The following is a 243,793-nucleotide window of genomic DNA, read 5'->3' on the forward strand; positions in this document are numbered from 1 at the left end:
GTACAGTATTGGATAAATAAATTCTATTTTAGAATAATAATTTTTTTTTAGTACCTTTTGTATAAGGGTTAATTAATTTTTTTAATTTTTTTTTTTTTCCCGAATAGTGAAGATCTATCTTAATCTGTATTTTATTGTGGAATAATTATTTATAAGTTTGGGATTGTTTCGATATGAAATTCATTTCTTTTTATATCTGGTTATCTGGTAAATTGATTTAATCGAGAATTTCTTTTTGTTAATTTTATTTTTTTTTTCATTTTGAAATTTTATATTAAGGTGGATAAGCTCTTTTTTTATATAATTTTTTTTTTTTTCTTTTTCTGGTTGGATTAGAATCTTTCATCATTTAAAGTTCGTTGTAGATTAAATTAGGTTTTTTTTATATTTATTTTTTACTGGATTTTAATTAATTTTTTTATTTTTAATTATGATTAAATTAGTAGATTTAAAAATTTTATTTATGAATTAGGCAAAAAATAATTTCGCCTGTTTATCAAAAACATGTCCTTTTGTAATTTATTTAAGGTTTGGCCTGCTCAATGGTTTAAATAGCCGCAGTATTTTGACTGTGCTAAGGTAGCATAATAATTAGTCTTTTAATTGAGGTCTGGAATGAAGGGTTTGACGAAAATTATACTTTATTTTTAAAATTTAATTTGAATTTTATTTTTAAGTTAAAAAGCTTAAATTTAGGAGAGGGACGATAAGACCCTATAGATCTTTATTTTGTTTTAAAATTTTTTTTTTAGTTTATTTTTTAAATTTTTATTAATTAAATTTTGTTGGGGTGACAAATAAAATTTTAATCTTTATTTTTTTTTACATTTTTTTATGTATATTTGATCCTTTATTTTGATTAAAAGATTAAGATACCTTAGGGATAACAGCGTTATAAATCTGGAGAGTTCTTATTGATAATTTTTTTTGCGACCTCGATGTTGGATTAAAAGTTTCTGTGAGGTAGGTTTTAGTTTTAGGTCTGTTCGACCTTTAAAATTTTACATGATCTGAGTACAAGCCGGCGTGAGCCAGGTTGGTTTCTATCTTCTTTGAATTTATTCTAATTGGTACGAAAGGATTTTTGGTAATATAATTTAATATTTTTACAGTTAGTAAATGTTTATTCTTAGTTCTTTTTTTTATTTATTTTTATTCTTTTGGGTGTTGCTTTTTTTACTTTGTTTGAACGTAGGATTTTAGGTTACATTCAATTTCGTAAGGGTCCTAATAAGGTTGGTTTATTTGGTTTATTACAGCCTTTTAGAGATGCTTTAAAGTTATTTAGAAGGGAATTTTATTTTCTTGTTTTTGGAAATTATTTAATTTATTTTTTTGTACCTATTCTGGGTCTTTCTGTTTCTTTAATCTTTTGGTTAATATTTCCTTTTAGTTTTAATTTTGTTGGATTTTCTTATTGTCTTCTTTTTTTTTGTTGTTCTGGTTTGGGGGTTTATTTTATTATAATTGCTGGTTGGTCGTCTAATTCTGTTTATTCTTTATTGGGTTGTATACGTAGAATTTCTTATGAAGTTGTTTTTTTTTTTTAGTTATTTTTTGTTTTATTTTATATTGTGAGTCTTTTAATTTGAATTATTTTTGTTATTTTCAGTTGGATGATTGATTTTTTTTTCTTTTCCTTTATTTATAATTTTTCTTTCTTGTATTTTGGCTGAAACTAATCGTTCTCCATTTGATTTTTCTGAGGGTGAGTCGGAGTTGGTTTCTGGATTTAATGTTGAATATAGATCATTTAGATTCTCTTTATTTTTTTTATCTGAATATAGAAATATAATGTTTATGAGATTTTTTACTTGTTTAGTTTTTTTGGGGGGTGATTGTATAATTTTTTTTTTTATTAGGGTTATTTTCCTTATTTATTTTTTTGTATGGGTTCATGGTTCTTTTCCTCGTTATCGTTATGATAAATTAATATATATGTGTTGAAGGAGTTATTTACCTGTTACTTTAAATTATATTTTGGTTTTTATTTTTTTTAGGATTTTTTTGTTTTTCATTATTTTAAGGTGATAAAAAAGTTAATAGTATCTTATACTTTCCTATAATTTCAAGTTATATTGCTTTGAGCTTATTAACTTATAATTTATCTCATATCCTTGCAGACATGGGATAGGTAATAAAAAATGAAAAGTAAATTGTGGTTAGGATTTGTCCTGTGATAATATACGGTTCTTCCACTGGTCGTGCTCCGATTCATGTGAGTAAAATAAATGTATTTACTATAGTTCAGAATATTACTTTATTTATTGGGTAGAATGATCTTGTTTGAAATTTTATTTTTATTGAGAATGGTATTGATATAATAATTATAATTGATATTATTAGTGCTACTACTCCTCCTAGTTTTCTAGGGATAGATCGCAGAATTGCATATGCGAATAGAAAGTATCATTCGGGTTGAATGTGTGGAGGTGTTCTTAGTGGATTTGCTGGTGTAAAATTTTCTGGATCTATAGTGAGGAATGGATTTAAATTAATTATTATTGTAAAAATTATTGTTATTACTATTCCTAAAATATCCTTTGTTGTAAAGTAGGGGTGGAATGGAATTTTGTCAATATTGTTTTTTATACCTAGTGGGTTGGATGATCCGGATTCGTGTAGGAATATTAGGTGTAATATTACTATTGTTGATAAGATGAATGGTAAAATGAAGTGGAATGTGAAGAATCGATTTAGTGTAGGATTGTCTACAGCAAACCCCCCCTCATACTCATTGTACTACTATTTCTCCTATGTAAGGAATTGCTGAAATTAAGTTTGTAATTACTGTTGCTCCTCAGAAGGATATTTGACCTCATGGTAATACATATCCTATAAATGCAGTTGCCATTAATGTTAAAAGAATTAACGATCCTGATATTCATGTTTTCTTTAATTTAAATGATCCATAATATATTCCTCGTCCTGTGTGTATAAAAATTAAAATGAAGAATCATGATGCACCATTTGCGTGAATATTTCGAATTATTCATCCGTAATTTACCTCTCGAGTAATATGCACAATTCTTTTAAAAGCTTTATCAATTCTTGGTGAGTAATGTATTGCTAGAAATAATCCTGAAATAATTTGAATTATTAAGCATATTCCTAGAAGTGATCCAAAGTTTCATCATAATGAAATATTTGATGGTCTTGGTAAATCAATTAAGAAGGAATTAATTGGTCTTAATTTACGTATTGATTTAAACATAAGTTTTTTTAAGTGGTCCTTCAAATGTTCTTACAATGTTATTTACTGAGATCATTGTAATAATTAGGATTAATATTATTGTAAGTGTAATATTTATTTTATATATTCTAAAAAATTTTCTTGTTGATTTTTCTTCAGTTAATTCGGTTGTCATTTCTTTTATTTCATTAAATTTAGTAATTATTTCTGTTGTTGGATCTAAATTTCTTATTATAATAGAAATTAATGTAGCTAATATTCAGATTGAAAAAATTTTTGTTCTTGGTTTGAATTTTTCATTTGATGCAATTCTTGATATATATATGAATATAATTATCAGTCCTCCTACTGTTGTTAAGAATATGATGTAAAGATATCATGATGATTTAATTATTTCTGCACATTAGGGCTGTTTGAAAAATTAGTATTGATCCTAGTGATATAGGGTGTTTAAGTATTGGAGATATAATAATATTTGATAAAATTAAATATTTTGTGAAAATTCAGTAAGTATTTTAATATAAAATATTAGTTTTGGATACTAAAGATGATTTTTTCTTTACTGATTTTGTTTAGATAAATTTTTTTTAAATTATGATTTACAAGATCATTGTTTTTTTTTAAACTATCCTAAACTTTACTTATGATAATTATTTATTTTTTTTTGGTTATTTCTTTAGATTAATTATTTTTTTATTTGTTCGTAGGCATTTTCTTTTATGTCTTTTGGGACTTGAATATTTATTACTTTATTCTTTTTTTTTTATTTTTGGGTTTATAGGTTATTTTGATTTTGATTATTATTTTTAGTCATTTATTTGGTGTTTGGGGTTTGTGATGGTGTTTTAGGACTTTCTTTATTGTTTTTTTTAATTCGTAATTCTAGAAGAGATTATTTAGATAGATTGACCTTATGTTAAAATTTTTTTTTTTTGTTTTCTTTAATCCTTTTTTGGGTCTTAAATAATTGATTTGTGTATTTAGTGGGTTTTTTTTTTTTTTATTTATTTTTTTCTATTTCTTATTTTTTTTATAATTGATAGGGTTTCATATATTTTTTGTTGTTTAAGTGTTTGAATTTTTATTGTTGTTTTGCTATCTGTTTATTTACATTATTATTTTGATTTGTTGTCTAAGATTTACATTTTTTGTTTTCATTTTTTATTATTTTTTTAATTTTTGGATTTTATTGTTATTGATTTTTTTTTTTTTTTTTTTTTCTTTGAGTGTAGATCGATTCCTTTGTTTTTGTTGATTTTTGGATGAGGATATCAGCCTGAGCGCTTAAGTGCAGGATTTTTTAAAATTTTTTATACTCTTTTTGGTTCTTTCCCCTTTTTGTTTAGAATTTTTTATTTAAATAGTTTTTATGGTTATTTTAATTATTTATTTTTTGATTTTTTATTGAATAATTATTTGATGTTTATTATTTTATTTTATTTTTTGATTAAGTTTCCTTTATTTGGTTTTCATTTATGATTGCCTAGGGCTCATGTTGAGGCACCTACCTCAGGTTCTATAATTTTAGCTGGTGTAATATTAAAGTTGGGGGGCTATGGATTTATTCGTTGTTTAGGTTATATTTATTATTTTTTATTTAATTATGGTTATTTTTTTGTTAGTATTTGTTTATTTGGCTGTTTTTTTGTAAGAATATTTTGTATAATTCAAAGAGATTTAAAGGTGCTTGTTGCCTATTCTTCTGTTTGTCACATAAGTTTGGTTATTTGTGGATTATTTACTATATCTGGTCTTGGGTTTATTGGCTCATTATCTTTTATAGTTGCTCATGCCTTTGTTTCATCTGGTCTTTTTTTTTTAATTGGTATTATTTATGATCGGTTAGGAAGTCGAAGATTTTTTATTGTTAGGGGGTTACTTAACTATTTACCTTCACTTAGTTTCTTTTGATTTTTGTTTTGTGTTATAAATATATCTTGTCCTCCCAGATTAAATTTATTTTCTGAGATTTGTTTGATTATTTCTATTTTAAGATGAAGATTTTTTTCAGTTATTTTTTTGATGTTTATTTTATTTTTTTCTGCTTGTTATGGAGTGATAATTTTTTCTTTAACTCAGCATGGTTTATATTCTGGTGATTTAATTTTAATTAATTCTTGTTGTGTTCGTGAATTTTATATTCTTCTTCTCCTTCTTCTCCATTGTTTTCCTATTTTTTATATAATGTTTGACTTATTTTTTTTTTTATTTTGCTTATTTATTTTGATTTGTGATGTCAAAGATCTTTTTTAGGATAGGCTATGTTTTTCTGCTACAATCTTTTTTTTTTTTTTTTGGTATTTATTTGTTTGAGTATGATTTTTTTTTTTTGAGTGATTATTTTTTTTAATTCCTTTTCTATAAGTTTGATTTTTTTTTTTGATTGAATTTCTTGTTTTTTTATGTCTTTTGTATTTTTCATTAGAGGTTATGTTTTATTCTATAGTCTAGGTTATATAAGGGGTGATTTGAATTTAGTTTGTTTTTATTATTTGGTTTTTTTATTTATTTTAAGTATGGTTTTTTTATTTTAATACCTGATTTTATTTGTTTATTGTTGGGTTGAGATGGTTTAGGACTGGTGTCTTATTGTTTAGTTATTTATTATCAAAATAGAGTATCTTTGTATTCTGGTCTTATTACTTTATTAATGAATCGTATTGGAGATGTATTTTTAATTTTGTGTTTAGGTTTATTTAGTTTTGTTTGCTTCTTTAAAAGTGCTCAGTTTCCATTTTGTGTTTGGTTGCCTTCAGCTATAGCAGCTCCTACTCCTGTTTCTTCTTTAGTTCATTCTTCTACTTTAGTAACTTCTGGTGTTTATTTAATTATTCGGTTTAATTATTTTATTTTATTTTGTGATACTTATTTTTTAATAATTATTTCTTTGGTCACAATGGTTTTATCTGGGTTTGCTGCTTGCTTAGAAAATGATTTAAAAAAGATTATTGCCTTTTCTACTCTTAGACAATTAGGATTTATGTTTTTTACTCTTTCTTTAGGTTCTTTAACTCTTTGTTTTATTCATTTGTTGATTCATGCCTTATTTAAGTCATTACTTTTTTGTGTTCTGGAATTTTGATTCATTGTTTTTTAGGTAGTCAAGATATTCGATTTATAGGCGGGTTGGTAAAGCAATGTCCTTATGTGAGTTCAGTATTTTTTGTTTCTTTAATTTGTTTATGTGGATTTCCCTTTTTTTCTGGATTTTATTCTAAGGATTTTATTTTAGAGTTTTTTTTATTTGATTATAGATTTTTTTTTTTTTTTTTTTTTTTTTTGTTGGTGTTACTTTTATTTACAGTTTACGTTTAATTCAATATTTTTTTTCTTCCAATTCTTTTTTTTTCCTTATATTAATTTTTGTTACAGTTTTTTTATAAATATTTCTCTTCTTTTTTTATATTTTTCTTGTTTATTTGTTGGTTCTTTTATGTTTTGGTTATTTGAGGATTTTTTTTTATTTTGTCTTTTGATTTTAAGTTGATTCCTTTGTTTTTGTTTGTTTTTTTTGATGTTTTAAGTTTTTTATATTTTTATTTTGGTTTAATTTATTTTTATTTTTTCAGTTCTATGTGGTTTTTAAGATTTTATTCTTCAGGTTTTTTTTTAAACCGGTTTTTTAGTTTTTGTTATTTTAGTTATAGATTAGTTGATGTGGGTTGATTAGAATATTTTGTTTCGGGTGGTTTAGTTGGATTTTTGCAATGGTTAGGTTTTTTTTTTTGATAGGTTTGCTTTAAATATTCTTAAGTTTTATTTTTTTAATTTTTTTTTTTTTTGTTCGGATAGCTTAACTAAAAGCCTAATATTGAAATTGTTATTATGAATTTTTTCTCTGGACATTTATAAAATTTATTTATTTATACATTGAAAGTGTATTGTTTTTTTTAAACTATATAAATAAGAATAAAGTGATTTCACTTGAAAGGTAGTTAGCGGCTCCTTTACTTTTTATTCTTTTAACTGGATATAATCAATTTTTTCATTAACAGTGAATAGCTTCTATTTAGCTTCAGTTAAATTGAGTATGAGGATTATCCTTAAAATTAAGTCGAAATTAATTGTAATTTTACTTCTTTACTCTATTTAAGAGAAATTGATTATTCAATCATTTTTATTTGCAAAGTAAATGTTATATTTAACTATTCTCCTTAATTTCTTCATTCTAGTATTCCTATTTTTCATTCATGGATAAGTCCTATAATTAAGATTAAGATTGTAATTGTTGATGAAATCAGTCATTCTTCTATAATTATTATTTTTGTTGAGAATATTGGTATGATTATTGAGATTTCAATATCGAAGATTAAGAAGATTGTTGCAATTAAAAAGAAGTGAGTAGAAAATGATTTTCGTGTCGATATTTTTGAAAATCCACATTTGAATGGTGAATTTTTTTCTCGTCTTATTTTATTTTTTTTAGAGATTAATATTGTGAATATTATTATTATAATAATGATTGATCTTAGTTAAATTATTGTTATTGTAATTTTGATTATCTTTTTAATTTTTTTTAATCTATTAGTTGGAGGCTAATTATACTTTTTGTACTAAAAAGATTATTATTATTTTACTCATCAGTAAATTGAAAGATATAGGAATAATCAAATTATCAGTATCAGATTGCTGCTTCTAAACCTAGGTGATGTCTGGCTGAAAAATGTATCTTTATGCATCGTACCATTGAGATTATAATGAAGGTTGTTCCCACAATTACATGAATACTGTGAAATCCTGTAGTTAGAAAGAATGATGATCCATAAATTGAGTCTGCTATTGTGAAGGTTGATTGTTGATATTCTCATTTTTGTAGAAATGTAAAGTATAATCCTAGAAGGATGGTTAATATTAATGATTTATTTGATATTGATAGTTTATTTAATAAGATTCTGTGATGTGCTCATGTTACTGTAATTCCTGATGAGATTAAGATAATTGTGTTTAGTAGAGGAACTTCTAATGGATTAAATGGTTTAATGGATTTTGGTGGTCAGTTTATTCCAATTTCAATTGATGGTGCTAGTCTTGAGTGAAAGAATATTCAGAAAAATGATACAAAGAATATTATTTCTGAGATAATGAATATAATTATTCCTATTTTTATTAGTGATTTTACTTTATTTGTATGATTTCCTTGGAATGTTGCTTCTCGTGTGATGTCTCGTCATCATAATATTATTGACATTGTTGATAAGGTTAATCCTAATATTATTAGGTTATATTCTTTTGTTTGGGTTCATTTTACAGTTCCTGCCAATATTATTACATTTATTGATAGCATAATTGGTCACGGTCTTTTTGTTACTATGTGAAATGGATGATTTTTTTTCATAGGGTACTTCTCTAGAATAAAGAGTTACAAGTGTGGCAAATACGTATGCTTGAATTATTGAAATTGCTGTTTCAAATGCTGTTAAGGTTATTTGAATTGGTATAATGAATATTAAGATTTTAATAGATGATGTGTTCCCTAATAGGGTTATTAGTAGGTGACCTGCAATTATATTTGCTGTTAATCGAACTGCTAGTGAGATTGGTTGAATAAGATTTCCTGTGGTTTCGATTAGAATTATTATTGGTGAAATGGTGAGGGTGTTCCTTTTGGTAGCATGTGTTTGAATATTTCATTATTTGTGAAGTTTTTTCATCTGTATGTTGTAATTATGATTCAACTTGGTAATGCAATTGACATTGATACTACTAAATGACTTGTAGATGTGAATACATAAGGAATTAATCCTATTATATTTCTGATTATGATAAATGTAAAGATTGATATTACTATGATTAAAATTTCTTTTTGGCGAGTTATTAATTTAAATTCATTTATTAGTTTTTTTTCTATTATTTTTATTATTATATTTATTCGAGATTTTTTGGTTCAATATCATTTTGGTAAAATTATTGTTGTTATTATTATAATTATTCAGTTTCTTTGTAAAAGTTTAGTTGTTGGGTCAAATGTTGAGAATAGTCGTCTAGTTATCATTTTCAGTTAATATGTATTTTTATTTTTTATTTTTTTATTTGGGTTTAGATTAGTTATAAAGAATAATTTTGTTATGTTTATTATGATTGTGGCTGTTGTTATTATTAATATGATGTTTCATATAATAGGAGATATTTGTGGAATCAAGATGCACATTAAATGTATTTTTTATTTGACAGTTAAATGTTTTTTTTTAAACTAGCTTCTTTCATTAAGAGTATTCGATGTTTACTATATTTTGGTTTAAGAGACCATTACTTTCTTTCAGTCACTTAATATTTATTAGTTTTATGTTTTTATTCATTTAATGAATGATTTTATATTAATTCTTTCTATAGTGATTGGTATGAATCTGTGATTTATTCCACAAATTTCTGAACATTGTCCGAAAAATACTCCTGGTTTTTTAGTTATTAGGCTAATTTGATTAAGTCGCCCTGGGATTGCGTCTATTTTTACTCCTATTGATGGAATTGTTCAAGAGTGGATTACGTCAGATGATGATACGATTATTCGGATTTGTGTTGAGAATGGGATAATTATTCGGTTATCTACTTCAATTAGTTGAAATGATGATAAGTCATTCTGTGGTTTTATATATGACTCAAATTCTATTTTCTTGGAGTCTGAATATTCATAAGATCAGTATCATTGATGTCCAATTGTTTTAATAGTAATTGATGGTTTGATTACTTCTTCTATTAGGTATAAGGTTTTAATTGATGGGATAGCGATAAAAATTAAAATGATTGCTGGTATTGTAGTTCAGATTGTTTCTATTATTTGATTTCCTGTTAATATATTATTTGATAATTTATTTTTTGTTATTGTTGCTATTATAATTGTTACTGTTACTGTAATGGATAATAGAATTATTATAGTGTGATCATGGAAATTTAATAGTTGTTCTATGATTGGTCTGGCTCTATTTATTATGTTAAATTTTATTCATGATGATATTTCTAAGGAAATTACTTTTTAATTTATTAATGAATTTTAAGTTCATGGCAATTTTCTGCCACTCTTAGAATGGCTTAGATACTAGTGGTAATTCATTAAATGAGTGTTCAGGGGGTGGTGTAATTGAAAATCATTCAATTGAGGATGATTTATCGTTTTTAAAGATTGTAATTCGTTTAAATGCTATGGCTTCTCATATAATGAATGTGAATATTATAATTCTGATTATTGAAATTAATGATCCTATGGATGAAATTATGTTTCATGTCATGTAGTTATCTGGGTAATCTGAATATCGTCGTGGTATTCCCGCTAGACCTAAAAAGTGTTGTGGGAAGAATATTACGTTTACTCCTAAATATATGGTTGAAAATTGAATTTTTAATCATTTTTTATTTATTCTTATACCTGTTATTAGTGGGAATCAGTGAATGATTCTTGCTATAATGGCGATTACTGCTCCTATTGATAGTACATAATGAAAGTGGGCTACAACATAGTATGTATCGTGTAAAATTACGTCAATTGAAGAGATGGCTAGAATCACTCCTGTTAATCCTCCAATAGTGAATAGAAATACAAATCCTATAGATCAAATTATTTGGGGTGATTTTTTTTTTGTTATTCCTTGTATTGTGGCCATTCATCTGAAGATTTTAATTCCTGTTGGTACTGCAATAATTATAGTTGCAGAGGTGAAGTATGCTCGTGTGTCAATATCTATACCTACAGTAAATATGTGGTGTGCTCATACAATAAATCCTAAAATACCAATTGCTAGTATTGCATAAATTATTCCTAGATGACCGAATGTTATTATTTTTCCTATTTCGTTAGTAATAATGTGGGAGATTAATCCGAATCCTGGTAGGATTAAAATATATACTTCTGGATGTCCAAAGAATCAGAATAAGTGTTGATATAAGATTGGGTCTCCCCCTCCTGTGGGGTCGAAAAATGAGGTATTAAAGTTTCGGTCTGTTAATAGTATCGTGATTGCTCCAGCTAATACTGGTAATGATACTAGTAGTAGAACTGCTGTAATTAGGACTGATCAACAGAAAAGGGGTATTTTTTCTATAGTTATTCCTTTTGGTCGTATATTTATTGTTGTTGAAATAAAATTAATTGCTCCTATGATTGATCTTAGTCCTGCGATGTGAAGAGAAAAGATAGTTAAGTCTACTGAAGGTCCTGAATGTGCAATTTGGGCTGAGAGAGGAGGGTAAACAGTTCATCCTGTTCCTGATCCTGACCCTACAATTGATCTTGCAATTAAAAGTGTGATTGATGGTGGTAATAATCAAAATCTTATGTTATTTATTCGTGGGAATGCCATGTCTGGTGCACCAATTATTATAGGTACTAGTCAGTTTCCAAATCCTCCAATTATGATTGGTATTACCATAAAGAAAATTATAATGAATGCGTGTGATGTTACGATGGTGTTATAAATTTGGTCATTTTTAATTATTGATCCTGGTTGTATTAATTCTAATCGGATAATTATTCTTCTTATTGTTCCAAGTAATCTAGCTCAGAGCCCAAAAATAAAATAAAGAGTTCCGATATCTTTGTGATTTGTTGAAAATATTCATTTATTCATTGATTTAGGTGATGGATTGTAAATTTATTTAAGGTTTTAAACCTCTCATTATTTGTCTTGTATTCAATTATGATTCTATATTGCAAATATAGAGGTGCATTTACTTGCTAAGGCTTATTTATAATAATAATTTTAACTTTGAAGGTTAATAGTTTTTTTAACTTAAATCCTTCTTTTTAGTTTAATTTAAAAATTATTATTATTGGAATTCCTATTAAATTTAAGATAATTGGGATAATTGATTCTTTTTTTATTTTTGATTTATTTGATTTGGTTATTGTAGGGATTATTATGTTCAAGTATATGCATGTTGACGTAATTGATGAAATAGTATAATTAATGGAATTGTTGGTGCTATACAAATTGTTGATTTTATAATTATTCATTTTATTAAAAATCCTGTAGTTGGAGGTATTCCTCTTATTGATAATGATGAAATTATTAGAGATGTTTTTGTTAAATTTGTTTGAGTATTAATTTGGTTTAAAAAATTGATATTATTTTTTTTGAACGTGTTTATTATGGTTAAGTTGATTATGGTATATAAAATTAATAGAAGAGTAAATTGTTGTTTTGAAATTATTAATGAAAAGATTATTACTGGTGAATTTGAAATTGATGAGTATGCTATTAATTTTTTTAGTGATGTTTGTTTTATTCCTGAGATTGGTGCCATGATTATTGATATAATTATTGATGTTATTATTAGTTTAATTCTGGTTATTTGGGTTGCAATAATTGTAGGAATGATTTTTTGTATAGTTATCATTATTATGCATATCTCTCATCTTATTATTTGTATGATTCTTGGTACTCATAGGTGGAATGGGATTATACCTATTTTTATTAAAATTCTCATTATTATTAAAATTCTTTCATTAATGGGGCAGTTAATGATAGCGTTAATAATTATTGAGGTTATTATAATTGATGATGATATTCTTTGAATAATTAAATATTTTATAGATTGTTCATTTATTTTATTTATTTTTTTTAAAAGGGGTAGAAAAGAAATTAAATTAATTTCTATAGATATTCATGAGAATATTATTCTGTTGGAGGATATTGTTATAATAATTCTTACAGTTATTGTTGAGATAAATATTGTTTTTGATAAATTTATTTTAATTAAAAAGAGAATTTATTCATCGATGGGGTATGAACCCATAAGCTTAATTTAGCTTATCTTTTTGTAAAAGGATGTGTGATGCATTAAGAATTTTGATTTCTTTAGTTTCAGTTTAATTCTGGATTTTACAATTTAGCATGAGTGAAGTTTCACTTAATTTACTTCATCAAAGTAATCCTTTAATCAGGCATCTTGCTTGAGTATAAAACGGAGAACGAAGCTCATATGCCTCGGTCTACACGATCGGAACGCAAATAAAAATTCTGTCCATAAATAAAACAAATAATAACTGCCATTAAATAAACAATGACCCATTCGATAAATAAAAGACACATCAGCAAGGGACATTCGTTCAGCTTCTACGATTAGTAGGGAGATACACTCTCCCGATATCATTTCTAATGATTTTGGTAGTTTGTACTATACACCGAATCAATAGGACCATCGTCAATTCCTGTCTGAAACTTAAAATTCTGATCCAGAATTTTTTAAAAATCAGGATCATCTGAACATTTGGAAGGGTACTTGTTTGTCATCGCACCGCCTCTTTTTTATGCACTTTCTTCAGATTTCATGAAAAAATAAATAATAACGATTATTTGGTATAAAAAGTACATTTTTTTAAAATGAAAATTACAATTAGATTTTGTTGACTCCGTGTACTGACGATTCGTACGTATATCAACATAACCTTCGCTTGCTAACTTCCTCTAATTAGCGTTAATTAGACGAGCCTAGGTTATGATGACGTATGTACGATTCGTCAGTAAATGGAGTCAGCAAAACATAATCTAAACAAACAACCTACGCTCGCTAACAGACATATATTTTATTTAATTCATTGTAATAATACGTTGTTTATTGACAAAGAAATTGCATAAAAAAAAGTGGCAGTGTGATAACAAACAAATACCTTTGGAAGCTTCACATTCTTCTCAATCAGCAATTTCGGCAAGTCGTGATAACGTTAAGGATAAAAAGTGTTGATTGCATCTCTGAAAGTACTCTACTGCTTAAGAATAGTTGTAATTATGCATCACTATAAGTGTATGGATAGAAAGTAATATTTTTAGTATTATATCAAAGGTTTTATATAATATACCTGCTACCAGTATATAATCTATTATACGGACAGTATTTTAGTTTGTACTGAGATTTATGGTTAAAATTTGAAGTTAGTTATTGCATAATAACGTATATTTAAAATAAATGTTTTAATCTGCTCATGTGCGAGTATGTTTATGTATCGTTTACGTTGGTGCAGTGCAATGTTAAAAAATCCGTCAACAAATTTCGAATCACATTTTTCTTCTAAAGAGATCATCCTCAATTTCAAATCGATCATTAAGAGTAGTTATAGATCCTTCAGCATTTATAAATTCTTTAACATATAATTAATCGAATTCTATTTGTTCAGCTCACACCAGTTCTGTGTGATTGAGTTAAGTTTGAGGATGTCTCAAATCGGAATGACGATGTGAATTTAAAATTTCGTCAATTCACGGGTACGCATCCTCAGACATTTGTGTTTAACAATGAATTCTTCGAAAGCTGCAAGTGAAATATGGAAAACCCTAGTAATGGGAAGTAAAAGATTTGATAGAGTTTTAGGAAAGGTAAGAGAAAATCATGGTTCTTGTTCATATTCAAAATTAAGTACTGAAGGTTTATTTACAGGAAGTCTTTGTTTTATAAAAAATAATGTTGAAATGAAGCTGAAATAGTGTTCTATTAGATTAACCCACCGGGTTGGTCTACTGGTGAACGCGTCTTCCCAAATCCGCTGATTTGGAAGTCAAGAGTTCCAGCGTTCAAGTCCTAGTGAAGTCAGTTATTTTTGCACGGATTTGAATACTAGATCGTGGATACCAGTGTTCTTTGGTGGTTGGGTTTCAATTAATTACACATCTCAGGAATGGTCGAACTGATACTCATACTTATCATCCTCTGAAGTATTATCTGAATGGTAATTACCGGAGGCTAAACAGGAAAAAGAAATAAGTGTTCTATTAGATTAAAATTTATAATATAATTTTTAAGTGTGATTTTAGTTTTATAGCTGGGACTATGTAGATTAAGCATTTGTATGATTACTACCCATTTTAAAAATAAAAGGACTAGAAAGTATGTAACTTTTAATATTAGTTAATCATTATGTGCCTGTAATTTTCTTATAAAAAATAAAGTTAAATTAGCAAATATTAATATGAAAAATACAATGTGGTATTTTCAGTTATTCATTCATACAGTTTCACTAGAGAGCATACTCTTTTGAAAGTGGTGCAGTTTTAGAGTAAATTGTTAAGACATTTAGTCTATGTAAAGTTGTGGATTTTAATTTTGCATTGTTTAAACAATGATGTTTGAAACTCATACATGTAACAGATTAAAATGGAGAAAAGATGTTATTATTTTCAAATATTCATGGAGTCTGACAGAAATTGTTGCTGTATATTGTAAGCTATTTAAGAGGTACTTAGTTTTATACATTACTTAAACTTTGAAGTGTCAGTAATACAAGTATTTATTGGATTCCCAGGTTACTTTGATAAGTCTGTTAAGTGCATATTTTTATTACTCATTTGTAATTTTCATTTACAGGTAAAAATAATATCAGCTCGTGATGGAAAGTGCACTGCTGAGATGACAGTTGAAGAAGAGCATACAAATAGAAATGGAACATTGCATGGAGGTTACACAGCAATAATAGTTGACGTAATAACATCACTGGCACTTTATACTAGCAAACCAGTTGTAGGTGTATCAGTTAACATGCATATCTCGTAAGTCAGTTTTAGTAATAAATTGTATATGCATTATCTGTATTATTATCTTATGTTTTAAGTATATTATTTTATCCCTTTTTCTATTAAAAGGGTGCATTTTCATATGAACAGCTTTTGTTTGCCATTTTCTTTTTTTTGTATTAAATTTTGTCTCCTTTCCATGCTACAGGTGATTTCTCCACACTCAATCCCTATATAGTTTCACATGGTGTAATTTATAATTCAAAAATGTTGTAGATTTAAGTATCCTCATACGAGGTCCTGTTCCATATAAACAGTTTGTACCTTTTTTGATAAATGTCCTATGCTTTATCCGACAAATAAAGTTGAGAGCAGGTACTTCGTAAAATTCTTGTTTTTGTAATATACAGTAGATGCGTTTTTGCTGGTTTATCCTGGAGCCTTGCCTTTCTTCTACTGAAATCAGCAGGTTTTAGAAGTTCAGAAGATTTTTCAACTTACAAATTTGACTATAAAAAATTGTTTCCAGTCTTTTTTACCTAGTATCAGTCTGAAAAGAAATTGTTCACAAAACTAATAATTCTTTCATTGTTACTACTTGTGGTAGATTCATTTCAAATAGTTAAGTAAATTTATATGAAAATTGGAAATTTTTTCTAACTAATAATTTTTCAATAGCACAATCATTTCGATTATTTTAATCAGTTTTATCAAGAATAATTTTGACTGGTTTAAACAGTACTGTCTTTTCTATACTTTCTTTTTCCTGTTTAGCCTCTGGTAACTACCGTTCAGATAATACTTCAGAGGATATGTATGAGTGCAAATGAAGTGTAGTCTTGCACATTCTCAGTTCGACCATTCCTGAGATGTGTGGTTAATTGAAACCCAACCACTAAAGAACACCGGTATCCACAATCTAGTATTCAAATCAGTGTAAAAATAATTGGCTTTACTAGGACTTGAACGCTGGAACTCTTGACTTCCAAATCAGCTGATTTGGGAAGATGTATTCACCACTAGACCAAACCGGTGGATTTTTCAAATACTTATGCTAATGCATACTCACCTTGGATTATTTCATCTTTTTGCAGTAGAAATTTCATTGATGTTACTCTGTATATATGTACTCATGAAAGCATGTGTTCTCAAACCGTCCGAAAAATAATCACATCATAATTGAGATTTTTTCTCCTGCTTCTCATTGTAAATAAGAATTATTTGTAATATTTGTTGCAAAGATACCATCACTCTTTAGCTTTAAAGCAGTTCTTGATTATTGGGGCTAATTTACATGTTATGAAAACACTGTTGAAATTTATTTTTTTAAAAGCTTTTATTTATCTCGCTTTAGAAATAATCAAATCTTGCAACTGCTATATCTTTTGATCTTTCATACGAAAATGATTGAAATTTGGTACACGTATGTATGTAACTTCGATGTGTAAAAATATATATTTTTACTTTTTAAAAGCTTTTATATTTAGTCTTAAAAAAAATACAAAAAATATATTTGATTACATATAAAAAATTATTTTTTAAAAAGCTTTTATTTAATTATTACTAACATATAAAAAAAGGAAACAGATTAGAAAAACCCTCTAAAAAGTAAAAAATAAGAATTAAATCAAATTGAGAATTTTAAACAAAAAAATATAATATATTAACAAATATAAAAATGCACTGAAAAGTAAAAAATAAATTATATAAATATCTAATAGATAAATGTAATAATTTATTACATTCTAAAATTAAAAGTAATGAAAATATTTAGTTAAATAAAAGCATGGTGCAGTTTTTATAACAATCTTTTCGAATAAGTATTTATAGACATTTGCTGTATTTTAAAATATATTTTTTGTTTAGTATATATATATACTTTATTTATCTGTAATAAAACAACTCAAGTTTTTAATTCTTTGATAGTTCAAATTTGCACCGAGATGACCTTTAAGGGTTAATAAGATTAAAAATAAAAATTAAATTTAGAAATCTTGCACAAAGTTATTACATTTTGACGGTAATCTGAAAAATTATTAATTATTATCATTATTATAATTGTAATCGTAATTATGAATTCATTAAATAAAAATTCATAAGTAATTAAAATGAAACTTTTAGCGGAAAGAGTGTGTTCAATTTGGCTTAGATTACAACCAGAATTTGAAGATTAACTTCAACTATGTGAGAACACGTACAAAGAAAGCGAGTGGGTGCATTTTCCCTTACTTAACTATATATTTTCATTACTTTTAATTTTAAAATTTAATAATTATTATACATTTATTTATTGGTTATTTATTAGATATTTATATAATTTACTTTTTACTTTTCAGTGCATTTTTATATATATTATATTTTTTTGTTCAAAATTCTCAATTTTATTTAATTCTTATTTTTTACTTTTTATAGGGTTTTTCTAATTTGTTTCATTTTTTTATTAATGTTACTATTAATATTAGTTAAATAAAAGCTTTTTCAAAAAATAATTTTTTATATGTAATCAAATATATTTTTGTAATTTTTTTTGTATTTTTTTAATAGTATTTTCATGATGAAATTTTATGAATAATTCAGAGTTTCTATTATTATGAAGCATATTTGTCTGTCACTTACAGCTTTATAATTTATAGAAGAAAAATTGAGTGAATTTAGTTTGTAAATGAAGTTAACCTTATTTCAAAATTTTGAAATGATATTTGAACTTTTGTGGTCAATAAATATGGTGATAAATATTAAAAATCACACCGTATCATAAAACTTGTAGATTTAAATTAGCTATCTTTAATTTCTTTGTAAACAGTGAAATTGAAAATAATCAGTTAGATATAGATATTACACTGTTTGTTATTAGAGAAAAACTATTTTGATGGGTAATGTATTAAGACATAAAATTTTATAATAAAGAATTGTGTAAGGAGTGAGAACTAGAGGAAAACAAGGATTGTAATGTATTAGGTAGCTAGATTAAGCAAAAAATTTAGAAATATGATCACATTCAGTACAAATTAGAAAAAATTAAGTATAGCACCAAATCGGCCTAATAATGATCAGAAACGTTGTATAAAATTTGTTGCATTAAAGTTATTCTAATTAAAGTTTTTTTTTTTTTTCAGTTATTTGAAAGCAGCATCCCTAGGTGACCAAATTTTAATTGAAGCAAAAACTAATAAATTGGGAAGGACATTAGCTTTCTTAGATGTTGTAATAAAGAAAAAAGAAGGTGGAGATTTAATTGCAACTGGTTCACATACAACGTTTGTAAGGTGCTGAGTGTTTTAGGTCAAAGAATAAAATGCCTTTACTTCAGTTTATTAATTAGTTATATGTTAGAATGTATATTTCTATTTTTGGCAGTTTTAAAAGGATTGAGTTAAATACCTATACCTGTAGTTAAATTATAATTTACTTATTTTTTGTTATCAGTATTTTTTTGTTGTTTCATTAAATGTAAACAGTTCTATTTTTAAAAAAATTGTATTTCTAGAACCTTTTTTCAAAAAATTATTCTTTTAAATGAAGTTATTGTTTCTATAAAGTACTTATTTAATTTGAATGGATTTTGCAAATTCTTGATTTTTTATGAAATTTCAGAATGATCAAGAATGTTTTCCATTGTAGTTTGTCTACAGTCAGATAGATCTCTTCACAAAGTTAAGGACAAGTGTTCAGCAACAAAGTAGACTTCTAGTAACATATGAAATGTTGTCTAAAACTCCTAATCTTTCAGTACTTTGCTTTACTGAAGTGCAATAAATAGTATGAAAATAATAACTGTAATAAGCTATTGAAATCCACATAACATACTGAAATTTTGTTTATGAAATAATAATTGGGAGTATTGACTTTTTTCTTCGTTTTTAATATTGACTAAGAGTAATGATTTTATTTTTAGTATTAACGTTTCATTCATTACACTTTTATTTTTTTGTAAATACTTTATGCAGCCTACATCAATGCAGTTTAAAATTATTAATCACTGAAAGATTAACAAATTATTAAAAGTGATTATTATGCTGATTTTCTGATTCAAATTAGAGATTATATCAGTTAAAAATCATAGTCTTGGTATTTATTTAAATTTTGCAATTATTTATTAATTTAATCGGTAGACAATCTTACTGTAGCAATTTTTCCAATGTAATTTCTTTTATTAATTCAAATCTAGATAGGTGATTATTATTATCATCTTCTTATTCCTCCTCTTCATCACGTTTTTTTGTTACTTCTGCACAATTTATCAGACCCACTATCCACATATTACAAATGATAAAATTATGTTTTCTAATACTACCTGGAGGGTTAGATAATGTTCTTCAAGTCTTTTGTAGGTGAAAATAATTTTATAGCTAATCATCCACTACTTGTTTTACTTTCTGTAAGCTGTTTCACCTGGTCATCCAGTACAATTTTTACCAGCTTCCTTTACAATCTCAGCACCTTATTCATTTCCTGAAGCTTTCTCAGTTCTTTGTTGCCTTTCCACTTTCTACAGAAATATTTTTTTTCTGTATGTATTCAGCACATTTCTTTTCACATTTGCTTATATTTTTATGCCCCCATTCTGCATTTAAATTTCTGAAAATATTCTTCCTATTTTTGTTTTAGCTTCTTTTTGATCAGTAACAATTCTCTGTTATCCTTTACAACTGAACTGTTTACCATTTGGTTCTCTGTAATCTTACGACTACATATAAACTTTTTTTTTTTTACTTTTACCTAAATAATTATTAAGATCCATGGTGAATATTTTCAGCATTTCCTTTTACCTTCTCTAACCATTTTCTCATGCCACCTTGGTGATTCCTTACTTTTCACAAACGTTTACTGCTAAACATAACATTGATTTTTTAATCTCATTCTGCTCTCTCTGTACCTTCCTTGTTTCACTCTTTGGAATAAGGTTTTTGTTTTAGGAAACTTTGCTGAACACCCTACACCTAATGTATGATTTACTGCTCGGTGGTTACTTTTTGTACATTTGATTATAATGTAAATGGTTTTGCAGTAACCTTTCTTCATGTCTTTGTTTCTTTTAAATAGATGCTTCTAATGTTTAAATTGAACATATAAAATAGCTTCTTCAAAAGAAAAGGCAGCTGCCTAACCATGTATTTTTACATAATACCTATCACAATCACTATTTTACAAATGAGAAAAATAGGAATTATTTCATAAAATGGAATTGATGTACTTATTGGTAGTTATAGTGAAAACACTCCATCATTATCAACACAACATTTAGCATAAAAAATAACACATTTATACCAATAAATAAACAATTCTGAATCTCAGAATTAATTATTTTACTACGTTGTTTATCAAACTCCTGCTGTTGTGAAAGCTTTAGCTGAAAAAAAAATTATATAGCTCAAAATAATGAAATGCATTTCATTTTTTTTATATGTTAAAAAATTTTATTCGTAAGCCTTCTAAAAATAAATATAAAGACTAAAGATAATCTAAAAATGTCTAAACTTGATCACTTTTTAAATGTCTTGGCTGACACAAAATATTAAATTCCAATACCAGTGTTTGAATCTGTTTCTTGAATATAATTGGAACCAGTTTCAAACATATTTCAAACATATCTTTGAAAATACTACCATCTAAATCTATAATTCAAAAATATAATTTTATATTTAAACAAAAAATAAAATCAAAAGATGAACTCAATTAACCTTATTACTTTGTCTCATCTCAAAAGTCAATTCTTCTGTACTGAGCTGGCAACATACTGATATCCAATATCTTCAGCCTTTTTGTGATTGATAATTTTTAACTGCAATTAGAACTTGCAACTAGCACAAACAAATGATAAAAATTACAGTTAGAACTTTGTCTTGTATTAATTCTGTTATTTACACCAATAGGCATTCTAAATTAAGTAGAATGATAAATCACTGTTTTGCGACTCCAGAAAACGTATAATCTCATATTTATTGAGTTGTCCATTGGAACCTTGTCAAAGTAAGGCAGTGAACTGTAATCAAACAGAATTGGATAATGGAATATATCTTACATTATTAACACATATTTAATTTTAAATGAAATGTAAAATAGCAGATTCTTACCTAGCTTTATATCCTAGAATGTACTAAACTACTAAATAATATATTAATAAGCTTTTTTGTGAAGAGTTCAAAAATTTTTTCCATTGTGACTCACATGTTTGAAAGTAACCTGTAGCTTTTATTTGAAAAAAAAAAAAACATTATTTATAATTTTCTTAATTAGTTTATTCTCAAGTGTGTCAGCTTTGGTGGGTCACTATTCTCCTTGCTACGTTTCCTCAATAACTTTTGACAGAATCATGCTAAAATAAATGACAGATTCTGAAATAAAACTTAGATGTGTTGACAAATAACAAATGTATTTTGGGTGACATAAACTTGACATATTGAGAAATAATCAAAAGTTTGGTTACGATTGCACACAGTTTTTGGCAAAAATAGGCAACAATTCTCCCCAATTACGGTAAAAAAAGAGTTATGTTCTGGGGTGAATTCTAACAATCGGTGAAAAAAAATTATATACAATGGATTTTATTGATATAATAAAGTTGGATTAGTAAGTAAAGAATTCAATTTTGTCTTATCGAAAGAAATAATGACAACAGCTAGCAAAAAAAAATTACAAAATAAATTTAACATTGGAGAAACTGCATATTTTGTTTTAATGAAATAATGTAAGAATAAGCATCATATTAAACTTACACGTTTATACAGATATGGTAAGAAGAGTAATTTTTATCACACACTTACTGAGGAAGATAAATTCAACTGAACCAAGAATGAATTTGAATATGTGATTTTCACATACATTTGAATGTAACGTCAAATGCTTAGATAGGATTACATTTACAATCCTACTGATTAATCTGCAGAGCCACATAGAAGTGTCTGTAAAATTGTGACATGTGATGACCTGAATTTCTGAGCATTCCTGCACAAGGAAGATAAACTAATAAGTCCTTTTAATTTTTGTTTTCTGAAGCCTCTGTATGAGTGAGAATTTGTCAGTCAGCTGAATATCTATAAATTTTAAAAAGAAAGGATAAATCCAGAAAGGGTTTCATTTTTTGTCTAAAGAATAAATTACGTTTTATAAGAGACAGCAACAAGCAACAAGGTTCCCCTGAATGAAATATATTTCGAAAATATTGATAAATACAATTTATCAACAGAACAGACCAAGTTTAATCCATATAATGTTAAAGCTTCATGTTATAATGTTTTCAATTGTTTTTTGACCATCTTCAAGTCTTTCATCTCTTGTATTTCATTCTGGTGCCAACTGATTATATTACTGGCCATTTTCCTATTTTTAGAAAACAGAAACTTTATATGTGGTCACAAAGTATTTAAAACAGAAATGTTCAGTTTAGTCGGTATAAAACCTTTTAATGATTTAAATGCGAGATGAGGTGGCTGAAATTATAAGTAAAAAATGTCAAATCCTTGCCAAGGAGAACCCCAATAGAAGCTAATTTATAAAAGAACAATGCATGTGTGGAATACCAAGTTTGAAGTTATTTTGATCTATAAAGTGGTTAATAAAAGTTGACTATGTTGACATGAAGTGCTGTTATATATTCATTGCGTCTTTCTTTGAAACCGTGTCTAATTTAATAAATAACAGGTTATGACATTAGTTTTATTCCCTTTTTTAAGATTCTGGAAAATAATGTAATCTATAGAAGGTTGATGGGAATGAGATGTAGGAAAATGGATTGTTTTGGAAAATCTCAAAAACTACTTTAAAACACATAAGTTCTTAAAATTAAAAAAAGAAATTTAATTGGTTTTTGTTTTTCTCTGTTACAATGAAAAATAAAAAGAGGATTCTACTTTTTTTAATTTTTTACCCCCCCCCCCCCCCCCAATGAAGGTGTTTTCTTCTGATAGTTTTCATAATTAACATAATCAAGGACCAAGAAAATAAATACTTGAAAAAAGTTATAAAGAAATTATTCTTACAGTTTTTATTTTCTTTCTTTACTGAACCTTCAAGATTGACAAAATTATAAATTATGCAATATATAAATCACTTAAAAACATTTTTTTTGGTAATAAGACAGTTATTACAACTTTTTAAAAAAGAAATCTATAAATCTTTCTTGTTAGTTTTAAAGTAATGAATAAGTTAGTAAATTTTTAATTTTATATTTCATAGACGTAAAACAATAGAATGCTTATTATACAACAACAGAAATTAACAATTGGATAATTATGTTTATGGATAATTTATGAAACATTTCACTAGAAATAAAGATCCAAAGTAGTCTATTTATTATGACTATAATTTCTGTTAAGTTTTACAATAATTAAAAAAAAAATTATATGCATTTGTTAATTTAATTACTTTATAATTTTTTTTGCATCTGGTTCTGTCCTAAATTACTTTAGCTCAGTGCTGGGCATTTTTTATGGTATTATTTTGGTGAGCCATATAGCTTTTACTGCCAGCCATGCTTATTTCAACAGTAGTAGAAATTTGCTCACATCTGCCAGAGGCATACAGATAGAAAACAAAATTTTTCATAGCTTACCTTAAGAATTAAAATTATGTATAACTTGTACAACTACCTCTTGTTAGTTATATCTGTCAGTAAACTGCTACGATAAATTTAATTAAAAAATTTTTGTGTTTCAACAACCCATTATTTCAATTTATGCACATTCCCTTGATTCAACTTTTACTCTGATATAGAATTATATATGAATGTCATTAACTATTTTAATGTAAGTACACAGAATGAGTTTACCAATATGACATTATCGATTGATAACGTGAAACATTTGCCATTTTAACAATTAAAACATTTATTGGATGGAAATCTCTTTCAATGAAAATGCAGATTCTGAATGTTTACTATTTATAGATTCACTTCAAAAAAAAAAAATTACAATAGCTTATCAAAAGCTTATTTTTTTATTTACACAGGATGATGTTAAAGTATGGAAACATTTTCTCTTAAATTTGAGAGATATTAAGGAGGTAGAAACAAGTGAGTGTCATAGTTAAAAAAATTATTATTTTGTTGTTTGAAATTTTTGTCCAATCTTGAATCTGTCACATTAAATCAAACTTTTTTTTAAATAGAAAGGTGAACATGTGAGATAAAGTATTTTAATGTAAAATTTTATAAGAAAGATGATTGTGAAAACTGTTTCTTGATTAAATGACTTCATTTTCAAGTTATAAACAATCAAAATTGAAAAAACAAAATAATTGTGGTAGTCATAAAACAAGATGAAACTGCCTCATAGCAACTTTTTTATTTCATATTACCTTAAGAATTACATCCAATAACAAAGTTTAAACAGTTAATGTGTTGGGATTAATTGTCTAAACATAAATAATAACAGCTTCATATTAATAATAATGCACAATAACTAATAATTTGCAACATTACTACTACAAATTAAATGGCTAGGTCAATTGATATTATTTACCTTAATTATCAATATTTAATTAAAACATTCAATTGAATATTACTGATCGCAAATTACTTAATACAATAAATATTTTTAAAAAATTGAAATTTAAAAAATATATTAAACTTTATATAGTAAATCAGCTGTTACTTTAAATACAATTTGACTTCAAAGTCAAAATCATTGGACTGTAAAGAAGTCAATACAATTTGATTTCTTATGTCAACATGCAAGTTCAGAATTTGAATGTCTCTAAATGAATTATATATTGCATAAATTATATATTAGTGATTCAAATCTTTGTTAATTAGTGCAAATTTTATTAAAATTATCTTCGGTTGTTTATTTAGTTTTATCAAATAATAAGTTTCAAAACAGAGAACCAGTAAGATAATCAACTTTGACCAAGATAGTGCAACAACTTTGACAAACTAGTACTATAAGAAGTTGTTCTCTCACTGAGAGAACAAAAACTGCCGATAACGATGCAAAATCATTAGCTGTTTTGCAGACTGTTGAGTACTCTCATTCAATGATTCGGTTAACTGTTAACCAACACGACATTAGTTATTTTTCAGTGAACAAAATTCTTAAAAACCATAATTTTCTCCCTTATAAACTACACTTTATGCAGTAACTTTCAGAAGAAAATTTTGATAATTGTGTTGAGTTTTGTGATAATATAGTACAAAAATAGACTTAGATGCAAATTTTCTAATCAATAATATTTACAGATGAAGCTAAGTTCATGTTAAATGGCCATTGAATAGGCATAACTGTTGATATTGGAGCAATGATAATTGCATATGGATGTTAAGGTCATACACAGAACCCTAGAAAGTAAGCATTTGGATAGAAATCATTGGTAATCATAATGTATGGTCTTTTGTTTTAGATGAAAATCTTACAGTTGATCCTTATTGCAACTTGTTAACCAATAGGGTTTTACCAATATCCAGGAAAAATTTGGACAACAATTAGATAACTTATAGTCTCAGCAAGATGGAGTGCCACCTCACTATTATCTAAGGGCACTGCAAATTGAAAATGAAACATTTCCGGATCATTGAAAAAGAGGAGCCCTAGAATAGATTTAATTTTATTACTGTCACAATTTTTCTGTTTTTGCAACTATAACTGATTGTAACTCGAAAACAAAAGCATTTATCAAGAAACAGTTTTGCCATGTTTTTCTCATAAAATTTTACTTTAAAAATCATGTATCATATATCTACCTACTCCTACTATCATATCATATTCCTATTTAAAAAAAAAATTTAATTCAATATGGCGGATCCAAGTTTGTGGACAAAAATTTCAAACACACTATAAAGCAGTATTATATAGATCTGCACTTGTTTCTACCTCTAGTATCACTCAATTTTGAAATACGAAACCATTATCATACTTTAATATCACTAGGTATGCTCAGAATACATTTAAAAATCTTTTAGCTATCCCCAAAGGATTTTTTCCTCACTTACCCATGATGGGGAAAAAAGGTGCCACCAATTTTTAAGAAATATTGAGAAAAAAAATTAAAAATGCAAAATTCTATGAATAACAACTCAGCTTTTTTCTATACACAATTGTCATAGAACTAGAAGTCAGCTTAAAAATAACTTTTATAATGTGTGTTAAAGATGCTGTTTTACTTTTAACCATCTCTAAAAATATTGTTAATATTAGTCAAAGAAGAATACATTTTTACTATAATTTAAACATTTTGTTTTTGGAGAACTAATAAGAGATTGAGACCTTCTGAATAACAAAATATTATTGATGTACAGCTTATCAAATTTATAATTTTGCTAATTCACCTTAGTTTCATAAGTACTATTTCAATAAAGTTTGCTTAAGGTATTTCCCAAGAAGTTACTTTACAGAAGAGGATGTATTATGGGATCACATGTCAAGAAGCAAGGCAGATGTCTCATTAGAACCTAAGACTAAACAGAAGTCTCCAAAATAGCATCATCACTCCTATGTTTTGATCAAACCCAAGAAGTTTGAAGTATTTGAATTTCATGTTTTTCTGAAATTAAAGGAATTTTTTGAGTGGTATACATATACAGACTAAGGATGAAATGAACTTTACCAAACTGTCTACTTACAGCAAGATGTGACAATGTTCTTTATAACAAGGGGATCAAGCTCATCTCTAAATCTCAAGAATTATGTTGAAAAATAGGTTTACATGTTTTCATTGTAAAAAGGAAAATATCATGTTATAATAAATTTTGCATACTGTACATTTAATCATGCTTCTAAAAATTTCATTCAACTATTTAATCATTTGTCTAAAAATTTTGATTACTCTATGAGATATTTCTATAAAGGGTAAAAGTTCCAGACATTTGTTTAAAGGTTAAACATCAGGCACTGTAAATAAAATGTTACTAATTGTTTACAAATAACTTCACATGTTAATCATTATAACAATAATAATAGCTTCACCACAGTAAAAATTTGAATATACAATTCAAATTTTTTCTATTTCTGTCTCCTTGAGATAAAATTTGTGAGTCAAACTGTCTAAAACGCTATTTATTTTTATTTTTTCTATTTTATGACTACATAAAAATACCCTTTTTGTAGCATTTCAAAAATATTAGCAATTTTTTTAATAAATTATTATTTCTTTTAAGTTTTGCTTTTAATATTTATACGAGGTATCCCTGGATCTACTGATTATGCTCTTTAATTAGTGTAAGTTATGGGTTTTTTTTTGTCAAACTTTGAGTATTTTCTATTTAGGATTTTTTTTTTATAAATAGAATAAATTAAAATGAAGTTTTTAGTTTCATGTTTTTATTTTCTTAAAGAAATCCTTATAAGCGGTGGAAGCTAAAATCCAGCAGATGATCACCAAAATTATGAGTTGTTCCATACTGTAAACATTGGCCTGTATTTCTTCTAAGCAAAACAGTAAAACTTTCTAAAAATACTGCTTTTTTTTTAGAGTCCTACTCTTTAATAAATTTAATAACAATTCTTTTTTGTTTTCCTTTTAACATATCTATGCTAGAAATGGCATTAATATAAAATATGAAAATTAATAAAAATAATAATAAAAAATTGCAAATAATTAGCTTTATTTGCAAAGAAGAAAATAAAAGAATACATAGAAACAACTGGAAGGCTATTAATTTTTTTACAAGTAATACACCAAAATTTCAAGAAAGTTTCTGCATACTATATAAATAAGTTCATATTACAAAATTAAATTATTTTAGTATTATAAAATACAAAATGCATTTTAGTCTACAAAAGCATGCTAAAATATATTACATAAGCTTTTACAACATGCACACTGCAAAAAAAATAATAATTACTATACGTACACATTTTTCAGTTATCAAATTTTTTTGTAAATAATAGGAAGTATCACAAAAACTTGTAATTGTATTGTGCACAGTACAATTTAAGTTATTGAAATATATCTTTTACATTCCTTCTTTTTTTTTACATTTGAATCTATAATATATACAAAATTGTATAAATCTTTCTATAAATACGTCAATGTTCAGAAAACATACAGAGATAAAAAGAAATAAAGGAATGATAGACCTAGAATAATAATATACAACAATGAAGTGCAGCATAATTAAGAGGTAATTGAACATTTTGATTACTCTAATACACAGCATTTAAAAATTTCTTCTTATCACTCAAATTTTCTGTACAATATATAATAAATTAATTATAAATACGTCATTTCTGATTAAAACATTAATTACAATTGAGCAAAATCATAATATGGGAATAGTAATGATAATAATTATAAAGAATGTAATTACAATTCTCTCTTAATAATTATTATTTGATATTAAATGTATGCTTAAAAATAATTAAATTTGAGTATTTTCCATAATAAATGTTTTCACACTCAACATGACAGCTACATTCTCAGTTTAAAAAACCTATACCACCCCTCAAATCCAATAAAACAGAAAATAGAACTCCATCGTAACAAAGTACTCATTTTTGGTACACACTAATTGCCACAAGCTATTTAATAATCACATTTAATAGCTAATGTTCAGAACATCAGGCACTGTACGTAAAATGAATGATACAAATTATTTACAAATACTTCACAAGTTAATCTTAACAACAAAAATATTTTCATATAACTTATCATGAAAACTTAACTGTTGTATATAACTAACACAAAGGAATAAGGATCTAGAAAAAAAAAATTGAATATACTACTATAATTAGCTACTGACATTTTAAATCAGAAATACTATTTAAGAGACACTCATTCTGCTAGTGGTAGTTCTCAACAATTATAAAAGGATAGAGCACATATTCACACTTTAAAAAAAGTATAACTTTCCTATTATTCTTTAGAAAAATATTATATGTATTTATCAAAATATTAATTGTACATAAGCACTGAAACTACTATAAAGTACAAAAGTGGAATAAACAGCCTGTAGCTCACTTAAGCATCAGAAATATACATACACAGGTTACTAACATTCTACGAAGTAGTAACATACAAAACATCAAAATTATATAACTAGCTACAGCTAGGTGTGTGTTAGTTAATGTAACATTTTTATTTTATCACAGAATGGCTAGACAACATGTTTTATTGATGTGTCTATTTCTCTGTTTTATAAGGTACATTTATAATGCAATTTTACAGATTCACATTCAGGCGATCATAATTTCCTTTATTCAAACAGCGATAGTAGCTAATAGTATCTAAAGTGTTATTGATCAACATTGCCTGAAATGACAAAGAAACCAATTTTTTATAGTGATCAATGTCATAAAGGAAAGTTTAAAAAAATATATGGATGACTTCCAATAACATAGAAGCTATTATTTTTTTTTAATGTTACAGTACATTAATAAGCTCACAAGTATTTTCTTTTTATACAATCTAGGAAAATTAAACACAAACTAACTCATTTTTAGTATCATAAATTAAAAAAGGAATAGATGTCCCACAAAGATGGAATCAAGTTTAGTTCAAAATACAGTAAAGCTAGAGTATTTAAAACTAAAAAGCCTAAGCTTCATAAACTCTTCATTCTACTAGTAAGTTTGTGTCTGCTCACCAGTAATATATTATTCACCTGAATCTTAAATATGAACAGATGCTGTGGCAAATTTTCTGGAACCTTTGATGGAATGTTCAATTATCATATGATATCCAAATGCTCTCAAACATGCTTTGTCTTAACTTTTTTATACACACACTTTCCTCTTCTCTTGAACTCTTTAATATTCTTATTCTTTACACTTATAATTTACATTTGAGTCATAGAGTTTCAAAACTCACTATGACCATGTTTTGAAGAAAATTAGTTGACATCTATTTTGATAGTATTTTGTATGCTCAACACAACAGTGAAATTATTTTTTCATAAACCCTCTCTAAATGTTTTGCAATAACATTTAAAAATCACATTTGTTTCCAGAAACCACTATGTTCCACAAGGAGACTGTAGCATAATGCATTATGTTCAATTAATTTGTACTGCAATAAAATCCACTATGTCCAATATATATACTATTAAATATTTATTTATTTTACAAAAATAAAAAATTCTTATTTAAGATAATAAGCTATCCTATGACCTACAGAGCAAAAATAAATTTTTTTTTGCAGTTTGCTTTACTGTAAAAAGCCAATAGCATCAGCTGTTTCACAAATGCATGCACACACGCACACTTGTAATTGTACATAATCTCCTTAAACTGATGAATTTGATGGCAAAGTTAAGAATATTTTGTGCACATGTTTCTTATCATTAATACTGTTTTGTTACTGTATGATATGATTTACAAGAGATATTAAGTACACTGTAAACAGATTAAGAAAATACCCATCAGAAAAAGACGAAAGAAGCTTTCTTTGCCACAAAACTGGGTAAAAAATGTAGTGAAACATAGCAGGTATGAGCTTAAAATTTTCAGATTTGTCTTTTCCATTTACTTATTTCAGTGAATGTATTAAAGAAATTATGAAATAAGGAAACTATTCTCAACATCTATATTCTTACAAGTGCTCATGTTAATGATGATGAGGTAGAGTGTGTATACATAGAAATTGACGAAGCAATTGAACACATAAAAGGAGATGAAAATTTAATAACAGTTGGAGATTGGAATGCAAGCATCGGAATAGGCAAGGAAGGAAATATTGTGGGTGAACAGGGGCTGGGCAAAAGGAATGAAAGAGGGGACCGACTTATTGAGTTTTGCATAAAATATAATTTAGTAATTATCAACACCCAGTTTAAAAATCATAATAGAAGAATATACTCATGGAAAACACCAGGTGATACTGCAAGGTATCAGTTAGATTATATCATAGTTAAACAAAGATTTAGAAATCACTACTCGACTGCAAAGCCTATCCTGGATCAGACATTGATAGTGACCATAATTTAGTGATAATGAAATGTAGATTGGTGTTTAAAAACCTGAAGAAAAGGTGTAGAATGAATTGTGGAATTTAGAGAAGCTTAAGGAAGAGGAGGTGATAAAAAAGATTTTTCAGGAGGACATCGCAAGAGATGTGAGTAAAAAATAAGGTAGAAAATATAGAAGAAGAATAGGAGAATGACTTCCATCAGACTTCAAAAATAGTGTTAGTCATGATACCAAAGAAAGCAGGAACAGGTAAATGTGAAGAATATACAACAATTGGCTAAACTACTCGCATATCAAAAATTTTAACTAGAATTCTGTACAGAAGAATTGAGAGGAGATTGGAAGAAGAGTTAGAAGACCAATTTGTTTTCAGGAAAAGTATTGGGACAAGGGAAGAAATTTTAGCGCTCAGATTAATAGAAGAAGTAAGATTAAAGAAAAACAAACCAACATGCTCGGCATTTATAGATTTAGAAAAGGCATTTGATAATATAGACTGGAATAAAATGTTCAACATTTTAAGAAATCTAGGTTTCAAATATAGAAATAGAAGAACAATCACTAACATTTACAGGAACCAAACTGCAACAGTAATAATCGAAGAATATAAAAAGGAAGCCGTAATGAAAAAAGGGAGTCTAGCAAGGATGTTCCCTATCCCCATTACTTTTTAATCTTTACATAGAACTAGTAGTTAATGATGTTAAAGAACAATTTAGATCTGGAGTAAGTGTGCAAGGTGTAAATATGGTATATATAAGATGCTACGATTTGCTGATGATATAACAACTCTAGCTGAGAGTAAAAAGAATTTAGAGGAAACAATGATTAGCATGAACACAAGAACTACTGCAAGAAAATAAACAAGAACAAAATGAAAGAAATGAAATGTAGTAGAAATAACGTAGATGGACCACTGAATATAAAAATAGGAAGAGAAAAAATTATGGCGGTAGAATTTTGTTATTTGGGAATTACTGGAAAAGTAATTTATGTAATAAATTAATTTAAGTAATTTATGGATGAAGCAGGAGCGATATAAAATGCCGAATAGCACAGGCGAAACGATCCTTCAGTCAGAAATATAATTTGTTTACATCAAAAATCAATTTAAACATCAGGAAAACATTTTTGAAAGTATATGTTTGGAGCTTTATATGGAAGTGAAACTTCGATGATCGGAGTACCCGAGAAGAAAAAATTAGAAGTTTTTGAAATGTGCTGCTATAGAATGTTAAAAATCAGATAGGTGGATAAAATGACAAATGAAGTGTTGTGGCAAATTGATGAAGAAATAAGTATTTGGAAAAATATAGCTAAGAGACATGACTTATAGGCTACATATTAAAGGCATCTTGGAATAGTTGCTTTGATATTGAACGGCCAAGTAGAAGGGGAAAATTGTACAGGCAGGCAACGTTTGGAATATTTAAAACAAATTTAAAATTGTTAGGGATATAGGATGTCGGGGATATACCAAAATGAAATGACTGGCACTAGATAGGGAATGTTAGAGAACTGTATCAAACCATCAAATGATCAAGCCAAAAAAAAACATAAGGAAGCAAATTAAATTATCTACACTAATATAATAAAGAGGAAAGATTTGTTTGTATTGAATAGGGTCCGAAACTACTGGACCGATTAGAAAAATTCTTTTTCCATTAGAAGCCGACATTATCCCTGATGAACATAGGCTACTTTTTACCGCGTTATTTAAGCAACATATTTTAATTTTTCTATCTTTGTAATTCAGTAACTAGCAACTGTCCGTCGTCAATGTCGTGTCTCTTGACGCTCGCGTCCCCACCACCGCTCCCTCGCCATGCCCACACCCCGCTCGGCTAGCTAGGCAGCAGCATGTGACCTAAGCGTCACTGTGGTGCGGGAGGGGAGTCAATGTCACAAAATAAAGTGCCGCGCGGCTCATGCGCGCGGTCGGCTTCCTACGTAGCGGTTGTATGCGATATCGAATATTTTTCCTTGAAAATATTTTGAATTTTTTAATCACCGTTTCATATACAGGCTAATTCCTGTTCAACATGTAAGCAAATAATTTAGTATTAGTTGATGTATTATTTGTTTTTTTTATCATTTCAAAATGCCCAAAAGATTAAGATCTCAATTTTCTAGAAATAGTTTACAGGCTAGGGCAATAAAAATAATTTCAAGGGTATTTCATTTAAAGATGAAAAAATTCATAAAATTATTCACAAAAGATGAAATATTCGGCAAAGTGAAATGTTACATGGCAAGTGTGGAGTGGCAGAAGCGGGGTTTAACTCACTGTCATTTGCTGTTTTGACTAGAAAGAAAAATCCAGCCAAACGATATTGATAGTGTCATAGTTGCGGAACTGCCCAACCAACAAAACGACCCGATATTGTGACTAAAAATACGGTGCACGGTCCATGTGGAGAGCATATCTTAACAGCACCATGTATGAAAAACGGTATCTGCACAAAAAAGTACCCTCGACGTTTCGTCAACGATACCCAAACCGGAGAGGACGGATATCCAGTTTATCGTCGTCGTGACGCCGAAAATGGAGGCCAGAGCGCTACGCTAAATATCAGAGGAAGTACTATCTATATAGATAACAGGTGGATTGTCCCTTATTCTCCATTATTGTGTAGGATGTTTAACGCGCACATAAATATCGAGTACTGCCACTCAGTTCAAGCCATCAAATACATTTGTAATTATATCAATAAAGGATCTGACCATGCTACTTTTAGCGACAAAAACCCAAACGATGAAGTGGAAAACTATATATTAGGCCGGTACGCAAGTACATCCGAAGCTGTTTGGCGAATTTTAGAATTTCCCATTCACGAGCGACATCCTACAGTCTTGCAGTTAGCCGTCCACTTAGAAAACGGCCAAAGGGTGTATTTTACCGCAGAAACGGCTGAACAAGTGGCCCAAAACTCTGAACGACTGCAACAAATATCTTATTTTTTTAAATGGGTATACCAACCGTGCGAAGCGGGACCGGGCAGCTATATTCAATAAATTAAGTGATTCCGACGCGGACGAAGTCGCGGGTTTCAGCTATGTATCATATAGTCGTTAATTTTTCGAATCAATTTTACAATGAAGTACTATTTGTAACGAGTGAATAAATCCCACGCGGACGAAGTCGCGGGCCACGACTAGTTAAAAGATACAAGCAAATTAATAACAATTCCAATCAAATTAAGCAGTTTAACAATTTATTTTAAAGCATTTATTAGTGGCTAGGATATGCATAGCAAAATATTAATTAAATCATATTGTTTTCATATTTTGGTTGCATATTATTTGTGTCTTGACTGTTGCAAGTAATTATTTTTTTATATTAAATAAATATCTTTTTATTTAGTTATTTTAGGCCTAATTATAAATTATCATCGTAACAGTTATTAGTAATCTGTGTGTTTTTCTTCTGTTGCAGATATCTACCTTTATCTTTACAAACTAAATTAAATTGTCAACACAGCAGACCAGGTTTTGAGTGTAACAAAGTTTCAATGCAAGATGTCAAAAGGTAGCATGAATATTTGTAAAAGGTACAGATAGAAAAGGTCAAAATTAATTATTTAAAAATATGTGAGATGTGCGACTCCAAAGTCGCACATATATCACATAAAGGAATATTTAATGAAGAGGTGCCAAAATTTTATTATGTTTCTTGTAAAAAGCAAGATATTATTTCAATAAAAAGGTTTGCAGAGAATTTTTTATCAAAATTTTGGAATTAATAGGCTGCAGTTAATATGCAGGTAGTTTAAAAACAGTTGACAATGTTCCTGAGAAAAGAGGAGGGGATATTATAAGTTATACGTTTGCTTTCTCCAACCAGTTTTCCTGCTACTGCTGGGTCTGATTGTGAATATAGACAAATGCAGTTACCACTACCAGCTTGTAAGTCCTGACGTGGCTGCAGTATAAGTGTAAATGTACTGGTAAACATGTCTGGAATACTCAGGTCGACCACTCCTGAGACTCGTGGTTAATTAAAACCCCACCACCAAAGAATACTGGTATCCACAGTCTAGCATTCAGATCCATATAAAAGTAACTGCCTTTACAAGGACTCGAACTTAGAACTCTCAACTTTGAAAAACTAGAAGTGCTATGTATGAAGACAAAAAATAGCTGTAAAAGAATTCATTATATATCAATTCAGTTAACTAAAAGTCATTACAATTGCAACAAAAATGTTAGTAGACAATATTTAAGTAGTGATTTATTGAGTAAAAAAATATACACTATGTTTATGGTTTCATAAAGAATTTCCTCTGTAAATTAAAAAAAATCACATTTTACCAACGGTAGGACCATGCTTCGTATCAGAATTTTGTCCTGACTGAAAAGAAAGTTCAAAGAACAATTGTTACTTCAAAAAGTATATTAATATTATATTATTAAATACTTCACAGTAATTAGACTTGATGAAGATTGCCCTGTATATGACTTTAAAAAAGAGTGTCCCGACGTAATGAAAAGGCCAGTCTCATGGCATTTTAAATTCCATCCTTGCAAACATTTTGTTCTTACTAAAAAAAACATCTTCCTGGTGGTTCAATTCGTGTTTGAGGCAGCCTAATTTCATGTCAGATGTTAGGAAGGTAAGAAAATAAAAAAATATTGGTTTGATAAAACCTGAAATAATAGTGAAAGGAAAACTTCTGAAACCAGTGAAAATAAAAAATCTAATTTCCTTCTATAGCTGAATATTATGTTGAAGATTGGAAAGAACATGGCTAGTTGCTATTTCATAAAAAGTTAATAGATGTAAATGCCAATGATAATAGTAATAATTCTGTGGATAATAACAATGAAGAAGATGAATGCGATGAAATAAATGACAACAAAGATGTATGATGATTTAATACTATTTTAAAATTGCTTAATTTTTTATTGATAAATTTATTCTTAAATAATTTTGATTCTAATATTTTATTAAAAACTCTCTTTATTTTTATACAATAATTTTTCATTACTTGATTTTCATACCTTTCATTTTATTTTATTTTTATGTTAAATATATGAGTATTTTTATACACAAAATCTTTTTTTGTGGATTTAGATAATGCAATTTTTGTATACTCCTTATTAGACTCATAAATACGAATGTCATATAAAATAAAATGGAATTAAGAATGATAAAAATTAAGTTTACTAGTTTTTTCCAAGACCCCTAACATCCAAGTTGAGTTCTGTAATGCCCTTGTCCAATGGTAGTTTTTAGCATTTATTTTTTAAACAAGGCATAAATATTTTACAATAATATAGCTCTGTTTCACTGATATTTTCCTGAAAAATTAAAAAAAAAATTATGTATGTATTTTTCCTAGCAACTAAGGCACAGGTTTTTTGTGTTTTTCTCAACATTTTTAATGGATATAGTGAGTTCTCATTTTCTAATATATACAATACCATTTTCCTCTCATGATGTGTAAGTACATATGTGTGGACATCCTGTACTGTTTTGCAGGACTTTGTTCTCTATTAAATTTATCTCGTTATTACAGATTTAAGCCTTGACCATGCAATATTTTATAAACAATTTAAACAAGTGATTATTATTAACCATAATTTTGATAACTTCTGTATCAAAACAGAAGCTCATAATTTAATAATCTGCTCACTGTATATTTACTAAAGAATGGGCTTTATTTAACTTGTCTGGTAACACTAAAATGGTGTTCAGTCTTAATCTTACAAGTTACTTTTAATTGGCTATGTTTAGTTTCATTTTATTACTGAAAATTTTTTGAGTCTATTTTATTACACTTTTCTTCAAAAATTTCAAGAAAAAACTACAAAAAAGACTTTTCTGAATACATTTCAATCTAACACAACTTTCCACTCTTGTGAAACTCACCAAAAAATTGGCGAGTTTAATTATAAAATAATAATTAGTAATTATTAATATAAAATATTTTATTTTCCTAGTCAAATTTTAATGTTTTTGGACTACCAAATTTCAAGCAGTCAGCCATTAAAGAAATAGACATTTAAGTAAAGAAAATTTATTTGTAAAAATTAAACAACTGGAATGTCTTTTTGATCAACTGCGTAAGAAAATGAACAGTTTAATAAAAGGTGATACAATGGGGATGATGTAATTGTATAAATAACAATTCTTTTGAGGTTGTAGCTAAATTAAATAATTAGGGTGTGATAAAAAAATACACTAAATTTTTTATTTCCCAGGCTGTACAAGTCCAACTATTGTGTTGATACAGTTCTCCCTAACATATGTTTACATTGGTAGCCACAGTGGATGTTTAGTTTATTATTGGCTTTTGAAATGTTACACGTGTTTTGGTAGGGTTGGAGATTTTTAACTTATGGAAAAAATGGAACAAAGAATTTGTATTAAATTTTGCTTTAAGAATGAAAAAAAGTGAAGCACCACATTGGAAATGTTGAATGTTGCTTCTGGTGATTCTTCTATGAATAAAACAAGCATTTACAAGTGGTACAAATGTTTCCAAAAGGTTCAAGACATTTAAGATGTGTTGTGCCTGAATGTTCCAGCACAACTAATGACAATGTCGAAAAGGTGAAGAAAATGATTATGGACAATTGCCAAATCATTATCAAAGAGTCAGTAAAGATTACTATCAGGAAGTTCTTACTGTTTGCAAAGAAAATGCCTGGATCTGTGGAGAAACAATTCATGGCAATTGCACCATGAGATAATGTACCTGCTCACACTTCACTGGTTGTTCATGAACTTTTGGCCAAAAACACTGTTATGCTGCTGCAGCCTCCTTGACTTTTTGAAGTCAATTTTTGGGAAAAATAACTATTACTGTAAGAATGTAGAATGAATGAACTGAAGAATTATTATTGTATTCGATTAATTCTTTCTATCACAGTAAAAAAGAAAAAAATCAGTACAGGTAAGAAGGTAAGTTAATTTTTAAAATAGTGTATAATTTAAAATTAAAGTAATAAATTTTTTTTAATATCAAGTAGTTATACAACAAATCAGTACAAACAGAGTAGATTTTATAAGTTGTTTATTTCAATTTTTTTAAATTTTATTTTATAGAATCACTGCATCACTGAAAAATAAATTTCAGGATAGATAAAAATAATAAAATTTTTATCATGTAACAATTACTTTCACTTTTAAAAATTATTCTAAGTTAAAGTTTAGCAGTTTACATATATCACCCAAGCTTGTTAAACACTTTGAAAGTAGGTTAAGTACACTGAGGTTATGTCAAACATGAAATATTTCTTATAATACAAATATGTATAGTTTTGCTTTTAATTTTGTACAATACTTCAGAAATTAATAAATTGACTGAAACCTATAATCAGAAATCAAATTATTTAAATTAATTTCTCATCATCATAGGAAGGAATTCATTCTGAAATTTGCCTTGTTTTCTTATTCTTTATCAGTTTTTCAACAGTCAATAGTATAATTAATACAGACAATATTGTATCACATAAACAGAGTAATATTTGTAAGTTATTACAGTACCAATGAATTGTTCCAACAGATTGAGTGTTTGACAGGATAAGGGCAATTTTTAGAAAAAAAATTTCTTTTCTTAAGAGGGCAATTTTTAGAAAAAAATTTCCCTCTAAGAAAAAATAAACATATTGCTGAATGTGATGAACTAAAGTACTTTATTAAAAACGAGCTTTTGACTATTCTAATGAAACAGACAAGATGTTGTCTTTCACTATTCAGCTCCTGCAAGATTCCATAAGCACTGAATTAATTTTGGAATACAAAGGAGCAGCTATGTTTTTCTGTAGGATAAAAATATTACTTCATCATACTTTTTTGAGAGAAAGAATAAAAAACAAAAAAATAATGTTTAAATTAAGTTAAATGAAAATAGTGACTGCTTGAAAAATCGAAAAAATTCTCAATGATAGTCACAAAGTTACAAGATAAAACACTAATAACTAGATTGTTTGGGCAATCTACTGGAAGCACACCAATTAACTTTTGCATAACAAATTATCTTGGGAAGCTTTTACTTATGCACATGTAATGTACAAATGACTTATGCAGGTTTATGATTAGCTACTTTCAATTAAGCACACATTATGCATCAGTATTCAATAACAGAAAATAATTCACTAGAATGCATGTCGCCTAATGTTGACATCAGGTATTTCATTATAAACAAGTGAAAATGTGGCAATAATTCCTATCCTTGAGTGAAACATCTATTCTCTTCTTAATCTACCTATACCTGTAACCATATAATTCATCAAAAAATGAATGGGTCCTGATCCATTTCTCCATAGCAGCATGACCTTGAGGATAATCTTCTGTCCTGTTTAGTAATTTCAGTTGCTACTAGCCATTAGTTACTTACTATCTGACCTCAGTGAACTACTTTTCTACATTATGTAACACTGACAACTCACATTATGACACATTTGTCCAGCTGTAGCCTCACAATAAATCTTTCTTTAGTAAACACAAACAATAGAGTAGCTACAGCAAACTAAAAATAAAAATAAAATAAGCTCATATATACTAAATATTAAAAGATAATATAGATCCAAAGAGATATGGGTGTAGTGATCTTATTTAATCCCAAGAGTATATATTTCAATGATTGATCTCTACTGAAGCAGTCGGTTATATTTTTTTGGCAGTGACCTTTGCTACCTTAAAATTCAACTGTAGGTTGAAAAGAGTATATATACAATACATTCATCAATAATTAATTTACTTTTGAATATTTATATTTTTATCAGTTCTCAATCAATTACATTCACAATTAAAAGTCTATTAGCACATGTTTAATTTAAATTAGAGTTTAATTTCTGCTACTATGAGATTATTGTTTTTCTTTCCCCAATGTTCCTACAGTTTATTAGCATTTACAGTACTGATTTTTTTTTGAGTAATTTTACAACTATTACTAACACTAAAATATGTTTATCTAGCTCTTGCTTAAAGATAAATATATTTGTTAAGTAAACATTTATTGGCAAAAGATATCATTATGGCCATTCTTTGTTTTTGTTTATTAATATTTTATTTATAACAGATCTATATAGATTCAGGAGTAGATTACCAGATTCTGATTTTAAGGTTGATGAGTTACAAGGTTTGCTTATATTGAGTATTATATTATGCTGTGATTTTTTTTTTAACTTAATCAGGCATTATAAATGTAGTAAAATTATGATCTTATCCAATTAATAATAATATTAAAAATACTATCAAAATTCAAATTTTGTGATGCAATTATCAAAATTGAGAAGATCCTTATATTTTTTTACAACTTAGTCAGAATCAAGGAAAATAAGTGTGTTAAAGGAATTAGCAGGAAATATGTCAATAAAGTAGGTATATTTCTTCAGCAATGAGAAATTCTATTTCAACTATTATCAAAAACATGTTTTTTGTTCAGTTTTACTACTGTTAAAGACAAAGGATCAATTTAAATTAGTTGGGTTATACCATAATAAAGTTATTTTTAAAATATCAAAACTAAACAATATGATAAACTGGCGATATATACCAATATGATTTTTCAATAAAAATTTGGCTTTCAATGAATACCAAAAACTGGTTTCTAAACAACATAAAAATTGGTCGCCATCCTAGAAAATTTTACTGTTCTAGTCAATCAAAAGATACGTTGTTCAACCAATGAATTCAACAAACTTAATAAAAACTAAAAACTTTTAACTATATTTGCTGTTATAGTATGTCATTTCCAAAATTATAAAATATATATAATTTTTTTTTGGAGAATACACCTGTTTGTGAATATAAAGTAGGATCAATTCAACATTATTAATGTCACTTTTAAAACTATTATTTATGATTGTTTTACCAGCCAAGAAGAATTTAATAAAATTAAAATCAGCATATTGACCATAGCATTTATTTATGTCAACATAATGTAAAAAGTGATTTTATATATAACAGCAGGTTATATTTGTTGGTTATCTAGAAAGTTAATAGTGAATACTACTACACTGATGAAGAAATAATTTACTTATTAGGAAGAACAGTATAATTTGGAATTCAATATTAAAAATTATAGTACACATGGATATGTTACTGGTATCACTTACCTATATTTAGTACCAGAATATAGATATATTCAGGTGTTTCACTATAAAAATAATAAAATCATTTTGGTTCATAAGAATGAATTTAAAACACATTAAAGATTTCAAAATATAAAAAAATACTAATTTTTAAAATGTTAGCAAGAGAAAAAGGTTTAATATTTTAGCTGGATACTTGATAAATGTCATAAAATGATAACACAATCAATACTTTCTTAATAATATGATCTTGTTTGCAAATTCACTTAGAAATTTTATTATTTTAGTGTCTGAAAATGTAACAAAAATAAAAAAAGTGAAAAAAATGTAAATTTAACATAAATAAATTTCATTTTATGTATTTATTCATGTGAACTATAACCAACCAGCAACCTTATCTGATAAGGGTTATTAATGATCAGCCTTTAATGAGTAAACTGACCAAAAAGAACTTTACAATTTAGTTACATTTACCTCATAAATTACACATATATATTCGATTTCAAGTTACACACTGTTGTAAACCAGACTTTGAAAAATACAAAGTAAATTTCAGATAAGGATATTTATGCATTTTTTAATGGCTTAATGAAATTGTACTGAATTTCTTCTTTTATAATTCAAGAAATCACACTTTAAAAAAATAAAAAATACTGAAGCAATTAAAATATTTAAATTAATCATAGATTAAGAACTACAATCCTTTGCTTACTCTCAAATTCTGCTACTAAACGATCAGACAATTTTTTAAAATAATTTTATTGCACTTTAACCTAAGAACTATTGACAACATACATTGCTTTTTTTCACAATTAATTACTTGCTTTTAATATATCTGTAATTAACAATAATATAATAATAAATATAACAAAAGTATTAGAATGCAAATCAAATTAAAATCTGCTAAGAACATTAATATCAATATTGTTAACCATGTTCGCAATAGCAATTTAAATGAGTATGTTCCACAAAATATGACTAAATTAATCAAATCATTGCTGTATCTTTCATTCTTTCACAGAGTTCAATTCTGCAGAATTACACATTATAAAAAAGCCACTACAGGTTAAAGAAAAATTCTATTTTCCCTTTTCTTGTCCTTGACGTCTCTTCCTGTGATATTCTCTTCCCGATTTCCTGGCTCTATCTGTAACTCATTGTAGAACAACTCTGCCTATGGGCCTGTTCAAGTTGTAGAAAAAATCCAAGTACTGGCTGAGCTATCCACCAAGTAGTAAAGCCTACTATTCTTCTTAAAACCTAAATAAAATTCCTTCATCTGTCTGAGGAATACTATAATAAAATGAAAGCAAGGACGTAACATTACAACTTGTTATGAGCTGTAAAATTATAAGCATTTGAGGTAAAAACCATCTAATTTGCATTATCAATACAAATAAATGTTAATCAATGAAAATGTTACTAATGAAATTATGTTTTGGTATTTCTGCTAACTGAAAACCAATATTAGATTAAAGGATAGGATGCATTAAATATTATTAAAAAAAAATCACCTCTAAAAAATCTGTCAGATCAAGAAACTAAGCAATGAGTTGACTTCAAAAGATAAAAATAATGTCATTAGGCAATACATAAAAAAATTATTTAGAACGTAGAAATTACAGTATTGCAATCATGTGAAAAGAAGTTATACTTTTGGCAGAGTTTTACTTCCCAGCTGAGATGAATTTCCTTAAAAAAGTTAATCATACTTAGCCTTAGCAGATTATAATTGTTGATATAATTGTACACAACATAGTTTAAATGTAAACAAAATATTTCCAGTATCTAGATCGATACATTCTCTTGTTTTCTGAAAAAAAAAAAATGACTTAACTACTTTATAATAGTCGATTGTCTTAACATGTGTGAATACAAACAACTTCAACTTTTTTATGTTCAACGTTGTTTGTTTCATTCTCTTTTTTATTGTTATTAGTAGTGAACATATTTAAATAGCAATAAACAATATTACATTTTAGACATTGTGAACATTTGGTTTTTCTTTTTTATCTACCGGCTTAGTAATTCACAGAAACCAATATATAAGTAATAAGTAGTGAACATAGGATGTTGAAAGAAAAAATATTAAAACAGAAAATGCAATAACTAATTTTAACTGAATAATTAAGTAAAAGTTTAGAAAACAACCAACTCTCATTTTGAAATTAGCAGTATGATGTAAGTTTTAAAACTGAAAATAAAATATTTACAACTACAGTTTATTACTCAGAAGAAATTTAAATGATTAGCAGAGAGAACAATTAACTGCATAATTAAAACTTCAATCAATAATTTATATTAAATTGAAATAAATACAAATAAATATTTTAAAAATCATATACAATTTAATCAACCGCACATAGCTTACTAAATAATAAGTACTTTATATTATTCAATTAATTCTAAAAAAACTATACATTCAAAATACACACAATCCAAACTCCATTGAACAATGTATAATAGATTTGCTACTCTGAAGATACACAGATTACTTTCTTCAATAATAAATTACAATAACAAATCTAATTCCAAGTTATGTTTAAGTAGGAAATTGTGTGTATTGTTGGTCCGTCAATGGGGTTGTTTGTGCTCCCATAATCATAGCAGCACCAAATGGATGTATCAAACAATCAGCTGACCGAATACTCAGTACTAATGGATAATTAATTATTATTCTAAATTAAAATAACATATGATACAAAACATGATTTCCATGCTACCATATCAATATAATCACCATTTAAGTATCTGTTCTATACTAAGTCAAACAATACTTTATTACATACATAATATTTAATTATGAAATCTCTTATAATTAGTAAATAAATAACTAAATAATAAATATAATACATAAATAAATATCTCAAATCACTCAGTAACTTTTTTATAAACAATTTACATCACATAAACTCTATGATTGTAGTTACTTACAATGTAATTCATCACGTAATTAATTTTTGTGGCAGTTATCTGAAACAAAAAATGAAAAACTCTAGAAGAAACTAGCAAATAACTTTTACCTTATAATAATTACGCTACCCACAAATAACATGCATGGGAAAGGAAATTTTTTTCAGCATTTTTATTTATTTATTATTACTTTTTATTAAAATAATATACCTTCATTAAAAATATATCTATGTAAATAGTTAAAAACAATAACAGATCACAAAACTGAACACAGACAATGTTAATTCCATGAAAATTTTGTAAAAAAATAATAGATGATTAATGGCACAATTAACACATTTCCTATTATCATTTTAATGGAATCTAAATAAATATAAGTACATGTTTGAATATTTTATTTCAGTAAATTTAAAAGGGAAATAAAGTAGTTATTAAATAAACTGGCAGAAATTAGATAACAAGTAAAGAAAAATAAGTAAGGGTTTCCAATTTTTGATAATAAATAATATTAGAAAAGTTAAAATTCTTTTTTTTTTTTTTTATGGCCCGGAAGGACCAATTAGTCATTTATGTTTAGTCTTTCTTATCTTCCAATACTCTTTCATTTTCCTGGAAAAATCCCTTTTCCGTTCCTCTGTCCAAACCGTCCCCGTTTTCTTTTTAGGCTTTTCTGCAAATTTAACACCGGGCAAGTTGTTATAATTTCCAGATACTGTTCTGAGATCTTGCAGTGCAATGCCTGCTTCTTTGATGTCTTGAAGCACCTAGTGAGCCACACTGATTGTGTTTTTAGCTTTAGCAATCTTTCCAAGAGTTGTTTACTTTTCCTTGATTCCTCCAAACGCAAGAGGTGGCCAAAGAATTTTATTCTCTTCTTTCTTATTTCTTCTGTAATTGGTGTAACGACCTCTTTAATTATTTTATATATTTTTATATGTAATTTTTATATATATGCTGACAAGGTGTATTACAAAGTTCTGGGACTGTTATAACCTATTCTACTAATAAAAATAATGGAAGTATTTATATAAACATATCCTAAAATGCTTTATTTGCGAGTTACAGCTAAAAAAAGATTTTGCTTCGATTTCAGCTACCCTGGTGAAATGAGGTTGTACTGGAATTTTTAGGCAATAATTAAGGGGCAGAATAGGTGATTTCTTATGGTTTTTAACCTGAAAAGTTAAATAAAATACATCCCATAACTGTATTTGCAGTAGTTTTGGAAAAATCTGGGGAGAAAATCAATAAATTGGTGTAAAAAACCCTGTTTTTTATGTTTGATGTATAATAAGTTTGTTTAATAGGTAATAAAACACATAAAACTTTTAAACAAAACTTCTAGAGAATTTAATTCTGAACAGAATGTTGTAAGATAAGTTGACTAAAACATAGAAAGATAAGAAAATTCAATTTTATTTAAAAACAGTACGCTAGACAAGTACCACACATACCAGTTTATATAATACATACCAGTTTAAAATAAACATTCAAAAATGAGCTTGCCATTTTCAATAGATTTCCTGACATGCTTCTGTACTGCTTTTGTTGCTCTTTAGGTCTTCAGGGCTGTCCTTAAGTTTCTCAGCCGCATCCACACTATGGACAATTAATTTCTCACAAGAATATATTTTTGTTTTGTGTACAATATTTTTCATCCATCCCCACACGCAAAAATCTAAACGCTTTAAATCAGACAATCTTGGTGGCCAGGAATGTGGACCTCCATGACCAATCTGTTTCTCAGGGAAATAATGATTTAAACGAGTGGAAATGGCACAAAAGAATTGAAAAGGTGCACTACCATACTGGAAGTATACATAGCACCTCAGTGCTAGAGGAACATCTTTAAGCCACCAGGTAATACGACTGGTCCAAACAATAGATTGTGGAGAAGGCCGCACCATACATTAACACTAAATTGGTGTTGAAAATTGCATTCCACCATTTCATGAGGATTTACTTCTGCCAATGTATGCTCATTGCGCAAGTTGCTGACACCATCTGAAGCAATATTTACCTCATACTTGTAGACCAGTTGCAGAACTCCAAGTGAAGCAGGCTATCTCCTGGGTGCAGATATTGAACTGTCTGTTAATGATAAGGTTAAAAGTAGTTTTATTTGAGTGTCCTCCTAACAATTGAATGCAAAACTCCAATTCGCTTTGAAAGATGAAGTGTACCGACTCCTGGACTGCATCGATAATAATTTCATCAATAACACTATCACATTGGACATATCATTCATAGGTGAATGAACCTATACCTAGGTGATTCATAGGTGAGTGAACCTGTTTCCTGAAGACTGTGAAAAATCACGCTAATTGTTTTGTGATCTGGAATCCTGCGATTTGGAAAATGTATTCCATATTTCTACTGCAACAGCTGTATCAGCGTATCCTTTGTTGTAAATAAGTACAACATTACTTATCATTAGTACTTAACATTACTTAAATGGCAAACAATCATGTTCAAACTAAAATTCACAGAAAACTTTCGCCGACGACAGCACAGTTCACAGTACCCAATATATTTAATATAACTTGCAGAATGATTTAAACACTAATACAGTATTGCATACTGTTTATCAGCCATTATTTTTTTGCCAACTTTCAAATAATAATTTTTAAAATAATTTATTGTATTCTGTAATTAATAAAAAAATTATTAACTAAATCATTTTTATTTATTTATTTTTATTTAACAATTGTTGTGTGATTTCCAGTTCTCTTTCATTTTTAACAGTAAATTTTGTTTTTACAAATTTTTCACATTCCAAAAAAAGAATTTGGTTTTTTGATTACATTAAATAAAGTACTTTTCTGACATATATAGTAATGTACTGTTTCTAAATAAAATTTGAATTTTTCCAACCAACTTTTCTTTATTTTATTCAATTTATCTTGCACCATTTTGTTCAGAATTAAATTCTCTTCAAGTTTTATGTGTTTATTACCTATTTAACAAACTGTATGTATAAAAGAAAAAGAAAAAAAAAGTTTTTTTTATACAGATCTATTGGTCCAGATTTCTCAAAAACTACTGCAGATATGGTTATGGGACCAATTTTACTCAATTCTCCAGGTCAAGAAACTTAAGAAATCACTCATTCTGCCCCTTAATTAACGTCCTAAAAATTTCAGTATTAACTCATTTCTCCAGGGTAGCTGAAATCAGAGCAAAATCTTTCACTAGCTGTTACTCACAACAAAGTATTTTAGGACATATGTTTATATGAACTCTCTCCATTATTTTCATGAATAGAATAGGTTAAGAAAGTCCCAGGAGAACTTCATGGTATATTCTGTATATATGAATACATGTGTTTATAAAAATCATTTTAGGAATTCAGAGGATGATCCCCACATCAAAATAAAGAAAAAACTTTTACACCAACATATGTCTAAAAATGCTTAGTTTACCAGCTTGCCACCATTTTGTATTTAACATAAAACTCTATTTCTCAGATATTGCTAATTGTATCCAGCTGAAATTTTGTATACTGCTAGGGTACCTAGAGGTCTACTTGTATAAAAATAATAATAATTTAGATAATAATTTAATATAATTGAAAATATTACAATAAAATATAAGTTGCATTACACATTTTTCGTTTAATGAACGGACACTTGTTACATAAGCCTGCAAAAAACTTGGGTTGTGGAATGTTTTTTTACTTTTGATAATTGATTCCTATGTATTTTTTAGCGGTGAATTAAAAAAATAATCTTCATTTTTTCCATTACTTCAATGGGTTGAAGATGATAAGATGGTGAGAGAACTTGGCCGACAGGTTGTGACAAGACTTAACATGTTACAAGGTATAACATGTTTATTGGCAGCTATACATGTCATTCGTGCACCCTGCAACTACTATCAGTCCTGTTTCAGCCATCAGGGTGCATAAATTGATTTTTTTATGTTCTCTGTTATTAAACACGTTTTTGTCAGTGGAAAATATATTTTCAGGTCATAAAGCAAACTTTCCGTTTTTAAAATGGCTTAAAGAGGCTGCAAAAATTCTGCAGATTCTTTTTGTTACATTTGTGGTGAGTTAATGGTGGAAAGTCAAAAAAGAAATACAACAAATTTTGTTCAGCAAGTGTACCTAACATACTTCCGAGTGAAAATAGGAGATCTAGAAAAAACTTGGGCAACTTACTACATTTGCTACACATTTGTTGAAGGACTTAGATGGACAAAGAGTGAACAAGAAGCATTCAGATTTGGAGTTCCAATGGTGTGGCAAGAGCCACAAAATCACACCAATGATTGTTACTTTTGTTTGACTGGTGTTCACAGTTTCAATTTGAAGAATAAAGAAGAATCGTCTATCCAAATATGCCATCCACTTTACACCCAGTTCCTCAAGGTTCAGACATAACAGTGGCAATTACACCAGAAAAGTTACTTGAAATAGACAGTCCCACAAGTGATTTAAATGAAAATAACATCAAGGAGAACAAACCTGGAGATAGCTGTGCATCAGAGCTTTATTCACAGTCTGAACTAAACGATTTGGTTCAAGACTTACATCTGACCAAAGGAAATTCAGAACTGCTTGGGTCAAGGCTTAAAGACAAGAATCTCTGCTAGCAGCTGGCACCTCATTTTCCTGGTTCAGGTACAGAGAAAAGGATTTTCATCCATATTTTTCAGAAGACAGAGAATTAGTATTCTGTATTGATGTATATGGACTTTTGACTCGATTAACACTCCGTACTAAAGTACTAATTGCAGACTGTTCATAGATTTGTCCAAAAGAAGCCTCAAAGTTGTCCTTCTTCACAATGGGAATACGTATCCATTAATACCCGTTGGACATTCTGTCAATTTAAAAGAGGGTTACAATAATTTGGAATTGTCTATAAAATTAAATATGACAATCATAAGTGGATTATGTGCAGCGATCTCAAAATAATATGTATGCTCCTAGGACAGCAAGGAGGATACACAAAATTTCTTTGTTTTTTGTGTAAATGGAATAGCAGTCAGGAAAATAATTGGATAAAGAAAGACTGCCAAAAAAGAGCTCCATTGGAAAGTGGAACCAAAAATGTGCTCTGAAAAGCTGTAATAGATCCGATTAAAGTTCTCCTCCTTACACATCTGCATATCAAGTTAGGCTTGATGAAGCAATCTGTCTCAAAGCCTTACCAAAAGAAGGTAAATGTTTTAAATAAATCTGTGATAAATTTCCAGTCTTATCAACTGCCAAACTAAAAGAAGGGTCTTTATTGGTACTAACATTAGAAAACTTCTCAAAGTTAATAATTTTGAGAAACAAATGAAAAGACACCTAGGGAGCCTTTAAAAATATAGTATAACCAAGTTTCTGGGCAATTTAGGATGTTCCATGAGCTTGAAGGTTCACTTCCTAAATTCACATGTGGACTATTTTCCTGAAAATCTGGGAGCTGTTAGCGAAGAGATGGTTGAGAGATTTCATCACAACATGAAAGAAATGGAAAGGCGCTATCAAGGAAAATGGACTACTATGCTGATGGCAGACTATTGCTGCATTTTACACAGAGAACATAGAAGGAAAAGCACGAAGCAGAGCCATCCAAAGAAACTTCAACCCATGGAATAAAACTGTAAGTATTTTACATTAAATTAATTACATAAAATTAATTAAATATATAAAGTTAATTTAAAAATGCGCTATTATAAAAATTCGGCTTATTTTGTGACAATTAAGGGGTCAATGCCCCCTCCCTCCTCTTCAGACCACTCAACTGTTTAGCTATACGAATGCATAATATAAGACAAAAAAGTGAATGTATTATTAAAAAAAAGTTTTATATCTATTTTATTGTATCACATTTTCACAATTTCTAAACTTTTAATAAATTTTGCGATTTGTGAATAATCCTGACGTGATGGAAAAAATGAAGGTTATTTTCAAGAATTTGGCACTAAAAAATATATAAGAATCAATTATTAAAACTAAAAAATTATATCTATTATATCTAAATTATAACTAAAATCATATCCTGAAAATCAGATAATGAAATATTAATAAAATAAAATATTGTAGCTGTTCAAAAAGATACCCTCATTCAAAATAAACGCCAACCAGGCATTTTTTCATTGACTACCAGACTCTTTTAAAGATGCCAGGTGCCTGACAAATCTTCTCAATCCCATTTAAAATTCTTGTGCACAATTCTATGGTACCTACAGGGTGTCATACACAAAAGAATTTAAATGGCTCCTTAAGAAATAGTCAAGAGGATTGGGATTGAGGGACCTTGTAGGCCATGCCACTGGGCCTCCTTGACCAATTGATCTATTATGATATGCTTCATTTAGGTGATCTCAAACTTGAAATCTGTTATGAGCCAGAGCCCCATCCAGCATGAACCATACTTTTTTGCATTGTTTAGTGGGAAATCTTTGAGTAAAAGTGGAAGATCAATCATCAAGAAATTTAAATACCTTTCACCTTGAGTTTTTCAGGTAAAAACCAAGCAAATAAGTGGTCAACCAGAATACCAGCTCATATGTTTACAGAAAACTGATATTAGTGACTGTTTTCTGAAATGGTATGAGGGTTTTCAATTCACCACATGTGTGTGATAAGAGTGGTTGATCTTTTAAATTTGGCTTCATCGTAAAGAAAATATTAAAGAAATTTGAATTATTACATTTTCAAATAAGCCATTGGCATAGCTGAACATGGTGAATATAATCACGAGGTAAGTACTTACCAATAGTAATAGGCATGGAGTTGCTGCTCACACAAAACCTTCCACTGTTGCATTACTAACACTGAATTCCATGACTACAAAAAAGAGGTGGATGGGTGAAAAGATGATCTTTGAGAACTACAAAACAAAGGAAAGCTCATGGATCCCTCTATGCCACAGTTGTACATTATGCCATAATCCCTCAGGAATTTAGGGAATTTCTAACCCAATAGAAGCAGCACACTGGTAATGCATATTTTACAATGACTAGCTAAAACTTAGAGCACAACAAAAACTGCTTGCTTTCCTCCAATGCCCCCCTCCCCGCCAGAACAAGCAGAGGTACCCTATCTTTCAATTATGTGGTATGTGTAACTAACTATACAACTGAACTAAAATATTCTTCAGCCAGACTCACTTCACACGACTGCTGTATGACTGACTGATTATTTTTTGGTGAGATCTGATCAAATTATCTAGTGCCATGAATAAATACAAGCATTCAGTTCATTAATGTTAGTAATGTAGAATGAAAACACTTGAAGCTTTAAAAATCTTGTGCCAAGAGATCTAGTGATCTCTTTTGAAGTAAACCATATCCCATTCCAGGACATGATAGTGGTTTTCTAAAAAGAAACTTTTCTCTGGTTTCTTGTAAACCAGAAATTAATTTTACCATAAAATATAATAAGAGCTGAAGAATTGCCCAGCTAAAATTTAATACTGGCCATCTGATTATTCATCAGATAATAGATCCGTTTATCACTGACAAAAATCTGAATTCTGTTGCTATACATACCTTAGTCATTTAAAGATGCCTAAAATTTAAAAAAAGATATGGCTCTTATAATTCTTTTGATGACATTGCACACCATACGTCACTTTTTCATTAATTAATAGTTGCAGATGGAATAAGCAATAATTCTCTGTAACCAGCAGCACTTTGGCCTTTGATAAAGACAAAATTACGTTGCGTCTGAGTCTCACTTTCTATTGTGTTTTGAGCTGTTCGTCTTGTGTGTACCTTCGACAGTTCTCTGCGAATTCGATTTTGAGTGCTTTAGCAACGGTAGCATCATTTACTCTGAGACTCGTCAATCATTACTTGCCCACGCAGTGCAAGGAGAAAATTTGTTTGGGCATCCACCTCAACGTGGCAACGACTGCTGGTCATAAGTCCGCACAACAACTAAAGGGTAGCGCCCTTTAGTCCTACTCGTGTTCTTTTAAGAACGAGGGCAGTAATCCATGGTTTCTTGCCGTATGTATTGCACTTAATCGATCCAGTAGCGGCAAAGAGGTGCATTGTGTGACAGGAGAATATTTAAGGTCTCTGGCTGCAGGCAATTGTCACGTTCGTGGGCTTGCCCAACTTAGTGGATAGGAGGAAGGCAGCGAGAATCTCGTTAGGTCATGTTGCAGGTAGGATTAGGGAATTTTCAGCCATGGAAGGTTTCCAGGAGGTGAAGAAGTCTAGGCGGACTTGGCATGGAGCTCATGCCATCAACAAAGCTCTGCCGAGGACAAGGTGAGTGAGATGGATACGGGCTCACCCATCCAGGCTAACGCGACCCCGGCAGTCGAGGATTTTCTTAAAACGAAGGGCAGAACAGGTCCAGGAGGACCTGGAGTACTTGTTTTAGTTTCTAGCCCTCCCCAGCAGCATCAGTGTGGGAACGAGGAAGACGGTTCTTCCCCGCCTCATGAGGATAAAGGAGGTGTTTGCAGCAGTTGTAGATGGTTTTGAGGCTTTAAGTCCCAGTAGGGGAAAGTCCAGCCTAAGGTAGTTCAGGCCCCAGCGCAGCCCAGTCGCTATGCTAATGTGAACTAAGCGTGAAGCGAGCAAGGCAGCTAAGAAGCTGGAGGTCCTGTCTGGGAACAAGGTGGAGGGCTCGAAGGCCACGAGCCAAGAGCTTAAGAGAGATTCCTGGGCTGCTCTTCAGCTGAAGATTAGAGACATCAAGGAGACCAGCAAAGAGCTGGTAGTTGTTGCAGAAAATAAGGTGACAGTCCGTGTCATTAAGGAGTCTCCTGCAGTCAAAAAGCTTGAGGTGAAGGTAGACCCCCAAGCGTCTGGGAAGGCCCCATGTCATCGTATATGACATCGAACGGAGCCTCTCCGATGATGAGGTTCTGCCTCATCCACTGACTTGGATGAGGCACTCTCATCCGAGAGCAAAACACTGACTTGGATGAGGCTTCTTTTAAGGATCAGCGAGTGTTCTTTCAAGACTGGTAAGCATGATGCCGCATGGTATCATGTAGTGTTTAAATTAGGGGCTGGTCTCCATCTGAAGTTCGTGTTGGAGTGATGAATCATATATTTCGAGTCCTGTCGTGTCAAGAAGTACCTTGAGGTGCAGCAATGCTTCAAGTGTTGTAGGTTTGGCCATAGAGTCAAGCTCTGTAAGTATGAGTCGGTCTGTGTGCCCTTGTGGTGAGGAGAGCCATAATCATGACAACTGTCTACAAAAGAAAGAGGTTCCATCTTGTATTAACTGTAAAAGGTTGCACAAAAGTCATAGGCTCTCGGTTAATAGTAAGGGGTGTGGTTGTTACTTGAGAGCAGTTGAGATGTACTTTTAACTATCTTGATGGTTAGGTTCAGTCAACTTAATGCCCAGGGAGCCTATGCAGTCCAAGTAGAGTTAGGTGAGGTTGTAGAGAAATGGAGCCTCGATGTTCTTCTTCTGCAGCACCCATATGTGGTCAAGAATGATCTGCCAGGTTCTTCATGCTGGAGCAAGTTTTTCATTGGTGATAACAAATCCACCATACTGTGCAGGAAGTCCATAGGCATTATCTTCATACGATAGGCCTCTGACATGCATCAGATCGTTGTTAAGCTTGCCATGAATGGTTTGGACCTAGGCGTTGTTAGTTTGTACTTTCAGTACAGGGATCTCACTGAACAGCATTTGGAAAGATGGAATAGAATTGTTAGGTTGGTAGCAGGTCGTCCTATTCTTATAGGAGTTGATGTGAACGCCAAATCACTTCTTTGGCACAGTGGTATCACGGACAATGGCGGCGAATTAATTGAAGGTTTCATCGTGCAGCATCAGTTTGATGTTTTCAATGTAGCTGGCGAGTTGACTACCTTCGCTGGTGCAGTCGGTTTGCGGAGGGCCTTCCATGGTACCAATATCGATGTTACCATTGTTAAGGATATTCTCGGTACGATTCTGAATTGGTCGGTAGTCAATGATTGCAAAAACGATCACTGGCTAATAGTTTTTGATTGGGTAAGTGGGCTGCGCAATGTCTTTAGGGGTAACATTCCTGTTCAGCAGGGGTGCTTCCTGCACAGGCGGGCAGATTAAGGTATTAAGGTTGTGCAATCTTCAGCATAAGATGGTTTTCAGTGCGAAGAAAACCACTATGATGTTCTTGAAGGGTTGTCAAGCTGCTACCTCATCCACGGGTTGTGATGGACGGCCTTCCGATTAGGTATTTTACCGTTCAGAAGTATCTGGTTGTTACCCTTGATGAGAGGCTACTCTTCAAGAAGCACCTCCAGTTTGTAGTGAAGAAGGCCACTGATGCTTTCTTCGGTGTCCATAAAGTCATTTATCCCGATTGGGGGTTGAACTACCATACCATGCGTATTCTTTACAAAGGTGTCTGTGAGGCCATAATGTTGTATGCTGTGCCCGTCTGGGCTCATTGTTTACAATTCCAGTGTTATAGGGATATTCTTTTGCGAGCCCAGCGTCTTCTACTATTAGCTGTTGTCGATGGCTGCAGAACTGTCTCGCGAGAGGCAGTCACTGTGATTGCCAGCATAAAACCCCTTGATATTTAGGCTACGGAATGTAGCCAGCAGTATATTTCCGGGAAGGAAGACCTTCTAACATCAAGGTATATGCAGGAAAATGAAAACCAAGGTTTTGACTCTTGGCAAGCTAGGTGGAACAATTCTTCTACTGGTTGATACATGCATGATATTTTTCTAAATGTTAGGGAGTTGTGAGCAATTAGCTGGGTCCTTCCCATTCGGTATATTACCCAATTTCTTTCAGGACATGGTGCTTTTAGAGATAGTTTGGCTAGGTTTAGATTGGTTGACTCCGGGTTGTGTCCAGATTGTAGGGTCGATGACATGTTGGACATGTCCTGCATGTCTGTCCCTGATATGAAGCTGAGCGTTCCAGAGTTGTTAGGGAACTTGAGAGAGTAAACTTCTTCTTTGATCTGCAAATCAACTGGAGAACTCGTAAAAATTGGACAATTGTTGCTGGCTTCCTTCGCTTCCTCGCCCTGCGCAGGATGGCTGAAGGAATCTAGTAGAGTAGGAACCTGGGTGGCTAGGGTCTGCCTGGACAGTTTGATTGGCCAAAGGTAGGCGCTTTGGCAGTGAACCATGGTTAAGTTAGATAAAAGGTGACTATAATTGTAACAGCTGTTGGCGGAACGGCGACTGCACTGCCGATGGGCATGGAATGCCATGCAGCCATGAGGTGTAGCAGCGTTTTGACGAGGGCAGATTAGAATGAGCAGACAACACATTCTGACTGACAGTGCAGTCAGCAGGATGGTGACTGCACTGTCAATGGGCATGGGACACCATGCAGCTGTAGGGTGTAGTGGCATTTCAATGATGGTTTATGAGGTGAATGTCATGTGGGACTCTGCGATGGAGCTGAGTGGGAGTAGGAGGTCTGTCCGCCTCTCCATAGGTGGACCAGACTGGAGTCCATAATTTAACATAAGTCTGGGGTTTGAACTAAGTCAAGTTCACTAAGAAAACTAGGACTAAATTTTTGTTGTTGCGATCAATATGTTTGGTGGGATTTTGTGTTCTTTGGCCTCAATTTACAAGACATTCACGAAATTGGCTCAAGTAGAACTACGTGTGGGGTTCGCGCTTCCGCTAGCTCGGTTAGCTATTTCAGAGGGATACAATGTAGGACATTCAAGATGTCCGGACAAGGCCTACAGTGAAGGCAATAAGCTGAGGTATTAAATCACCGATGCAAATGTCCTATAATTATCATCTCTTAAACCTGGCCTCGTTGGCCAGGCTTATTACTATGAGATGTGAAAAGTCAGAGGGTGATAGACAGCTCCCGTTAAAGCCCGACAGGGTAAGGAACGGGGAGGGTGGTGTGGCAACCGGAATGTCACTAGACGGTTGTCTTCCCCTATGGGATTGGGATATAACCAGCAGCATTAAAATTTGTTCAGTAAAATTAATTCTTCCATTAAAATCATGCAATTTTGATTCTGGATTGTCTGAATCTTCACATCTGAAAATTAAAATTTAATTTAAAGTATAATGAGATAAGCCAGCCAGGCTCCACTATGCAGAACACTGAACTCAGCAGGAAAAAGGCTCTGACTCTTTATTGAGCTGGATGATTCTTAACATTACTCGTTCAAAAATGAACCAATAATGTAAAATTTTTAAACAAAGTCTTACAATATAAGCTGATGAACTGAATTGTGATCCAAGTAAAAATTGGCAATCTATAAAGTCAAAATGACTAATATGAAAAATTTAGGTTCTATTTTTACTATTAACATTTGTAAATTTTGATTGTTTTCATTACTGATATACATTTTACTTAAGAAACTAGCTTTAAAATAACCTAATTTTTGTGATTTCTTACTGAAGATATATGTAGCTTCAAAGAAGAGCTTCTCTTATTCTACGAACTATAACAATATTTTTCCTCTTTATATAAAAAAAAAATATAGTTACTGTTGCAATATATATATTTTTACAGTTTTTAAATCTTGATAGCATCTAGAACAATTAATAAATTCTTTTGTGAATTTGCTGCTCTCATCCCTTATAAATTTATTTTACAGCAGACTAAATGGAATGCAAAAATATGAATTTCATTTTCAGAAAACATTTATACTACACTGACCTCCTTCAGGTTGTTCTGCTATAAAGCCTCAAGGTCTAGACCCTCGAGCAGCTTCCTCTAAAGCACGAACTTTCAGTTCCCTTTCTCGCTGTTGTCTGAAATAAAACAAAGGATATTCAAAATAAAATATATTTTTTTATTAATCTTATATAGAGAAAGCAATTCACAAACAGAAGAAAAATATATATGTAACATTTTATATGTAAACTACATAGCGAGATATTTTTATGGAGCAAATCCTAGGCATATAAAAAATATTGCTAAGGAAAGAAATTAATTGATTAAATAAATAGATAATCATTAATGCAACAAATTTATTACAATTAGGTCCTCTTTATCATTTAACCAAAAAAAAATAATTAGAATTATTATGCAATGGATAAAATATTTAAAAAAATAACACAAGTTGTATTTACTTTTAATAAAAGTTAACTTTTTAATAAATGATAACAAAGAATTGATAAAAATAAATATAAAAGTACAAATAATTAAACATAAAATCACACTAATTGACTCAGAAACATACTCAACACAAAAGATTAAAATAATTAATCTCAAATATTCCACCACATTTCACAGTCCAAAAAAAGGGCTAAACAGAATTGAGATTACTAATCAATAGTTTTAAAATATAATAATTAATAGTAAGATGTTGCAAAATCTCCTTGAGTTTGCTTGAAATGATTTCATGATAAATTGAAGTCCTATGATATGGAAAATAATAATGTACCTCACCTCTACAGCTAATATTAGACTAAAAATAATTTTTTTTTTTTTTTTTTTTTTTTTTTTATAGTAGCAGTGAATTAATTTCAAGGACCTCAAACAGAAGCAAACTGTGATAAAATGATATTGGCACTATTTTAAAAGTCTCTGATAACATGTGAACACCAGGGAAGCACAAAGTTCAGACCCCTGAAAATTCCCCCAAACACAATTTTTTCAGTAAGAAATTTCCGCAAAAGTAAGACGAGGGTTTATTATGTTTTATCGACCAACTTATTGTATGTGATGAGTTATAAAAAGAGAAGTAATAAAAACACACGGATTGTAGACAATCCATGTGTTTTTATTACTTCTCTTTTATTCAACTACATTGAATTTTATTAAAAAAATTATCTTATGAATAAGAAATAGATTATTAATCAAAACTCAACAAACACAATAGTTTAATATTGGCTGTATTGTGATGGCTTCAAAGGAAGGTAACCACTGAGGAGGGCACTGAAATAAAATAAATGTGTTAGGCTTAAGAGACATGTTGAAAAAAGGCTACTTACTTGTAATTATTAAAATACAAATCAGCACCTGAGAGGTAAACAGTCGTAAATCCAATCTGATGGAGTTACCTTCATTTACCTCTCACGTGCTGAAATTTATTCTGTTTAATTTTAGAACATACATAAATATTGTAGAGCTAAAAAAATCTGCTGATTCGACATCTAGAATTTCTTAACAATTTTGTTAAAGGTACAATAATGAAAAACTGTTTTAATATGATAAAATTAATACTGTTTCATAAAGACAATTAATTACCTGTAATGAGTGCAGTGATGATTACATTGATGGACAAAAAATTTTTTTTTAATGTTTCTCTAAGTGTGATACCATTTCTTGAATTGCTTTTTTGCGTACATTACAGATCTGTAAATACAATTTTTCTAACAACCTTAGTTTTAAATAAATTACGCTTCAAAAAAAATTAAGAGAAAATACAGTTAAAATCTGTAAAATTTATAATTTTGCATGGCCATACCTGTATTAAGAATGATTTCACTGATGCTTTTCTTTTATAAATAGCCTTACGCACATCCTGAATTAATGCCCAACAGTAATTGGCTAGCATGTTAGTATTCCATTTCCCTTTACAGCAGCTTTCAATCACTGAAATGTCTTGGTGGAAACGTTTACAGTGTTCGTCAATTATGTCTACGAGGTTGTCCGGGAAAAAATCCAGATATGAGTGGAGGAAATGTATTTTCAAAGACATATTACATCCCACACCTCTGTAGGAAGTAAGAAGTTGATTAACAATATCGTGGTCATTGTCAGATTTTTTCTGCAGAGGAAACTTTTGCAAACGACTTTAAAAGAAGCCCAAGCTGTACTTTCCACATTATTTACCACTGAGTTTAAATACATCATCTTCGACCAACTCTCTTATTTGAGACCAACAAATAATCCTCGTTTAATTTTTCCTTCACTTACATTTGGAAATTTCTGCCTGATGTACAAAAACCCAGGACTATCCTTCTTCAATGCTTTTACAACATTTTTCATTACTCCTAGCTTGATATGGAAAGGGGGTAAAAAAATTTTTTTGGGTACAACTAAGCATTCATGAATAATATTTTTACCATTTGGAGTTAAGTTGTCTCGTTTCTTCCACTCTTTAGTAACATAATGTTTATCTCTAGCTCAGATGTCCCATTCGCAAAGAAAAAACATGTACTTAGTATAGCCTAACTGCATGCCTAACAAAATAGCTATAACTTTCAAATTACCACATGTGTTCCAGCTACGTTTTTTCTAATTTATTTTTTCAAGAACGTCTTTCACACCATTGTATGTCTCTTTTAAATTAATACCATTAGCGATTGGGATCGAAGGATTTTTTTTTACAGTTTTGTAGTAGTACCATTCTTAAACTATACTCTGACAAATCTATGAGAAGGCGCCAGTCCTCAGGTTTATGAACTTGTCCTAACTGGAACATAATCTCATCAATATTTGTGTAATAAACCAAATTATTTTCATCAGTAAAGTACTGAGAAAGTTCCTTTTGTCAGCTTCAAAAGCCTGAAATTTTGTATTTTTTTAAGTAAACTCCAACCTTGCAGTCTTGATCCTAGCAGTTCAGCTTTATTATTTGATAAATTTAAATCCCTAACCAAGCCATTTAATTCACCTTGTAGTCTTCTTCAGTACTGCCTGATTCTTCATTGCTGCTTTTGAAACATACATTCACAAGTGGCTCAGGAACTGGAATCAATTTTACTGTAAGGTACAGGCCTGATTGCAGATTGCAATGCAGGATATTTTAGAGTATGTTTAGATTTTTTAGAAATTACAAACATACTTGCTAAACAAAAGTAGCAATCGGTTACATGATCCATTGGTTCATGCCAAACCATAGGTATACCAAATGGCAGAGCCTTCTGTGTACCTTTCAGCCATTCTCAAAAATATACAGAAAAATTAGTGCATACTATATGAGGAGACCACGCCTTATCCTGAACACCAATTTTACACTGAAAGTACAAATGATATGCTTTTTTAATTAAAAGCGTAATGTTTTTCTGTTTGATTTTATGGTAAACTCACCACATACATAACAAAAGGCATCCACATCATTTACACAATTTAGAGGCATTATGACACTGCACTGTTAACAAAGACAGCAATAAGACTGAAAAAAATTAATTCATTCCTAAATCCAGTGCTTAATACAAACAACACAGCTGTATTTTCAGCTACATGTTTTTACCTGCACAGACATGATTAATCTTGTCCATGAAGGCTCACTCTTCAGTGCTAGATATAATGTCATAATATGTGACTATGATATGATTTAATTCTTTGTCTAGTATTGTTTATTTATACCTTACAAATTATGTTAACAAAGTTAAACAATAAAAAATGAGCTAAAAAAATTCAATATAGGAGCTTAAAATGCTAACTATACGTTCAAAAATGAAAAAAATCCGTTAATTAAAATTTAAAAATTTTTCAAAAATGCAGGGTGATAGAAAGATTCTGAGTTAAACAGATTAAAATCATGTATCGCATTTTAGTAAACAAAAATTATGTTTATCAGTTCAAGTCATTAAGAAAAGGCAGCCTTCCTTTATCTTTGTGGAGATTGACAATGATTTTTGATGTTTTGAATATTTTTATGTGATTGATCAAGGAAAATCTCATAAAATGGTATTTTCAACCATTAATAAAATGTCTGTCCAAAGATCTCTTTAAAAGGTGTGGTGCATGATGAATGCAAGGATCATTCCATGAAATGAATACTTCTTGAAACAGTGTCAAATTTTACATTTCAGCTATGCAGATCGTTGCCCCAATCACTGATTGATCATACAGATTCACATACACTCTCACTACAGATTTTTAAGCAGTTTTTAAGGAGGAAAATTGTTTCTGCGATTACAGCATTAACTTCAGTGTTGGTAAATAATTCTTTCATCACTCTGTTGTCTTGCTCAATTAAAGAAGGTTTTTTGGCCTCATATGAATCAAAATTTGTTAAAAAAATATAAGTTTGCCAGCTTGCTCATTATTTTTAGCTGTAAAAAAATAACTTTAACATCAAAGTTGCACCCTCAATTTTTATTGATCCAACTTGTTAAAATTGCTAAAGATTCAAGTGTATTTGCATCCATTTCTTCTTCTGTTCTTAGGAGCTTGCTACTAAAACATTGTCTCATATTTTCTACAATAGGAGACTCACTAATTTTCATTTCAAGTCGATTTAACAATACTACATAAAGGTTTTTTTTTTAAATAAATTTCTTCTCCATCTTGAAAATGTTGTTGAGTTTTTGAACAGCTTGATCTCTCTAGATCTTCATCAGGTAGTAAACATTGTTATTTAAGCTTTCAAGCTCCTTAAAAAGGGATGGAAAATTCTCCTCGCTTAATTTTGCCCTTTTCATTTCAATTTCCATTTTCTTCAGTGTGTTTTTCATTGAAGTGTAATAATAAAAAACTGTTCACATATAAATTACACTTTGTGTGCAACTCAATTTCATCAATAATTCTAAAATATCAATTCTCCCAAGTAGCTGATAAATGAATTCAGGTTTAGAGAATTTTATTAACTCTACTGAATACTTTTTAGCTTCAGCGTTTTTGCCTTTTTGACTGCATTTAGTGCACTTTTTTGCAAAGCAATGAAAATAATTTAAAATCTCTTTGAAATATTCTGTAAACTCTCAATTCACTGTGAAAAAAACGGGTTTGTTGGAATGATTTAAGGTTTAAAAAATTTACTTTTAGTTCATCTGCTAATGTAATTAATTCTTCATAGCCAATTACCCAGTTGTAATTTTTCATTACATTTCCTACTATTTGTGCTTGACTGTTAAACTAAGAAAAAGTGTTGTCTTTGTGAAAGTCATTTAGAACACATTCTAATCTAAGTGCTAGGTCCCACGTAGGGAGAAAAGTCAACCCCTTCAGAAAGTAGGGCCAGTTTTTTATCCACACCTAGATTAAAATATTGTTATTCAAAAGCCATGCCATTTAACTGTTCTTTTATTTAATATTAAAATTCTCTATAGCACATTCGAGTTTCCAAACAAGAACATCACCCTTGTGTGAAGTGCCACATGCTGATATCAATAGTAATACAAATTTGAACACAACACTAATGTGGTCAACATGTACGGTGAAGTTTGGTTATTTCATCAGCAATGACAGATATTAAAAGCAAACGGTTTTTACAGGATTTTTAGTACCCAAAAATTCCAAAAGTTTTGTTTTCATGATAAAAAATATGTTTTTTCTGAATTCTCTCTAAAATTTTTTGAAGTGATTAAGCTCACCAATGTCAGCATCATTTAATACATTGAGACCTAATAATCTTTCAAAATATTTCCCACCCTTACATTCTTTAATGGCACTATAAGCTGCTCTAGCAAATCTCAGAGCCACCTTTCGTGTTCTTTTTACAAAATTACATTTCTTTTCTCGGTTGCTTCAGAAAAGTCAATACACCATTTATGAAAAGGTGTATTGTTAAAACTGTGTGATTTTATTATTAAAATCACCCAATGATTGCAATGATAAAAAATTAGTTTACAGTAATGTTCAAATCTGGATTTAACTTGCAACTCCTTTTTTTAAAATATTAATGGTACAAATTATATTTAATTACAGCAATGAACATACCTCAAATACTCTTCATGCTGAGCTACAAGAGAAGGATGAGGAAAGCGCTCCCTTTCAAGAAGCATCTGACGCTGTAGATGCTCATGAGCTGCTGCTTGGTGAGCTAGCTGATCAGCATAAGGTCTAGCAAGTATGTCAGAAGGGTGATGGAGTGCTAGAGTTGCAGCAGCTTCACGTGATGGTAAAAGGCTAGGCCGTGGATATCCAGCACTGCTCCCAGATGCTACAATATAAAATTTAGTCAGAATAAAAATATTTTTTAGAAATAAAATCTGATCTTTTTTCCTGTCTTTAATTGATCCTGATAAATTCCATTATGTAAAATGGTTTAATTGAAGTTCATTGTGTAAATTACAACAAATAATATTTAATACATTAACATGTAAATTAACAATACCATAACAACTAATGACACGCCTTCTTGCCTTCTTTTATTACACATCTTAGCTGTAATGTTACTGACATTATAACAGAGCTAGAAGGTTAAATACAACTGTCATGAATAAGCACATTAACTCACAGACAGAGATGCTACTTTCACTGAGGATGCCAAGCAACATTATTTACATTTAAGGAAGTTGAGGAGGAACCATGCCAGCAGCAATGACTAATCTGCACTTTGGGGATACAAAGAAAGTTTGACATAACTGTTGAAAATCCTACAACATATTCTTAAAAAGAATAAATATTCTTATTCTTTAAAAGCGAGAGCTAACAGTCCAATTAAAAACATGTATACTAATATAGTAATTTATCAAAATTAAATAACACTGTGTCTTGCTGCAACTTAATTTTGATACATTATTAAATTTACAAAATATAAAACACTTCAAAGTTTTCAATAAAACTGATATTTTGGATAACATAATACTTTTCATAAAGATCAAGAGTCTTTTTTTTTTTGTAATTTCAATATTACACAGTGACATGTGCCTCTTATTAATATTAAGTTCTACCAAGAGCAGTTTATTCTGAATTAAAATTATAAAGCTGAATTAAAAAAAAAAGTTCACACAATTTGATAAAATTTTAAATACATTTGTTACGAAAAATAAATTCAAATCACCTGCACATTTGGGGGGGAAGCAATTTTCACAAACTTTATTGAAATAATTATTTCCAAAAAAATATTAAAAATCAAGAATTAACCACTTAAAAATTTTTCATATAATTTCAGGTTAATATCTTGTTATTCTTCAGAAAGCAACATTTTTATAAATCTATTTAGCATCTGCAGACAATCAAGACCATAAGTATTGAAAGGTTTTTTTCAGTTTTACACTGTTTTATATCATGAATTTAGATTACAAGAAGGGACTTCATATAGAGGTTATATCAGTTTTAACAACAATCTACCAAAAAATAAACTACCTAAAAATTTTTGTAAAGAATTGCTACTAAAGTGGAAACATGCAATCTCAATATATAAAGATCATTCATAAAGTAACAAAGAAAAGTTGTGATTGCTTTTCTTAAAATAAGGCATTTTTAAACAATCTTGGAAATTCCAAGATTAATGTCTCTTCTTGAGGTTTTGACTAAAATTTATACCATCAATTCTCAAACTTTTTCACCCACCACCCACATTGAGAATCAAAAATTTCTTGTGCCCTCAAAAATTTTAAACTTACCATCTGTTAAAAATAATAATTGCAATTGCTGTTTTTAAGATGTACTCTTAAAAACAGCATTGCAATTATTGTTTTTAAACATGGCATAACCTGTTTCTGAGTTACAACTTACATTTTAGTTCGAGATATCAGAAAAGCATAATTTCTGCCTTTTTTTAATCAGCCATCGCCTTCCTAGACCACCTGAAACCCCCAAATTTTCTGTGGGCCTTCTACCTGCCCTGAAGGCCTCCAGCACCCACAAGGGGCGTTATCACCCACTTTGAAAATGAATGAGTTATACAAAAACATGGATAAACTATAAAAATAAAATGTAATAATAATAAATACAGATAAACAATTTTATAATAAAAATTCATCCACAAGATGGACAATTGTTACATACAACAGTTTGAGTATATAGAATGACCATGCAAAAATTGTTAAGAGTGCACTACTGAATAGACCAGCCAAAAATGTTTATCTTTCTGTACAGGAATGACATTCTAGAAGAACATTTAACACTGGTATGGATTAAAATGATAGCAAAGAATGTTACTCTACTTGAGTGGATAAATGTCAATATTATGATTAAACATATCTCAAATGACCAACTATAATAACCTCTCTTTTTATGTTATTAAATAGTATTTTTAATTTTTATTATGTATCTTATGAATTAACGTAAACAAAAAAATCATCCAGCTTTATTGAAAAATAATAAGAATTATTTATTAAATAGAGAATACAATTAGTGATTTAAGTTAATTTTTATATGCCAAAAAGCCATCAGTAATACTTTTGGCTGTAATCATATAATGTACTTTGAGTGGAACCAGTTCTATTGACACAGATTCTTACCCCACATAAGAATTTTATATTAATAATAATTGTTAGCCAAGATCAGAGTTCCCATGATGGATATATATATATATATATATATATATATATAATTGAAAATAATTACCTTATAGGGCCAAAATAATGCAAAAATGTTTTCCTGAAACAATGCTCTAAATTCAATATTCTTGCAATATTTTAGATCATTTATTAATTCATCCAGCAAATATTAACACAGTAATTCACTTATGCATTTACAGTAAGAGATAACTTTATTTTGTCATTGGAACATGATTTTATTGTTTTCTTGGAGGGGGCTTTGTAGTATAAAACAAACAATCAAAACATTCTATAAGCTAAACCTTTATGACTGCATTAAAAATAAAATAACATTGTCTCTAATTCACTGGGTTGGCAACTGTCTTTGTAAGGTTTATTCATGTGCAGCAAACAAAGTTTGTAGGTGACTGAACTGCTAATTTCCTTATTGTATAACAATGATTTAATATAATAATTAATTAGTGCGCAAAAAAAACAATTTACCATTATTGCAAAAATCTGAAATAGAATAAAATACTTATTCTGGTATAGATGAAGCAAATGCTCATCAGCTTCTTCATCTAGAAAACTGTTTACAATACCAAGAATCAATAGGTTTTTATAAAATAGAACGTACATAATCTACTATAGGAAAAGACAATGATTAAAAGATATACGTGGATTAAAGGGCTGGAAGAAGATGAAATGTTTTAATAAAGGTTAAAAAAATGCTGAAACAATGGGCTTTTTCTTTGTAATACTGGATATTAAGTTAAATTACATCAATATTTATCACACTGTTTGCAATAAAAAAGAGTTGTTTCATCACCATGGCATTGATTTGTGAAAAAAATGGGACAAGATGCAATGGAAATGCTGATCAAACTTTTTTCAAATCAATTTAATCATTAATACGAATAAAAGAAATTGGTCATAATAAAAACAATAGGTAACAAAAAGAAATCTATTTTCTTGTGATGTTGAAATCAGTAAATTTAACAAACTATAATACCTTGTGACATTTTAAGACTTAAAATATTGCCTAAGAACAACTCAAGAAAAGTAACACATGACTTAAGACCCTGCAATTGATTTATCAAGAGCATATGGGACCATGTATACTTAAAATTCCCCAATCCTTCCTTGTTCTTAATGCAATTTGTGGTCAATTTTCATAAAAAATAAAATAATACGTTACATCTGATAATTAAAACCTAATGTAATGATACACAGACTGCAAGTCCTGGATGTGGCCATCAGTAAGTCTTTTAAAGATAACTTAAAGATGCAATTTTAAGCAATAGATATCAGCTGTCATTATTAGTGCTGTATGAGGAAATGAAATACCAACCTGGAAGTGGAAAAGCAGTGCCAGCTGGATCTTGGGCAGGAGCTTGAGCCTGTGCCTGCGCAGCTTGCTGTCCAGGGTGTAAATGGAGGTGTGTATGTGAATGTGCATGTGTATGTGCATGTGTATGAGCATGGTATTCTGGTGAGATGCCTGCCATTTGTAAACGGACCATGGGATCAGTGGCTAATGCTAGCCTTTCAGCTGCCTCTAACTGAGCTACAGAATGTGCACCAGGAGGTGGTGGTCCACTACTGCCACCCGGAGGACCATTACCTGAACCAGGTGCAGCAGAGCTTGGACCTCCAGGGCCAGATGAGCCTGGAGCTGGAATCCCTGAAATAAAATAAACAAATAATCAACTATTTCTACAGTAGAACGGTACAATATTGTTATTTTATAAATATATTATCTCACAAAAATAACAATCATTTTTTTTAAAATCAGGAATGGCTTAATACGGCAACAGATTTAATCTAAAATTTCACCCTTCTCTAAAAATGTTTTCCTATTTTCAGCCCATCTATAATCTCGAATGTTGAATTAGTATAAATCAATAACAATATACTAAGTGAAAATATCAGTTGTAAATTTTTAGGGGCTACCTCAACAAATAGTTTGTCATGGGTTAAATAAGCTGATGACTAATGTAGTGGATATGCTACAGAAAAAACTTTGATTGAATAATAATAAAAAAAAAAATAAAAAACAACAGTATCACAATCTCATTATATCATAAATTAGAAACGGAACTGTTTTACAGGATTTACTAGATTTTTTATATTTCAGAAAAGTGACAGCAGATATTTGATAAATATAAAACAGATGCAAGAAGACTTTTATACTATTAGATTTACAGATAATTTTAAGTTCGTACATATGAAAGTGATATTGTTTGCAAAATTTTTAGCCTTAAAAATGTATGAAAACCCATGATTACATAATACAAGGTAAAAGGGCAATATTCACATAAAGAAAAAGAAAAGTTATTTCAAAAGACTGCATCTTGCTGAGGCTTAAACAAAAAAAATTAATAAGGCATTTTTAATTGTAAAATGCTTTACTTGTAAAACTAGTTTTGACTCCGTATTTATTGCTAATTATATTACTAAAATGATTAATATATTTCATTAATTGTTAATTACTGTATGTATTTGCTAGAGAATTAATCATATAATTATAATATATTTAGGTATTAGTACTGCATGTTAGCTGCACAATTTTTTTTTCTTATATGTTTCTCTGTAGTCCCCAGGAGCTAAAATACATATGTATTTTATTTATTTATCTAAAGTAAATACCCATACATTCTCCTCTGTATTAATAAACAAATTGTAAACCAAACTGATCCACCAAAGTATAGAAATATACATTAAATAAGATGACACTTACCTTATTTCATATTTTACAAGAACATTTTTTTGGAAACTCACATCTTCAGTTGTGATTACTTTCTTTTAAACTGTTTGTATCTAACTACATTCCACACATAAATACATTTAAATTTTCTTAAAACTTTCTTTTTTCTTAAATATAAAATATATTTATATTTAAGAAAAAAAAAATAGTTAAAAATTTAAAAACTACCATATAAAAAATATGATGTCAAATTCAGTAAAAATTAAATAAATGAATAACTAGGATTAACAGCAACATGTAACTTGGCCAGGCAATGTTACAGTAGAGTGTGGATTTGAATTGAATTAAATTAAACTGAACTATTATATATTATCATTATTTGAAAAAATGCTGCCATCTAATGCAGCCTTTATAAGTGTGTCATCTTCATACTGTTTTTAGGTTGATCAGTTTGAATTTCCTTTTATATTTATACTTACAAAAATTTCTCCAAAATGTCTACACTTTTATTATTATTATTACTATTATTATTTCTCTTATTTCCAAATTGGTTTGAAAATTGGAAATAAGAGTGCTTGTTGTTAATAAGGTGGTCAGAAACATTAGATAAACCCTATTTTCCATTTTTATAATGTCCAACATGTTCAAGAAATCTGGTTTTAAAAGATCTATAAGTTTTTCCTATACAAATAGATAATAGATTCCAGTCAACCACCCCCCTCAATATTTATACTACTGATAAGCTTTAATGGAGGTTGTCTTTTGACCCTCTAACTTTTTACATCTCACAGTAATAAGCCAGGCCTCGGGATGCCACCAATGTAAATGCCTCGGTAGACATTTGCATCAGTGAATTTTATGACTCAGCCTTTGCCTTCACTGCAGGCTTCTTTTGGACATCTTGACTGTCCTACTTCATTGCCCTCTGAATTAACTAACCGAGTTCACAGAAGCACGAACTCCACACCTAGTTCTACACTTAACTGAGCTACTATTGTGAGTAAATGTCTCATAATATTCTAAGCAATTCAATAAATAAAATACCACAGAAATATTGTTTCCAACAACAAAATTTATTCCTAGTTCCCTTAGTGAACTCAACTTCATTGTTAAACCCTGACTTGATCAACTACGGACTCTGGTCCGGTCTACTAGGGAAAGGAGGACAGACTTCCTACTCCCACTCAGCTCCATTGCAGGGTCCTGCGTGACATTTACTTTATCACATAAACTACCATCGTTGAGATGGCACTACACCTCACAGCTGCATGGGAATCAATGCCCTCGGCAGTGCAGTCACCATCCCACCGACAGCGATGCTTGCTCATTCATTAACTGCCCTCATCAAAACGACACTATACCTCACAACTGCATGGATAACCATACACTTGGCAGTGTAGTCATCATTCTGTTCTTTTGGACAACCAATTCTGGTGCGATCAAAACCCTAAAACTGGAAGTAGCATCTGGGGTTTGGTATATATGGTCACACATGGGCAGAAAAATAGCCAACTTTCATATGGTCAAAAACGATTGGACCAGAAAAGGTTAGAACCAGCGAGGATGTAAATACATTAACACTATTCTCCCTTCTCATAATCCTCTGCACTGACATGACTGACTGTGGTCACAACTCTTCTGTAATTTCAGGTAACTTAATGTCAGTCATGTCATGGCAAAAGATCAACTCCCTTGGTAAATTCAGTGTCTTTTGGACTTCACTACTATCCATCTTTCCCTACATATTTAAGGACAACTAGTTTTCAACACTTTCCTCATTAATTACTTCAACAAGCAGGGCGCCACTCCTGAGCTTTATAACAGATTTTGGAGACCAACAAACATTTTTAATGGACTTATTTATTAGGAAGGGAGAAATCTTTATAAACAATTTATCTTCTTGATTGTATCGCAGAACAAACTGTATACAAAAAAATGTAACATTCTCCATAACATTTCTAGTTTCCTCATCACTAGTTAAATCTTTGGCTGACAAGTTGGCCAAATTCTTCTTAAACTTGCAGGTGTTCTGTTTTTTCAGGTGGACCAACAACAAGAATTTTTAAGTGGAACTTAAACTCAGTTCCCATGAGCAATAGCAACTTAACAGACCACTCCAGCAGAAAGCACATGTACTGAAGTTAGAGCTGCATACAACTGGGTTCATCCTGGTGACCAGAGGACATCATTTGAAAATCACTGCGTATAGCTGCCCACCCATCAGCATGATAATTTCCATTTTGGGTTATGGTCACATTCTGTAAGGTATCACAAAACCACCGAGTACAAGAGTAAAATGTGTTAGGGTATATATCGTAATCTGCATAGTATATGTGTATTATGTAAAAGGTTCAGCAGATCAATGTGTAGTAGAAAGTACAATAAAGCTGCACAGGGTAGGGCCGTGGGGATGCCATTCACAAAGTCTTACTTAGATTCCTCATCAGTGAAAAAACATAAGAAACCACCAAGTTTACCCATTACATAACTACATAATAATTTCAGTATGATCTTATTTCGCCAGGAAAACTGAAATCCGGGAGAAATTTTTTATTAGCCATAACTCAGTTTGTATAAACTTTTTTCCATATTTCAAGCTTAGAATCAGTCCCCAGATAATTCCCTTTCCTCTTAAATCATCCTGTTTATATAAATATTCACAAAAAAAAACTTTTACTCTTATATATATATATATATATATAAAAGTAAGCATGTGTGTGTGTAAATATATTTGAATTTGGTAAAATTATTAGAATTGTTCACTGATTCTACTAATATGAGTATACACACAAATAAATATTTTCTTATAAATAACACTCGTGCTGGCCTCCGTGGCAAGAGTGGTAGCGTCTTGGCCTTTCACCCGGAGGTCCTGGGTTCGAATCCTGGTCAGGCATGGCAGTTTTTCATACGCTACATTTTCCATATCCCATGCACAGGCTTCAAGCTTATTGTGGTTATCATAAAAAAATAAAAACATATTTGCTTGAATCTAAGCTGCACCATAAATTTTCAAACGGTTTTGTGAAAAAAAGTTGTTAAATAAAAATAATATTTATTTACAAAAAAAAAAAATGGATAAATATATATACTAGCTGATCCGGCAATGGTTCACTGTTGCTAAATTTGAGTAAATATGAAAATTAAATGAACACAATTGAAAGTTTGATAAAACATTAAAAAACAGACAATTACCGAACTTCACAAGATTTAACCTTTCACTTCATGTCAGAATGTAAATAAATCCAATTGTCAAAACAATAGCACTACCTAAAAGATTTAATTCAAACTACTACCTAAACACAGCAGTGAGTGGAAAATATCTTTTTATGGAAAGAGATACAGCTGCAAAATCATCATAATTAATACTGAACATTAAGAAACTTACAAAATATTATACGGAACTTCACAAAATTTAACTTTTCAAGTCAGAATGTAAATAAATCCAATAGTCAAAACAACAGCACTACCTATTGGATTTAATCCAAAGTACTCTCTATACACAACAGTCAGTTCAAAATATCCCTAACTTTCTCTCTACTGATTAGATCGAGGATTTCAATAGCTTTAACCCTTCTCTGGACAACATGGACGATTTTGCATAAAAAAAATGCACGTAAATCAGTCTAGTAGTTTTTCAGTCTATAGTGAACATACAAATGAACATTGTCTTTTATATACACAGATATAATAAGAATTACTTCAAAGGACTGAATAAAAAAAGAATATTACTAAAAAAATAAAATAGCTAACTACTAGTAAAAATAGAATTTAAACAATAAAAAATTGCAATACACAAAATAATTCCATATAGGTAATTTAAATTGAATAAATATTAATAAGTTAAACATCCACTTTTACTATCACTAATGTTTCTAGAAGCGATTTCAACATCATCATTATCCCGTATTAGGTTGTCTTCTGTTCCATTCATGGCATTTGTGATGCTGCATTTTTTAATTGTGAGATATTATTTCAATAAGGATTTTATTCTAGGTGTAAGAAACCCATTCCACTACTATTGAAAAACTTACCTTTTTTATTTTTCCAGAAGTAGTTAGAGGATGGTTTGCTGAATGTACCCAGTTTTTGTATTATTTTCTTGTGTAGCCTTTGAAAAGCTTCGTAATACAGACATCAAGTGGCTCAAGTTGGCTGATCATACTATCTGGGGATTGTGACGTCACAATTTTTTCCCTTTAATTTATTTTTCACTAGATCTGGTAAATGCATCCATTACAAGCAAGTTTTTACATTTTTGGAGAGTTTATGGTCTGTTCCACATGGAATTTACCCAGTCTTTAATTTTGAGTCATCCAATCATTCTTTTGTGGGTACACCTATCACAAGGGAAATTTCTTACTTTTGGCCATTGTTTTCCTATTTAATATTAAGAACAGAGGTAATTTTTTATTGTCTCATATTGTAAAGGGGGATTTCATTTGCATTTCCAGTATTCTTAAATTCATATGTATGTTTTGCACAAAGTCCAGTGAAATTTCGCTGAAACTGGACAAGCTTATCTTTAAAATCCGCAGGAAGTTTCTGGCAGATTGAAGTTCTCAATCAAATTTTCTTTATGATTATACAATCTTTGGTTATTAAAAAGAGGAAAAGTAAGATTCAAGAAAATACCATATTTAAAAAAAAAATTAATAAGATTTGGCTGGGGAATTGTCAGCTATCATTTAATGAGTGGTATTAATGGTGGAAAATTTCAATATATGATCAATAATTAATTATTTTTAAATCTTACTTGTAAATATAAGACTTTTAATCTCACTGGTTTCTTTAATGATTTATCTTTGAACTCTGATTAAAATGACTAGTAACCATCAGATTAAAATTTACAACCCGTTTATTCCCATTTTACATTTCCCTGATCACAAATACAGCAATGCAAAACTTGGTCCAATAAGTGAAATTTAAAAAAATTCTATTAACCACACTCTCTCATTGTGTCACACTCACCCATAAAAGTTGTTTTCCATACCTGTTTATTTTTTCAGATAGAAACAACCAGCCTGAACTGACCAAAACTATAAAATTCTGAATAACAGATTTGTATGGGATGGTAATTCTGATTAGAACTGTAAATTACAAGGAAGAAGAAAAAAAACCAATGTAACTAATGAAGATATATTACCATATATTTTATATGCACCCTTTGGCAGTATACAGTGCTTGTGATAGATACAATAGTGCTGACTGTATAATATATATAGGATGCATTGTCATCAATCACTGTGCGTGATCTTTTTCTTTTTCCTGTTTAGCCTCCAGTAACTACCGTTCAGATAATACTTCAGAGGATGAATAAGGATGATATGTATGAGTGTAAATGAAATGTAGTCTTGTGCAGTCTCAGTTCGACCATTCCTGAGATGTGTGGTTAATTGAAACCCAAAGAACACCGGTATCCACGATCTAATATTCAAATCCGTGTAAAAATAACTGGCTTTACTAGGACTTGAACGCTGGAACTCTCGACTTCCAAATCAGCTGATGTGGGAAGACACGTTCACCACTAGACCAACCCGGTGGATCAACTGTGCGTGATCCAGGTAGCACCAACATACTGTCACTACCAATTCTACTTCTTAATCAATTAGGATTGACAATTTAGTTCATACTTTAATTTTCTGTTTATTCATTTAAATATAGAGATCATTTTGTTAAATTAACTATAAAATGATCAAGATAAAATTTTTTACATTCTTGGCTGTAAAAATATTTAATTAAAGAAGATAAAAAATATATAATAACTTCAAATATTTCATTATATATATGTAAACTTTCAAGAAAAATGATAATTCAATAATCTGTAAAGATATAGTCTGTATATCTAAAATTATAGAAACCAAAACCTAAAGTCCATGAATAAACCACCAAATAAAGTGGTATTAATTATTTTGACTGTTACATTCCGAAGTATGTAACAGACATAATATATGCAATAAATTTTCCAAAAACCTGTTTTATTATGAAAAAATAATAAATCTGCTTCACTCAACAGTTGACCAGATTAGGCAACTCTTACAACTCTCAACTACATAGTTATGATTATAATACTGTTGCATATTTGTCAGTTTAGAAAACATACATCAGCAGAAAATGTACACATGTGATCAAAAAAATAATGACAATTTCTTGATTCTATGCTTTATTTTTGTTGACTAAATTCATCCTTTTCTCACATGATGGCAGCATTGGTTATAATGTATATAAATATTTTTAACCATATTTGATGGATAGCTCAAATTTGGCAGCCAAGTAATTAGGACTTATTTTACTATGAGTGGCAATTTATTTTGTATAAAAATGATATAACAAAGCACTTGCTTAAAAATAGAATAAAGTAAAGTGAACTGGTGAAGATGTCAGAGAAGGCTTTTGGCGATGATTAAGCCAATACTAAGGTTTATGAGTAATGCAAATGGTTTCAAGAAGACCGTAAAAAAGTTTATGATGACAAAAGGGTGTACATCCTATCACATAAACTGATAAAAATATTAGAAAAATAAAGGTCACTGTGATCAATAATAATTGTCAAATCATTATAAGAGAAGTTACTGAAGTAGTGGAAAGGTTAAGTACTCTTATGGTTCATGTGGAACAATTTTGACTGACGTTTCGGGTATGGAAAGAGTAGCAGAAAATCTTGTTCCAAAACTGTTGAATTTTCAACAAAAGTGACACACAGAACAATTGTAACGCCAATGACTTAGAATTACTCAAACATGTCATAACAGGTGACTAAATATGTTCGTATGGTTATGATATTAAAAATCATGGTCCGATCATCCAAATGGAAGCTTCCTGAAGAACCAAGCCACATAAACACACTACGTTTAATCAAACATTAAGATTCTCAAAAGTTTGTATGTCAACAAGCAGTAATGCTTAGCAATTTTAACTGTTTTCACATCTGTATGTTTGCTTATTCACTTCTAATTTATACTGTGATGCATGCTGTAGACCAATATTTGATATATAACAGTTGAATGATGTCATTTCACTGTGTTATTTAGTAGTGGTAGTGGTTTTATCATACACATATTATAAAGATTGTATCATAAGTGATGCCATAAATTTAGTGAGTGAGAGTGAGAGTGAGAGTGTGAGTGTGAGTGTGAGTGTGAGTGTGAGTGTGAGTGTGAGTGTGAGTGTGAGAGAGAGAGTGAGAGAGAGAGAGAGAGAGAGAGAGAGAGAGAGAGAGAGAGAGAGAGAGAGAGAGAGAGAGAGAGAGAGAGAGGAGAGAGAGAGTGTGAGAGAGAGAGAGAGAGAGAAATTTTATTCATTTTACTATAAGATCAGGCTTGTAAAAATCTGCTGAAAGCTGTTTACAAACATTATTTTGACTATCCCTTGGAAGACCAAGATAAATCCTGGGCTTCATATGTAACATGCAAGTGCTACATTAAACTAACCCAGCGGTTAAAAGGAAAAATTAGCATTTACCTTTTGGCGTACCTATGATTTAGCAAGAGCCTACTAATCATTATGATGACTGCTCTTAACAAATGTTACTGGTTTCAATTCAAATAATAAAAGCAGTATTGCATACCCAAATGTTTGTTCAGATATGAGACCAATTCTTCATGATGTTGATTTACTGATTATGATTGCTCCAACTTCTTGAAAAGAAATTTCTTATTTCCAAAAGGCTCAACTTCAATAGATATTAATTATGTTCCAGAAGATTCCAATACTAAACCTCACCTCATTATACAAGCAGAACTGAGCGACATAATTCATGACTTGCATTTGTTGAAACAACATGCAGAATTCCTAGGTTCACGTCTTCAAGAATGGAATTTATTAAACAAGGATACTAAAATTTCTGTATATAAAAATCAAAATGAAAAGTTACTGAAATACTTTTCAGAAGAGATGGTTTGATTAGTTCCTGCCATGCTGTTAAGGAGCTAATGTTTGAACTGGGCATTGAATATGTAATTCACAATTGGCGTTTATTTATAGATCCATCAAAATGAAGGTTAGACAGTGTTGTTGCATAACTAGACTAAGTTTCCTCCAAGCACTATTGGAAGCACATGCTAAATGAATGAAAGAAACATATGAAAGTATGTCAAACATTTTAAAAGCTATTAATGACAACACTCATAGTCAATCATTGCTGACGTGAAAGTGATAGGGGCTTCTTCTTGGTCTCTGGAGTGGCTTTACAAAATATATGTGTTTATTGTGTTTGTGGGATAGCCAAGCTACAGATAAATACTATGCAGTTAAAGACTGGCCAAAAAGAAATCAGTTTACAGCAGGGAAGGAAAATGTTGTCAATATTCCTCTTTTGAAAGCAGATCGTATTATTTTATCACCTCTACACATAAAACTAGGCCTGTTGAAGAATTTTGTAAAAGCATTAAATAAAGATGGAGATAGCATTAAATATTCAGCTGAATTTAAAAAAAAAAAAAATGAAGCCAAATTAAAAGAGGAAATATTCATTAGCTACAAATAAGAAAATTAATTCGTGAAAATATATTTCACAGCAAACTGAATCCTAAAGAACTAGTAGCATGGAAGTCATTCAAAGATGTTGTTACCAATTTCTTGGAAACAAAAAAGCCAAAAACCATAATCAACTTATAAATGACCTCTTAGTGAACTGCAAAAATTTAGGCTGCAGAATGGTCATGAAAATTCAATTTTTACATTCTCACATGGACTTTTTCCCTTTAAACTTGGGTGACATCAGCGACAAACAAAGAGAAAGGTTCCACCAAGATATAATGCTGATGGAACAATTTTATCAAGGGAAGATGGGATGAATCTATGATAAGTGACTACTGCTGGATGATAAAAAGAGAAGACTTCACTGAACACAAAAGGAATATAAGAAAAAAGAAATTAAGATAAATGTAAATATCTATAAAATAAAAGTAGGAATTTTAATTGTAATTATTTAAAAAGTTTCTCAATATTTTAAAGGGTCATAACTAAAAATCTGAAAGTGATGAAAAAAACCGATTCAATTTTAAGATTCAGCATAAAACATACATTCTAATTCACTTACTATTATCTTGGTTCAAATTTTTTGTTTGTTTGTTGACTTGTGTTACTAATCAAATAAACTGTAACAGTATCATATATTGTATCATACAGATATTTCAACAGAAATAGGAATGCTCTATCAAGCACCATTAATCAGTATTTTTGCATCTGCAACATACAATTTCTAATATAATGTACAGAATGTAAGTAAAACATTCTAATAATATATTATTAAATAAATACTGTTATCTGTAAAAATAATAGTAATTAATGAGATGAATAACATTACTGACAATTAAGTAGCAATATAAAGCAGGATGTCAATCCCATCAAGGAATATTAACTTACTATAAATCCAAATATTCATCAATCAGTTGGAACATAAAATAAAATATCCTACTTAATTTTTTTTTCAATGAAATAATTTACCTAGACGTTCCAATCTGTCTCTTTCTAGCTGAGTCAGAGCAGAAGCCTGAGCTGGACCACCAGGGGCTGGATATAATCCAAACTGATGCAAACCTGGAGGTCCACCGGGACCCAACCCTGGGTACCTGTAAAAAAAAAAAATATAATGAAACCACAAGAAAAATTAAAGGAGATCTAAATTAACATAAATCAGATAAATTTTTATGAGGGATGAAAAAATTCTTCATAATTAAACTGCAAAATACCATAATAAAAGTGCTGTATTTAATTAATTTATATGAATCAACCTATTTGAATCTGTTTATGTCCTGATTAGTTACAAAAAATTACTAAAAGTTCAACTGTTAAACACAAAACAAAATTACAACAAGAAAAATTATGACTTTCAAGGCAGACCAGTAGCATTTTGATCCCTGAAGCTCTTTGAGTAAAATCTTAGCTGCTGGGTAAAAATCAGCCTAGACATTTTTCATGCATTAACAAATCTCATATAAATTTCTAAGTTTTTACGCTTATATAGTGAATTACAAGAACCAAAAAAAAAAAAAAATTTAAACAATAACTGAGAAATGATATCTTCTAACCTCTTCAGAAATGTTGTTTTTTAGTACTATAAATTTACCACAAAATTACAGTAACCTTATATGTTAAGTTATGATAGTGAATAGTCTTGTAACCTTAAAACATGGAAGGAATGAGACAAAAATCTACAAGTCATGCAGATTAGAAATTAGAAATTTAATTTTCAATTGAATAAGGTAAGATCAAACACAAACGGAACCAAGTTGACTTTGGATTACTGTATTAACTGACAAGCAAGTAATGAATTGAACTGAATATCCTTTATACAGAATTAAAAAAATATCTGAAATAAACTAATCATATAGTACATAACACATTTAACAAATAAAATACTATTTACATTAATGCAAATAAAAGTTAAAAAACTTTTATTTCATAATAATCAAAGAACTCACCAAATATTATGATTTTTAAACAGATACAGTAATATAAAATTCCTACATTCAGAAATAGAATAAATTAAATTATATGTAATGTTGTTATATAAATTTGTAATCGAGTGACTATCTCATATCAGGCCATCAAACAGCCATTATGGCCACTTCACATTCACGAGATATTACTAATATTAAATATACTTACAAATTATTCCAACTACGATAGGCAAATATCAATAATCTTTTGAGTAATATCGATAGTCTTTTGTAACATGATATACACACTACAATGACGCATAAATTCACCTACTCACTATACTCATTTGATTATAAACATTATCAAAAAAGTTTAATTCACCTCAGGACTTTCTGTCATAAATTATTCACCGGTAAAAATAAGAAGATTTAACATTTTAAAGTATATTTACTGTATTTGCTCATGTAAGACACACGTATTTTTTTTTTAAAAACCAACATGAAATTTATAAAAAGGCATGACACAACAATTTTCCTACATCCATATTTTACTACAAACACAGTGTACTATAATGGAGTTTGTTTAAACAAACCATCTTATGCGCAGGCAATTTTTTTATTTCAAATCTGCCACAAGATTATGAATTACATCTATTATTAATACCATAATTGCCTGACAATCTTCCATTCTATAAGAAGCAGTAAAGGACATTTGTTGATCATTCATCATTGGTTTCTTTCATTTTTAGTCTGTCAAACACAATATTCATTTTTGTTTTAGTCATGCAAAGATTTAATGCACAATCAGTTTATACTTTTAGCAAGTCAGTACAAACTTGCGCTCATTTTTACTGCCCAATGAAACTGCTATTATTCAGCAAGCCATGAGCAAGAGACATTGTATATAATACCAGAGAAAAAAAAAGCTTAAGAATAGTACTAATAAAGGCATATTTCTTAAAAGACTATTGTCAGATGTTTTCACAAGCAGAACAGCTATATTGTTACATTCACGACAGACACCAGCAAAGGTTTACTACATCAATGGAGATGGCACAATTAAGTGTTACAAAGATAGTGCAAGAACTTTAAATACCGAATGAAGACTTTAGAGCAAGTTGAGGATGGCTATGTCATTTACAAAAAGACATGGTCTACCCATAAGAAGACTGCCAGATGCCTGACGGAAAATTATTGGCCTTTCAGATAATTATAAGAAAATAATTTTTTAATGGAGTGTACAGAAAATGGTGATCAAACACCAATCTATTCTGACATCCAAGCCGATAAAACAATACCAAAGCAGAAGATAAATCTGTTCACACATATGACTTCAGTTATGAGAAACATTAATGCAGTATTGCTTAAGTAGTTACAAGCAGCAAAAACTTCCACCATTTATTATATTAAAAAGAAAAATCCTTCCCATAGATGAGAAATAACTGATCTCTGTAATTATTTGGTGCCAAAGGAAGGATGAATGAATGATTAGTATTAAACTAGATAAAATGCGATATACTCCCAGTACTATTTTAAAACTGAAAAATATTTTAGTGACCTTCAGTTTTTTTGGATATGTGACATCTTTATTCCAGCTACTCAATATTTGCATTAATTGACCTTTCAAAGCTAATTAAAAACATTTTTATTCATTGGTAATGGTAACTAGTCTAAAAAATGACTTCTACAAGAACGAAAAGAGCCTAATATAACTTTAATTTGAGAGTGGACTTTGTCTGCGTGAGATCTTATTCCAAATGATTTGATAAAGAAGAGCTTCAAGAAATCCTCTTTTTTAATAACTTTGGTGTAAAGATTGTGTCAAATGAAACGACAAAGAAAATTGTGTTCCCTCTGAAGAAAATTTAAACAGCGATGAAGATTAAAACCAATTTACATCTTTCACCAGCTTTAATAGCATTTTAATCATCATATGATGCCGCTACAGTAGACTCATGATCTTTTGTTTCAGACTTCCATTAAACATTTTATAAATTCTATTATGTGTCCATTACATGTGTCTGTGTTACAAATTTTAATTTGTATATAGGGTTTAAAAACAATTTTTATTGTTATTATAAAGACATTAATTGAGGAACGGTTCCAGAACCAATTCTTAAACTATTCTCTAAACCTAGCATCTCAAAACTAAAGAATCAGCTCGCGCCTCCAAGTGGTCCATCTGGATAAATTTTTAGAAAAGGAGAATTTTACTGATGAACTAAACGACAATGAACTAACCGACCTCATAACCTCACCTGATCGACACAACATAACACAAAATCACCTCACTAAATCGCATCTAGAGTTGTAATTTGCACAGTCCTAACATAGGTAGTCAAACATGGAAGATCTTTCAAGAAAGAGCCCATGGGCTGAACCAAACAACAGAGTTCTGAAAATACAGTTTTTAGCTTGCCAACGCGGCAAGCTAAACATCATAACAGACATCATGGAACAACAAAAGATTATAATCAAGGTGCTTCAAGAATCATAAACATAGATCAAGACCCCACGGAATTGCAAGGAAACATTATATAAAGGAATCCCTGGAAAAAAAAGTGATGAAACTACGTCCACTATTTGGAAATGACAGTTAACCTTAAAGTGATCATACACAAAACTTTTAATCAGAAAATTTAACCCCCAATTAGGAATAGGGAGAAGATACAGATATCTTAAGAAAATGCCAGCACAAAAAAAGAACAAATAAGAATGGCCAAAGATTAACAGAACTCTGCAGGAGCCATATCCAATTAATTGACATACTTCATGTGAAAACCTCGAAACGTGGAGACAGCCAGATCATAAAAAAGAGGAATGGCAAAATCTATAATGTGAAAGTACTAATTGGGAATGATGCAGGATCTATTCATTACCTAATAAAAATCAAAATTAACTCCTGCAAGAAGAAAACAAACCCCTGGAGAACAGAACAGACCCATCCCAGCTAAAAAAAAAAAACTGAAGAATATTACACAGCCACACAAAAGAAAAAAACCATGACAAACTAGAAAACCTTGTAAATAAAATAAAATCAATGGCAGAGAAAACAGCCCCCATAAAATCCAGGAAGAAACATCATTGGTATGACGAAGAATGGAAGGAATCGGTAAACAGAAGACACAAAGCCTGGATAAACACCAATCCCAAAAGTCAGGATCATCCTTAAAACTTAATATAGCAAAGAAAAGAAACCCACAGAACGATTAGCAGGATGAAAAGACAGTACCATAAAGATACTCTAAACAAAACAGAACAAGAATATAATAGGGCCTGATCAAAAGACTATGACAAAACATTCGGCAACATCTAAAAAAATATAAAGCCCCTACGCTAATGTTAAAAGACAAAAACAACAGAATAGCTCATATCAACAAAGGCAACACAGAAATATTAACTGAATCTCTCTAAAAACTATTAAACTGTGAAGAACACTCTTCCAAATATACACAGCTCTTCTGTAAAAACACAGTTCAAGAATACAAACCCACATAGAAGAGGTCTACAAAGCACTCTGCAAAATCAGCAATTGCAAAGCAGCTGGAGAAGACTGAACTCTTGTAGAAATATGGAAACATGCAGCAGAACCAATCAAATCACCTTCCATCAACATCTGAATCAAAGAGCTACCAAAATACTGGATGTCGGCCATCATCCATCAACTACACAAGAAGGGAGACAAAAAGGATCCAAAAAACTACAGAGGAATGTCACTCATGGATAAAGTGTATAAAATTCTCTGAAGGATCATCTATAACAGAACAAAGGATCAACTTGAAGCAGAACTTGAGCATACCAAGGAGGATTTAGACCCTGGAGAAGCAGCGCAGACCAAATCATGTCTGAAACTAATGATGGAAGTATACAAAAAGAATTATAAGAACCTGGGTAATAAACTTCAATAACTTCAAGAAAGCCTACAACTGCATACACACAGATTCTCTTCTCAAAATATTAACAAACTGTAACCATAAATTCTGACCTAAATTTGAATTAAATTGAAATGGCTTATTTAAATTTGTCAATTTATTTGTATTTTATTCTATTGTAAATATTTGTTATATGGATTTCTTAATATGTCAACAGACTATAATCTTTTTTTTTTAAAACGTAACAATTAAATTAATAGCAGCATGATTCATTAGTTATCAAATTCCTTCTTAAAACAGAATTTTAAGAAATATGACATCATGTGTAAAAAATGAGCAAACGTTTTCTATACAAAGAGTGTTACGTTTGTGTGAGTACACAGACTTGGATAATTCTGAGAAATAGTGGTGGGGTTAGACCTGCAACACCTGACACCATCGGAAAGCGTCAGTTATATGTGGGACTTTGTCGTGGTTAGACGAGTGCTGTGAGTATTTAAAAAAAAAAAAAAACTGATTAGGAAAATCATAAGACTGTGATTTGAACAATACAGGTATGAGAATTTGATATAAAAGGCCACTCCATTAAGACATTCATGGATTTATCAGAAGATTTCTTATCTGTTGATTTTTTTATAACATTAAAAAATATTATTATTGAAATTATAACATGTTAAAATGACAAATTATGTTTAAAATTGTAATTAAAATTAATTTTGGATTGGCCAATTCCTTATTATCATAAGTATTAATAAGATATTTTGTTAAATTTTGATATATACAAGTAGTAATGTAATAGCGGGTTTACAAACTTAAGTAAAATAGTTATGGGACTTCTGAGTCAAATATGTTTATTGTCATTTTTCTTTATTTTTATAATTAATGTGTATTATCCATCACTGTTAGTAATATTTTTTGATTTGTTGAGTTACTGTAATTTTTTTTGTAAAACTCAAGAGAGAAGTCCTAGTACATTGTTTTGCAAATCCCAACAATAGTACGTTCATTTTTTGTTTATTAAACATTTATTCTTATAAAATTTTGTTTCTGTGTTTTATTTAAATTTGATGTTTTACTTGAAGCTCACAAAACTTTGGCCTACACATCAAACTAACAAACATAAAACAGCTAACCCTAACAAACATCCACTCTAAAGTAAAATGCAGAGGGAATTATCAGAACCATTCAATATAAATACAGGTCTGAGACAAGGAGATGGACTATCACCACTCCTTTTCAACTATACACTTGTTTATCATGAGAGAATGGTACAAGAAACATCCCAAGAACATAAGAATTATATACAAATGACAGGAATAAACCTTAACTGCCCTTGCTTCGCAGATGATCTAGAATTATTAGTAGAAGATATAAATGAAGCAACAACAAAGTAACAGAACTTAAAACATTCCCAAAAGATCGGACTCCAAATTTCCTTTGAAAAAACAGAAATAATGACTATCAGGTCCAACCCCCAACTACATGCAGAATAGCATGAACAATAAAAGTAGTAATAGTTAGAACAATAAAAGTAGTCAACTAATCTAAATACTTCAGTGAAATAACAACCTAAAATTTAGAGACTCAATCCAAAACAGAACAACCAAACTTCACAAAGCACAAAGTTTGCCAACAACAGCAGAGACCTGGTCAAGGTACAATAAAAAGTCCCTACCCATAAACACAAAATTGAAACATTACACAACAGTCCAAAAACCAGAAACAACCTAAGCAGAAGAAACACTCTTCAACCTAAAACAACACCACAGGTTCGACAGAATCCAGAAAATAGTGGATCGTGCCCAATAAGGTCACCATGTATACTATGTGTAAGAGAAGATTAGCTTTCTTTGGCCACATCATGAGGACACCAGACAAGAGGCTATTGAAGAATAGAGTATTACACTTTTAGAACCAGAAAAAACAACAAAAGAGGATAAAGAGAATATGGAAAATTCACTGACAACTGAAGACACCTTGAAGAAGAAAATAAAAGAAAAATTGAGACAAAAACACATGAATCACATTCACAAAATTAAGATGAACCCAAGGGTTATACCCAGATGAAGTAAGGAAACAAAGATCGGAACACATCTAAAGAAGTACTGGGAAAGGTGAGAAGAACAGCATTCCTTGAAGAAATAATGTGGTGTTAAATTTTTTTGTAAAAATTTTAACCCTATTTTTGGGTTCATGCTGTACAAGACCAAATATGACATACTGAGCTTATATAACTAAACTTATTTACAAGAATTTGAAGTTATTAGTAAAATATATTTTTGTGGCAAATTAACCATCACAGAATTTTTTTATATAGCTGATTTACCCACCTTCGATGTAAATCCAACCAATGTGGATCCAAGGGTCGAGGTCCTGCTGCAGAAGCATTTTTCATTAATTCCTCTTTAAGTCGATCATTTAATTCACGTTCTCGTAATTCTCTTAGTTCACGCTCTCTCTTCTCTAAATGTTCCAATTCCAATCTGTATCATACAATAATAATCCTTTTTATTTACTGAACATTAAATTTACAATATTTCATATATTCTGAATATTTCATTTTAAAATCAAAATGAACATAGATAAATATTTGTAATTAATAAAATATAATTACTGTCTTTGGTATTTTACTATGTAATACGACAGGTACCTTTAAAGATTTTACAAAAAAAATAAAAAAATTATTTGGTATAAACTGTTTTATTCTTTCTCAAAATATTTGCCTGTAAGATTTATACACTTTTGCGTGCGTTTGAACCAATTTTTGAAACATTTTTTCCACTCAAGTTGGTACCTCAAAAACATGGTTTTTGAAGGATTCAACAGTTTCTTTAAGCGATAAAAATCACTGTCCAAGGATTTTTTGTTTGATATTCATGCGAAATTTCCATTTTTTCACAAAACTGTTTTTTTAAATGCTCACTCTAAACAAACTACTTGGCCAGTTTTGAGCTGCCTTTATTGTAATATAAAAAAGTCAACTTTTACAACAATAATATCACATCTCAGTAACACCATCTAGTGTTAGTTTATAAAAAAAAGCGACCTCTATATAAGGTTTCAGCTACCCTCATTAAAGTAAACTAATTAACAAACAATAGTCTACACATCAACAATGACAGTACCAGTGCAGAAATAGCAATGTAGACTAATATAGATAAATAATAATTAGTTTAATTAGTGAATAAAGAATATGCTTATCACTGAGCTTTATTATACAGGGTTATCATAAAAGAATGGTGCGGTTTTAGTAATTCATAGGAAGATTGTAGGGAAATTTCTAGATGTTATATTGGTATCCCTGAAAGCCTCCAACCCAAAAGTTTATCAGCAGTTGTAACCACGTCAGTTCTTGTATTGTTGTTGCGGTGAGTTTAGTTTTATTGATAGCTGAATTAAAATCCGTAATTTTAGTTCAACGTGCGTTTCGATGTGAATTCGGAAGAGATCCATCACACAAAAATAACATAACAAGTTGGTTAAAACAATTCGAAGAAACTGGATCAGTTAAGAAATAGAAATCAACCGGCAGACCAAGTGTACCAGATGAAACGATTGAACTAATTAGACAATCAGCAATTACAAGTCCTGGGAAGTCCATCCCCCGTCGAAGCGTCGAATTAGGTATTCCAAAATCAACAGTTCACAAAGTTTTACATAAAAAACTGAAATTACACACTTATAATATCCAGATACTGCAGGAACTGAAACCCGATGATGGTGTAAAATGTTAGAATTTCGCTGTTGAAATGTTGAACAGAGTAAGTGAAAACTAATCATTTTTAGATGATATAATTTTTACAGATGAAGCTACATTCCAAGTGAATGGATGTGTTAACAGACACAATTCACGAATATGGGGCTCTGAAAATCCACACGCAATTATTGAGAAACAACGTGATTCACCTAAAGTTAATGTTTGGTGTGATGAAAAATTGTGTAATAGGGCTTTTCTTCTTTGCTGAAAAAACAATTAATGGAGTTGTGTATCTGGACATGTTAACCAATTGTTGCTTTCCTCAGCTGGATGAACTCGAAAACATTCATCAACTTCATTTCCAACAAGATGGTGCACCCTCACACTTCAATGCATTGGTCACGGACGCTTTGAACGAAAAATTTGGAGATCGATGGATAGGCCAGCAAGGACCCATACTTTGGCCTCCAAGGAGTCCAGACCTGACACCTTGCGATTTTTTCTTGTGGGGGTATATCAAAAACGTTGTTTAAACACAAAAAATTTGCGACCTAAACCGCTTAAAAAACAGGATTAATGAAGCAATGACAACCATTAACGAAGAAATGTTAACTAATGTTTGGAGAGAAGTTGAGTATCGTTTGGACATTTGTCGAGCGACTTAGAGCGCACATATTGAAATTTAATTATGTAAAAAAATGTTTGAGACGACAAATTTGAAAAATAAAAAACATAAACTGTAAGTAATTCTGTTTTAATTTAAACCATGTTCAAAACCGCACCATTCTTTTATGATAACCCTGTACATAAAGTGTATGTATTTTCTCTAATGTGAAAATAGGAAAACACTGATCTCTATCATGTAAAATTTTTTAATCGAATCCAATCAAGTAACCCCCCTCTATGAATCGTGAGACCTTGCCGTTGGTGAGGGGGCTTGAGTGCTCAGTGATACAGAGTAGCTGGACCGAAGGTGCAACCATATCGGAGAGGTATCTGTTGAGCGCCAGACTAAGAAATGATTCCTGAAAGAGGGCAGCAGCTCTTTCAGTAGGTGTTAAGGGTGTAGGTTAGGACGACTTAAACGGTCATATCAACATCACTCAGTCCTCTGAGTACTGCGCAGCTGAAAGCAATGGAAAACTACAGGGGTTTTTTTCCAAGAAAATGTAGCTCTCTGCATTTTCATATAGCAATGATGGAGGCGCCTTCCTTGGTAAAATATTCCAGAGGTAAACTAGTCCCCCGTTCAGATCTCCGGGTGTGGACTACTAAGGAAGGGGTCACCAGAAAATTAAAAAAATAACATTCTACGAGTCAGAGCGTGGAATGTTAAAGTTTAAAAAAGGTAGGTTAGAAAATTTAAAAAGGGAAATGGATAAGATAAATGCAGAAGTAGTAGGAATTAGTGAGGTTCGGTGGGAAGAGGAAGGCGACTTTTGGTCAAGTGATTTTAAAATAATTAACTCAGCTTCAAATAATGGGCGGGCAGGAGTAGGTTTTGTAATGAAAAAGAAGATAGGGAAGAGAGTAGAGTATTTCAAAATGCATAGCGATAGAATTATTTAATAAGGACAAAATCAAAACCTAAACCGACAACGATTGTTAATGTCTATATGCCTACAAGCGCCCATGAGGATGATGAGGTAGAGTGTTATACGAAGAAATTGATGAAGTAATTAAACACGTAAAAGGAGATGAAAATTTAATAATAGTTGGAGATTGGAATGCAAGCATTGGAAAAGGCAAAGAAGGAAATATAGTGGGTGAATATGGGCTGGGCAAAAGGAATGAAAGAGGGGGCCGACTTATAGTTTTGCATGAAGTATAATTTAGTAATTACCAACACCCAATTTAAAAATCATAATAGAAGAGTATATTTGGAAGAAGCCAGGAGATACTGCAAGGTATCAGATAGATTATATCATGGTTAAGCAAAGATTTAGAAATCAACTCGTGGACTGCAAAACTTACCCTGGAGCAGACATTGATAGCGACCATAATTTGGTGATAATGAAATGTAGATTGGGGTTTAAAACCTGAAGAAAAGGTGTCAGATGAATCGGTGGAATTTAAAGAAGCTTGAGGAAGAGGAGGTACAGAAGATTTGTCAGGCGGACATCACAAGAGGTCTGAGTAAAAAAGATAAGGTAGAAAATGTAGAAGGGAGAATGTTAAAAAGGAAATTCTTAAATCAGCAGAGGCGAACTTAGGCGGAACAAAGAGAAATGATAGAAAACCTTGTGTTTCAGATGATACATTGCAGCTGATGGATGAACGGAGAAAATATAAGAATGCTAGAGATGAAGAAAGTAAAAGGAACTATCAATAATTAAGAGATACTATAAACAGGAAGTGAAGAGAAGAAAAGATTAGAAACTTTTGAAATGTGGTGCTATAGGAGAATGTTAAAAATCAGATGGGTGGATAAAGTGACAAATGAAGGTGTTGCAGCAAATAGATGAAGAAAGAAACGTTTGAAAAATATAGTTAAAAGAAGAGACAGACTTATAGGCCACTTACTAAGGCATCCTGGAATAGTCGCTTTAACATTGGGAGGACAGGTAGAAGGAAAAAACTGTGTAGGCAGGCCACGTTTGGAATATGCAAAACAAATTGTTAGGGATGTGGGATGCAGGGGGTATACCGAAATGAAACGACTAGCACTAGATAGGGAATCTTGGAGAGTTGCATCAAACTAGTCAAATGACTGAAGACAAAAAAAGATCAAGTAACTTTGTGAAAAGTCAAAAACTAATCACACAATATAGAGATATACTTTATCTTGATTTTTCCATGAAAGTACTTTCAGAGGATCCTGGATCTCAGTCATGATTTAATAATTCTGTTATTGCATAATGAAAATTTAAAAATAAAAGTATATAATAATGAAAATTGCATATTAATTTATGCAGAAAAATTAAGACATGTCTTATCTCAATATTCTGTGCTAGGATGGTTTATTTTAATCAAATTTAAATATAATTTAATAGTACAGAGGAATAATATGAATCTTAAAGAGATAAAAGATGTGCGTGTGTGTATGTGCATTTATATTTATATTAAAATAAAATTATAATTTGGTGTCAACAGTTAAAACGAAAATTACAGTTTGATCCACAGTACACTTCCTGAAGTACAGAATGGTCACTTCCTCTTATGGAACATGTGTGCACATATGTTATAAGTCTTATAGTATAAAATTTAATTTATTGATAAACCATAATATTAAATGAATCTTAAACAAAACTTACCCATTCTTTTGATCTTTGGATGGTCAACACATATGGTTCAACTTTAGATGGATAATATTTTTGAAAAAATAAAAAACATTTTACCTTAACATAATAGACTAAGAATGGTTAAATGTTATTAACTAAGAATGTAAAATCAACACAGTTTGTACAACATTACGGTCAGATCTTTTCTAATACTCTACTGTTATTAAAAAATTAAAAAATATAAGAATAACAGGCTCTACTGTTAGTTAAAAATGAAAAATATAAGAATAACAGAAGACTGCAGAATATCAATTGACAGAGAAAATTTATACTATCTATACCATTAAAAGAAACTATAAAGATTTTAGAAAATCTTTATAAAGCTAAGAAATCTTTATAAGCTAAGAAAGGTAAACAGTACCTTTCTTAGCTTCATCCTTTTATTATATGTTGATGCATTCTGGAACAACTTCACTGTCAAAACTTACTGTACTCTATATTTTTACATGATATCTGGTATATTTTGTTCTTCCATATTCTGTAGGAATACTTCGCTTAGTATCGTTGATAGTGGATTGCCCATGCCTAATCTATCCCTCATTTTATATATTTTATTATTAAATTTAAATTGGTTTTGTTGAAGAATTGTTTCTAAAGTTTTAATAATTTCTATTAGCTTTCCCTCATTTTTTCTTTTCTAAAATCTTCATAGTTTCTTTTAATGGTATAGATAGATATAAATTTTCTGTCAAATGATATTCTGCGGTCTTCTGTTATTCTTATATTTTTTAATTTTTCTGCTACTTCGACTGAATTACTACACAGAACAATAAGTTTTGACAATGGAGTTGTTCCAAAACATGTTAACATAATTATAATAAAATAATAAGCTAAGAAAGGTAAATAGTACTCAACATAGAAATTATACTGATCTTATCAAAAAGAAATAACAATTTTGTTTGATAGTTCATCAATTTATGTTTTAATTCAAGTTTATTAAAATGCTCTTTACAATAAATTTTTTCAATGGCTTCTTACAAGAAGTACTTTAAAAATAGATAATTATTCTCAACATTCTAATTATACTTGTTTATGTAAGTACAACATACACAAAAGTTTATCTGTTAGGTACATCATAGGAGTATTTCCATGAAGTACATCATATTCTGACTGATTAGTACTTATTCATCACTGGACCTTTCGGTCCTTACTACATGTCAATAAAATGTTTTGATTAAGTACCCCCCATGAAATTAAAACTATTAAAAATGTTGTTTTATTTTAAAAAACAATTAAAGGCTTTCATATAGATAATGATTTTTATTTGCTTACAATATTTTTCTGTGAATAAATATTGACAGTTGCGTAATTAATTGTTTAATACATATGTATGAGGGTTATTTTTTTTTCAAGGTCCAATCGGTCATGAAAATAAAACCACAGTGAAAATAAAAATTTTTTTATTTGTAACGAGTACTTACATAGTTACGCTATTTCTCTACATAGTCGCCACTCCAATTTATACATTTGTCGTAGCGTGGTACCAACTTTGCAATACCCTCGTCAGAGAACAGCGCCAGCTGTCTTTTCAGCCATGTTTCTACGCTGGTCTGCAGCTCGATGTCTGTACCAAAATGTTGTCCTCCTAGCCAGCGTTTCATGTGAGCAAAGAGGTGAAAATTGGATGGAACCAAGTCCGGGCTGTATGGTGGGTGATCAAACACTTCCCAACAAAAACGCTGCAGGAGCTTCTTTGTTACAGCTGCAATGTGCAGCCAAGCATTGTCATGGAGAAAGACAATGACTGATGACAACATTCCTCTCCACTTATTCTGAATTGCCCTTCATAGACGTTGAAGAGTCACACAGTATGAGGCTGGAGTGATGGTCGTGCCACGTTCCATGAATTCCACCAAGAGAATTCCATTCCGGTCCCAGAACACAGTGGCCATACACTTTCTGTTGGAGAAGGTTCGCTTGAACTTCTTTGGTTTACTGGGAGAATGAGAATGCATCCACTGTTTGGATTGTTCTTTTGTTTCTTCAGTTTCGAAATGGACCCATGTCTCATCCCCTGTGACAATTTTGTTCAAAAAATCTTCTCCTTCATTGTGGTAGCATTGGAGAAACGTTAGGGAGGCGTCCATTCTCATTGTTTTGTGATGGTCGGACAGCATCTTGGGAACCCATCTCGCACACAGTTTGCGGTACTGAAGTCTCTCACTCACAATGGTGTAGAGAGCTGACCTTGAAATTTCAGGAAACGAATCACTCAATACAGAAATTGTGAACCGATGATTTTCTCAAATTGCCTCTTCCACTTGCTCAACGAGATCATCGGTTGACACTCGCTTCCTTCCCTGACCGCCTGTACCATGAACATCTGTACGTCCTGCTTTAAAGTTCCTGTACTATTGTCACACTTTGCTGTCACTCATTGAAGTTTCACCGTACACATTACTTATTCGTCTACGAATTTCAGCTGCATTACACCCCTCAGCCTGAAGAAATCGAATTACCGCACGCACTTCACATTTGGCAGGAGATGCTATTGTTGTAGACATGTTTACGTGCTAGCTGCATGTTCAGAACTAAATGAAGTGACACAGCGTGATTGAAGATTGACTCAGCAGTTCCAGTTTTGTTTTAAGTAAGCATTGATTCATGCAAATAAAACATGAAAATATGAACTTTCTAGTTTATTTTTTTAAATATTCACCTCATCAAATGTTTACAGGTTGAGTTTTACAAATAAGTAAATTTACAGTAATTACTGATATGATATGATTACTATGCATATATTTTATACTTATGATGTCCTTTTTTAATTATGACTTATAATTATATTAAGAAAACTGAATTTAAAAAAAATTAAATTTCACATTTAAAAGTAAAGAAAGTGAGATTACGAAACGTTTTAGGATATAGAACTTAAAAAAAAATTGTTTATTGGAAACCTATGCACATGATATTAATATTTATAACTATCATTAATATTATTAATGAATCATTACTTGTTAATTACTTACTAATAATTGGTTATAAAACACAATAATTACTATGATTAAATAAGCGGGTATTTAATTTTTTTTATAATAAAGAACAAGAAATGACTAAATAATTAAAATATGAGATATGTTCAATAATTAATGAGACAAATTAATATAGAGAAAAAACAATTCACTCAATGACAATAAAACCTTTTGATGGTCAAGTTGGCAACCTTGGGAACATATTTAATCAGCTGTTTGATAATAATTAATCTAAACATAACCTTTTTTTGTTCATTTCAGAATGTCAGCTTTGCTTGAAATGTGTACGCCAGAAGAACAATGCTCAATGATAAGATTTTTGCTATCAGAATGTATGAAACTGGTAAAAATTTACTTAAAAATATTGAAACAGTATAGTGAAAAGTGTTTAAATATCAGGCAAGTCAAAATTTCCTAAATTTCTAGTATATTACACAATATTACTGTTACTGCACATTCAATCATTCATGATGTGCTGAACCATTGCAAAACATGTTCAAGATGGGTTCCAAGATAGTTGACTCAAGCCCATAAAGACACCTGGATTCGCATTTGTTCTGAGCTCAAAGAACTATTTGAAGCAGAAAGTATTGGACTTTCTGTTTGTAGATTGTATAATAACCTGTGATGTGATATGTGGTTACACCATTCTGAGCCACCAAAAAAAAGATTCAAAACTCACGCGTCAGCCAGTAAAGTGATATTGACAATCTTTTGGATTGTCAATTTTGGATTGTCACTCGCCAAGGCCCAATTTTCAGAAACTGCTTAGAAGATCAATGTGCCATGAACAGTGAGCACTATTCTAACATTCACCATCAAAAAATGAGAATCATGATCAGGCAAAAACATCATGGCACTCTCTCAAAAGGTGTGATTTTCTTGCATGACAATGCTGATCATTTAAAGAACAAGAAGTTGGGTTGGGAGGTGGTGTCACATCCTCCTTACAGCCCAGACCTCATCCCATCCGATTTTCATTTGTTGGATCTGCTCCTGTTCGATGACAACAAAGCAGCAAAAAAGCCGTATATGAATGGTTCAAACAGCAAGGTAAAGACTTCTATGCTATGGGAATAAAAAAGCTTACAGAATGGTGGGACAAGTGTCTAAATGTTGCTGGAGACTATGTTGAAAAGAAGTGTAAGTAACATTGTCACTGAATAAATTGTTTTTTTCTCTACATCAATCTGTCTCCTTAATTATTGAATGTCGCTTGTATAAATTTATAGCAAATCAAAATAACTTGGTATAAAGAACTTTACAATTATTTTATTATTACTTTTTCCTAGTATACAAGGTCAGGCAAAACTCTGGAATAATTTTTTTATCTCTGCTGCTTCTAGTCGTTCTAGTCGACTTTAAGATGTTTGACACAGCACTGGAAATCCCTTCATACGAGCAAATCTCAGGAATGTGCTGAAAATATATTAAAATACATGCTATTCCAAAAATTAATAAAATATAATTTTTTCCCTTCTTAAGTGTATGCATACCACAATTATATAATTTCAAACAGCTTTCAAATAAGGTTGAAAAGTAGTCTTAGTTTCATTTTTCATTGCCATTGAATACATACTAATTTTTATAGAATCATAAGTCTCTTTAATTACTGAATGATCCTCTTATTTCAGCAGAACAGTTACGGTTATGAGACTTGTGTATGTATACCTATATATATATATATATATATATATAGTCACAATCATTGCATTTTATTTTATAAATTCTGTATGAATTATATAATTCATGTAGAAGTGGAATTTATAAAATAAAATGCAATGATTATGTGATTATATTATATATATATATATAGGTAAAACTAATCTGCCTTTTAAAACTAGATTTTTAGAACACACTAGAAATTATAAAAATGGTAAATTGGGTTTATCTAATGTTGCTGACCAGTATTAATAAATAACAAACATTCTGTATCTGACATTCAGACAAATTTGGAAATAGTGGATATCAAGAAACTTAATTTAAATAATAATAGTAAAAATTTGGACACTGGAGAGATTTTATACATATAATACAAAAGAATTTCCAATTTGATCAACTTTTAGACAGAATATGAAGATGGCAGCATGTTTTTAGATAAAACAGATATAATCAGTATGCAAATAAATAATTACAAATCCATTCAGTAATGTAACATTAGCTGGTCAGATTACATGGTATAAATTTTCTAATTATTTTATTTTTAAATTTAATTTTAATTTTTAATTCTTAATTGACATCATATTTAATATATATGATAGTAATTTTAATATTTTAATTTTTATTCTAAAAAAAAAAACTGTTATGTTTGATATGCAATTTAATATAATTTATATACAACTGATGATGTGGGGATCCAATGAAAGTGCTGCTGGAATAAAGAAAAAATAAGGCATGTCAAAAAAAAAACCATTTGTACAAAGGAATATGGGTCTTAAAAAGTATTGACTTTGAAAAATCATATATATATATATATATATATATAATTATATTAAAGAAATTGCAAACACTGTTATTTTTTATGCATGAATTATATAATAAATGAAAAAAAAAATAGATGTTACAGTAGCATAAAATGGAATAAAATACCTGATCCATTAATTAAAGTTAAATCAATAATACTGCTAATTTTATATTTAGAATATAACTGGTATTCTGCAAATACAAATTGACTTATTTTAAACTATTTTGAATCATTTAATCTAACTTTTAATTAACTGACAGTAAATAAAGAACATCATAACTCAAAATTTAAAGCTAAAATAAACTTATTACAAAGTTACCCAATAATAAAACTATTTTCATACCGTTCTCTTGTTCCTGGGCCATACATTGAATTTAACTGATAGTGTAGCATGGGGTCAATACATTGAGGAGGCAAACCAAGTGTGGCAGATCTTTGCACAGACACAGGAGAGAAACCTCCATGAGGGCGTGCATATTCACTATAAAAAAAATCACAAAAATTACTGCACAAGATTTAAAAATTTTATGTTGTACTATACAATATAGAATTTTTTCAACAGAGATATACATAATTTTTTGTAAGGCCTGACATCAAACTGTTCTGCTAAGAAAATAAATTAAAATACATAAATAAAAAAAGAAATAAAGCAGCAAGTAATAACTGTAAAGGTTGTACAGATTATATAGCGGGCTGCAAAAAAAAGTATACACACTTTAAAAACATGTCACATATGCAATACACTTCAAATTCATCTTGGCTACTAAGTTGGCTACTAATTGCTAAAGAATTAGAAGTACTGGAAAATGGCCAACATAGATGAGACAACATCTTATAAAAGAAAACAAACTACGCTTTCTAGGTCATTAGGTCACAAACTTCAATATGAGTGACTTTTAATATTGAAAAAATTTGTAACTCTATTACCTGAAACTTGACAGTACTATTCATACAAAATACAGGAAGCTAATATGAATAACAATAGGCAACCCTTTTAATAATAATAAAAATTTTAAAAATGGAACAGCTACTAGTCAAACTAATATAATCTTTCTAGGTATTCTTAATCAAATTAGTTTTGTATAATTTCTAAACTGTTTGTTTTTTATCCATTTAACTATTAGAATACTCATATTCTTAATTTTTTTGTGACAATTTTAACTATTTAAAACATACATGTTTTATACAGAAAAAAAATTTTTTTTCTATTAAAAACAAAGTGTAAATAATGAAGTTCAATTGTGTGAAGGAATAATGAGGCAAAAACCAAATTTGTATGACAAAGGATTGTACAATCTGTAATACCACTGATTTCATATCTGAAGGGTACAGAGTGCATAGCAAGACTTATGATAAAACATTCTAGAAGATTCCACTCATTATGATAAATTTTGTCATTGTGATTTAATCATAAAAAGAATTAAAAATTTCCTATGTAATGAAAATACTGCTTTATCAAAATTCTAATAAATTTTCTTCATACATCAGAACTCTTTTATAGCTAAAAGTTTTTGTTTTTAATATTCCCAGATCATAATGAATGTAATCCGTTACACTTTATTCAGCGGTACTATCTTTTATTTTTGAAAAAAGTCAATGAAGATGCTGTTCAAACTTTACATCCACTTGGTATCAAGTTGAGGGCAAATTAGCCTAAATTGTTATTGAGAGAGAGTATAAATGGTGATGCATTTATACAAATATTCTTTATATTTAATTAATAATGAAATAGATATTTAATATGTAATACCCATGGAAGCCAATATAAGGAAAAAAGGAATATTTAACAAACCATTTTTTAAATCTAACCTCAACTGCCGTAGTGCTGGAGTATCAGGATAACCAGGACGAGAACCATATCTGTCATAGGGTGATGAAATTGTTTCAATTGGACCACGTGATGGAGGTTTTGAAGCTTCAGGTTTCTCAGGAGTTGCTATCTTTCTCTGAAACAAACTTTTCTGATTAATGGACATAAGGTTGTTCATGATAATGTTTACTAATAATAATTCAAAGCTGTTGAGATCCAACATGCTCCTTCAAATTAATGTAAGTTAATAAAATAAAGGTTTTGTAATGCAACAGTAACAAATAAAGCAGTATATGTGTCTATATGCCATAAATTAAGTTTGTATAAGTATTAAGGTTATGATCTGCCTCTAAGAACAAATGGTATCATGCTTTCAAAAACAAAACTAAAATCTCTAAAACTTACATGGAAGGTAAAATATTTATAGTATGAAAACCCCTACTTCTTACTTTATAGTTCTTATAAACCCATAGTAGTTTAATGTTCTTCAGAAAGATAATTATTTGGTAGACTAAATAAATAATGCAAATTAGAATCTTTACCTTTGTATAAAACTTGAATAAAACTTTTTAAAAACTAAACAACATGATGACAGTGGGATTAAAAATTTTAAAAATTGCATTATTTCTAAACTACTTATGAATTGATTAGTGCACCACTTATTTGACATCATCAATTAGTCTGAACGCTATACCTTAGTTAACAAAAATTAATTAATAATAGTTCTTTCAAGAAATCATGAAGTCAACAATTATAAATCATCCAAATCTAACGAAAACTCATATTTCAACCCTTAATTCAATTCCAGAACTAGATTAAATAAAATATAAAAAAATTGAAATAAATTCTTCTAACAATATATTTGTTTTTATAAACAGACAAGCACATCCTGTTGAAATGCCTTATGTTTACATCAAAATAATAGAGGTGAATATAAAATAATGGCAAGTACTAATTGAGAACAAAATAAATTTTATCTTTGGATTAATGACTGTTGCTCCCTCTTATAAAGCAAACTTATATACTTGTATAAATTAAGCTGCTTATAATGAGACAGTAATGCAATTCTGCAAGCACATGACATTCCGTTATGAATGAGTAATAACACCAGCAATATTATTTTATTTGCGAAGTCTACTACTCCACCTGAATTTTAACCTATGTTCAAAATATTATTTGTTTGATCAGAAAACTGAATTTTTGGGATGTGTGTTAATTAGAATAATTAAATTAATACAACAGAGTTCAGCAATTATTTGCATAATTAGTAAATGAAATGATATATGCTATTAGAATGATGTGTTACAACAGAATTGCATACACTTTTCTTCAGCTTTTTACTTTAAACAAATAAAAAAGACCAATAACTATAGAATAAAATTAAACTGATACTGATCTGGCTTTTAAAAACATGTTTAAAGCCTTGTGAGAGAGAAAATATATCTTATAAATTCTCTCTTTGGTCACCTAGATTTTATTATTTCATATTCTTTCTAATAATATTTTTACTTACACAGACATCACAAACATTGCATGTACAATGACATCTTTTATGAATAAGAATCTATTGATCAATAAAGTATGGCAAATTTTAGAAGCAGTTCATACTTATTACTCTGCCTAACATTCTATGTAAATTCATTTAGAGCAAGATTTTATTATTGCTTTCTTACACTTCTTTCAACTATCAAACTATTTATCCCTTTGTATTGAGATAAAATAAATGTTCTGTAAACATCTGATAAGATCCTTTATTTCATATCCTTAGTCAAACATCAGTTTAAATAACTTATCAGAAAACATTACCTTAGTATGAAAAAGATCATTGTATGTGCATCTGCTTTCTGTTATTTCTTGTTTACTAGATCTCCCACAGACATCATTACAACCAACCACAGTATATGTTTACAATTTGTTTCAAACATTTAAATGTTTAAGAGAACTGAAGGATTTGCTGATTATGAACCAAAAATTCAGAAACCAGCCAGTTATTTAGTTTTAAACACAAGATATGTGACACTAAAATTAATCTGCAGATTAATGAGTTAAGAATTTATTCATCACTGTCAACAGAAAGCTGACCACTCCCTAGCCTCATCATGTACAGCTGTTTGTTCTTTGTCAAACTATCTAACTCACTTTCTCACCATTTCATCACTTATACTTTCAGTATAAACTTGATTAATCTGAGATAAACTTCAGTAGAGTCAAGCTTTTTGCGTTTAAAAAGTGGATACAGACTATACTTCACAGACACTTGAACATTTTAGATGCAAAAGATAAAATCTCAATGTACTGTGTTGCTCATAATGGCATCTGTGAAGAATTAATAAACAAGGAATAACAAGCAAACAAGCAAGCAAGCAAGCATGCATGCATGCATGGATGAAGAAATGATCATAGCACTTTGATGGTCATGAATGGAAACAGCACTTACTTTCTGAACATGTTTCCATATACAATGTGTGTTAACAGAACTAACACATTCTAAGAGTCTAAATCCTTATTACATCTTCAAAAGTATAATAACATATTGGGGTCAATCCGTAAGCGACCCATGGGTGGTTTTGCTTGACCAATTTAAAAAAAAAAAGAAACTTACTCACTTGCTTCCTACATGTCTCAGGACCTTAAAACTATTTTTTTTAAATATTCTATTTAAGCAGTTTACCTGTGGCAGCCATATTTGTTACAGTGAGCACACCTATTTTTGTGATTGTAAGAGTCTACAAAAAAATCATAACTAAAAAACTATTGGCATTTTAATGTATTACTATTGTTGAAATAAACTTGTTTAAACCACTCAACTGCAGTGTTCATGTTATAACAGGCACTTGTAGTAATTTCCATTCATCAGGAGAATTCATGTTGCAAGATGCTCATTTATGCTTATTGCATCATTTTGCTTTGCAGTTACAGACTGGTCAGTTTGACATTAGTTAGTGTGACCTGTTCACATCATTACCAAGTGTCTCAAATTTTCAACCTGTGTTTGGAAGTTTTTATTAAATAAGTAAGTTTTACTTAATATTATATTGCAAATTTTAAAAATCACTTTATATTATTTTCAAGAAATTACACATAAAACAATGGAAGAACAATGTTCCATAGAAATTTATGTGAGTGAAGTGTCATAAAACAGTGTATGGTACAGTGCCAAAAGAACTAATTAAAATTTGTGAATTTAGTGATGAAAACCAACAACTTATTCTTTTACTTGTTAATTCAGATGCTACTAATGTTTGTAAATATTATGAAAAAGGTTTTTTCTCAAAATTCAGTCACCTTATGGACAGTTCTGTTGTTACCCTTTCAGAAGTCTTAACAGTTAAAAAACTTAAGACAAATAATATTAGAGTAAGCTCTTGGAAAACACATTTTTCCAAATTTAAATTTAATTCCTGGAAGTTTCTTGTTAGCTGTTTCAAAAGTATTTTTTCTTAGCAGAACAAAGAACTATATGAATGCAAAAACCAAGAGAAATACATTGCCCCATATCAAAATATTGAACAATTGGATGCTGCTTGTAGTATCCGTATATACGGAGCATCGGTAGTGATGAGTCGTTCTCACACAATTTCAAGAGAATTATCAGAAGAGATGTCAGCTGTTTGTAAACCACACTAAATAATAAACTTTCATTATTACAAATACAGGCTATTTCACTTAAGAAAAATTAAAATTTTGCTACAATTTATTTTTTCTTAAATAGTGTTTACAAAAATCAACTAATATAAAAATAAAAATAAATTCTTGATTTCAATGAGTAGGCTACTCATTGAAATCTCAGTTTGGATAAGTTTTACAAGGATTTTTGAATCAAAATTGTATTAGGTTATTGATACTGGTTACGTTATCACTAAATTATGACATATCATTAATAATTTTAAAAATACTGAAAATATCAACTCCAACAACATAGGGCATAAATATAAAAAAAATATATAAAAAATTTAAAGTGCAAAGAAGAAAAGAAATCCACTTGGAGCACTTATTTATTGAGTCAAAATGGTATCGCTTTTAACCGGTTTTCATGATCTTTGAGAGTTTGTAACTTTTTTATTAGTACAATACACAAGAAATATTTTTATTTGCCTTAAGCACCTATAAAAACATTGTAAGTTGTGCAAATTTGAGATTTTTATCACCAGCCCCAACAACAGTTATCTGAATCAAAAATTTGAATTTTTTTAAAAAAGATTAGTTTTCAAAAATTCATAAAAATGTATGGGCAAGTATATCACTATTAATATTATTTATGGTAAAACTACTAACACATACCTACACATAAAAAAATAATTTAAACTGTGTATGCCATCCCTGCCTCATGAGAAAAATTACCAAAAGTGAAATTCCATAGTTTTTCATGTTCAACTTTATTGGTAATCTTCTCATAGAAAGAAAAAAAGATAGGTAAACAAACCACTGGATCACTCTTTTACCTTGAGAAAATATGAATATATTGCTTTTTGATTCATCCTTCCAGGACCAACAGTTTTTCAGTTATGATTTTTTTCGTAAACCCTTACAATCACAAAAATAGGTGTGCACACCATAACAAAAATGGCCGCTACAGGTAAACTGCTTAAATAAAAAATTTAAAAAAAATAGTTTTAAGGTCCTGAAACAAGTGGGTAAGTTTCAATTTTTTTTGAATTTGTCAAGCAGCCAGCTTATTTTTTTTTTGGGACACTTCAAATGGATTGACCCATTGCTACATTAGAGCAAGAAAATATTTCAATACTATAATCATGTTTAAGCTGAAAAATACATACATGATGGGAGATGTAGAAAATAAAAAAGGTGCAATAATAATAGGTTAAATCTAAGTAGTAATTCAGTGTTCATTAATGGACATGATATATGAATTTCAAACTAACAAAAATAAAATACACTCACTGCTTGAGCTTTTTCTCTCTCTTCTCTTTCCTTCTCAGCTTGTTTTCTTATTCTCTCTTCTCGTTTTCTTGCTAATTTTGAATCAGGAACAGGCTTGAAAGTAAGATCTGTTCTTGTACATGAATTATGATCTCCTCTATTCCAATGGCGTAAAAATCTAAAATAAAATATTTTACACTCTACTTATTATATTCATAAAGAAGTTTTAAACAAAGGATACATATAGCTAGTATCAAATGAAATTGTCACATCCAGAGATTTTGTTTCTTAGTAAGATTGATCTTTCTTATTAAACAAAGTATCAGAAAGTTCCTGGACCATATTTGCAGTAGCTGTACTTTATGAAAAAGTCATCCAAAACATTGAGGGTCACTGTCATCAAGCCTCAGTTAGGCAAATGATACGGTATTGTGTCTCTACATTCAGTACTACACAATATTTATAACATCATACTAATACACATCTACGATTGGTTAATAAATTCAAACCCTGTCCTTGCATAACATTTTGTGTGAACCTCTTCTAAAATCAGCTGAGATTTTCAAAATGCCTCATTTTACATAACTGTCTTGAAATTTTACAAAGATTTTTGAGTAGCATGTATATTTCAAAGCCAGCAGTATGAGTTAGAGACTGGTCAGAGTCGTTGGCCATCACCACATGATAAATGTTGAAAAAGATTAAGGATTATGGAACTCATCCACAAGGACTATTGCTAAATAGTCCAGAATTGTATGACTGAAATCACTCATGAGATCTAACAAAAAAAAAACTTAAATAAAAACATGTTATTGTATCATGCAACAACATGCATGTTATTGTTCCAAACTTTGTTTCTTAGTTTTTACCATCCACAAAAAGCAGAAAAATACTGATATGTAGAGTTGAAATTCAAACCAGGGCTAACAATAACATAAATTTATCTCTAGAATTGTCATGAGCAATTAAAGTTGACTGATAATAATCAGAAATAACAAATACAGTAGAACCTCCCTAAATTGTCACCTTCTATAATTCATCACCCATTTGAATGTGTGTGTACTTTAACCATAATCAAATATAAAAATTCTGTATAGTACATCTTACTGGGCTTAAGATTAGAACTTTAATATTTTTTTGTAAATTATAATTATAATTCAAACTTATAAATCTACTATACAATACATTGACATTTGTTATTTAATCTGTTTTTGTAATATATGAATCATAAATAGAACAATTTTCATTCTTTTATTCATAATAAAAACATCATGTAACAAAATATTCAAGTTAATTATGATTTACTCGTTTCATTCTGTACAGTTTATAAAATGACATCATTGTAACCACAATAAACTAAACAGTATTAACCTATCTATATTAATGATTAGTTCACACCATATAATAAATAATACAGTATTATACTTGTCAATTAGTCATTAAAGTTTGAGTTACAGTATAGACATACTTTATTGTTGTACATTTTCTCATACCATTCTTTATTCATATATTTTTTTAATTAACAAAAAAGTATGAAAGTATGATGTCTAGGTCACGGTTAATTATAAAACTTATATAATTTTAGCTTTTATAAACCTTCTGCAATGGATTCCAAATTATGAAAATAGATGAAACATCAGCAGGCTTATTTATCAACATCACCTTTGGAGTCTTTGAAGCAACTTCATAAACCAATCATGCAACCGATGTTGAAAGAGCAATCCTTTCCCGCTCATCCATCCCAGACTTGTAACCCTCTATGAACCCTTGTAATCGATCATGCCATTTTACAGTTAGTAAATGCAAGAAACATAACTTGCGCATGCAAAAAAGGATATACCCTGCACTCTTTTCTTTTACGGTTTTCAGATTACAAACAACAACACCTCTACCTCACCACACAACATGTTAAACATTATCTATCAGTTCTAACACATCATCTGAAACCAAATCTGTCAAAGCCAACTGCTTTTCTAATCTCTTTAACACGGCATCCTCAGCCTGCTTGGTCTTCAAGGACAGCATTGAACAGTGAGTGTTGGGCCAAAAATCTCCTACCATTTTAGCTTCTAAATCAGAATTTTCAAACTACACTAATAGCTTCAACAGTCCCAACAACTTCTGCCGCTTTAACTTTTTTAACTGTTCCAATAACTGAAGAAGGCTCCTTTATGCGAGACACCTTTTTACCTTTCTTCTATGATTGCACTCACTCAGTCCATCACTGAGAACGACTACAACCTGCAGTACTAAGAATCTCACTGTCAGACGCATCATTGCTTCCTTCTACCGCCTCTATCACTTGCCACTGCAGTCAAGCCTCACAACTGCTCATGCCTGAAAACCCTTAAAATCCCAAACACAAAACAAACTGCAAAATAAAAATATCAATGTAACACAAAATTCAATCAATAAACAACAAAATGAAACAGTAAAACAACCAATAACACAATAACTGTGAATGTAAACTCTGACAACCAATCAAAAATATATGTAAACATAAAACAAAAATCAACCAATCAAATTTATTAATATGGCCATCATTACCAAGATGTTCCTAATATAAACAAAACTATTAAATAACAGCAACAACAAACTAAAATTTAACAAAACAGAAAATAAATCATCCTAAGGAATTAAACAAAACAGAAAAACCAAAAATAAAATTCCCTCATTAAATATATTAGCACTAATAGCACCACCATAAAATTGCACACATAACCTAGGTTGAGTAATAAAAACGAAAATTCAACAAATGAATAAAAATTAGCCAAAAACTAACATTAAAGACAACTAAACACTAAATAAAACTAAAATACAAACCAAAAACAAATAAAAATATTTCAAACACGAGTAATCCAAATAAAAATTTATCTAAAAGAGCCCACAAAAATCACATCCACACTCAGAATCTGTGCTGAACTCTTTCACAATGCAGTTAAGGTTTCCCATTAAGTGCTTTTAATTTAACAAGCTCTTCAGATGAAATTATAATTAGAAGATTTAAAGATTCTAAGGCCAGTCAAGATTGGTAGGACAAATTCAGTGCACAGCACACATAGGATTCATTAGTTCAACACTGAAAGTGAAAAATTATTGCAAACAGTGAGACGTGTTAATTCAATAGGCTAAGAAATTCATGGACAAAATGTCTAGTCTTGGCTTAACTCATGACTAAATGTACAACTGAGACCAGACTTGATTAAACTGGAAGGCATTATCCAACAAAAACCCTGGCTTCTACATCTGAAAGTTGTGCTCCTGGTTTTAAAGTAAAAAAAAATACAGATTACCATTGTTGTGTGCTCTAATATGCCACTGTAAGTTATAGACAGCCTTTGCAAACATCACATCATCTGCAAATATAAAAAATTAATGCTATTTAAAAACTTGAATTCAAGCCTGTTGCCAGCAAAATATTTTTCTCATAGAGCCAAGAAATTCTCAAAAGGTTTTTTCTCAAGTTAGAAATATTAAAAAAGATAAAAATCTACCAAAAAAAGACTCCTCCAGTTGAAGACCTTGAAACATTTGATAAGCACTAATAGCATAACAACTATGTTTACTGACAAACAGTGTCTGATTCATCTAATGAATAAAAGTGTAATTGAAGGTTTAAAGGGACACTACAGAAAAATGTTTCTGCAAAATCTGATATTTTATGCAAGTGATGCAAGTTGAAGAATTGTGGAAAAACTTTAAAATGAAAGGCACTATATTTAATGCCTCAGAGACATGGCATAGCATTCTATAACAAACACTGGTACCATGTTGGAACAAATTATGGCCACTAATTCCAGAAATTATAACACCAGCATTTTGTCTGCGAAATGGAAAACAACTTCATATCAGAAATTAAATAAATATGTTAGAATATACCTGGAGCAATAAACATATCTGATGAAGACCTAATAGAATGGATGAGAGAAGACACTAATGATGTCAAATACTAAGTGGTAAGCAAAACAAAAATTATCATTTCTATGTAAAGTAAAAACGCATTTTTTTTAAAGAAACAAAGGAAGAATGTAATACCTGAAAATAATGTAACGTATAATGAAGTAGAGAAAATACAAGATGTATCATATGGTATGAGACAAAATAAAGCCGAATTGAAATTGATTACATTATGACAAATTTACCAGCCTGACATAGTAAAGAAAAGGAACTCATTCTTTAATGAAAAAAAGATAATGAATTTCTTCAAAAAGTAAAAATTAACACATTAAAAACAAAAAAAAATGCAATAAATTTTAGATTTCTGCGTATTGCTATTGCTCTTATTTACTGTAGCCATATTTTTGTTATTTAAATGGGCAGGTTTGCAAACTACATTTATATTTTTTTTAAATCTCTTACTAGATTTTTATATTTTGTGTTTTTCATCTGGAAAAAAATCAATATACTGAATTATTCAATTTAGTTTATAAATGCAGAACTGAAATTATATTTATATAGTATTTTTTTCTAAATGTATTATATTAATGCATATTAAATTCATAACTTCTATAATTAGTCACTCCTTTACTCCCAAATATGATGATTGGGAGATGAAAAATGAGATTTTCCACTGTAATGAGGAAATTAAGTTAATGGTGATGATATGGAGACGAAACAACTATAATATAGAACAAGCCCACAGTCGCAAAGACCAAGTAAAGAAGGCAGAGCAGGTATGAAAATAATCAAAGTAAATGCTCATTGTGGTTTTCAATATCAATACCATTTGAATAAATTAACAATTAATATAATCCACCTTACCAGCACATTGATATCTAATCTACATCTTTAGGATTACTTAGAAGACATCATCAGGAGTTAAAATTAATACATTTAAAGTCAAAAGTTTAAAAAATCATAGTTAAAATTTAAAAACAGTCACGACTGTTCCAGTCCTACTATCACACTTAGGCCGAGTACAGAGTATACTAGTAAAGACCAGGACAGTCATGACTGTGTTTTTAAATTTTTTATTTTAACTATGATTTTTGTCAGTCTAACATGAATCTTTATACAGAGTGATTCAAAGAAACGGGAAATTTAAAAAATTAAATAACGTTAATGAAAAATTTTTTTTAGAAAATGAATTTTATTTCATGTAATTGTACAAATGCTGTCATGTTAGGATACATACAATTTGGTTTATTTTTTAAAGATGACATCTTCCAGGTGACCTCCTCTTCTAGGTAAACACTCACGAAGTCTCTTCGTTAAATTGTCCATGGTTTGACGTAACATTTCAACTGGAATTTCCGCAATTGCTTCTCGGATCTTTGCCTTCAGTTCTTCTGTTGTAGCAGGTCTACTGTGGAATACTTTGCTTTTAAGGTGACCCCCACAAAAAGTATGTGAAAGCATCTTGTAAAGTTTGAACAATCTGTGGTGTACGGACGGTTCGCTCACGGCCTGGAGGTTTCTTTTTCATTGCCGAACCAGTTTCCAAAAAGTTAGATATCCATGTTTTAATTGCATGTCCTGATGGAACACAGTCATGCCGTCCCAGATTAAAATGACGGTGACATTCTCTACGCGCTCCCTCCACACTGTCATTGTTTTTGTGAAACACTTTGATAGCAAATGCATGTTGCACAACAGTCCAAGGATACATGACAACTAAATGGCAGGTTAGAGAGACTGGCACCACTTATCAAATGGTACCAATCGCCCACGGCTACCAACACAACTTTCAAAATTTCCCGTTTCTTTGAATCACCCTGTATAAAAACTTTACAATTACACATCAAGATGAGAATATGCACAATCTCTTAAAATTACATAGTTTCTAACATAATAAAAATTATAATTACATAATTCTCATAGAATTTTTTTAAAATTTCATAAAGATAGATATTACATTAATGATCGAATCTGGAGCACGTGAGTGGCTCTTTAAAATTCATGATAAAGAAGGAAATTAAGCATCATTCCAAGTATTAATCCACTGGTTTCCATACAAACAGTGGATTAATACTGTCTGTATGGAAACCATAGATTGACTTTTTTTTTTAAAAGTCAAGTAATATTGGAAATGACAAGGATGTGACTGATGAATGTTCATTTGCTTAATATTCTGTTGACAACCTACAGTAAATATGAGTTAGAAAAATGTTTAGCCATCAAAATTCTACCTAACTGGTTTTGTCTACAGATACCCTAATAAAACACAAAATGTTAGTAATAAAAGGTTAGTTAGAAGTAAAAATGTGACAGTTTGAAGCCAACTATGAGAGAGATATTAATAGAATACAAAAAAAATTCTATAACCTTGAGATAAAGGTGCATGAAATGACTTCATTATAAGGGTTGTTCGAACTTTTAAGTTTCGGTACAACAAACACAAAAAGTGTCTAGGAGAGAAGACATTTTAGAATTTGGAAAAATTCAATCAATATAGTGACACAGTAGCTAGTCAGTAAGCATACACACAACCCAGAATACATGTAATATAAATGCAGAAAAATCTTAGGAATATCTTATACATAATTAAACATTTTTCAATAATTTGAGGGCTTTCTCCTGATTTAACACTTATTTTTTGTAGTGTCAAATCTAAAAAAAAATAGTCTGCAGCACCAAAATACTATATAAACCAAAAGATTATAAGCGAGACTAAAAAATAAAATATAATTTTTCAGTATTTTGAAGAGAGAATTCTTGCAAGAAGAGGCCAACATCACATCATCAGTATTATTTATAGTACTTCTTGATAATACATCTGAAAAAAGTTCACATACTGGAATACTTAAATTACCCTAAGGGATTTTTAAAGGAACTAGGGATAATGATACTGATCATAAATGCAACAATACACAATAAATATAATTTTTTTTATTGCTTTTTTTTAATGATTTCTCAGTTGGAACATTTCCTACCAGAAGTATATTGGAAAACTGTTAAAATTGTATGCTGGCAACAATGTAGTCTGTAAATTATAAGAACCAAACCATCTAACGTTTGGCAATTAGCATCAGCAGTAATAATTGACAAACAAGTGGCTCAACAAGGTAATGCTGCACAAGTAGTAACTGTAATATTTGTGCTTTCCCATGATTTATTATTATCCTATTTAACACTAATTAGTCAGTTGAATAGATAATGACAGTATCTGGTTGTCACTGGCAAGGGTAACCAAATACAATATAATGCTTATTACTGGCAATCACTTTGTAGCAAAGAAAATACATACTAAACCATTTATAGTGGCATATTATTTCATGGTTTTGGAACTTATAAATCTAACCTGCTTACGATAATGAGTATAGGTATTTAAAAAACAGAAAATTCTGTCAAATGTCATGTAATACAAAATAGATAATGAGTATAGGTATTAAAAACAGAAAATTCTGTCAAATGTCATGTAATACAAAATAACTACCTTAAACTAAGATACAGTTATAAATGTAAACCTAATAATGAAGTACATATTATAGAATAGAATAATTCTTGTAAATTTATCTCCATATTTATCTGAAAACCCAAGTATCTTTAAAATGTTTGTCATTTTAATTTTTCATACATCATTGATTGACAAATACGCATAGCAACTTGCTTCATTTATAAGAATATTAATTCTACATTTAAAGGATTCATCAGTAGGTAGGTATTATATTTCTAGTAGATATACAATACAAAAACACAGGATCATTAAAAAAGGTTGCAGCAATTTAAAAAGATTGTATTTCAAAAACTATTAGAGATAATCAAATGAGTGTAAAGTCTTTTTACATAACTTAGAATGTTTCAATATGAGCTCCACTGGTCGCTCTGCAAACATCCAGACAATAATTGACTTCTGCCAAGGTTCGCTGGATAATCGCAGCCGTAACTGTGGCAATAGCAGCACTGATCTGTTGTCTTAAATGTTTTACATCCTTGATTTTCTTCACTATTGATAATGTTTTTAATGTATCCCCTTAGAAAAAAGTATAGGGGTGTAAAATCTGGGCTTCTCAGAGGCCAAAGCATAGGACCAGCCCTACCAATCCAATGATTAAGGAATCTTTCATTGAGAGCGCATTGAACCCCTAGACTAAAGTGGAGGCACAACATCTTGTTGAAACATTACAGTAACTTTAATTTCTTGTTCAATTTGGGCAACTTGTGGGAAAACGTACAATTGTAGCCTATCTAAATAAACATTCCCTGTGAAAGTTGGCTCATGAAAAAGAATGGACCAATCACACAATTGGACATCAAACCACACCACACCTTTATTTTTGGAGAATCTCTGACATACTTTATAATTTCATTAGGTTGCTGAGATCCCCATATCTCACATTTATGCCGGTTGTGACAACCACTGACATGGAAATTAGCTTCATCCATAAACATAACATGTTTTAAAAATGTTTGTCATTGGCAATCTTATTAAACATTTTTTAACTTGCAAATTCAACATGTTTAGGACAATCCGTAGGTTTAATTTGATGTTTAAGCTGAATTTTGTAAGCGTGAAAGTATAAATGCTTGTGTAATATAATTTCAATACTTGTCTTTGGAATTCCTAACTGCAAACTTCAACTAGAAATTGATTTTTTAGGGCTTCTTAAACAACCTTGGCATTTATGTTCCCGTCCAGGGAACTTTCTCACTACATTCCCAGATTCCTTAAACTGCTTGCACCACCATCTAATGTTTGTATGATGGGGATCATCACCATAAACATGCCAGAAAGTCCAAACAGTTATAACAGAAACCGTTATAACTGAGATTTATACTTCAATAAATAAAAAATGCACTGTCTGTTCTTTCTGATGAACTATTACCATTGCACTGACTGACAGTGGTACAGAGGCAATGTGCAGATCGGCTCAAGGTCATGGCTGGTCACATCTGAAAAAAACTTTATATCCTGATTATTTTGCAGTTCCAATTAATACTTTATCTCAATTACACAGGAAGATATGTTTTTGTTTTTTTTTTATTGCTGCAACCTTTCTCAATGGCCCCATACCTTTACTTAAGAGTGAAATAGCAGATCTGATTTAATTAGGATCAGTAGTTTATTGGTACTGAATATTTTTTTATTCTCTCTACTGAATAGTTAAACTATGGAGCACTCATTTTATTTTATTATTACAAAATGAAATCCTAAGTTAAATTAATCATTATGCAACTAAACATTTTTCATTCATTTTTTCCAACCATCATAATTTAAAAAAAAAGATCACAGCTTTTGATATTTGCAATGATGTTACAGAGAAGAGGGTAATTTTTTCTCACTAAGGTGTTTTTTTACAAGGTAACCTTTTAAAAACCAGCTGATAGCATACAGCTGATATATGTGCAGTGATAAATGGTGAACAATTGTTTCCAAATGAATAACATTTCTGTATTCGGCTCAACTTTCAAAATTACTTATAATATTACTTACTCATAACATTCACGTCTTTAGCAAGAATTCACGAAAATTTTAATGGAAATTAGTAATGGTAATTTAATGCTAATCAAAGACGCCCAATATTCATCCATAGAGTCCTCCTCACATAACAAACAACCTAATCTTACTCTTGAATAAAAATAATCAGATATAAAAATTGATGAAAAGTAACTGATTGTCAACTGAAGAATTTATCTATTTTCTGTAATGATTTATATTATAATAAATAAAAAATAGCTCATAATTAAAATAACTAAAACTCATATAACATACACGTTTATAAATATTTAAAATACTCATGATCAGTTGGTTAACAGAGTTCACAGGAACTACTTATGAATGAAAATAATAAACTCCAAATGAGAATAGATGCATCACCACATGGTCATCATCTATCTATTACATTTTCATCACAATGTAAAATAGTGGTAAGATTAAATTCTGTTGCTTATGATGACAAGATTTATCTGACTTACATTTCATCCTTTTTAAAATCTTCCTACAAATAACATTATTCTCTTTATTTCCATGAAAAACATCGTAACAGAGTTTTTACTGATCTTTTTAGTTAATTTAATTAACAGCTTAACTTCATTTGGGTATAATATAAAAAAATATGTATTACAAATTTTAATTATAAACAATTTTTTAATACTGACATTGCACTCTGACTTCGATGACATTCTGTATCTTCTATCTTTGGTTCAGGGCTAGGACCACGTGGCACTTGGTGAGTTGGACTTGGCACTTCATCATCTTCAGGGCATCCAATAGGTCCTTCATCACCTGACATGGTTAACGGTTCAGGTTTTAAAACATCCCCACTACCTGAATTACTCAAATCATATGAAGGATGATGACCATGCAAACCTATAACAGTAAAAATATATAAATAATTATTAAGTACTGAATTTCAAAATCATTTATTTCTTTTTACCTCAAAATACAGAGGCTGTTCAAAACATAATTATAAAAATGCTCTATAGAAAAAAAATATTTATTCAGTCTTCCAAATCTACATGTTCTATTTTAAAGTAACCCCCTTGGTTCTAATAAAATTTTTCCACCATTCCTGTCACTTTTTAAACACGTACGCCAGGTCATCTTTCTCGAGCTCCTTGCATCACACCTCCACAGCTCTGATGACCTATTGATTGGTCTTGAACTTCCATACCCTGAGCGGAAACTTGACTTCGGGGAACAGCTATAAGTCGCAAGGGGCCAACTCTGGACTGTACAGTGGGTGGAGAACAATTGTGATGCTGCAAACATTCAAGAAATCAACTAGTGAGAGCAACGTGGCACAGCGCATTGTAATGATACAGTAAAATTTGTTTATGTTCTTGTGCGGCCATTTTTTTCTTAAAATGATGCAACAATGTGATCAAAACAAATTTGTAATAATCTGCCTTGACCATCTGGTCTTGAATGACAGCATGTTGGTACAAAAAAACCCTTGGAATCGAAAAAGATTATCATCATAACCTTACCGACACTGCAACTCATCTTTGTTCTTTCAGAGGTGGTGACGACTGTGCCATTTTCCAGTGAGAACTTTGTTGTTTCAGTTTTGGATCATAGTGATACATCCAAGATTCATCTACGGTTATGATTGATTCTTTCTTCATTTACTCCCCCACCAAACCGCAATAACAGGTCTTGACACACAGAGACATAATGCTGCATTTGCTCCGGTGTGAGCAGGTGCAGCACCCATCTGCAAGACGTGTCGCATAGCCAATCATCAATCAAAATCGAAAATGTGTTGCCAACTAAAATGTCTAGACATGCAACAAGCTCCCTAAAGGTAATTCGTCATTCTTTAAAGACAATAGCAGCAGCTGTATTCTTTACAGCCTCAATGCTAGATGTTGAAGGGTGCCCCTCACACAGTTTGTCGGCGATGCTCTCTCTACCCTCCTTGAATGCTTTATACAACTTGAAGAAGTCACCAATCTTTTCCAGTTCAACCTCTGGTAATTACCGTTCAGATAATACTTCAGAGGATGAAATGTATGAGTATAAATGAAGTGTAGTCTTGTACAGTCTCAGTCCGACCATTCCTGAAATGTGTGGTTAATTGAAACCAACCACCAAAGAACACCAGTATCCATGATCTAGTATTCCAATCTGTGTAAAAATAACTGACTTTACTATGACTTGAATGCTGGAACTCTTGACTTCCAAATCAGCTGATTTGGGAAGACGCGTTCACCACTAGACCAACCTGGTGGCGTTTGTAGAAGGTCATCTGGTTCAATACATCTTCATCATACACCGTAGTTAATAATTCAATTGCATCTTTTCGGTTCTTCCAGCATTTCACAAAATATTTCATATTACAACATTGCTCTAACTTTTTATCCATGTTGGAATGGTAGGAGAATATCTAACACGTGTTACGCGAATTGCCACATATGTCCGCTCACTGCACCAATTGACTTCACGATGATACTTATAAATGGCTAAAAGAATGGGCTACACAATAGTACACAGTATTATGACCCTTCACAACACATTTTCCCTCAGTCACTATTATCATTACTTTTTGAACAGCCATTGTATTATTTCCAGTTATAGATTGGAGAACTATGACTTTTATATGTTATGTACATATGTGTTACATATGATATGTGGTCATGAATTAAGTTTTGATTGTTATTTTCATATTATCCTGAATCTGCTATTTAATACGTTTAATAATTACTAGTTTTTTGTTGTTTTTTTTTAACACTAAACAGTACATAAAATATTTTTAATGATTACTCTTTTCTGGATACTTTAAATAACTAATTAAAACAAAAACTTATGATTTAAATTTCATCTAAAAATTCCTGAGAATATGTTGAGTATGTAAACTATAAACATTAACTTAATAAAAACTATTACAACCTTCTTAATTTAATAATAGTTGGAGATTGGAATGCAAGCATTGGAGAAGGCAAGGAAGGAAATATAGTGGGTGAATACGGGCTGGGCAAAAGGAATGAAAGAGGGGACCGAATTATAGAGTTTTGCACAAAGTATAATTTAGTAATTGCCAACACCCAATTTAAAAATCATAATAGAAGAATATACACTTGGAAAAAGCCAGGCGATACTGCAAGGTATCAGATAGATTATATCATGGTTAAGCAAAGATTTAGAAATCAACTCGTTGACTGCAAAACTTACCCTGGAGCAGACATTGATAGCGACCATAATTTGGTGATAATGAAATGTAGATTGGGGTTTAAAAACCTGAAGAAAAGGTGTCAGGTGAATCGGTGGAATTTAGAGAAGCTTGAGGAAGAGGAGGTAAAGAAGATTTTTGAGGAGGACAGCGCAAGAGGTCTGAGTAAAAAAGATAAGGTAGAAAATGTAGAAGAAGAATGGGAGAATGTTAAAAAGGAAATTCTTAAATCAGCAGAAGCAAACTTAGGCGGAATAAAGAGAACTGGTAGAAAACCTTGGGTTTCAGACGATATATTGCAGCTGATGGATGAACGTAGAAAATATAAGAATGCTAGTGATGAAGGAAGTAAAAGGAACTATCGGCAATTAAGAAATGCTATAAACAGGAAGTGCAAACTGGTGAAAGAAGAGTGGATTAAAGAAAAGTGTTCAGAAGTGGAAAGAGAAATGAACATTGGTAAAATAGACGGAGCATACAGGAAAGTTAAGGAAAATTTTGGGGTACATAAATTAAAATGTAATAATGTGTTAAACAAAGATGGTACACCAATATATAATACGAAAGGTAAAGTCGATAGATGGGTGGAATATATTGAAGAGTTATACGGAGGAAATGAATTAGAAAATGGTGTTATAGAGGAAGAAGAGGAAGTTGAGGAGGATGAAATGGGAGAAACAATACTGAGATCTGAATTTAAGAGAGCATTAAAAGATTTAAATGGCAGAAAGGCTCCTGGAATAGACGGAATACCTGTAGAATTACTGCGCAGTGCAGGTGAGGAAGCGATTGATAGATTATACAAACTGGTGCGTAATATTTATGAAAATGGGGAATTTCCATCAGACTTCAAAAAAAGTGTTATAGTTATGATACCAAAGAAAGCAGGGGCAGATAAATGTGAAGAATACAGAACAATTAGTTTAACTAGTCATGCATCAAAAATCTTAACTAGAATTTTATACAGAAGAATTGAAAGGAGAGTGGAAGAAGTGTTAGGAGAAGACCAATTTGGTTTCAGGAAAAGTATAGGGACAAGGGAAGCAATTTAGGCCTCAGATTAATAGTAGAAGGAAGATTAAAGAAAAACAAACCCACATACTTGGCGTTTATAGACCTAGAAAAGGCTTTCGATAACGTAGACTGGAATAAAATGTTCAGCATTTTAAAAAAATTAGGGTTCAAATACAGAGATAGAAGAACAATTGCTAACATGTACAGGAACCAAACAGCAACAATAACAATTGAAGAACATAAGAAAGAAGCCCTAATAAGAAAGGGAGTCCGACAAGGATGTTCCCTATCGCCGTTACTTTTTAATCTTTACATGGAACTAGCAGTTAATGATGTTAAAGAACAATTTAGATTCGGAGTAACAGTACAAGGTGAAAAGATAAAGATGCTACGATTTGCTGATGATATAGTAATTCTAGCCGAGAGTAAAAAGGATTTAGAAGAAACAATGAACGGCATAGATGAAGTCCGCAAAAACTATCGCATGAAAATAAACAAGAACAAAACAAAAGTAATGAAATGTAGTAGAAATAACAAAGATGGACCACTGAATGTGAAAATAGGAGGAGAAAAGATTATGGAGGTAGAAGAATTTTGTTATTTGGGAAGTAAAATTACTAAAGATGGACGAAGCAGGAGCGATATAAAATGCCGAATAGCACAAGCTAAACGAGCCTTCAGTAAGAAATATAATTTGTTTACATCAAAAATGAATTTAGATGTCAGGAAAAGATTTTTGAAAGTGTATGTTTGGAGTGTCGCTTTATATGGAAGTGAAACTTGGACAATCGGAGTATCTGAGAAGAAAAGATTAGAAGCTTTTGAAATGTGGTGCTATAGGAGAATGTTAAAAATCAGATGGGTGGATAAAGTGACAAATGAAGAGGTATTGCGGCAAATAGATGAAGAAAGTAGCATTTGGAAAAATATAGTTAAAAGAAGAGACAGACTTATAGGCCACATACTAAGGCATCCTGGAATAGTCGCTTTAATATTGGAAGGACAGGTAGAAGGGAAAAATTGTGTAGGCAGGCCACGTTTGGAGTATGTAAAACAAATTGTTGGGGATGTAGGATGTAGAGGGTATACTGAAATGAAACGACTAGCACTAGATAGGGAATCTTGGAGAGCTGCATCAAACCAGTCAAATGACTGAAGACAAAAAAAAACAACCTTCTTTTACAGAAAAAAAATGAAATTTAAAATAAAAATAGATGTTTCAGAATAACCTAAGAACTTATGCAAATTCCTCCTAAAAAATGTTTAATATATATAATTTTCTTTTATTTATTTACAACTAAATTAAGAGGAATCCAATCTCATCTCTGTTAACTATTAGAATTACATGAGCGTCTATTACACGTTATTATGATGTAATTATTTAGCAGGTGAAGCTTAAAAAATTATTTTCATTATAAAAATGTTTACAAATTACAAAAATATGACAACAGACAACTATCAATAAAAAGGAAAAAGATATATAGTATTCACTTAAAAAAATCTATTTAAGTCAAAGGCATGTTAAATCTTTATGCAACTGATCCATCTGTTCTACACCATATGTTATTTACTATATTTCTTATGATATATTTTTGTACTCTCATTTTCTTCTTTTTGACAGCTGTGTATCTAGTTACCCTAAATACACCTGATGTTAATACAAGGGATATATCTAAAGTAAAGAACGCTGGGAAATTTCTCTCAAGGCTGGCGAACTGTGTCATTCATGGCCATGCTAGTAATGTACACACTGCATTATTGTCTGTAAGTTGTCGCGTTGTAATGCATGCGAGTTATTACGTAATAAAATTAATATGAAGATCAATGTTGCCACCGACTGTGAAATATGTAGTCATACATTTTTTAAACCATCAAAACATTAAACCGACTGAAACTCATACGCAGCTGGTTTCTGTGTACGGTGATAATGCAATTAATGAATAAAAGAAACACCCAAAAATGGTGTGAAAGGTTTAGAAATAACAAAATTAATGTGCATGATGAACGTTCGAGGAGGCCCTCAATAATCACCGAGGACTTGCTGAAACTCGTCGATGAAGAAATCAGAAAAGATCGTCGCTCAACAATAACCAACCTGGCCTTTCATTTTCCTTATAGTTCAAGAGCTGTTATCAGAATATATTGTTGTCAATAATGTATTTCAAGACCATTTAGGCTTCAGAAAGGTTTGTGCACGTCAGGTGCCACACGTCTTAATGCAACATCACAAAAAAATCCGAATGGGATATGCTTTGGAATTTTTTATGTGCTATACAGAAAAAGGTGATGAGTTCCTTAATTTGATTGTTAGCAGCAATGAGACATGGATTTGTATTACACACAGAGAGAAAATGGCAGTCACGTGAATGATGTCATCCTCAATCATCAACCAGACCAACAAAGGTCAAGCAACAGCCATCTGGATGCAAACTGATGGCCACAGTCTTTTGAGATTGGTTTGGTATACTGCCGATTGATTTCATGTCACGTGGAACGACTATGAATGCAGAAGCCTACTGCAAAACTCTACATAAGTTACAGCACACCATTCAAAATTAGTGACGTGTGCGAATGACTGACGGCGTTGTCCTGCTGCACGATAATGCATGTCCACATGTTGCGGGTGTGACACATGATTTTCTGAAAACATTTGGATGGGAAATTTACAATCACCACCATACAGTCCAGACTTAGGTCCTTCTGATTAACATTTGTTTTGGGAATTGAAAAAATTTTTGAATGGTAAGCAATTCGTGGGTGACAATGAACTTAAAAATGCTGTTAATCAGTGGCTAGATGGACTGGTGACAAAAGAATACAATGAGGATATATTGAAGCTGGTGTACCACTATGATAAATGTTTTAATTCATGTGGCAATTATATAGAGAAGTAGTATAAGGTATATAGTTTAAGAGAAATAAAAAATATTGAAAGTTTTCAGAATAATTTTTTTTACAATAAAGTGGTCTTTGAGATAACCTCTCGTATATAGATTTATTAATATTATTGTATTGTTCACTCTTGTTCATAACTTGAGACAAACATGTTCATCTAATCTTTATTTATTATAAAATACTACACCAACAATGTAAAGAATATAAAAATATAAAAAAATATGTAAAAGTAAACAAAGAAACATTAAATAATCATTTGAACAAGTGAATCAGTGAATTTCATTTAACATAATGTTATTTTACGGATTACAGTATTTAGAATGGTGAGCATGATCGCAGACACTATTCAACTTACATTTTTTGTGAATATTTTGGTCCTCCTCTGTGAATTTGAAGATTTACTTGAGATTTACATGTGTCCTTCAAATTATAATTACACTTAATCTTCAATTGGATCCAGAGTAATACATAAAAAAGGATTTGATTAATTGCTGTCTTACACTGGAATTGAGGTTACGACACCTTATCTATCCAGTATTTACGTAATATTATTTTATTTGTTTTTTTAATTAATATTATATTATTATTAAGAACTTCATTATAATGGATAAAGAACAATTATTAAAAGAGAGACAGACTGTTAGATCCGCTGTAACACGAATTAATACATTTATTAATAATTTTGATATCACAATGGATGATACTTATGCCCTTCAAACCAAATTGAGAAATCTTCTTGATTTACAGAATAAATATGAAATTAAACAATCTCACCTTGAAACGGAATTTAACGATAACAATCTCTCATTAGACCGTATTCAGGTTGAAGATAATTTTAGTTCCGTTGAATGTAGATTAACATTTGTTTTGGAAATTGAAAGAATTTTTGAATGGTAAGCAATTCGTGGGAGACAATGATCTTAAAAATGCTGTTAATCAGTGGCTAGATGGACTGGTGACAAAAGAAAATTGGACTTTATTTTTAACAGAATGAAAAACAACTTTCAACCTTTTCTTTAAATCATAACCTTAAAAAAATAAATGTAATTACGAAATAAACTTAACTTAATCCTGTACAGTATATCTGTTCAATATCTAAAAAAGAGTACTCAATAGTCAAAGAATAGTAATTAGAGAAGCCAATGTAAACACAGCAATTAACCAACTACATTTGCAGCCAATTAATATACCAATATTTAAGGGCAATGTATTAAGACTGGCAGCATTGCTATAGCAACCCACCAGGTTGGTCTAGTGGTGAATGCGTCTTCCCAAATCAGCTGATTTGGAAGTCGAGAATTCCAGCGTTCAAGTCCTAGCAGTTAGTTATTTTTACACAGATTTGAATACTAGATCGTGGATACCGGTGTTCTTTGGTGGTTGGGTTTCAATTAACCACACAGCTCAGATGGTCGAACCGAGACTGTACAAAACTACACTCATACATATCATCCTCATTCATTCTCTGAAGTATTATCTGAAACGTAATTACCGGAGGCTAAACAGTAAAAAGAAAAGAAAGCATTACTACAGCATTTTCAATGATATGATTCATAGTAGAAATGATTTTTGAGTAACCTACAAAAACTGCATTACCTACATTCTTCTGCATTACATTCTTCTTTGAAAGATGATGCATTGGCGGTTAAGAATTTTCCCATTACAAACGAAAATTATATCATAACACTAGAGCTATTAAAAAAGTGATTTGACAATAAGTACATAATCGCTTTTTATAATTTCAAAAAAAAAATTTAAAAATCAGATTCTTTAAAGGGAGAATCTTTGGACATGTTGTCCAGATTTATTATTGAAGTCTCTTCTTATGTAAATGGTTTAGAAGTTTGCAGATTCCAATTAACATATATGAATTCATTGTAATTCAATTCATAACTACAAAATTAGATCACAATACTTCTAAAAAATGGAGAGAGAAACTATTAGTTGAACAGTTTCCCACCTCAAGATTTCATAGCATTTCTCGATTCCAGGTGTCAATCATGCCAACATATTATATAGAGGTTGTTTCCCAAATAAATTAATCAATATGTAAGGTCCCAAGTTAGCATTCATAATCTTCATTATCCTGGCCAAATAATTACAATTCTACTTTTAATAACTGTAACTTGAATCCAGAATGAATGTTTACTAGAAAAAAGTAAAACTATTTCAATGTCAAATATATCTACTGTATTGCTTAATTATACCCAAAGGTTATCATCTCTATACATGTTACTCCATAAATTTAGTTTTTGCTTCTGGTTTATTCATAATGTTAAATTAAACTGATCAGAACGAATTGTTAGCCCATTATCTACACAAGAACTAAATCATACTCTTACCTTTTCTTGCTTACAATCCCAATCTATACATCTTGGTAATGAGATAAATAGTCATAAAAATAATCAAACTATTGTTAAACAAAGTAAGCTTATTTCTCTTGATCCATTTTTGGATCAATTGAGTTTACTGCAATTGTAGGAGGTAGGCTACAACATTCCCTATTACATTACTATGCAAAGCATCCTATTATTATACATCCAGATGCTAATATCACCAGACTAATTATTACTGCTGAACATCTAAGACTTTTACATTCTGGCTTTCACCTAACACATCATTCGTTGTATCAAAGGTACTGGATACTAAATGTTGAAAGAACTACTTCATCAGTCATTCATAAATGTTAACTTGCTTTTTTTAAGTTTACTGCATCAACACAAATTCAACAACTTGGTCAACTACCATTTTATAGAGTGACTCCCTCACTACCTTTCTTTGCTTGTATAGTAGATGATTATAGTCATTCGATTACAATACGTTATGGTGGGCAGAGATCTAAGTCCTTGGGTAAGGCTTAGATCGCTCTTTTCATTTACCTTGCTACTAAGGCCATACATTTAGAATTGGTGACTGATTTCACTTCACAAGCATTTATTGTGGCCTTAAGGAAATTTATCTCATAGAGGTATTCTTACTCAAATCTTTTCTGACAATCCCTCTTTCGCTGAGCTAGATATATCCTTTATAATCTACATCAACTGGTTAAATCAGACATAGATTCATTTTCAATTAAACAAGACATACAGTGGTCATTTATACCACCCACTTCTCCCTATTTTGGCAGTTTATGGAGAGCACAATAAAGAGCATTAAATTTCATTTACATCATGTAATAGCACAGACAATTCTGAATTTTGTGGAGTTATATACAACTCTAACTCAAATTGAAGCATGTTTCAATTCACATCCTATGTTCGTTGTTTCCACAGATCATAAGGATCCAGAACTTCTCTCTCCAGGCCGTTTTCTAATTGGATGACCTCTTACATCTTTGCCTGAACCCAGTTATCTGAAGGTTGACATTAATTGTTAAGGCAGTTGGCAACTTATTTAAAAATTTATTCACTCAATTTGGAACAGATAGTCTAAAGATTATCTGCATTATCTATAACACAATAAATGGCGTTTTTCTTCCTGTAATCTTTCAGTAAGAGATCTAGTTTTGATCACCAAGGATTCTGCTCCCATGCTTTGGAAGCACAGAATTGTCACCCAGGTTCATCCAGGCCCTGACAAGTTGGTAAGGGGGTCATTTAAATCCATAGATTTAAATACTGCTTAGGACAAAAATTACAAGACCTATACATAAACTATATTTACTCCCAATTTCCAATGATTAAGTTATTTAATATTTATTTAAATAAGTAATAACATATTTTTAAGGTCATAATAATTTTTTTTATATTTTATTTAATTTGATATTCTTTACAATTAACTGTTATTCTGTTATTCATTTAACTGTTATATGCAAAGAACTTCAGTTCTTTGCATTCTCTTAATGTATTATGTTTTGATTATTGTATGTTATGTATAATGTGTACTTATGTTAATATAATTGTAAGATCATTGTTATTATTGCTCTAACACTTTAATTCTTTACAGACTAACAACTCTTCACAGACTATTATTTTTACTGCATTACAGCTACATACATACTACACACAAGCACATACACTAACAATACATATACATACATATCCAACATGTACATACACAAACATACCACGTACATATTACAAATAGATTGTATTCATAATGCACCCAGATGATTTATTCTTTAGAGTCATGTGGACTAAGTTTCCCATAACATTACTCGAACACTTTTATATTCAATGGTATCATGAATATTCTGATCATTAAATACACTTTTACTCCAATGGAATGTCATGAACAACATTTTTAAAAGAAATCCTAGATCCATATGATTCTAGGTACAGATCATCAATGGCATCATGAGTTTTCTGGCCACTGAATTCACCTTCACTCTAGTTGAGCCCCAAGAACAACACTTTAGAAGAAGTCACAGATTTATGCATCGACAGTGATGTTGGGTGCAAAATATCCATTGGCATCACGATTATTCCGGCCACTGGATGCACTACATGATACATATCTTTATTATAAGATTATATCTATTTAGTCTTGGAATTGGTGCCCAAGACATTTACTTGTACACTTCTATATTCATCAATGGCATCATGCTTAGTCTGGCCATTGAATTCATTTTCACTCTAGTTGAGCACCAAGAACAACATTTTTAAAAGAAATCCTAGATCCACATGGTCCTATGTACAGATCGTCAATGGCATCATGAGTTTTCTGACCACTGAATTCACCTTCACTCTAGTTGAGCCCCAGGAACAACACTTTAAAAAAGTCACAGATTTATGCATCCACAGTGTGATGATGGGTACAAAATATCCATTGGCATCACAATTATTCTGACCACTGGATGCATGATACATATCTTTATTATATCTATTTAGTCTTGGAATAGGTGCCCAAGATATTTACTCGTGCACTTCTATATTCATCAATGGCATGCTTAGTCTGGCCACTGAATTCGTTTTCATTCTAGTTGAGCACCAGGAACAAGATTTTTAAAAGAAATCCTAGATCCACATGGTCCTATATACAGATCATCAATGGCATCATGAGTTTTCTGGCCATTTAATTCATCTTCACACTAGTTGACCCCAGGAACAACACTTGAGAAGTCCCATAACTATACATCCATGGTGATGTTGGGCACAAAATATTCAATGGCATCATGATTGCTCTGGCCATTGGATGCACATATTTTAATCCTATTTATTAAGGATATAATCATAGAAAAAACTCTATGACATGTGATACATTATGGTTTTTTAAAAAAAAAGAAAAAAATTATGTAGTTGACATTATTATTATTAATATAGCATTATTATTCATCTATTAATATAATATGTTATTATTGTTTGAATTGTTCTAACAATCATTTCTATTACACTGACCCTATGTACATTATTATTTATTTTTTTTAAACATATGGTTAATATTTATTATTGTACAATTACATGTTCTTTTGCACAATAGTAATTAATGTTCTACTAACATACATCAATAAAATACATTATTTAATTTCATATACAATTTTGAGATTACAGATCAAAACTGTTAATTAAATATTAAATCATTGTGTTATTACTTATGATATTTTATTATAATATCAAGAAGAAAAAAATAATTTATTTTTTTGTGGACAATATGTTCAATACCAAATGTTATTTACTATATTTCTTATGATATATTTTTGTACTGTCTCGTTTTCTTCTTTTTGATAGCTGTGTATCTAGTTAGCCTAAATACAGCTGATGTTAATATATACATTTATTAATATTATTGTATTGTTCACTCTCATTCATAAGTTGACACAAACATGTTCATTTTATCTCATTTATTATAAAATACTAAATATGTAAAAGTAAACAAAGAAATATTAAATAATCATTTGAACAAACGAATCAGTGAATTTTATTTAACTTAATGTAATTCTATGGATTACAGTATTTATAATACTGGGCATGATCGCAGACACTATTCGATTCACTTTTCATGAACACCATCCTTACCTTTAGAAAGTATTTTTTCTGCCATTAGATAAAAATATTTAACATTACAATTAGCTTCTGGTTTAAGTAAAAATCAACAGTAAACTGTAAAGAAGCAGATGCTTTTAAAAGATGTTATATATTAATTTTGCTAAAATGAAACAATAAAATCTGATTATTTTGATCCCAGCATCTCCAAAATATGGTAAATAATAGATTCATATTGCCTGCAAAAGCAATTATGGCAATCAAAATCAGAAATAAATAACACGATAACTTCCTCAGCACTTCAGAGTTGCTAACTCTGAAAGCAATGATGCTCATTACACAATTAGTATCTCAGGTGAATGTAGTGTATATGTTATTTGCAGGTCCATACGACCTATTCAAAAGTATTTGATGTTATTTTATTTCTTGGAAAGCAGCAGCAATGGTAAATATATTGAGCTAAATGTGTTGAGTCTCAAGAATCACTATTTGGATATAGGAGTAAAGATTGTTTAAGACATATTTATTTTAGCAACTTAAAGTCAGAGAATTTTTAAAGATTTCACCCATGTCACTGACAATATAGTGGCTAGGTGTGATATACAACACGTGAATCATGTAAGCACAAAAAACTTTTACATGCCGACTACTTATTTGAGAATAGCCAAGCAATTTTCAGGAGTGTATGCATTTTACAGTATAATTTATAAGTGAAATATATCTTACAGTTCCATTAACAGTAACAACATGTTCATGAGATTTAAAACCAATCCATTCTTTAACCCATTACGTTCCAAGTCCGTCCTAATCAAATCAAGCGACGATTGGTACTTTCAAAAAACCTTTTTCATCAGGATGATCCCAGTTTATTGGCTACTGATTTAATTAAAATAATCTCAATTTTTAACAGTCAATATATGGAGGATCACCTTGAGAAAGACAATTTTTTAAATAATCAAGGGAAAAAATTAATTTCATCGATTTTGACTGAGCTGTTTACTTTCTCTTCAGAACCATAATTTTTCTTTATATTTTTCTGTAAGAATTAAGCTCCTGTTTAAGAACACCTCAGTTTAATTCTCAGTTTACAAGTAAGATTTGAAACACAGTAATATAGTTTTCATATGCAAACTTTCTAGATATAGGAAATAAAATCTGATAATAGATATTGAATAACTACAATATTAATGACAAAAAATAAACAACAGATTACATATCTACAGCTGTTATTTTATATCCTATGTCAACGAGCAGGATTCAAAATTTTAAATTAAAAGTAAACATACCATGAGGAGTAGGTTGTATTGCCAGAGGAGAATGAAGGGCCGCAGCTTGTGCATGTGCTCTTAATGCCTCTAATGAACTGGTAGGAGTAGGCAGGCCTAATGATAACGAATGGTGTGGATGTACCATCATACTACTATGTGAATGATGAGATGACTTGCTCCCTGATCCCCCACCACTGCTTGATGAACGTGACCCACTCGATGAGTTAGTGCCAGCACCTATAAACATCAATAAATAATAATAAATAATGACATATTCATGTGAAGTACAAAATCTCACAAATGTGACACCAACCAATTCTCTCAAAGTCTATAAAAATTGGAAGAATAAAAAATATAATTCACTCCATCCATATAAGAATAGAGTATGCATTTAATAAATTACTAAGTACGAGGATGTCAAAAATTATTTACACTTGTGTTTTTTCTCAATTTATTTACACAAAAGCAGGGGTTCAAAATGTACATCATTTTTCTACATAATCACCTCCCTTGTCAATGCACTTGGTCCAGCTTTCAACAAGCTTGCATATCTCTTCCAAGAAGAATGTTTCAGTTAGTTGTAAAGCCACTTTTGCACCACTTCCTGCACTTTTAAGTCTGTGGAAATCGACAACCTTGCAAAGCTTACTTGAGCGGCTCAAACACATGAAAAGTTGGAGGGAACATATGCTGGACTGTAAGGAGGGTGTTCCAATACCTCAAAATTTAACTTGTTGATAGTCTGAACAGTGTGGCAAGCTGTCTTGGTATGCATCATACACAGACTTTACAGAAGCCAGGCTTATCGTAGATGATTTCATCAGCAGAACCATGACATGTTCAAAGAAGATGCTACATCATCAATGGTAACTTGCCTGTTCACCAGAACCATATCTCAAGCTTGCTGAATCTTGTTGTCTGTGATGATGGTGGTTGATGGGTGTGCTGCTTCTTCTTTGTGCACCACTCTCTCCAGCCACTTTTAAACTTCTTGATCCATGAGAAAACATTTTTATTGTGATAAAGCACTGTCCCCTTATATTGTGATAAAAGTTTACAATGAATTTCAGCCCCTTTCACACCCTCCAACTAGAGAAATCTGATCACAGCTCGTTGTTCCTCCTTGGTGCAAACTACTAATGGAGCCGGACATGTTTACCTTGTAATAGCCAGAAGACTAAAAACATGATCAGGATCAAATTTCACACATGTGACCACAGTCATACAAACTCTAAACATGCATGCAAAGAAGGATGACAACCTTGAAGGACTGTTATGGCAAAATTAATTTTTGACTTGCCCTCATACATAAAGATTTACATTTCCATGTAGCCAGTAACCGTGTGGTTTAGTTGCACATTAGTATCCTACAACTATAAATCCAAGGAGAACTACTATTACTAATTCTGTAATCCAAGATTTGTTTTTTACCCATATTTGCAGTAATTTTCTTCAGACCATCTCCTGCATACAGTGTAAAACAACTAAGAAATACTCTTTGTTGACTGATCAGTGTTGCAGTAAGAATTCATAATGGGCAATAGCATTTTAATAGAAGTAAAAAGTAAGAAGAACCTTGATGTTCAATCGAACTCGCACTTTTGTCTTAGTTTTTCAGAAAACTTCCATCAGGATGACTGGACCTTTGTTTCAATATTGCTCTCAACACCTCGAGTAATACCGAGTTATCAGTGATGTCGGCTAACAATTTTTTTGCGATGTTAAATGTTAGATGTTGCTTTTGTTAAAAATTCAACAGTTTTGGAACATATTCTATTTTGCTGCTACTCATTTCATACCCAAAATATCAGTCAAATTATTATGAAAGAGTTCACAAACCTCTTCAGCAACTTTTCTAATAGCAATTTTATGACTGTTGATCATAACATCCCTTATTTTGCTAATATTTTCATCATGTTGTTAACATTAGAACAGCACAACCATTTTATATCTTCCACTTCACAGGCTTCCTGAAATCATTTGAACCACTCATAAACCCTCAGTGTTGATGTAACATCCTTGCCAAAAGCCTTCTCTTACATCTTTACCCTTCAATGAATGGTAAAGCTTTTATATTCGATGAATAAAGTTCATCGAATTTCATTCCATTTTTAATGCAAATTCTTTTTTCTGCCATTTTCAAACAAAACAATTCTTCTATTCATAATAACATAGTACTAATTACTTTGCTCCCAGGTTGTCTTACAAGTTCTGAGCTTAACATAGAAAGATGTAAATTTTCTGTCAAATATAGTTTTATTTTTCAATAAAGTCTCCTTTCAAATCTATACACTTTTTCCAGCGATGCTCTAACCTCTTTAACCCTTCCAAATAGTAGCTGGCATCTTTCACTGCAAAATAGGTGTTTACGTATGCAATAACCTCCTAATCCGATGAAAATTTCTTTCCTCCAAGCAAAACTTTAAGGTTAGGAAACAACAAAAAGTCACTTGGGGCCAGATTTGGTAAATACAGTAAGTGGTCAACCAATTGAAAGTGCAATTTGTGAATTTTAGCCATGGTAACCATCAAAGTGTGAGCATTGTCCTGATGGAGCACTTTCTTCTTCAAATATGGTAGTTTGTTTTTAATTTCTGCCTTCAGCTTGTCAAGTAATGATGCATAATACTGTCCCATTATTGTTTTAACTTTTTAAAAATAACCAATAAACAAAATTCCATTATTATCCCAAAAAGACAGTTGCCATCACCTTCCTGGCCGATGGAACCGTCTTCCCTTTTTTGGAGCAGGTTCACCCTTTGCAGTCCATTGTTTTGACTGTTGTTTCATCTTAGGAGTGTAGTGGTGGATCTACATTTCATCTAATTATAAATCGGCACAAAAAATCTCACTTGTTTTGCTTAAACTGCTCCAGCAGGCCCTTGAAAATGTTCATTCAAATACATTTTTGGTCCAAAAAGAGCAAACGCAGCACCCAATGCATGGATAGCTTACATATATCCAATTCTTTAGTTAATATATGACAAATATGTTCTTTCGATAAGCCCATACCCTCTGCTATCTCTCTAACCACAATTCATTGGTCGTCCAGTACCACTTGGTGAACTTTTTCAATGATTTGGTAATGATTGCAGTTTTTGGCCATTCGGAATGCTCATTATCAACCAAGCTGGTAAAACCATGTTTAAATTCAGCTGCCCATCTTTTCATGGTGGCAAATGATGGGACAAAGACCCCGTAAACAAAGTCCAACTCAGTTTTAATTTGCGTGGTTGTATTGCCTTTAAAATGCAAGTAAACCAAGATAATTCATTTATGAGTAAATCAAGATAATTAGATAATCACTGGAATTTTTTCCATTTTCACAAAAACACTAACAATGACTTACTCAAACAATTATCACACAACTGAGTGTCCAAAATGGCTAAAATTTTAGTGAGTACCTTTCAACGCATGCGTGAATACATTCCCTAACTTTTGTTGATGAGTGCTGCCATCTTCATGTTGAGGCTCAAAACATTTCAGACAACCATTGTGTGTGTGTATATATATATAAAACAGTATTATGTTACATAACATAATAAATATAAAGATCATATACGATAGAAAATAGGAATAAATTACTGGTTTCTGAGAAAATTGCTGATTTTTTTTACATATTTCTGAAGTTGAATAAAGTGTTTTGATTACATGAATGTTGTTTTCTTTTCTGCCCAGCCTTGAGTAACAGAATTTTTAGTGTTTAGTTTTTGAATTAATGCAATGTGTTATTCAGTATCATTATTAATATTTCATCTAATTCTTGAAATTATTTTATGTAAAATCACTTCAAGAATAAAATATTTTATTTTAATGATTTTTATGAAAATTTTATTTCAAACTGATTTTTCATTAAATGAAATCACTGAACAAACTAATAACAAACATCAAATTATCTCAATGCAGCCTGTTAACTTAGTATTGAAAAAGAAAAATCACATTAACTGAAAGAAAGGTTTTTCACATCAGATGTTTAAGAATAATGTTATTCAATATTAAAGTATAACAAATTTATGTTTATTAAATAATAAACAACAGATATTTTGTGCATGTACACTTTATAATCCTAAATGATAAGTTTTGAACACATTAATTTAACTTCTATTTTTCTTTTGTTATTTTTGTTACTTATTATTTATGAGTATAATTTTATTTATTTAAAAATAAACAGGAAATAATTATGGTAAATTCTGAAGAAATTGATTGGTCAAATATTGTTCCCTTACATTTTATTTTGATTAACAAGAACTTTCAACTAAAAATTTCTGATTACCAGAATCCGTACTTCTGTTTTTTTCCAAAAGATTTTAAATCTCTAATACATTTTATTTGAACTAAATTTATTAAATAATCTGTTTTCTTTATTTCTGAGCTCAAAACAACTAATTACCAATTGGAATTGGGGCATTTAGCATCATGGTAGAAGGAGACAAACGTTCAGCCACACCACTTGCTGTATGATGATGATGACTGTGTTGATGATGGTGACTGTGATGACCTGAACCATGGCCATGATTGGTCGATACAGAAGATGATGTTGTCTGTGACAGTGTCGCTGACACATGGCATGATGACTGTAATAAAACAAATCAGTGGTCAAGCAGCTTAATGTTAATTAATTACACTGGTTGGCATGATTTTTGTAAACATTAATAAAAACGCTAATCTTGCTTTTCATTTTTTCTTAGTTATTAAAATATCTATTCACAAAAATACCAAGTCCCATTTCTGAGTATCTATTAACCTTATTTTAGATTACCTGGAATTGTTTGACCTGACTTTACTGGATACTGCCACCACATTCTACAAGTCTTTAACGATTCTGTTATGTTTTATAAAGTTTAAGTTGATTCAGTCTTGCGTACAATCAAGTGTTTTTTACTGATTTTGTAATATTTTATATAAAATGAAAGTTAGTAAAATGCAAGTTCTAGTCATTGATGTTATAAAAACCCAGCAGATAAGTTTTGTTAAATACGTGGAAGATTTACTTTAGTCACAGACTAGATCTACATCTCAGGAAGTCAAAAATGTCTACTTTTTATATTTTAAGTGCCAAAGTACAAATCAAGATAAACATTGGACTCCTCATGTTCACCGAGTGAGTTGTCATGTAAATCTAGTGCAGTGGATGGACGGCAAGAAAAATTCTAGGCCATTTGTTGTTCCTATGGTACGGAGCGAACCTTCTTCTGATCATGTAATTGCTTCATCTGAATTACTAAAACAGAGGTGTATTAAAAAAAAAAGCAAAAGGGCAAAATTGAACATTTAAATTTGCCTTCATCAGTACGCCCCATTCCTCACAGCCAGGAATTATTGATTGGACAATGTTACATTTCCAATGATTCTTATTCTTCATCAGTATCCAATTCACAACTTCCTGAGACCACTAGCAGTGACCCTACAATTTTACAAACCACCAATGACCCTCATTTAATAACTCAAACAAATTAAATGATTTGGTATGTGACCTGGTATGAAAATAAAAAGCTGCACTTCTTGGTTCCAGATTTCAATATGGAACATAATAGATAAAAACACAAGTGTTTTACTTTACTGAAAACAGAATATAACATTTTCAAGTTTTTATGAAATGGAAGGATCGCTATGCATCTGTTATGATATTGATGGCTGGTTGGTCTGTTATGTTATTGATGGTTTATGCCAAGTAGTGTATTTTCATACATTCATCAATATACAACCTAAAAGCAGTCTTGCTTCATAATGAAAACAAAACACCTTTATTCCTTCAGCTCATTCAGAGACAATGAAAGAAAACTATAACTTAGCTACCGCACTAAATGAAGTGAAATATGAACATTATCAGTGGGATATTTATGGAAATTTAAAACTGGTACGTATATTACTAGGGCTTAAAGGGGAATTTACAAAGTATTGTTGTTTTATATGCCTATGTGACAGTTGAGCAACACAAGAACATTTTATTAAGACAGATTGGTCTCAGAGAACTTCTTTTGAACCAGGTATTTCAAAGTATAATCCCTTTGTTGATCTATAAAAGGTCCTTCTCCCTCCCCATATTAAGCTTAGACTAATGAAAGACTGTTTCTTAAAGCTATGGACAAAGAAGATAATAGTTTAAAGTACTTAAAAGAACTAGAAGAAGGCATCATCTTTACTGGAACTCAAAACAGGAAACATTTAAGTGAACCCCTTTTTAAAGAAAAATTTAATGACAAAGAATTGACAGCTTGAACCTTTTTGTAAATGTAGCGAAGAAAATTTCTGTGTAATAAGAAAGATGAGAACTATAAAATCTTCATAGATGAACTCTTAGAAACCTATAAATTACTAGGATAATAATTACTAGTTTAATTACTAAGATAGTTGAATGTCTTTAAAAATTCATTTTTTGTACTCTCACTTGAATTTTTTCTGGTAAATTCAGGTACAGTAAGAGACAAACAAGAAGAGCGATTACATCACAGTATCAGACAATGGAAACATGATAGCACGGATGCTTGGATCCATCTATGATGGGCAACTATTAGTGGTTTTTAAAAAGAGAAGATTTTAATGAACACCAGAGAAAAAGTAGAATATTTGGTCACTGTATGGTCCTTTATGTAACAATTATATTTTTACTGTATATAGTCCTTAATAAAACATTTTTAATTAAGATTTAACAAGTTTATTTCTTATTCAATATTCATTATATTGTAAAAACGTCATCTACTTTTAGTCAAACCCCCAACCCTTCTAGCAAACAACAGTACATATTTCAGTACTTTGCATATAATTTTTGAATTTAGGATCACAACATATTTTAAATGCAGCTATTTTCATCAATGTTACTTAAAAAAAAGTTTAAATTTGTTGACTAGTGTTATTCTTTCAAAAAAAAATTTAATTTTATTAAAAATTTAGCTTTGAATTGACAGTTAAACTTTATTATAACAGCCTCAATTCATACGGATTTGAATACTAGATCGTGGATACCGGTGTTCTTTGGTGGTTGGGTTTCAATTTACCACACATCTCAGGAATGGTCGAACTGAGAATGTACAAGACTACACTTCATTTACACTCATACATACCATCCTCTGAAGAATTATCTAAATGGTAGTTACCGGAGGCTAAACAGGAAAAACAAAGCCTCAATTCATACAAAATACAGTATTATTTTGCGATTGCCTTATCCAACCATACCCAAGGGTGTATCACAAAGTTCTCCCAGGATTAAAATGTTTCAGTTCATGAGTTACCTCTAGTGAAAGATTTTGATCAGATTTCAGCTATCCTGGTGAAGTAAGGTCATACTTAAATTTTTAGAATGTTAATTAGGGGTCAGAATTAGTGATTTCTTATGGTTTTTGACCTGGAAACTCGAATAAAATAGGTCCCACAATTGTATCCACAATATTTTTTGAGAAATTTGGGGTGAAAACCAAAATTTGTATAAATCAATATCTACAATAACATGGGAACCAAAGCCAAATTCCAACAAGGAAGTAAAAATAACAAAAAAGTTGAGTAGTTAGTTGTATTGTAAACAAATTTACATTACAACTAAGGTAAACCTATCCAATATGTACAGCATTTATTAAAGTGCAATATAATTTTCATCTGAAAGAATACTTCACAGTTCAAAATAATTAACTTGTTAGATGAGATCCTACCAGAATAGGTTTCTATTCTAAGGGTTAGTTAGTACCTTTATATTATATATTCTGAGAAGGATGGTGGTCTCTCCTAGAAAATGTGATAACTAGGTAAGTGACAGCTGAAATACTCATTCTGATTTTTCAAAGTCTGTAATTTCAAAGGAATTTCCGACAAAAAGATTCAGATGGTTGCAAATCCATGTGAATTTGGTCTTGGAATCCTAAAGAAGGAAAAGCAATATTAAAAAGATAAAGAATTTGGAAGTCATTACTTTGAGTGTTTCTTTTGCTTTTTTAATTTTATTGAAATTTGAATCGCAGTTATAATTTATTAAAAATATATAAAAATGTGGGTGATATAATATAATAATAAGTAATAAATTAAAAAAAAAGTTGTAGTTTAGTATTCATAGCAGTTTGTGCAAATCTTTTTCAGTCTAAACATGCAAGGTTTTTATATTCATAACACAAGTACGATGTCCATTTCTTCTTTTTTGCAGGGCAGATGCTGCACATCTTTTGGTTTTGCAGCCTTCCAGAAGTTGTTGCAAGTATCTCAGGTCTTTCTTGCAATTTAAAAATCCTTTAAATAGAAATTCACATATCTCAAGAAATTCTCTTGTTATAAAATTTTCACTTTGCATGGACAGAAACTACTAACTTCATTGCTACTACTTTCAGATAGTCAAAACATTTGTCATAAGACTGTATGTCTTGCAATTGGTAAGCGATATAGGAATTCACTGCACAAATATCAATTATTCTGTAGAACAAAATCATCGGCCACCTCTTTGTATGCTGGATACAAGAGTAATTACACATCTAATCTAAACCATCGACCTCATTTTTGATGGCATTAAAGTAGGGTATAATCTCAGGCTTATTTTTTTATTATGATGCATATAACTAATAACTAACTGTTAGTGCTCTGTTACGTTTTGGTACATAAGAAATGAAGATCATTTGTTCAGTAAACCCATATAAACTTTCCCCAATTTTTTTTTTTTTTTCAGGGAGAAATTCATCTAGAATTTCTTGTTTTCTTTTATTTAGGGTGACAACATATGTTAGCCCTTTACCTCCCAGTTTATCGACCAAGTCAATTGATGACAACCAACTGTCTCCAGTTACTTTTTTATTTGAGCCATAAAGGGGTTTTGCCAGTCATATTCTGGACTGCGTTGGTTTAGAAAATTTATCTTCTTCTTCTGATAATCCAATTCCACCAGAACCCTTACCACTGTAAATATATGCATTACATAAATAACTAGTTCGCAAGTCTGTAATACATATCAATTTTAGTCCGTACTTATTTGGATTTTTTGGTAAAAACAATTTAAATGTCCATCTGCCGCAGAACAGGATTAACATTTCATCTAGGCAAGCATTTGAACTGATGGAGTAAATGCACTGACAGTCAACAATCAAAATGTCAAAAACTTTTATATACAAAGCTGTTTTGTCAGTGGTTTTCCTCTGAGCTCGTTTCAGAATTGTCAAATCTTAGAACAGTAACACTAAAAATTACTTTTCTGACATTACCAATCAAAAGATTTCTTGGGCTGTTCCATCGGTAGAAAAAACTGGGTTGATGCTTTTGCAGTTACATTTGAATATTGCTGTAAGAAACAGTATTCCTGTAAGTGCTTTCAATTCAACAATATCAACATCATTCAGCTCAATAATATTTGGATTTTTGTATCTTGTTATCAAAGAAGCAGTTTTTTGTTTGTCCACTCCAAAAAAATATGTAAAATATCTTCGGAAATTAATTTTTCCATACTCCACTCAACTCCACAACTCAGATATTTCTTCTTGAATCTATTTTAGACCATCTAAAATTGTATTTACTCAAATACGCATTTTCTTCTACTTTGCCATGTTTATCAATCTCTTCAATTTCACCACCTCCTGAAATTTTGACCTCAGAATTTGTATCATGTTCGTTGACAATACAGTTTCGATCATTCATGTTCATTTTTACATTGAAAAAAAATAATACGATTTGCTAATAAAATTGAAACAACTGGATGCAAAGAAATTTATACTTAAGCAAAAATCCAGATTATTTGATTGATCATTTTACAAAAGAAAATTGTACTTACATAAATGGGGAGCACACATCAGTTTCATCGGACACTCGATTGAGAAAAAACAACACAATAAAAACTGTCACTGCACAGCAATCTAAATATAACTAAAAAAAGAACCACCTACTGCAAAGCACGTTTCATTATGTGATCAAGGGTGAAGGTAATCATGTAGCGACCAGACGTGCGCCATCATTTTGACATCACCTTACCAGTTGAAGGATAAGTATATCATGTATTGTGAAATGTGCTGTCGTTAGCAAGGTTATCTGTGAACTTTATTTTAAATGTGATTGGTTTGACACTGAATTAATGCCAAACTTATTTACAACAGAGGAATACACTGGCATGCTATTAATTTTGGATGTGTGTAACGGTAATGCTACAGCTGCTGCAGTAGACGCAGAATTCCAGATCCCAAAACACTTTGTATTAATTTTTGCAATCTTCGGGGAAACAGGTTCACTACCTAGTATTTGTACCATCTATGAACTGTCTGTCCAATACTGTGCTCTTATTGATGAAATTATTATCGATACAGTCCAGGGATAAGTACATGAATCTTTCTAAGCGGATCGGAGTTTTGCATTCAATAGTTAGGACACTTAAAAAAGGTAAGTTTTATACTTATCATTAATAGACAGTTCAACATATACATCCAGGAAACAGTCTGCTTTGCTTGGATTTCTGCAACTGGTAGAATACAAATTGACAACTCTACAAGTATGTCTTGTTTACTGACATGGCAAATTTTACTCGAGATGGTATCAATAACTTAAGCAATGAGTATACATGGGCAGAAGTTAATTCTCATGAAATGATGGAAGATGATTTTCAACACCGATTTGGCATCAATTTATGGTGTGGCCTTCTTTACAATCAGTTGTTCAGACCATTCATATTACCTGGCCAGTTAAATGCTTAGGTATAGTTGCACTTTTCTCAAGAAGAACTGCCGCAGCAGCTTGAGGATGTTCCTCTAGCACAGAGATGCAAAGTATACTTTCTGCATGATGGCACTTCCACACTTGGTAAATTTACAGATGAATTTTCCACATTCCTGGCTACCAAGACGGCCTGATCTAACACCTTTAGATATTTACATCTGGAGATAAATAAAAAATATTGTATACAAAACAAAGATACATTCTCATGAGGAATTAACTGTCATTATTATGGATGTGGCTGAGCAAGTTAAGGACAAATCTGAAGAAAAAAAGCAACAAAAGCAGTACACAAGCATGCCAAAAATGTGTTGAAAATAGTGGGTTATGAACATTTATTATAAACTGGTGCATATAAGGCACTGGTCTAGAGTACTGTTTTTAAATAAAATTCAAAATTTTCCGACTTTTCTTTGTTTTATTCAACTTATCTTACACAACGATCTGTTCAGAATTAAATACTCTACAAGTTTTGTTTAGAGGTTTTACGTGTTTATTACTCATTTAACAAAGTTATTGTGCATTAAACATTAAAAAATAGGGTTTTTTACACTAATTATTGATTTTCACCACATATTTCTCAAAAACTACTGCAAACGGTTCTGGGACCCCTAGTTTATTTGATTTGTCGGGTTAAAACAATAACAAAGATAGCTGAAATCCAAGCAAAGCTTCTAGCCAGCTTTCACTAGTTGTAACTCACAAAGCATTTTACCAGGTGTGTAAATATGAAACCAGAATTTGCCCATAGATGGCCCTAACTGTCAATGTAATTACCATCAAACCGCAGCACTGTGCAATTTTCTTTCTTTGACAGCTGACAAAGATTTTCAACTCACAACAATACAAGTTTCATAAAACAGCTTAGTTTTAATTTGCATTGAACATGTCGAGTTTTGTACCTATAAACTTCGATTTGCGGAGAGCATTAATTTCTGTCACCATTTAAAGAAAACTGCTGCTAATTGCATCGAATGCTTGTCGAAACTTACTATAAGCAAGCTCTTGGTAATCATCACAGTGCTTTGAGTGGTTTAAAAAATTCAAAAGTGGTGATTTTGAAATGAGAAACGAAGAACGTTGAAGATCACCAAAAAAGTTTGAAGATAGCAAATTGCAAGCATTGTTGTATGAAGATAATGCTTAAACGCAACAATTGGCGGATCAATTAAATGTAACACGAGAAGCCGTCCCCATACATTTGAAAACCATGGGAAAGATCCAGAAGATGGGAAAATGGGTTCCACATGACAGCAAGAAAACCGAAAAACCACTTGCGAAATGCTGCTCGCCAGGTACAAAATAGTCATTTCTCCACTGAATTGTGACAGGTGATGAAAAGTGGATATATTTTGAAAATCTTTAGCATAAAATATCATGGGTAACTCCAGGCAAACCATAGACATCGATTTCAAAGCCAAATCGCTATGGAAAGACAATGATGCTCTGTGTTTGGTGGCATCAGAAAGGTGTGATCTATTATGAGCTGCAAAAACCTGGTGAAATCGTTAATACTAAATGCTACAGACAACAAACGATCGATTTGAGTCAAGCATTGCGTGAAAAACAATCAGAATATAAAAAAAGGCAACATCATGTTTTGCTTCATGATAATGCACCATCACACACAGCAAAACCGGTCAAGTAAACAATTGAGAAGTTCAGTTGGGAAATACTTTCGCATGCGGCTTACTCATCAGACTCGGCTCCACCCAAATACTATTTATTTGCATCGATAGAACACGCACTTGCTGAGCAGTGCTTCACTTCTTATAAAAATGTACGAAAATGGCTTGATGACTCATTTGCCTCTAAAGAGCAACAGTTTTTTTTTTGGTGTGGCATTCATAAATTGTCAGAGAGATGGAAAAAATGTGTAGCTAACGACAGACAATATTTTGAATAAAATATTTTTTATCATTTTCACATAATAAACGTGTATTTCTATATAAAAATTCCAGTTTCATATTTACACAAGTAGAATAGGTTATGTAAGTTTCAGGAGGACTTCATGATACACCTGTGGATGTTTGATTTTGTTTTTGTAAATTTAAAAATTTGTAATAAAATCTGGGTTGTCCATAAAGGTAAAAGACATTAGCTGAATAACTTCAGCTAAAATATGCATTATCAATACCAATAAAATAAAAATCACTACTAATAAAATAAATAATCCTGAATGATATTATTTACAAATTGAAATAAGAATTGAGTTTGTCCAAAATAATATAAAATTATTTAAACATTATTAAACATCTCTTTTTATCAGCTTCAATATACGAGGTTGCGCTCGGAATACTTCAAGCGCAGCAATGACTAAATGACTGACGCGCTCAAAATATTTTGAGCATGGTAATTAAAAGGTTAAAAAGAAATAATGTGTTTTGGCATAAGGTACACAAAACAGACATAGGTGATGTTTTTCCCTAAAGATATTTCATTACCTGTTTAACATAGTGCTACTGAAAAGCAATATGTTATATTTATTTTTTTACAGCACATAGCTTTTTTTGAAGTGTATTTTAATCTTCCTTACATTCCTATATGGAATCACAATAGAAGAGGTTTTGGAGATTATAAAAGAATCTGCCAAACCTTTCAGAACTTTAGTCCAAAAAAAATAAGAGAAAGCTGTTAATTTTTAATAGATTAAAGCTAATTAACTGAAATCATAATTAATTTTAAAAAGGGAAACTGTGCTTATTGTAGGATGCTAAAATAAAATGAAAATATACATGTAAATAGTATATAAAATATACTAGGTAAATGTACTAGTTAGACAATCTTTGTTTTCTTGGACTGGTTTGAACACATCTGATTTAATTCAACTGTACATGCCTATACAATATAGTATAAAAAACAGAAAACTTGTTACATGATTGAAATTCATTTTTACACAGATCTAGAAAACATACAATAATGTACATGAGAGTAATTAGAAATTAAATGACACTAAATTATCATTACAACTATTATTGCAGCTATATAACAATTTTCTGTCTATGTTGGGGCCTGAAATAAACAATCTACATGTGTGTGGTACGTGTAAATACACAACACACATACATATGACAACCTTCAACCAGTTGATGTAATCCACTGGGTGAAGAAAAATTATAAATAACTTTTAAATATATCTACCAGACAATAAGAACATAATCATTACCTACACCTGTTATTAATCTCAGATTATAACATTATTAGTTATTTTTATGTAATTATAAATATGTTAAGTGTAATAGTGCAATATAAATAGTGCATTATTATTGAAAAAATTATAAATTTCAGTTTCCTAATTTTATAATATTCATAATATTTGTTACTTGAGGCCTAGAGTAAACAAACATTCCATGTATTAATGCAAGCATTTGAATTGCAATTCAGTACAGATCATGTATGATGTTATATAAACAACAGCAATACTTCAGAGCTATTTATAGTTTTATGACAAAGTTAAATTATATTACCAACACTATTTTAAAAACAATTACTTGGTCTTGTTAAACTTCATTGTTATTTTAACCATGGTGTTAACTGCTAACGATAGAAGTTACTTTGAGTGAGGTTGTTTTTGTCATTAATTTGGGTTAAATTAGTAAAATACTGAAATTTATGACTAAACAGTCATGCTTTATTACAGTGCTAGAAATTAGGTTTTTGTTTACTAGTGTTTTTATATGTCATGAAATTTAATAACTGTGGCCAGGAGTCCTTGCTGAATAGTCAACACAGATAATGTAAAATATTAGGAAGTGGAATAAAGAAGATATAGTTCTTAACATTTTTAATAAATTTCACAAAAAATACCCTACATTAGGAATTAAATTAGTAGAAACACTTCTGAATTCACAGGTATATCCATTTCAACTACTGAGAGATTGCAAGCTGAAAAGAAAAAATATGGGGTAATATGCATACCAAAAAAGAAAAGAAAATGTTCAAAACTAGTTTCAGGTCAATTTGATTACTTCAATAAAAATTCTGTCGGATCCAAAGTCCAATTTCTTTTTTAAAAATGAATTGCTCATACTTGATAATATACTTTCATCTGTCAAAAATAGTCCGGATTCATAAAAAATTAGTCAGGCTAGTTTACATAACCTTCTTTTATCAATAGGTTAAAAATTTTCAGGAAAAGTAGAAATAATTTTACCAATGATAGAGATGACATAAAGATTTGGCAAAGGAAATATTTGAAACAAAGTAAAGAGTTTACAAAAATGGGAAAAAAAGGTTGGATGAAACTTGGGTGAATGAAAATCATTCAGTCAATAAAGTTGGTGTGAATCTTCTGTTAAGATATCTAAGCTTTTCTGTCTGGTTTAAGTACCGGTATAAAATCAGCAAGTAACAAAGGAAAACAGTTGTTTGTAGCTCATGTAGGGAATGAAGATGGATTTATTAATTGTGCATTATTAGTTTTCGAATCCAATAAAAAGAATGATTGCCAAAGAGATATGAATGGTAATTTTTTTTAAAACTAGTTTAATACAATTACAAAATTAATTTCACCAAATAGTGTTATTGTTATGGATAATGCACCATAACAAAGAAAAAATAAAGAAAATAAAGAAAAAGAGAAGAAAAAAAAATTAAATTAGAAAAAATCCTGAATACATCTTGGCTAAAAATGGATATAGTATCATGGTTGAGAGAAAAACAAATCCCATTTGATTTTATATATTTAAAGGTTTAACTGCTAGAAGTTATAAAAAATAAGCAAAAATTTAAGAAATATGAAATCTATGATATGGCCGAAGCAAATGGATACAGAGTATTATGGCTTTCACCATACCGCTCCAATGTGAATCCAATAGAATTAATTTGGAGTCAAATAAAAGGATTTCTAGCTCAGAATAATAAAACTTACAAATTAATGGATATAAAAGTTTTACTTGAAAAATGGCATTGCTGAGGTAACGGCAGATACGTGGAAAAATTGTGTTAAATATGTGCTGCAAGAAGAAAAAATATGTAAGATGGATTATTTTCTTGATATCGAGATAGATAAACTCATTAATAATTATGAAAATGACTCCTTGAAATCTAATATTAGTGAAGATGAAGATAAGGTGTTGAATGTTTATTGAGCGATTCACCGAAGAAATTGAGATAAAAAAAAAAAAGTAATATATTGTAAAATATTTTTTTTATTTTATGCATGTAAACAGTATTTCAGGATTTGTGTAAAGCACTTAACAAATTATTTACAAACCTATTTATGTTTATTATTCCATTAAACCATTATTATTTGGAATAGCTACTAACTCTGTATGACAATTACTGTTATAATGGTAAAACAAAACTACCATTGAAGATAACTTTAGTATATTTAACAATTTATAACCTTTTCTCAGTTTAATAAGCATTAAATTGAATATACCAAGCAATAGGCAACTATTTTTGTATAATTTGTATTATTATTACAATACAAACTAAAAATCCAGCACGCAGTAGCTGTCGCGCAATTTTGTGTACCTGGTACGCACTGCCTCACTTGGCATCTGTTTTGTTTACTTCAGGCCTCAATGTAAAGTAAACAAATATTACATTACACTGACTTTCATTCCAACTAATATTGGGCAATGTTTATTTGATAATCTAGAAAAAGAATAAGAAATGTATCTTAAAAATATAAAGTTAACAACAAATTTACTTACAAGTTCTATCAGTTTTCTTCAGTTTTTAATCATAATGAAATATGATTGTTTTTAATACATATTATTAATGAATAATTTATTGTTCAGAATTCTAACAATAGAATAACAAAATAAAATTATTATTTAAAAATCTCTTCTTATCACTTTTCAACTCTTTCTACAAATTCTCATTTTTTTTAACACCTTTGCAGTAATTGCTTTTAAAATCATAACAAAAATTTAATATATATGAGAGAAATATCCACCACCCTTCAGTTATTTAGTAAAACTGATTATTCATCAAGTCCTGTACCTAGAACTGTAGAGACTAAGAACTATTTTTTTTTTTTTATTTAGATGAAAATTATGTTTAAATGAAGTAATTTAAATTTAGATGAGAAAAATATGTAAGAACTGAAAAGCAACTAGACAAATTTGAATTAAAATAATAATTTTATATTCTTTAAAAATGGAATTTTATTATTACAGTTTTTAAAATATATATGTTTTCTATCAAAGAGATTGTGGAGCTAAACAGAAAATTCTGTCTGTTGTAGATGAAGTATATTTTATTAAGTGTAGTGAAAGTAATCAAAAAGAAGTGGTTAGTTCTATAGTAGTACAATTTTTAAACATTAGGAATATAATTCTGAAGGCATTTCAACATGCAGAAAAGTTGAAATAATTAGAAAATGCAAAATAATGATTAGATGCAGTATTTTTTTTATATTTATAAATGGTATGGAAATTTCAATACTGCTTTTTAAAAGCTACAGTCTATGAAAGAAAGAAGTGAAGAATTAAAAAAACTGTTTGGTACAGAAATAATGTATTCAAATGGATTGCAATATCAATTTATGCTAAGAATTTGAATTATTTTGATAAAATTAATGGTCATAAATATTCTTTCACTTAAATTAAATAGCTTTTGTACGAAATATAAAGCACTTAATGTACTGTAATGTATGCAATGATTCAGTTAATCTGTTGTTAATTTTGGAATCTCTGCCCTTATTTTAGATTGATAAAATTAACAGATGTGTTCTGTACAATAACCTCAATTAATGTAACTTGGTTGTAATATTACAAATAATTCTATCTCAAAGATGATGATAAAATTCAGTTTAATTACATAAAATAGTCCTATTTAGCTTTCTAAGAGTTACCTGGAGTGATTTTTTTTAATGGTTTAACCCAAATCATAAATAACTTTTTTTATTTAAAAACATAACAAATAATGAACTGTAATCTCAAAAGATAATCTGTGAAAAATACCTGTGAGGCAGGAAGAGGTAATGGGGCAGGACTGTTTCCTCTTTTAGTAGAATTGATCTTGTGTTGAACTGATGCTGTACTGCTGGATGTAGTTGAATGGGAAATAGTCTGGCTCTGTTTTTCTCCAGCACTGTGATGGTGCACTGATGAATGATGTGAAGTTGAATGATGATGAGTTTGAGTGATTTCTTGTGTTGTACTTTCTTCAACTTCTCTTAGTGACCTAGTAGTTACTGAAGAGTGATGAGAAGTCATCATAGTTGTAGAAGACTCCATGGCTTCTCTCTTTTGACTCTCATGAGAGCGAGTAGGCGGAGGCACTGGTTGAGGAATAGGATAAGGTCCATATGGAAAAGGATATGGATACCCGGCATATGGATGATGTGGATGATAAGGACTATGATGGACAGCTGCCGCATGAGCTGCAGCTGCAGCAAACAATGAATGATGAATAAGAGGATGATGAGCATGATGCATTGCTGGAACAAATGGGTGAGGATGAGCCAAGTGTCCAGGAGAAACACGACTTAAAGGCGAAGGCTGTTGTGATGGATGCATAACAGGCTGAGGAATTGATGAGGGAGGATTGGCAGTAGTTGGAGATGGAGCAACTAATGTTGGAGCTGTGTGGGAAGTAGGAGGTGGCGGTGGTGGAGGGAATGGAGGAGTGTGAGTTGATGATGATCGGGGAGCAGGAGATGGCGTTGAAATTATCTCTGAATTTATTTTCAAATTTGCAGGAGGAGGTGATGACTTTGACGATTGTGTCTGAATAGTGTTAAAAGATTCTGGCTCTTTCTTTATGTTGTCTAAAGCAGGACCAACCAAAAAAGGAGATGCTGGCTGTGGAAGGGAGTCAGTACGACCCAACAAAGAATCAGATGTCCCTGAGGAAATTAAAGGAGCACTAGTGGTAGTAGGAAGAAGAGGCTGTGAGATAGAAGATGAACCAGTATATCCAGGAACCTTTACTTCTTTTAAGGACTGAAGAGGATCACTAGAAGGTTGTATTGAATCTGGAGGTATTACTTCTTGTTTAATTTTCAAATTCTGGGGTTCACTTTGCAGGGCAGCAGCAGACGTGAGATAAGGAGGAGATGAATTCATTTTGTCCATTCTACCTTGATGAGGATGGAAATGCGGATGATAGAATGGAGAAAACGATCCATGGTGTTGTGCTGACGGAACTGTAGGAATTGTTAGAGTAGTTTTTTCACTTTCACTAAGGGAAGTAAAAGAGGGAACAATAATAGCTGGAGAAGTTTTACCTGGCATTGGAGCAACAGTACTCTCACTACTACTTTGCCTAGGTGAAGAAGGAGGATATGTCGTAAGCTGTATAGGTGACATGGAAGGCTGAGTGGAAGGAATACTGACAGGTGTGACTGAAAGGTCTGATACTGAACTAGGTCTAAGATTAGAGGCTTCACTAGATACAGACTCCTCACACACTGATGAAAGACCAGGTTCTACTTTAATAATTGCTCCTCCTAAAGGACTTGCACTGGAATTATTTGGCTGAAACCCAGATGTTCTTTGAGCTGAGAATGAAGGTATTGTAAGTGTTTGAGTACTAACAGCATTAGCACTAGTATTCTCTTCTTTAGAAACAAAATTGTCCATTGAATTTTGTATCACTGGAACTATTACACTCTCTTGTTCAAATAATCCTTCTCGCTTCACCGTTAATTTTCCTGGAGAAGGAATATCTTCAAACGCTTTAGGAAGTGACCCAGAGCCTGGATCTAATGCCCTTTCTTGAGACATCACAGACAACTGGAAAAAACTTTCTTCTGATTTTGGTTTCATCTTATTTTCCTCCTCATTTGTAACTGAGACTTGAGGTGCAGGAGGCTGAATAAATGATGATGGTGATACAGGTGAAAATTTGGATTCACTTAAGTCCTCCACTTCATTTTCCTTTTTAGGCACAACATTACATTCCTCACCTGACATACTTGTAAAAGCAGGAAGAGAATCTGGTGGAGGAGGAGTGGCATCAGGTTTGTTTGAAGGAGGTGGTTCTACTGGTGTATCGGCAGGTTCCACACTGCCGGGTTCATTATGTTCAACTTCATCTGCTACCGATCCACTGTCTGTTGTCAAACTCTCAGATGGACTTTCAGCACGTTCTCGTTTTCTTTTTACATCCTCTTCACTTTCAGCTTCTGTTACTGTTCTCTTACGATTCTTTGTAGTCTCTGCTTTTACTTTATCTACACACAGCTGTAAAATAAATAAACAATACAAATTATATATTATATCAATAAATTTATATAAATATTATTTTAAAAACTCAATAACAAAACATTTATAAATGAAAGATTTTCAAGCTTCTAGTAAAATAAAAAGAGGATATGCTCAAACTGTTTGACTTGTGGAAGTACTTATATGACTGTAGAATATTTCAGTAACAAACACCAGTACCACGAGAGTTTATAAACTAACCACCTGGGTAGGTCTCCTACTCATTTATTAGTAGGCTTTTTTTTTTTGTTCAATGCTGATAACTTAAATCAGAAATATTCTATAAAAATTTATGATAAGAGTGAAAAACTGTTAAGCAAAAACAAAAACTAAAGCACTGAAATGGGTGAATTATTAAAATAGCAAAATATTATAGTTTTGCATACCCAACTTTTTGCTGAGGTAAGTTCTGTTAGGGCATGGGTTTTTAGCCTTGTATAAATAACCCTAATAATTATAGGTAAATTGCTCACTTTGGGTTTTAGTTTTATAACGATTTTTGAAACACTACCTAAACAAATATCATGCCATTTTCAAGTGCATAAAAAATAAATCATAGCAAAATAGCACAGATTTAGCTTTCCATTATTTTTAGAACCTGAATAATTTCACACCCAAATGTTGAAACAAAACATTGTAAATTGTGAGATCTAGTATGCTGCTGTCATAAGAACTTTGACGGTGCATCGAACGACATATGAGGTAAAATCTATTAATTTATGACCCAGGAAAACTTCTTAAAACAGAAAATTTTCTTTTTATTCAGTAAACAGAAAATGCTAAATACAAAAATGTGTCCCCAGGGCATAGTTTCAGGCTATTTAATTTACATGTAATCCAATCAGCCAACTCCATGCCATATTGAGTTAAAATATTTTGTTTAGGACCCATTTATTTAAGCACCATTATGCTACTAATGTATTTATTTTATTGGACCTGTACATTGGTTTGAGGGAATTTTTTTTTTCATAATTCTCTGTTATAATTCAGGAAATAAAAATATATTTGTATTTTTTTTTAACTTCTTTATCATAAAATTACAGTAAAGGCATAAATTTATAAATAACATGCACTGTATTGTTTTTTTACTCATTGAAGTATATTTGAAGATTTTTTTAGTATCATTCATTTAATTTCACATATTTTACAGTAACACAACTTATTAATGCAAAATGTTTCCCTATATTTCCTTTAACTTCATAAAAAAGAAAAGATAAATCTGGGAATATTTGTTTGGCTCATCTACATCAGAAAATTTTCTTGTCAGGGCTTAAGAAAACATTTAAGCAAACAGTACTGTTATTCCTATATTCTTCCTAGAAAATAGAACTAGAAGTAACAATAGTATGTTTCTTCTAGTTGTACTGTTATAGACTTGAATACGGAGTTCTTTAGTTTTACTTTCCAAGCACTCATTCTCTGTCCAATCACTGCAATCTCATTTCACATTTTTGAATGACCACCACTTTTCCTGACCACCATCACTACAAAAATTGTAGTTCATGAAACAGTAAATTGTTTATAACCAACCTTAATGAACTGTGCAATTTTTGAATCTTGGTCACAGTATCTAAACCTCTAACAAGATTCTAGTGGAAACAGTATTTTTTAGAAAAATATTTTAGTTAACTAAATTTGATAAATACATTAATACTGATCAAACATTTCATAATTTGTTCATCTGCAAATTTTACTAATCTACGCACATGCAACATTTATGTTAATGTTTTATATATACCATCATAAATAACCTATTTGCATATTTATAACTTTCTGCATAATTTTAGATGATAAACAATCCAAAATATTTATATAAATTTACTCATAGAATAAAAAAATGATTTGCCACACAAAGCAATTTTTCAACTCATACTTTCTTATCAACAATAAGGTATTGGCCTACAAACTCCAGAGTGAATATTTGTGATCTTATGACACAGTTAATTGAAATTTTAATGAAACATGTGCAATTTTAATTAATGCAGGGTTGCTACACATAATTCTTCTATAAGCATAAAATTTTTGTCATAAAATGATTTTTAAAAATAAAAGGTAGGGGTTCAACATGGACGTCATTTTGTAATGCATTTGGACCAGTGGTCCACAAGCTTGTGTATTCTATCTTCCAAGAAGGTTTTCGATTGGTCATGAAACCACTTTTGTGCCAGTTCCTGCACATCTAAGTTTGTGAAAAATTGATGACCTCGCAAAGCATCATTGAAGGACTCAAACATATGAAAGTCTGAGCTGTAGTTAGTGTTCCAGTACCTCAAAATTTAATTTGTTCATGGTTTGAAAGATGTGACAAGCCATGTGTAGGTGGGCTGTCTTGGCACCAAACACAGACTTTAGAGAAGCCAAGCTTGTCGTGGAAGATTAATGAGCAGAACCATGACTATGTTCACAGATGCTACCTCATTGATGGTACTTGCCTATTCGCCAGAATAATCTGTCAAACTTGCTGAATTTTGACATCCATGGTGGAGGTTGGCAGGCATCCTGCTCCCTCTTCATGTGTCACACTTGTTCAGCTACTTATAAACTTCTTGATCCACGAAAAAACCTTTTATGTGATAAAGCACTAATATTGTGATAAAAGTCTACGATGAATTTCAGCCACTTTCACATCCTCCAACCAGAGAAATAGGATCACTGCTCATTGTTCATCCTTAGTGCAAACTGCTACTGGAGAAAACATGTTTACACTATAACAGCCGAAAGGAAAATTACATGATCAGGACAAATTTCACACACATGACCACAGTCACGCCAACTCTAAGCATACATGCACAGAAGGCAGTATGACATCCTTGAAGGTGTGTTATGGCAAAAATGTAGATAATTTTTGACACGTCCTTGTATATCAGGAATTCTTGATTCATACAGTAATATTCACATAATATTTTTGATATCCAATTTTAGCAATATTTTTTCCTTGCACAAATTAATTTATTTTAACATAAAACGTTCATCAAAACTTTATCTTAAATTTAAGTTCTTTAAGTTAACCGTTATAAAAAAATCGGACTTCAGATTTTCAAATAAAAGAGGCTTAAGTGCTTTTCATATAATTACAAAATACAATCAAAATACAAAATGTTACATTGGAAAACAGTTTTATAAATCATTAAACAAATTTTTGTCAAAGAATTCCTCTACAGTAATAAGACAATTTTAATGTTAGAATATAATTTAGAATTTCTTTTGAGCTTTTGTAGTAAGAGAGTACAACACCTTTTTCTGCTAGAAGATATTTGCTTTAATAATATTTGTTATGAGTGGCTTTTTCTTTTTATTATTATTAATTTTTTAACAATATCAATTTTTGTTTGTTTATAACAAATTAACTAATAATAATAAAGAAGGACAGTGCGTAGGTGGGATTGTTTGTTGTATGTGCTCAATTGTTATTTTAGCAGCTACTGGCACAGAGCAGACCAATGGTGATGTGCCAGGCGGATACACACAGCGCACAAATGATTTATAATTCTCTAATGATTCATTCATTCAAACAATTTATACTTCTCAAACGATTCATTTGCTCTAACGATTTATACTTCTTGATTATAAATATATAATTTCAACATCTTTTAATCGTGTTAATTTTAGATAAATCTCAACGATTTATCTAAAATTATATTTATGTTTTGGGGATAAAAAATGAAAACACTGGGGTTAGAGCTGTGTTAAAAAATCTTGAAGTTGAAGATGTTTAAGATGTTCAGAATCTTGAAGTTTTTCATTGTAAAAGTTTTTGTTGTTAATACAATAAATTCATAAACATTATTTAGTTACAATTGGAAAAAGCATTTAACAAAATCATGTGTAATGAAACCTAAACCATGTAGCATTTAATGTAGATTAGGTGATGGAAAAATCCTGATATTCACTTCCCTGTGATAGAGAGGGGGCAACAATAGTATATATTACCAACTGCTAGTAATACAAGCAACTAATGAATGAAAAGGCCGAGTTAATCCTGGTATAAGATGTTCCCTCATTACAAATACCAACAGTCACCTCTAAGGGCAGATGAGCAGTAATGAGTAAACTGCATCCAAAAATAACAAAATTCTTCAGGAAGTGAATGGTATTAAAACACAGAAGGCAATGGAAACCACTGTATTAAAGATACCAGTGATAATCCCTTGCTTTACGCTATGATGCAGGCTTATTCTGTAAAATGTTCCACAGTTAAAATAGCTTTTCATTCAGATCTCTGGCAAAAATTAAAGGACCGATTGCCTATAGGAACTTGGAATATCAAGCCTTTGTTGCACAGTAGAAAGTTAGAGAATCTCAAGAGGGAAATGAAGATAAATAAAATGGATATATTATAGGACTGAATGAAGTAAACTGGGAAGAATATGATTAAATGAAGAGTGGAGAAGTTATCAAATTCTAATCAGGAAGAAAGGGAAAAAGAGAGCATCAATAATTAAGAGAAATAAAGTAGCAAATGGGTGCAGAAAGTATGTTATATAAATTATGGATAAATACTGTTAAAGATTGGGATGTAACCAAAAGATTTAGTTATAGTACAGGGTGCTTCAAAGAAACGGTAAATTTTGAAAGTTGTGTTGGTAGCCGTGGGCGATTGGTACCACTTGACAAGTGGCGCCAGCCTCTTTAACCTAACCTGCCATTTAGCTGTCATGGATCCTTGGAGTGGTGCGCAACGTGCATTTGCTATCAAAGCGTTTTACAAAAACAATGACAGTGCGGAGTGAGCACGTAGAGAATTTCACAGTCATTTTAATCTGGGACAGCACGACCGTGTTCCATCAGCACATGCAATTAAAACATGGATACCTAATTTTGAGGAAATTGGTTCGGCAATGAAAAAGAAACCTCCAGGCCGTGAGCGAACCATCCGTACACCACAGAATGTTCAAGCTTTACAAGATGCTGTTACACGAAATCCACATCGGTCAATCCGTTGTCTCTCAGCATCTTTACAATTGCATAGTTCAAGTGTTCGAAGAATGTTAGTGAAGGACTTGCAAATCCATCCATACAAGTTGCAGATCGTCCAGGAACTGAAACCGAATGATGCAGTTGTGCGAGCACAATTCTGTAATGTAATGCTTCAGAAGATAAACAATAACGAAGAGTTTGTCCACGAACTGTGGATGTCAGACAAACCGCATTTCCACCTCAGTGGATTTGTTAACAAGCAAAATTTCAGATACTGGGCACAAGAAAATCCTATGCAGCTACCAGCGTCCATTGCACAGCCAGAAAGTGACCGTGTGGTGTGCTATGTCATCTTACGGTGTTATAGGCCCTTATTTTTTTGAGGATGACAACGGTCTTGCGATTACAGTAGCTGTGCTTGAAACCTTTGTGGTGGAATAACAAAAGAGATTTCCACCAATTCTTAACACAGCCTGGTTTCAACAAGACGGAGCAACGTCACATACTGCACGAATATCGACGGCAGCTGTACGCAGATTGTTTGGACAACGTGTCATTTCACGAAATGGTGACATTAGATGGCCTCCCAGATCGCCTGATCTCTCAGCTTGCGATTACTTTTTGTGGGGATCACCTTAAAAGCAAAGTATTCCACAGTAGACCTGCTACAACAGAAGAACTGAAGGCAAAGATCCGAAAAGCAATTGCGGAAATTCCAGTTGAGATGTTACGTCAAACCATGAACAATTTAACGAAGAGACTTCGTGAGTGTTTACGTAGAAGAGGAGGTCACCTGGAAGATGTCATCTTTAAAAAATAAACTAAATGTATGTATCCTAAAATGGCAACATTTGTACAATTACATGAAATAAAATTCATTTTCTAAAAAAAATTTTTCATTAACATTATTTAATTTTTTAAATGTCCTGTTTCTTTGAATCACCCAGTATAATAATGTATGACAAGATTGAATTATGAAGAAAATATTGGAGAGCTGTATGAAAGTATTGAAGATGTAATAACATCAGAAAACAAATGCTGTAAGGTAATGATGGCAGAATGGAATGCTGTGATCAGAGAAAGTGAAGAAGGAAGTGTAGTAGGAAAAATTTTGCTTATGGATGAGGAATGGAAGGGGAACAGATTAGTACTATTTTCTAGAAAAAAATTATTTACAATCAACACTTGGTTAAAAAACCATAAAAAGATAAGATAAAGAAGGGTATCTCCCTTGCAAACAAAGCATACTATCAGATAGACCATATCTTAGTAGATAAAATCTATAGGAATGTTGTTATAAAAGCCAATTGGATTACAAAGTGCAAATTTCAATATTTCATATGCTACTTCTGATGGAAATAAGAATAGTTTTAAAGAAAGTAGAGAAAACGAAGGTAGTTCAGAGATGTGAAAGATTTAAAAAAGTTGAAGATATGGATTAAGCAATGGGAGAAAAACTAGGTAGGCCAATTAAAGAAAGCAAAAAGGAAAATGAAAACAGTGAGGATACTTGAATGAGAATTAAAATGCTATAGTGAAAACAGCCAGAGGAAGTAGTAGGTTATTATGAAGGAAATAGTGCCAAAAAACAATGGAAAATTACAGAAATGTTAAAGAAAATAGGAGAAAGAAGACTGATAAGACAAGAAAAATGAAAGAGCAATGTATCGCAAATTAAACAATGAATTCAGGAAGGAGACATAAAAAGCTAGGGAAAGGTTGATAAAAGAACAATGCAGTAAAATTGAGAATTTAGAATAGAAATTACAGTACAATATGATGTACTGTTAGATGAGAGCATTATATAGGATAAATGGAAAGGAAATGAATTAACTGAGAAGAAATTAAGATCATAGATGGTAAATGCTACATGAAGAGAAAGAAGCAAAAGATGAAAAAAATACATAGAGAACCTGTACACAATAAGATAGAAACCTGAACTAAATATAGAAAATGAATGGTAGATAGCTGAAGAGCATAAAGGACCATTCATACTAAATTGTGAAATACAGGAAAAAATTAAAGAACTGAAGAATAAATAATCAACTGGAGTAGATGAATTTCTGAAAGAATTTAAAAAATGCTTGATGGAGAAAGTTGTGGAAGTAATAGTTGAACTGTGTATTAGAATACACAGTAAGGGGGGAATGGCCTGAAGGCTGTGCAACAAAAGTAATAATACAAATTCCAAAGAAAACTGATGTCAGAAATGTACAGAACACAGAACAATAACAGCCCATGCTGTTCAAATACTACTAAGAGTCTTAGACTGGAGATTGGTAAGAATAGTGGAAAAGAATGCAGGAGAGGAACAGTTTGGCTTCAGGAAAGGGAAAGGTATCAGAAATCCCATTGTTGAAAAGAGATATTTAGAGATAAGAAGAGAAATGAGTCTTGTGTTTCATAGATTCAGAGAAGGCATTTGATATAAACAAATGGAGAAAATGATAGAGATTCTTAAGGAGAAAGAAGTAGAGTGGAAATATAGAGGTTAGTTAAAGAATTATAACATAGGACAAACTGAAGCAATGAAAGTAAATAAGAATATGAGCAATTTGGTGGGTGCAGGTCAAGGTATAAGATAAGGATGCTGTCTTTCACGAGAGTTTTCAACATTTACATTAACAATAAGGAATATGTCAGAAGAAGGAGAGGAAGAAATATGTATAAGAGGGAAAAAATAAGAAGTGTAATATTGATATGGTAATTCTAGTAGGTAACACACATGCACTTCAATCAAAGATTATTAACAGCCCTGGAGAAAAGGATTAAAAAGTATGAAATGAAGATAAATATAGTAAAAACCAAAGAAGTAAACAAAAGGATTCCAGTGTGGCAAGGACATGTGATGATAGAATAGATAAAGTAAAAAATCACAGATATATGGTACTATGATGACAAGGGACTAGAAGAGCACAATGAAAATAAAAGAAAGGCAAAGAAAGTGTTCAGAGAATAAGTATGTAGGAAACGTCTGAACTAGAGTTAAGGAAGAGGAGGTTAGCTGAAGGCTATGAATGGAGTGTTTTGTATGGAAGTGAAGCATTGACAATGAGGAAGACAATGAGGAACTGTAATGAGGCTTTTAAGATATAGGAATGGAGAAAGTTAAGATGAGTGAAGAAATCGAGGAATGAAAAAGTAATGATCAGGATTAAAAAAGATACAGCACTTAGGGAGTTAGTACACAAAAGAAAGGAACCGCGCTTAGGGTATATGATCTAAAGTGGAATTCTTATAATTATTAAAAAATTTCAAAAAGTTTTATAGGTGCTAAGCACTAAAAGATTCCTTTCCATTATTACGGGCATCAATCAAATAAAAGCCAGCCAACTAGAGTAATGATTAATTTGGTTACTTCTAGATCAAATATTTCGAGTTTAATTACCAGCAAAGGTCTGACAGACACTTTTATCATCAATAATTTCATGCACCTCAATAAATATATGCAAAAGCATATTAAAGTTCTTATACTAAAATAAAAAAAGATGTGATAAACTCACGCGTGTCCACCTGCAAGCACTCACACATACACACTTATTAATGAAACATAAACAGTAAAGAACAATCAGAATTCAATATTTCAACCGACAATAAATCATGTTTTGGATGGCATTCAATACTAATATAGAAATATTCAAAAAGTTAGTGAAGCTACACTATCAGATGTTAAAAAGACTATATAAGATAACTTTATTACCGACATGCAACCATAACATAAAAAAGTCGAGGTAAAAAAAAATACAGCATATAGCATTAACCATGTATTAATTGAAAAATGTACCCACAGCACAATTACTAGGCAAGGAACTAGTTATACCATACAGTAGAAGAGAATTAGCATTAAAGCAAAAACAAAGACACTTAGTGATGAGATACTGGAGAAGGGGCATTTATCACTCAGTGGTCATTATTGAAATAATCACAGTGAACACCAGAAGAGAAGTCAAATTTAAACAAGGTAAAGAATATTTTCTTAAGAAAATTTTCTGTTATAAAAACAAAATAACCAATAGAACACAAAATTTAGCAGCATGTTGCTGGGTGATCTGCTAGTATTGGCGCTTATTCATTTCACTTCCTTTGTTATCCTCTCACCAGGCATTTAGCCTGTTTAGTAAAGATTTAATTAACTATTTAGTAACTAAAAATAAAAAGGCTTCATCCATAATGAATAATATAAAACAGACGCTATGCAAGAGATTTTTTTAATGGCATAACACCAAATCAACAATCACAATCTGAAAACAAATTGATAAAGAGTGAACGATATTAATCATTCTCTAAGACACAGCTTTATAATATTCTATTAAGTATTACATGGTTTGATAAAAAAAAATGCAGAATTTTAGTTTTTCTCAACAAATTTTTACTTATTCATCAATATTGTGATTTTATCACCTTCAAAGAACTCCCCCTTCAGATATAATATATTTGTGACAGGGCTTTTTTCAATCTTTGAAGCACTTCTGAATGCAATTTTCAGAATGGCATTTAGCTCTTTCAGCAATTTTGTCTTTAACTTTTCAATCTTGACAAAATGTCATCCTTTCATGATTCTTTTCAGCTTGGAGAATATGGAAAAGCGAATACGGCCATGTTTGGCGAATACAGAGGCTGAGACATAATAACAGTGTTGTTTTTGGCCAAAAATTCACAAACAAGCAGTGAAATATAAGCAGGTGCATAATCATGGTGCAACTGCCATGAATTCTTTCTCCACAAATGCAGGCATTTTCTTCGAATTGCTTCAACCAAACGGTGTAGAACTTCCAGCTAGTATTTACTCCTTATTGACTGCATGACCTGGTGACAGAATGATACACTAAATCGTTGAAATCAAAGAATAAAGGGATCAGAACCTTCACATGTTGTATTCATTCATTAAGAGAGTGAAAATGTTGAAAAATATTATAAATATCAATACTGTCCAGTAAATACTTGGTAAAAATAAATAATAATGAAAGTACTGCTGTGTAAACTTATTTTATGATGTATCCTTTTATATCAGATAAGATCAACGGTTGATTCCTACATGCTAATCAATAATATCCCACATTACCTGTAAGAAAATTAATCTAACCATTTTAACTTTATGAACCCAGAAATGGTTGACATCACATGGTCTATTAAAAAAATGTATGAATTGTGTACAGTGAACATGTAATTAATTTTTTCTATATTTACAAAATACACACACACAGCCACACCACAGAAAAACCATGATATAAAGCAAAACATTGGACGAAGAGTTATTTAAATTCCCGAGATAAGTAACAACTGCTAATACATTTTTTTAAAAATCATTTATATTTTCAATATTATGACCACTGAAATGTTCTACAAATATCTTTCACAAGGAAGAAAAAATGACTGAAATACAAGTGAAAAAAACCAGATACTTGGCAGTAATCAAACCTGAAACCAAGACCTATAGCCAGCATACTATACTAACAACCAAGCTAACTGACTGGCCTAATATCCTGTTTAGCCTTAACTTAACACTTTTTTTTAATTTTAACAAAAAAGTGTAGTATGTTTTACATACCTAACCTGAAATTAAGCAATTCATTGTCTATATTTTATACCATCCATGAATATTGTTACACATATTTTTGTTTCACATCAACATTACTGGACATAAAATAATTTGTCTAACTTATCCTTGATTTAAATGTTTAACTTTATAAAATACAATTTGCTTAAAACTCAAAAGAGGAATTGTAATACCAGAGTAAACTTTTTAAAAGCAGCCTAAATTACAGTTGTAATGTTTTCTTTAATATAAATAAATTAGTTTTTTATGTATTCATAATTTTTTTTTTTTTAAATTAGAAACAATCACAAACAATGCAAGCAAGATAAAACATATTATATTTCAGTGTACTTAAACAATTTCTTCCATATGAAAATGCAAAATGGCAAATTTTCCACTTCTAATTAAAGAAGTGATATTATTTATCCAACTGAAATTCTTTCCTGCATGTAACAAACACAAAATTGACAAAAATTTGATGACCAGCCATGTTTTTTTTCATATCATATTATTAAAAGAAATTAAACTTCCTAATGTATATTTCGAGTAAAAATGGAAATGTCATTTTGATTTGAACACAAAAATATAAAATATTAGAAAACTATATTGGTTAAAAAAAAAAAAAAAAAAAAAAAAAAAAAAAAAAAAAAAAAAAAAAAACAGTAATGGTATCAAATATTATTTTATCTATTTTTGTGAGTCATGAATTTTTGAGGAGTTGTTTATGTTCTATTCCAAAATAGTAGGTGCAATCAACTCAACATGAATATTTGCCCATGTTGATGTTTCAAGATACAGTTCAGTAATCCTTATGGAATTATGTTAAGGGGTACATTCATTCTTACGGGTCTAAGCAGCAATTTCACTAAAGGTGAAGTTACCTCCTAAAGTATTACAATTTTTCTTTTAATTTTTTTTTTTAGATTTGAATAGCATTATGGTATCTTTAAGAATTGTGAATAGAAATCAACCAAGAGGATAGCTTCCTGAGCAATGAGAGTTGCAGATTCATTGAGAGAAAAGAATAGTTGTACTTCCATTATTCATCAAAATAATTCTGTACTGATTTCTTTTAACGTCAATTTCTTCCATGAAAAAGTCAAATAATTCTTTACTCCTAATTTAAGAGATGATGCTATCCCTTTGTAATTCTTTCCTGCAGGTAAAATTAGTCATTTTTTTATAATTTAAAATGATAAAATCTGATATAAACTAGAAAAGGAGGATACTTATCAGCCTGCTACAAAAATCATGTTCATCACTAAGTATCTTCAATTTCATTAATATCCAAAATATACAAACTTCCTGCTTAATTGGCTAAAACCTGATTTTATTCTGATTTTCCAATGTTTAAATCAGTAATGACAATCCTGAAGAACTTCAAAAATACAAAAGGAGAAAATAAACATTAACACTGCCATTAATACTTAATAAAATCTTCAAATATTCTAACAGATCTTGCATGGAAAATCTACTTGAAATACTCATTAAATAAGTAATCACACAATTTCATTCTAGAGTCTTCACTAATAAAGTTAAACCCTACAGCAATATCATACTGAAAACCTACCTAAATCAACAAAAAATTGACACTAAAAACTATAATATGAGAGAAAAATCTCTTTCCACGGTCTATTCATTAATAAAATTAAATTCTGTAAACAGATTTATTAATTTTAGAAGAATTTAAAACAAGGAAAAACATTTTTATATAATATTCTTACTCAATGGGCTGGGCATTTTGTCAAAGTTTTGGATTTTCTCAACACCATTTGCAAATCATGACAAAATACTACAATAAGAATAAGCATTTATCTATGAACAACTATCAAGCATGACGCAAGTATTTTCAGCTAATTATTTAGCCTTATTCAATCAATCCTCATATTAAAAAAATACAATATTTATTTAGTAAATTTTTTAGTTCTAAAACTTCAGAATGAAATCCTTTCATTTCTTTACTGCTTTTAATACCTTTCCTAATTTTTCAAACAATACACAAGAGAAAGTACATTTATGCTACAATCAAGTACATTTTCGTAAATGGTAACAAGTCACATACAATACAGAAGAAAAACACAGATGCATTATGTACCCTTTTCTTAGCTTTATCGCTAGGAGAGTTTGAACACGTGCTAGAAGTTCCAGGAGATTTGCAGCCTCCAGATCCAGTCTTTTTCTCCAGTTCATCAGGCGTATTAGTCCCACTTCTTTTGGGACGGCCACCATTTCCTTTGGGAGGCTACAGAATAAATAATATCTTAGAGCCAGAATACAGAATATAAGTTTACTAAAATTATTTCCCTACATGTATAAAATTGGTGGCTGGTAACACAATTTAGGAAAAGTAACCCAAAACATGTATGGAAAAATGAAGACGAAAAAATGAATTGGCTACATTCACATACAACTGTACTGACAAATAATCATAAAACGCAAATATTTATGGAAGTTTTATAACTGAATTTTTTTTAAAAGAAAAAATTAGGTTATTTATAATTTTCTTTACCATTTTAGGCTATAGATTTTAAGGTAGCAACACAACTTCCATAAGTATTTAACTTAACAACTATTAAACAGCTTTAGGTGTTTTAGATAACAATAATTTTCAAATTAATTTTCACTACTGACTGATTTTTACAACAAAATAATATTCTATTAAACCTTTTCCTTCTAAATTTTCCAAGCAAAGATTAGAATATCTTAATTTACACATCAGCATTCCATTCATATAATCAGCTAGATTAATAAGCAAAGAAAAGCAAAGCTGTTACTCAGTTACAGACAAACCAATGATATATAATGCAAAAACAGAATTTTTTTTAGATATTCAATAAATTTTATAGCAATTGCAACATCAACACAGAGAAAGTTAAATTAAAATACAAACACTGATACAAATTGTCACAATTTTAATGAACAAAATTAAATATAAATAGCACACTATCATAATTTATATGATAAACTAGTCGAAACGAACAAATTCAAAATTATGTAACTAAAAGGATGCAGGTTAAATAACACTCATAACATTATTCAAACACTTTCTATCAAAAAAATAAATTTTATAAGCAAACATAAATAGAAAAACCAGTACACATTTTAATGAGTAGATTGATAATCTGGAAGAAGAGTAAATGCTTAATCTCCTTACTGTAAATATATTTACGTTTAATGTAAATATTATGTACCAAAATAAGTTAATTTGATGTTACATAAAATCAAATACCAAATTAGAAGATTAAATTAACATTTTTTAAAAATGTAATAGCAGCTCATCAACATTCAAGACCTAAATTTAAATTTGAATGCATCTTAGAATTACACATATAATCCTGAAATAAACACCCTCGAAGAAGGGACTAAAATCTGAAATAAACTAATTTAGCAAAAATTAAACAGGAAGAAACTTATCTAATTAAATGCTATGCATTAAGTCAGACCATTACTACTCCCCCACATTAGAAAATTATATTAAAATGTATATTTATATACATATTTATATATATGTATTTATTATTATATGTAATATAATATTTACCCCAACCATATATCTATCAATTTAACATTTCTATAGACTTTATTTTGGCAAAATACCAATAAATCTGACACTATTAATTTCCCACAGAATTTTCAATCCATTCCAGGCATACATTCAACTGAAAACACAATTAAAATCTTTAAAAAGTTACAGCATATGTTTTAATAATTGCAACCACTCTGTACAAGACAAGGATAATGTAGAAATACAACACAGGTGTTTTACAGAATTGGTTTAAAAAATTCTAGAGAAGGTTAATTAATTACACCCTAAAAACTACAAAGGAAACATAGCCATAAAAGCCCAATTAAAAGTAACAATACTTTCACTTGGATTTAAAACAAGAATCAGTATCACAGCCTATCTGTTAAAAAAACAGTGAATACCGATGGAGCTAATGCACTTCAACTATCTGGTGAATTAAAATCTTTTATATCATAGAGAGACAATTTCTTAGAAATAATGAATCAATAAAACGAAATCCACAAGTCCAACATGTATTGATAATAAAAAAAAAATTCACACCATGAATTGGAAAACAAAGCCAGGTCTTCCCTACAATAAGTGAAGTGGTGAGAAGACATATATATCACAAAGCACAGTACACCTCAAACCAAACCTATATATTCTTAGTAGATTTATATTCACTTTAACACCAAGCAATCAAATGAAATTAAAATCTTTAAATACAGTCAACCTCTGCAAAACAGAACCTCTTAAAAATGGTTGTTACCTTCTCAAAATATATGGTTCCCCAAATTTATTTTAATAAAACTGAATCTCTTTAAAACAGAAAACTACATAATACAGAAATGGAAATAAATATGGATTTTACTTCTATTTCATGTGTTAAATTTTTCCCATAAGTTAGAAACGAAATAAAATACAAAACAGACTGTAAAAAAGTGATTAAAAAATAGAATATACACAAACCATGATATGTAAAATAATAAATGAAGTAGATGACTAATTGTTGTTTAACACAAAATATACAGTCACATTTATGACTCCAATTTCTGGCCTATAAGCCAATGGTCATTAACAAAGAATGGTATTGAATAACAACTTATGCAAACAATCTATTATGTGCTATATTTTGTTAACAAGTTAATATTTTCTTACAATTTCTATACATAAAAATTGAGAATAATTTTATTCAGTGTAGTGAACATTGTGATTGAAAGCACTAATAGTTTTCATTTTGTAGTGAGCATTTATTGTTTTTCTAGTTTTACATTTTGATTGTTCAATATTCATTTACAGTTTAAATTTGAGCCTTTATTTTTGGTTTAATTTATCGCTCTAAATACTGTCATCTATTTTAGTTTTAATTGCAATTCTCTTTTTTCAAACTTTGCTTGCAATTACGCAGAGAAAAAATACTTTATATTTAAGAGAAAATTATAGATAAATTTCATTTCTAAAACAAACATGAAAGAATTTTGTGAAAATTTTGAATGAGGAAAACATATATTTACAACATAAAAAATAAGATAAATCAAGGTAGGATGGTTGAAGGGTGAAATGAATGCTAAGAATGAATGAAATGTCTTAAGAATGAAAAGTATATAGGAGGCAAACAATCCAAAAAAATACCAACTATTTTTGGTTTGGTGACAGATAAATCTTAGAAGTCTCACTATTTCAGAAATGATGTTCATTTACTGCTGAAATGGCATGCAAGTAAGAAGGGTTGGATGATGTTTAACTTAATGTAAAATTGGCTGTCTAATTTAAATGGAAAAATGGGGTTAGTGAAAGTAGAAAGATTCTACTGATTTTTAGACAATACATCATGTCACCCTCAAGGAAATTATTCTAATATAAAACTTGTGTTCTTTTCTTTAAACACAGCTAGTGTAACTCAGCCAATGGAACAGAGGGGTTATTAAATCTTCAAAATTAATTACAGGCAACACATCTTACAGTTCATATTATTAATATAAATTCGTGTTATTCCGTTAAAAAATAGACAAATAAAATTACTGTTCTGGATATACTAACATGGCTCTCCCCTTTACACAAACTAAAAGTAACCGTGTTAAAAATTGCATTTAAAGAAGCTGGTTTCTGCATGGAAACTGATATGTTTCTGATGTTTGTATAACAGTATTACATGAAGCTGAAATTTTATTGCAAGAAAGTGGTGAAACATCAGTCCATGCTGAAGACTATGTGATAAGTATGTGAACAATTGACAATGAATGATTTAGTAAATAAAGAAGGATTTCAGTTTATTGATGAAATAATTTTGTTTGAAATTAGCATGGATAACAAAAGTTGTAAGATATCGGTTTGTGCTGAAGAATACATGACTATTGACAATGATTTAGTAATCTAAGATGGATTTAAGTTTGTCAAAATTATTTTGCTTGAAACTGGTAAGAATAATGAAAGAGAAGAAGAAGGAGGAGATAATATAGAAAACAAAATTAAGAGTTTTGGTGAAGAAACAGAATTAAGAGTTTTTGGAGTATGCACATATGGCTGGAAGAATTCACTATTCATATAAACAGCTATGATTTGTAACAGAATATGTTGTTACCTGCTAAAAATATTATTGAAAATGAAAGTTCCAAGAGTAAGTTATTAATGAAAAATTTTAGAACATTATTTTATTTTAGAATGAATGTTAGTTCATGTTGTGTTTTAGGCTAAGTGTATTTCTTATTTTTTAACTGTAACTTTAAAGTAAAATATAACTAACTTGAAGATAGAAATAAATATTTTATATTTGTGAAACACCTGTGAATGAAAATTGTTCTCAATACCAATCTGATAAGTAGAAATTTATACAGTAAACAGTAAAAAACATGTATTCTCTAAAAATAACCTATTTCAGTTTTACAATTTTTAATAACTAGCAAATAATGTAGTTATATGCAGTATAAGTTTATGGAATATTCTGAACATATATTGTTATCTAATGTCATTTTATATTCCTATAATTCATTCCACAAGACCTCTATACAAATTTTTAATAAAACTGCAAGACGAAAATATCTTCAAAATTGATTTCTTACTTGGTCCCATTAGATTCCATTCTGGAGAGGTTTTACTGTATTTTATCATTATGAAGTGGTTAAGACTTAACAATATAGTATCCATTAATTTTTAAAAATATAAGGATTACACATTATGAATCAATCTATTATAACTTTAGATTTTAATATTAGAACTTATATCATCTTCATGTCCTCTCTTAAGAAAATGCACGGCTCCAAACACTGTATATGCATATATCTGCAGATTTTCTTTTATGTATTCAATTGTTTTCCTTTTAAGGAAAATTTCCCTTGGGAAATAAAAAAGTATGCTGGAACCATTTTAATATTAGTGCTGGTCAAAAAGTAGTGCATTAAGTTATAATACTGTAGGATAAAGGAGTACCATAACTCTGGTTTTTTTCTCTGATATTTTAACTTTTTTCTTAGATTTTTAAGATTCAAGATATTGCCATCAATTCACAATTTTTCCCTTAGGTAAATGTCACATTGCACAATACCATCAATACAAAAACGTCACATTTCCACATTTTCATTTTTTTTACGTTTTAGTAAATCTTTTCTTAAAAGTTATAAAAGTAGCACTTTCGTTTCCATATTTAATACATAAACCCAGTTTTAATTGTCTATTATTTTAATGAAGTTTTATCATTAGCACAATTCAAAATTTCTTAACCACGACTGTCAACAAGTTAGGCTGTCTTTCTGATCCTACATTAGATGTTATTATGGACAAATTTTGCAGTTACCTGAAGCATTTTTAATTTTTTGATTTCATGATGTGATCATGTGAATATTTTACACTTTTCAGCTATTTCCTAACTGTCAAAACAACTATCAGAATGTGCAACATTAGCACCATCATCATCATATGACACTCAAAATTGTTAAGAGGCATCTTATGATAATGAATGTATTTAAATTGCTTAAAACATTCACAAAAATGCAAATGACTTAAACAGCAATTACTATAAACTTGTTTCATCATTTCATGGCTATCTGAAAACATACCAAGTTTTAAACAAAAGTGAATGTTGATTCACTGCTTATGAATATCAACCATTTTGAAAACCATAAACCACTATATACATATATATATAGTATTGTAAATCCCAGATAAATTGAAGATAATTTTGGGCTTTTGGATAAAGAATGAAATCAAGTGTGAAAGTAGAGTTTAAATTAATACAGTGATTGTTGTGATAACTTCATTTATTTCAGTGATAATGTAGGAATAACAACAGAAAACTTACATTCACCTACTTATATTCACTATACTTATATTCACCCTATATAAGTATATGTAATAAACATCCTCGGAGTATAGCCATTGCAACAACTCCTTAAACCAATCCTGCTGTTGTTAAACTTGAATTGTATTTTAGTATTACACTTTCTTTTTATGGTTTATGTATGTAGTATTTTAAAAATAAGTGTTAAGTAAAATTCTTTGTTACACATCATTTTACAAAAAATACAAACAATGATAAAACAATATTTAAGTATAAGATTAATGAGAAACTTAGGCTTGAGGTTAGTTATTGGAAGAAAATGAACTTTTTTAAATTCTCTTGTTCATAATGTGCTATACAATTATGTCACGTATGTAGGTCTGAATTAGAGAACCAGATAGCCACAAAAACAAATTGAATGGATACTTATAGAAAACCTTTTTTGCACTTCATTAGTACAATTAAGTCAAAATTTTTATTTTACATCAGAATATACCAGTAAGTCAGTTTTCCTACCCATAACATTTTATTATGAAACACCATAAAAACTGAGACAGAAATATTTTCTCAATTGCGCTAGTGCCAAACTAAATAAATCCCTTATTCAGATTGTCTTATTCATTTGTAAACACTGAAATTGGGAAGTATATTTGCCTTCACATTCAGCTTACAATAAAAATATTACTTAAGAAATAACTCTGTGTGTGTGTGTGTGTGTGTGTGTGTGTGCATGCGCACATGTGTTACATACCCATACAATTAAATAACATTATTATTATTATTATTACTACACACACAGAAATGCATATACTCATACACAGGGAAAGAGAGAGAAACTCACACATGGCAGCAACCAAATAAAACATCATAAAAATTAATGAAACTGTCAGTGACAATTTCCTATTAAGAATTTGGAAGATGGCAAACATAGTGCACATGGTTAAGGAGATAACAAATTTTGCATGATCAATAGAACATGAACAATCTGAACCAGATTAGTCACTTAAAACGTGAAAAGAAGCAGAAATAGATTCGGATACAAATTTTAACAGCCATCATAAAACAGCTGCCAGTGGAACTGCCTTTGCAGGAGATTTTTTTATGATAGGATAAGGACTATCCAGTATGGTCCAGAAACAGAGATAATCTAAGCATTGGAAAAGTTCCATATCAAAAAGAATAAGAAAAGGAAAATGAGTAAGTCAAAAATGAAAGGTGATATTTTTTATATAACAATGACAATGGTTGAATGGGCGCATAGGATCAGACATTAACCAACATTGTTACTTTGTGATTCTGGGTTAAGCTGAAAGAATAAGCGAGGAAGAAGACTTGATCTGTGGAAGAACAACGATTGGATTCTATATCACAACACTGCAGCCTATAGTGCACTTACTGCAAAGCAGTGTCTGGCTGATTACCCACCGGGTTGGTCTAGTGGTTAACACGTCTTCCCAAATCAGCTGATTTGGAAGTCGAGAGTTACAGCGTTCAAGTCCTAGTAAAGCCAGTTATTTTTACACGGATTTGAATACTAGATCGTGGATACCAGTGTTCTTTGGTGGTTGGGTTTCAATTAACCACACATGTCAGGAATGGTCGAACTGAGAATGTACAAGACTACACTTCATTTACACTCATACATATCATCCTCAATCATCCTCTGAAGAATTATCTAAACGGTAGTTACCGGGGCTAAACAGGAAAAAGAAAGAAAGAAAGTGTCTGGCTGATAAGACCCCCAGCAGCGTTGGACTACCCACTTTACTTCCTTGACTTACCTTCCTGAGACTTCTACTTTTTTACAAAGTTGAAATCTATATTGTAGAGACACCCATATTCAGACAGTGGTAAAGAGGAAAACGCTATAGCTAGTGAAGCAGAAAACAACTGATGTCTTGTTTCCAACAATAGAAAATTTGTAAGTAACAATGTACACATACAGAGGAGTGTATGAAAGGATCAGCAAGTAGTCGTACAATTGTAAAAATAATACATTTTTGCATCCTTCTTATTTAATAACCACATCTAATAAGTATGTATAATACTATAATTATTCATTCCTTTATTTAACTTTAAATCATACATTATTACAACATTTATTTATAACTTACTTTAATATGATAATTTAGAAAAATTTGAAAATTTAAATTTAAATTCAGAATATAATCAACCACTTAAGTTCCAAAAGCTCAACTTATACACTAGATGTGTGGTACTTAAACAACTGCTACAATAACCAGACTAGCATAATGCAACAAACTGCTGCAATAACAAGATTAGCATAATGCAACAAACAACAGATCAACAGATTAGTCGTGAAGGATGTTATTTCAGTGCACCACTAATTAGGCAAAACTATTCCTCAACACTGATATGATACTTAAAGATTTCTGGAACATTTGTGCAGATATTAATTACATTTTATTAGTTTTTTTACAAAGAAATCAGACCTACGTAAGTAATACGTAGGTCTCTTGTTCCTTTACAATATTCAGAATATTTAAGAAACTTCTTATAGGAAGAGGTCTTTACTATGCATATGATAAATATGCATAAATTAATTTTTATGAACTACATAAATGTTGCGATTTATAGATGTTAGGTATCAAAATCTGGAGATGCCTCACTTCTACTTCATTGTCAATATTAATTACTATTAATGTATACACCAATATTGTAATAAAATTAATTTTATTGAATGAATGTAGTCAGTCATTCTATAGAATGAATACAAAAACCAATAACTTTCACAGACAACTTAATGTATCTGTTATATATTTAAAGAATTTTATGAGCGAGTAAAAGACAAATCTTTCAAGTTTGGAATGCAATAAAGTAACAAATCTTATCCTAAATTATGTGTATAGAATTGCACAGATGTGGAAACATTCTATTAATTACACAATTCCAATAACAGATTTTTTTAAACTTTCATTTATGGACATGATGAGAGGGTAAGATATTATTTATATCAATATTAAAATATTAGTTAAGCATTTTTTAACATCAAGATAAAAAATACACATCATCTAAGCTCTAGCTGCTTTATTATATATTTATACAATGACTGCATTTTTTAAACTATCATAATTAACTACACGTTAGAATGTAGAGTTAAAATTAAAAGAACACCATTCCAAATAAATTCCAATATACAATCAATACCAAAAACCTAAAAATCCAGTTATTTAAAAGATATGGGATGATCCTAGTAAATTAGATCTTTTTACTAATGTCTACTTAAAAATAGAAATCCTAATCTAGAAGCCTAAACTATTAAAACAAATTTGTTTCAGAATCCATTATATAATATAAGACTTCTAAAACATTTGTAAAAAATACCATTCAAATTAAATATACTCTACCACTCATAAGTAATATAATCAAGTAATGCAAAAAATTTCTACTGAACTGTGATGACTAATGATTGGAAAAAGTGTGTTTATTCAAATAGATACGAGTACATGGAATCATTTGGGATGGTAATTTTTGACATGAGAGCACTGGTGATGCTGATGCTCAAATTAAAAAATTTATAAATTACAGGCTACCTACAGAATTCACCAACCATATCTTCTTAATACAAGGCTTAAAAACTAAAGCATCTAAATCTGAAAGGAACTCCATGTTACATGAAGGCAAACAAGTGAGGTTATATGTATACAAAGCAATAGTTCAATGGAATGCATATAAAACCACAGTAAGGCAGCAATTTCTAACTACTTACATAAAATATTTCAACAAGTGTATCATACGATAAATGAGATATGAAGTAGTAAATTTCTATACTTACTGTTTCTTTTGCTTTATTCCTAGTCCTCATTCGACCAGGAGATCCCTCAGGAGATTCAGTCTGCACAGGTCTAAATAGGTATGGTGCATCACCTCTACTATTATTGTTATTATTATTTGTATTGTTGTTGCTACTATTACTGTTATTATTGTTGTTGTTGTTATTGTTGTTGCTATTACTCCCACTGTTGCTGTTGCTGCTGCTATTGTTGCTAGAGCTGCTATTATTGCTGCTATTGCTATTGTTGCCTGTTGTAGTAGTAGTAGTACTACTACTACTACTACTACCGGTAGTGCTGTTAGTACTGTTGGTACTGCCATTGTTACTTGATGTGTTGTTATTGTTGCTGCTACTATTATTGTTGTTATTTGAGGTAGAATTACTAGTAGGAGTGATGGGAGGCAGTTCTCCATACTTCTTGTAATATGCTCGACACTCTGAACACAACAATGTTCTATCCTTTTGCTGCCAGTCTCGTGAATCTGCCACACAGTCAAAAGCCACTGAAACATTTAATTTTAATAACCTTCCTAGCATCATTTAAAGTCAAATTGTCCAATATCTTTCTAACACACCAATCCACCAGTCAGTTATACAAAAATCACTGTAGACAACTAACATTTAAACAATAAATATACATATTGAAGCAGTCTCCCCATGCATAATACAAGTAATCAACACTAACTACAGTTAACTTAAATTATAGATACTAAAGAACAAAATATTATATATATATGGGCTATTTGGGAAGTTCTCAGTCTGAGAAAACAGAAGATTTTCCAGAGTTTTTTTTCAATTTTGTCACTTTGCAATTCAATACATTTAAACAAATGACTTTGCAACTTTTTAATAAACTCAAATGATAATATCTAATATTATTTGTCCAATTCTGCAAAATAAACAATTATCTCAGTTTAAAATCATCATTTGAAGTGAATCTTCATTAAGTGATCTTTTTCTTCAGGTTTGGGAATATGAAGTAATGGCTAGTAGCAAAATCCAGCATATGTAGATGACCTTGTAACAACATGTCATGAAGTTTTAAAGTAACAACCTGAGATGTGTGTGCAGGTGCATTATCATGGTGAGAGCCTTTTTTTTTTTGGCCAGATGTGGACTATTAACTTGAATAGCACTCTTCAATTGGTCCAGTAGTGAAGTGTAATACTCCCCAGTAATGGTCCTGCCCTTTTTCAGGAAGTCTATGAGCACCACAAAACAAGTATCCAAAAAAAAAACCACAGCCATGACTTTTCTTGCAGATGGAACCATCTTTACTTTTTTAAGCATACTTTCACATGCTACCATCCAGTGTTAAAAAACTTTAAAGAAATTCAGCAGAATTACGTTTAAATAAGTCTAAACATCCTTGAGAAGTATTCAGTCAAATGTAATTTTTGTTTACTATTAACAAACTTGGCACCCATCAAGTGGAAAGCAATCATCTAAAGTGTAGTGAACACAATCTATTGAGATAAATGCCATGTCAGCAAGCCCATGTGTCTTCACTCAACAATCATTTAATACAGCATTGTGGATTTCTGTGATAATTTTGTCAGTCATGGCAGTTTTTGGGCAAACAAAATTTACATCATCTTGAATTGATGTAACGCTTACATTCAGCAGCCCACTTGTTTGCAGAGCAAGCAAGCAGCCAGTCTTCTTCTTTGTCACTTATGTGTGTTGTGTTTGTGGATTTCATACTGCACTATATATGCTTCTGACTTATTACTGATTTTTGTTTTCTTTCTTTCATATACACAGCAGTAGTTTTTTAATAAGTCAAAGTACATGATAATCCAGTCACAACTTCAGTGCAGCATCCAATAAATACCAAATTTGGAAATAAAACCATGTTTATGCCAGCTTCTAAAAGTAATGTCAATTATTTGTCCTTCATTATCTAGTATTCCATAGATTCTTATAGCTTCATAAAGTGCCACTTCAAGTGATTTTTTAACGTTTTGTTTATAAGTGTCATGATGAAAAATATTTTTATTATAAGTTTCATTTTGCATTGCTTTCATATTCATAAACATACTGAAAGTTTCTAATCCTCTGTGCCCCTTTCCCATTGATGTGAAAGTCTGAACCACTCTTTGATTTACATCAAAAGCTTTTAATTAATTCATTTTCAGTTATATAACCTGATGTGTCAAAAGTTGATTCCACACCACATGATAAAGAAGAGATTTTTGGAAAATTTACATGGAATTGTAAAAGTAAACTTGGATAGCCTATTTAAATCCACTACAGCATATACTAGCGCATCAGAATCAATATTTACTTGTGGGCAATAACTGTCATACAAAGCAAATCCCATTGTAAAATCAAATGCTATAGTAGAAGGCCCATTTATAGTAGATAGCCCATTTATAGTAGAGGCCCATTTATAGTAGATAGCCTATTTAAATCCACTACAGCATATACTAGCGCATCAGAATCAATATTTACTTGTGGGCAATAACTGTCATACAAAGCAAATCCCATTGTAAAATCATATGCTATAGTAGAAGGCCCTGGGTCTACACCATAATTTTCATTTAGAATTCCACTACTTTCATATGTACTATTACTTGTCACTGGCATAACCTTACTTTCACAGAATTCCACATTTTCTAAGTTTTCATTTGTTGCCTTTCATCTTATCCTTATATTACTTCTCTTCTTTGTTAACAAAGAAAAAACTTTTTTTTTTAATATTCTTTACTCATCCCATTGCTACTTAAAATGAAATTTTACCAACATTTACACTAAAATAATACAAAAACAAACAGCACACTAGTAACACCTAAAATAACCAAGCACAGGCACAGTAAGCTTAAAATTGCACAAAAAAAAGAATATTACACAAAATGAATATTGTAATTTTTTAATTATTTTATATTTTTGTAAAGTACACCTTAATAAGGGTGTTAAAAAAACAAGATAGTAAATAAAACAAGAATAACGTTTTTATTTGTTTTGTATAAAATTCAAAAAATAGGAAATTGATGAAAAATTCATAACATAATCTGTTACTATTATAAGCTTTAATAATTGTTCTACACATTTCTTTTGGTTTCTATTGTATTTTTCCAGTGTATAAAAGTACAATAAGTAATTCCACAAAAAGAATATTTTTCATGATTTTCAGAAAGGAATTCCTTGAAATACCTCGTACTACTGACTGAATTCATGGACTTCCATTCTATTTCTAGTTTTACCCAACACAGTTGAAACTGCTAGATGATTCAGGCCTTTCTGTTGTTCTACTTATTCTGGCTTAATTCCACCCAATAATTATTCTGTTGAATCTATTGATTTAATCTCTTTTCATACAACAATTTTTTTCAGAAGTAGAAGATTCATAAAATAATAGCATTACATTAAAAATGATGTAACATATGTTAAAAATTATAGACTAATCAGTCTTATCTACAATCTGATGAAAATCTCATTGTATATCATCACATTCAACCTGTTGTATATAATTTAAAATAAACAAACAAATATCATGTTAAAAATCTAACAATGCCAAAAGTTTTCTTGAAAGCTAATCAAGAATAAAGAAGCAGCAATCATAGGCATCAAAAATTCACGAGGTGCTGCTGACAAGACACTATGAAGGTTGCTGAAGTAGTCAGCTCAATTTCAAAACCAATCAGGCTTACACATAAATTTAATATAATTAAAGATTTTATCAAACTTAAATGCAGAGACCAATTCTTTGAACAAATCTTCCTAGTGCACTCATATTTCCTGTTAAGTCATTTTTGCTACATCTTTCAAGAATAAGTGTACAAAACAAGAATGAGTTTTTATACTTCCATGTTTGTGGGAAAATAGTACAGTACTACTGCTATAAATAGTTCCTATTTTTCCACTACTGACCTGTCAACATTTATATAACATTAACAGAACTGAAAATACAGGAGGCATTGCAGATATTCCATGATCAGGTAAGCCTACAACTAGCTGCACTTTAGAAAACAATATCTCGTTAAGTAGATATTAGTAGAGCTCATAACTGTCAACCAGAAAGGATTCTGCTAGTTTGAAATTACCTAGAACAAGTTTGCAAAATGTTTTTAAGGAACTAAAGTTGAAGTAATATCAGTCAAAATTTCTTTACGTACTTCATGAAGATGATTTTGGGAAAGGTGAGGAATTCATTAATCATTGTGAACAGATCCTCATCTCTGTAGCTTTACATCTGATGTAGCATGGTTCAAACTGAATGATTAGTAAACTTCATAATTATGTTTACTGGTCTGATGAAAATAGTTGCATAATTGTAGAAAAGAAATGTAATTATAGCTGGTGTTTATGTCTGGCATGGGTTCACAATTAAGCTCCTACAAAGGAGTTATAGGACCTAACTTCTTCAATAGAAGTATTACAGGCAATTAAAATGTTTCAGATTGTCATTCCTGAGCTATTGAATAACCCCCTTTTACTGACAATGACCATCCCTACTTTTGTCAATAAGATGGGACACCTCCTTATTAAGTCCTTGTTAGATTTATCACAATCAAACTTTTCCTGAATGGGCAGAATGTTGAGAAATAAATTAACAGCCACAATATCTGGGTAAAATTGTCAAAAGACTGTATTTTCTTAAAATTCAAATGATCTGAACTGCCTCAATCTGTCAACTGAAAACTCTGGGATTCTGCAAATTGGGACAAAGCATTTACAGTCATGGCATGATGCTGGTGGCATAAAGGGTCAGCAGAGTGCCTGAAAACTTACTATGAAACGTATTAAATATGCATTAATAAAAACTTTTCTATTCAATTTTTCTTAAGTAATTGGAAAGACTGGCTTTAAACCCACCTAGTATTAATCATGTCATTAAGTTTAAATTTGCTTGTCATTAAAAAAATTTGTTATTGTAATTAAAATTAATCATTTTGTATGAATGGTAAAAAATTAATCATAATAATGATTAATACATAATGTACATCACAGGGCCTACAACGTAATATATACATCAGGACCTTTACCAATTAAAACAAGAAGAGGAAACATTTCTGTATCAATTCAAAATTTAAAAAAAATTATTTGCTAATGCCTTGTTAAAATAGACAATCAACCATAACTTGTTGCCAATACTAAGTTTTTGATACCATGGAGGTGGCTGTAAGCCTCCAACAGCACCAAAAAATTCATTATATCAGCCAATTAATTAAGGTTTGACTTATGAAAATTTTATAGGAAACCACCATTTAGGGTAAGCAGGAAGAATGCACATTTAAACATGATTTGAACATGGTCATCTTATGGTTCAACTAAGTTGCAAATTCTGAACTGAGCATATAGTGCAATTTGCAGATGGTGAACTATGCCTTGCACTTCTATAAACCAAACCTGGGTTCTTACAGTACATACAAAGTGGCTTCCAGATTGTGTCAGATACCTATGGATGGTTGCTAGTCACTAAGCGGGTCCATTTTCATGGTGAATTTGCAGAAGTTGGGCAACTACACCCAATAGGATTTGACTTTGCCCATAGTCTCCAATGAGCCCTGTACCAGATCTGCCCCTGAAAAAAATGTGATATTCTCAGCAATGAGTCATTCTTAAAATGAGAAGATCTGACTCGTGCATCCTTTGGTTGGGAATGCTGGTTGTACTGAACTTTCTTTGGGAACTTGGAATTTCAGTAGGTGAACATGAACAGGATCTTGTTCTGCAACCCATGATAAGGTAGGTCACCTTGGTTGACCTCAACCAAGATGACAGCTGATGCTACATTCATTTCAGTAAGATATATAAGAGAATAAGGGCGGTCACGTTCAAAGATAACAGAAGTGATATAACCACAGTAAACGTGCCAGCACATCAGGTGATAGACTTCACAGGATTAAATTAAATACATGTGTATTTTTTCTTTGCTGAACACAGAGCCTGCAGAGGTGTACATTTGTTATTAACAATCATATTATGAAATAACTACACAGGAATTTTATTAACATTACAAGAATGCTAACTTATCCAAAACTATCAGAACACTAATAACAATTAACTTTGAAGACACTATTTAAAAAAAAAATGTTTTTAAATTAATAATCTATCGATCTGTATACAGCGTATCATGCAATTGCATATAAACATTTTAACTTTTATTTTTAGAACAGAAGGAAAAAAGGCAGAGGTAAATTATTTCACAACTCACTGGTTGTAAAGCAATGCTGACAACGATATACTGAACTCTGGTCTCTGGAATCTGAGTCATCTTCAGAATTATCTTCCTCACTTCCTGAGCTGCCTTCACCTAAAAATGTACAAGATTTTTTTTAGTCCAAAATAGTTTTATTTTCATTTTTACAGTCAGAAAAAATTACCGCTATGTACAAAAGGTCTCCATATAGGAAATCATCAACCAATACATTTAATTAACAATCTAATCAAAACTTTTATTTACCCCATTTTTCTACTTTAACATTAGGATCTCAAACATGCGACACATCTGTTATAATAAAGATAATAGTAATGAAATAAAAAGTAAAAAATAGGCTTTTAATAGGAATTAAAATTTAGATTAGCTGGTCTAAAAGCCAGCATCCTCATAATACTGAACTAACTAAAGCAAGTTTAAAGTATGAAAACTCAATCACTTTAAAAAGGTTCCAGATAAAATACTGTAATTTTCAGGATAAGATATTTGTTAACTACTTTACCTTTTGATGAGAAATAAAATTTCAACCCCTTCTTGAGGGGTGCCCAGGTGTTGTAAATAAAATATTTTAAATGGTAAAACCTTTTGTGATACATCACTTTGAAGCTCTCTGTAAGATGGTGTAAATAAAAAGTTGGTGCACTGTCTGTACCAAAAATGGCGGCGAGATAAAATTTGGATTTTGAAAATTACTAAATTTAGAAAATACAAATAAAAAAAGAAATTAAAATGATTTAAATTAAACTTCAATCAAATTTAATTAAAATTTATTTTAAAAGTTTAATTTTAAATAATTTAATTTTTTTAATTTTTTAACAAAAAACTGTTTTTGTTCCAATTTAACGAGTAAATAAACAAAAATCATACTGATCTGCTGAACAATGATGGTCTCTTACCAATGTTGCAAAAATGAAACTTACTTCATTGTTGTGTAACTTTCCATTAAGTGTGTTTCATTAGTACACTGTTAGTTTCTAATGAGAATTTACTGTGATCAGTTGGATAATTGATTTTATCTACGACCTTTACCACATTCGTAAGCCACTTTTGTTAATTACATCTTTTTTTATCTTTTTTATAATTGTTTTTACTGCATTAATTTTTTCTGAGCTACCTGCTAACATCACTATGAACAAGTCACTTAGTGAAAAGGGGAGGATCATACTTTTAATAATAAGGGCTTTGGTGATAGTTAAGTTATAAGATGAAATTTGTGAATTGTTCAATGAATAATTGTAACCCTATTTCAAAAGCTACCATGTCAAAAACTATCAAACAATTTGAAGAAACAGGAATCATTAATAATAGGGAAAAAATAGGGAGACCTAAATCTGCAACAAATAATAAAGAACTGTTAGAGATAAACACAAATTTATTGAGAATCTTCATTCCTTGACTCAAATAGCAGCTCAAGAACAAAACATTGGTGAAAGTTCAGCGATTCAAACCCTTCAAAATTCATATGTTCCAAGAACTTAATGAAAAAGACTACGATCGAAAACTTCATTTCTGCAGAATTATAATGAATAATAATCTGCGCAGATCCTAATTTATTAAACAACAGTTTTTGGTTTAAACATTAACCAACAGCTGTGACATCTCTTCTGATAATTCTCTTGAAATTGTGTGAGAACAATCCATCACTTTAGTTAGTTCAAGTGATATCAACTTTCTCAGGACTTTGCAGTTTAGTACCTACACTTTGTCTTGTTGAGACTTTTGAAATGATGTATGTGGTCCAGATGGGTGAAAAAAATGAACTTGCACATCGTCATTTTCAAGGCTAATATCTATCACATCTCCTATTCACCACTGATCGTCGTACACACAAGCAATAGTCTTTTTCCTTAAGTGAAAGTGGTGTAATAATTGACACAGGATGGTCTTCACAGTCCTTGGAGTCTGAAGTAAAGTAACATCTTACAATGCCTTCTGATACAGGAACATACCTGTGGTAGCTTCTAGCACCAACACTCTTTCACAGCAGTCAAAATGGCTTTTTAGAATTTCTGAAATCTTAACTATCTCATCTAATTTAATCAAAAAGTACTTGATGTGTTTCAGTTTCTAATTACAAAATGAATAAATTTCATCAAAGTTTAGTAACTGACTGTTTAATGTCCTTTGCAGACTTGTCTTTGCCGCCTCTTGTTTTGTTGTTTCTTCCACACAATCACAGGTGTTTTTCCCATGGGGTGATCCAAAGAAGTGCCATTTGGCTTCGAGGTCGAAATCTTTTTGGTGATGCACAATCAACAAAATTCTTTTTATTTTTATACTGACTTGAAGCACCATCAGTAAAATAGATGAGTTTTTTAATGTTCTGATGCACTTCCTTGATATGGTCTGTTAGAAGTTTTTGAAAGCAATAAAATGTTGCTGTATGCTTCAAGTGATCACTTAAAATACAATTTTGTGTTGTAATACATCATTTTCCTTGAAATAAAACAAAAGGGTGAACTGTGGCTTGGCTGTTGACCCAATGGAAGCTTTTTATCTCATCTTGAACAAGAAATTAAAAGTTTTCTGCAAAGTTTGCCAACACCTCACATTCTTCTCTTGAGAAACTTTTGAGTCAAAACACAATCCAAGATTCATTTTTAATTTTTCAGATATCTTATTCATTTTTAATTTTATTGCTGATGGACTTGGATCTGTGCTTAATTTGTTCAATTTTGATGGAGGTAATACACCCAAAATGCTACAAGCAGCATACAATTGTTCAATATTGTGATGTAGGGCACTGTATTGCTCTTGGCCTTCATATTCATATAGTTCTTTGATCTGCTGAGAAAAAATATTTTTGAAACAGCTAATACAAAGAGACATTCCAGGAGCTAAACTTAAATTTGGAAAAATTTGTTCTTTAAGTGCTTGCTCTAGTTATTAGTCTTAACTTTTTCTTAACTGTTTTTTTGAGTTCTCAAAGAATCACAACAGAACTGTCCATATAGGTGACTGAATTTTGACAAAAACCTTTTTTCATGATATTTACAAACATTAGTGACATCTGAATTAACATATAAAATAAATAAGTTGTTTGTTTTCATCACTAAATTCACAAATTTTAATGAGTTCTTTTGACACTGTACCATACACTGTTTTATAACACTCTTCATTCACATAAATTCCTATGGAACATTGTATAAATTTAACTGATTTTAAAATTTGCAAATATAATATTGCTAAGTAAAACTTATTTATTTAATAAACACTTCCAAACACAGGATGAAATTTGAGACACCCAGTAAAGATGTGAACAGGTTACTGACTAATGTTAGACTGACTAGTCTGTAACTGCAAAGCTAAATGATGCAACAAACATAAATGAGCAATTTGCAACATGAATTTTCCTGATGACTGGAAATGACTTCAAGCACCTGTTATAACATGAAAACTGTTGTTGAATGGTTCAAACAAGTCTATTTAAACTATAGTAATAAGTATAAATATATTAAAGTGTCAAGGTGCAAATTTTAAATTTTTATCACCAGCCCCATCACAGTTAATTTGAAGCCAAAATATGAATTTTTTAAAATTAGTTTTCAAAAATTTATGAGTAAGTATATCACCATTAATATTATTACAGTAAAACTACTAACATATACCTAAATATAAAAAAAAATTCAACGTGTATGCCATCCCTGCCTCTTGAAAAGAATTACCAAAAGTGAAATTTCATCATTTTTTGTGTTCAACTTTATCGGTAATTTTCTCATAGAAAGAATTGAGATAAATAAATAAACCACTGGACCAATATTTTACCTTGAGAAAATATGATTAAATTGCTTTCTGTTTCATCCTTCCAGGAACAACAGTTTTTTAATTATGATTTTTTCAATAAAGCCTTACAATCACAAAAATAGGTGTGCACACCATAACAAAAATGGCCGCCCACAGATAAACTTCTTAAAAAAAAAAAATAGTTTTTAAAGTCCTCAGACATGTAGGAAATAAGTAGATAAATTTCGATTTTTTTTTTTAATTGGTCAATCAACCACTCTTGGATCACTTCAAATGGATTGACCCACTCATTAAAACAGGTTACAAAATAACATTTTTAGTAAGAGTACCATTAATTTTTTTTAATCTATACAATAAATACTGATATTCTAAGAAATTACAGCAGATGAAAAGGAATTTAAAAAGTTTCTGATTTATGCAGAGAATATAAAATAAAATGCAACTACAAAATAATAATAAAAATAAACTTACCATGTTCCTTTGGGTTTGGAGATGGTCTAGATGCACCTACAGCTGTTAACAAAAAACAAAAAATATATAAACAATCACATGAACTTTTAAATAGTAATGTCCACACACTATCACAAAAGCAAAGTTACTTCCAGCTTCTGATATTTTTTAATTCTCAAAAGGCAAACATTTTTGAAGAAAAGCTGTTTCACTGAGTTCAATTTTCATGCAATTTCCACACTGTGGAATAATAGTAACAGATACATTTTCAACTACAGATTTATAGTAAAAGTTCTTTCCATATATAAATTATTATAAATACAGGTCACAAAAAAAATCTTTACTAACTGTTCGATAATAAGATATATAATTCTGTATACTAATCATTAAAGCAGGTGTTCCTAAACTTTTTCAATTCTCAGAGCTGATCTTTCAATCTCTTGCTGAATCTAGAGTTTTCTAAGATGCCCTACGTCAAATTCTAACAAATACACTTTGCAAAATAGCCAATAAAATTTAACTGAATAAATTCAAATAATTAGTTGGATCAAATAAATTCAAATTATAATATTAATGGGATGGATAAGCCTGTTAACTGCTGCACATTTTCCCAAACTGTGGAATTAAACTGGTCACACCACCCTCATTTTCTTCTCTACACTGATTTTGTGTAAAACTTAGATTTTATCATATTAACAGCCAAAAACACAAATAAGAAGCTGAAAACATAATTAAAATTCTCTGACCTTAAAAACACTTAGGAATAGATATTGCTTTTTACAAACATAAAAATTCAGTAATTCCATGCAGCTAAATTTTGTTTTCAATTTATTATGACAAGAAATTTTAATCAAGTTCTCTTCTTCTGCAGTAGTAAATCCAGATGGAGTAATGACATTAAACAGATCTTCATTCCAATGTAAATTTATCAACATTATCATTTTGAAAATAATTCTCAAAGTGTACTTCAAAAATGATTTTCCTATCTTGAGAAAGTCAACTCCATTGGAAGTGAAAAACTGTTGCAACAAGGGGAAATACTCTTGCTTCAGTCTTCATTCATGTTTCTTTTCCACAGTTTAGTTTTTTATAAAAGCTACATTGTTTTCAATTGACTTTAAAAGGTGTGTGTAGATTCCCTGCAGGGAGATGTTCAAAAAATATTTTTTTTCAAAAATATTGCATAGACATGATGCTAGTTTTACCAAAAATCTTCATTATGCTTGTGTTCCTCCTCTTTAAGAAAAGTATAATTTTCTTGTCACAATTCAAACATACAAGACAAATATATTACTATGACAAAGTCACCACAAATTGCTGTAGTACAACGAAGACGAGTGTTTGGATCCCACATCCATACATAGTTTTTTGAAAAATCTGGCCTTAAATAGCTAAGTTTTAAAAAGTTTACTACATTCTAATATCTTGTTCACTGTAGGAGCTCAAGATATTTTGACACCCATTGCTTCTCTGTTAAAAACCCAATGAGCTTACAGTGCTTCCAAGACTTTACTTTGAATAAAAGCCTGCAATCATCCATAAGAGTCAGACAATGTAAAAGTACCATCAGTACCAACACACTTAATCCACTCTAAAAATGATCAAAGATCTTGCACAAGTCTTAAGCCTTTCCATTAGGAGTGATACTTTTATAGAAAAGAAGGCTTTCTATAATATTATTGCTACAAATAGTATACAAACTGTTTATAAATTTGCAATTGAGCTTCATATGAGTATAAAAATAAATTATTATCAATAATAAAAATTACATTTATAGCTTTTTGTTTCTTGTGATATATGAGCACTTTTTGTTAAAAAAATTCTAGGTCAGTTAATTAAATGCTATTAAATTAATAATAAAAAATAATTATATATTATCTTAAATAAATGGTATTTGTTTAAACCATTTATTATCTCCAAACTTAATTGTTCATTTATAATTTTTTTTCAACTCCCTTGGAGGTGAAAAATTGTTGCAACAAGAGGAAACATTCCTTGCCTCCATCTTTATTCATGTTTCTTTTCTATTATAGTTTTACTTTTTTTTTATAAAAGCTAAACTTTTCTCAATTGACTTTAAATGGTGTATGTTAATTTTTTACAAGGGAAAGAATAATAATAAAAATTATATTATTTTTAATAAGAGACTTAAAAAAAAATCAATGGTTACAATGGTTGTAATAAGATAATGAATGGTTCAAACAAATAATAAAATTTATTTAATATAAGATTATACAATAATAATAGCAGTATAAAATTGTTAATTGCCATTTTAATTAACTGATCTAGAAGATGAAATAAACTTCTTTTCTATTTTAATTTTTTAACAAAATGTTTTTTATAATATCTGATGAAGTAGTGATCACTATGAAAATGTTCATATATGCATCACAAGAAGCAAAAACATTGTACTATGTACAATTTATATAAATTGTACATAGCAAATCAAGTGAGCATCATTCAGTGGCTCCTCCAGCATCAGTAAGTCAAATTCCTTCCCTTTTAATTTTTCAATTAATTGATCATTGAGGTCCTCTGCTATGAGCTGTATTCTGCAGCTGATTGTGTTATTGGACAAAGGCAGTTATGAAAGTAGCTTTCCAGCACTCACCTATCATAATGTTTACCATCTTCTGCAGTCAGTAAGATGAGTTCATCTGGAATTGTTTGGCGCTTCTAACATTTTGTGATTTTACAAGCCTACATAAAATACTAGGAAAGCACTGTTTTGGTATTGTTCTGCTTAGAAAAACTACCCTTTTGTTGATCAACTACTTTTCCAGGAAATAACCTGCTAAGGTAGTCATGAGAATTACTAACTATGCTGAGATGAATGGTTTCTAAATGGTGTTTTTTCTTGGTAGCATGCACTCAGGTGCCAAAACTTTCATTCACCAAACACATTGAATCTCTCTTTGCCATTAAACCAAAGACCAAATAGTATCATCATACTCTAGATTTTTATGTTTCTTCACACTTTTTCCACAGGTTGGCTATGTGCCTTTTTCATTTTCACTCTTACAACGCTTACTTCTATTTAGTAAAAACCAATCCATTTTAAAAATGCATACAAGAAAAAATACTTAAAAAACTTCACTTGACTTGATCACAACAATATTCAGTTGATTAATCTCCAAAAACTAATTCAGCACTACAATCTTGCAAAACAAACATTTATTTATACCTACAAACACACAGTAACAGGGACATCTGAGAAACTATTAAAACAATCAAGAGACTAATGTTAGATTATCTAGTAACCATTTACAGAGGTTTCTGCAAACAGTAACTAAGTGGTTTGCACCAACCCCACTAGATGACACGTCCTATGACATTGAAATTAAATTATGAAAATTGTATAACATTTTGTAGTACTCTTGTGAAGAGTACGCAGATTCCTAGGGCATGACGCACACTTTGGGAACCATGGCTTAAAGTAAGAAATTCTATACTATCTACAAGAATGTGACTGTGACTTCAGTTTTAATAGTAAACGTTAACTGAAAGTGGAAGAAAATGATTTTCATACAGCTGCCAATATGCTACCACTGCTGAACTTAGTTCATCAATATTTAGTTGTTAAAACAGGAAGTCAAATTGTTCTTTTCAGTTCATGAACTTCCATGTATTGCAGGAAAAAACAGGAACAGAAAAACAGATAAAAACAAACTGATAACTTTACTGATTAGAAAACTGTCTGCTTTCATTTTTGTTCCTAAGGAAAATTTTCTAGTTATATGCAAAAAACTTGCTTCTTGACAAACTGCATACAATTAATTTTATGCAATTCAAGCCACTGAAAAATCATAATATAAGCAAAAGAAGTACTCCAAAAGTACACAAAAAGTTATTTTCCTTCATTTTCCTCATTCATATAAATAACTTAAAAATTTAATAATAAAATTCTATTAATAAATAAATAAACATAAAAAACAGAAACAATTAAAATTAACTGAAAAACATTTACAAACCTTATTGTTATAGTTAAATATTACTCAAGAAATAAAGTTTTCCTTGATTTAACTTTGATAAGGAAATTACCGAATGTATTATTGAAAAATGAATTACAGCTTTTAATCAACACTATGTGGTATACAAAAAATTTTTAATGGTTCTTTAACTGTTGATTCATAAAACTGTTGATGCATCTGTGAATTTTAATACATGAACCCAACATAATTTAGGAACAAGCAAAACACCACATTTTAGTGAAATCCACTTAACAAACGAAACTGCAGCTAATTAATTGTAAGTGCAAGCACTGTGAATTGTTTATACAAGCACAAGCAACTAATTTTTTTTATCAAATCAAATAAACACGAGTAAAATCCTTAGCCTAACAATGGAAAAAAATGACCGTCATTCCTGAAGTTATGAAGATAAAAAAAAATTAATTTTTATTGAATTGGTTTATATAAAAATAATCTTTCTAATTTAATCCCTTGGAGATCAATCAACGATACACCGTCGATTACAATATATGCAAAACATACTTATTGACAAAATATAGTCAATAAAAAGAATATACAATAACAACCAACCGATGGATGTATCTGTTTTTATTAATTTTTTTTTCTAAATTGTATAAAAACATAGTGTATTTATTTTTGGATAGAAAACATAAATATTTAAGAAATTTCTTTGTAATTTTAATTAGGTGCATAATTAATATTTTTGTTTAAACACAATGTAATAGATGAGATACAGCAAACATTTCATGTCAGCTGTTCTGAAGTGTTGTGCGTCATTCTCGACAACGTTGTTTACAGAGTACTTGTCTACGTAATTTCTTTATCTTTCTTTTAATTTAACATCAACAATATTTGTTTAGAGTGACGTATTTATTACTGTTTAGTTTATCATGTGCTTATTAGTTTTATTTATTTATTATTTTTTATTTTTTTTGTTAAATGTGACAGAATTTTGAATAGCTAGTTGGATCACCAAATAAATAAATGAATCAGTTGGAGATGATTTTATTTTTCCAAGTGATGATGAATTCAATATATCTATCTGGGGATGACAGTGATGCAGATCCTTCTTTTATCCTGGTGGACCCGTCAACCTCTGCATTATTTCATGATCATTTATTCAAAAATTATAATGAACATGATAATGAAGTTAGTTTTATATTTGACTGGTTTGATGCAGCTCTCCAAAATTCCCTATCTAGTACTAGTCGTTTCATTTCAGTATACCCCCTACATCCTACATCCTACATCCCTAACAATTTGTTTTACATATTCCAAACATTGCCTGCCAGAACAATTTTTTCCTTCTACCTGTCCCTCCAATATTAATGTAACTATTCCAGGATGCCTTAATATGTGGCCTAAAAGTCTGTCTCTTCTTTTAACTATATTTTTCCAAATGCTTCTTCTTCATCTATTTGCCACAACACCTCTTCATTTGTCACTTTATCCACCCATCTAATTTTTAACATTCTCCTATAGCACCACATTTCAAAAGCTTCTAATCTTTTCTTCTCAGGTACTCTGATCGTCCAAGTTTCACTTCCATATAAAGCGACGCCCCAAACATATACTTTCAAAAATCTTTTCCTGACATTTAAATTAATTTTTGATGTAAACAAATTATATTTCAGACTGAAGGCTCGTTTCGCCTGCTATTCGGCATTTTATATCGCTCCTGCTTCGTCCATCTTTAGTAATTCTACTTCCCAAATAACAAAATTCTTCTACTTCCATAATCTTTTCTCCTCCTATTTGGAGGTTATGAGGTTAGATCTGCGTCTATCGACAGGTTCTTACTAATGGTTCTGATAATGAAACCAATAATATTTGTGAAAGTGACAATGAAAATGATAATATAAACTGGGAGAAAGTTTAGATGCAAATAATGGCATCTACAGGGCCTAATATCTTATCTCACAGTTATCTTTTTTCATGAGTACCTGTTACTATCAATGAAATGTTGACTTTCATTACTGTTTTGATAAACATGAAACTGATACATAAACCTACTATTAAATCCTACTGGTGTATAAATTCAACATCTCAAAGCACTCCTTGATTCCCAAAAATGTTTAAAAGAAATAGATTTGAGTCTCTTCTTAGTTTCTTTTATATAGTAGGCAACAGTAAACTGCCAAACATTAAACACCCTGATACGACAACCAGCCAGAAATGGCAACCATTATTATTATTATTATTAGACCTCTTTAACAATCTTTTCCAGTTATATTTCACTGCTCATCAACAGTTATCTGTTGACAAAAGTCTTATTGATACAAAGACTCACACTAGTCTCATGCAATACACAGCCAGTAAGTCACATAGATGGAACAAAAAGCTTAAAGTTTTGTGTGATTCAGTGTCTAAATATTGTTTGAGTGTTTTTTGCTACAAGGAAGCTAAAAATTATAGTGACAAAGAACAAATAAAATAAAATAAAAGGTTGGATATGTAGTACTGAAAAACGATCAATTTGTATTTATTTTAGAAAAGGCTATCATGTTTTTATAAATAATTTTTTCTTACTAGTATCCCTCTTGTGGAAATGTTATACAGTAAAGAAACCTTCATGATTAGTACTGCCAGAAGAGTAGGATGAGGTAGCAGATATTCACAGTCAGATGAGGATGGGCGGTATATCCACAGTCTCTTTCCAGATATAAGGGCTTTGAGAGTCGCCTCATTTATCTCCCCAAATCGGCTTGTGAATCAGTTTTCAGGGTACGGTGCATTTCAGGACAGGCTGGCTCGATCTCACTTGACTGACTCTGGTCAGTGTCCTCAATGCTTAGTCATAGATGATTCATATCATGTGCAGTATTTCTGCTCAAAATATAAGTTTAGGCATGCTGAGCTGGTCAGAGAGCTTGAGGGTATTGGTTCGAGTCTGGATCTGCAGGCTAATTGGAAAGTTAGAGATAACATTGAGATACATTGTTAGAGATACAAGTTAGAGATACATTGTTGGAAGATTTTTAAGATTTTTGGTACTTGAAAGGACTGCAAAGGGTGTTTAATGTAGAATAATAGCCTGGGTGGCTAAGGACCCGTTACGGTGCTTTTCCACTAGAGTAGCACATTCGGCAATTGTGCCCAGTTGTTGTCTGATATGTTCGTGGGTTGACTGATAGGTAATTTTAGTTGCTTTGGTATAATAGGCCAAAATTCCAAAATTGTCAACAATTTTTACAGGTATGAGATAGTAAATTTTTTAATTTTTATTGATTATCAGTTTTTTGATTTGATTTGGGTGAATTTGAAAAACATCTTTTGTTTTGGGTTTTAACACCAATGAAAATGTCTTTCAAGGCATTTGCGTCGGTGCCACCCTGATAGGGGCTGTACTGATGACTGAAATATATAATCAGGTATTAAGGTTCTAAAAGATGACCTCCAGTAAAACCCATCAGTGCTAGGAATGAAGGTGGTGTAGCAACAGATCATCACAAGGCGGGTCAGGATGGATTCTGCTATGGGATCAGAGTGGATGCCAGAAGAAACTGTAAAGGACTTCCAAGTGAAGTGAAGGATTTTTAACTTCCCAGTTACAGTAGATGAAGCTTTATATTGTATGAAAAATAGTTTTGTTATTATGGCCTACAGAAGTCACAGAAGCAACTTATCATATTTCTTTCATACAATTCAAACATAAAAGACAACACAAACAAAAAAAAAATTATGGAAGAGATATTACACAGACAAAACTAAGAGTGGTAATGAACTATAATTAGCAGATAGGAAGGAAAGCTTATATGACATAAGGCTGTGTGTAAGGATATGACTAACTAGGATGAAAGAACAACAAACTATTGGAAAAAATAGCTTTTAACCTTTTTGCCAGAACAATTTTGAATGTTTGTTATGTACATGGAAAAACTGTCTGAATAACAGAAAGCTTTTCATAGGTATCAATTTATAGTACCAATTGTAGATACAATTGCAGAAGATTCGTTTAAAAAGAAACAGAGCTCATAGAACATAAAAGTTAATGACCATTACTCTCCTGGTTTAGAAAAATTGGTGGGATAAAACATGTTGGGTGTGTTCTGAAAGAGGACAGAATTACACAAAAAGTAAAAAACATCCAGAACAGTCTGTTCTAGGCATAAAGAAGGGTGTCATGCAATTTGTATCACCAAGCATGTTTGTAAACAAGTATAAGTTACTGACACTATTACATTACACTGTTTTGTGGTAAATAGTATAATTAGATTTCATTATGCTGTAATATAAAACCTCACACATTAAAACAAAGTAAAAGTGTTTGGAACAAACAGAAATTTCACAGGATTTGTGTGGCAGAAAGTTAATGAGAGTGCATACTACTTTTGATTGTTATATTAATAGCAGCATGTGATTGACTTATATATATATATATATTTTGGTATACCTGCAGTATATAACCAATTGTCTTTAACATACTTTAAACTGCTTGGTCTCCAAAGGTTAAACAAGTAATTTAAGAGTAAACTATATGTTTCATTATAATCAAAATATCACATACCTCCAGGCTCTTCTTTAGGTGTCCCTGCTCTTGTATTTCGGGTGTTTCTTATTCGTCTCAAAGAGCCCTGTCGTCTTCTGCGATGAGGCCTGTTATTGTTAGCTCCTGGAGTTTTCTTCCAAAGATAATAAAATTCAACTAACTCGGACTGAAAAAGAATAAATATCTCATCAAAATAACAACTTTGAATTTTTTTCTTTTTTTTTAGCACAAGAAAGGTTAATTATTACTGCCTAGAAGTAATCACTCAACAATAAACTAATTCTATACAAACATATGATAAGTATAAGGATACAAAAACAATACCAGAAAAATAAAATAAACAACCCACACAATACACAGGAAAAATAGGAAAAGGTAAAACATAACACAAAATTCTAAAAACAAAAATAAAAATTATTAAATAATTGAATACAGATGTAAGGCTTTAAGAAACAAAAGATATTTGTTAACATTCTCATACTGTTTCCTAGAATATCTCTGATTTAGCTCCTAATTTAAATTTCCGATGCAATGCCGCATAATACACATAGTCCAGAAGGATGTTGTGTATTATTAGGCAGTCACAGCAAACACAAACGGGCGCATCAGTCTGATTCATTAGATGTCTGTGAGTAAGATTAGTATGCCCTATTCGCAAATGGCAAACAATAACCTCCTCTCAATAGTTATTCCTGGTTGAAGAGCTCCACAGTATCCTTGATGTATTTGAGATTATTATCTACTGTAGCAGTCACCTTGTCACTTTCCTCAAAGAGTATGAATAACAGAACTAATAAAATTGGTGATAGTAACATAAGTGGTGAAAAACTACTGATTACATGCATCTTCAGCATCGGAATCTGCACGTTCATTACCCAGCCATGTGGGTCTCCACATGGCTAGGGATCCAGCAGAAACTCACTTGTGTGTTGCAATGTTTCAACTTAGTGATGCAACCTACATAACCCATGTTAAAAAAAGTTAAAATTTTTAGTTTTGATCTTTTATTTTGCATAACAGAAATGATGAACTCAACACATTCTTTCTTGGCTATTTTTTCAAATTTTCTGGAAGAGATTTGACAGGAGGAAAAGGATTTAGTCAGGAGAGAGTTAATAGAATTTTCACAGCTAGGTTGATTGCTTCTTTTTTTTGTCAAACTAGCCTAGTATAAATACAATTTTTATAAAAACCAGCAATTTAGAAATTTTTACAAATTCATACTACATCTTAAAATCCAGTAACTTCTTTCGTGGTGCAATATAGGAAACCTGCAACCTCTGCTACTTAAAATGGTAGTAGCTATTTAAAACAACTTAAGCTAAGACATACATCCTTCAAACATGCCTGCTAATCTACACTGCTGAAACTTCGCAATGAGTCAAAAACAGTTTTTTGTGTACCCACATGTTAATACCCTAAAAAAAATCATAAGTCATTTAGTAAGTAGTTTACAACAAACAAGAAATGTGTGTGGTTGTCAGTGATTTATAACATTACAATAGCTTTGAAAAAGAGTGCTCCTTTTATAAAGAAATATTTTTTACAGAAAAGTTAAATATTTTAAGCTTAAACAACATCAATAAGGAAACTTAATGACGAGGTATCCAGTGACGAAACACAGTATTAACACAATTACAAAATTTGAAGCTGATGCTATAAATGAAATCTCATCTGCAAATGTCAAATTACTTAACAATAGATATGTTAGCCCCTGAATCTGGCTTTTCATCTATTGAATGTAGCAGGAGTAAATTTAAATAAAATTATTGGGACAAATAAAGGAAGAAATTCTGTATAAAGCATTTCTGAAAGGTTTAGCCTTAAAATTATAAAAATTCCAATAAACAAGGGACAATCTGTCAGCCTTCCCAAGGAACTGGTGAACTAGTTATGATTTACCTACCCTATCAAAAGACAAGATTGAATTTTAGAAATTGAAAAAAGCAGATGAATTAGATATCCCAGATAAAAGATTGCAAAAACATACTAACATGATGCAAGTGGGATATGTGTGTACAGCATATGTTGATAACATGTATTGAATATGAAAAATGTTTGTAAAAAATGTAGAACGGAATTTCTGAATTCCTTAAAAATTTAATAAACTACAAACAATATAAGTATGTGGATAAAAGTTCTTAAACCTCTAACAATATTACTAATTTGTGAAATAAAACTGAACAAAGAATTTTTTTTAAATGAAAAGAAAATCTGCTTACATAAATTTTCTTTATTGTTAAAGTTTAACCCTATTTTTTTTTTAACAAGACGATACTTCATGTGACTCAAAAAGCTCTCAAAATTCCAAGTAATTGATACAAAACAATTAAAAATTGGTATCAACTTGTATCCAAAATAAAATAAAAACTTATTAACCAACTCCTCAGTTGTATTAAAGACATGATCAGAAGCTTGTAGTAATTTAACTGCTCAGCTGCTGTATCAAAGATATGACCAACATTGCTATCAACCAATTGCTCAAATGTGTGTCAACCAAAAAAAAAAAAAAATGCAGCATATCACTTCTTTTTAAAAATATAAATATTTTATTTTTTTGATTTTTCAATTATTTTTATCAATATTTCTACAACTTTTTTTTATAATTCTAATTTTCAAGTTGTTTTAATAATTTATTGCATTAATTTTAACCTTTTAAAATGTTAATAATTAATAGTCGATAGTCGTTAATGAAATTGTCTTATATATGTGTTATAAGTTTTGGAAATAATATAAGGAAGAATCCAGCTAAATTAAGATATAAAAACTACCATACACACTTCTTACCTACCTTGAATTGGTTAGCTACATAGAATACAACAAATACACTCTTTGTTTCATTTATTGTGTAAATATTTTTTTTGATTTGTGTTATATACCAAGAATGATTAATAAATTATTTTTGTTTTTGTTACTTAATGGCTGGAACATTTTAAAGTTTGGACAACAGATTTTAAAGTTTGGAGAGAATATCTACAGATATTCTCTTATCAGTCTTTTGACCGGAGAATCTTATTTAGATTTACTTGACTATAATCCAGATTTTCATGTACCTGAAGAAAATGAATTTGGGTACTTATAAATACATATATCATTATCTACAAGATGGAGAATATATTCACTATGCACTAGCAACCTGGCAGTGATTACATGATTAAGTAAAACTATGCATGTATGAAGATTGGTAGAAAAGAACAACTGAGTGGTCAGCAAGCTCCCCTGATTTAATAACATTTGATTATTTTGTGGCTACCCTTGAAATCAGTAATTTTCAAGATACCACAAAAGATACATCAGTTTACGTTTTCCTTATCCCCAAAATTCACAGTTTTTTAAGAACTTTCACCTTAAAGTAACAAATTGTTAATTTGCCATTTGAAATTTTTTAAGCTGGAATTGCTGCAGTGGATTGCTCTCTTTTGAAAATAATTTTAAAACTGTTCTCTAGCTCAAGAATGAAGATAATGCTTACAAACACAATAATTACATCTCACAATTTTTAATACTAAGAACCACCCATAAAAATAAAATTTTGACCCTTAAAACTGAATGAGTCCATGATCAAAATACAAGAATAAGGCCAGTATTCAATCATAGAAAACATAATTTAGAATAATTTCAAAATACTCACACAATTTTTGGTCTAGATTAATATAAAAACTTCTCAAAAACATAAACCTAACATTTAAAAAAAATTTACTTCATCAATGCATTTATTTAGCTGAAGAATTTCTTTCGTAATTACACTTGGGTAATAACAATGGTAATATATTTAATCAATAAAATGTAACATTCATACATTTAATGTCAAAACATCCCCTAAACTCCTTTTTTTATGTTTTCTGGTTAAATCTCTGAACTCACTTCTACAGAATAAAACTAATCACACACCAAATAGACTGTAAAAAAAAGTTAATAAAATCATCACACTCACAGTATCTTTGTGAGGTAGAAGATCTTTACGAATTCTAAAGAAATTCTTTCCAAACTGACGGAGGCCTTTCACAAACCGTTTCTGAAATAAAGAAATAACAACTGAATTAATAAAATAAGAAGTATTTGAATGATGTAATAAAAATAAATTTAACATTTCATATAACATATGATGCTACTAAAAGAACCTTTTTCATTAATCAAATCATAATAAAAGAAAACAAACAACCAAATCATAATTTTTCAGTTCTAATAATTAATCAATACGTTCTACTGCATGTAATGGTGAATTTCAGAATAAAACATTTGCTAACTGAAAACTGAATAAGAAATCACTAATGAACTTCACACTTTTTACCTACATGACAAGCATTCAAACTCAGAACCTTCCTGATGAAAAATAAAAGTGCTAAGCTTCATCATGGAGGTAGGCGCAATAGTGAAAGGCATGGCAATCATGACTACTACAAATTTAAATAGTTTAAATTTTTGACATTGATTACTTCATTTTCACCAAATAAAATACCTTCTAAGGCATCCTTTTTGTTCACTTTAATTTTTCAGCTAATGAATTTTCAATAAACAATCTGATATTAAAAAAGAAATTAAATAAATCTGAATCTTTTCTTTGCCAGAGAAAATGTTCAAATAAATTTAGAATGCTGGTTAATGCTGAACAATATAATTTACAGCAATGTGCAATACAACAATAATATGATTAAGGATTTTATTCAATTACTGTGCTGACATGTACAGTTTCAAAATAAACGACTGTATGATTATTATATGTCTTTGCCTTTATATACTATGAAAAATTATGATTTCAGTAATGTAATTAAAATTAATTTCAGTAAAATAATAAGTCAAAAAAGTCCTAGAAAAAGCTCAGATAAATTTGTTGAAAATTTTTCACAGAAAACTGTACAGACAAAAAACTGGGAAATGGGAAATACACACAAAATGAAGTCCCAAACAGACCAGGAACCAAGTGGACAAAGAAAAACAGAGAATCCATGAAGAAAAAATGAGCCATGTGAAACTCAGGAAATTGAATCATAATAACTTTGCATGATCCAACAAGATCCAATCGCACATAATATACATGTTTGTAATCATTTTTTATCATCACTCACTCAGGTGTCTGGGTGATGCTATTCTTAATTCCTTTCTAATCTTTTTACCTAATTAAACTACATTCTATATCCTCTCAATTGCCTATTTAATATATTTTAATTATAGTCTTATATTGTTTTTATTACTTCTACACAATCCTTTATCATCAAATCAAACTTGTCTTAATTCAAGACATAATACCCAGCTCAGCCATTTAATTACTATGATTGATGCTAGTTTTTTTTTACAGCAAGAAATAATAATGTTAATTTTTAAGCAATATAGTGGAGTTTGGAGACCAAACAATATGTCAGATGTAGAAAGTTAGGTAATGTTGTCATTTTTTCATGGAAACACAAAAGAATGTTAATGATGAGCAAGCATACCAGCACAACAGTATTAACGGATGGGTTACTGGAAAAAGTGAATCTTAAAGTTTGTGACAGTAACAGATTTATAATTTCAGAATTATATAATCAATCTCCTAGCATTTCATTCTCAGTAATTTGCAACACTGAGACAGAGAAACTTTTTTAAAAAATTTTAAGCTCGAAATGAATGCTGAAAATTTTAATGGATACATACAATCAGAAAGAGACCAGTTAAAGAATTTTTCAGTTCAACATTTTTTGCAGAATTTTGTAGATGAAGGAGATACTCTATTTCCTAGTTGACTACATCAACACTGGGAATAAAACCTGAATTTCCTACACTAATTTTGAGTCAGAACAATTGTCAATGCAGCAATTCTCACCTCTAAAAGCTAACAAGTTTAAGCAAGCAGCTTCTGTCTCCAAACCAAAATCAGTGTTTTATAGGATAAGAAAGACAACTTGCTGATTAATTTTCTTGAATGTTGCATGATTATTAATGATGAGGTGAATTGTAAAACCCCGCTAATATTCATCCAAAGACATGCCATTCAAAACAAAAAATATGGTTTGTTTTCCAATGAGGTCATGCTTTTAAACAATAACACTCAACCCCACACACAGCTGAAACTGTTCAATTGATGGAAACATTTGGCTGGGATATTTTTGACCACTCATTCCTTTTTACACCCCTTATTCATACATTTTAAAAAAGAGGTGAAGCTGCAGCAGTTCAAAATGATGGCAAACTGAAGAATGGTATTAGTAACTTTTTCAAGATATAAGCGCGGTGGACTTTTGATAATGAAAAATAGAAAAATTATCAAAAATAAAAAAACAAGATCTCCAGACTGTTTTGGCTGTAATACATCAATCTGATCATTCAATGTTTTTAATTAATTTCAAAATGGACCTTACTTTAAAAATACACCTTGTAGATAGCCTACCAACCTAGTACATCAGTTTTCAAACATTTCTCATCTCCTATTTGACTTAAACATCTTCATTTCAAATTTTATCAACCTACCTAATTAACAAGCTACATAGCACTACATCTCAACGGCCAGTATTATTTTTCTTTCTGTTTTTTCAACTGTCTATATTTCATTAACATATATATTTCCACATTATAAACAAACATTCTTAAGGATTTCTTTCTAATTCTTAGAATACTTAGATTTTAATCTAAGTATTTTAATCTAAGATGGAGACTTTTTCGTATGTCACATAAATGTTCTTGCTTGAACCATTCTATTATCAATGTCAGCCACACAATTTTTTTGTCTTCTTTTTTAATATTATTATATCCTATGTATTCATGGATTAATTCTAGTATATTTCTCATTAACCCTTGTTTTTCTATCTACAATTACTTTTCTAATGTCTTCTTACCTGTTCGCTTTCTTATATGTCTCTAATCTTACAAAAATTTGTTTTTTTTCTTTTTCAGCTGAATCTTCTATACAGTAACTTCAAGATCTGTGCCTATAATTTTTTTTTTAATTTTAACTTTTTATAACTTTGTTTTATCTAGTCTGGTCCCATCTCATTGTTTTAATTTATATTTATTTACTTCTTAATTCATGTTTGCTTTTAGATATGTATAGCAGTCAACATATTTAAAATGTTTGCCTAACCATTATGTAATCTCGTCTGAAACATGTATCTCCTAATCTCTTTCATGCGTGAAACTTATCTGAAAGGAACATTCAGTTTTAAAAAAGGCATTGACAATCACTAGTTTGCTATAGTGCAAAATACTAAAAGCTTAGTTTTGCTTACATGTCTTGACCTAGTTGATACTTTTTTAATACTATCCCTTCTTGACCTCTTATATAATATTGTTCCAGTCTCCCACTACCATCAAAAATTGACATCTCTTTATACATAGGATATTTATAAAACCCATTTCAAGAATTTAAGGAACAGTTCCCCACATCTAAATAAAGAAAAAAATTTATATCCAAATATGTTCAAAAATGCTATACCACGCTATCTACAATTTTGTATTTTTAACATAAAAATTTATTTCTCTGGAATGGTTATGTATAGAGCTGAAATTTTGTATACTACTAGGGTACCTAGGGGTTTATTTGTATAAACATAATGAACCTGATCTCTCAATCAATTTCAAAATCCTGACCATGTAAATTTTTTAATTAATATCTTTGCAACTGCTGGTTCATTTAAATGTTATATCATTACAAAAAATGTTAAGCGTTTTATGATCAAGAAAATGACACATTATTGTTTAAATCCTTACACAAATAACAAAGTTATGGCAAAAATTCTTGAAGTGTTTCACTCTAGATTAAAAAACCAGTTTTCATTTCTTGCTGAATAAAATTAAATAACTCAACACTATCTCAACTGGAATAATTTTATTGATATTATCATGTAATAAATTATAATTGATATGATCTCAACTGGAATAATGTTATTAATGTTACCATGTAATAAATTATAACAATTTAATAATATTGAAAATTACAATAAAATAGAATATTATTGAAATCAAGAAAATATTGTAATAATAAATAATAACGTAATGTTAATAATAATAATAATAATAATGATGTAATAATAATCAAGAAAATACTGTAATAATAAATAATATTAATATTGAAAAATAATTTGAATTATACATTTTTCATTTAATGAAAAGACACCGATTAAACTAACTGGTTTTTTTTTTGATTTTTTTTCAATTAAAATTTATTTAACAATAAATTAACATATCAGATAATAAAACATTAATAAAAGAAACTACAGTAACTGTTCATAGTGCTGGTCCTCAATCAAAATACATGCATCCAGACATTTTTTGATAGACTGTCTGATTCTTTCACAGGTGCCAGATGTCTGACGAATCCTCTCAATTCCATTTAGAATTCGTATGCATAATTCTTTAATGGTACCTACGGGGGTGTCATATACACAAGTCTTTAAATGGCTCCATAAAAAAAACTCAGTCAGAGATCAGTAGGCCTTGTAGACCGTGTTACTGGGCCTCCTCAATCAATCCATCTATTTGGATATGCTTCATTTAGGTGATCTCAAACTTGATACCTATAATCAGCTGAAACCCCATCTAGCATAAACCACATTTTATTGTGTATGTTTAGTGGCAAATCTTTGACTAAAAGTGGAAAATCAGCCATCAAGAAACGTAAATATCTTTCACCAAGGCCCAAAATAAATAATGAAGGGCTTAGGGTTACAGGCCTGATTTTTACCTTTTAATTTTTAGGTACTAGTAGTACTTATAAAAAAAATTGGACTGCTACAAAGTATCCTTCATTAAAAAAAATGGCCACCAAATCGTAAGATTTTGAAAATGCCTCATTTTTGGGTCCCAAAAACCACATATGGGACAGGTGGCAAAAATCTGAAAATTTTACCGTAGTAAGTATACATTAAAACTATTTTTTTTTTTTTTTTTTAATTATTATTATTACTGAAGGTGAAAAATGCTTATGCGTTATCATCGCCTGAAATGAAATTTTTTTTATAAAAAAAATCAGGGAAACTAAGACTAATCAAAATGAAATCTTACAACTAATATCACAGCTAAAATTTAACATTTAATTTAACAAAAATAAAATTTAACAAAGTCCAAGAGGGGGTGTTGTAAAGGCCTCCTTCTTCGATAACAGAATCAAAAACAAAGAACCACAAAGATTAAAAAAGTAACAAACTTATTAAAAACTCTTCCAATACAAAGTAAATGCAACAATATTAATTTTTTTGTATAAAACCAGCACTACACAAAAATAGAAACATTCGGTCTAATCATTATCATTGCCCAAGACTCCACAGATGTTTCTGGGCAGTTTAAATTTACGACAATGCCGTATAACGTATGCAATCCACAAGTATGTGGCGCACAGTCATGGGGCAGTTGCATCTTGCGCATAGTGATGTGTGTTCTGGTGACATGAAGTATTCGTGTGTGACTCTGGTATATCCTAACCACAATCAACAGAGGTATACTTCCTAACGGCAAGTTTTTCTGCATGAGGAATCCCATGGCAACACAGAATCTTTAATGTGCCATAGTTTGTTATCAACGGTAGCCATCCAGTCACCTAGCCACTTTGCTCGAAGAGACTGTTTTATACAATTAGTAAAGTCAGAAGCAGCAACACACGTGGTGAAAGGAGGTTGATTACATGGGTCTTTAGCAGCGGAGTCTGTATGTTCATTACCTGGAATTCCCATGTGGCTAGGAATACAACAGAAACTCACTTCTGCTGCAATGGTTCAACTCAGCGAATGCGTTATAAATTTCAGAAACCAAAGGATGTCTATAGTAAAAATCTTCCAAAGCTTGGAGTGCACTACACAAGTCACTACAAATAAGGATATTTCAGTACTAAGGGTTAATGATATTCACAGCCTTATTTATAGCATACAGTTCAGCAGTAAACACACGTAATATCAGGTCACATCATAATATCAGGTAGACCATACATATATGTATGGTATAGAACTTATAAGTTCTATCATTGACAACAAATGTGTAACCAAGCGGAACTGTTCTGTTTCGATCCATCTGTGTACACTACTGCATCTGGGTTTATCTAGGAGAGAAATTAGGATTCCCAAAGACTGAGCAAAAGCTGGGTGTTTTGGCTGTCCTTTGAGACGAGAAAAATAAGAAGCTAAAAGCTGGTCCCATCTATCCCAAAGTGATGGCTCACTGCAGTCAACAGGTATGCTTACGACCTAGCTTGATCTAAATGCATTTGCAGCAAGCTGAAGAAAAGCATGATGTACAGCATCCAGAATGACAAGCTGAAGAGTAGCAACACAACCATAGTCTAAACAGGAACAAACTAAGGAATAACAAAAACGTATCATAAATGACCAATCAGCTCCCCAATTGGTGTTGCTAAGAACTCACATCATATCTAAAAGTTTGGAATATTTTGTTCCAAACTTTTATGAGTGTTTGAAATGTTTGACCCAAGTCAAACTTGACATCAGGAGAGATAGCAATAAGCTCTCCATTCAGAAAAAACTTGCGGAATGGAAGGGTCCTGGCAGCTGAGAAAAGACTGTACATTTTGTTTTTTCAGGTGATAAGGTGAAGCCGGTAACCCATGACCAAACTTCAAGGGGAGATATAGTGTTCTGTAGTAGTCTCTCTGCTATGGGGGTTGAACGTGACACAATGTGTATAGCAAAATTGTCAACAGATAAAGAAAATGAGACAGGTGGCTGCACACATTTAGTAATACTGTTGTTAGCTATAGAAAATAAAGTGGCACTAAAAACACTTCCCTGAGGTACTCCATTCTCCAAGATGACACTACCCGACAAAGAATCTTAAACACAAACACGGAAGTTTGGTCATTTAAGAAACCCCTAATAAAAGTAAGTATATTTCCTTGACTCCCCATTCTTTGAGGGTGTTTAGAATACACGCTACCAAGCCATGTTGAAACCTTTACTGATATCAAAGGAGATAGCGACAAGGCGCTGACTGAGTAGGAAACCATTTTGAATGACTGTTTCCAATGACACTAAATGGTCAATGGAAGATCATCCTTGTCGGAAACCACACTGTTCTGGAGATAAAAGACCATGTTTCTCCAAGTACCACATAAGCCAGCAGTTCACCATTCTCTCAATTATTTTGCATAAAATGCTTGTTAAGGAGATAGGGCGATAGCTTGAGGGGTTTGCGTGGTCTTTACCAGGTTTAAGCACTGGCACGACAACGGCTTCTGACCAGCCATGTGGGAAGACTTGTTTGAAGAATAAACCATTATAAATATTCAGTAGATGTTGTAGTGCCAAAATAGGAAGATGTGACAGCATACCGAGGTGCATGTTGTCAGGTTCAGGGGAAGTGTCATGTGAGTTTTTAAGTGTGTGAGACAACTCTTTGAATAGGAATGGGGCATTTAATTCACTAACCGAATCAGCAATGTTTAACATTAACACTTCTATCTGTATCTTGTACCTCTGAGAATCGTTATTATATGATGATGTGAGAGACACCAAGTGGAAAGAATCTGCTAAGGTATTTGCCACTGCAGAAGATGATGAAAGGAGTTCCCCTTTATCAATAAGACCGAGAATAGATTGTTTTGGTGATCCGCAAATTGCACGAATCTTTTTCCACACAGTAGACATGGGAGTAGTGCATGAGATAGAGTTCACATATTTTGTCAATGACTTCCTCTTAGCGTCCAAGAATACTCGACGGTATACCACTCTAGCCCTGGGGTATAAATTTAGATGTTCAGTTGTAAGCCTGCAGTTAAATTTGTATAGTGCCTGCCATCAGTTGCTAATAGCATTTTGGCAACCATCATTCCACCGTGGAACCGAAGGACATCTACCCGATGTTTATGGGATATATCTGTTAGCATACTCAAGACTCATGGATGTAAAAGAGGAAAGTTAATTAAGGATGTCTGTGCTATCATCATACTGTGATTGGAAGGCTTTATGATATCTGTTCCAATCCGCCTTTTCAACAATCCACTCCCAAGGCCTTTTTTTCACCTCACAGTCAACATCAAAAGAAATAATAATTGGCCTGTGATTACTACTGTGGAAGTTATCACAAACAGATCAATTAAAATGAGGGAGTAAACTCTGTGAGCATACAGAGAGGTCGATGTTGGACAATGTAACAGATGATAAGGAAATGAATATGTGTGATTCATCATTCAGTAGACAAAGGTCTAAGTCTTGTCTCACTCTATCATATTTCCTCGAGAGGAGCAGAAAGATGAGCTCCAGGAAATATGGAGGGCATTGAAGTTTGAGCATGGAATTTGCGAGAGAAAATTTTACATTTCTAGAGTGTTGAACTCTAGAGTTTGGCGAGAGATATAAATTGCAGATATGCAATTTGAAGGGAATAGAGACCTTCACTGCAGCAACAGGAATACGGGTGGCTCTAGCCACCCTTATTGTAGGTGTCAGCTACAAGGATTAGTGTAATCCTTGTAGCTGACACCTCATTTTCATGAAAATAGCAATTCCACCACTCTCTCTACTGTCTACTAGACAGTCGTATCTCTCACATGTATAGCCTCTGAGTGTTACCACATCTTGCTATAATAGATGCATTTCTTGGAAGCACATTACTAATGGTTCATGTGCGTGTATCAACTCACTAACATCTTCAATGTAGGACTGAAGACCTCTAATGTTCCACTGAATAACATTCATAAAGGTAGTTACATACAGAAATATAAATAAATATATGAAAAATCAGTTGAACATGATCCAGTTTTTCTTTTTTAAATTTTTAATTTTAAAGAATTCCAATGCTCTCAGTTTGGAAGGTTTCTCAATCATATCCTCCAGTATACAACGTGATAGAGGAAGAGATTTGGAGGAATTGGAAATTGAAGATAACATCCCAGAAGAGGTGGTTGTGTGGGCTCCCTTAACAGGGAGCTTTTATTTGGTGGCTTACAACCAGCTGTATTTACTCCTGTCTGCAAAATTTAGGGACCATAACTTTCAGCAAGATCAAACTGTTTGTTTCACTGGCTACAACTATTGACTTTTAATTCATTTTAGTAAGCTCGAAATAGTAGCTGTAAGTGAAGAAACTTGATCAGATAACATCTGCACAAGCTTCTTCAACTCGCTGCAGGATCCGCATCATTGATTATCTGCATTTAAAGAAGCTTTGCTAGATGTTACAGTGGCGAAAGAGATCGGGTTTAACTAAGTTACGAGAACTGATTAATTTTCTATATTCTGTTCGTGCCGCTGGAAAGAATAGTTTCTGCTCCATACATATTCTGAGAATTGCCTTGGCTTCTTTAAAAGTTGGGCAATTCCAGGAGCGAGCTGCATGTGATACACTGTAGTTCACACATTTCTCATTTTCTTGGCAATTAGTGTCACTGGCCTTCCTTAGCACACTGAGCACAGATCTCTGTTTATGAGCAAGACATTGTAGTGTGTCCCCTTTGCATGTGAAACATCACTATGAATTTGGTATGAATGGTCATAGTTGAACTGATAGATAACCTTATTTTATCTTCTCTGGTGGTAACAGAAGGTTAAATGTCAAGATAAGGGAAGGTGTAGGTTCTTCCACTCTGCTTTGCCTTTACATTATTCGCTTCACCTCCACAACTTCCTGAGTATAAAGCTCACTAGCTATTTCATTGATATCCACCTCCGAAAGATCCCAGGGGAAAAGATTACTCCTCAACTAGTATTTAAAGATTTATGGCAAGCTGCCTTAATGTTTATATTACCTATATAGGTAAGACGTAAGAAAGATAAGCTCTGTTCGTCACTTAACGTCTCAACCAATATTGATCCGTCTCTTAACTTCCAGACATTTTTTGGCAAACCAACTGAACCTGTTATCACTTTATTTATCAGGAAGGGAGTCTCCTTCCTGATTGTTCTGAAGAACGATAAATCGTATATTTCTATACAGTAGATGGGATGCATCACCATTTAAAGTATTTTCTTCAATACAGTTTTTATCCTCACTGGGCAACGCTGAGTGAGGTTTTTCACATGACTAAAATTGGTGGTAAAAACCATATAAAATTTATTTTGTTACTCAAAGGGGTTGAGAAGTAATGAAACCATCAAAACCACTAAAAACACAATTTCTTCTAACTGTGAACAATATATACAAAAAATTCACATGTACTTTTTCAGATAATGTAGGCCTACTATACAAAATATTTTTATGTCTATAATGAGATACCTTACAGTCTAGATAGTTTGTTACTTAAAGTATGACTCATACACACAAACTTATGTTTAAACACGAAAGTGAATAGACATGCACAGACATGAATATTTGTATAATCCTGAATGTAAATATTTTAGTTACTGTTTTGATTTCAATGTGATATGTTGTATTGTAGCTAGTGTTAATATACTGTGGTTAGGTAATGTAAAGTAATTTACTTATAAAGTAATTTTATTAGCAGTGAACTTCTTTTTCATGCGATATCTTTTATTTTTAATTTTATTAGAGAAATTTTTATTTTAGCTGTAGAAAAGAAACTGGGATAAGACAAAGTGAGGTACATTTGGTAGTTTTATAATTTATACTAACTACTGTTATTAGAAGAACCTTTGCAATTTATAAAAACAAATTATGGAGTGTCAAACTGGCATTCATACTGAAACAATATGTCACAAACTGACTTACAGTAGATCTTCAGTATTCATGATATTTTTAGAGTTTACTGAAGAGGAGCAAATAACATTGTTATCTTTAAAAAGTGGATGTACTGAAACAAAAAAATATCTGTAATTTGCATAAAACTGAATATTTTCCAATAAGTATTTTCATATTAATTGAAAAAGTTGCTCTGACCCATTTAGCTGTCACACTAAACTGGTTAAGAAATATCTTAAAGACACTTTCAACAAGCAATCCAAATTTAAAATTAATTCCAGGCAGAGCACTGTGTACAAAATGCTTATACAAAATACAAAAACCACGAGATGATACAGAAAGCGAATCTGAATATCAAGATACATTTGAGCCTCAATGTGTTATAGTCGAGTAGGTGAATAAACCTTGCTCAGCACATGGCATTTCCCCCATTAAGATTCAAAAATTATTGGGCAGCACAAAGGAACCAATTTAAAAAAATAAAGTTACAAAAATAGCCAAGACAGTTACCAGTATATTAAATGATTTATTTGAGTGAAATATTTCTACAGAAGAAACCAGTTTAGCACCACAAAATTATGCAAATTTAGATTGGGAATATGAAGAATTAATCATTAGAATAAAGGATAAAATGAAAATAGTTTCATCAACCCAGGAAAAAATATTTTATTACCAAGCAGCTGGAGCATTCAAAAAATTCAAAACAAATTTAGTGTTAGTAGCCTGTCAATCCAAACAATTAGTTAACAAGTAGAATTTTTCCACAAATCGGCAAAAAAAAACCCAGGCATGTAAATTATGAAAATGTTATTAAATATGTCCAAGATTTTTACCAGAATGATGACCACAGCTGAATGATGCCAGGCAAGAAGGATTGTATCTCTGAAAGACAAGCTGACAGGAAGAAAATTAATATTCAAAAAGGACTTATCTTATGTAACTTAAAAGAACTGTACACAACCTTCAAAGAAAAACATCATTTAAAAATTGGGTTTTTCAAAGTTTGCTGATTAAAATTCTGTGTTCTGGCTGGTGGGTCAGGTACTCACGCTGTGTGTGTGTCATCCATCAAAATGTAAAACTCATGTTATCTGCTCAAAAAATGAATTTGATTATAAAATTCTTATTTCAACCATGCTATGTGATATAGAAAATGACACATGCATGCTTTCACAATGTGTAAAAAGGTGCAGGCACTAATGAAGTGCTCAGATTACTGCAAGAGAGCTGGGATGATTTTGATTCTGAAATTATCTTCAAACAGTGAGTTTCTGCTAACCATTGTGAACTAACTACTCAAATTCTTCCATTTCAAGAGTACTTAGATAAACTTACTGAAAATTTAAATAATCTAAAACACATCTTTTTGTTGTAAAGAAACAAGCTAATTTCCTCAGCATTAAAAATAAAAACTTGTTGGAGTGTATTGTAATGGGAGACTTCTCTCAAAATTTTCCTTTTGTGATACAGGATGAAGTCCAGTCATATCACTGGTCAAAAACTTATGCCACAGTACATCCCCATTTCTCTTGTATTTTAAAAAAGAAGGAAAATTAAAAAGCCAAAGCTACTTTGTGATTAGTGAGTACTTGAAGCACAATATTACATCATTCTTCTACTTCCAAAAGCAAGTTATAAATAAAATAAAAACACTGTTACCACAAAGTTAAACAAACGTTTTATTTCTCTGATTGCTTCTCAGCCCAGTATAAAAATAAAAACAGTAACAAAACAAAATTCATAAATTTGTGCTACCATCAAGATTTTGAAATCGAAGCTGAATGACTTTTTTTGGCCTCATACCATGGAAAAGGACCATGTGATGGTGTTGGTGGAACTGCAAAAAGGACTGTGACTAAGGCAAACCTTCAAAGGAGAGTCAACAATCAAATTGTTATAACTTCTGAAATGCACAATTACTGCAGACAGTATTAAAAATACAACATTTATTTTCTGCTCTAATAAAGATGTTCAAGAGACTGAAGAATTCCTCAGTTCTCATTATCAAGTAATCACAAGAATCGTTCACAATTATGTACCAACAAGTCAGAAATGTATTCTGAAAGTCCGGCGACCTCTGAATCAGAAACATTTATGTTAATTTTGGTACACAAGGACATTAGTGTTTCTGATTGCTTTATAGGTTTACCAAAGCCAAAATGTAAAAATTATATCTGCTACCTATACGATGGCAAGTGGTGGTTAGGTAAAGTCATTGAAGTCAAAATACATGAAAATGAGGAGGAATATTGAATACACTTTTTCCAGGATCCTGGTACTTCATTCAAGAAATCATTGGGGGATAATCATGCATGAGTTCAACTGGAAAATATTTTTAAAATCCTCATGCCCTCAGAGTTTTCTCTATCAACCACTGGAAGAGGACAAAACATCACATCAAAGATGAATCAGGACTTATCAGTTCTACTCAATAAAAAGATGGTAGGAGCACTAAGTTATGTTGATTAAGCTGTTAGCAAAAAGTATAAGATTTATTCATAACTTCCATTAGCAGGAGTAAAATAAAGTAAAAGTGAACAACTTGTTATGTATATGAATTATCAGTTTTAATATTATTATTTATCTTTCTGTAATTGAGTATTTATCATTTTGTAATTGACTATTTATTAATTATCAAATTATTCGTTGTAATTTTTATAATCTGAAAAAAATACATAACATCTGTTTTTTTGGATACATTGTTTACGATTAGAAGGAACAGTGTTTTTAGTAGTTTTGTTGGTTCATTACTCGTCAACCCCTTTGAGTAACAAAATAAATTTTATATGGTTTTAAAGTACATAAAGAGTACTTACTGCTGTAAACATTTCAGATTTTTTCCACCTGTCTCACAAGTGGTTTTTAGACCCCAAAATGAGACATTTGCATATCTTATGATTTGATGGCCAGTTTTTTTAATGAAGGAAACTCAGTAACAGTCCAATTTTTTCTTATAAGTACTACTAGTATCTAAGAGTTAAAAGGTAAAAAACAGGCCTGTTACCCTAAGCCCTACATTATCTATTTTGGGCCCACAATTTTAAAAAAACAATTTGTAAATGTAGAGTCAGTAAATATTACAAGCTTTGGTTATATAATATAATGAATTTTGAGTACATCAAGATGAAGTTCCATCTTTACTCTTTCCAAAAAGCCTTTTTGACCCTCTGTACAATGTAAAATAAGAATGCTACAGCTCATAGAAAAGGTGATGAAAATGGCTGTTTTTATCTTTTGGCAAGTTAGGAAATAGTCTATTACTCAAGAAAAACATTTTTTTTAAATATAAAAAAATATTTTTTGGCCACAACACGGTGGATAATTATCATTTGTTGAATTGAAATGAAATACCCCTAAATCAAGATATTTTTTATTTAAAAATAAAATACCATGCAAGTTTAAACAATACCATCCTTTTTATTATCTATCATAATACTAAAAGCAAGTTGTTATAAAAGTCTGGACATCTAAAATCTACTGAAGTGAAAACTTCACCAAATTATTAAGGCTGCCATGATTAGTTCTTACATTAACACTCCAAAAAACTATACATGGAAGATGATACATTCTATTGCAGTGTGCATTCTTCAGTGTGATATATTTGTGTCTCTGAATGATGAAAAATTAAACACAGTAATTTTTTTACATTCACTAGATAGCAAGATCCAAAGAATGAAGAAAGTATTAAAGCAAAGAAATATCACAACAAAGAGGAAAATTTATGCATAGTGTCCCAACACAATGCTAAAACACAAAAAGAAATAAACAGAAATGCAAACATGATACACTTTTTTATTACACAACAATAATAATTTTAAAACACATTAACTTATACCATAAGTACACTCATTTTTTTCAAAAATGTTAATAATAAAATGTTTCTTTATCCCGATATTACACATATATTTTTATTGTGCTGACATTTTATTTTAAGATTAAAAATAGTGATTTTTGGCATTTAGTCATAACATACATTTTTAATTAAGACAACAAAATCTTATTAATTGGGTCAATTTTTCTTTACAAGTGACAGAACCCTAATTAAATAAATTAAGTTTAAATATTGAGATTATGACTTTACGGATAATCAACTAATCAACAAGGATACTAGCAATTATAAATATATTTCAAGTACAACTTCCATCAATTATCTCAAGTTTTTGAAAACAGTAAATGATTAACAAAAATTAAAAACTGTACTACCAAAGGTAAATAAAGGCAAAGGTAAATAATAAGCTCAAGTCAGATATTTAAAAAAATGCTCATGCACCAATTAACTTCATAAAAACAAATCTCCCTTTTAATAACATAACAAAGAGAATCAAACAACTTACAGTTTCTTCTTCACACCACTTTTTGTCAATTCCTTTAGGCACTGGACACTTCACTAACGCTTGTAATGCCTTTCCAGGATCATATCCTGAGTCATGTAACTGCAACATAACAACAACAACATAAAATAGGTAAGAGTTTATAGAATAATCTTTGAATTTAGAAAATTTCCAGTTTGATTTAATTACTAAAAATTTTTTTAATAATATCCCAATGGGAATTTTCTACATAAATTTAAAAATAAATAATTTTTTTTTATAAAAAACACTAAGAAACAAACTACAACGCTGATTTGGAAAAGTTTTTTTCCTTAAAAAAGATTAGAAGTTTTTTTTTAAAATTGTTTGACTTTTTTAAATTATATATGTACTCTCATGTGAAGAAATAAACGGCTTAATTTTAAATAACGGATTTCAATTTTTAAACTTAAGATCGTTTTAAAGATCTAAACTTTTTTACACATATAGTTTTTTCAGCTTAAGTCAATCATTTTGCTGCTGATAGAACTCCGAATTAACATCAAATTCTGCTACTATCAACCCATTTGCCTTCTTACATGAAGGTCAGTTAGTCATGAATGTATAATTCCTAGTCTATATATACAAAGAGGAAGGGGTTTTTAGTTCTGGATAAACAAAAAAAAAAACTAAACCAAAAACCTTGTAGATATACTTCATTTAAAAAATGTCAAAAAACATTAATAACAATAAAAAACATGTTAATGCTTTACTGCCTCCTAAAGTTGTGTTGACTCTCCACTAGGTGGTGGACTTGTTGCTCTAAATTCAATTTAAGAGAGGATAAGAGAGGATATTCAAGAGAGGATAAGCTGCCAATAATTATTAGTTACTGAATATCAGACAATTATATTCGTTTCTTTGAAATATGTATAGTAGTTAGGTTAATGCAGTTATATTCGATTTCTCAGGTAATATGAAATATTGGTTCTGTAATAGGCAATAAATATTTGATTATTCTAATTTATTTATTTATCTATCTGTTTTGGTGGTATTTGTTGATCGATAAATATTTGATTATTGAAATTTTAAAAAATAAAATTAATAAATAATAATAAGTAAATTAAAATACAAATATAAAATATTTTTAAAATAATCTCCACTTAGAAATTAAATTAAATAATCTGTAAATTAATTGACAACGGACTGCTCCTAGCAGGAGAGAACATAAGAGTAAAGCTTTGCTTTTAGCATGGAGGGAGCCATGTGCAGCTGCCTGGCATACCACCATTGGTCCGCACTGCACCAAAAACAGCTAAAATAGAAATGTGAGCACATACAACAAACAAACCCACGCACCAACATTTTTAAAGAGAATGATTTTTGCAGTATCTGTTCAGCAATAAATATTTGATTATTCAAATTTATTCATTCATTTATCTATCTATTTTGGCAGTATTTGTAGAGTTCTTTGTCTAAAATCATCCTGAAATGGAAGAGACATAATATTGATTGAAAATCTACAGATGCGAGGCGAATGTCTACATCGCCTCACATCTATAGATCCTTTCTTCAGATTTCTGTTTTAACTGTGTTGAAGGTGTTCTTGAAGACACCATTTTTCTACAGCATCAAATTCATACTTGACTTGCATTTACAAATTATTATGACACAAGCATAACAGTAGGCATAATTTATTGCAAAAGTTTCAAAAGTTAAAAAAAAAGGAGAAAAAGAATTGCAAACGAACATAGACTAGAATATAATATTTATGAAAAGGAATTATCTTTTTAAATATCAAAGATATTTTAACTGGAATATTATTTAAATTATCACATTAAAAACACGCTTCCACACTTATTTCAAATTACTACACTTTTTTAAATCTGCTATAAACAATACCTATGGTAATCTAGTACTACTAATAACTCAAATTACAAATCATTAAAGGCTTTAATTTACTGACCACATCAAGAGCATTGATTGTTGTATCATCACGAGAAGCAGCAACACAACCATCATCAGCAGATCCACCATCACACATTCCTGCAAATGCTGCCATCGATCTAGCAGCCCTTAGATACATCAGCAAATCACCATCTAATGCCATAGCAGGCAACCACCTTATCTCCTCACGCTCCTTGTTCAGTTCTGGGTCTACTTCAAGGGATAAGACTGACTGTCCAGGACGATAATCAGGAAGTCTTGCCTTAAAAATAAACCAACATAAAACTTCCTAAGTAATTTTACTCTTAACACTTATGCAAACATAATAAATAATACATACCTACATCTGCTTTCCTAACACCTGGAATAAATAATACATACCTACAACTGCTTTTCTAACACCTGGTCACTTTAATAAATATACACTGTAGGCAGGCAGCTAGCTTTGTTTGCACTTTTTTTATCTTTTCAAGATTTCTCTTCACTGTTATTATAAAAATACCACATTTCTTTTTGTTTATCTCCTAGATTTTATTGTTTTACCTACCTAAGAGTCATTTTTATTAATAAAATTTGTATCTTAACTCAATGGGTGGCTTCTTTCATTATAGTATTTAGTCCTATTGCATGTACATACCGAAGTTGCTTTTATTACCTTATTGTACCTGAAATAATTCTAATAAAATATTATCTTTATAACTTCTTATTCTACTTCAGGCCCATCTACAAAGAAAATGAATACATGGCCCCTCCTATTTTTTCATGAACAAACAAGTCTGCGATTATTCTATAAGATAAAACTTCAGACATAGAAGGTGAGGAGGTGGAAGAAAATGAAGAGGCAGTGTTTCAAAAGAGAGTAACAGTGAACAGCACCACATAATGTTTGTGTACAAGCCAACAAGACAAGAACTCTGTGTGTTTATGAAAATAATATGGAGAGTGTTCTATCTACATCAAGAAATTCGTTAGAACTTTGCCGGTAAGAGTAAACAGAACTGGACGGACGACACAGCGAAGTCAACAAACAAATGTTTACAATTCTAAACATGATGTAACCAAGTGAAATGAAAATGGGGAAAAAATTTTAAAATAAGCACGAAAACATTATATTTCAGTTCAATTAGATTTGTAATAAACAATACTTTTAAAAAATACCTTAAATTTTGTTAAAAAAAGGTTTTTTTTCTTCTATTTGATGAACCAAATATGTCACTGTTCCTAAAAAAGGTGGGTTTATGAATCATGCCGCTAGGTAGCAGTACTTAGTCATAACATTGGACTAACGACCACTTTAAACCGATTTGATAATATGCCTATTAAGGGAGATTTGATTTTTTTTGTCTTCGAAACCCTATTTTTCCACCCCCTTGGCCAATTGTTGAAGATATCAAAAAACTTTACTTAGATAAGTTTTAGGCCCTTGGCGAGTTTGTTTTTTAAAAAAGCCCCCCATGGTCCGATTTTGCCCATTAATGAACTCAACCAAGATTTTGGGTCGTTATATTTTATGTATCAATTTGGAAGTGACTGGTCCAAAATTACAGTAGTTATCGGGTCCACAAGAAAGTGAAATATATAAATGTATATATATAAACTTTTGAATTGACGGTGGTTTGGGGTCTGGGGAATGTGATACGCAAAGATATGTCAAAATTTTCCAGAAGTCGAATCGTGATACCAATTACAATAGGTAGCTTTCTTATGAAATCTACCTAAAAGCAAATAAATCAAAATTTACTGCTCCAGAATGTGATGATGAATTAGATTTAGCATTTAGAAAACTGTTTCATACAGTACCATAAGGACAAAGGATTTGGAGATTTGGGAGTGATTAGTAACTATCATCTTCCATGTATCTTTTCATTAGTCATATATATTTATATACATTCATAGGACAATTGCAATTCGTACTGAGATAAATTTTTACATAATTTACCATTCTATTAGTACTTTTACCCTTCTGTTAATTATTTTTAGTTGAAAAAGTAAATTACACTACTTAATTTTTCTATAGTACATATTATTCAACCAAATGAAAGAGAAATTTTTTCTGTATCATTTTAATGATTTATCTATTTTAACCAATTTTTGACAAACATTTTAACCAAACACTCTAGAACTCTATAACTTAACGATTATTTTAAGAAAGCCTGTGGCTTTGTGTAATAATTTGTTAAATTATTCCACTTTTTTATAACAGCATATTTTTTCATCTAAATAAAATTTGTACTATTATGAATTTTTTAATCTGTTTATCAGTTAGTCATATTATAACAACAATGAATACCTTAGCTGCCTAAGTGATTTTGAAACAACACTGGAATAGCAAATTCACACAGTACAAGATAAGTGACTGTTGTATCACAACAAATTACCTAAATGGCCTTAGCTCTTCATTTTGACTCTGGCTCATTAATGACTTAATAAATACATGGTGGATGTCAACTAACTGTACAGACAAATCCTCTTTTCACTGAACATTAAAAAAAAAAATTAATTATACTTACCTGAGCTTAGCTTGCCTTGCCTCACAGCTCACAAAAGTATAGTTTATGTTCATACAAAAAAAAAATTAACAAACCCAATCTATGTAATTCAAAAGACTAGTACACAGACCAGAAAACAGCTTTTTTGCATGTTTCATTAAGTACACTATACTGCATTTAATAAAAATACATTTACACTTACATTATAATTAATTACAATTACAATGCATTTACAACAATTACAACACATTCACAATTAATTAGTACAACAACACTACATAAATTTGCTTTTATGACTCCCAGATTAGTAAAAAAAAAACACAATATTTTGGTACAGTGAAAAATTATACTCAAATTTGAATACATAAAAAAAATACTTTCTAATCAGGCTCAGGACGAATGTCCCAAGATCGGAACAAGAAACTATTTAACTGTGATTAAGCTAACTACAATTGTGAGGCAATGTAGTATTGCAAAAACCTATTAATCTTACATAAAAATAACAGTAAAAATAAATGAACTCAAAGTGGAAAGACCAGTAAAAACTGGAATTACTCTTTTACACAAGGTTTACACAATGCAACTAAAAGTGATGAAGAGAAAGCTGTCATTTTAAGATTAAAGAATAAATCTGGAACAAGGAAATAAGTTATGACAAATTAAAGAAGAATGATGTCAAGTAAAATTTCAAAAAACTCTAGCAATAAGCCTAAAGACTACTCCTAAAGTAATTATTACAGAAAATTAAATACCTTTAAAAAAATAAAATTAAAGTATGGAGGTAGTGAAAAGGTAAATTAAGATAAAAAAAACCTAGCCGAGAAACATATTAGAATACATATTAAAATTAAAATCATATCAGAACACAAATGGTATAAAAATGCAAAAAAATAGAAATTAATCAATCTTAAGAAATAACTGATGAAAACAAAGTAGAAACAAATGAAGATTGCCAGAAAAGTGAAGTAGAGAAGAAAATGTTTACTGTAAAGTTGTTAAAAATTAAGATAAAGCTTTTAGGAAAAGAAGCCAAATAATATGAATACTACCATCAGAAATATAAACAGAAAACAGTTATTTGAGAAGAAAATGCTAACAGGTGGCAAGACAATAAGCTGAAAAAATGCCTAATGAACTGTTGAGGAAAATGAAACCGATGATCTAAGAAAAGACTACAACATTTTAAGACCAGAATTGATAGTTTTATACAAAACTTAAACAAGAATAAGGTAATAAAGTTTACAAGAGTTAACATCAAAAATTACTTCTTTTAAAGAACTACTTACTTCTAAAGAGAAATATAAAATACAAATAAAATTAGAAGATGAGTTACAGAAAGTATAAAATTGCCCTATCTCAACATACTCAACCAACTACAAAAAAAAATAACTAATTTGACAAAAAATAACACAAATAAAAAACAAAGATCAAATATATTATTCAATCACACACTTTAGTATGATTAAAGGGGTTCTCTATTTCCAGATGGTCATCATAGTTTAAACCTCTGCAACTCCACTGACAAACAAGCCATATAAATTCCTCCAAAGTAAACAAATCTTAGATTTGAAAAGAGACAATTTAAATATTTATCAGAGAGTTTTCGCAGTCTGCCCTACTGATCAACAAATTTAAAAATTATCAAAAAGACAAAAGAATACCTTCAAACAAGTCAAATGATTGACAATAAAAAAAAAAATTAACAAAAAAACAATAAGTTTTCATTTTTAGCTATTTCACTATTATTTTATTACCAATCAATAAAAGAAATTAATTAAAATATCATAAATACTTTAAAAATTAAAAATATCAAGATTAATAAATGAGAAAATCATAACATTAACATTAAATAAACACTACCACTGAGGTATTGTAAATGATAATTACTGTGTACTATTGCTTACCTGATGTGATGGACCGACTCTAATCTCACCCTGAGTTGACACCATACTGAACTAGAAGTAACAACCAGATAAGCACAGCACTCACTTAACACCACACGACTGCTGTCACACTAGAAATAAATACAATGCAATAAAATTAACTTAACCTTTATATTTTGTGTACAAAGTTACATGACATGTGCAACTAGAATATAAGTAAGATTAAGTAAATTTTTTTTTAAATTCTCAAATTAAGTCAAGTTTTACAGCAAATTGTGAAAAAATAATATTCATGAAACTTATCATTCACACATATGAACTATAGTGAAATGTTTTCCAATATTCTCATTAAAATTTGTATCAATTAAGAGATCATAATGAAAAAATACTCTTCAATTGCAAGTAATTTCTACATAAATGCTACAGTCAAAATAAAGTAAAATGATTAAATTTATTTTCTGGGAAAAAATAATTCAAACACAGTGATTTGTTCAGAGGTAGTAAAAATTTACTGTCACTAGAAAGAGGCTAACTTGACAATTTATTCTTAACCTACAAGAAAATTTCTTAAGATCTTTCGTAGTACATATCAATGAAACGAATAAAATGACATTTTTTCTGATACCATTTGTTTAATTTGAAGCCCACATTAATTTGAACATTGTTTTATTTAAGCGCACATTTATTGTGCGACTTCTGGGCCACCAAAGTCACAAAAACCAAAAGTACTAAATAAAAGAAACAAATAATACAATATTAACACATTTAAATTTAATTTAAAAACTGGGTTTTTACAGCTTAATATGTCCCCCAACAGCCTCTAAACAAGCGTCCTTTCCTTTAATTTTATCTGTGAATATATTTTGTAATATAATAATTCCCTTCAATTTTTCAATTTAATTTTTATGTTGGGTCTTCACTCCTTCAACTGTATTATTAGCTGCAGTATGCTCCAAAAGCTCCAGAAAAAAACCAGACAAGATCTCTGGAGAACTTGTGAGCTATAAATCTTTTGAAAATAAACAATCATTAAAAAAGCTGACAGAACCTTGCACAGCTTTTTCATCCCAAAATCTTTACAGCTTCACTGAAAAGTTATAACTTAATGATACAATTGAAAGTGAGAAAGAATACAAAACATATATTTAAATTTTAAGAGACGAGTTGATTTTTGGAAAATTTTGTTTGGATTATGAGTACTTATATATGCATTTTAGGTAATACATTAGCTTTAATTAAGTGATTCTAGAACGAATAAAGAAAATCAAAATTGTTTTTTTTATTTGATATCCCCCCTCCTGTAACATTTGATTCCTGTACCTGATTCCTGTAACATTTTTTTTTTTTTAATAATATGATCAATGCCCCAACACAAAATTATTTGGGCCAAGTCCGAAGAAAATCAGTTTGGTTAATCCTGAGATATAAGATAAACGGCAGTGCGGACACATACATATGTTTTTTTATTTCTCTAGATTAACTATTAGGACCCTAAAACAAAGATTTGCAAAAAACCCAATATCCCATTTTTTATATGATCACCTTACTTTTCCATTTATTATAGCTATTCTAGCTAATATAGTTTTTATTCAAGCTATATTTGCTGGGAAAGTAGAATCCCTGCTTCTGGCTACTTTTATGTACTAAGGCACCTTTCTGTTACATATTAAACAATCTAAAATAGTAATTATCTTCAAGCTCTGAAACAATAATCAAATTGGTTAAAGTGACTTTGTAAACAAGTTTGTTTGCAGTACTGTTTAAAAAAATTTATTCCAAAAATATTTCTGTAAATATCCCATCAAACACCAGTTTTTTTACTATGTTAAGTCAATTCTTGTTATACACGAGGTCTGTAAATCAAGTAATGAGATGAGTTTTTTTGGCAGCCAAAGTGGCAACACTGTAATTTTAAGAGAAAACATATGGTTATATAAACAGCTGATTTATATTAAGTATTAATATTATTAGTCTATTGTTGCCACATGAGACGTAAACAAACTTTGTGCGTTACAGAAATGAGTGGTAATAATTATGAGCAACGTTGTGCAATCAAGTTTTATGTTAAACTTGAGAAGAATGCTACTTGAAACTTTTTCAAAATTGAAAAGGGCATATAGAGCTGATGCTCTGTTATGAGCTTAACTTTTAAAGTGATTTACAGCATTTTCTGATGTCCAGGAATTAACCCACCAGGTTGGTCTAGCGGTGAACGCGTCTTCCCATATCAGCTGATTTGGAAATCGAGAGTTCAAGTAAAGTCAGTTATTTTTACGGATTTGAATACTAGATCTTGGATACCAGTGTTCTTTGGTGGTTGGGTTTCAATTAACCACACATCTCAGGAATGGTCGAACTGAGGCTGTACAAGATTACACTCATATCATTCTCATGCATCCTCTCAAGTAATACCTGAATGGTAATTCCCAGAGGCTAAACAGGAAAAAGAAAGGAAAAAAGATGGCTGGGAATCAGTTGCGGACGATCCACACTCTGGAAGATCGTTAACGACAAAGTGATGACAATGTTGAGCAAATCAGAAACTTGATACATTACGACCAGCGATTAACTGTCTGAATGATTACAGAACAATTGAATTTGAACCATACCAAAGTCCATCAAATTTTGACAAATGAATTGGACATAAAAAAAAGTTTGTACAAAATTGTTCCCAAAAAACCTCACTGTTGAGCAGAAAAACAACAGGATGGAAATGTGCCATGAACTTCTAGGGCGAATTGAAACCGATCCTGATTTTCTAAAAAAAATGTTACTACTGATGATGAATCTTGAATATTTGAGTACAACCAAAATGCCAGAGCAAGGAGTGGCACACTTCAAACCCACCATGACCCAAAAAGGCAAAAATTACCAAATAAAAAATCAAAACCATGCTAATTTGTTTCTTCGATAGTATGGCATTATCCATAAGGAGTTTTTGCTTACAGGACAGACTATAAATAAATATGTTTACCAAGAAATTCTTGAAAGACTGCGGAAACTAGCTGCCTGCATGAGACCACCCGTCAAAAACAACTGGATGCTGCATCATGACACAGCATCTTGTCACACTGCAGTCTCAATTAATGAGTTTCTGGCAAAGAAAAACATTCCTTTAGTTCCTCAACCACTTTATTCACCTCACTTGAGTTACTGTGAATTTTTCCTGTTCCCAACTTTAAAAAAACATCTCAAACAATAATTTTGGAACAGTAATTGTATTAAAAAAATTTTAACCAACCATCTGAAGGATATTCTGGTTTCTGAGTTCCAACACTGTTATTAAGAGTGGAAAAACCATTTGAAGCACTGCGTGGCTTTCCAAAGGAATTATTTCGAAGGTGATGGAGTCCACGTATAATTAGATTGTAAATAAAAAGTTTTACTGAACCAGTCTCATTACTTTATTTACAGACCTCGTAGTTTTAGACTGCTATAAATTCAGTAATTATTTATATTAATGTAACCTTACATGGAAACACAATTCATCATTGAGATGAATATAGAATATATTCTACACATACTTTTAATAAATGACTGAAAACAATTTGAAATAAATCAGCACTTAAGCTTTATCTGGTTTCTTAAGTTTTTGAACAACTCTGATTTTTATGAAAATTTTAAGCATTTGAATCCCTAAGAAGAGTTCTTTGGTCCACTGATGGACAACCATAACATAAATAATTTCCAACCACCACCACCACCATTTTTAATGATGAAATCCAGTAAACATTTTATGCACAATTTATTTGACACAGCATCAGAAAACATATTTGAAAAAATTCTTGATTTGCATATAATGTGTTCTCCAATATTACAAAACATAAAGCCATCACTCTAATGAAAAACTGACTTTACAAGTAAACACTCCACAAAATAAATATTACAGGCTGTTTTAACTTAAAAGCACACATGTAAAAAACATTTTAAAAAATCAGTGTTTCCAATGGCCGAACTACATTTCCCTACAGATATATCTGTTGCCAGAAAGTGCATTTCTAAATTCAAATTTGCTTACATTTGGATGATTTGTAATGGTAGGTAACTGATATTGACTCTTCCTGGGCAGTTCTACAGTTGCATTTAGTTAGAATGGCAGTAAGGTCAACAGCTACCTTTGCAAATTTCTCACTAAACTTGTAAGTCATTTCACACTGTTACATTGTATTTTTTTTCATAAATTTTCTAAACTGATGTAATCACAAAAAAAACTATTAAACATATTTAGAATAAATTATTACACAATTAAATAAACTGTTCTGACTTAAACATTTAAAAGACAAACATAAACATTTCTTTAAAAGACAATATTATGAAAACAAACGTAATAAAAATTATTTATAAAAAACTAAATTCAATGATCAAATGCAGGTCCTTTTAATTTTTATTTTGTTAAGATTGTTATGTTTCATCTATAACATATAAAAAAAATTATAAAAATTTAAGAAATGAAGTCAGATTACTGTTTATCAAACAAATAACATAAACAAACAACCATACATGGCTCGGATACAGTATTATTCCCAATTATTAGAAATCTTAATCACAGAAACAGTAGTTATTATAATTTACAAAAATTAGATTTATTCTAAATGAGCCATTATAAACAGGTCTTTTTTATACATTCATTTCTTGATTAGAAACAAACGTGTTCTCATATCATCATTAACTAATATATATATATATATATATATATATATATATATATATAATCCACTTAATAAATCACATCCAGATTCCCATTCAAAAAATGGAAATCCATAACGAATTAGCAAAGTAGACCTTACTGCACCAATTTTAACACCACAGTTACATCACACAACAAACCAAAACAGTATCACATAGAACATATGAAATTTTTCAATGCAGACTACCTGCCATCCTGTCAATCTGAACAGATTCAATTAAAAATATATAGTTGCTAATAAAAATGTTACCAAGCCCAATGTAGAAAGGATTTTAGATACTATAGAAAAGTTTATTTGATAATTTCAATTATAAGTACATAGAAAACCACAAAGTAAATATACAAAAGAAAGAAGAAAAATTGTTAAAAAAAAAACGGTGTTATGTTAAACCGAGATAATGCTACTGATAATACTGTTATACAAGATGACAATGAAACTGACTGAACAGTTGGTAAATAAATTTAAAACTTAACAGGAATATTCCTCTTTCATAATAACAAGTGATTATCAAAACCAGGTAACAGTTGTATTTTTAAGTGATTTTTTACTACATACAAGAATTATTAAGTCATAGAACTAACAGTACAAATAATAAATTATAATTTTAATTATATACAAATTATATTTGTAACGGCTAACAGTTGAGAAAGTGGATTCAATGTGGTGTCAGTATCAAACGGATCCCTGCATTAGCAAAACTGACATACAATCTTCATATTTTGCAATTAATTCCTACCACACTGTAAATATTCAGTACTAAATCTTTTTTATTTTTGTAATTGCTTATAATGATTTAATCTATTCCTATAAACAGCATAATTTCTATCAGCATGAATGTATACATGCTGTACCTTGCTTTAAAAAATGTTACATAAAAAAAATATATTCTAAAATATAATATTTCAGGAAAATAAATAGTATATTTTGATTTATTCTGCAACCAAATTGTTAATACTACATACATTTTCTTCATACAAAGAAAATTTCTGGTTTCAAATTTTCCTTTGGTCTTACAATTTACAATATCGCACATCATTTGAAGACTGAAACACTTTAAAAAATGAATACAGTAATTTCACAAAATACTAGTACCCTAATATAAAACCTGTTTAATAAACTTAAAGGAAATTCCTAAGCTTAACATGAAAAATAAATTAAAAACAATACACAAATATAGAACACATAGAGATGTTAAGAAAAATTATTAAAATTTTAAAAGAAAACCCAATGTGTAGGACAATAACACATCACCTGGTATTGCCTCACTCAAGAAGTAAAAAAATTGTTAATACTAATATTTGAAGTATTAATAGACATAAAACTATCACTAAAATCGAGCACTTCCTTCACAGAAAATTCGATCTTTTCATTATAGTGAATTCTGATTTCATATATTTGTGGAATGTGGATGTAGCAGAGTTAATCTCTTATGATTTTTGTTAACACAAGTTCCAAATATTAATTTTGTGCACATAAGTAATTATTGTATAAAATTTCATTTTAATCTAAATTAGTCACCCAAAATGATTCTAAACTGAATTATATTTCTTAATCTACCTAATGAATAACAGAAACTATGAATCTATAGTAACATGTTTCATAATAGACAATTTTGTTATTTACAATAAAATGTCTAAACCAATATATTGCTTTGTGGCTGTTGCTTAATTTTTAAAAGAATATAATGGTTTATATATAAACACTTATTACACAATATATATATATATATATACACTTATTACACAACACTAAAAATTCAATTCACTTAAAATAATAAAAAAATGGTCGAGATTATAATACTCATAATCATCTCATTCATTTTATTATCATTTATCAATTATCCAACAAGAAAGAATGTCAATAAATAGTAAAAAATAGATTTTGTTGAATCAACTTTTTTCCTTTTTTTAAGGGGGAATAACAATTATAATAAGCAATTAAGTGTAAATTGGAGTATTAATTTCAACTATGTTAAACACACATGATTTTGTGTTAACTGCCGAAATAAAGTACATGAGTAAATGTTTTATGACTTTTTAAATTTCTCTATTTTATAGTTAACATAAACAATTTAGTTATAAATACAAAATAAAAAATATATTCTCTGAAAAAATAACCTCATGTTAAATCTATGTTGGATTGGTAAATTACATGGATTGGTAATGTCTGAAATTACCAACTACTTCAACAGGAGGTTTTTGTTTAATCTGATACCTATACTAGTATTAGTAATTTACTAGTAATAAAATCTGTTGGAATCTGTGAAACTATTTACACTTAATTTTATGGAAATGCTATGTTAAAAGTATACTATTATATAATAAAGAGGAAGAGGGTTTTTTTGTTCAGGATAAACAAAAAACTGCTCGATTGCTACTAAATTTTTACCCACCATTCTTGGCATAACTGAGAATTGATATATTTCATCTTGAAAAAATAAATATATAATGTAATATAATAATGTAATAATATATAATAATAATATACACACAAAAATGTAATGTATATAATAATAATGTAATGTATTATAATATATAATACATTATATATATATATATAATGTAGTAAATAGGGGACATCAGTTTTCGGGAACAGAAAAAAGTAATTTGAAAATTCTTGGAATTTATTAAGGAAATAACCTGACATTCAAGCCTCCATGGGGTACACCTGGATAGGAGGGGAATGTAGGACCTTTCTGAAATAGAGCAAATGAACTCTTGAGCGTTACTATACTCAGTTTACTGTGAGGATGTGGTGAAAAACCTGCCCTCCCAAATGAACTTCAACTGTTAGGCATGACGGAAAAGTCAATCAGTCTGATAACTATCACAGGGGGTAATGTTAAAGGAGAAACCCTCACCATACATGGTACAACTAGACCTTCGGATTGTGGGGAGCCTAGACCCTCATGTTCGGAAATATCGGAGCATCCTGGAAAACCTTCAAATGCGTTTAATAGACTGACTAAAAACTAAGATAAAACACTTCTTAGCAATGTTTAATGTCAACACACATACACAGACAAAAGAACTGCAGACAAGCTAAAACAACTGACTGACACACGAGATACGAAAAATATACAAATAACAGCACTACAAGAAACTCAATTTAGGGACGAACAGGAAATTACAAGAATTTACAAAGAAATACCAGCCATCACAAACAGCAGTGGAGTAACCACTTTAGGAATAGCTTTTGCAGTAATAAAAAACATGACAGGAAGCATAATTCATTTTTCATCTAAATCAGAAAGAATTTCAACACTATCCCTCAGATCAGGAAATAAAGGACATACCCTCATAAATGCACATGCCCTAGTGAATAAGGATATTAGAGCTAACCCAGATAAAGTAGACGCATTTTGGGAACAACTGGACATTACATCCAAATTCCACATTACACCAAAATTTTACTTGGTAATTTTAATGCCAAGTAGGAAAAGAAAAGAAATTTAGAAACATAGTGAGAGACTATCCAGTCAAGAGAAGAACATCAAAAATTGGGGAAATACTCATCATCACCTTCTGTGAAATCATTAATCTTAACTGATGAAAACGCACTTTAAAAACACGCCAAAAAGAAGAAGACATGGTCGCACCTACCACAAAAATAGGAGAGTTTCAAATAGACCATGTTGTTATAACCAGGAAAAACCAAAAATAAATAATGAACACCAGAGTTAAAAAATGACTAACTTAGATTCAGATCACTACTTAACAAAAATTAAAGTAAAATTTCAACCCTTAAATTCAAATCCAAACCACTAAAAAACTCAGAATAAATACAGAAGCACTCAGCCAAAAAAAAAAGAATACCTAAAAAAATAAACCAAAGAGAATTAGGAACGGATTGAAACGAGATCAAAGACAATTTAAAAAATTAACAGGACGAATTGCAGAACCTAAAAGAATGCCGAAGCACAGATGGTGGAACAATATGTGTGAAGAAGTGCCAAATAAAAGGGCGGAAGCATGAAACGATAGAACTCCCATAAAACGGATGAAAATTGAAACAATTTTAAGACATAACGAAAGACAAGGCGAGAACTATCAGAAGAGTCAAAAGGCAGCATAACACTAAATTGGAAATCATGGAAAAAGACTTCAAACAGTACAGCACAAGGGACTTTTATAAGACCTTCAAAGAAGAACTCCAAGCATATCAACCAGCAGGACTATGTTTTAAAAAGGGTGAACTACCTTTAAATAATAAAGAAAATTGCGATATTCTAGCTAAATATTTTCAAAATCTAAACTGTGAAACCCCTTAAGAATTATTAAATTTAGGAACTAATAAGAAACCCAACCCAGACTCGGAACCCCCCACAGAAGAGAAGATAGAATAGATCATTAAGACACTGAAAAACAATAAAGCACCTGGAGATGATGGATTAATGGCAGAAATGTTGAAATGGGGAGAAGGGAAAATAGTGAAGATGTAAAAATCTGTGGAAAAATTTGGAAAACTGAAAAAATCCTTCATACACACTCTGCATAACAAAGTAGACATCAACAGGCAAATCTCCCTCCTTCCAGTAGCATACAAAATTTATCTACGGCACTCCAATATAGAATCAACGAGCAAACGATCATTTAATTAGTGAATACCAGGTAGGATTTAGAAAGGGCAGATTTGTGCCAAACAAATTTTCAACCTTAAGAACATTATAAGGCTTAGAGCGATAACCGGCAAAAATATAGTAGTAACATTCATGGACTTTAAGAAGGCATATGACTCCATAGATAGACCAACATTATTTAAAATTTTAGAAGAATTTTACATAGACAGGAAGATAAGCAAAATTACCAAACAAACATTAACATGTACAACCATCAAAGTTAAATTCATGTGTGAAATTTTGGAAGTCTTCAGCATCAAGTCAGGAATTAGGCAAGGGAATGGATTATCACAAACACTTTTTAACACTGTATTAGAAAAAGTCACCAAGGAAATGGAAACAACTAGTAAAAGAGAATATCAAAGAAATAAGACTGGGACCAAAAATATAAAACAGCAATACAAACATGATTAAGAAAATTGAATAAGCCTACAGAATATTGAAGAACTAGTACAACAAAAAAAGTATATCCATACTAGCAAAGAAAAGACATTGCAACACAGTCATCAAGCCAGAAGGATTATACGCCGTTGAATGTTTATCCATGAACACAAAAGGACATCAAGGAAATTGAAAAGCGGAACAAAGAATACTGTGGAAAATTTTAGGACCACGGAAAAACAAAGAAGGTGAGTGGCGACTATGGAGCAATGAGGAACTCTGCAAGCAAACAAAAACTTTTACAACAGCAAGAAAACAAAGAGCTAAATTTTATGGACACCTAAAGAGGACAGATACAAACAGGCTGACAAAATTGATTTTTGATCATCTTATTATACAGTGTCCCACGAGGAAAAAACACACTTCATAGGTGTATTCCTCTCAGCAAAGTAATGAATAGAATTCACATAAACATCGGTCTAGAAATGCTTTGTTAGCAAGTTACGGCTAGTGAAAGATTTCGCTCAGAATTCAGCTTCCTCAGTGAAATGAGGTCATACTGAAGTTTTTAGGATGTTAATTGAAGAGGCAAAATTAGCAATTTCTTATGGATGTTGACCTACAAAATCTAATAAAATATGTTCCAGCTCAGTAGTTTTCATGATATCTGAAGTAAAACTAAAAAATCTGCTGTCTGAAAACTGTTTATTTTTAGTTTGCAACACAATAATGTTGCTAAAAGGGTAATAAATACGTAAAAATTTATTAACAAACTTGTACAGAATTTAATTCTAAAAATAATGATGTAAATAAGTCTAATAAAAATCACATAAACATTTTAAAAAATCAAATTTGACTGAAGAAATAGAAAAAAATGAATAAGCCATATTCTGGAAATTTTTTCAATCCATTTGTTTGTTTAAAAATGCCAGTTAATAATAAACAAATAGATACAGTTTTTTGTTAATTACTAACAAAACAGTTTTAAAACATTCTATAAAAAAAGGATTTCAAGAACACTGTATTAAGTTCTTAAGTTTACTGAAAATCTAAAGTTGGCAACACTGTTCTTTTCAAAAACAAAATTTGAATTAAAGTTATTGTACGAATGTTCAACAAATAACTTATTATTAAACATAACTAGTCTCTTATCTGTGGTTTGTGTAATCTACGTGCGTTTTAATTCCTTGTATGAAGTAAAAGAAGTATTGTGATCGTGAAAAAATTTGATTTTCATATTTCAACAGAAATATTAATTTTTACCACCTCTGAATCCATTTTGGATAGTTTTGGCATGACATCTGTACTTATGTACATATGTATCTCACATAACTCAAAAATGATTAACCATAGGATGTTGAAATTTTGGATTTAGGACTGTTGTAACATCTAGTTGTATATCTCCCCTTTTGATTGCAATCAACTAAACCAAAAGTCTCCAAAAAAGCCCAAAATCCAAAAATGTTTGGATTTTGGACTTCTTCTTAATTACATTGCCCTCATTGAGAGCTTTTCAATTAAATATCAAAAGTGGTAATTATTTTCATTAGTTCCAGAGTTATAGAATTATAGCCAAATAAAATTTTAATATTTGTATCTTGCAAGGGGAAGCCACATTGTTTCAAATCAGATTTCATCACTTTTTTTTTTTAATTTAGATATATTGCTATGTTAATAAACTATTAACCTTTGGTTGTAAAAAAAAAATTATGATGAATAATTCAATAACAAAAAAAAAATGCATGAAAAAATATCACACGTTATTAATGAAATAAGATTTTATGTATTTTTCATTTTAAAAGAATGTGTACATGTAATTTAATTTACGTACAAGGAAGTCATGTGGTATCCATAAGAGATTTTTTATGGGAAAAAATAAAAGTTACAGCTAAAAAACAAAAAAAGAGAATATATATTTTTTTAGAGGTGGGGAATAAATTTTAAGAAATATTTTTCTTCAAATATTCATATGTAGGTTAAGCTTAACAGATCTGCTTATGTAAAGTTTTTTATAAATCATACACCCCATTCATTAAAGATTAAAAAAAGAAAAGAAAATTTTTCAAAAAGCTTTTCTACATTTTAGGTCTAGGTAAATAATTTTAAAAAATGTAGACATTTTCTGATTGCTCTATATATGAAGTATAAACTTTCAAAAAATTCTTGAAAAATATTTAAATCGAAGTGAGATAAAGCAAAAGAGCAAAAAACACATATATTCCAATTTTAATAGGTGGAGGTTGATTTTTTGAAAAACCTTTTTTATGGATTATTTATGTATACAATTATAGGTAATAAATTTTCTTTAATAAATTTTTTTCTAAAATACCTTTGAAGAAAACTGAAATTATTTTTTTCACAATATCCCCAACCTCCTTAACGAATCTTTAGAAAAAGAAATATGATCAGTGCCGCATATATGAAGAAAACTATTTGATTCAAATTTTAAGAAAATCAGTTTGGTCAATCCTGAGATGTAAGACCAAAAGCAATGCAACACACATATATGCATACAAATGTTTTTTTTTTGGTCTAGATGAACTATTTCAACCCTAAAACACAAAAATTTGCAAAAACCCTGATCTTTGACATGATCACAATCCTTTTCCCTTTAATATAGCTCTTCTAACTATTTCACTGATAAATGATATTATCACAATAATAAAACTGGGTATACAACAAAGATTGTCTCACATTTTGGTAGAAGTTCCTGAATATGAAAAAAAATTCTTTTATAAATATCGGTTCAGAAGTGCTAGCCCTTTTCTTATGTTTTTCCAGTGTTTTAAATAAAATTCATACCTCAAGAACTAACAGAAATAGGAGAGTAATAATTGGTATAAGTATTTAAAACTGAAAGTTTTTATAAAATGAATAACTAATGAAATTCTACAATTCAAATTTTTCAACAGTAAACAAAATTCTTAACCATGAATATTTTTGAAACTATTGTTCTAATACAATTGTTTAATTACCTAAATTCTCTATTGTGGAAAAATTACAGACATTTTTATAGTGAAAAAATCTAAATAGTTCACCAAAACTAAAATAGTACCATTGATGTCATTAATGTTTAAATTACACAAGAGAAAAATAATGCCATTTAAAGAATTAATTTTAACAATTTTGTCTTCAGAGACATAAAATTTGTTTTTAATAAAGTAGTAAAGAGTTTGATATTTTTATGATGCTAAATACAAATTTTATTATTTTGATAGTAGACCAATAAACATTTACAGTATTTTTCATATCAATTAGCAGTTGATGGTCCCACCCTCTTCCCCTCACATAATTCTCGTTATTCCTACCCACCCTGCTGCTTACTGATGATTATAAGTATCCATCAGTTTTAAAAAGTTACATTAAGTTGTGGTTTTAGATATAAATGGATTGATTCTTGTTCTCTGCTTTTAGGAAAGAAATATGTACAATTTAAAAAAATATATTCACATTCTGTGTACTCAGCATCAGTTTAAAACCATTCTTAAAGAAGTGTTTGCTGCAACCAAAGAAATGAAAACAGAGTTCACACATTCAGCTGCCTTCATTTCATATGGAACAATTTATTAATTTATTAATAGTTTACTGTTGACAAATGATTTTTTAATGATAATGTTAATTAATGTCTGTTCATATAATGATTGCATTTTAAAAGACACTAACAGTTAAGGCACCAACTAATAAATATTTTTTTTAAATTTCAATAACTATTATCTCCTATTTTATATTGGCATTTAGTATTTAAATGAGTGACCAAGGGAGTAAACTCAACTCAAGGTTCAGCAACCAAGTCTGGTGTTATCCACATTGTTAAAATGTAAATAATAAGCATAGAAACATTTTCAGGGTTTTATTAAATTTTTCTCTAATACTTATAGCTAAATATTTCTTCATAACTTTCATTATTTACATAACATAACCATGTATTGTTTGCAGTTTTCAATGTCCAAATTACAATGATTTAGCCTCATGTAACGAAAAAAGGTTTTTGTTTTACAGTAATTTTTAAATGCAAGAGGTAAGGACTCTTTGGAGTCCTTACAGAAGGGTTTAAGCGAGCATTGGACATTTAGCTCATCACCTGAAATGCAAATACCACAGTCAGCTAAGACCTGTTACTAAAACTAGAACTGTCATGTTTTAAACTTTGGTCCATAATAAAAAATACATTTAATTTCTTCACAGAACAAAATATAAACAAATGGTTAAATGAATTTTGAGTTTAAATGTAGGTAATTCTTCCAAAGCAGTGTGAAACTACAACCACAAGTTCTGCTTCAAATTTGAATTCATTCCCAAAATCTGCATTCACTTGTGATTCAATCAAGGATTATGTATATGTGAAAAAACATCTAAATAATAAAGCTTTTTTAAAATGTGAAAAATTTCACAACTGATTTTAAATATCTACAACCGCCACAATTAAACTAATTTTTTATAAATAAGAATTTTAGCAAAAAATAAGATACAAATATCATGTAAAAAAAAAACTCCAAAAATGCTTTATCTTCAAGTTACAGCTTATGTAAAACATTTTCCATATTTTCCATTAAAAGCTTGGCTAAAGTTCCAGATACAAATTTTCAATAAAATTTCTACATGAATTAACATAATTTCATAACATAACATGAATAAATTTAAACATTAACATAATTTCACAAAGCAATTATTTTACAGCATTTCAAAACAAATTGTAAAATATACCCTAGAAAAGAATTTTCTCATTCTTTTCTGGATATAGTAAAACTGTTTGTTACATCTTACAAGTTGCAATTATTATTAAGATAAAGACACTTACGATTAAAGGAAGGAACCACTGAGGAAAAGGAAGGCTGGATATATTAGGCAGATCATGAGCAACATGAGCTGCCACGGTTTTCAACAACTCAAGAGGAAGGCCAGGGAGGAAGGCTTTGGAAGCATACTGCAAACCAATCTATGAATTAATGACAACAGAAAGAAACACTTAAATTTTAAACAACTTTTAAATAAAAATAATATAAAAAAATTACCATTAATCACAAAATTTACTAAATTAAATATAAATACAAACAAAAACTATGTAATAATTTAAATTAAATACAACTGTTGACAATATATTCAAACCTGGATTGCAATCAATCAGTTATTACATAGTAGTTAATATAGTAACTGATAATTTTTTTTTTTTTTTATTGTACAGAGTAACCCCATTTGAATTTTCAGAAACTGATTTAAGCACTCAATGACTTAATGACACTATTCATACAAAAAAACCAAAATATAACATGTACATTCAGTACATGAAACCCTCCATATACAAAATGTAAAATAAAACAAAAAAATTTCAAATTTTTCTTATACAAATATACAAAACAAAAGACGCCCTACATTCTAAAAGTTAATCAGATAATTTTTAGTATTTTTCTTTAGTCTAATCAAAACTATTTTTTTTTCTAACTAATTTTTAGTTAATCATTAGTCTTTTCCAGATAATTTTCTGGACAAAAATTTTAACAAAATTTGATTCAATATATTTCTTTACTTTTAAACAGCTCCTTCCTAAATTAATTTTATAAAAATGAATAATTATCCATTCACTGTTAACTGCCACTACAAAATGTTTACACATTTTTAGTTGAAACTGAATGTATTTAATGCATTCATTTAATATTCAAAATCATATATTCTTATAAATTTAATCATAATAATGTTTGAAGAGAATAAATAACCATTATCTAATTCCTAACAAACATTCTGAAAGTAGAGACCTTTAAAGATAAAAAATATTTATTATTTTAACACTGAAAATGCTAACTTTTATCAATGAACAATATCAAAATTAACTATTCAAGTGTATATTCAAATAAGAAAAATTCATAGTACAACAAAACTAATTTTTTGGGGGGAAATTTCTGCTTTAAGGCACTAATATCAACTCAGACACTAATATCTACAATAAGGTGTGTATAATGATTGTGACGTAAAGCAAAAAAAATGGGCATAAATATTACAATAAACCGCAATAAATTCTCAAATAAGTTATATTCAGAACATGCTGTGAAAAAGGTATGACGTAGCATGGCAATAAAGAATTTTCATTAGAAAAAAAAAATTATCAGTTCCTGAAATTCAAAAATGCACAATCCATTACAATTACTACAAGAAATCAAACAAAAAAATTTAAAGCATATTAAAATAAATAATCTTATCATATTGTTAATGCTATCACAGTTACAAAGTCTCATAACAAAAACAACCTCTGTATATCAAAAATGTCTGCAAGTTTACATTACCACTCACTTTATAATTTCATCACCACCAAAAACATATACAAAGCAATACCATGTTGACTACTTGTAACCTTTATATATCATCCTCACATTCTTTACTACTGTAACATCATTAGCATCACTTGTAAAAATCTCTGACAAACTGTGGTAACTTTCTTGCCTATCTTCTCTTTCTTGCACGCATCACATTTCAAATTATTCAAAATGAGTCCTCTTGTTTCAGAAACTTACATAATTTTGAAGCTGTTACATTTACTTTTAGGATCTGTTATTTAAAATTTTCAGGCAGTAATAAATCATATGTATGGATACTATCACACTGCGATCTGAGATTTTTTTAATGTCAAGCTTTTACCACTGTTGATTTTAAAATGAATGATTCAGCTTAAGATTCCAGCACTACAAAGTTGTTATAAGAATTTTTTAATGATTTTTGGAAAAAATACTTGACTAAAAGTTAACTAAGTCAATTACATAATAACTGCAATTCATGCAAATATTATTTTACGCAAAAGCGTTACATTATAATTAATTTTTTTTAAATTTAAAAGTAAAAAGTATATATGATTTTTTATAATAAATTTTCATATTTCTGCAAAAAAAAACTTTTCTTATAAATAAGAAAAAATGTTAAAATCAGGTTTAGAAAAAGGTTTTTAGGATGAAGTGTTAAAATACAGTATGACTCAGAAGTATAAAGACCATAATGCAACTTAAAAGAGAAAAACTTCTTTTAAATAATAGATTTTTTAAGTGGAATGAAATTGTTTCATGAATAATGGAGCACTACTTGTTGTAAATATCTCAAAGTTAGGATAATGGTAGTGCTAAGGTATATGATCTTATTCAACCAAATTTTTTATTAAGTAGTGTAAGTTTCTCTTTCATTTACTGATGCAACCGAAAATATACTGATATTAATGCCAATGCAAATTGACTAAAAAATAAAATTATAAGTTTCAATTAGTAAAAGGGAAATTGTATATGTTTCTGCAAAGTTAAACTTTAAGAAAGTATAAAATAATTCAAAATTTTATCCAACTAAAGAAAACATTGAATACAATTTTAAAAAACAGAACATTAAAGAACAAAATTCTTAAGCCTATTTCTATTGACGTTAATTTACGTTTACCAAATTAATAAAGGTGAATTTAATGTTCAGTAACCTCATCACATTGCCTCAAATCATGGCTGCCATAAATCTGAAGAAGTATAAATTCTTTTATAATGTAATCCTAAACAATACTTGTCATTAATAAATCTGCTTTCAAGGTACAGGTACAAACAATTCTTTAAGTGGCATCAACTGATATCGTCATTAACACTTAATATTAACAAAATACATATGCAATATTGTTTCATTTTTTTTCAACAGGAATCTGTCCATCACTAAAGATGACTTATAATTTTCTTTTTAATCCTTCCTTCATTATTACCAGCTTTTCTGTACAAGTGCTTTGTTGAAGATGCTATGGAACAATCAAATGAGAGGATATAAAACCCTTACCAAGAATCATTTCCTAAGAATTATATGAGTTCTGTTCTTATTCAAATTCAAAAGAGAGTATTATATTTTTTTAAATACTACTTTCAGCTCCAACAATCAACACTAAGAGTTAACATTTATGTTTCATCATATTTATACACACAAAGGTTAAAAATCCATTAAAAATTGCAAAAAATAATTTAAAAGAATTAAATGTAAGAAATTTTGGTACTTACATAGCCCATCGACAAGTAAATCGCAAAATTTTGGGTTATTGTTAATATCACCCGATATAACCATTATATTACCATTTTTATAACCATTTATATTTGTTTTATAAATATAATTTAGCCAAACAACTTACGCTCACTTCACTCACTAACCTTGACTAATTAACACAGTAATGTTTTGAGTATTTAAATAATAAATTCAGTAATTATTGCAATTATTTGTTATTTAAATAATCAAAACATTACTGATAATTAGTCAAAGTTAGCAAGTGAAGCAAGCGTAGGTTAAGTTTGGTTAATTTATATCTATAATTATAAGCAATAATGCTTATATTTTTAATATGTAAAATATGTTAATGATCCTGTAACTTTGAAGTATTTTCAAAGTTACAGGCTCATTATGGTTATGATCAATAAACTAATATGTAAGTACCAAAATTTTTAAGTTTTATTCATTCAAAACTTGTTAATAATAATTGAGCATTTTCAGCACACTATCAATAATTAGAAATTTCATCCATTTTTTTAAGCTTTCTTTTTCAACAATGAACATTTCAATAGTTGTTAACTAAAACAAACACTATTAAAATAACAAAACAATCACTCTTCCTCTTCCTTTAAATAGTTTTAATACTTTCACAATAAAATATGTTGTAATTAATAAAAATTCAACATTACTATTAATATCAAAAACAGTAATGCTAATCATATATTAGTGTGAGTATTAATAGAAAAATACACAATTAATTTAAACAAAAAACAAAAAAACAGGACATCTAATAGAATATCACCACGTATTTTGTCAATACATAGTCATTATCAAAAAAAAAAAAAATAGAAGAGAATTTTTGTTTTTGAAACCATCACTACTTCAGTCAGAAACGCACTGATTTTCTGAGTATAACACTGCATACATTCAATTAACGAATAGACCCTAGACACAAGTATCAATTTTCAACTCGCTTACAACTCTGACACACTGCATAAGCATATGTAAAAAATACACCATTACACAGTAAACACATAACCTCAAATTGAGGAAATATACGTTGTCAACCATAAACTGAGAGTAACTCAAGAACAACTCAACAACTTTCATCAAATTTTCACATGCACTACTTCAAATATATTACTTTAGCATATCTAAATTTCAATGAAACTGATCTGAGTAATTTTGGAGATTTTTGGGCCATAAGATTTTATACATGCATGCTACTTTCATAATCCTCATACCTTTAATAATCGAAAAGAAAATTCATTTTCACCCACCCCCTCAATCCCACTACCTGACAAAAAAAAATACTTCGAACTGACATATGTTATCTATTGTCAATCTTAAATTGAGTGTAACTCGGGAACAACTCAACCAATCTTCATCAAATGTTTACATGCACAACTTCTGATACACTACTACAGCATATATAAATCTCAATGAAACTGATCTGGTAGTTTCGGTAAATTTTTAAGCCACAAATTTTATACATAGGCACATATATATATATATATATATTATATATATATATATTATATATATATATGTATAATATTGTGTAAAAACATTTCTGCAAAAAACTGAATACTCCCAACTTCTATATCACTGTAATATCCCCCCTTACATGAATTAAACAATAACTTCTTCATATGCCAATAATTTTAAATATGTAACCCAATGTTTAGTCAGGATAATTAATTTTAAAATCCTTAACTTATAAGCATGAACAAGCAAAAAAGTGAAGCTCTATTAACTGGTGTTACACAAAGTCTCAGTACAGATAGCAAGTAAAAACTACAATTAAAAATAGTCAAGCTAATATTGGCTTTAACAACTTTTTTTTGAATATTGAAATGTTTATTTACGTTAAACATTTAAAGAATTATTTTAAAGTCTTTACACTTAGTGTAAAGTCTCTTTACATTCAAAACCAATTGTACAAAATATAAGTGACTTATACAATACTACTTGATATTTTTTTAAAGCATTCAGAAAAATTTTTTCTCTTCTATTTTTAAATTATTTTTTCTTTAAAAATATATTATTACTAACCCATTTTTATATTTATTAAAATACAGTAAAAAAGATTTTATTAAACTTTATTACAGGTAATACAAATAAATAAAAAACCATTTGCACACAAAAGCTAGTACATTAGAATAGTAGAGTTCATTGTTACATGTCTTCAGAATTTACTGCAGATAAGGAGACTACTATTAATCAACAAAACACAAGGAACTCTAAAACTTGTCACTCAAGAGGATAATTACAATTATATACTACTCTGAATCAGTATGTATGAGGGTTATTTTTTTTTCAAGGTCCGATTGGTCGCAAAATAAAAACTGGCACAAAAATCGGATGAACCCTTGCGCAGCGTCTCCAGTATGGCCTTCAATCACACCGCGTCACTTCATTTAGTTCTGAACAGACAGCTAGCACGTAAACATGACTACAACAATAGCATCTCCCGCCAAGTGTGAAGTGTATGCAGTAATTCGATTTCTTCAGGCTGAGGGGTGTAATGCAGCTGAAATTTTTACGGTGAAACTTCAATGAGTGACAGCAAAGTGAGACAATGGTGCAGGAACTTTAAAGCAGGACGTGCAGATGTTCATGATACAGGCGGTCAGGGAAGGAAGCGAGTGTCAACCGATGAACTTGTTGAGTGAGTGGATGAGGCAATTTGAGAAAATCGTCGGTTCACAATTTCTGTATTGAGCGATTCATTTCCTGAAATTTCAAGGTCAGCTCTCTACACCATTGTGAGTGAGAGACTTCAGTACCGCAAACTTTGAGCAAGATGGGTTCCCAAGATGCTGTCCAACCATCACAAAACAATGAGAATGGACGCCTCTGTAATGTTTCTCCAGCGCTACCACAATGAAGGAGAAGGAAGATTTTTTGAACAAAATTGACACAGGGGACGAGACATGGGTCCATTTCAAAACTGAAGAAACAAAAGAACAATCCAGACAGTGGTGGATGCATTCTCATTCTTCCAGCAAACTAAAGAAGTTCAAGCAAACCTTCTTCAACAGAAAGTGTATGGCTACTGTGTTCTGGGACCGGAATGGAGTTCTCTTGGTGGAATTCATGGAACTGCATGCAGCCTCATACTGCGTGACTCTTCAACATCTACGGAGGGCAATTCAGAATAATCGGAGAGGAGACCGTTGTCTTTCTCCATAACAATGCTCGGCCGCAACCTGCAGCTGTAACAAAGAAGCTCCTGCAGCATTTTTGTTGGGAAGTGTTTGATGACTCACCATACAGCCCAGACTTGGCTCCATCCGATTTTCACCTCTTTGCTCACATGAAACGCTGGCTAAGAGGACATTTTGACACAGACATCGAGCTGCAGACCAGCGTAGAAACATGGCTGAAAACACAGGCGGCTCCGTTCTATGACAAGGTTATTGGAAAGTTGGTACCACGCTATGAAAAATGTCGAAATCGGAGTGATGACTATGTAGAGAAATAGTGTAACTATGCAAGTGCTTGTTACAAATAACAAATTTTTATTTTCACTGTGGTTTTAATTTCGTGGCTGATCGGACCTTGAAAAAAAATAACCCTTGTACATCAATCAAGTAACAAAGGGAACCTACTTTAATGCTTTTTAGAATATAAAACTTTTCTAAAAATTTAAACCACTGGCTACTAACTATTGCACATGGTAACATTTTTTTACTATTATACAATTCACCCTTACCTACTCTAGTCATATGTATATTAATCTGACAATAACAGATCACATTCCAGGGGTCATTTGTTTAAATGTGGTTTAAATACCAAAATTTATCATACATCATGACTTTGTAACACTATTCTAGAATTAATTATAAATAAATAAGATGATTAAATAGTAAATAGGGTAACTTCAGAAATATAAACCTAACTAATAAAATAACTACCTAAAAAAAAAATTTAGACTAACACGCTTAGAAATACAATAAAATAGGCATTTTTTATTTAAATTTTGACTTTATTATGTCAGTAGCAGACTAAAGAAAACTTAAAAATGCAACACTACCTTCAAAATTTAAATGATAATTACAATTTTTTAAAGTTTAATTTATTTCATATTTACAATTTTATTTGCAATTAAGATGTGGTAGGGGTTACAAAAAAAATTCTTAAATTGAAATACAGTCATCCATAAGAAACACAAAGGTCAGACATTTTTTTCTTAATAAAAAAAGAAAAGGAATGCAAAAAAATGATACACAGATACTGTTCCAGAGGTCTCTAGAAATGAGATTATTTTTTTATCCTTTTTCAAATTAGTTTTCTTGGATTTTAAAATCAGAATGTAATCAGGGTCTTTACATATATATATGTATGTATGTATGTGTGTGTGTACACTTTTTCCATGCTATATGGTTTATTTGTGTTTCCCAGGTCAGGTAAATGAAAGTAATAATGAACCCCCCAGCCAATCAGGGTACACATCACTTGCCCTTCCCATCTAGCCGGTGGCTCTGTCCCCTGTGTTCATTCAATTTATGCTTATGAGAATAATAATGATAAATAAAAATTAAAGCATGTTCAATTTATAAAAACTATCAATGTATAGTGATTTCTTCAGAGCAACAGTTTGGTCAGTACAGGACCCACTAGTTGATTTTTTTATTTCCCATCGCAGCTTTGCTCAAAAAAAAAAAACAAATCAGAATTACAAACATAAATTACCATTACAATGTTAACAAATTTCATGATTAATTAGCAATAGCATCAAAACAGAAAAAATGTAAAATGTTTTTACCACATCAAAACAGAAAAAATGTAAAATGTTTTTACCACATAAAATATTAAAATTCAAAAAACCTGAAAATGGTTTTTACATATTTATCTGAAGAATATTTACAAGCCCAAAATGAGTGAATATCTTGTTCAGTATAGTTGTACATTGGGAAAATCTGCAATCATTGTTTTTGAATTTTTTTTTTCTTTACCCCTTTCAAGGTCAAATTTTAAAAATATAGAATTGGTTTTTATATAATCACATGAAGATTACACACACCAAAAATCAAGCTGATATCTTCATTTGTTAAAAAGAAATTAAAAATGTAATAAATTTCATTGTCTCCATTTTAACCCTTTAAACTCAGAATTTAAAAAAATCCTTTACTTAGTACTCACTTATACAGTAAAAAGAGAGTGTATACAGAGTTTCATCAATTTACCTTCGGTGGTTTTTGCTAAGCATTGATTATGAATCACTCAAAACATGTTGTTTTGTTTTTTTATATATATATATATATATATATACACACACACGCGCGCTAACCGGTCAGGGGACTCCCCCCTGGACCCTCAACGCATTTGTTATCCTCATGATTGTGAAAATATTAAATATTTTACAGGTATTAATTCAAGGAAAAAGAATCAGTCATTTTACTTCATTATAGCTCTGTTGCCATGGTGACAGAAATATAATGAAGTAAAAGGATTAATCTTTATTTCTTTAATGAATAGCTTTAATGTCTTAATCCCCACACAAGCTAGAGTCTTGATCTATGGCTAAAACCTTCCCTGGGATAACACACACATATCTAGAAAATTTGAAAGCAATCAGTTTGTTGGTTCTCACATGATGCTTTGGCAAACAGATACAAAACTTAAAACTTTTGCACTAACATATAATTCATCTTCACCAATGACATATTAAATGTTCTAGCATCCCCACTGCAGCTTAGTCCACACTAAATAGTTACATGCATTTCCCATTGTGGTCAGGGATAATTAGCCAGTCGTGGTTTATTTCACGTGCCCTTCCTGCCTAGTCAGATGGCTCTGGCTCTTGGACCCCATTGTGTTCATTAAACACATGTTTATGAAAATAATAATGAAAAATAAAAATTAAAGCATATTCAACTTGTAAAAAAATCAACTGTATTGTATGTAATACAATACACCCAAAACTTTGAGTGATATAAGAATGTGGGTTTCAAAACAGTCCATCTTAAAAATATTAATTATAACTAATAAAAATGTGTTTTTCCCAGTTCTTAGCATTACCCAGAAAAAACTAATAGGAAGTGACTGTACTTTGTTTCTCTTTTTTTCTTTAATTACTTTTATTTTCTAGTGAAGTAACCAAAGGCAGTTGCAGCCATATGTCACACATACTGTAACAGAAACTGTGTTGGTTGAGCCGCCACACCCCTAAAAAATCAAAATCCAAAAAACTCTGAAATGGTTTTTAAGATATAATATATCCGAAGAGTATTTGCAAGGCACAATCTAGTGAATATTTCATTTAGTACAGTCTGAAAAAACGAAAATTTGCTATCATTTCAAGGTTGAATTTCAAATCAGTTTCTAGATATTTATATGAAGATTACACACTAAAAATCAGGGTGATATCTTCATTTGTTACAGAGAAATACAAAATGATTGCCAGGTTTCAAAAAAAAAAATTCAAAATCCATTTTAACCCTTTAAACTCGGAATTTCAAAAAATCTAGAAATTAGATTTTAGATATTCACATGAAACACCAAAAATTAAGTTGATACCTTCATTTTTTACCAATAAAAAAAAAAAGAAAAGCTAGAGATTTAGAAGAAACACCAAATTAAGTAATTTGATAAACTATGTTCTGCAATTAAACTTTTTTTCTTTTATTATTTAAAATTAAAAATTAAAGTTTTAACATATTTATCAAAAATAAGTTAAATTTTAGAGGATCTACCTAAGTAACTCTATAAAAAAATAATATTAAACTAAATGTTTATACCCTATAAAAAAACTAATAATGATAATGTAGCCAAAGAAGACATTTCAACTAGTTCACAAGGAAACATTTTTTTCATTTTTTAGAATATTACAATTAAAAGAAATGAGTAAGTTCTGACAATAAGTTTTACCGCCTTATCTTATTAATGATACCCTGCACCATTATTCTGGGTTACCCTCATTTTTGCTTCTTTTAGCTCATTTCATTTTTATTTTTATTTATAAAAGTTTTCCAGAATGACATTACCCTTTCTTATTCTTACACTGTCTATGGATTTAGCCCTTTACTATATTGTACATACCTCCCCGAGACCTTAAAAATTGATTTTACATTTATGAATAAATGTTTTATTTCTTTTAAATGTGTGAAAGAATACAACCAACATCCAACACATTCAGCAGGCCTATTTTATTGGTTTATGCAGTGATAACAGTCATTATACCATGGAGTAAAGTAGAGCACCATACCTGCAAAGAGCCATCAAAGGTCAAAGGGCAAGTCACTTCTACAGTTCTCACAACATTGAATGTAACTGAACACAACAAATTTATCAAAAAACACTGCAAAAAATAACGCTATGAAATAAAAATAGATATATATTTTCCAATTTTTAGACATCTGTACATCTTGTAGAAACCAAGTTGGCACACTGAGCATACTGATGGTGAAGAGTGAAGTGCATCTACACTGTAGTAGATGCACTTCACTATTCACCATCAGTATGCTAACCTAAACTATGCATACTGCACTGGCTAACCTCACTTTATTAACTCTGAGTAATCTGCCACAAAGTGAAAAACAATAAGAATTATACTGCAGTATAACTTCTTTTTTTTACAGATGTATAATTCTCATAATTTTATATACTATGTCAACTTCAGAATGAAAAGATATGGCAGACAAGGATAAGAGAATATATACTTTATTTTCAACTGTGTGTACTTGTATGAGTAGATCAGTGCCAGTTTGGCTTGAACAATCTATAACTTCACAATTGTTTAGAAATTTTAGAAAGTTATCTAGAAAAACTTGTTACCAGACAAACTTCCTCATAAAACAAATAAGAGATCATCAAAACTGTTTTAATTTGAAAAGTAAGGCTTGAACATAAAGAATACGAATAGAATAAGTCAAATGAAATCTCCTTTTTTTAATTGTTTGAAAGTAGAAATAAATGTATTTAAAATAAATTATATTTCTCCACTTCTACATTTTTTAGTATAAAAACTAATATAAACACAAATTTGTTTGTATAAGGTTCTACATGAACACTGTCAACTCACTTAAAAATATAATTTTCACACAATTATGCCCACAATTGTAAAGTGAAAAATTTTCTTTATCTAAATAGTTTTAAAATGCCCATTCACAATTCTGAAAAACTACTTTTAACCACTTTTCTTTAAAATATCAATTATATTAAATAAAAAAATAATTATATTGCAGGTAAAGTGTAACAAAAAATTATAATTTTTGAAATTTAAGTAACCTCAATATCCAATTAGTTTCAATCACACAAATATTACTGTTACTGTAACGCAACTTCATTTTTAGAATAACTAAAACTTATGTTTTACTTTTATACTTTTTTATTTAATTATTAATAGTAACAAAACAAAAGTGGAATTGGAATATAACAAAATTGTGTTATAGCTACAAACTAAGCAAAGTGGAAATGTCACTTGTCACACAACTAATTCAGCAACGTAACTCTCTTATAATGATTTTCAAATTAAAGAATTTTAAAAATGTCAGAATAAAATAAATTCTGATTTTGGGATAGTCTTTGTACCCAGTCATCATACAATGATACATTATTGTTAGTTATTGTGTTTCAGTAAATATTTTCTAGTAATTATCAAATAAATGTAATTCTTGTGATCTCTTACCTGCTACTGAACACATACAGCAAGATAATTTTTTATTTATTTTTTTTAATTTTACAGACAGTTTAGTGCACCTTCTGATTATTTTACTGATTTACTCTATGACTGATTAACTATTAGCTTCCTAATCCCCAAAGATACCTTCAGTTGTAAGTGCAATTCACTTAAATTTTTTTTTTCTGTTCTATTACATAATGAAGTACAATCTACGGATTATATTACAAATTATTATATTATAAATTTGATTATTTAAGGATAATTAAAACAAAATCTATTAGTTATTGTTGAATTAAAATTTGTTAATTATGATTTATTCATATTTTCATCAATCTGAAAAAATAAATAAACAGATAACAAAAATACTGTTATAATATTTTTATTTTTATGATAACTACCTTAGTCATTAGCATTTAGTTAATTAAAAAATATATAATGAATGGAACATAATCTATTTACTTGTATCCTGTATTACATAAAGTTCCACTTTGCTTCTGGACTCTCGTCCGAGCCTAGAAAAAACCTTACAAGGAGAAAGATCCCAACCATAAAAAAACCCCACAATATACATTTGTACAAAATATAATATAAAGTGAAGTAATGGAACTGATGGGCCAAATCATAACAATGAACTTCCTGATAAATTGCAGTCACTCTGAGGGTTCAATGTTCCCTTCTGGTACTATCCTACAACCCTTACCTTATAACTCTTCCTCCTTTGAAAGGTTCCGTGGAAATTGCTTCAGTTGACACCCTGACTCCATTTGTGGCCAAAGTTGGACCATCTAGTAGGTGCCAGGGAACTACTGACCAGGGACACTTTTTTTTGCTCACTGTTAAAACAAAAAGCTAACCTAGTAGGCCAAGATATGTCATTAGTAAGAAACAATTATTTTTTTTTAAACTAGCCCTGAATAGATTTTTAAAAATATAAGTTTCTTGTAAACTTATCTAAACTAGTATTATCATGTGAAATTATTAAAATTTTGAAATTAATTTTGTCGTTTTTTTAATTTAAAAAAATTTAATACTAAATTTTTTAATAAATTTCTTATCATGTACAGACAAGACTTCATTCATACTCAAATTTTTTATGATATATTAAATGGTGATTCAGTTGGGATTTACTTTTTATAACTACTTTTATATAATATTTTAAAAATTAATGTAACTTTTTTTAACACGGCCTACATTGTATAGAATTTATACTTTTAAAATGTCTAATTCTTTTTATAAATAAAAACTAAATAAAATCATTTCTCACCAATCATAGTTTTTTTATAATATAAACCATATAAAATTTGGTTGTTCTAAGGAGCTACATGAAAAATGAAGTTGTTCAGAAAGTTCTCAGGTGCGTTATCATGTAATACTAGATTGTGGATACCGGTGTACTTCGGTAGTTGGGTTTATATCATCAGGTACATATCATCCTCATTCATCCTTTGAAGTAATACCTTAAAATGGTTCCGCAGGCTAAACAGAGAAAAAGGCAAAGGTGTATTAATGTGGTGAAAGAGCAGTTTATTTTTGAGAAGATGTGGAAGTTAAATTGAATAGTACTATTCAATTGGTCCAGTACTGAAGTGTAATACTCCATGGTGATGGTCCTGACTTTTACCCGATAGTCCATGACCATTGCATCACAAAAACACTAAAAAAAATGTAGCCATGTCTTTTCTTCAAGAATGAACTTTATTTGTTTAGCTTGGTGCACTTTCACCTGTTCCAACACACAGTTTGGTCTCTGGCATGTAATTGTGAATCCATGTTTCAATTGATATAAAACTTCAAAATGCAGCAGAATCATGCTTAAATACGTCTAAATACACTTGAGAAGAGTTCTTATGGGTGTCATTTGACTAAATGATCAACTTGTTAACTTCAAGTGTTCAAATGTTAACTTGTTTGCTTTATTTGAACATCAGAAAAAAAGCAACTTTGTAGCATGACATTTGAAAGATCACCCTTGACAAATAATAGTAGTAGGTCAACAATTTCTGTATCAGGCCAAGAACTTTCTGAACAACCCTGGTATAAAATCAATTAACAGTTCATGCTGATGACGTTCAAACCTAAACCAACAGAATGCACCACTAAAGATTTTGTAAATAGGTTGGTTTCATTGGAACAGTATATATACAAATAATGATTACAAGATTATGATGTACCATACAGCATGCAATGGATTGAACATCCATCACATATTACGTCCTGTAACAAACAAGAAAGTGAACAGTTTGTGCCTAAATACACATAAAATATCTGCTAGCAGAAAAACCACACTCTGAGAGCACCATGTAACACTACTGTAATCTTTATAAACAGGTTTAATTGTTCATAACTTTCATTCTTACAACCCTGAAAAGAATTTGAAAAATGTTATTTTTCTTCAATTGAATGTTTTGATTAAGCCTTTTTTCGTCAAATTAGTAACCAATTTCATTTAATATAATCATCAAAATAAAAGAATTTTTCTTTAAAAGCTATTTATATAAAAAATTAATTTTAAAATACTTATAATATACCTCTCTATAACACATGGTGTTAAGCATAAGGTACGTTCATTATTTCTTATTAAGAAGTGATTAAATAATTCTATTACAAAATAAATATGTTAAAACAATCATAACAAGGTGACATTTTAAATTAAGTTACCTTCAGCCCATTATAGACAATGCTATGAAAACTATGACAAAACGCCATTGAAAAATTTGATGAATTTTTGAATTCTCTAAAATTTTGTTTTACTGTAGATGAATTCAACAAAATATTTGACAAAATCTAACATGAAATACCTACAAAATTTGTATGATTGCAAATAAAATTTTCATGTGAAAATTTCTGGAAAAAACAACCTGCAAAATTTTATGTTTTTTCCCCTTTCCCAAAACTGCTTTAAGATTATTTATTTGTTTATTTGTAGGAGTATGCATATTGTATATGTATCATTGTTTTGGTATAATAAAAGTACTATAGCATGAAAATATAGGAATAACATTAATACAAGAAATTTCTATATTAAGGTACTTTTACAGTATAAAAAATATAATAATCTATAAAAATAACAATATAATAGTATCTTAAGCCAGGCAATTTAGCAGTCTAAAAAAAAAAAATAGTACGATATAAGCTCTTTTTATCATAGTTCCCAAACGCATCTTTATGAAACTCATAATTAAAATGTTCTTGAACATAATCATGATAAACATATTACACAGAATTCCCAGACAGCTACATGATATGGGTGTAGGTATTGATGGCAAGAAAAAGGTAACAAAATTCATATAATATTAAACAAAAAATATATTTTTTCACTTGAATATTCACACAAATTTTCAAATTCCAGATTTACCTTTTAACTTTGGGCTGTGAGGAATAAATCTAGGCTTATTTATTTGTTACTATAATCATTTATGCATCAAACAATCAACTTCATTGAAGAATAATTACCATAGCCTATAAGTCAAACTTAGCTGCATTTAGGTTAGCTGACTGAACAAAGGGACGCATCAAAAGCGGTCGTGAATCTGCCAATCCAATAAAAATAAAGCATTTCAAAATTGAACAGAAAAAACCACCAACACGAAATAAAAACAGTTCAAATTAAGAGACTAACCATGTTATCCCAAGGACTAAGAATGCACATAATTGATACACCAACTAAGAATGCACGTAATTGATGATCATTTCCGAACAGATCAGCAACAAATAGACACGCAGAACTATTTACGTTGCTATCTACACTCAGTATAATTCCGTATATTACTAACAAAAAAATTCAATAAATATTTGTCACTGTTATTAGTGCCTACACATCCTTACCTGCAGACGCTTTTTTGCTTTTAAATGAACATAATATAAATAAGATTTCACTAATAAGATGATTAATGCTAATATCACACACTTGTTACAATAATATTAGATGTTTCATTTTTTAATACTTCTAACTAATATGCTTTACATTATACTAACACAAGGAAGCACTTTTCTTTTAATCGATTCTCACGAATAGTACTCCATTACCTCAAACGCGTTCAAGTAGTCATTGTTTTTGATTGTGTATTTTTTCACGGGTTTAGTGGTTTACCGCAGAAGTGTAAAGCCAAAGCTTAACCAGATGGCAGTGGAATCACTCAACATCTTCACATATATCTTAATAAGATCTAAATACTAAAATATTTTATTCTAAACCGAAAAAGTGAGTTATTTAGTAAAAATGTACTAGACTAAATCAGTATTCCTCTTGCTCAAGTGAATCCGTAAAATTAATAAGTTAAAATAAGTATGAAATAAAATACGTTAAAGTAATAAGTTAAAATTTAAGTGTTTCAAGAATATAACATTAGTCTTCCATCAATAGTAACGATTAATTTTCTAATAATTGTTTTATTAAATATTCCTAAATGTACCCATGAAACAAATTTTTGAACATATACTCAGTTACAATAAAATTCAGTTACAATAAAATCTCAAAATAGATTATATATATATATATACACACACTCAATATATTTACTAACTACTTCTACAAATAATTCATATGGATTTACTTCCACTTTTAAGTTACAGTGAACAACGGATATAATATTTAAAAACCACTGATAAGTAGCGCCACATTCAGTGATGCATTTCAGGTACTTCTCTACAATTCTTAAAGTAAAACATTTTCCCGTATTAATTTGAAATGACAACTTTTTATACAAAAATGTTAATAACTAAAATTTTGAAATTAATATCTTCCACACCTACTATCAAGAACAATTAATATCAGATATTTTCCTATGTATTACAAATGCATTTCGGGATTACTCACATAAATTCAAGTTATTTATTGAATAAAATAGTTTACATCATGAAGCAACCAAAAAGTAGTATTATAATCCATAAACTGTGTTTGTTTTTTCTGTTTTTAATAGAAATTTACAGTTTAATAGGTTCAATGAACTTAATTTTCATAATTAATTGTACATGTCAACATCAACATTTTACAACAAAAAAAAAATCCAATTTTACATTTTCAATAAAGATAATCATTTTAATTTTTAAATCAGTATTTTAAAATTTTGTTTTATTCAAAGAAACTGACTCCTCATTTGTTTGAATACAACTTCCGACATTCAAGTTACAGTTGAAAATATCATATCATTTGTAGATAGATACGAATTATGAAGATATACAAGTTATTTATAGTCCTACAGTAAATAATTAATAAAATTAAAAATTTTTAAAAACCCTCAATGAAAAAACATGAAATAATAAAATAACTGTATTTTTACCATATAATCCTCTGCGACATTATGATATTGTTTTTAAGACAATAAAATTTAAGATTTTGATTAATCGTCGTGCATGACTATGATGATAACCAAAACTTATCGGTACAGTCTACGGGTATGCACAACAGTCAATAAAAATCTTAAATTTTATAGTCTTAAAATCAATATCACAATCTTACAGAGGATTACAAGGTAAAAATAAGTTAGTTAATTATTCCATGTTTTTTAAGGTTTTCCATTGTGGGTTTTTAAAATTTTATTTTTTATTTATGACGTTTTAAAGATTAGTAGGACCTGTGCTCAACAATGGGACATTTATAGGCTGATGATGATGTTGATGAAAGTTTAGTACACGTGACCAGCACAAATTATTTAATAATCCACACAATAATGTAGCCTTGCTGGTGTTAGAAAGACTTAGAAACGCTGCAGTAGATATGTTTATATCTACTGCAGCGTTTCCTGGCAGCTTATAAATCTAAAAACCTGCTCTGAGGTGATACCTATGTAATGTAAAAGCCACATCAAAATCAGTCCAGTAGTTCTTGAGAAAAATGGTAACAGGCATACGCACGCGCGCATGCAAACACACACACACACACACAACCTCCTACTCCAAAACACATATACTGTCCCTGTTCTGTCATTGGTAAAAAAAATTATAATAAAAATAAAATTAATCTGAATTTTAAACAGATGGCTAAACATTTATTATCCTTTTTGTAAAAACCACCTTTTGATTGTTGTCTTAATCATTAAGTGGATAAATTGTTGTTTTTAAATACAGAGTGTTCAGCTTAAAAGAGGCCCCATCAGTTAGTTTAGTCTATAAATAATATGAGTAGTTTATTGGCATACAATTACATAATAGTTTACAGAAGTTGAATATGACATCCATCCACCTCTATGCACTTTTCAACACATTTGACAATGTTCCTGGCCACTCTTGTTAGCTGTAGCCTGTCTACTTCATAGATGGCATTGATAATGCTTATCTTCAGTTCCCACAGGGTGTGTTGATTGCTCCTACAAACAATCTCTTTTAAGTAACTTTACAGAAAGAAGTCTGGTTTAGTCATATCAGACATCTGGGTGGCCACAATCCTTTAGAAATGAAAACATCCATAGCATCTCCATAGTAGAGTGAGCTGTATGGCAAGTGGCACTGTCCTGTTGCAACCAGCTCATCCTCTTATAAGGTCATGAACTGTTGGATAATTTCTTGGTAAATAGCAGCATCCACAGTTTTTTCAAAAAACAAAGGTCCTGTTATTCATTGCCTTGAAATTACAGATCATATGTATAT

At 30.3% G+C, this 243,793-nt stretch overlaps 3 protein-coding genes and 3 pseudogenes across 19 annotated transcripts; 1 reads left to right on the plus strand and 5 right to left on the minus strand.

The window, feature by feature from the left end:
- Positions 1-2,051: 2,051 nt before the first annotated feature.
- LOC142332056 (cytochrome b-like) lies at positions 2,052-3,214 on the minus strand (annotated as a pseudogene).
- Positions 3,215-7,814: 4,600 nt separating this feature from the next.
- LOC142317834 (cytochrome c oxidase subunit 3-like) lies at positions 7,815-8,348 on the minus strand (annotated as a pseudogene).
- Positions 8,250-26,365, plus strand: LOC142332071 (acyl-coenzyme A thioesterase 13-like). 3 transcript variants are annotated; one of them, XM_075378263.1, is made up of 4 exons: positions 14,305-14,496; positions 15,482-15,663; positions 18,744-18,893; positions 25,963-26,365. In XM_075378263.1, the coding sequence occupies exons 1-4, from the start codon at positions 14,416-14,418 to the stop codon at positions 25,964-25,966; spliced, it is 417 nt and encodes a 138-aa protein (XP_075234378.1). In that variant the 5' UTR covers positions 14,305-14,415; the 3' UTR covers positions 25,967-26,365. The 3 variants fall into 3 exon arrangements, with proteins under 3 accessions (XP_075234387.1, XP_075234378.1, XP_075234370.1); XM_075378272.1 differs by lacking the exons at positions 14,305-14,496; positions 25,963-26,365 and adding an exon at positions 8,250-8,391 and having other exon boundaries at positions 18,744-19,038; XM_075378255.1 differs by lacking the exon at positions 25,963-26,365 and having other exon boundaries at positions 14,308-14,496; positions 18,744-19,037.
- Positions 9,157-10,643, minus strand: LOC142318530 (cytochrome c oxidase subunit 2-like; annotated as a pseudogene).
- Positions 11,026-11,721, minus strand: LOC142318531 (cytochrome c oxidase subunit 1-like; the record flags this gene model as incomplete). Its single annotated transcript, XM_075355093.1, is given in 1 exon segment — positions 11,026-11,721. A coding segment is annotated over 1 exon segment (672 nt), but the record flags the coding sequence as incomplete, so codon positions are not given.
- On the minus strand, positions 21,033-241,294 carry Gug (arginine-glutamic acid dipeptide repeats grunge). Of its 15 annotated transcripts, none has more exons than XM_075378179.1 (25): positions 241,034-241,294; positions 210,937-211,046; positions 206,563-206,805; positions 204,642-204,740; positions 189,692-189,772; positions 185,776-185,923; positions 177,319-177,360; positions 173,101-173,199; positions 166,941-167,443; positions 157,462-157,608; positions 142,667-144,892; positions 129,481-129,664; positions 125,109-125,327; positions 111,480-111,690; positions 101,463-101,619; positions 96,563-96,699; positions 95,097-95,234; positions 84,670-84,822; positions 77,533-77,657; positions 66,730-67,062; positions 62,890-63,112; positions 56,989-57,083; positions 44,442-44,480; positions 43,022-43,320; positions 21,033-21,610 (listed from the first exon to the last, which is right to left on the minus strand). In XM_075378179.1, the coding sequence occupies exons 2-22, from the start codon at positions 210,979-210,981 to the stop codon at positions 57,017-57,019; spliced, it is 5,580 nt and encodes a 1,859-aa protein (XP_075234294.1). In that variant the 5' UTR covers positions 210,982-211,046; positions 241,034-241,294; the 3' UTR covers positions 21,033-21,610; positions 43,022-43,320; positions 44,442-44,480; positions 56,989-57,016. The 15 variants fall into 15 exon arrangements, with proteins under 15 accessions (XP_075234294.1, XP_075234316.1, XP_075234225.1 ...); XM_075378201.1 differs by lacking the exon at positions 43,022-43,320 and adding an exon at positions 58,525-58,632; XM_075378110.1 differs by lacking the exon at positions 43,022-43,320 and adding an exon at positions 214,934-215,105.
- Positions 241,295-243,793: the final 2,499 nt, after the last annotated feature.

Source organism: Lycorma delicatula, chromosome 1 (assembly GCF_047948215.1).
Source record: "Lycorma delicatula isolate Av1 chromosome 1, ASM4794821v1, whole genome shotgun sequence".
Classification (NCBI taxonomy): domain Eukaryota; kingdom Metazoa; phylum Arthropoda; class Insecta; order Hemiptera; family Fulgoridae; genus Lycorma; species Lycorma delicatula.

Bases quoted from the DNA above. Each gene is read 5' to 3' on its own strand.
- LOC142332071 (XM_075378255.1), top strand. From the start codon at position 14,416: ATGAATTCTTCGAAAGCTGCAAGTGAAATATGGAAAACCCTAGTAATG. The intron at 14,497-15,481 runs GTAAGAGAAAAT...TTTCATTTACAG, and splicing joins TTGATAGAGTTTTAGGAAAG to GTAAAAATAATATCAGCTCG. The intron at 15,664-18,743 runs GTAAGTCAGTTT...TTTTTTTTTCAG, and splicing joins TCAGTTAACATGCATATCTC to TTATTTGAAAGCAGCATCCC.
- Gug (XM_075378096.1), bottom strand. From the start codon at position 210,981: ATGGTGTCAACTCAGGGTGAGATTAGAGTCGGTCCATCACATCAG. The intron at 129,665-142,666 runs GTATTTTTCACA...GTTTTATTACAG, and splicing joins TACCTCTTCCTGCCTCACAG to TCATCATGCCATGTGTCAGC. The intron at 111,691-125,108 runs GTATGTTTACTT...TTACTGTTATAG, and splicing joins AATACAACCTACTCCTCATG to GTTTGCATGGTCATCATCCT.